The sequence below is a fragment of the Prunus persica genome, chromosome G6 (assembly GCF_000346465.2).
Source record: "Prunus persica cultivar Lovell chromosome G6, Prunus_persica_NCBIv2, whole genome shotgun sequence".
Taxonomy (NCBI): Eukaryota; Viridiplantae; Streptophyta; class Magnoliopsida; order Rosales; family Rosaceae; genus Prunus; species Prunus persica.
In genome coordinates, this window is record NC_034014.1 from 25,544,642 (window position 1) to 25,815,444 (window position 270,803).

General features: G+C 38.1%; 50 protein-coding genes, 2 long non-coding RNA genes, 1 other non-coding gene and 2 pseudogenes across 84 annotated transcripts; 25 read left to right on the top strand and 30 right to left on the bottom strand.

Moving 5' to 3' along the window:
• On the bottom strand, positions 1,253-3,958 carry LOC18772814 (transcription factor MYB1). The gene is made up of 2 exons (XM_007205253.2): positions 3,464-3,958; positions 1,253-2,699 (listed from the first exon to the last, which is right to left on the bottom strand). Exons 1-2 carry the CDS (start codon positions 3,783-3,785, stop codon positions 1,828-1,830), a joined length of 1,194 nt encoding a protein of 397 aa, XP_007205315.2. The 5' UTR covers positions 3,786-3,958; the 3' UTR covers positions 1,253-1,827.
• On the top strand, positions 9,187-11,959 carry LOC18772304 (laccase-7). Its single transcript, XM_007204944.2, has 6 exons — positions 9,187-9,371; positions 9,505-9,656; positions 9,980-10,224; positions 10,305-10,433; positions 10,563-11,510; positions 11,604-11,959. The coding sequence occupies exons 1-6, from the start codon at positions 9,282-9,284 to the stop codon at positions 11,729-11,731; spliced, it is 1,692 nt and encodes a 563-aa protein (XP_007205006.1). The 5' UTR covers positions 9,187-9,281; the 3' UTR covers positions 11,732-11,959.
• Positions 14,540-16,082, bottom strand: LOC18772007. Of its 2 annotated transcripts, XM_020565082.1 has the most exons (4): positions 16,040-16,082; positions 15,891-16,005; positions 15,479-15,805; positions 14,540-14,980 (listed from the first exon to the last, which is right to left on the bottom strand). In XM_020565082.1, the coding sequence occupies exons 2-4, from the start codon at positions 15,958-15,960 to the stop codon at positions 14,790-14,792; spliced, it is 588 nt and encodes a 195-aa protein (XP_020420671.1). In that variant the 5' UTR covers positions 15,961-16,005; positions 16,040-16,082; the 3' UTR covers positions 14,540-14,789. The 2 variants fall into 2 exon arrangements, with proteins under 2 accessions (XP_020420671.1, XP_007207936.1); XM_007207874.2 differs by having other exon boundaries at positions 15,891-16,069.
• On the top strand, positions 18,607-20,861 carry LOC18774825 (fructose-1,6-bisphosphatase, chloroplastic). Its single transcript, XM_020567012.1, has 4 exons — positions 18,607-19,335; positions 19,715-19,939; positions 20,075-20,581; positions 20,677-20,861. Exons 1-4 carry the CDS (start codon positions 18,709-18,711, stop codon positions 20,746-20,748), a joined length of 1,431 nt encoding a protein of 476 aa, XP_020422601.1. The 5' UTR covers positions 18,607-18,708; the 3' UTR covers positions 20,749-20,861.
• Positions 19,566-19,638, bottom strand: TRNAE-CUC. The gene has a single exon. It is a non-coding gene; the product is annotated as a tRNA-Glu (tRNA).
• LOC109949946 lies at positions 20,826-23,924 on the bottom strand. The gene is made up of 7 exons (XM_020567011.1): positions 23,295-23,924; positions 22,917-23,178; positions 22,457-22,657; positions 21,704-22,355; positions 21,488-21,600; positions 21,343-21,402; positions 20,826-21,258 (listed from the first exon to the last, which is right to left on the bottom strand). The coding sequence occupies exons 1-7, from the start codon at positions 23,466-23,468 to the stop codon at positions 21,230-21,232; spliced, it is 1,491 nt and encodes a 496-aa protein (XP_020422600.1). The 5' UTR covers positions 23,469-23,924; the 3' UTR covers positions 20,826-21,229.
• Positions 31,082-33,943, top strand: LOC18772327 (transcription termination/antitermination protein NusG). 3 transcript variants are annotated; one of them, XM_020567259.1, is made up of 5 exons: positions 31,082-31,595; positions 32,155-32,333; positions 32,897-33,233; positions 33,383-33,495; positions 33,643-33,943. In XM_020567259.1, exons 1-4 carry the CDS (start codon positions 31,194-31,196, stop codon positions 33,461-33,463), a joined length of 999 nt encoding a protein of 332 aa, XP_020422848.1. In that variant the 5' UTR covers positions 31,082-31,193; the 3' UTR covers positions 33,464-33,495; positions 33,643-33,943. The 3 variants fall into 3 exon arrangements, with proteins under 3 accessions (XP_020422848.1, XP_020422847.1, XP_007205518.1); XM_020567258.1 differs by having other exon boundaries at positions 33,673-33,943; XM_007205456.2 differs by lacking the exon at positions 33,643-33,943 and having other exon boundaries at positions 33,383-33,548.
• Positions 36,811-38,256, top strand: LOC18772485 (L-type lectin-domain containing receptor kinase VIII.2). Its single transcript, XM_020567173.1, has one exon. The coding sequence runs from the start codon at positions 37,018-37,020 to the stop codon at positions 38,071-38,073; it is 1,056 nt and encodes a 351-aa protein (XP_020422762.1). The 5' UTR covers positions 36,811-37,017; the 3' UTR covers positions 38,074-38,256.
• LOC18772621 (tubulin beta chain) lies at positions 38,806-40,970 on the bottom strand. Its single transcript, XM_007205134.2, has 3 exons — positions 40,205-40,970; positions 39,841-40,110; positions 38,806-39,757 (listed from the first exon to the last, which is right to left on the bottom strand). The coding sequence occupies exons 1-3, from the start codon at positions 40,596-40,598 to the stop codon at positions 39,078-39,080; spliced, it is 1,344 nt and encodes a 447-aa protein (XP_007205196.1). The 5' UTR covers positions 40,599-40,970; the 3' UTR covers positions 38,806-39,077.
• LOC18772191 lies at positions 44,656-45,645 on the top strand. The gene has a single exon (XM_007205866.2). The coding sequence runs from the start codon at positions 44,920-44,922 to the stop codon at positions 45,526-45,528; it is 609 nt and encodes a 202-aa protein (XP_007205928.1). The 5' UTR covers positions 44,656-44,919; the 3' UTR covers positions 45,529-45,645.
• On the bottom strand, positions 45,556-48,562 carry LOC18772866 (protein transport protein yos1). Its single transcript, XM_020566071.1, has 3 exons — positions 48,496-48,562; positions 46,600-47,771; positions 45,556-46,362 (listed from the first exon to the last, which is right to left on the bottom strand). Exon 3 carries the CDS (start codon positions 46,352-46,354, stop codon positions 46,100-46,102), a length of 255 nt encoding a protein of 84 aa, XP_020421660.1. The 5' UTR covers positions 46,355-46,362; positions 46,600-47,771; positions 48,496-48,562; the 3' UTR covers positions 45,556-46,099.
• On the bottom strand, positions 47,799-48,574 carry LOC18773489 (immediate early response 3-interacting protein 1). Its single transcript, XM_007206505.2, has 2 exons — positions 48,496-48,574; positions 47,799-48,176 (listed from the first exon to the last, which is right to left on the bottom strand). Exon 2 carries the CDS (start codon positions 48,171-48,173, stop codon positions 47,943-47,945), a length of 231 nt encoding a protein of 76 aa, XP_007206567.1. The 5' UTR covers positions 48,174-48,176; positions 48,496-48,574; the 3' UTR covers positions 47,799-47,942.
• Positions 48,754-50,721, top strand: LOC18773482 (fructokinase-like 1, chloroplastic). The gene is made up of 2 exons (XM_007204994.2): positions 48,754-49,646; positions 49,891-50,721. The coding sequence occupies exons 1-2, from the start codon at positions 48,807-48,809 to the stop codon at positions 50,581-50,583; spliced, it is 1,533 nt and encodes a 510-aa protein (XP_007205056.1). The 5' UTR covers positions 48,754-48,806; the 3' UTR covers positions 50,584-50,721.
• Positions 50,795-54,615, bottom strand: LOC18772056 (uncharacterized protein At1g04910). The gene is made up of 8 exons (XM_007207074.2): positions 53,634-54,615; positions 53,084-53,156; positions 52,907-52,977; positions 52,712-52,800; positions 52,493-52,625; positions 52,175-52,407; positions 51,610-52,086; positions 50,795-51,513 (listed from the first exon to the last, which is right to left on the bottom strand). Exons 1-8 carry the CDS (start codon positions 54,309-54,311, stop codon positions 51,258-51,260), a joined length of 2,010 nt encoding a protein of 669 aa, XP_007207136.1. The 5' UTR covers positions 54,312-54,615; the 3' UTR covers positions 50,795-51,257.
• Positions 59,061-62,557, bottom strand: LOC18774049 (protein SSUH2 homolog). Of its 2 annotated transcripts, none has more exons than XM_007205182.2 (7): positions 62,322-62,557; positions 61,980-62,186; positions 61,472-61,538; positions 60,609-60,940; positions 60,240-60,381; positions 59,877-60,002; positions 59,061-59,675 (listed from the first exon to the last, which is right to left on the bottom strand). In XM_007205182.2, exons 1-7 carry the CDS (start codon positions 62,341-62,343, stop codon positions 59,291-59,293), a joined length of 1,281 nt encoding a protein of 426 aa, XP_007205244.1. In that variant the 5' UTR covers positions 62,344-62,557; the 3' UTR covers positions 59,061-59,290. The 2 variants fall into 2 exon arrangements, with proteins under 2 accessions (XP_007205244.1, XP_020422413.1); XM_020566824.1 differs by having other exon boundaries at positions 60,240-60,389; positions 60,572-60,940; positions 62,322-62,458.
• LOC18772238 (60S ribosomal protein L35a-1) lies at positions 62,655-64,164 on the top strand. Its single transcript, XM_007207440.2, has 5 exons — positions 62,655-62,769; positions 62,868-62,903; positions 62,991-63,219; positions 63,326-63,368; positions 63,846-64,164. Exons 1-4 carry the CDS (start codon positions 62,738-62,740, stop codon positions 63,365-63,367), a joined length of 339 nt encoding a protein of 112 aa, XP_007207502.1. The 5' UTR covers positions 62,655-62,737; the 3' UTR covers position 63,368; positions 63,846-64,164.
• On the top strand, positions 65,014-69,532 carry LOC18774391 (neutral ceramidase). Its single transcript, XM_020565467.1, has 10 exons — positions 65,014-65,392; positions 65,484-65,835; positions 65,972-66,180; positions 66,380-66,736; positions 66,824-67,088; positions 67,204-67,474; positions 67,573-67,698; positions 68,035-68,098; positions 68,300-68,469; positions 68,617-69,532. The coding sequence occupies exons 2-10, from the start codon at positions 65,513-65,515 to the stop codon at positions 69,163-69,165; spliced, it is 2,334 nt and encodes a 777-aa protein (XP_020421056.1). The 5' UTR covers positions 65,014-65,392; positions 65,484-65,512; the 3' UTR covers positions 69,166-69,532.
• Positions 69,645-71,841, top strand: LOC18775239 (probable sugar phosphate/phosphate translocator At3g11320). The gene is made up of 3 exons (XM_007208417.2): positions 69,645-70,596; positions 70,962-71,065; positions 71,154-71,841. Exons 1-3 carry the CDS (start codon positions 70,141-70,143, stop codon positions 71,527-71,529), a joined length of 936 nt encoding a protein of 311 aa, XP_007208479.2. The 5' UTR covers positions 69,645-70,140; the 3' UTR covers positions 71,530-71,841.
• LOC18775356 (mitochondrial uncoupling protein 1) lies at positions 73,799-77,077 on the top strand. Its single transcript, XM_007205553.2, has 9 exons — positions 73,799-74,166; positions 74,644-74,862; positions 74,993-75,074; positions 75,303-75,436; positions 75,545-75,643; positions 75,729-75,833; positions 76,288-76,362; positions 76,586-76,672; positions 76,827-77,077. The coding sequence occupies exons 1-9, from the start codon at positions 74,083-74,085 to the stop codon at positions 76,860-76,862; spliced, it is 921 nt and encodes a 306-aa protein (XP_007205615.1). The 5' UTR covers positions 73,799-74,082; the 3' UTR covers positions 76,863-77,077.
• LOC18772573 (E3 ubiquitin-protein ligase Hakai) lies at positions 77,369-81,018 on the top strand. The gene is made up of 5 exons (XM_007205078.2): positions 77,369-77,748; positions 77,831-77,919; positions 78,394-78,758; positions 78,990-79,048; positions 79,731-81,018. Exons 3-5 carry the CDS (start codon positions 78,504-78,506, stop codon positions 80,836-80,838), a joined length of 1,422 nt encoding a protein of 473 aa, XP_007205140.1. The 5' UTR covers positions 77,369-77,748; positions 77,831-77,919; positions 78,394-78,503; the 3' UTR covers positions 80,839-81,018.
• Positions 81,100-83,230, top strand: LOC109949775 (putative F-box/FBD/LRR-repeat protein At4g03220). The gene is made up of 3 exons (XM_020565992.1): positions 81,100-82,420; positions 82,531-82,710; positions 82,832-83,230. Exons 1-3 carry the CDS (start codon positions 81,374-81,376, stop codon positions 83,099-83,101), a joined length of 1,497 nt encoding a protein of 498 aa, XP_020421581.1. The 5' UTR covers positions 81,100-81,373; the 3' UTR covers positions 83,102-83,230.
• Positions 83,158-86,368, top strand: LOC18772138. Its single transcript, XM_020565880.1, has 5 exons — positions 83,158-83,169; positions 83,635-84,225; positions 84,717-84,899; positions 85,013-85,252; positions 86,297-86,368. Exons 1-5 carry the CDS (start codon positions 83,158-83,160, stop codon positions 86,366-86,368), a joined length of 1,098 nt encoding a protein of 365 aa, XP_020421469.1.
• LOC109949856 lies at positions 87,341-89,536 on the bottom strand. The gene is made up of 3 exons (XR_002272162.1): positions 89,070-89,536; positions 88,743-88,880; positions 87,341-88,556 (listed from the first exon to the last, which is right to left on the bottom strand). It is a non-coding gene; the product is annotated as an uncharacterized LOC109949856 (long non-coding RNA).
• LOC109949745 lies at positions 90,414-92,396 on the top strand (annotated as a pseudogene).
• Positions 92,241-94,319, bottom strand: LOC18774518 (reticulon-like protein B12). 2 transcript variants are annotated; one of them, XM_020565076.1, is made up of 4 exons: positions 93,804-94,319; positions 93,335-93,515; positions 92,820-93,031; positions 92,241-92,709 (listed from the first exon to the last, which is right to left on the bottom strand). In XM_020565076.1, exons 1-4 carry the CDS (start codon positions 93,877-93,879, stop codon positions 92,540-92,542), a joined length of 639 nt encoding a protein of 212 aa, XP_020420665.1. In that variant the 5' UTR covers positions 93,880-94,319; the 3' UTR covers positions 92,241-92,539. The 2 variants fall into 2 exon arrangements, with proteins under 2 accessions (XP_020420665.1, XP_020420664.1); XM_020565075.1 differs by having other exon boundaries at positions 93,335-93,557.
• LOC18774814 (ataxin-3 homolog) lies at positions 94,817-98,516 on the bottom strand. The gene is made up of 2 exons (XM_007205446.2): positions 97,932-98,516; positions 94,817-95,801 (listed from the first exon to the last, which is right to left on the bottom strand). Exons 1-2 carry the CDS (start codon positions 98,175-98,177, stop codon positions 95,034-95,036), a joined length of 1,014 nt encoding a protein of 337 aa, XP_007205508.1. The 5' UTR covers positions 98,178-98,516; the 3' UTR covers positions 94,817-95,033.
• Positions 105,531-108,061, bottom strand: LOC18775494 (OTU domain-containing protein At3g57810). Of its 2 annotated transcripts, none has more exons than XM_020566516.1 (8): positions 107,932-108,061; positions 107,688-107,841; positions 107,488-107,569; positions 107,316-107,379; positions 106,865-106,970; positions 106,709-106,763; positions 106,178-106,231; positions 105,531-105,912 (listed from the first exon to the last, which is right to left on the bottom strand). In XM_020566516.1, the coding sequence occupies exons 1-8, from the start codon at positions 107,951-107,953 to the stop codon at positions 105,769-105,771; spliced, it is 681 nt and encodes a 226-aa protein (XP_020422105.1). In that variant the 5' UTR covers positions 107,954-108,061; the 3' UTR covers positions 105,531-105,768. The 2 variants fall into 2 exon arrangements, with proteins under 2 accessions (XP_020422105.1, XP_007206361.2); XM_007206299.2 differs by having other exon boundaries at positions 107,488-107,575.
• Positions 109,085-114,503, top strand: LOC18773276 (acetyl-coenzyme A carboxylase carboxyl transferase subunit alpha, chloroplastic). 2 transcript variants are annotated; one of them, XM_007208288.2, is made up of 12 exons: positions 109,085-109,436; positions 109,801-110,207; positions 110,303-110,377; positions 110,505-110,612; positions 110,776-110,936; positions 111,045-111,159; positions 111,249-111,403; positions 111,718-111,769; positions 111,847-111,915; positions 112,485-112,562; positions 112,636-113,788; positions 114,058-114,503. In XM_007208288.2, exons 2-11 carry the CDS (start codon positions 109,881-109,883, stop codon positions 113,785-113,787), a joined length of 2,292 nt encoding a protein of 763 aa, XP_007208350.1. In that variant the 5' UTR covers positions 109,085-109,436; positions 109,801-109,880; the 3' UTR covers position 113,788; positions 114,058-114,503. The 2 variants fall into 2 exon arrangements, with proteins under 2 accessions (XP_007208350.1, XP_020420853.1); XM_020565264.1 differs by lacking the exon at positions 114,058-114,503 and having other exon boundaries at positions 109,184-109,436; positions 112,636-114,017.
• LOC18775232 (steroid 5-alpha-reductase DET2) lies at positions 115,150-116,269 on the bottom strand. The gene has a single exon (XM_007208495.2). The coding sequence runs from the start codon at positions 116,136-116,138 to the stop codon at positions 115,359-115,361; it is 780 nt and encodes a 259-aa protein (XP_007208557.1). The 5' UTR covers positions 116,139-116,269; the 3' UTR covers positions 115,150-115,358.
• On the top strand, positions 118,826-127,604 carry LOC18775434 (mRNA-capping enzyme). Its single transcript, XM_007207987.2, has 18 exons — positions 118,826-119,145; positions 119,522-119,777; positions 120,509-120,644; positions 121,467-121,618; positions 121,907-121,990; positions 122,093-122,155; positions 122,540-122,671; positions 122,778-122,987; positions 123,292-123,411; positions 123,588-123,637; positions 124,184-124,346; positions 124,455-124,592; positions 124,969-125,091; positions 125,182-125,280; positions 125,651-125,740; positions 125,899-125,983; positions 126,675-126,805; positions 126,887-127,604. Exons 2-18 carry the CDS (start codon positions 119,646-119,648, stop codon positions 127,031-127,033), a joined length of 2,055 nt encoding a protein of 684 aa, XP_007208049.1. The 5' UTR covers positions 118,826-119,145; positions 119,522-119,645; the 3' UTR covers positions 127,034-127,604.
• LOC18774936 (protein DEFECTIVE IN EXINE FORMATION 1) lies at positions 128,133-133,560 on the top strand. 2 transcript variants are annotated; one of them, XM_020566270.1, is made up of 13 exons: positions 128,133-128,716; positions 128,861-128,971; positions 129,130-129,212; positions 129,303-129,420; positions 129,553-129,707; positions 129,921-130,510; positions 130,667-130,737; positions 131,050-131,306; positions 131,479-131,660; positions 132,035-132,318; positions 132,405-132,522; positions 132,633-132,815; positions 132,923-133,560. In XM_020566270.1, the coding sequence occupies exons 1-13, from the start codon at positions 128,577-128,579 to the stop codon at positions 133,235-133,237; spliced, it is 2,607 nt and encodes an 868-aa protein (XP_020421859.1). In that variant the 5' UTR covers positions 128,133-128,576; the 3' UTR covers positions 133,238-133,560. The 2 variants fall into 2 exon arrangements, with proteins under 2 accessions (XP_020421859.1, XP_020421858.1); XM_020566269.1 differs by having other exon boundaries at positions 128,134-128,716; positions 129,915-130,510.
• Positions 133,788-134,577, bottom strand: LOC18775053. The gene has a single exon (XM_007207438.2). The coding sequence runs from the start codon at positions 134,287-134,289 to the stop codon at positions 133,951-133,953; it is 339 nt and encodes a 112-aa protein (XP_007207500.1). The 5' UTR covers positions 134,290-134,577; the 3' UTR covers positions 133,788-133,950.
• Positions 135,381-138,802, bottom strand: LOC18774389 (probable anion transporter 3, chloroplastic). Its single transcript, XM_007208679.2, is given in 9 exon segments — positions 135,381-135,889; positions 136,000-136,033; positions 136,188-136,325; positions 136,661-136,807; positions 136,926-136,970; positions 137,058-137,406; positions 137,549-137,775; positions 138,375-138,564; positions 138,566-138,802. Coding segments are annotated over 9 exon segments (1,443 nt in total). The 5' UTR covers positions 138,709-138,802; the 3' UTR covers positions 135,381-135,719.
• On the top strand, positions 145,770-150,177 carry LOC18775617. 3 transcript variants are annotated; one of them, XM_020566272.1, is made up of 3 exons: positions 145,770-146,142; positions 147,589-147,881; positions 148,666-150,177. In XM_020566272.1, the coding sequence occupies exons 2-3, from the start codon at positions 147,624-147,626 to the stop codon at positions 149,869-149,871; spliced, it is 1,464 nt and encodes a 487-aa protein (XP_020421861.1). In that variant the 5' UTR covers positions 145,770-146,142; positions 147,589-147,623; the 3' UTR covers positions 149,872-150,177. The 3 variants fall into 3 exon arrangements, with proteins under 3 accessions (XP_020421861.1, XP_020421860.1, XP_020421862.1); XM_020566271.1 differs by having other exon boundaries at positions 145,770-146,042; XM_020566273.1 differs by lacking the exon at positions 145,770-146,142 and having other exon boundaries at positions 146,150-147,881.
• On the bottom strand, positions 152,388-155,401 carry LOC18772432 (UPF0503 protein At3g09070, chloroplastic). Its single transcript, XM_007207985.2, has one exon. It carries the CDS (start codon positions 154,700-154,702, stop codon positions 152,645-152,647), a length of 2,058 nt encoding a protein of 685 aa, XP_007208047.1. The 5' UTR covers positions 154,703-155,401; the 3' UTR covers positions 152,388-152,644.
• LOC18774934 (pentatricopeptide repeat-containing protein At3g09060) lies at positions 163,012-166,022 on the top strand. Of its 2 annotated transcripts, XM_020565522.1 has the most exons (3): positions 163,012-165,328; positions 165,407-165,454; positions 165,813-166,022. In XM_020565522.1, exon 1 carries the CDS (start codon positions 163,099-163,101, stop codon positions 165,169-165,171), a length of 2,073 nt encoding a protein of 690 aa, XP_020421111.1. In that variant the 5' UTR covers positions 163,012-163,098; the 3' UTR covers positions 165,172-165,328; positions 165,407-165,454; positions 165,813-166,022. The 2 variants fall into 2 exon arrangements, with proteins under 2 accessions (XP_020421111.1, XP_007204966.1); XM_007204904.2 differs by having other exon boundaries at positions 165,407-166,022.
• Positions 166,290-167,581, bottom strand: LOC18771967. The gene is made up of 2 exons (XM_007205687.2): positions 166,981-167,581; positions 166,290-166,872 (listed from the first exon to the last, which is right to left on the bottom strand). The coding sequence occupies exons 1-2, from the start codon at positions 167,311-167,313 to the stop codon at positions 166,429-166,431; spliced, it is 777 nt and encodes a 258-aa protein (XP_007205749.1). The 5' UTR covers positions 167,314-167,581; the 3' UTR covers positions 166,290-166,428.
• Positions 168,932-172,684, bottom strand: LOC18772701 (protein NRT1/ PTR FAMILY 8.1). 6 transcript variants are annotated; one of them, XM_020565525.1, is made up of 5 exons: positions 172,486-172,684; positions 171,213-171,388; positions 170,895-171,112; positions 170,017-170,567; positions 168,932-169,901 (listed from the first exon to the last, which is right to left on the bottom strand). In XM_020565525.1, the coding sequence occupies exons 2-5, from the start codon at positions 171,316-171,318 to the stop codon at positions 169,067-169,069; spliced, it is 1,710 nt and encodes a 569-aa protein (XP_020421114.1). In that variant the 5' UTR covers positions 171,319-171,388; positions 172,486-172,684; the 3' UTR covers positions 168,932-169,066. The 6 variants fall into 6 exon arrangements, with proteins under 6 accessions (XP_020421114.1, XP_020421112.1, XP_020421115.1 ...); XM_020565523.1 differs by lacking the exon at positions 172,486-172,684 and adding an exon at positions 172,294-172,433; XM_020565526.1 differs by lacking the exon at positions 172,486-172,684 and adding an exon at positions 172,280-172,433.
• On the bottom strand, positions 173,829-175,839 carry LOC18773988 (annotated as a pseudogene). Its single transcript, XR_002272033.1, has 4 exons — positions 175,710-175,839; positions 175,405-175,622; positions 174,750-175,303; positions 173,829-174,628 (listed from the first exon to the last, which is right to left on the bottom strand). The product of XR_002272033.1 is annotated as a protein NRT1/ PTR FAMILY 8.1 (transcript).
• Positions 176,504-179,347, bottom strand: LOC18772098 (alpha-aminoadipic semialdehyde synthase). Of its 4 annotated transcripts, none has more exons than XM_020567396.1 (5): positions 179,235-179,347; positions 178,035-178,310; positions 177,737-177,907; positions 177,591-177,660; positions 176,504-177,425 (listed from the first exon to the last, which is right to left on the bottom strand). In XM_020567396.1, exons 2-5 carry the CDS (start codon positions 178,068-178,070, stop codon positions 177,373-177,375), a joined length of 330 nt encoding a protein of 109 aa, XP_020422985.1. In that variant the 5' UTR covers positions 178,071-178,310; positions 179,235-179,347; the 3' UTR covers positions 176,504-177,372. The 4 variants fall into 4 exon arrangements, with proteins under 4 accessions (XP_020422985.1, XP_020422984.1, XP_020422986.1 ...); XM_020567395.1 differs by having other exon boundaries at positions 178,035-178,315; XM_020567397.1 differs by lacking the exon at positions 179,235-179,347 and having other exon boundaries at positions 177,767-177,907; positions 178,035-178,879.
• On the bottom strand, positions 179,821-182,664 carry LOC18773796 (alpha-aminoadipic semialdehyde synthase). Of its 4 annotated transcripts, none has more exons than XM_020567400.1 (5): positions 182,552-182,664; positions 181,352-181,627; positions 181,054-181,224; positions 180,908-180,977; positions 179,821-180,742 (listed from the first exon to the last, which is right to left on the bottom strand). In XM_020567400.1, the coding sequence occupies exons 2-5, from the start codon at positions 181,385-181,387 to the stop codon at positions 180,690-180,692; spliced, it is 330 nt and encodes a 109-aa protein (XP_020422989.1). In that variant the 5' UTR covers positions 181,388-181,627; positions 182,552-182,664; the 3' UTR covers positions 179,821-180,689. The 4 variants fall into 4 exon arrangements, with proteins under 4 accessions (XP_020422989.1, XP_020422988.1, XP_020422990.1 ...); XM_020567399.1 differs by having other exon boundaries at positions 181,352-181,632; XM_020567401.1 differs by lacking the exon at positions 182,552-182,664 and having other exon boundaries at positions 181,084-181,224; positions 181,352-182,196.
• Positions 186,335-189,550, top strand: LOC18773874 (laccase-4). Its single transcript, XM_007204948.2, has 6 exons — positions 186,335-186,555; positions 187,092-187,243; positions 187,374-187,618; positions 187,719-187,847; positions 187,922-188,854; positions 189,087-189,550. The coding sequence occupies exons 1-6, from the start codon at positions 186,466-186,468 to the stop codon at positions 189,215-189,217; spliced, it is 1,680 nt and encodes a 559-aa protein (XP_007205010.1). The 5' UTR covers positions 186,335-186,465; the 3' UTR covers positions 189,218-189,550.
• On the top strand, positions 190,986-193,393 carry LOC18772011 (transcription factor DIVARICATA). The gene is made up of 2 exons (XM_007205554.2): positions 190,986-192,149; positions 192,557-193,393. The coding sequence occupies exons 1-2, from the start codon at positions 191,725-191,727 to the stop codon at positions 193,050-193,052; spliced, it is 921 nt and encodes a 306-aa protein (XP_007205616.1). The 5' UTR covers positions 190,986-191,724; the 3' UTR covers positions 193,053-193,393.
• LOC18772574 (BAHD acyltransferase DCR) lies at positions 203,394-205,329 on the top strand. The gene has a single exon (XM_007205086.2). It carries the CDS (start codon positions 203,617-203,619, stop codon positions 205,018-205,020), a length of 1,404 nt encoding a protein of 467 aa, XP_007205148.1. The 5' UTR covers positions 203,394-203,616; the 3' UTR covers positions 205,021-205,329.
• On the bottom strand, positions 206,982-211,611 carry LOC18772146 (sulfoquinovosyl transferase SQD2). Its single transcript, XM_007204987.2, has 11 exons — positions 210,855-211,611; positions 209,728-209,794; positions 209,454-209,524; positions 209,230-209,347; positions 209,029-209,102; positions 208,832-208,887; positions 208,667-208,750; positions 208,447-208,534; positions 208,281-208,358; positions 207,811-207,867; positions 206,982-207,684 (listed from the first exon to the last, which is right to left on the bottom strand). Exons 1-11 carry the CDS (start codon positions 211,217-211,219, stop codon positions 207,183-207,185), a joined length of 1,560 nt encoding a protein of 519 aa, XP_007205049.1. The 5' UTR covers positions 211,220-211,611; the 3' UTR covers positions 206,982-207,182.
• On the top strand, positions 213,373-215,058 carry LOC18772049 (josephin-like protein). The gene has a single exon (XM_020566579.1). It carries the CDS (start codon positions 214,491-214,493, stop codon positions 214,893-214,895), a length of 405 nt encoding a protein of 134 aa, XP_020422168.1. The 5' UTR covers positions 213,373-214,490; the 3' UTR covers positions 214,896-215,058.
• LOC18775417 (putative tRNA (cytidine(32)/guanosine(34)-2'-O)-methyltransferase) lies at positions 215,599-218,616 on the bottom strand. Its single transcript, XM_007205525.2, has 9 exons — positions 217,976-218,616; positions 217,839-217,888; positions 217,639-217,747; positions 217,465-217,525; positions 217,316-217,368; positions 217,017-217,109; positions 216,816-216,879; positions 216,318-216,425; positions 215,599-216,097 (listed from the first exon to the last, which is right to left on the bottom strand). Exons 1-9 carry the CDS (start codon positions 218,144-218,146, stop codon positions 215,856-215,858), a joined length of 951 nt encoding a protein of 316 aa, XP_007205587.1. The 5' UTR covers positions 218,147-218,616; the 3' UTR covers positions 215,599-215,855.
• On the bottom strand, positions 219,104-222,491 carry LOC18772545 (26S proteasome non-ATPase regulatory subunit 7 homolog A). The gene is made up of 10 exons (XM_007205542.2): positions 222,096-222,491; positions 221,670-221,762; positions 221,471-221,552; positions 221,151-221,247; positions 220,933-221,008; positions 220,735-220,793; positions 220,462-220,584; positions 220,278-220,335; positions 220,091-220,176; positions 219,104-219,481 (listed from the first exon to the last, which is right to left on the bottom strand). Exons 1-10 carry the CDS (start codon positions 222,280-222,282, stop codon positions 219,410-219,412), a joined length of 933 nt encoding a protein of 310 aa, XP_007205604.1. The 5' UTR covers positions 222,283-222,491; the 3' UTR covers positions 219,104-219,409.
• Positions 222,720-223,949, bottom strand: LOC18772562 (protein NRT1/ PTR FAMILY 5.5). The gene has a single exon (XM_020565881.1). It carries the CDS (start codon positions 223,947-223,949, stop codon positions 222,720-222,722), a length of 1,230 nt encoding a protein of 409 aa, XP_020421470.1.
• LOC18774099 (protein NRT1/ PTR FAMILY 5.14) lies at positions 226,004-228,457 on the bottom strand. Its single transcript, XM_007206948.2, has 2 exons — positions 228,073-228,457; positions 226,004-226,581 (listed from the first exon to the last, which is right to left on the bottom strand). Exons 1-2 carry the CDS (start codon positions 228,455-228,457, stop codon positions 226,004-226,006), a joined length of 963 nt encoding a protein of 320 aa, XP_007207010.2.
• Positions 231,225-233,613, top strand: LOC109949969 (protein NRT1/ PTR FAMILY 5.5-like). Its single transcript, XM_020567153.1, has 3 exons — positions 231,225-231,315; positions 231,454-231,674; positions 231,924-233,613. The coding sequence occupies exons 1-3, from the start codon at positions 231,288-231,290 to the stop codon at positions 233,304-233,306; spliced, it is 1,632 nt and encodes a 543-aa protein (XP_020422742.1). The 5' UTR covers positions 231,225-231,287; the 3' UTR covers positions 233,307-233,613.
• On the bottom strand, positions 239,020-242,160 carry LOC18773319 (protein NRT1/ PTR FAMILY 5.5). Of its 2 annotated transcripts, none has more exons than XM_020567155.1 (4): positions 242,079-242,160; positions 240,797-241,011; positions 240,193-240,716; positions 239,020-240,048 (listed from the first exon to the last, which is right to left on the bottom strand). In XM_020567155.1, exons 2-4 carry the CDS (start codon positions 241,004-241,006, stop codon positions 239,826-239,828), a joined length of 957 nt encoding a protein of 318 aa, XP_020422744.1. In that variant the 5' UTR covers positions 241,007-241,011; positions 242,079-242,160; the 3' UTR covers positions 239,020-239,825. The 2 variants fall into 2 exon arrangements, with proteins under 2 accessions (XP_020422744.1, XP_020422743.1); XM_020567154.1 differs by having other exon boundaries at positions 240,797-241,693; positions 242,079-242,133.
• LOC18773971 (BTB/POZ domain-containing protein At3g09030) lies at positions 242,178-248,466 on the bottom strand. Of its 8 annotated transcripts, none has more exons than XM_020567148.1 (8): positions 246,552-248,466; positions 246,393-246,448; positions 245,871-245,956; positions 244,969-245,749; positions 244,357-244,451; positions 244,007-244,221; positions 243,406-243,938; positions 242,178-243,282 (listed from the first exon to the last, which is right to left on the bottom strand). In XM_020567148.1, exons 4-8 carry the CDS (start codon positions 245,004-245,006, stop codon positions 242,403-242,405), a joined length of 1,761 nt encoding a protein of 586 aa, XP_020422737.1. In that variant the 5' UTR covers positions 245,007-245,749; positions 245,871-245,956; positions 246,393-246,448; positions 246,552-248,466; the 3' UTR covers positions 242,178-242,402. The 8 variants fall into 8 exon arrangements, with proteins under 8 accessions (XP_020422737.1, XP_020422736.1, XP_020422738.1 ...); XM_020567147.1 differs by having other exon boundaries at positions 246,393-246,455; positions 246,552-246,825; XM_020567149.1 differs by having other exon boundaries at positions 245,871-245,979; positions 246,393-246,455; positions 246,552-246,825.
• On the top strand, positions 252,150-253,454 carry LOC109949894. The gene is made up of 2 exons (XR_002272217.1): positions 252,150-252,450; positions 252,529-253,454. It is a non-coding gene; the product is annotated as an uncharacterized LOC109949894 (long non-coding RNA).
• LOC18774839 (glycerol-3-phosphate 2-O-acyltransferase 6) lies at positions 255,515-258,291 on the bottom strand. The gene is made up of 2 exons (XM_007207324.2): positions 257,257-258,291; positions 255,515-256,608 (listed from the first exon to the last, which is right to left on the bottom strand). Exons 1-2 carry the CDS (start codon positions 257,872-257,874, stop codon positions 255,706-255,708), a joined length of 1,521 nt encoding a protein of 506 aa, XP_007207386.1. The 5' UTR covers positions 257,875-258,291; the 3' UTR covers positions 255,515-255,705.

Here is a 270,803-nt window from a genome sequence, read left to right on the forward strand (position 1 = left end):
TTTTCACCATTATAAAACTACAACTTAAGGGAAAAAAGAAAATGGGGTAGGAAAATGGAAAGAGCAACATTCCAATTCTGGTGGTTGCCAAGATGAGATCCATCTAACGAACTGAGTGAGAGAGTTACATCACTAAACTAAGCCACAAACAATAGCATTTTAAAAGGGTCCTTCTCATTGCAAAATATTTTATTAGTTTTAGATAGATATATTTTGTTATGGCTTTGGAACTTTTATTCTTTCTTCTACTTTTCCTTTTTGGCTCTAATGTTTTCCTCTCTTTGTGTTGCGGGTCATTCTTGATTCCCATCTCATAGTTTATATAGCTTTTCTTCCAACTTTGTTTATATACTAGCGATATAAAAAAAGGGAAGAATCAAACTTGAGAATTCAAAAATAAATATTTTTAACTACTGCAGCTACAAATACTTCTTTACTTTCTTCCTCCGCTCTTTTTTACATGAGAAAATAGATTTGCAGGCCCAACAAGACCAATTAGCTAAAAAACCGTTTTGAATCGCTTTCTTCACATGTGTTGGTGGAACCGACCCACTTCCTCTATGCACAATTGAGAAAGAGGAGCAAGTAATCCACAAGCATGCTGCATCGTGGTGGGGCTAACTCTGTATCTTCCATTCCATATGACATTTTGGTTTTCCTTTCCTTTTCTTTTTCCTCCTTATCTTCTTTATATAAATAATTCAGTAGAGGAGTTCGTCGACAGCTACATTACACTAAAAAGCAGGAGACTTGGGGAACACAATCCATCTCCTTGGGTCTACATGTCTTGTCCTGCATGTTTCTTTCTTTCTTTCTCGTGCCACACTTTGGCTCGGGGTTCTTGTTGCTCCTCAATAGTTCGGTTGGATTCGAACTAAAGTCCTTCTGCCTAAACACCCTTTAATTTTTGGGCAGGACCAGAGTTTTGGATTCGTTGTATTAAGAAAGAAGAGAGATCATATGAAACATCATCACGTGACATGTCATGGTTCACCCACTTCACATGAGATTTTGTGTTTTTGTAGGAATACATAAGATTTTTGTTTTTGGATACAAACAATATTCTACTTTAATCTAATCTGAAGTACACATTCGCTCTAGCCAACTTGACTAAGCCCATGTCAACCGTAGGTATCCATAAGTTTGACAGAAATACTTCAACTCCTTTTATGTTAATATACGCAAGCTAGTTTGTGATATGTTAGAAAGCTGGAAAATGCACGGCACATGATTCTCCATAGGGAAGAGAGGGTAGAAAGAAAAATGATGTTGAGTAATACAGTCACTTTCAGCATATAGATTGATAGGAATTATGGGTACACTTACGCAACAGACAGACACAGTGAAGCAGATTTCTCAAGCTGACAGCAGCTACAAGGAAAAAACTTTGTAGAGTTGAAAACAGTTGCTTCAAGCAATGTTGAGCCAAATGAGTACAAGCATACACTATGATTGCAGAGAAGAAGCATCACGCCTTCCAACCGTTAACATACAGACTGTGAATTCCCACCACTGCATCAACTAGAAAAACAAATTTCTGCCTGCCTCATGCTCTTATATCAGAACTTTGCCTCCAAGCGCAGGCTATCATTTATGAATCAGCTATTATGAGAACAACATTCAGGAACCAGGCCAAAGGTTGGTAAATAGTTTCTTCATAAAAATATGAATCTTTCCCTTCTCACTCTTATAGTAATGAGTAATGACAAGTCTCGGGCAAGGAAACAAATTTCATACTTGCAAAATATTGATCCTACTTGGTTAAGCAGTCACCTCAGCCTGAGTCCTGAGCTTTGGCTTGTAGGTAGAACATTTTATATACCAGTCTTAGGTTGATAGCACATTGGTCTTCATTCCCATTAGCCTATCATTTCTCTCTTCAAAACGGAAAAGATTATTCATTCTGCTCTCCTCAAAATGCCCCATTTGCCCTTGAGACTCATGGGGTACTGTTCTATCAGCTGCATCACCCATTGCTCTTACACTGCTGTTCTCCAAACCACTTTTAATCCAAGCAAGGTTACTTATATCTGTGGCGATTGCAGCCAATTCAAAACTTGGAAATGAGGGAGGCTCGGAGAAGTCTACAAATTCTGGCCCCAACAAAGAGTTTTGAGCATTCATACCATTGGCACAACAGCAACCGTGTCCACACTGATCAGGTATTGACCGCTCACCATAAACTCCATCAAGCAATTTACTGATGTTGACATCAAGTTTTGATACTTGAACCAGAGGTCCTTGCACTGGAATTAGCCTTGGGAATGATACTCCAGTCTCCTGGCTATCTGAATGGTTATACACACTAAAAGCACTGATGCATGCCGCTGGTCTACAAACAGTTGGCTGTTCCTTGACTTCATGACTAAACTGACCCTCCGTTGACCCCTTGTCTTCGTATTGACAATCCATATGCTCTAAAGAACTGACTTCTCTTCCTTCCATAGATTTAGATGAATTGACATCCCCATATGAGAAGGTCTCTTCAGATGATGCTTTTGTTTTGTCTAAGCTCACATCTTCAACCGTATTACCAGATTCTAACTTTATTTTGTCAGGGTCCATGCACCGGCGCCTTAGTGTGGAATTCCAATGGTTTTTTATGGCGTTATCTGTCCTCCCTGGTAGAAGCCTCGCAATTGCAGCCCATTTGTTTCCGTGGAATGCATGAGCTGCAATTATCATCTGATCCTCCTCATCTGGAAGAATTCACAATTATCAGCCTTATTCTCCAGGAAAAAAAAACGGCATAGACATAAATTCATAACAAATGGCCAGAACAGCAGGAAGTAATATAATTGAGAATTTATATACCATCAGATTTAATATAGTGAACACGTCCACTAACCAAATATGCAAATAACAACTCACAGTCTCAAATGTGCCTTTTCTTCATGTAGTAAGAAAAAGACTAACAATAACAACATGTGAACTACACAAACTCAGTAGAGTTTTTACTTCCCACTTTATTCTCTCTGCCTCCTGTTACATTATCCAATTCCAGTAATGATTGCATCATATTCACTACCAAATAAAAGATTACATCAATTCTCAAAACATACGTATCAAGGACACTGGACACTGTCCAAATTTCGGACACTAAAAACATGGTTGCCACAATAAAACATAACCTAAATTGCCAAATCATGGTCAAATGCATAACATTGAAGTCACTTGTTAAAAATGTGCTACAACATAGATTACTACATTGTAAAAAGCAAGAATTGGGTTAAATTATGCATCAGAAATCCCAATTAAATGGGAAGATAGATTGCTTGAAAGTTTGAAACTTTGAACTACCAAATCGTTCAGAAACCCCAAAAGAGAACACTTAAAACAAAACCATATATTTTTTTTCAAAATTGGAAGGAAAAAAAAACCCTCAATTTTAAAATTTTAAAAACAGACATACATACATTGACTAAAGAATTGAAGGGTTTGGTTCAGATCAAAGTATATATACCAGTAAAGGGCTTGCGCTTAACGGAGGGGTCGAGCTGATTACACCATCGGAGGCGGCAAGACTTGCCGGATCGTCCGTCGATTCCTCGGGCGATCAAGCTCCAATTCCTCGCGCCGAACTTACTCACTAGCCGACTAAGTATCGAGTCTTCTTCCGGAGACCAAGGCCCCTTCACTCTGTCTCGGCCCGATTTTCTATGACTTTCGCCTCCGCCTCCCGCCACCGCTTGCGTCGCCTCTTCACCGCTATCTCCGCCGTCTTCGGCGTCGACTTCGACGGCTGCGGGGGCGGCGTCGTAGGCTGTCTCCATTTCCCTCTCCATCCTCTCTCTTGGTTTGTTGGTGTTTGGAATTGCGCACTGCGAGTGCTTGACTACCTACCAAACTTAACTGAAAGAGCAAGAGCAAGAGCAAGAGTGCTGTTCTTGACGCGACAGAAGACAGCTCCCAAGATTTTCTGTTTTTTTCCTTCCGAGTTTGTCAATGTGTCCTGTGCTAAATTTACTTTTGCACCCTCCGCAGAATTTCATTTTAACTTTTGGTAATTCAAATGATAAAATATATTTTGTATTGTGAATCTATATATATAAAGCAAAAGGCAGAGAATGGTGAAATATTTAAAATACCAGAAAATGCCCTTGGTTCATGCAAACATTAAGAATTGAAATTATTAATTAAATGAGGATAATATGGTAAATTCACAATTTTTCGTATTAAAAAAATTAAAATTAAAAGAAAATTCAGATAATGGATACTATTTTTATGGAACACAAATATCCACTAGCCTCTCTGCACGCGCTTCCGAGCATGCGAGAGGTTTTTTTAAAATAAAATTTAAAATTTATTTTAGAATTAAAAAAGATAATGGATATTTGTGTTCCATAAAAATAGGACTCATTATCTGAATTTTCTTTTAATTTTAATTTTTAAATTGTGCATTTACCATATTATCCTCATTTAATTAATAATTTCAATTCTTAATGTTTGCATTAACCAAGGGCATTTTCTGGTATTTTGAATGTTTCACCATTCTCTGCCTTTTGCTTTATATATATATATAGATTATCTTTTTTAATTCTAAAATAAATTTAAATTTTTTTTAAAAAAAACCTCTCGCATGCGTGGAAGCGCGTGCAGAGAGGCTAGTAAATATTATGCTAGTGGTCTTAGTTTTCTTTAAATAATTGGTACAACTCTTCCAAGATGTGTAACGTCTAAATCTTTGCGTCTATCATGTTATCTCATCACGGGATGGAGAAAACTTGATTAGTTGAATAAGTAGTTTATAATAATAGGGTAACATATTTATGTCCTTGCCAATGGCCATGGTTAGTGCTCAAAGGATATTTTCTACTTGGAGAAAAATGAAAGATTTGAAAAAGTAATTTCACAAAAAAATAGAAGAAAAAAAAAATTAAAATTTGAGAGCGCGTTTGATTACCATTTCAATTTTTATTTTTAGTTTTCATTTTTATGATAGAGTATAGAAAAAAATAAGAATAATTTATCCTCTCATCATTTCTCTCAATCTTATTTTCACTCTTATTCTCACCCTCCTCTCGTAAGAGTAAAATGAGGAATTAAATGAGAAATAAATTCATGGTTTTATTTATCTTTGGAGGGAAAAAAACGTACTTTTTGGGCAGAATGACGGAACTATCCTCTGGCCGTTTCAAAAAGACACGGCCCGCAGTGATAACTGCATAACACGTGCGAACCGTGCATTCTGGAGTGGCGGGAATTTTGGTTGCTGTCACTCGCACGTGGTTGGCTTTCATTTTGGGGGAGTGTTTTAATGTGATCATGTCTCCCCAAGCTGCGTGGGCCTAATCCAATCGATGCTCATATGGATTGTAGGCATGAGAGCATTGCTGGGCCATCCCAATCACTAGGCTTAAATAATGGGATGATGTTGTAATACTCATGCCTATGTACAATATTAGCCCAATTGATGGCAAATCTTGCACACATTTGTGTCGACATAATGTGTGTGTGCAGTATATAATCAAACCATTTTGCATAGACCACTATAAAAAATTAAAATAAAAAAACCATTTTGTATAGACCAGTTTTTCTAGTGTATTTTTTATACAAGTGATAGTATAAATTACAGGGAGGAGAATTTTTTATACACACACGACTATAATGTCGTATGAATTCGAACTTGAAATTTATAAATTAATGTCATTATCTACTCAATTAGACCACGTTAACAGTCTTTATAGTGTTTTTGTTCAACAAGTAACACCTTAAATAACACATTGTTAATTTACAAGTATTAATCCTAGAAAGACCACATTTTCATACTTCATTATGTATATAATATGCGCCGCCTACGTCCAACGAGATAGTATTATATACATGGAAAGTATTTACGTGTGATCGTCACCCCTACTATGCTGCGTTATTAACTTTAGTGTTATTATATACGGATGGACACGTGTTTGATCATCGATGGACCTAACAAATAAATATGCATTTATTACATCCAAAGAATTTCCAAACGTTGTAATTAAGGAATCATTTATTGTAGTATACGCTTTTACTTTTCTCTTAAATTCTTTAATCTAAATATTAACAGATTCGAATAAGAGCGATGTAATTAACTGTTTGGTCAGCTGTTTAACATGATCGTGGTCGATACGCGCAAAACCTTCACAGAACCAAACCATGGCTGCTAGTTTTCCTCCAATATCAACTTATATCTTACAGTCATTGCGAAGAAAAAAGTGCCAAAATTTGGAAGAAGGATAATCACGTTGACCATCCATGAGAATTTATTTATCTCAAAATTGAGACGGCTTCTCCACCTATTAGACTAATTCAAGGTCTCTTGCGTGTGTGGATTTTTCACCAACTTTTATCCCCCACGTAAAGCTGATCGCATATGTATAAATGGCTAGGCAACAAAATCCGATTATAAGATTGATTTTGCTTCTAAAGATAAGTCGAAAATGATTGTTTTTGCCATAAATTATTAATACTTACCGTATTTATTTATAACACATATCATGAAAATGACATACGTATTAATTAGTTCGGCTTTGTAGTTTTGAGGCCTAAATTTCAAACCATAATACTCACATGTTACTATATACTGCAAGATATTGGTTACAAGTCACAACGGATGAGATCAAGTTTCTTGAAGAGGAAAATTTTGATTTTTGTACTATATATACATATCAATATCAGTTATGTTGTCGAATGTCAAGATAAGTGACCAGCGCTCTCTATGGTCAACAGCTGCCCAATATATATATATACATGTTGGTCTATCGACCCACGAAACAACTAGTTTAGGGTTTCGTAGACATTAAAATAAGGTTTGAAGACGTCACCAAATATGTGTACCCCACAGAAATTAGAGGTGTCTTGCAGAAGGGCAATGAACATAAGATATTTGTCAGCTTATGAAAAAGTCCTCGACCTCTCCCTCTCCAGAAACTGATATTAGTTGTCAGGAAATATTATAATTGTCTGCGTATGTATCTGCGTATCTGTAAATGCCACATGCAAAAATGATTTTGAATATATATATATATATATATGCCGGCTGTTAATTAACTAGAACTCGATCAGCCCCACACAACAACAGCCTTTGAGTATCAATGCAACGCAGCATTGCAAGAAAGCAATATTGAACTTTCTTGGAGCCCTCTTTTTTCCGATCGAGTTCTTCCACTGCCGCAAAAGTCCAGTTAGATTCAGACATGATACACTTTCTAGTAATTAGAAGAACTCAAGTACTCTCTTTCGGATTCAGAAATTTCGTTTTGGTTACTATAACCTAATGTATGATATCACTTAAAATAATAGGACCAATTAATAAATATACACATGTACAGTTTTATAATGTTTCGTTTCCATTAAATCATATCAAGTTGGAACAGAAGGTTCTTCTGAAAGTTAACTTTCATAAATTAAAAAAATATAGGTTGTGTGTGTAGTTTAGTTGACCATTTAGTATGTTGAAATTTTAATTAAAATAAAGTTTGGACCAGCATTTGCATTTGTTGGAATTGAAGATTTCATTTTTTTTCTGAAAATAAAATAAATTTGAATTTGTTTGCATAAAATGTTTAAAAAAACTTTACTAATAATGTTTTCATATTTTTTTGTTTATGGATTGAGAAAAAAATTTCAGTTTAAAGAACTTAGACAATGGATTTGAAATAACATATGCATTGAAAGAACTTAGACTTATTTATCTAACTGTCACAAAACTAGATATCCTTTTTGCAGTTAATATCCTCAGCCAATTCATGCACCAACCACGCCAACCACATATGAAAGCTGCCACACGTTTAGTTCATTACTTAAAGGGATCACCTAGTCAAGGCATTCTATTATCCTCTCATAATGAATTAAAATTGCAAGCTTTATGTGACTCAGATTGAGCAAGTTGCCCCATGACAAGAAGATCAACTACGAGTTATTGTGTGTTTCTCGGAACAAGTTCAATTTCATGAAAAATCAAAAAACAGCCCACTGTATCTAGATCCTCATCAGAAGCCGAGTATAGGGCAATGGCAGTAGCTACATGTGAACTACAATGGCTACGATCATCTTTTACAAGATCTTGATGTATCACATTCCTTTCCTAGTACACTTTATTGCGACAACAAGGTTGCCATACATATAGCAGCAAATTTGGTCTATCATGAGCGAACCAAACATATTGAAATTGATTGCCATCTTGTTCGTGAAAGAATTCAAGATGGAACATTACGTACTGCATTCCTTCCTTCTAGCAGAGATCAAATCGGAGATATCTTTACAAAAGCATTGGGTAAGAAAACTTTCCTACGATTGAAAAGCAAAGTTGAATTTTTTAGACATACACAGTCTAACTTGAGGGGGAGTGTTAGAAATCAAGGCTTAATAGAAGGAAGACTTTAGATTGAGTTAACGTTGTATAGCTATCTTACTTGGACAACAATTCTTTTCCTGTTCTGTAATTACCTTAGACATAGGATCTGGAGATAATTCTTTTCCTTTTCTGTAATTACCTTAGACATAGGATCTGGAGATTTATTTCCTTTTATATTCCTTAAGCTTTGTTATATAATTGTAATCTTTGTACAGTGATTATATACAGAAAACATTCACCATATTTTCTTATAATTTAGTATGTTCAAATTTAATTAAAATAAAGTTTGGACCAACATTTGCATTTGTTGGAATTGTATATTTCATTTTTTTCTGAAAATAAAATAAATTTGAATTTGTTTGCATAAAATGTTTAAAAAAAAACTTTACTAACAATGTTTTTATATTTTTTTGTTTATGGATTGAGAAAAAAAAAATTCAGTTTAAAGAACTTAGACAATGGGTTTGAAATAACATATGCATTTCAAAACCTCATCAAGTACTGAGAAGACGTCTGACCATGTTTACATTGATAATTCAAACCCAAATCTGTTCTTCTAATTCATTTTTCTATTTGTCAGCGTCTCTGTAAAGTGTATTTGGGCGCAGGGTCAAAGGGATTGTTTGCTTGTAGAACCAAGTTTCTGACTTTAAAAAAAAAAAAAAACTGTTAGCTGGATAACGAGAAGGTCATTTTCTATGCTATACCAAAGCCCTGCAATGCCTACATTTCCAGAGGCTCTAAACCAATGAATTTGTATTAGCTAAGTTGTCACGCAATTGTGGAAATTATATGACTTAGCAGCTCCCTCTAACTACCTCCAAAATGCCTATATATACAGCACCATATGTCTCTATTGAGAAATTACGAGAGCAATAGAAAATTATAGTTTCCTTCTAGTTTCTCATTTCCTCTTGAGCTCTTGGTATACGTAGCATTTCTTCCCGACATGGCACGCTTTGCCTTCGTGCTAGCATGTGCTTTAGCTCTATTGGCTTCCTCAGTAGCCTCTGGTGCAATTGTTGAGCATTCTTTTAATGTAAGCCTTGGCCCACAAGCACATCAACTCTACACAATTGCTCACCAAATTATATATATACGGTTTTATGTTCCTGTGGTATGTTCGGAATATAGTTCATCATATTCTTTTTGTTTGTTCTTCGTTTTTTCAGGTGAACAATCTGACTGTAACCCGACTGTGCAAGGAGCAATCGATAACCGTAGTAAATGGGAGCTATCCTGGCCCAGCAATCAGGGCACGAGACGGCGACACACTTGTCGTCCATGTTTTTAACCAGTCACCCTATAACATTACTATTCACTGGTAGATATTCAGATATATCTTTTCACAAATTAATTATAATGACTTTGATATAATATTATATATATATATGTGTGTGTATAATTAGTCAATCATTTTTTGCTTTAAAAGGAGAGACTACCATTCTTCCAACGAATCAATATCAAGCTTAACAACTTATATTAAATAGTAAATTATTTTTGAGATATCGTCAAACCCAACTGCTTAAGCTAATATAAAGTATATATATACATAATAAAATTTCTGAAGATGGGAATATACAGCCATATTGACCATGGTTTATATGTTTTATTTATAATGTATAATTTCTTTCTTTCTTGATGCAGGCATGGAATCTTTCAGCTTCTGAGTGCATGGGCTGATGGACCAGTATATGTAACCCAATGCCCTATACTTCCTGGACACAACTATACTTACAGATTCAACATTACAGGACAAGAAGGAACCCTCTGGTGGCATGCTCATGTTTCTTGGCTCCGGGCAACCGTCCATGGTGCCCTCATCATCAACCCGAAAGCTGGTCGATCCTTCCCCTTCCCCAAGCCCTATAAGGAAATTCCCATCATCTTGGGTACGTAACAAACCATATGCATATCATGACACACGCAATTTAGATCTTCTTAATAAACTGTTTCATATATGGAATTGCAGGAGAGTGGTGGAATGGCAATGTTGTTGACATTGAGAACGAAGGCATAGCTACTGGAATTGCTCCTAACAATTCTAATGCTTACTCCATCAATGGCCTACCCGGCGATCTTTACGACTGCTCTCAAAATCGTACGTAACTCTAATATACACATCCTACTTAAGAATAATCACTCATGCATGCGCAACTGTTACTATACGCCTAACTTTATTTGTTTATCTGTTGAATCATGAATATTCACACTCGTATCAATTTATCAGAGACATACCAGGTGCAGGTGGTGAAAGGAAAGACCTACCTGCTACGCATCATCAACGCTGCGCTCAATAACCAGCTCTTCTACAAGATTGCCAATCACAACATGACAGTTGTCGCAATCGACGCCGCCTACACAACTCCTTACGTCACGGATGTCGTGGTCATCGCGCCCGGTCAAACCACCGACGTTCTCATCACCGCGAATCAACAGACAGGATCTTACTACATGGCCGCCACTCCGTACATGAGCGCGAACATAAACTTTGATAATACCACCACAAGAGGCATCATCTCCTACGAGAACTCCTCGTCATCATCCCCGATCATGCCGGCCCTACCCAATCCCGGCGACACGCCAACGGCCCACAAGTTCAACACCAATATCACCGGACTCGCTGGCGGGCCCCAGTGGGTCCCGGTCCCCACCAACGTGGACGAGCACATGTTCGTGACCGTAGGAGTGAATCTGGAGCTGTGTCCCGTAAATGCCACGTGTCAAGGTCCATTCAATAACCGATTGTCTGCGAGCATGAACAACGAGTCGTTCCAGCTCCCGACCAATCTGTCTATGATGCAAGCACAGTTTTACAATGTGAGCGGGATCTACACCACTGATTTCCCCGACCAGCCCGCTGTCAAGTTTGACTACACGGACTCGAACATCAGCTTAGACCTATCGCTGGTCTACGCGCCAAAATCGACCAAAGTCAAAACGTTGAAGTTCAATTCGACGGTGGAGATCGTGCTTCAGAACACGGCGTTTTTGGCGATCGAGAACCATCCGATACATCTCCACGGTTTCAATTTCCACGTGTTGGCTCAAGGGTTTGGAAATTACGACCCGATCAACGATCCCAACAAATTTAATCTCGTTAACCCACAAATACGTAACACAATTGGTGTGCCGGTTGGAGGATGGGCCGTGATTCGATTTACAGCAAATAATCCAGGTTAATTTCTAAAACATTTCCTTAATTTATTCCTTATATATTTTTATGATCAAAACAATTTCTGATTTTTTTTTCTTTTGAATTATTGTACAGGTATGTGGTTTATGCACTGTCATTTGGACGTGCATTTGCCATGGGGTCTGGGGATGGTTTTTGAGGTTGAAAATGGACCCACCCCATGGGTTTTGCCTCCACCACCGGCGGATCTACCCCAATGTTAGAAGTCGTTTCCAAATATTCGTCAAGACGGTCTGGTTTTGGTTTTCTCAAAGTTATTATTTTTTATTTTGATGTGCATGGTTTGGTTAACAATTGTATTTCTTTGATTGCAAATAAGTTGTAATAAAAGGTGTATTGGATCGCAATAATCTTGTTAACTATATTGTAAAAGTTGGTCAACATTCTCTCGATCAGTGAAATAAAAATAAATAAATGTTTTTCAATATTCAGGATTCCTCGTATAGTTACAAATCTATTCCAAAATATTATGAAATGTACAATTTATTACAGAATTATATGTACAATTGAAATGCTGCAACCACAACATTCCCCAACCCCAAAAAGAAAACGAATCCATATTTCCTACTGTTCCGTATATGTTTATATGGCTGATAATTTCTGACTAAAAATTACCTTTTCCCGCGCAAATAATTTTCCTCGCTACCTACACTCGAAAGGAAATTTTTTGAAGAAACCACACAACACGGCACATATACATGGCTATGAGAGGGAGCAAGGGAAAGAGAAGGATGAAATTTTCTTGATTTCATAACAGGACCATGAGTGAAAGCAAGGAAAAAAAAAAAAAAAAATTAAGGATGAAGTTTTCTTGATTTCATAATAGGGGGAAAGGCGTCATGAAATTTACTTGACATTTTCTTTGTAACCGGACCAGGGGCAAAAGTGTCATGAAATTTTCCTGATATTTCTTTTGAAATCGGACCAGGGGCGAAAGTGTCATGAAATTTTCCTGATATTTCTTTTGAAACTGGACCAGGGGCGAAAGCGTCATGAAATTTTCTTGATATTTCATTTGAAACCGGACCAGGGGTGAAAGTGTCATGAAATTTTCCTGATATTTCTTTTGAAATTGGACCTGGGGCAAAAGTGTCATGAAACTTTCCTGATATTTCTTTTGAAATCGGACCAGGAGCAAAAGTGTCATGAACTTTTCCTGATATTTCTTTTGAAATCGGACCAGGAGCAAAAGTGTCATGAACTTTTCCTGATATTTCTTTTGAAACCGGACCAGGGGCAAAAGTGTTATGAAACTTTCTCGATATTTCTTTTGAAACTGGACCAGGGGCAAAAGTGTCATGAAATGTTCTTGACATTTCTTTAGAAACTGGACCATGGGAGAAAGTAGGGGCAACAGTGTCGTGAACTTTTCTTGATGTTTCTTTTATAAACGAATCAGGGGTGAAAGCAGGGGCAAAAGTGTCATGAAAATTTCTTGTTATTTCTTTTGAAGCCCGACCAGGGGCAAAAGCAGGGGCAAAAGTATCATGAAATTCTCTTGTTATTTCTTTTGAAATCGGACCATGGGCAGAATTAGGGGCAAAAGTCTCATGAAATTTTCTTGATGCGTCTTTTGAAAACAAACCGGGGGCGGAAGCATGGGTAAAAGTGTCTTGAACTTTTCTTGGTATTTCTTTTGAATCTGGACCATAAGAAAAAGCATAGCTAGGTCCATAACTCGAAAGTTCGCTCATGGCTCTGTGAGGATTGGAACGTTCTTGCTCACAGAGATAAGGCAAGAATACTCCTGCATTTGTAAAAACATTTAACAAACTATATTAGTTCCATATTTATTAATTTGAAGGTACGTAATAGTAGATGCATTTGTGAAATAACAAATGGATATGTGAAATGTTACCCTCTCCTTGGGCCATATTGAAGTAAAGTTCAACAATGTTTGGGCATTTCTCGTAGCAAGCAGGGGAGCAAAGCCTATTGAGGAAGTAAGGGTCAAGGAGGGTATCAGAGGAAATCCCAAGAGACTTCCTATCAACACCACATGCCTTGGCACACTGATCCGTTTCTATATATTCAGCCATCTTCTCCACCACCTCTCCTGATGTCCTGCATTGGTATTGTAGGGTTCCATCTTGCTTCGACATTGTCTCCAGCAAACACCTCTTCCCTGAAGACGATACCGAAAAGGCGCAAACGTCATTTGGCAAATGCTCACATACAATCTCACCTGGTGAAAATCAATCAAAACCAAGAATTCAATTAACCACACAACTAACAATCAAAAGCTGCAGTTATAAAGATAAACATATATATATATATATATGTGTGTGTGTATGTGTTACCTAAAGCTGCATGGATGGACAGGGGAGAGAGGAAGAGAAGAAAAGGGAGGAAAATTAGGTTGGTTGAGAAAGCCATGTGGTTTGAGCATTAATTGTCTGTAGCCTGTGCTTTACTAATTGAGAAAACAAAAAGTGTTTGCTTTGGTTTGTTTGTGATGAGAGGAATATATATATATAAGAAGGCTAGCTAGAACCACACATGGTTTTGTATATATATATCATGGGGTTCTTAATTGTTTGTAGTTTAGCTCCATCAGATTTTAAGGCCTCTCTATATTTGGGGACTCTAGCTAAGATTAATCTTTGCATGTTGTGTAATTGTAATCTTTGTGTGGTTTCTTGTTGCTTTGCAGAACAGATTGCACTGATTAACAACAGAGTTAAGGCCCAAAATTACACAAGGCGAAAATTTGACCATCTAGCTTTCTTTTTCTTTATTTTTATTGGATGCTACATTAAAAGGCCGAAGCTAATTGTTGAAACTTCAAAATTTTTGAAACTCAATTGATGTGATAGTATTTTATTTATTGAGTTTTGAATTTGCGAGAAAAAAGACATTCACGTTGCATAAACAGGGCAATTACATGAATTGATGAAACATTCTTACAATCGGTCATGTGGCAATGGCCTCTAGAGTCTAGAGCCAAGCAAACCATATTATTAGCATTAAAAATAAATGTAATCAAATGAAAACTTAATTCCAGAATTGAGTGGTTTGCAATTTCGGAGAAATGTGATATCATTGATTGTATGTATTGATCTGACATGTGTAAAAATAAAAATGAAAAGTAATGCAATTACTTTTCATATAAACGTCGTAAATCTCAACAAACCCCAACCACAAAGAAAATCCCCGGTTCCCCTTGTTTTTTTGGGTCTATATTTGATAATTATTCCTCACTCGTCACTAAATTTACACTAAAATTCAAAATAAATTTTATGCAGAAACTACACAACATGTTTACAGAGGAGCAGGGGCAAATGCCTCAGAAGGGGGATACGCTTCTTCCTGAGAAGGGGCAAATGCCAAGTTTCCTGATGGTGATTTGCTGCTGACGGGGCCAGCGACGGCCTCACCAGAGCTCAAGAGCTGGAGCATGGCACGGTGAGGGTTGGTACGCTGTTTGTCGCAGAGATCCGGCAAGAACGCTCCTGCATTTGTCAAAACATTAACCAACACACATTAGTTCCATTTTACTTTTATATTACGTCGTAATTAATCAAAAGCAAGAAGTGTGTGCGAAAAATTCTTACACATAATGGGTGTATACTATAATATATGATACAACAAAAATATGAAGAAAAAAAACGTTATATACACGTCGTATGTAAAAGTTATGAACTTGTACCACAAAATAAAAAAAAGGGAACACTTTGATTAAATGAGAAGGGAGGTATATCATAATGACGGCAGAAAAAGAAAGCGAAAGCGGACCAAAATCTAGACGGATTCTTTGTTAGGCTCCTTTTTGGTAGCCGAACACCCAAACTTTAACTATTTTGTTTTAAAATATGTCCTAAGAATAAGAAAAGGAATGTTTTAGGTGTGACAAAACAATCCTTCTTAATCATTACCAACTTGGAATTACTAAAACAATAAAAATTGAAAACAAGAAATTAAATGAAAGATCTGTGAAATATTATTCTTACCCTCTCCGGCGGCCAAGTTGAAGTAAAGCTCAACAATGTTGGGGCACTTTTGGTAGCAAGTTGGGGAGCAGAGCTTGGTCATGAACTGAGGCTCAAGGAGGGCATCAGATGAAATCCCTACAGACTTCCTGTCAATGCCACAAGCCTTCACACACTGATCTGTCTCAATGTACTCTGCCACCCCCTGAACCAAAACTTCTGATGTCCTGCATTGGTACTCTATGCTTCCATCCTTCTTTGCCATGGTCTCTAGCAGACACCTTTTCCCGGCAGACGATACCGAAAATGCGCAAACATCATTTGGCAAATCCTCACATATAAACCCACCTGAGAGAAAATCAAATTGGGTTCAATATAAAACCATGTTTAATTAAGAGTTTAAAGTAATTTGAAATTTATGAACATTATGTACCTAGAACTGCATGGATGCAGAGGGAAGAGAGGAAGAGAGCCAAAGAAAACTTGGTGGAGATCAAAGCCATTTGAGTATTTTGACGGATTTGATCGAGAGAGAGAGAGAGAGAGAGAGAGAGAGAGAGAGAGAGAGAGAGAGAGAGAGAGGAGAGGTGTGAAGGTGTGAAGGTGTGAAGCTATGAAACTATGAAACAACAAAAGGCAACGACCAACTATATATAGAGAAGACAGCGTTGAACTATAATGCGTCTTCACTATATTGAGAGACGCGTTACAAAACTTACAGGTCGGTGAAAATTACGTCTCCGATTTTTTTTTGAATACTTCTGTTGGAAGCCGTTTGTCATATTAAATAATTTCTCTGTACTTTTCTTTACTCTTTTACCATTTTTAATTGTTTATTGTTTTCTTTTTCAGTTGTTTTCGTTGTTTATTTGTTGACGCTAATAAAGAGCAAAGACGTGCGGAAGGCCTGCAAATATGTTGAAGTTTCTCCCTTCTCCATTCGTGTCATGTATGGTTTGTTGTTTGTCCAAAAAAAAAAAAAATGTATGGTTTGTTGACATTTATTTATGCATGACCCACGATGTATGTACCTATCAAATTCTTTAACCACCATATATTCTTTTTCCATTAAATAAATTGGAAATTTATATATGTTAAGTGGAAGACCCTAATCAATCAATTTGGTTAAGGCAAATGAGAAATGAGAGGAGTCATTTTTTTCCTTTAATTTGTCTTGTTTTGCTTTCCTTTAATAAGATCACACATCATAGTTGCATACGTAAGTTAGGTCAGTTGACGAGAACAATGAGTCTACTACGCTTAAGTTCGAATCTCATATCCATATATTAGATTAATTTAGAGTGACAAGCATGCCAAATCGAACCATGGAATTCAAACCATATATGAATGTTGATAGCCAAACAGAAACTCATCTTGGCTGTGACGTTAACATTCTTTGTTTACATCCAACGACAGCTAGGCTTCCATCTGTCAAGTTGTGTATGGTTCACTCGGCTTCAAAGGGAAGTCTAGGTCTTCATAAATTAATGTCATGTCGTTTTTTTTTTCCCGGTAATTTTCGTGAACGCCATGTCGTGGCAGCAAGCCTTGAAGGTTCCAGAACTATATGAACCAAAGTACACCAGAACATTGCCGTGAAGTTACTCAGACGCAAACAAACAGTTATATAGTCATTTGTCAAAAGACACTTTTTGAGACGTACGTTAAAATTTGATCAAGGAAGAGAGACTAGTTATGTTCAAACCTAATTAGGAGTATAATTTTATTAATCAGTATTAATCAAGTCATTGACCCCAGAAAAAAGTATTAATCAAAGTATTTTTCGTCATAACTTCACTCTGCATCGGTTAATATTTTATGATAAATATATGTTAATCATGATTAGCCATGACGTTATGTGTGAAAAAATTGAATGGGGCATAACTAGTGTATGCAATGTCTTAATCACGATTAAACACCAATGCCTTTGCTTAAGATGCATTCTGCCCGTCAATGGAATTTAAAATACTATCGCCTTCACTAATCCCCGAAGTGATAATCCGAATTTTGTACTAGTTAATCTTCTTCTTCAATAAAATACTATCGCCTTCTTTAAAAAGAAATTGTATTTTGTCTGTCAATGAAATTTGATAGTGGCAAAAAGGGTCAAGAAAGGAATATCCACACCCTTCTGTGTTTTTTTTTTCTTTTTCTTTTTTGGGTTTGTAAGGTTCAAAAGAGGGGAATGGAAGGGAAGAATCCATGCATAGAAAATCAAAGGAGAAGTAGGTAGTAAAGCACACTCGATAGAGGTCTTCCATCTGCAAAGTCACCCAAATTTTTTTTTTATAAATGATATAGAAAAACAAGTTGTCAAAGTCAATAACCTATTTTTAATTTCCAATAGCCAAGTAGTGATTTTTTTTTTCTCGACGTGTTATGCCGGCCACATTTTCAGAAATTAAAGATCACTCCAGGTTTCCAACCAAAGGGTGTCAAATATTGATAGCAAATAGTCCCCCTCGTTTTCTCTCTGTCCCTTCTCTGGCTGAATATTCCTAAAATGGTTTATGCTTTGTGTTATGAATTCACATCAGACAGAACCCATAATCTGTTGCCTCCATTTCCGAGAACCAAGCTAGTTCACCCACTTTTACATAAGACTTGGTCATTGCCAATAACGATATGCATGATGAGGCATGTCTTGACCTTTTGGGGTTGGGTATTGGTTAGGTCTTCAACCAGTTTTTGGGGGCAAGAAATTGTTGTGTGCATTATTATATACTATATGGCATGCGTTATTATATCTTAAGAGAGACACTTACATACAACGAGAAATCTTACTTCTATTTATCTTTTTACATTAATTATCATTTGTTAAAAAAAAACAAAAATAAAGATAAAATGGTATCCCACTTTGAGAAAATTCGAACATAAATTCTCAGTTATATAAGAGTAAATCTTTTTAACTACTTGAATCATAAATCATTTCTCCGTTACAGGTAACTTCTTTGTATACAATTGAGCAAAGAATTCAATAGAATGACTCTACAATTGAGACTAGGATTTAAACGTGGGACTTCTATGTAAACTTTGGGCTTTTATTTTGCTATATCTAGGTTTTGAATCCCAAAATCCTTGGGACATGCTTTATGAAGTTGATTAATGAGCTGACCCAAATGAAGTTAATCTAAAGCAAATCCAACTCAAGAAATCCAATCCAATCCAACCCAACAACAATCCAAATTGCACCGCCACTTGTTATTTGTACTCCCATCCATCTTCCTATTGGACTCGCCAAGGAAGAAACCATGATCACAAAAACGAACATAAAAAAGAGGAAGATAAGTGGGCCCCCCAGAAGAAACAAGAAAAATGACAGAAATTGTTGCCAACCTCACAATCCCACATTCACAATCCAAGTGAAAAGGAAAAAACAGAACTTCAAAAACCAGAAAATCAAACAAGAAAAAAAAAAGAGAGTAGCAAATCACAAACACAAAACCATGGTTGCAGCAACACTAACTTCACCATCATCCCAACTCTTATGCTCAAGCTCTCGCTCTATCTCTCAGCTCTCTCCTCTGCAACAATGTCTCTTTGGGTCCAAAGCAATCGTCTCCTGCCCCAGTAACGTGAACTACAGCAAGAAGAGGCATGTGGGCGACGGGGTGAAATGCATGGCGGTGGCGGCGGAGACAGAGCCCAAGAAGAAAGGCGGGTACCAGATACAGACGCTGACGAATTGGTTGTTGAAGCAGGAGCAGGAGGGCGTGATTGATGCAGAGCTCACCATTGTTCTATCGAGCATTTCCTTGGCCTGCAAGCAGATTGCTTCTTTGGTGCAGAGAGCTAGCGTTTCTAACTTAACTGGTATTCAGGGTGCTGTCAATATTCAAGGAGAAGACCAGAAGAAACTCGATGTTGTCTCCAATGAGGTTTGTGGTTCACCTACTAGTTTCTTATTTTGATACAAGCCATATTGGGGAAGGAAAATCTAAAGATGTAGGGGGAATCGAACATAACACCTAGAATGCACAGAGAATTGAATGTAGGGGGAATCGAACATAACACCTAGAATGCACAGAGAATTGAATATAGTTTCTTATTAAATCAATTTAAATACTAAATTAGGCAAAGTTTAAAAAATAATAATAACAAAAAGAAATTCCGTTGCCGGGACTTGAACCCGGGTCTTTCGGGTGAGAGCCGAATATCCTGACCAACTAGACTACAACGGATTGGTGATTTTCCTATGATTATTAAAGTTTAAGAACTATATGTTAGAATAGGGGATTGAATATTTTTGGTATACAGGTTTTCTCCAATTGCCTAAGATCAAGTGGACGAACAGGGATTATAGCATCAGAGGAGGAGGATGTGCCGGTGGCCGTGGAAGAGAGTTACTCAGGCAACTACATTGTGGTGTTTGACCCACTTGATGGATCATCCAACATTGATGCTGCAGTGTCAACTGGATCCATCTTTGGAATATACAGCCCAAATGACGAGTGCTTTGCAAGCATTGAAGAAGACTCAACTGTAAGTCCACCGAACGTCTTTTAAGTCTCAACTAATGTGATAGTATTTCATTTGTTTATATCGCCCACTGAATCTCGTTTGTATATAACTACGAAGAATAATATTGGAACACTTATGTATATGTTTGCATTGTAGCTTGACAGTGCTGAGCAGAAATGTGTGGTGAGTGTGTGCCAGCCAGGAAGCAACCTGCTTGCTGCTGGCTACTGCATGTACTCCAGCTCTGTAATCTTTGTGCTTACAATTGGGAAAGGTGTATTTGCATTTGCCTTGGACCCCATGTATGGAGAATTCGTTTTGACCCAAGAGAACGTTCAAATACCAAAAGCAGGAAAGATTTACTCATTCAATGAAGGAAACTATCAGCTCTGGGATGACAAGCTAAAGAAGTACATTGATGACCTGAAGGACCCGGGTCCTAGTGGCAAGCCCTACTCTGCAAGGTACATTGGCAGCTTGGTTGGGGACTTCCACCGGACGCTGCTCTATGGCGGCATTTATGGGTATCCTAGGGACAAGAAGAGCAAGAATGGGAAGCTGAGGCTGTTGTATGAGTGTGCACCAATGAGCTTTATAGTTGAACAAGCCGGTGGGAAGGGATCGGATGGCAGTGCTAGAGTACTTGACATCCAACCAACTGAGGTGAGTGTAAATCGTATAATTGCTGTGAGTTTCTGCAGCTCCCTTTGTAATTTTAATGACTTTAATTTTTCCTTCTTCTTGTTCTTTTCTGACAGATCCATCAGCGTGTTCCGCTTTACATTGGAAGCGTGGAGGAGGTGGAGAAATTGGAGAAGTATTTAGCTTGATCAGAATGTGACAACAAAGGGATTTAATTTTGTTTGTGAAGATAAAGTTGTATGGGAATTTTTCTCAAGAAAAACAATGAACAAGAGAGAATTGAATTTATATTTTGCTGAAATAAGTATTACAGAAGATTAACGAATGATAATCGGATTAAAGGATATTAATACTTCCATAATAAATTGTTAACAGCAGCCTTTGTCAATATAGACAATTCTATACAAAGATTACAAGATCCAGCGAAGGGAGAAAGAAACTGTGTAGCCATTAGCCTAAGTAAGCCCAGGACTGCAACAAGGGGATACCAAAGATAGAATACTAAGTTACTAACCACAAAATTATATATATTTCTAAGAAATGTGAGAGTTGTCTTAATGCTAGCTTCTAAAAGAGTTATAGATTTCTTAAAATAGAGAAATCTTTTGCAGCGAGTCAAGCCGAAGAGTCATTTCACAAAAACAGTAAGATCCTTGCAGCACAATTCTGCTAAACCTGAGAGCTTCCGCGATTTTTCACTGCAATTCCAAAAGCACACGAATTAGAAACTCTACACTGTTAAATTAAAATGAGAGGAGAGTTAAGAAAGACAGTAGAATTACCCGGGCTTATAATTCTAATACATTTTGTTACAGACTTCACTGCAGTCAGGGAATCAGAACCTGCAAGAACGCAAGTTTACTCATTAAATATGAAATGCATGAACATGGCGGAAACTTTATAACTGCCGAGGATGTGTTTCATTACCTTGCACATTCATCCCCTTCTCTGATAGTACTTCTGTCACAGTTGATGAGAATTCTGACATAACTTGATTAGCCCCCACATTACCATCCGCAGTTTCATTATCATATGATGACCTATGTGAGTTTTGAAGAATATAAGATAACTGAATTGAAGTGACAGTAATGACGAGAGTAATGGAGAGATATATGTCATGGAAATATGGAAGGTAGAGAATACCCTGAAACAGTCCCCATGGAAGCACCAACATTTGGTTGACTAGCATAACCAAGTTCTTCACAATGAAGATCAAATTCACCTAACATTTCAGTGAAGGAGAAATCCACCCCAATGGCATCGAAGTTAGGCAAATCAATGTCAAAAGGGTCAACTTCCTTTTCAGACTCGGATGTTGAAATATCATCAGAAACTGGTTGGTCCAAGCTCATTGGCACATCAGAACAGTCAAAATTGAGCCTTCCTTTTACATGGTCTCTCTTACTTGTCTTGGCAGGTGATGAAGAAATGCAATGGTTCGTTTCCACAGTATAGCAAGCTTTGTTTGGGCTCAGAGTCACTCTTTTTGATGAAAATATGGTGCAGCAGTTAGGGGTAATCTCTGGAGGAGAATTGTTATTACTGCAGGTAGCAGTGGAAGAAATCTCAAAAGGAGACACAGACTTATCGATTTGAGATGAAATTGCTCGTGGAGGAGTCCGAGGACCAGAAGAATTGTTCGGAACGGAGGGAGACGGCTGGTTGAACAAGCATTTAGCCACAGTGGAACCATGAGCGAAGGACCCATTCGGAACCAAATTTGGCACAGCTGAAGATGACTGGGCAGATTCTTGATTATTGAGTGCATTAGCTGATGCTGAAACTGTTTCTGCACCTGCCCATTTTAAAATTCAATCAGAATAAACACCGTAATGACATAAATCAGATGCAGAGAATGACAACTTTGAAGAACATACATACTTTAGTTATATATACCTTTGTTTGGAACCTTGCCAATGGGTAATCTGCTGCAAGGTCTCTTAGAAGCACTTGGGGCATCCACTGAAACTCTAGAACACTTTCTCTTAGTTGCAGGTGGGTCAATTGTAATTGGTGAGCAGAAATGTCCAGGCCCCATGTTGGTGTTGGAAGGTGTGGACACATGATGAGCAACTGGTGTTTGGTAAATTGGAAAACCTAATTGAAAGGCATCAAACATTTAATTCATATTGAATTCATAGCTCATGGAGTGATTATTCTTGTCTTTTTGTTAATTTCTCAACTGTATGGTTCAAGCATCAATGGGTTTAAATAATTTTTTAAGGCAAACAAAAGTAAACACCTAGAAGTTGAAATTGGTGCATCTAAGCTCACAAAAACCACATGCAAAGTCTCCATGTTCTCAATTCATTCAAGAAATTTCTCAAACACAAGCAGATGGGATGTGTTATTGTACCTGCTGGAGACCCATTGGATGGGTTCACGTGAGAAGCCATAAGCATCGGTTTGGGAGCTGCGGCTGGACCTGTGGAGATAGCGGCTGGGTTTCCGCTGGCATTGTAAGTGTTCATGACGCCTTGCATACCCTTCAACAGAGTTTGGACCCGGGTCTTCTCTTGCTCCACCCGGACCTTCTCCTGATCCAAAATCACCTTCTGCTCCTTCAAGCATATGTACTCGTTCAGAATCTCCGCCAAGCTCAGCAAGCTCTTCGGCGCCTACAGAGATAAAACGAAAATATGAAAAAACCCAAATCCCAAACCAGAAAAAAAAAAAAAAATGAAAACTTTCAGGCGGATTTTGAACAAAGTGTGGCAAAAAAACAAGTGGGTACCTCTCGAATGGGTGATTTGGCGATAAGAGATGAAGCTTCATTTCTGAAAACAGAGCGAGTCTCCGAATAGTTGTTATCGCAGAGATACCTATCCACGATGAACGCGATTTGGACTGGGGTGACCTTTCCCTTCCCCAAAGTCTGTGATTTCTTGGCTTTAGTTTGCTTCCCCATTGCTTGAAAATGGGGGAGATAAAGAAGAGTCTCTGGAAAATTAGGTCTCGATAAAAAGGTTGCAACTGACAAAGAAGAAGAAGAAGAAGAAGAAGAGGGTTCAGATCTGAGGACAGATAAAATGGGTGAGCTTAAAAGGGAGGGAGTTTAGAAAAAAGAGAGAGGGAGATGAAGAAGAGAAAAAAAAAACGCGGGAGTTTTCGAAACTTTTGGGAGGAAACTGGAAAATGAGCGAGGCTAAATGAAATAGCATGTGCCTGTATTTCCCACCCTATTTATAATACAATAACATTTTTATTTTGGCAATAAACTAGCCGTTTGGAACAATTATGGTATGGTTGTAGGTATCCACCGATAACTAGGTTGTATTGGAAGATAGAATACCTTACCAAATAATGAAAAGAGTGTATTTGGTTTAAACGTATTGTATGAATTAAGAGCTTTTTTTTTTTTTTTTTTTTTGATTAAAAGAAATGAAACTTTCATAACAACACTCAAAAGGGTTGAACGTTTATGAGTCGTATAACCGATTACCATTCCACTTAACTTGATCACACACCTGAATATATGCTATATTTTTTTCCTAGTTGTCAACCAGCTATTCCATAATTGCTTGGATTTGTTCACTAATTGAGATTAATACTTGAATATAAATGAAATTCTTTCATGGTTCTCATTTGGTAGGATCTATCTATATAAGAGTTGGTTTTTAAAATTTTATTTTTCCTTAACTGAAAATTCTTAAACCCATAATCGAAAATTGGAAGCTAAAAGTCGATTAATTGGAGTCATTTGAGTTGTCTATTACAGATTATTTAGAAACACGTGTTATATATATAATAAAGAATTGGTCGAGAAACACGGGTTACCTTTAAAATCATCTAATTATATCCATTTGTTGTAAAGTTTTTGTGTGGAGCCCACTAACTATTCATTTGGAGACTTTGGGTAGAGTTTGTCGGCAACTTTTTCTTACTGCACACTCACGAGAGTTGCACCAATCTGCCTATAAATAGGCAACCTGCAAAGTGAAAGAAGAGAGAAGAAAGAAGAGAAAGGGAGAAACGGAAGGAAACAAAGAAGAGGAAAAAGAGAAGAGAGGAAAGAGAGAAAAGGAAACAAAGAAGAGGAAAAAGAGAAAAGAGGAAAGAGAGAAAAGGAAATAGACAAGAGGAAGAGAAGGAAGAAAGAGGAAAGAGAGAGCAGAGAGAAATTCTCCTAGAGAGAAAATTCAGTGAGCCACACATGTTGTAAACACTAAAGTTGTAGCCATATTATTTTATATAGTGAAAAGTTACTGTTGCTGCTCTCCGAGGACGTAGGCATAGCCGAACCTCGTTAAATGCTGTGTCTCATCTACTTTACGTGCAGCTAAATATTCGTACATATTCCAGGTCATTTTATAACACGTTATCAGCACGAGACGCTCTCTATGTGGGATATGCCTTGATGACCATGAGATAAGCACTCTGTTTTCTCTATCTCAATTATTTAATATTAATCTAATATCTAACAATTATGACCAGCCGAGGCGGGTGTAGGTGTGATTAGATCTGTGCCGTGTGTTTGTGGTTGAGATGGACAAGCAAAGGCCAACCTGATATATAGAGCTTTCCACTAATATATTAGTATAATAATATTATATTATATACATAATATATATTGCTAGAGGTTTCTGCAACTTTTAGCTTTATTGCCACTTTTAACTTTCCACCAACATGATAAGAACCCACCGAAACAAACATATTCATATATACATATACATACATATGTAATATTAATATTGAAATGTGGTAATATAATATGCTATATCTATTCACTTTTCTATTACTAACCACTAACAAAAATGGACCCTTGGTAATACTAAACATATTATCAGTGGGAGACCGTTACTAATACTAACATTTTTCTTATTTTATTCGGTGGTGGTTTTAACCCCATATTTATTTTATTTACTGTATGGTGTAGGTTTATTACCCATACAACAGTATTTATTTAAAAGGGTGGTGCGGGTTTATCGTCCACGCCTTTACTTTTATTTAAATGTATGAAGCAGAATTAGTGCCCATACAAGCACCTTTACTTTATCGCAAATTTACTTTTACTTAAAGTATGATGTGAAATTGACCCTCATACTTTATGAAATTTACTTTATGAAATTAATTTACTGTACATTATTTACTGTATGGTGTAGGTGTATTACCCATACGACAGTATTTATTTAAAAGGGTGGCGCGGGTTTATCGTCCACGCCTTTACTTTTATTTAAATGTATGGAGCAGAATTAGTGCCCATACAAGCACGTTTACTTTACCGCACATTTAATTTTATTTAAAGTATGGTGCGGGATTAACGTTCATACAGCAAGCTATTTAATTTTATTTAAAGTATGGTGCGGGTTTATCGTCCATACCAGTAATTTATTTATCAGCAATTTATTTTATGGATTAATTGTGCTGTATGATGAGTTTTTACAGTATGCAAATCAGGACCAGAAGTTCTTTGATCCTCATCATACAATTACATCAGGACTTGAAGATCCTTGATGATGATATTAATATGAGAGCTGGCAGTCTCTCCGGTACTGTATTTGTAAACATGTGATTGGACTTAAGGGTCCTTGATCCCTGACATGTAAATAAGGACCTAGAGTTCCTTAATGATGTAACAGTACCGTATTGGTTCATAGTGCCGTACACATGGATGATAACTGTACTGGCAGATGTACTGTACACATGAATAGATACGTATTCATGACTTGATGAATAGTACTATTCACATGAATAGTGACGTATGCATAAATATTAACCATTTTGGGTAAACCGTCACTATATACAAAAGGGAACCTGCAGTTCCTTAAACTCATGGATGAGCAATTAAATGAGATGCCAGAAGTTTCTCAAAATATAGACAATTATGTAAGGGCTTGAAGTCCAGAAATATGTACAGAAATTTGTAAAAATGTCCATACCATGAGAATATGTGATTTTGGCTTGAGGTTCAAAATCTAACAGTGTTGAGAACCTGAAGTTCCAACAATTAAATGGACAACTCTTGAGGTATTATTGCAAATTGTGGTATGCCACATATTTCTTTGGCATAAGAAGATGATGAATTTAATAAAGTTCGATTTTGTTATAATCGACACCTCAAGGAAGAAATATATTTTGTGAATTCCGGTTGTTAAGAATACACCGCGAAATGTATAATACTAATATAAACCTCAAATAATGAATTGAGGCTCCCCACATATTTTGTTATATCTGGGCCGGAAGCCCATGGATCCAAATATATGAAAGATCCTGAACTTGAAGTTGTGGGTATATAGTAGTTAATGCTCTTCACTACTATATTGCGATATTATCGTGGCTTTTACTCAATTCATATTTCATGTCCATTTGAAAAGGGCAAATAAATTCTGAGTTTGTGTTTAGCCCAGGCCAAAAAATAAAAAATAAAAAATTTCATACGTTAAAATATGAAATTTGGGAGAGTCAATGTGGTTATTTGAACCTATAAGGCACAAGGTTCCAAACCGTCATTTTGAAAAGACGTAAAAACCACAGGTGCAAGTTTAAGAATGTGCACAATTATTATAATAGGAAAGGAGCATATAACAGATAGATTTTTTCCACCTGCAATGAAGATGCAGGCCCTGTAAAATCTATAAAATTACATTATGTTCTGGAAGCCTCTGAAGGAAGAGGACGGCGCCTCTTAAGCTTAGCCATGAGCCTCTCGTGGTCTCCCAAAATTCTTTCATTAGAGACCTGCAACATGTCTAGCCTTCTCAGTGTATCAACAGAGTACGAACTCACCAGTTTCAACAAGGAATTATTCTCTCCTTTAAGTTTCTCAACCTCCTATTGAGACTCATGAAGCATTCTTTGAAGAGACGAATTTTCAGTTGTTAGCCTCTGAACCTCGTTTGCTCTAGCACGCAAACGATCAGCCATGTTAGAAACAGAAGCAGCACTCTGAATGCTAAAAGCTATTGAGTCATCAATAGCCTCTTCCTCAGACCTCCCTGTTAACAGCATTTCATCCATTGGAGTAATGAAATTCCTAGCTACTATGACAGCAGTAGCATCATTCATCATCACAGAATCATTAACTGTGAGATGACGATTTTGGGATACAAAGGATGGACGCTAAACTTTGGCGTCACTGGTTGTTGTGGGAGCATCATTTAAATTGAAATAATTTGGGCAGGAAGAAGAGGAAGCCATTTTTAAGAAGGTTTCGAAGAAAGCCTTAGGAAAACTAAAGTTTCAGAAAATGAAGGAAGTTAAGTTGAAACGCGATTGCTCCAATCAAGTTTTGCAAAGGCAATATCTATAGACGAAAATATGGCAATATCTTCAGGATTCCAATATCTTCTTGAATCCCCATATTATCTTTTTCTTTCCCAGAGTCCAAAACTTCACGTGGCCTCTAATAATGCCTGTCGGCACTTTCGGCGTTTTCAAGTATTATTTTCATCAAAGCCGATCTTGCTTTACGGATTTCACGGAGCTACTTTTTCAAAAGTATCCCGAGAATCTCGCAATTTTCCTATGGTTAATTTGAAATTCACCGGTTCTACCTATTCATTGTATTTGTGTATAAATGTGTTACTAACGAAATTTTCTTTGCAGAAGACATCCAGTTTACTCCATACCTAGTGATGCGATATCTACTTACTTTTCTTATCAGTGAGCACTCAATATGCCCGAGAAGCAAGACTATCTCTGATCATCCATTCAGGAAGCAAGACTATCCCTGATCACGTTTCCGCTACATCAGGAAACTGTGAAGGCGATCTTATGTTCTAATCTTCGGAAGTCCTTCTAGACTAGGAGATATGAGAGCTTATTGTCTGCTCCCACCAGCTTCCTTCCTTGATTGCTTACCTTACCTTGCAATCAATATCACAATTTTTGTATCTTTTCTTTCTTTTTATAACTCTATGTTCATAAGGGATTTTATTTCTTTAGAATTAACATCTGAAGAAAGAATCCATGAAGTGATCCTAACTCTGAGGGTTATTTGTTTTGACAGAGGCAAAAGAATTTTGCTTTTGCAGGATATAACTAGATCATCAAGCACTACATTTACTGGGCCGATACGAGCTTGAATGATACTTGAGAAAAGTTTCTCCCACCTAAGGATGTAAGCAATACTTGTGTTATTTTATGCTTATATACTTACTTGATATTTTACCTTGAAAGGTAACCAAATGGGGAGATAAGTCCGTTCTAAAAGAATGGCTTGTATGTATCCATGAATTATTAACGCAAATTTTACAGATTGCAAGTTGGATACATTATAATACACTGCACAGATTAAAGTCCCATAAGAACAAAATATGGGTATAGCAGTGATCAATATGATGCACGTCTGTTGCGTAGCAAATGATGTGAATTGAAGTCCCGAAAGGACAATCCTTTGACATGTCAATATTGAGAATGTGCACGCCTAATGCATAGCAAATTGTATGGGTTAAAGTCCCAGAAATTAATCGACATATATGTATTAATCTGTGGCATGCCTGCAGCATGACAGATATATGGGTTCTAAATGTTCCAACTCCCTAAATGGAGATTATCCACGCCCTACTATAAAATAACGCTCCATTGGAGGTTATAATCCACATTCTCACATAATAAAAGCCCCCTGCAGTGGCTTGGGTACCCAAAAGCAAAGAAATGTTTATAATTGATGTATGCGCATGCAAATGAGAATGGTGGGATCATAAATTGATGAATGACAAATTTTGATTTTGGAGTAGCTACTCAAATCATCAATGGGCTGTGTTGATTGGAACCACGTTCAATTATTAAAAGTCGACAATATCATTGGCCAAAATGGAATGAGGCAATTCCATTATAGATGAGAATGAACGTGAAAGAACAAACCCACAGTACGAACCCCAAAAGATGTTAATATTAAAAGTTATACTTGGGTGTTCGGAATAAAAGGGAATATACCTACTTTGTATGACACAATGTTTCTGGCAGAAACAAGGAATGTTGGGTTTTCTCCATATTTACAAATTCAATTGTGCCCCCTTATTGCACATTTACGGAGACCAACATGTTATCTTTAAAGGTTATTAAATGCACGGAGCATATTGCCAGAAGCGATTTCCTAAAGATGTATAAATAGCTAAGTTAAAGCTATATACTGTGTCATAAAGTTTAATCCCTTTAATCAAAATCCTTGAAAGGATTGAAATTGCATGAAGCAAGTCCCTGAATGACATGTGCCTGAAGCACAAAATTTGTACTCAATATTAATGTACATAAATTACATCAGTGAGTATATTGATTATAATGTGTTTGCAACACATTAAAGCTTCTCAAGAGTTCAAGAAATATTTGTCTCGACTTAAGGATCGAGCATTATGCCAACGAGATTCTTGCTTATACTAAGAAAGTATTGAAACATTTTTATGAGGATTATCCGTTGGACACTTTAATGATTTTCCGGAAGTATATTCGACCGGACATCATATTTTCCAGATAGGGCTCAACTCCATCACCATCATTTTGGAATGATGTGAGGTATATTTGATGCTATCTCCGCATAACACCTTGTACGGGCATATTCTTTCAAGTGAACTTACAAATAGCCCAAGTTTTGTTAGAAACGCGGACTCTGAAAATTTCTATGATTTACATAGAGATAGCTCACTGGAAATATATTTACTTACTCAACTACGAGAATTGTTAATGGCTACATCCTCCACTCACTCTGAAAGATTCTCACTCCAAAAGATAGTCATGAAGACATAAGGGGGAGATATTAATCAGGGGGAGCATCCAGAAGTATGCTATACAGATTGTTGTACTCTTCTTTCTTCCTTCCATCAGTTTTCTACCTCACTAGGTTTTCTCCAAGCAAAGTCTGATGAAGCAACTGACATATTATTTGTGGTCTCCAAGGGGGAGTGTTGTAAAGTTTTTGTGTGGAGCCCACTAACTATTCATTTGGAGACTTTGGGTAGAGTTTGTCGGCAACTTTTTCTTACTGCACACTCACGAGAGTTGTACCAATCTGCCTATAAATAGGCAACCTGCAAAGTGAAAGAAGAGAGAAGAAAGAAGAGAAAGGGAGAAACGGAAGGAAACAAAGAAGAGGAAAAAGAGAAGAGAGAAAAGAGAGAAGAGGAAACAAAGAAGAGGAAAAAGAGAAAAGAGGAAAGAGAGAAAAGGAAATAGACAAGAGGAAGAGAAGGAAGAAAGAGGAAAGAGAGAGCAGAGAGAAATTCTCCTAGAGAGAAAATTCAGTGAGCCACACATGTTGTAAACACTAAAGTTGTAGTCATATTATTTTATATAGTGAAAAGTTACTGCTGCTGCTCTCCGAGGACGTAGGCATAGCCGAACCTCGTTAAATGTTGTGTCTCATCTACTTTACGTACAGCTAAATATTCGTACATATTTCAGGTCATTTTATAACACCATTTAATTTATCACACAATCAAATGGAGCTCAAACTTGCTTGCTTATTTATACTTCATTCTAGTTGGTTGACATAAGGGCCTTCGAACTTGAACTTGAATTGCCTAGTGGGCTCGTTGGGCTTATTGGATCGAGCTCTCGATTCAGCGCCGAAAACAAAATCCATAACGACCCAAAACCAAAATCTGGGTTCACCAGGAAAGTCATAATCCGAAGGAAGACGAAGAGATCACAACACCTCCTTATCTCTCCAGTTACAGCGCCTGATTGAAACTTGAAGATGACACAGGGACTTCTCCAATGGAGTCCTTGCCACCAATCTCTCTCCCTTTCCTTCACTATCCCCACAACCAAACACACCCAACTCCCACTCTCAATCTCTGCCACACTAGAACCCGCCACCAGTACCCAACAACACCTCACTGCCAGAGAGAGAAGGCAGCTCAGGAACGAGAGGAGAGAGAGCAAAGCTGGTACCAATTGGAAAGAACAGGTGGAGGAAAAGCTTCTGGAGAAGCCCACGAAGAAGTTCGCTAATTGGAAGGAAGAGCTCAACATTAATAACCTCGCTCGTGAGGGCCCTCAATGGTGGATCGTTAAGGTCTCTCGACTCAAGGGCCAGGAGACTGCTCAGCTCATCGCTCGCTTGCTTGCTAGGAACTACCCTCACATTGATTTTAAGGTATTAAACTAATTCAGTGTGGTTTCCGGGTTTGTTGCCAAATTGACTTATTAATGTCTGTTTCATTCCATTGATTTTAAGGTATTTAATACTTTAGTTCAATGTTTTGGTTTCTGGGTATGATGCCAAATTGACATAATCTGGATATTCATTTCAGTTTGTTCCAAAAATCGGCCTAGGCGGCTAGGCGGCCTGGGCGGTATGTTGCAAAATTGACATAATCTGGATAATCATTTCTGTTTTTTCCCCACGTTTTATATCAATTATGGTACTTTGTAAGTTATATATCTTTTTATTTTGCATGATTTTGGTATAAATTTATAATTTATAATACAAGATAATTTTTTTTAAAGCAATGCCTAGGCGCCCGCCTAGGCCCCGATTACTCCTCTAGGCGCTAGGCCCCTGCCTGCTGCCCGCCTACCGCCTAGCGATTTTTCGAATATTCTGAACATATTGAATTGATGCCCTGCTATCTGAGACTCTGAGTATAGATTATACAATTCATTGTTTAGACCAAAACTAAACAAGGTAAAAATCATAATTGTTTGTTTTTCAGGTGTATGCTCCAGCTATTCATGAGAGGAAAAAATTGAAAAATGGTACTTACTCAGTTAAACCAAAACCCCTGTTCCCAGGGTGTGTGTTTATAAGGTGTGTTTTGGACAAAGAGATACATGACTTCATAAGAGAGTGCGATGGAGTTGGAGGCTTTGTTGGTGCTTTGGTTGGAAATACGTGAGTATTTATTCTTAAATGGTAGGTTTGCTGTGTATTGCCTATTGTTATTGTTATCATAGTAGGAAATTCTTATGTGAAATTGAGAAAAAAAGAAAAAAAAGAAAAGGGAAACAGCAATAGGTTTAATTTTAGTATATATACCAGATTAATGTAATGTGACAAAACCCTATACAGTCTAGCACTGATTGAAATCGTCTGGTTTCATTATATGGTGGTGTCGTAGTATGACAAATGTATGAAGCTTTAGAGTCATGTTATCACTGCACACTTACCTAATATGACGAGATAGCCCAACAAATGGTTAAAAAAGAAAAGCCTTTTGTAAGGGATTTTTTGTGACAATATGAAGCTACATTTGCACTTATGTTTTAGCTAAAATAGACAAGGTAGATTTTGGGTTAAGTTTACTGGTTTACTGGCATTTTTGGGCTTCCCTTAGAGCCATTATTTTCTCCGTTGATTTCTAATCTCAAGGCCATCTTAAGTAGATGTCCTTCTAGACTACTGGCTACGCTGTGTACTTTCCAGTGAGTGTCTAAATGTTATATTCATATGCACAGGAAAAGACAGATCACCAGACCCAGGCCAGTTTCTGAGTTTGACATGGAAGCTATCTTCAGACAGGCAAAGGAAGAACAACAAAAAGCTGAACAAGCTTTTGAACAAGATCAGCAAGAAGCAGCCCTCAACTCTGGGCTCAATTCTGATGATGCTGTAAAATCTACTGGAGATTCTAAACCAAAAAGGCGATCTAGAAAAACACTTGATCCTCTCATAAATGGTTCATCTAAAGGAAAAAACGAGAAGCTCGTCCCAGGTTCTAGTGTACGAGTTGTATCTGGGACTTTTGCAGAATATGTAGGCAGCCTCAAGAAGCTGAATCGCAGAACAAAAAAGGTATACTGTTTCTGGTATTAATTATTTGGCTTGAATAAGTGAAAATTTGAGGAAATAAGCATGCTTTATATTTTTTGGATATGCACGGCAGAATTACTAGTGTCTTCTGGAAACTTGACAGAGAAGTTAAAACAATTGTCATCTTGCAGGCAACGGTGGGATTTACGTTATTTGGGAAAGAAAGCTTAGTAGATTTAGATGTCAGTGAAATTGTTTCAGAGACCATGTAAATATGTTCATCCCTCATAATCATTATTAAATGGTAAGTTTTTCCATATATTTTCCCGTCATCTCTAGATTTATCTTACTTTCGTCTATATGAAAAATGCAGTGCCTTCAAAGTAATAACAGAATTTTGTCTTGTTTGTCATCAAATGAACCTTTAATGCATCTTGCTTGTAATCTGAAGTTTCCATGCCAACATCTCTGATTTGGTTAGGTTCTCATTATAAGTTGCTGATGGTGCCAAGCACCAGTACATGGGAAAAGAGGTGATTACTTTTGACATCCATTACTTGTATTAAGTCGTAAATCCAAGTTAATTGGGATTGGCTACCTGATTTGAGGCTATAGAAATTGCATTCCTACTGATAATGTATGTCCTTCCTAGTGAGGTCACATTCTGACCTCCGCCCAGATGCTTTTCCCCTTTACTGCCAACTTCCTTTATTTAAAATCATGGTGCAATGTGAGTGTTTCATGACGTATCAGATTAGTGTGCTTTTGGCTGTGTTTTGTTACTTGCTGCTTAGGCGTCTTCTTCTATCTGTTCAAATTTGTCCATACTAGCGAAAGCTCAATCATGGCCAATGAAAAATATGCATTCAGGATGAAAATACATCTGCTTGTACACACAGATGAATTGGAAAAATATTAGAAAGGGTTGTTCACCATTTCTACAGAAGGAATAAAAGGAGTATGATATAAGTTGTGACATGAACAGACGGTAATTGGTAGTGATGGTAGCTGGACCAGTTTTAGCATTAGAGGGGTGCCAATCCCAGAGGCAGCCTTTTCTATGCTACTAACCGTGGCTTTGCCGGGAAGGCTAGCTGGACAGTTTTATTAGGGCTCCATGTAAGGGATGAGGGACCAAAGGGTGTCAATTATTAGGGTTTAGCATGATGAAAGAGTGAGGGAAGTCTTTTTAGCACAAAAATCTTCCTCCAGTTCATGAAAACAAACCTGTCTAGATTTACAGACTAAAAAATTCTTCCTCTAAGATGGTAAATTATACTCTTAAGTCCAAAGTCACTCCACCAACTTTACTTTCTTGCTTCACTATTGTTTATTATCATCTTGGGGTCCTTCTCCATCATTATCTTAATGGGCTGCTTCTTTATTTAATGGGGATAAAATGGCCTGCCTCAGATGGTGGTCCTTGCTCATTCGATTTGTGAAAACTTAAATCACATAGCAATTGAATCTGCCAGCACATACAATAAAAGTGATATCTATTGGACAGAAAAGTCATGTTGGCTTTTGCACTCGAGCGTTGTATGATTATACACGTCCTATATGCATGTATTTACTATGACTATAAACATTATTAAATAATTTTCTCAACTTCTTAATCCAATTCTTAATTTGAGTAATGTTTACTCAAATGTTCAATGGCTTTACTTTTTCCGAATCAATGAGACATGAATTCGGCTGGACCTCGGACCTTTTCCCAATATTAGAAAGAGAAGTATCACTAGATTTAAGAGCTAGTTCTTAGTTGGTATTATTAGTCGGAGTCGTCTCAACCCAAGTCCCATATGTTGTGCAAATAGCATTATTCATAACTGACTTAATTGGACCAAGCAAACGGATCATGGATTCATGGTGGCTGCTGAGTCTTTTTGTTTTATCTGGGGTTTGAGGCTGGACAATGGAAAGGGGACCGAAGAAGTTGAAATTTAATGAACTGTCCTTTTCTTCTGTTTCATTCACATCGCCCCGTTGTCTCGCTTTAATGCTTGTATTGCTACTTGCTACATGTGGTTCTAAATACGACACGTATACGTATTCAATACAGATAGGAAGAGATTCCACTCTTCATTTATCCTAGTAATATGAGAAAGGTGAATTCTTGATTCTGAATCACGCAAGGCATTGTTTGCCTGCTTGTACCTTAAACTCATGAGAATATAAATAAATAAATAAAAGAAATGACATTGAAATTCACCACCACAAATAACCCCGCTGTCCAAAATAATATACTGACCCAAGTACCAATGTCACGAACCATGGCGTTCAATATTCAATGCAAGAACAGGTCGGTTGGTTCTCTAGTCTACAAGTTAAACTTGAAAATGCTGATTGCATTAACTAGCTCCACCCTTGGAATCTATATACAACAGTGATTTTCATTTTTCTTATCTAATCATTTAAAAACGAGAGATTCGAATTTGAGATATCTTTCAGTATTGAAAGATACGCGTATGTGACTTGCGCACTCTTTCATTGTTTGTATGGATAATGAGACGCAATGGACAAATTGATGAAGGTTCATTTGTTGTCCAAATTGAAGAAGATTCATTAACCAAACAGTTTGTTTTACAGTGAGGCAGTGAGCTAAAAGATAATGCTGCATTACTATTTTATTTACAGTGAAGGAAAGCCATACTTTTGTTTTGTCCAAGAAGAAAGAAGAGTAAGACGACACAAAGCACGCGCACATTAGTTTATACTGAAAAGAGTTTACTAAAGTGGTCACGATGCACATTACACAACACAACACCACAGCACACCCTCTCCTCTCTTCTCTTCTGTTTGGTGTTTTTATTACACAATTGCTGCAGTTAGATATGGTCCCCTGTTCTTCACCCACCTCCCACAACCAAAGCCTTTTCCATGACAAAAAACAAAAGCAAAAACTTGAAAAAGACAACTAGTGCGAAAATATTAAAAACCCTAATACTCCCGCTTTGTAATCTGTCCATACAGCTGTCACTTTAAAGCTCACTTCTTTCTTTTATAAAGTAAATTGGCAACTCCAACCCTAAAATTTAGAGATATTCTGCAACCCCCACCTGTGTTTTGTTTATTTGCATTTGTTGATTCCCTTATTGGTATTGATATTGAAGGTCTTTCACCTACAATGCCACACCTACCTTGTTCTTTTTTAAGCATTGGAAGTAAGGGTGGGTGATGATTAATGGATTAGGGTCTATGCATAACCGAATGCATTCTCTCGTCAAATTTATGTTATCAAACAAATACTCATATTACTAGACATTTTGTGCTTTATTTTCGGTTAAAACTAAATTAAATTATTAGTTTAAACTCACAATTTGACAATATAACATCTTATTTTATCATATAATCTTGACTCTTGAAATGAGCAATTATATATTCCATCATATTGAATGTTTAAGATTCTTTTAGGGATATGACAAAAAATTATTCAAGGAAAACAAGGGGGCAAAAGAGAAAAAATCATTTTATAAGTTCATCATTACAAATAAAAGTTATGGCAAATTGTGAATACACAAAGCAAAGTGGGCACCTGGAAATTTAAGAAAAGCATAAGTGTACAAATGCAAAAGTTCTTTATTATATTCCCCCAGTCAGCAACCACTCAGAGAAAGTGTCTGAGAGAGCTTGCAGAAACGAGTAAACGTATTTAATTTTCACAACCTCCAAGCCAACCCCCTCCTTATTCTTTACTCTCTTCCTCTGCTTTCCACTTTCAAACCCTAGAAACAATTCACCTTTAGATGCAAATGGGTCTCTTCCCCAAACACTAGAAACCCACTAGTTAATCCATTCCCAGATTCAGCTCAATCCCATTTCAGCCATGGCCTCATTATCCTTTTCCAGACACTTAGCTGCCTTTGTTTTGCTCATTTTCTTCCTGCAACCCTCAGCTGCAGACTCAAACTCCTCGTTTTCATTCACTGAATTTGGTAAAGGTCCAAAATTTGAGTCCAATATTGCTCTTTATGGTGATGCAGAGGTTGTTAATGGTGGGTATGCAGTTCAACTCACTAGTTCAGTGAGATCAAGTGCTGGGAGAACCATGTACAAGAAACCCATCAAGCTCACTGAAGGTAAACCTCAGAAATCAGTATCTTTCTCCACAAACTTCTCATTTTCTGTGTCCACTGGCAATGGGGATGGTTTGGCCTTTGTTATGGTTCCAAGTGGTTTCAATCTTAGCATGTTTGCTAATAGCTCTTTTGGGCTTTCTCTAGGACATGGGAAAGGTAAATTTAAAGTTGTTGCAGTTAAGTTTAATGCATTAAGGGATGCCAAGGTTCATGTTGGAATTGATGTGGGTAGTTCTGTATCAGCTAAAGTAAGCACTTCTTCAAGTAAGAATTTGAATCTAACTAGTGGGAATAAAACGCATGCTTGGATCGATTATGAAGCTGGTTCGAATAGATTAGAAGTTAGGCTGAGTCAATTTGCTCATCCAAGGCCAGCTGATCCTCTGCTATGGTACCCAATTGACTTGTCAGAACTGTGGGAGCATGAGAAAGTGTTTGTGGGCTTAAGTGCAATGAACAGGAATTCGTCTCAGACATGTTTGATAACTTCTTGGAGCTTTGAGCAAAGGCATGTGCCGCACTGGATGCATTCACAGCCACTAGATCCCGAGGTCTTTGCTAAGAATTCGAAACCGGTGAGAGTTGAAACCAAAAAGGATTGTGTAAAAAGGGTTTTTGGTGCAATGGTTTTTGGTGTTGCTTGTGGAGCATTGGCATCACTCCTTGCGTTGTATTTGTGGACCGTCTTCGGTAATCGGCGTCCGGTGGTGCCAGAGGGCTATGCTGAGCAGCCTAAAGAATTTGAGTATGATAAAGTGAAAGTAGGTGTAGATGATAAAGCCATCGAAGATGGAAAGCAGTAGATGTTTGAGTGTCGAAGGCTGTTGCTTGTTGTATTGTAAATCAATCTTGTTTTTCTTTAATGTATTTTCAGGTTGTGTCTTTACTTGTAGTTGTAGTAACCTGGCACTCAATTGTCAAAATGTAGTAACCTGGGATTCCACTTTGAACTGGGAAATTGAAACATAGCATGGTTTTCCCCACTCTTATTTAAAATTATTCAACATTAATGCTGGTAGCTGCTTAAATTCCTTGCAAGCTCGTCAGAAATCCAGTTTTCTACCTTCTCTTATGTCGAAGATAGCAAAGCCCTTTCAATTTCTAGCATGACTTTGCAGTCATTTTTGGTAAAGCATGAGGGCCTCTAATTGCAAGTAAATTAGTCTCAACTTCCAGCCCATTCAAACTCAGGCTAGCACTTGAGAGCCAAAGATTTAAAGATGTAATTTGCTTAGAATGGCATACATAATCTCCGCTTTATAGGCTTAGAACCATAACTTCATTCTCATCACTGCCAACCCATTGAAACTTGGGCTGAGAGATGTTGCCTTTCTGAAAAATACTTGTGATGGCATATACCTTTGTCAAAGATGCAAAAACTCGACAATTGATGCTTCAATCCTTACATATTTTACATGTCATTACAAAAACTTGCAAAATTTTGGATTCAACGTAAAAACATGATAGCAATTCACAGAAAGATGAATCTACCAGATAATGAAGATTACCCGTTGAAACTTGGGCTGAGAGCCAAAGATAAAAGCGCTTAATCTGTTTAGAAATGGCAGTGAAGACGATACACATGCCATTTGTTCAGAAATGGCAACGCATGCTAGTGCTAAAAAGGATTCATATCACCATATAGAATATCTCAGTTTACCCAAAGTACATAACAACAGAGAAACGAAATTGGGATAACAAGTTTGTTTTAAACAATATTAAGACCTACAGCTACCACGAACAACTGATCACTTTGCCATACTCCGGCAACCGGAAGTTGCTGCAATTCACATTAGTCAACATCACATTACACCTCCTGACCTTCCTCCTCCTCCTCGTCCTCATAATATTCATCCTCCTCAGCTGTGGCATCCTGGTACTGTTGATACTCTGAAACCAAATCATTCATGTTGCTCTCAGCTTCTGTGAACTCCATCTCATCCATGCCTTCACCCGTGTACCAATGCAAGAAAGCCTTCCTCCTGAACATAGCAGTGAACTGCTCGCTCACACGGCGGAACATCTCCTGAATTGAGGTCGAGTTTCCAATGAAAGTGGACGCCATTTTCAAGCCAGTGGGGGGGATGTCACAGACAGTGGACTTGACATTGTGCGGAATCCATTCCACAAAGTAAGAGGAGTTCTTGTTCTGAACATTGATCATCTGCTCATCAACCTCCTTGGTGCTCATCTTTCCCCTGAACATGGCTGAGGCAGTTAGATATCTGCCATGGCGAGGGTCAGCTGCGCACATCATGTTCTTGGCATCCCACATCTGCTGGGTGAGCTCAGGCACAGTGAGGGCTCTGTACTGTTGTGAGCCACGTGATGTCAAAGGAGCAAAACCCACCATGAAAAAGTGAAGACGAGGGAAGGGGATGAGATTGACAGCAAGCTTTCGGAGGTCAGAGTTGAGCTGACCGGGGAATCTCAAACAGCATGTGACACCAGACATAGTTGCAGAAATCAAATGGTTCAGATCTCCAACTGTACAAACACAAAAATCAGTATCCCAAATTCCACAATTAAGCAAACCTAAATATCAGAGAACAATTAACTGAGAAACTTACAGCTTGGGGTGCTGAGCTTGAGCGTACGGAAGCAAATGTCATAAAGAGCTTCATTATCTAGAACCATACACTCGTCTGCGTTTTCAACAAGCTGATGCACTGACAAGGTTGCATTGTACGGCTCAACAACAGTGTCTGAGACCTTGGGGGAGGGAAACACAGAGAAAGTGAGCATCATCCTATCTGGGTATTCTTCTCTGATCTTTGAAATCAACAGAGTACCCATTCCAGACCCAGTTCCTCCTCCTAGGGAATGGCACACCTGAAACCCTACAATTCGAAACAAACCCAACCTAAATACCATGTACCAATAGAACAAAAGAAAATAAATGAGAGCAAGACATTCAGGAATTTCATCAAATACCTTGTAGGCAATCACAATTCTCGGCTTCCTTGCGAACCACATCGAGCACAGAATCTATCAATTCAGCCCCCTCGGTGTAGTGGCCCTTAGCCCAGTTGTTCCCGGCACCAGACTGGCCAAAAACGAAATTGTCAGGCCTGAAGATCTGACCGTAAGGTCCAGATCTGACGCTGTCCATGGTCCCTGGCTCAAGGTCCATGAGAACAGCCCTGGGCACATACCTCCCACAACTGGCCTCATTATAATAGACATTTATCCTCTCGAGCTGAAGCTCTGAGTCTCCCTCATACCTTCCGGTGCCGTCGATGCCGTGCTCGGCGCAGACCACCTCCCAGAACTTGGCACCGATCTGGTTGCCGCACTGGCCTCCCTGGATGTGAAGGATTTCACGCATTTTGAATCGAAAAGGCGACGAAAATCAAAACGCGAATTTAGGGTTTTGGTCTCTCTGTGAGAAAATCGCAGAGAGAGAGAGAGAGGAGAAAGAAATGAATGGGGTAGGGGGGTGGGGACGGAGGCGATCTTTTATAGAAAAGTAGGTTTTCGAGAGGCAACGGTTGGATTTGAATGGAAAAGCGGGAAGTTTTGTTTGAATGGGTGGAAATGAGCTGGGGTATTTGTTTAAGGGGATTGAGAATGGACGGTTCAGATTTGAGGGTGGGGTTGGTGGAGGATTTTGTCTTCCTTTATTTGAAATTCAAATTTTAAAAACAGCTGGGTGCCCGGAATTTTGGCTCCTTTTTTAAATTTGGTAACAAGGACAGATACAGTTTTTAATGTTTCAATCTGGCATTGAAAACCAACCTAGCGTCCCTAGCACAAGAATCGGCACTCTATCAGTTGAATGTCGCATTTTACTATGCTTTCAAAAATAAAATAAATAATTGTTAAATTAGTGGCGTCGATCGTTTAAAATAGAAATGAAACTTTATAAGTTGCGCGTAATGCGCATGATTAAAAAAAAGCCTTTCGAACGCACATAAGAGCGTGCAGAGAGGTTAGTTGGTGATAAATCAAATTCTCGTAGAAGACTGTATAAAGTGACTCTACCATTAGCCTTTAGAATTTAGGATTTAGGGTATAGTGAGTTACAATCATTATATATCACAAACACAAACTTATGCGTAATGGTGATCGACCTAACCTAGATTATAAGTGTACACCTCATTAATAAGGTGTCACGCTTTGAGCATCAGACTCGAGCTATGTGAAACTTGATTTTGACATAAGGAGTATCTCCCATTTTTTATTTACAATGGTAAAAGGATATTATTATTTGAATTTCCTTGAGAAATGATTAGGGGTGGGCATCAATCCAACCGAACCGATAAAATCGGTTGAACCAAACTATAATTATCGATCTGGTTTGATTTACACTAAGAAAAAGTCAAATAGTTTAAAAACCAAACCAAACCGTATATGATTTGGTTTGGTTTGATTTTAAACTTGTAAATTGGGATAAACCAAACTGGACTGTTTATATGTATATTTATTTATTTATATCTTATTTTACATGTGTAATACTCTAATTAGTTAATAACTATATATGAATATTTGAATTGTGCTATATTAATTAATGAAATATAAAGTTTTATGACATTTTGAGCTTTATGATGGTTTCGTATTCTAGAAAATGATTTATGTATAAAGCAAGTTGTGAATTTGTTAGTTATAATTTGGCCAACAATGTTGAAAAAATGTAAAAAGAAAAAGAATTGGGATTAGGCCCAAATTGACTAAATCAAACCGAACCAAACTATCTTAAATTGATTTGGTTTAGTTTAATTTTTTTTATAATTTTTATCTAAATTGAACCGAACCAAATCGTTATATTATAATTAATTCAGCTAAAATTTTGAGATGAAATTGATCCGAAGATGATCAAAAAATGGAGACTTTCAAGAGAACCGCCCCATGTGGCTATTGGGTTAATTGACCCAACTTGCAATTGTTTTTATTGTTGGGTGTTCCAGGCAGACCCAATTTCGTTCCTTCCGGTTCGAGTTATGCTCATAGTTTTTATCTGTCGATTCAGTTTCGTTTTGCTATTAGTGTTCGTGGTTCGAAGTTCGAACCAACATAGATTAGCCAATTTGACAACCGATTCAATATAAATTCGATTGGATTGATAAATTAGAAATCCAATTCAATCTTATTATTATGCTAATGCCAAGATTTTTGGGAAACAAATCCAATCTGGAAACGAAGATGTAAATGACTGAATGATGCTGTTAACCAAGAAAATAAAGAGAGGAAAAAATAACATTTAAAAAAAAAAAATCAGATCTCAGTAACTTCAGATTATCTTCAATTCCTTGTGGGAAATTGCAGATAGATAACGCAGTATTGATAAACATCATTGATCCACTAAAAAAACATACGTAAAAACTAGAAAACAATTCGAAAAGAAAAAGCATCTCAGAATATAACTTCCCCATGGTTTTCTTCACAGGCAATCATAGTGCAAGGATAACGATTAAAGAAAATCATCACCGATGCTCGTTTTGAAAAAATTCGACAATAATAAATAAAAACCAGAAGAATAATCAATATGAAAATCTCGAAAAACAGATCTGGGAAATTATTAAAAAGATGAACAACATTTACTCCAGCTTAGCTTTACGCACTAACCCCATCACATAAGATAGTTTTAAGAAGATGAACAAGAGCGCGATAGGGTTCGTGAAATGGCAAAGGGCGGCGGCGCAGGTATTGCGGGTTGTACAAAGCAGCGATAGTGGGAAAGGGCTTCGGAAAATATTTATAAGGAGGGTGTGATTGGAGTTAACCCTAACCACCTGTTTGGTAAGTGGGATAACTCAATCCTGGTTCGTGTATCCTAAAATATTCGTATATATTCAAAGAGTAGATATATATATATATATATATATATACAGCCGCGCGGCTATACTATTTAAATATTCGAATATCAACACGTATAGCCGCACGGCTATACTATTTAAATATTAGCATGTATTCGAAGAGTATAGCCGAGCGGCTATACTATTTAAATATTGAGATATATTCTGAACTAATCTTCCCTAGAAACCTGTTGATTAGAAGATAGCAGCCAATGTTACATGCTTGGAGTCAATAACAGAACATGAAATACTCGTAGCACATACCGCCACAGTAGCTGAATCTGAATCACTGAGCAAGACAATCAAGGTAGATATCTTGTTTGGAGCTTCATCAACCCAATATAATTTACTGTTTTTGAAGACATTCAATACACAGTAATTTTGAGAATGAAATATATACGTAAGTGGAAGGTAGAGCAGCTTGGGTAAGATGTGGGGCAAAACAGCAGTAATCCTGACACTGAAACAGAAAAATGCAGCAACTTAGCCCAACGAAAAAAAGAAAAGCATACACAAAACAAGGTGTAAGAGAGTGGGAGTGAGAGAAGTTCACCTTAAGATTTGTTTGAGGCCATCAAAGTTTGATCATCCTCCAATGCACGCAAAAAAGTGGAGACAATTTCATCGACTGCTGAATGCTAAGCCAGCAGACTCACGAACCTCGGGCATGCAAAAAGGATATATAAAAAATCAAGACAAACACTTGTAAAATCAGAAACATCATAAGAACCTGGTTTTGGGGGCACAAATAATTAGAAAATAGTTAAATTAGGTTCCGTAACTAACGAACACATATTGCCAACTATTTTGTGCTGCTTTCGTTTTAGTCTCTCTCTCTTCTTTCTCCTCTCTTCTATTCTCTATCTCCTTACTCAAACAAGCTTCAGATTTTCCGAATCTTTATTTTTTATTTTATTGTTAATTATTTTGATATTTTGATATTTTGATGATTGTTGTCTTTATTTTTTGGGTTAGATGTCAAATGATGTGTTTTTTGTTGTTGTGTTAGATTTGCTGTTTTTTTCTTTACCTGAGATTGGAAACTAATCATTGGTTAGATCTTGATGTGAGTTTGAGTTTCTGGTTTAATTCTTACAAAAAGTTGGGGTTTTTCTTCAATTTGAGGCAAAAAATCAGGAATTTGCATGTGATTATTGTTAAAATAAATAATAAATATTGAACTCAATTAGAGTCTGTTTTTTTGGTGCAAAATTGAATGGGTACTTAAAATCTAAGCCAGCCCAGTCTAATGCTTCAAAATCCATTATAGTCAGTTTAGGCCAACCCACCAAACAAGGTCAGAATATTTTTGTTGTTATACATGTGGTATTGCATTGGTGGAGGGAGAAGGAAATTCAAGAGAATACATGATTAAATACCATGTTCTCAACCAATTGAACTAGAAATTTATTGCAATCAATAACTTTTTTCAGTTCAATACGTTTTATAAATATTTTAGAGCAATAACCTAATAGATATTGTTTTTCTTCAATTATCTTTTCATGTATTGAGTCGTGTCGAAAATTACCACATGAGAAACTATATTAGAAAGACCCTGTTAGATGGTGGACAAATTGTGGGGTGTGGGGAAGAAGAAATGGTGGACAAATTGCATCCACATGTTCATCACCAAAATGGGCCACTCGTTCAAGAGAGCAGTTGCACATTTCCAACCTTCTCCCCAAGCAAACACATCAAAATAATGGAAAAGTAAAAAAGAACAACCCCCTTCCCAAGCAAAGATAGAGATATATACAAAGCCAGAACAATCCACACTTTTATAGGCACCTTTGAAGAACCATATCCATATCAAAAACCCTGAGACTGAGAGAAGCAAACTTTACTTCTTCCAACATGGGCATGGTTTTTGGAAAGATAAGAGTGGAAACCCCAAAATACAAAGTGCTTCAATCAACAATCGACTATGAAATCCGGCAATATCCACCTTCAGTGATAGCCCAATTAACCTACCATCCATCGCAGATGAAGGGCGACAAAGACGGCGGCTTTTCTGTGCTGGCCAATTACATAGGCGCCTTTGGAAACCCACAGAACACTAAGCCTGAAAAAATCGCCATGACAGCTCCAGTCATAACCAAAAGCTCGGGTGAAAAAATTGCCATGACGGCTCCAGTTGTGACAAAGACTGGTGGTGCTGAAGATGAGAAGAAGATGGTGACAATGGAGTTTCTGTTGCCTTCTAAGTATGAGAAGGCAGAGGAGGCTCCTAGGCCTGTGGATGAGAGGGTGGTGATTAGGGAAGAGGGTGAGAGGAAATATGGGGTGGTGACTTTTCGGGGTGTGGCTACAGATGAGGTGGTGGAAGAGAAGGTGGAGAAGCTGAAGCAGAGCTTAGAGAGAGATGGGTATAAGATTATAGGGGAGTTTTTGCTGGCTAGATATAACCCTCCTTGGACTTTGCCTCCATTCAGGACCAATGAGGTTATGATCCCAATAGAGTAGTTTCTCAGATTCTTGTATGCTTCTCTGTTTTTTTTTCACATTCAGTATTAAATAAATGAAAACATGTAATTTTCTGTCGATTATATATAAATCACTATTTAGAGTTTTTCCATTTTACATTACATCTGCTGAGACCATGAACACCGCACAAGATAATCCTACAAAAGCTTTATGTACCTCTCAACCACCAACCGATCTCCCATCATTTCTTCATTACACTGGTGGGAATCGAACTTTATACCGCACGTATATAGCTTGAAGGCAGTCTCTTAAGTAAAGCCATTAAATCCTTGCTGGGGCAAAACACGAAAAAGATGGATAAACCCTAAAGCTGGACTCACCAATAGCTTAATTTTAGCATGACAAACTTCAACCGACACTACCATCGACTCAGTAAGCTATTGTGTGTTTCTTGCAAACAAAAAAAACAGAGGAGAGGAGAAAAGGGGAAAACTTTGAAACTGAAATTCAACCAAGTAACTGTACGTAGAGCCATGGATCAAAACTATGTTAACTTGCCCAAAATTCATAACAATTATAAATTACAAAGAGGCATAATTCACACAGAGCTTCACCCAAAGATTAGCTTAAATACAATAACTACGATGTTTAAAATTATGAGAGGTAATCTCAAGAATTGGCATAAATGTATAAGCCCTATGATCTTTCCCTTAAGCGTGGTTCTTCCTCCTTGAATTTGTAGCAAGGTCCACCCCCTCGGATCAAGAAAGCGATCCTCATTCAGTACTGCAAATGCATTTGCAAGTAGCAAAAAGCCTTGGATCAAAGTCACAAACCCCGTGAAAAAGGAGAGAAGAGGGAACATCTTAGTTCCTAAACAAGAAAGACACTATTCTTATGAGAATTATCAGTCAAAAAGTTTCATAAATTTCATGCATACATAAAATTAAGCCAACACAAACCGAAACTGTGCAGATCCTGAACAGGGTATGAAGGATATACATTCAAAGTAAGAAACTGATCAAAACTGAAAGACATGGACTTTACATAATTGAATCGATTCTAGAAGAAGAAAATAAACCAAAAGAAGAAGAAGCTAGGAGCTCTTACCAGCGATTACAAGTTACAGAAGAAAACCAGTCGTTTCTCGGTTGAAAGCCTCCGCCTTGTTTACTTAGAGACAAAGGAAAGGTATCGCAAAACAAGGGTTTAAGCACTAAACCGAGCCGGGTCAGAATCCTTTGGTAACTTTTGATCTGACGGTTGAGAATACTCCACGTGTACGTTTGAGTCCAATATATGACGAACCGACAAAATTTTACAGAGGGAGGGACTGAGGAGGAGGGAGGTTGCTGATGAGCATGGAAGGAAGAGGAGGCTCCTAACTTCTCTAATATGGAGGTATTTATAAAGATGTGTTAACCTTAAAATATATAAAATAGGAAATAAATGTCAATTACAATAGGACAATATAAACTGATAAGTAAGACTGTATAAACGGTAAGTAACCAAAATGCTGGCTAAATAAGGAATAGCCAACGGTAAGTAACCAAAATCCAAATCCTGGCTAAATAAGGAATAGCCAACGATACGTAACCAAAATCCTGACTAAATAAGGACTCGCCAACAGTTATTAGGGAAGACGGTGAGAGGAAATATGGGGTGGTGAGGGGTGTGGCTACAGAGAAGGTGGAGAAGCTGAAGCAGAGGGAGTTTTTGATGGCAAGATATAACCCTCCTTGGACTTTGCCTCAATTCAGGACCAATGAGGTTATGATCCCAATTGAGTTGTAGTTTCTCAGATTCTTGTATGCTGCTCTGTTTTGTTCACATTCAGTATGAAATAAATAAAGCCATGTAATTTTCTGCCAAATATATAAGTCACTATTTAGAGTTTTTCCATTTTACAATACATCTGCTTTAGCAAATTGAGCTGCACATAATGCACTAAGTAATTTGGCATAATCATAATGCTGAGGCCATGAACACCGCACCAGATCATCTTAAAAAAGCTTCATGGACCTCTCAACAAACCGATCCACATTCAGTACTCATACCCCCTCTTAAAATGTAGACTCATTTTATATGCCCATCCTTTTTTCGTTACAATGGAGGAAATCGAACTTCATCCTCCCTTCACTACTTGGGCCAACCTAAGACCTTTTATTTGTAGAAACAAAGATGAAGAAAGTAACCAACAGCTTAATTTTAGCATGACAAACTTCAACCAACACACTACCATCAACTCAATAAGCTATCCGCATCCCGATTCTCTTGTGTTTCTTGTGAACAACAAACAAAACAGAGGAGAAGTGAAAAGGGGAAAATTTTGAAACTCAATTCAAATAAGTAAACTATATGTAGTATACAACAACAACGAAGGCCATGGATCAAAACCATGTTAACTACCCCAAAATTCATAAATTACAAAGAGGCATAAATCACACAGAGCTTCACCCAGAGATTAGCTTCACTGCAATGGTTATGATGTTCAAAACTATAAGAGGTAATCTGAAGTATTGGCATGCATGTATAAACCCTATGATCTGTCCCTTAAGCGTGGTTTTTCCTCCTTGTATTTGTAACAAGGTCCACCCCCTCGGACCAAGAAACCGATCCTCATTCAGTACTGCAAATGCATTTGCAAGTAGCAAAAAGCCTTGGAGCAAAGTCCACAACCCCATTATCTGCATAACAGAGAGAGGCTTCAACATCTCAGTTCCTAACTATCAGTCAAAAAGTTTTATGAAATTTCATGCATACATAAAATTCAGCCAACGAGTCCAAAAGGGTCAATCTTAAAATTTCAAGCCCCGGCAGAAACCGTGCAAATCCTGAACAGGGTATGAAGGATTTTGGCAGAAACGATAGATGGTATTTTATGGTTTATGTCAACAGTCAATATTGAAACAGACAGATAAAATCGAACCATGGATAGAAATTCAAAGTGGGAAACTGATCAAAATTGAAAGGCATGAACTTTACATAATTGAATCGAACTCTTACCAGCGTCAACAAGTTACAGAAGAAAACAAGTCGTTTCTCGGTTGAAAGCCTCCGCCTTGATTTCAACGAGACAAGGGAAAGGTACTGCAAAACAAAGATTTAAGCACTAACCCGAGCCAGGTCAGAATTTTGTAACTTTTGATCGGACGGTTCAGGATGGTCCACGTGTACCGCTTTGAACATTTCCTCACTTTGTATTGATCCGACCCGACTTTTGAGTCCAATATATGACGACCCGATAAAATTTTTACAGACGGACTGAGAGGGAGGTTGGTGACGAGCATGGATAAACCCTAACACTCCACTCAACTATGGCTTCGTTTCAGTTACTTCCACCATATCTTCCTCTTCACCAACTTCACTTCTCTCGCCCAAGCTCCAGAAGCTTGATTGCTAAACCTTCAGAACCTCTAAAGAACCAAACTTTGAAGCCCCACTATCTGCTTAAACCACCCAAATCACACAAGCTAAACCCACCCAGAGCTTCCATTAATGGCGAAGACAACGGAAGCATCGAGTCCAGCGAACCCACTCGCCGAGGCAGGAAAAAGGGTCACACTTCCTCTTCATCTTCTTCAGCAACATCTCCACCGAAACAGACCAAGCGTTCGGAAAAAGCCCAGGTCGAAAATGGCACGGTAGAAACTGCCAAACCCACAATCCAAACCGAAAACCCAGACTCTGAGCTCGAAGATTACGACGACGGCATCGATTTTCCGTACGACGACCCTCCTCTGGTCTGCTGCTTCGGCGCCGCGCAGAAAGAGTTTGTTCCCACGGTTCGGGTCTCCGACAACCCAATGCACCCGGACATCTACTCGCAGTGGAAGATGCTCCAGTGGGACCCGCCGGAGTTCGTGAGGGCCCCTGGCGGATCGCCGTCCAACGTGGCAATTTCGCACGTGCGGCTCGGCGGCAGGGCCGCGTTCATGGGCAAAGTTGGGGACGATGATTTTGGGGATGAGCTGGTGTTGATGATGAACAAGGAGAAGGTTCAGACGCGTGCGGTGAAGTTCGATAGGAATGCGAAGACTGCTTGTACCTATATGAAGATTAAGTTTGATGATGAGAAAATGTGGGCTGAGACTGTGAAAGAGTCAGCTGAAGACTCTTTGCTCAGCTCAGAACTTAACCTAGCTGTGCTCAAAGAGGTATGAAATATTAGTGAATAAATTGTGTTTTGTTTATATGTTTTCACAAGACAAGTAACTTGGCTTAGTTGTCTCAGTCTTTGAAATGGTTCATTGGTTTTGGGTTTTTCAATTGATTGAGAATGCAGCAATCGTTTGTTTGAGCACATTGTTTTTTCAGATTGTTGTTGCTTATGGAGTTTGATGTTGTTCCGGAAACAGGGATAAGATCATTTTTGTAATAGGTTTTGATGTCTTAATGCAGGCCAGAATATTCCACTTCAGCTCAGAAGTTTTGACATCTCCCTCAATGCAATTGACCCTTTTGAGAGCAATGTCTTATTCAAAAAAGTTTGGGGGGCTTGTGTTTTTCGATGTGAATTTGCCATTGCCTCTATGGAAATCGCGTGACGAAACCAGGAAATATATGGAGAGAGCCTGGAATGAAGCAGACATAATCGAGGTTTCGAGGCAGGAATTGGAATTTCTTCTAGATGAAGACTATTATGTGAGGAAGAGGAATTACAGGCCCCAATACTATGCTGAGGAGTTTGGACAGACCAAGAAGAGGAGAGATTATTACCATTACACACCTGAAGAAATATCTCCTTTATGGCATGATGGACTTAAATTTTTGTTCGTGACTGATGGAACGCTTCGGATTCATTACTATTCCCCTTCATTTCATGGTGTTGTGATTGGAACAGAAGATGTGCTCATAACCCCATTCACTTGTGATAGGACTGGTTCTGGGGATGCTGTTGTAGCTGCTATTATGAGAAAGCTGACCACGTGCCCTGAGATGTATGAAAATCAGGATGTTTTGGAAAGGCAGCTTCGTTTTGCAGTTGCAGCAGGAATTATATCGCAGTGGACGATCGGTGCTGTTAGAGGGTTTCCTACAGAAAGTGCAACTCAAAATCTGAAGGAGCAGGTTTATGTACCTTCAATGTGGTAGTTTAGGGCCTAGCCTTCAAATATAGCAATGTTGTTCAGAAATAGTGTTCGTTGTATGACCTCTTGAGGGTTGAGAATTTTGTCTGTTAGGAATGTGAGAAGAAATATTGTATCCAATGTACACTAGCATTTGAATTCACATCACTGTTACTTGCAACGCTAACAGAAACCATACATAATTGATACTCAACTAATTGCAAAATGGTTCCTGATTAAAAAAAAGGTTCTTTTCTATTATAAGCCGTATGAAGAATTACATTCAAGTTCATCGTGAAGCTCTTTTTTCTTTTCACAATGTTGAGACCAAATCAAAGAAAGAATAATTGAATCAATGAATTACTATAACACCATTTCGACAACGGCAAGGTCTCTGTGCTGATGAAACAATCTGATTTTATCCTAAAACTATATGCGAGCTCGACCTTCTCTGCTTTCTTCCATGCCTTCTTGAATCACCCGCGAAGTCCCTCCTCACTTGTAGTAGGTACAACATAACCGAAACTTGCATTGCAAATCACAAGGGAAACCTTAAAAACCTCTCGACCCTGTAAGCAAGTATAGTTTCTGAAACCAAGTGAAAAAGCACTTCATTCCAAAGCCCCATTATCAGCTGCCATTTGAGCAGTGGTATTGTGTATTTCACAACAGCAGGAGCCACATATTCTCTCCCCAATACTATCTTTGAGATGAAACACTTATGCTCCGTCTCTCATCTAACTTCTGCCTAGCAATTTGCTCCTCTGACTTGTTACAGATGCAACCAGGAAACGGATTTGCGTAAAAATTCTCCTCCAACCTTGGTGACTCTCCCACTTGTCTAACATATGGTGCTCCAAGCCTGTCAGAATGCAGACTTTTAACCTCCAAAGAAAACGTTTCCCACAGTACAGCACCCTTATCCAACTGGTCGACCAGTTTAACAAAATTTTGTCTGAAATGAAAATCATAACATGTCAGAAAACTAGCAATTGATTTTAAAAGCTGGGAGTTTGGAGGAAAAAACTAAATGCCTGGTATGAGAGCGAACCTGTCAGGGTTGATACTCTTACTAAATCCTTCAAATCTCCTATGTCCTTGCACTGCTTTAGCCATATTTCCATCATATGTGTAAACAAAGACATCACTCTCTAGTGCTACAATATAATCCAAGGCTGCAAGGCGATTTTGATATGGCTTAAAGGGCTCTAACTCTTGTTCTGTTGCAAGAGTGGAATGAGAAAAGACATTAGGATACTCGGAGCGAAAAGCAGCCATGCTATTTCCTCCATATATCTCGCCAGCAACAATGTAGATTGTAGTTGTTGAAGGGTATCCCATGGCTTTAAGGAACAGGGCTGCCTCTCTTGGTGAAAATGGGCATCCACCTTGTTTCCTTCGTTCTTCACTATCTATCTCTTTCTCCTTCCAGTGTTTAACATTGTACCTCATAACCCGAAGTTCCTCAGATTCCTCTGCAGTGAGGTTGTGGCTGCAGCCGGTGAAAGCAAGCATGTCCTTCTCATATCTGCAATCAAGAAGGGTTTCTTTACTTAGTTAAACCACTTCAGAACAAGATAATGCCCAAAGAATCAATCCATAGAACAAAGACATACCTTAAATGAAGAGCAACAAATGGATTGCTATTCTTCCTTAGTCTATCAACCAAAACTCTGCCAAGATCCTCAATCTCTTTTGCATACTGGAGAGCCTTGTAATTGGCACGGCACCTCAGCCTTTGGATCGAGGATGCAAGTCCATTGTTAGCAAGCCGGGAATCGGTGTGGGTAAACTTCAGAACTTTATGCTTTTTCAACAATGGGATCATCTCGCTTCTGTAATAACTAGCCTGCATGTGAAGCATCTTTAGATACAATTCCAATAATATAAAAACTAATTCAGAAGTCCCTCGAGAATATATAACAATATTGCACCTTTGACCAGGAGATGGGAGCTTTCTGAAGAGGCTTCAGAGCAGCATAGCGGGTTGGCAAATACTCCACTATATCAATATCATCTTTTAGTACTTTCATGAAGTGTCTCCAGTCAAAGATATCTTTAAAATCACTGCAAATATAAGACAGAATTTGATCAGTAAAAATAAAATTAATTAGCCACTCATATCCAACAACCTCATTGGCTAAGAAATCTACCTTGGATCTGTCCAAAAAGACTGGTGGTCCAGCAAAGGCAGAACCAGGGTAGCATTCATTATCTTTGCAACGGCTACCATATCACATATCTGCAACATCAATTGGGTTACCATGTCAGCTTCAAAAACGTGTGCAAAAATGGGAAATGAGGTCAAATCCAAAATGCGCGGCAAAGATTTGTGGGAAGATTATTACCCCTGTTCTCATTTGATTCAATCCTCCATTGGCATGAACAAGCAGATAACCATTTGTTTTCGATCCTGTTCCTGTGGGAAATGAAATTCATATTTGAAAAACCAGTCAAAAATTGATCAATGTTGTCATGCATGATAAAGAGCTTGACAAATTTAGGTATGGAACAAAGAGACATACTTATCCGATTCTTGGGTCGAGCTATGCATTTATCAAAATTGTCACTGTTGGGTTTCCTCCAAATTTCTGGGGTCTGAAAAAAGCAAATAAATTTATGATCAATACCAATTAATCACAGCATTAAATCCTTAGAAAGCAAACTCAACCCAGCAAATAAAATTACTGTATAAACTAAAAAAGCCATTAAATTTTCAATTTAACCACCATACATATTTAATCCATAGAAGGCAAGTATGAAACGAGAAAGGGACAAACGTGAAACGAGAAAGGGACAAATGTGAAACGAGAAAGGTATGAAGCATAAACAGCCAATTAGCATAATATGGAAACTAATTGAGTCAAAATTGAAACAAATACATTCAACTATTCCCATTAGAGCCAAAAGTCAATTCTTTAACGTGAACGTTAATAACAAAAACATTAAGACATTTTCTCTTTCCCTTCCTGAACTTTCTCGGCAACCAAACAGGTAGTGGAAAAAATGAAAAATACACAAGATTTTAATAAAATTAAAAACTTCTAAAATGGGAGAATTGATTGATTGTCTTACCGGCGACCGCTCGAGGAGGCGTTTGAACATGGTGGAGGGTTCACTTTCAGACAACCTCTCCCTCTCCAAAACACGTTGGGGCATGGAATTAGAGGCCTGGTTCTCAGTGACGGCTTGCTGAGCGGCGGCCCAGTCGTCCTTGTACGACTTCAAAATCAAAAGCCGGCCCCCTGTTCTCTTCGCTTCGCCGACCACCTCCATATGGTGGCTCAAAAGAGAGAACCTGATGAACACGGAGATAACCGCCATCAACAACAGAGCCCCGAATATCTTACGGCCCATGTTCCGCCCCGATCTCAGCATCTGCAGCATCGCGACCGTCCATAAAAACCCATCCTCAATCAGAGGAAGCCACGTGTCGGGGACGCAGAAGAAGGCCCGCCTCCGAAGCAGGAGATACTTCATCAGAGGGTGGGGCGAATAATGGTTGTGGTCGTTGAGGTGGTGGAAGGGGCCAAAAATGATACCGTTGGGAGTAATGTCGTTTTCCTCATCGTCGCCGCCAGTGCCGCAGTCGTAGACAACGTTGTTGTTATTGTCTGGGTTGACGACACTACTCGTAGGGAGTCGCTCGGCGTCCATGAGGCCGTCGGCGACCCGTCGTCTGGTCTTCGTGGGCAGCGCGAGCGGGTGTCGTGGGCTACTGTTGGACGAGCTGTTCGGGCCACCGGACGACATAGCCGGCCGGCACAAACGTTGTTTAAAACTAAAAATGTACGCTGTATATAATCAGATTTGATTCAGTTTTCCTCGAAACCAAACCAAATCACAAAAGAAAATGAGAGACAAAGAGAAACAGAGACCGTCGGTTGGGATTGTAGGTCGAATGTGTTCCCCAATGGGTTCCCAGAGAAAAAGGGTGGTCCGAAATCCTAGGCAAGAACAAAGGGATGCTTTATTATTTTCTGATTTTTTGTAAAGTGGATGTTTTTTTTTTGTTCTCTGTCTCAAAACTCTCTAATGGCGGATCTACGCATGTTCTAATTTTCTGAGAGACCGGTTTTTATCATGGCCAAAGCTTAAAGAGGAATACTCAAATGACGGTATTGCCCTTGATAATTCACGAAAAGAACCAACGAAAAGTTGCGAGTCTGTTACGGTGCGCCATATGCACTATTCGGTGCCATTCTGTTATCTTGTTTAGTGAAAAATCAAAATGATATTTTGCCTAATCAGTTGGATTAAGAGAACCTGCTTAACCAAAATCCACCTGTTTTTTTCATGTCCACAAAAATTAAAAATTAGAAGAAAATTTTACTTATTTTTTTGGCAATGAAAAATTACGTTATTTAATTCACCTTCTAATGTTTTTCTTGTAACCCTAATTTTCATATTTTTTTGTCAAGTAAAGATGAGGGTAGTTGTGCTAGATGGAGACCCAACGGTACTTTCGAAATATCTATAATGCTAAATTTTCTCTTCTTTTTTTTGGGTAACGGCAACATTCAAGGTGTAAATCAGTAAGATAATTTTTCTTATATAAGCTATATCGGGGAAAGAGGAAATCGAATCCTGAACTTCGAATGCATGAATAAATGTTCTTAACAACTTAAGATACAAGCTTCTTGTTGTAGTGGGACAATTTTTAACATGGCTATGGTACAATATCAAACTATTAGTTTTGGCATATTATAAACTAATCTTCCATGTATCTTAATCCAATTGACGGCTTTGTAATTATTATTATTATTTAAAGTTCATCATAAACGCCAAATTTATAAAACAAGAGTGCAGTACGGGTAATTAAACTTTTGTTGAGAAGGATAATGGGATTGACTATTTTGGCGTGTAGTGACTGAGTTTTTTTTGCTAGTAATATGAGTTGATAAATTGCCTTCCATTAGTATGTTGATTGCTAAGGATGAGGGCTAATTCATGAAAAACTTGGATTTGATTTCGGATGAACATACCAACTTCTTAAATCCTAAATAATGTAACAATGACAGTGTTTCATTTGTTTATATTGAGGTCATAACTCACGTGTATAACCAACTCTACAATAACGCATACATATTGATCATCGATCACTTGTATATATGGTTATAAGTTATAATCCGACATGTCAATGCCTTCAAGTTATGTGGTACCTTTGATTCCTTTATAACAATTTACATAAAATGGGCATGAAAACCAGCCCTATGGAATCAATCATTAAGAAGCCTCCTACTTTGAGGGAGTCTACTCAATCATTCACATTTCTCATCATGCAACTTATATATATGACCTCTCCCCTACGTTTTCGTTTTTCTCCCATGTGTGTGTGATCAAAATGGTTTAGTGACTTTTGGCCTAAGAAACCTACTTCTTTCTAGTTTAATTATGCTGTCTAGCCAGACATGATAGACTAGTATTTGTTACGACACCGTTTTATAGTTTGAGTGACGATCCACTGCAAAAAATATCAGAGGCTCATCAGCTAGATGCATGCTATGTACCTTAAAAAGTTTATGGTTTTGTGGAGATGCATGTGTTTCAACTTTCAATTAGCATCGAATGCTTTTCATCTATTAATCACCACAATAATTCACACTCTGCCAAATCATGTAAACTTATCTACATTCAATCTGCAAGTTACTTGCTTATTGGGCTTGTTATTTTCCATTTTTGACCTAATTTTCTTGTTTCTTCCTTGCTATTTGCAATTGAAATTTCTTGATGAATTTGGATATTTTAGTTGGTTATGTCCTTTTAGGTTGATATTGTGCTTATCGTTAAACGATGCATTAAGTACTAAATATTTTGTCCTCCTTAATTAAACGACCAAATAATTTCCTCGTATGTATGTGGGTTAGGCTTGTTGGTCAAGGTCATATGACCGCTCTCTTTTACCCAAGTTCGAGTCCCCCTTGATCACTGATTTGCACGAAATATTCTTACCACTAAGCTATGGACATGTTGGCGATTAATTGAGAGTACTTTAAATTTAAATTAATGCTTGTATTAAAAAAACCAAAACAACTAGTTAGTTGGATGTGTATCCATTTATCATAAAAGGGTATTATGGGCATTACACATAAACTCTCTGCCGTGCAAAATCTAGTACCTCAAGTTTAGTGTTGCAACCTTTTGGAACGTTCCTCGATTCTCGTTTTCAGCCTCGCTGTCACTTTATCATAGAACACGGAACGTAGCCGTCTGACTGACATTCCCGCCTATGTACAGTACAGAGAAATTCAACGTGCCACGTGGCACTAGTCACGAGTCCCAGCTTCGCATACAGACACAATCATATTTCGTCTCTTCATTAAGTTATTACCGTACCGTCTCGAGTCGGCACATGATAAATCTAACCGTTGGAACAGGATTGTGACCCTCTCTGACTTTATAGCCGTTGGATTTGATTGGCGACAATTATTGTTTGGGATTAAATCGGAGCGGTTGGTTTATTTACCGTGATGATGATGTTGGGGATCAGACGGTGATAAGTGGCGCCGGACCATGACGTATCATGAGTCGGTGGCTGCCGGTGCGGATTTTGAGGGTGTAGTGCGGCGCCAATCAGATGTGAGATTGTGAGGGCCCTGATTAAAATTCAACGCGGAAACGAGTGTAAAGCTAAGCACGTCCTGTCGTTTAGGATGAATATCGTCAAATCATTTTGGTCTCATCTAAAATATCCAAAATAATAAATAATAAATGGAATATATTTAGAATAAAACCAGATAAATTATGAATATTTATTTTCAATTTTTTTAAAAAAATTATAAGTGGAGAAGGTCCTAGATGAATTTTGAGTGTCTTGGAAAATGTGGATGGGGACTTGGGTTGGGAGTGTCCCATGGGGAGAGAAATATTGGAATTTCAGTGGATTTTGTTTGGGTGTGGAAATTTAGTGGAAGTTAACAATGCATTATAAGATGATTGTGGTGGAGATCATGCCTAAACAGATATATAATAAGAGACTAATCATTTTATTTTTACATGGGTACCCAACTAACCATGTTTTATGCCCTAGCTATAATTGCCTAAAGACTTGCCTCATGACCTAAGAAAAATAAAATAGGGTGGCCAACAAAATGCAAGTCAAAATGGATATATTATTATTCAAGCATTATAGTGAAATTCAGGTAACCATGCCTGTTTTGCTTCAATTTTCCAAGTCAAGAAACCCGAAATGTTTCTTTATAGACTGCTTGAATTTGGGTACTATTTTTTTCAATTCCGCCCATCTAAGTACTTAAAAATAAGAAAAAATAAGAGCTAGAATGGTTGTGTATCCAATCATATCATATGAGAATCAAATAATTATAAGGGTCCACACGCCTAGCAAATATATTTTTGGTGGATCCAGGCGGTACCGCAAGTCCACTGAATTCTTCAAGTTTGGCCAATCGATCGACTTGCACTAATTGACATGCGTGGATCTGTGAAGTTGGGGGAATGGGCCTCCACTAACCTACAAATTAGTGTTTTTCTTTCCAAGCTTTGACAGCAACAGCGGTGGTTGAATTGGTACACTTGTACTTGGAAGTGGTGGAAGATTATTCTCTTCTCATGGTCTACGGTCCAAATTCCAAACCAAACTCAATTTTTATATACCAAAAAGAAAACAGAACATTTATATTGGCAAAAAGCCATGCATGATGCATGCCCCACGTCAGCAAAGTACGGGAAAAAAATAATAGGTATAAAATTGTTTTGTTATTTTCAATCAATCACATCATGCGATTTAATGACGGAATCATGAATTATATCAAGAAGGGCCAACTTTAAATAGTTTTATAATTACATTAAACTTAAGTTTTTATAAGAAAATATATTTAAGAATTCATTATAATGATCATATTTTAATATCACAAATTTAATATCTTAGCAAGTATAACCCAAATTCTAGCAACCTAAAAATAATGAAAGAGTATCAAAAGTTGATTTTAGATAGAATGAGAAAATCAAATAAAATCTATGACACACACATATAAATGACCTATGAAGACATGCAAACAAATATGGATCATATTCATGTTTATTATAGACAATTTACATTTGTGAGAAGGGTCAACAATAAATATAACTATAAAACAACTTGGATAACATAAACAAATATAAGGTTTTCAAAATGTTGAGAAGGGTCAAGTGACCCTTGTGGGCTTTGATTGGCTCCAACATAAACGTGCGTGATTGGTTGAGGATAACAAAATAGTGTTATCATAATGACATGCAAATTCTTCTCCTATGACAGCATACAGATTTTGGTGCGAGTCATATGGGAGACACAGGACAGGACCCTTGTGAGGTTCTGCCATGTTTGGTATTTGTTTGCTTGGTAATTTAAGGAACAATGTTTTTTCTCAAATCTGTCATGAGCTTTATCTGGGTAATTTTACTTCATGTTGAAGCCACTGATTGAACAAAGCAACAACAAACTCCACATAAAGAGTTCTGTTAAAGTTCCCATTAATTCGATATTGGCACAAATAACTAATTTCACAAAAAGGGATCGGCCAACTTCCATTTGGAAAGCATTCAAGAACTTGACAACGCCTCATGGATTATTATCAACCATAAATATTATTTATTCACGTATGTATTTTATTCCACTCTCTCATGCAGCAGCACCAGTATTTTATTCTCACCAAAACGAGCAAAACACTCACAAATATGGAAGGAGGAAAAACAAATTACAACTGTGCACTCTTGAAGATGACAATCTGCAGCACTTACAACTTCAACCACTCCAGGCAAGGGCACAAGCCCCAGCAAAACCTGGCGGGATAGTAGTCCTTTAAGTACACCTCCCTGCTAAACCCAATGATGTAGAAGCTGAACAACCGGCTACGATGAGCCATGGTGACACGCGTCACCGGCACAACGGAGATGGTGTGCCTCTCACTTATCACCCTTGCAGTACGAGGTACAGGAGCTCTGTCTGCAATGACTTCGGAAGAGAACTGATTAAGAAAGAAAGAGTCGGCAAAAAAGGCTGGAGTGCATTGATATGCCTGGGTGTTGCACAGCTGGACTCCTTTGGCTCTGTGGAAAACCTCATCTGGAACAGATGCTGCTCCGCTTGTTGCACTCACCTTTCTAGTTGAAAGTGTCTTCCTGCGATGGAATTTATAGTTTTACTTCATAATGAATTTTCGTGCAGGATGATGTTACATAAGCAGAAGAAAGAGAACATTTCCATGTGACAACCAGAAACCATTTCCAAATACATGTCATAGAAATTTCTGAAATGATACGGAATATTTCCATATATAGACAATAATATGGAAATTTATTATCACAAACGACTGTGCATACCATCTAACAAGGCCAACATTGCGTGTTAAAAGAGAACCACTCCCTTGGCATGTCAAACATTTAATTAGACCGCGAGATCCACAAGTTGCACAGGGGATCTTTCCCTTACCATTGCAACTCCCACATCTGCATAGACAATATCCACACCAGTTAATACAGTATTTTAGTAATTGGCATCCTGTTTCAACAATTACAAGTTATTCTGCTTCCATTATTTACATACACTAAAAGTCTAAAATATCTAATGCTGAATAAAGGACGAAATTTAAAAGGTTATATTGGATGGCCCTCATATTACAGGCAGAAGCCAGATTAGAACACAATTTTATTTATAATTAGATGAGGCAGACATAAGCATCTCACATGGAGTCAGATCCATCTTTATGAGCAATTAAACCCCTTCCATGACAAGCAGAACACTGAGTCATCAGATTTTCTTTGTAGAATCCAGGTTCTTGATTTGCATTGCATGTAGGACACACAGAATCTCCTCGTCCTGCACAACCTGCAAATCTTTTCGAGCATTTTGTTAGATAACAAAAAAAAAAAAAAAAATCTTTAAATAAAGCTATGGGAACGATTTTGTCCCTAGATGATACCCAAAAATTATCAAAGAAGAAATAGAACATAAAGAGGTACTTAAAAGAGAATTATACAAATACAAATTGGAACATTTATTAAGTCAAAAGTTCAACCTCATTGACCATGACTCCATAGTTCCGGAATCTTTACCTGAGCATTTTTCAATGGACTCAGAATGAGGAATTATCTCCCGTGATTCTTTATAAGGTATAAACAAAACAGGAAACTGAGACTTTAAATCCAATTCCCAGATTCCAAGTTCAGGTCCCTTATCCTTTCCATCAATTTTGCCACCAAGGTTTGGCTCTGTTTCTCTGATGGTTTCCCTTTCTTCAATGAAAGTATCTAGTGTTCCCACATAAACGTTGCAATCTTCCACTTTTTGAATTTTCCAGGTCCTTGCGGGACGACTTCCCCAACAGCATCTATGGCCAACATGATCAATGAGCAACTCTCGTATCTCTACTTCATCCAGTATTTGCCTATACATAAATATTTTGTTTAGAAAGAAAATTAAGAAGGGAATGCAGTTTCTATCACACTACAATGTTAGACTTGAGAAAATTGCACAAGAGGTTTCCAGAGACTAGTAAAATGGTTAATATAAACATTTACGCAAGTATATAAGAAGAAAAAAAGGTTAGTTACAAAATGAAGAAAAAGAAAAAGAAAAATCTTCTGAGCACGAGGGAAGAGGTTAGGGTTTAGAAAAATGACAAGGGGAAACCTGCCTGAAAAAGAGGGAGAGCTCAGAGATCCCCCCGAACCTCAGCATCATTATCAGGCATTTCCAAGTTTTTCATTTTTAAAGAAACAAAAAAGCAATATAGAAAAAATGAATTAAAAGTCCTTATAATCTGTGACCCATTCCACAGGCCAATTCAAGACATGATCCCTTAGTAATAGGCGCACAAAACATATTGAAATGAACGAAGTTATCTAGTTCAGTAGAACTTCTCACTTAGGAGTTTGGAGTTTGACTTTCCCTAGTACTTTATGAGCCTAAAACATACCTATGGAGTTCATTTGTGGTGCCACCAAAACCTCCTCCATATCCACCTTGATATGCGACAGCTTGCTCTGCAAAAAGGGATCACAATTTGTATCCATCAAAATACATCTGATGACAATAATGGCAGACAGCAAAGATCATTGGTTTAAAAGTCCAATGTTTTAAGTTGTAACCCTCTTTTGCCCGATGAGAGAACCAAATAAGAACGGGAAAAATCGATTAATCCAACATTTTATGTAATCAACTTAGCCATATTGTCCTAGAGGAATCAGCTGAGTGGAAGCTTTCCTGGTCTCAATCTCAAAACAATTCCAAAGCTAAAAAGCATAGACCTTAAGTTCATTTTTCACTCATTCTTAGCGGCCAAACAGCAGATAAAAAAAAGTGTTTAATTTTGGAAGAAATCTCACTAAAATAAAAAAAATGATGGCTACCTATTAATCAAAACGCAAAACCCAGGTTGCAAAAAGCATAATTGGGATATAAACACAGAAAAAGAAGATGCGTACCAGTAGGATCAGGCTCCGGCGAACTAACCAAAGCGGCATGGATAGAAGGTGGGTAGTGATCAGAATCAGCAGCCGCTGACCTTATCTCTTCAACGCTGACTTCAGTTCCGGCCAACGAAGCCGTCGGAATCACAGAGCCAGCTCTTCCCACGTACTGGTACGAGCTCCACTTCTCACTCCCCTTCTCTCCCAATTCACTTCTTTGCTCTTCACTCAATGGCCCCCGACACAAAAACAAAAAAGAACAAAACAACAAAATAACCCATCAATAAAAATGAAATATAAACTCAAGTTTCAAATCTATCCAATCGAAGAGCATTGCAATTGGGAAGTAGAATTTACCAGAAAGCAGAGGCTCCTCCATTGTTCTTCAATGCGGGTGATGAAGAAAAGAGCTGGAGACCGATCGACTAAATAATAGTGTGGTGTGGGCGATTTTTGCTTCGCCAGTAAGGAAATGAAATCGAGTCAAACAAAACTATCGCATTGAATTGAAGGGTTGGTTTGCGGTGCGGCCGACGAATTGGGTCTACAGTACATAGCGGGAAAGGACGAACCGCTAAAGGTTTTATAATTGGGTCTGGGCCTAAGCCCAATAGGCCCAAAAATAACATTGGCCGAGTACACTAATTGAGCATTCCACTCGCTCACACCATATACCTCCTCTCTCCATATATAAACCTCTCCGTCTTCCGCTAGGGTTTCCGTCTCCTTAAAACACCAGCAGTCAGCACCAGAGGCACATAGCTCATTCGAAAATGGTGAAGGGCCGCCAAGGAGAGCGCATCAGGTCCTCAAAATCTTCAACTTCCATATTGTTAATTTCTTCAACTAGTTTAAGAAAATCTAAATTTCCTTCATTTTTTCTGACTTTTTATTGTTTCGCAGACTCTATGTGCGAGGAACTGTTCTTGGATACAAGAGGTACTGAAACGAAGTTCATAAATTTCTTATCTGGGCTTGAAGCTAAGGGTGTTTGGATTTTTGACATGGGGTTTTGGTTTTTTACAGGTCCAAGTCGAATCAGTACCCCAGCGCGTCGCTGATTCAGATCGAGAATGTGAACACTAAGGAAGAGGTGGCCTGGTACGCTGGTAAGCGCTTGGCGTACATATACAAGGCCAAGGTGAAGAAGAACGGCAGCCATTACCGTTGCATTTGGGGCAAGGTCTCTAGGCCTCATGGTAACAGTGGCGTCGTTCGCGCCAAGTTCAAGTCCAATCTTCCCCCCAAGTCCATGGTAAAGTTTTTACTTTATGAAAGCTTGAATCTTCTGTTTTTGCTTAGATTGATGTGATTATTTGGAATTCAATTTGTTGATTGAGCTGTTTTTGCTAATTGAACAGGGAGCTAGAGTCAGGGTTTTCATGTATCCCAGCAACATTTGAGGTACCACTATTTTTTTCCTTTTATGGTTTTGAGTGTTTTGTTTGAAAATTTAGTTGGTGTTTGAACAAATGAAATGATCAGTTTTGGTGCATTGCAATTTCAATTATTATGGTCCATATTCTATTGCGTTGTTGCTTCCAACAAATTTTCTGAGTTGATTTTTGTGTGTAGAAGAGCTTAATATAACAATCACCCACTGCTCAACTAGATATGTATGTTGTTTTTCTATTAAACAAATACCCGTTGAACAAAGATTAGAATGAAAGCAGCATTGCCTTTTCTTCCTTTACTTGTTTTCACAATTATGCGATTTATTTGGTTATTTTATGCAAATGGGTGGATTAATCACCAGGATGTCTCCTTAAGGACTGATAGTTTTGTGAGATTGGGTTTCATTATTTTGAGAGTAAACTAATTGCCTTTGGTACTTGCACTTTGCCGTTTCTTGTAGTCACCATATTTTCGTTTGTTTTGCAGGTATGTGGCTAATGTAGATGATGGAATGGATTGGAGGTGAAGCATTTCAAGTTTTGGTTTTACTCTATTTAGAATCGCGTTTAGACTTTCAAAATGTTATTGTACTGAGGAACGTGAGACATTTATTAAGATGCTTGCAGCTAGCCTTGAATATGCACCTTGTTAAACTCGTTCTATGTTTATTTCCATTCCAGCGTCAATTATCCGCACTTTTTTTTGGGTGAGACAATTATCTCATGTTATTTAAGCGTGTATTACTTTTAGAAAAGAACACCAAAATGTACAAGGCTTATGTTGTCAAAAGTACAATGTTATGTTCTAGGAGCCTTGACTCATAAAGCAAGACACATCTGTTTTGTCGCAATGCGGTAAAACCGCAACCTCTGGTAGTGGTAATGGTCAGTTTCTGAGCCAAGCTGACCACTGTCGAACTGTAATCGGTTGGAAGGCATTGGTGCGGTTATTGGACCGAAAACAGCGCTAATGAAAAGTGCTGAGTTTGGTGGGTAGTTCTGTATTTATTCCTCTGCCGTGGTGGAGATGATGAATGGTTGAGAGCCTTTCTAGGCCTTTAGATGTTGTGGAACTATGAAAATGTAAAATGCAGTTTCGGCAACTTGAGTAGAGAACTATAGTCGTAGTTCTTGAATGAATGAGGCTCATTCTCGTATCTCCTTTGTGGCATGTTATACGATATCAACTACGCCTTCCTAATCAATCTTGCTTAAACTTTCATTTGTGTTAACAAATGCATAGAAAGTTGGGAAATCAATCTTGCTTAAACTTTCATTTGTGTTAACAAATGCATAGAAAGTCGGGAATTGGAATGATTCTAATGTTCTTGTGTTAAACATGGAAAATCAAGGATGGGAATAATTTCAAATGCCTGTTTCAGATAAAGTAAATATGAGAAGTCAAGGATGAGAATAATTTCAAATACCCCTTGCAGAAAAAGTAAACACGCCATTAAATTTCAATGTGTCACGTAGATCGACTATGTTCTCCATTGAAGCATGGAGGACAATGAAGAGAAAAGAAGGTGGGGTGGTTGGTTTCTCAGTGCTCATATCCACCACAGCCACAATGCTCATCACTGCCTCTACCAACTCAAGTCCTGTACGCATCCACATTGATTTATGAATTCTCGTGCGCCACATGCTTTTCTTTCTAGCTCTTTGCAATCATGACTTCATGAGCTCTCCTGGCCTACCAAAGCAATAAAAACAAATTCAGCTGAAGAAATTGCTCAACATTTTCACACTCTCCCCACTCACTTTCAGAAACATGCCGACGGTTTGCATATATATAAAGCGGTGCGTTTCAGTAATAGCGCCAACAGAAGTAATAGTTCCCAAATCTTGCTGCTCTCAAAGTCTCTCATCTCATCCACTTCTGTTTATGGCTTTCCTTTCAATGACCCCGCATGACACGAAGAATCTTCGTCTTCGTAAAAGCACCGGACAGTCTCTCCTTAAATAAATCTGTTATTGGATTTTGGTTTTACTGACTTTCTCACTGTCAAAGTTGAAGTTGCCTCATTCATCTAGGTAAGTTTAAACATCTACTTTTCTTCTTCTTCTTCTTCTTCTTCTTCTAGAGTTTAAATTTTGAGTGAAGGAAGCATTTCCCACTTCTCAGTTTACAGGAAAAGGCTAGCTAAGGAGGAGATGTTTTCTCTTCAGCATACCACACTGTTGTTGAGAGTTTTCCTGTTGGTGTTGATACTAGAAAATGTTAAGGGGTCTTCCTCATCAGCTTCCAATTATTTGATTGGCCTTGGAAGCTATGACATAACAGGTCCTGCTGCTGATGTTAATATGATGGGTTATGCAAATGCTGAGCAGACTGCATCGGGGATTCACTTCAGGCTCAGAGCTCGTACATTTATTGTAGCAGAACAGCAGGGCAACCGTGTAGTTTTCGTGAACCTTGATGCCTGCATGGCCTCCCAAATTGTAACAATTAAACTTCTTGAGAGATTGAAAGTGAGGTACAGAACCCTCCTGGTACTAGACGTTTCTTATTTCTTTAAAAAGTTCGATTTTTTACTCATTGAGATTTAAAAGTTTGGTTTTTTTCTTATTGAGATTTTGCTCCTTGTTTTTTTTTGGGTGTGTGTGTGAAAGGTATGGGGAGCTTTATACAGAGAAGAATGTGGCAATTAGTGGGATTCACACTCATGCTGGGCCTGGGGGCTACCTTCAATATGTTGTATATATTGTTACATCTCTTGGATTTGTAAGACAGTCATTTGATGTTCTTGTTGATGGCATTGAGAAAAGCATAATCCAAGCCCATGAAAACCTTCGTCCAGGGTCAGTTTTTGTGAACAAAGGTAAGAAAACTGACTCATAATTACTGTATTCTTGTAACTTGTTTACCCATTATATCCTTGAATGACCATTTGTAATTTTGCTTGATCTTCTCCAAAGCCGAATTTTGGAATATAGAGTGAACCCTTCTTATATAAGTAGATGAATATTGAGTAGCTTCCCTAATTGAGGCTATTTTAATCTGTCCTCATGGTTTCATAGGAGAGCTCTTAAATGCTGGTGTGAACCGTAGTCCAAGTGCTTATCTCAGCAATCCTGCAGAAGAGCGGAGCAAATATAAGTTTGATGTTGATAAAGAAATGACTCTCATAAAATTTGAAGATAAGGAGTGGGGCGCTGTCGGTAGCTTTAACTGGTTTGCAACTCATGGAACTTCCATGAGTCGTACAAACTCATTGATAAGTGGGGATAACAAAGGAGCTGCCGCTAGATTCATGGAGGACTGGTTTGAACGGCATGGTGTTGTGAGAGGTTTTGATGGTCTATCTTCCAATATATCAGGTACTGGCAGAGTCCCCAGAAGAGTCTCAAGCCTAGTTCCTAAAGATAATGGAAATGGTAATTGAAATCTTTTTGTCCATGATTTAATGTAGACTGTGCCTCAAGCCTCTTCCCTTCTAATAACATATAGTACATTTGGAACAGGAAATGAGTTGATGAAACTTGCCGCCTCCTTTCAGTCTTCTCAAGGACGAATCGTGACAAGGCTTTCAAGTGTTGCAAGACGGGTTAGGAATGCCTTAATGAAAGCTGAAAGGCCTCAATTTGTATCTGCATTCTGTCAATCTAATTGTGGTGATGTAAGCCCAAATGTTCTTGGTGCCTTTTGCATAGACACTGGACTTCCATGTGATTTCAATCACAGTACCTGCAATGGTAAAAATGAATTGTGCTATGGCCGAGGACCAGGGTACATGTTTCTACAATCTCTTTAGGATTTCATACAATGGTCAAATATATGATACAAACATTTTTTCTTTTTCATTTTTCGGCTGAAACTAAACCCCTTTTTCTTTATTTGGCAGTTACCCTGATGAATTTGAGAGCACTCGCATAATAGGAGAAAGGCAATTCAGAAAAGCTGTTGAACTGTTTGACAAAGCAACTGAGAAGCTGAAGGGGAAGGTTGGATTCCAACATGCATACATAGATTTTTCAAGCCTTGAGGTCTCACTTCCTAAAGTTGGAGGGCCTAATGAGGTGGTGAAAACTTGCCCAGCTGCCATGGGCTTTGCCTTTGCTGCAGGAACCACTGATGGGCCTGGAGCTTTTGATTTCAAGCAGGGAGATGACAAGGTAAGAAATTTCTGGAGCATGTTTGACCCTTCTTCATATAAAAACCTTAATTGGTTAAATAACTCAAGTGATGATTCTCTTCTTGTGTGCTTCTCTAGGGAAATGCCTTCTGGAGATTGGTAAGGGACTTTCTGAAAGCACCGGACCAAGAGCAGGTCAATTGCCAGCATCCAAAGCCTATTCTACTTGATACTGGGGAAATGAAGGAACCATATGACTGGGCAGTAAGTTTGTATGTTGGCTTTCAATTTTTATATCAAAATACCCTATGAGTAACAGTGGTTGTGGAAGAACTGGACACGTTGAATGCTCCATGGGACATCCCATTGAGGTCTGCATGTAAATTATTCCTTCTGAAGAATTATAAAACAGTGCAACACAGCATATTTATCATTCGGCTTACTTACAACATCAAAGACAATGCAACTGTCGGATGTAATATCTGCAGATAATTTGATATTCATTTGTAGGGTGTAATATCTGCAGAATTTGTCTGCATCTTTAGTTTTCTTTTAATTTTGATGTGGAACTGATGGATATATGTTGAATTATTTCTGCAGCCATCAATACTACCAGTTCAAATTTTGCGAATTGGCCAACTTGTCATTCTCTCTGTACCTGGAGGTGAAAGCAAACCTATCATATTCTACTGACGCCCGTAACTTTGTTATTCCCACTGCACTGAATGCTCGAGAGGATTTTCCTATATTCTGAGCAAGAATTGGCCTAAAGAAGTTTCATATAATCTTTTTCTGTTGGTGGACTTTATCTTTATTCACAGCAAGTCAGGATGTATTTCTAATAATATTGGTTATTTTCTTTCAGAATTTACAACTATGGCTGGAAGGCGTCTCCGTGATGCTGTTAAGAGGGTCCTTACCTCTGGAGGTAGGAAAGAATTTGACAACAATGTCCATGTAGTCATTGCCGGGCTAACAAATACATATTCACAGTATGTTACCACCTTTGAAGAGTACAAAGTGCAGAGATATGAGGTTCGAGTCACTCATCCTTCATCTTCCATTGTCTTTCTTACTAGAGTCTTTCATATCACCTGGTATTAAATTGTCCGTTAAGCTGCATTATGTAAGTCTTCCAGACTTAGGGAATTTTTGTAATTCTAATTCTCTTTCACATTTCAGGGAGCGTCCACTCTTTATGGACCGCACACACTTGAAGCTTACATTCAAGAGTTCAAGAAACTAGCAACAGCTCTCATCAATGGCCAAACTGTCGAACCAGGCCCACCGCCTCCCGACCTCCTTGACAAGCAAATCAGCCTACTAACACCCGTTGTTCTGGACACAACCTCTCTTGGTGTTAAATTTGGGGATGTTAAAACTGATGTCCCTCCAAATTCCACCTTCAAGAGGAGTGACGTAGTTACGGCCACCTTCTGGTCTGCTTGCCCAAGGAATGACCTCCTGACTGAAGGCACATTTGCACTGGTTGAGATTCTGCAGGACCGGAAGACATGGGTTCCAGCCTACGATGATGATGATTTTTGCTTGAAGTTTAAGTGGTCAAGGCCTGAAAAACTCAGTCCTCAGAGTCATGCAACTATAGAATGGAGGATCCCAAACACCGCAGTTTCAGGTGTGTACAGGATAAGCCATTTTGGTGCATCAAAGGCGCTGTTTGGGTCGATTCGCCATTTCACAGGTTCCTCTAGTGCTTTTGTAGTGGCATAGGCAGGTAGACATGCTGCATGTAGACCGGATAGCCATGTTTTATGGGGAGCGCTAAACGACACTCCTCACGAGGCTTAATTGTATTGCTGCACTACAGCACAATACAGCATGAGGTAGTGCTAATAGCGCTCCCCTATATCTAATTTTGTTTTCATTCAACAGATTGAGTTACCACTTTACAGCTCCTAAAACCGAAGTTGAGAAATTTATCCTCAAGAGTAACTATTACCATTAGACAGTAGTTAATTGACAAATGTAGTCATTATCTTGGTACCTTGTTGCATTTCTAGTTTCTTCAGTTTGAAAACTCCTGTCTTGTTTTTAGGAGATTGATGGATATATTCTCATCTTTTATTCTCCTTTTTGACTTTGGCTGGAAAAATCAATTCAAATAGTTGGCAAGTAAATGGTTTAGCTGTTAACCCAATTTGGCAATCCTAATGCAAGTCTAAGGTATGCATTTGTAGCCAAATATAACACCAAATGAAAAAAGTCCAAATCTAAAACCAAACCAAAGTTTGCCGTCTTAACGTTGTCTTTGAGGAATCCGAGGCCGGCAATCCACATCTTAATCTCAATTAGAAGTTAATTACAATGCAATTAATACTATTCTCTGCCTCTTTCACTGTCTTCTTTGTTGAAAGGTCCTCCAAACAAGGTCGTTTAAACGCTGCGCCTTTTAGTCCAATTCCACCATTTTCAACAAATTCAAGCTGACAACAACCTGAAAAAAAAAACATCCTTCTGCATAAAGAACACGCCCCAACATCAACCGTCCGATGAAGATACAACAAAATCCTGTCCCACATTATGTGGGCCCCGCTAAACCATGAAACTGGCATGATCCGTTTACCGTTACGACATTAACTTTCTTTCCTCTGTTTCCCAAAGCTCGCGCCTTTGATTGAACCCTTCTCCTTCTGCTAATTCAATTGATTTTCAATTCTCTCTCTCTCTCTGTAATTCCGACAACCTATGACTCAACAACCCACGACTGCGCCGATCCCATGGACGACGATCGGCATGGTCGTCGCATGGTACGGCTCCAACATCGGCGTTCTTCTCCTCAACAAGTACTTGCTTACAAACTACGGCTTCAAGTACCCGATTTTCCTCACCCTCTGCCACATGACAGCCTGTACGCTGTTCAGCTACATCGCCATAGCCCTGATGAAGGTGGTTCCTCTGCAGACCGTGAAGTCCAAGGTACAGTTTGCGAAGATCTCGGGGCTCAGTGTCGTTTTCTGCTTCTCCGTCGTTTGTGGGAACGTGTCGTTGAGGTACCTTCCTGTGTCGTTTAATCAGGCCATTGGCGCCACCACTCCCTTCTTTACCGCCGTTTTTGCGTTTTTTATCATCAAGAAGAGGGAGGCCTGGCTTACTTACACCACCCTCATTCCTGTTGTTACAGGTGTCATCATTGCTAGTGGGGTAATCCAATTTCTTCTCTTATTTTATTCATCTGTGCTTTTTTTAGAAGAAATGGGTAATGAAAATCTCATCTTGTTAACCGCATATGTTGTAACATTGTTAATCTAATTATTGATCATGCAAAAATCCGTTAATATTTACAATCTAACAATATAACATGTTAAACTATCTGTAAAATTAACCGTGTCATTTACATCATCATGTAGAATGCGAATGTGCCTTTTATTCATTGTGTATAAACCTTGTACTAATTAACATGTAATCAGATAAAGTTGCAAACTTGCAATTGGATTTTGTTTGGAGATTGAAATCGTGAATGCCCTATTGAGATCCTCTGTTTCACATATACTTTTATTTGGTTGCAGGGTGAACCAAGCTTCCATCTTTTTGGGTTTATTATGTGTATTACAGCTACAGCAGCAAGGGCATTCAAGTCAGTACTTCAGGAAATTTTGCTTTCCTCTGAAGGGTAACAGTTTTCTCCTTTTCCTTTTTGCATCACAATTTTATTATAATTTGTCTTTGCACAATTCCAAACTTTTTTTTTTCTTTTCCAGGGAAAGGCTGAACTCCATGAACTTGCTGCTGTACATGGCGCCAATCGCTGTAACGTGCTTGCTTCCTGCAACCCTGATTATGGAGGAAAATGTGGTTGGGATCACAATAGACCTTGCTAGAAAAGACGTCAAACTTATTTGGTACCTCTTCTTCAATTCTTCTCTGGCATATTTCGTCAACTTGACCAATTTCCTCGTCACCAAACACACCAGCGCTTTGACCCTCCAGGTGCTGGGGAATGCCAAAGGGGCAGTTGCTGTGGTTGTCTCGATTCTGATGTTTAAAAATCCGGTGTCGTTAATGGGGATGGTGGGCTATGCTCTCACTGTTCTTGGAGTTATTTTGTACAGTGAAGCCAAGAAGAGGTATAGTTGAGATGCTCTTCAAGCTTCTCAAAAACTATATGCATGTCTTGAGCACATTTTTGGGGCCAAATACCCTTCGTTGTGTTTTTACTATTATTTGGGAACTGAAAAACGAAAAGTTCCCGAGAAAAAAGTGACCCCATAGAAGCTCACCAGCAGATAGCAGCCTAGCAGCAGGAAAATTGTATACACAACCCATTGGTTTTCCACTCATTTTGGAACAGAGTTTGGTTTTCTTTTGTGAGCAAAGTGCAACCAATCATTGTTATGTTACTTCAGATGAATCGGTTATATATGATTTAAGGATTAGTGTTACAATGAATAAGTGGTACGATTAATGGAAACAAAAGATGCATCTAAATATTTTTTGTCCTAAATACAATTGAAGGAATAGAAACTCTTTGACAGTCAAGTTAGACATGAACTTCTTAATGTAAGAAAGACTTAATGCGGATCAGGAATGAAAGGTAGGAGATTCGAGAGAGAACAAATCACATATACTTGTGCCGAGTGAGATCCACTCCTTATTGTGTGAGAAAGATTTCTTTTATCAATGTTTGTATACACTTATGGAGGGCCTCTTTCATCATATCACGTGATGAGAGAGATAGACACATAGTTGTATATAACTGGTTACACTTAAGATTTCTCATTATATAGTTGTCTGGATAGTAATACGTCAATCCCTAATGGTACTTAGGACTGTTAGGAAGTTGAGATGCGACCATGTGGATTCTCGAGATTCTTGAAGGTCGTCATTATCGCCGGTTGCTACTTCAGCCGCTACAGTGGTTGTTAGACTCAAGTGGATGTTACAGGGCTCCCTCCTCATCCACCCAGCCCAAGTTGCTTCCCACATTGGGCTGAATTGTTAGCTGTTTGCGACGGGCCTATGAGCTTTGGCCAAATTGGGCTATTGATCTGATTCATGCAAACATGTTCCGAGTGAAGTCCATTTTCCTCTATTGACCTGATTCATGCAATCATCGTCAACAATAACAATGTGATGGATTTGTTGGGTTTTTTTTTAAAATATCTATTGAACATTGATTTGGCTCATTCTTAAATCAAATCACAAACTGAGAGATAGGCAAAACTAACTTAACAAAAATCACGAAAAGAAAAAAAGAAAAAAACTAGGCATACATGAAAAATAATTGTGATTTGTTTGCAATGAGAAGTTCGTTACATGTAAGAAGCCAAATATTTTTATTTGTATTTTGAAATGTGATTTCTTCTAATTGTATGCAAAAGAGGGCTATTTATTTGTTTAACTTTTTGAACAAATGGATGACCCTGCCTGACTTATATATGCTTGATGACTGCAATTGGTAGCAGCATCGAATATGATATGTAAAAAGAGTGTCGTCGAATCTGCCAAACGCAACCCATACCTTAAGACACAAGGAAACGTCCAATTCATTTCATTTGGCACTGCCTCCAAACAAAGATGAAAAGATTTCCTGCAAACAGTTTCTGATGCGTCATTGCATGCCAATGCAATGTAATGCAACTTCCTACCAACCTATTTCGATTCTTCCATCTTTCTTACATCACCCCCACCTGACATCAACCACCCAATTGGCCACCCAAGTGGTCCATTTGGACTCCATTAATATACTTTTCGTATACCTTTTAATTCTCTTTTTCAAGGGATTCATAACCCTAGTGATTAATAGCAGTTACCTCCCTTCTTCTTTAAGTAAATTTAAGTTTTAGTCATTTAATAAAAAAATATAAAAACCTTTTAACTTTCAAATTAAAGATAGCAAAAATAAAAAATTCTTTAAGAAATCCAAAATTAAATAAGGGCAATTTTGTCCATTTTGACTTCTTTTAAAAAATTTCTCTCTTCTTTAGATTTTTCCAAAATTTCCCGTTAAGAGGACCCCTGATGAATTAGAAAAATAAATTAGGCTCTGAATAAATATATTTATTTAGCATGTAGGGAGACTTTAATGCAACTTCAATTCAATAGTGTCATTACATTACATGTATAATAACTTTTTCACTTGTCATTGTTTACATGTATAATAACTTTAATAACTTTTTCACTTATCATTGTTTTATTAGTCCGATAACAAAACAATGTTATTTAATTACCATATTTTCTTCTGCAAATTCATTTGCATTTGGCATCTGCCCCAATTGAAACAGGCCACATCACCAACTTCTAAACTTGCGGCTGCGCAATTACCCATATGCCCATAATCCTCAGACGTGGCAGGGTTTTATTGGTTGAAGGACGGTGGGTGCTGTAAATTTCCGAATAAGCATCCACAGAGATACCAAATGTGAAAAGGTAGGAAAAGCGAAAGTGAAAATTAATAATGAGTGAGGCATGACATGGAGAAAGAAACTGAAGAGAGAGAGCTTAGCTCTTAGAAGGCAAAGCCCAATTGCAAAACCTCCGGTTGTGATTTGCTTTTCCCGGGAATCCCGTTTAACGAAAACCCATTTAGGCAATTTGGGTCCTTTTCCCTTTCTTCCAATTCATGTATTAAAACCCTAATAATCTCTGCTCTCGTTCGGCCTCGTGTTGGTTTTGTCAGCTCAGTCAGTCATGGTGGCCGATAGCAAGTCCAAATCTGACATTTCGTTCGCCGGAACTTTTGTCAGCAGCGCTTTCTCCGCTTGTTTTGCAGAGGTGATCAATCAATCTAACCCTGATCAGTGATCACGCTCTTGTTTATGCGAAATTGAATCGTTTTATATTTTGTATTTGGATCTAGTGCACTGTTTTTGATCTCATAGTCAACCAAGAGCCAAAACCCAAGTGTTAGCTAGTGATCAATTTTGTCTCTGATATATCAGCTATGTCAAGCTTGTGAATTTCTATGTGGGTGTTCCTGGTTGTGCCCAAAATTTTTGCATGAAGAAAGAAGAAGCTATTTTGCTTTGTACTGCGTTGAGAAATAACATTTTTGCTATGCGGTTTAATTTTCTGTGTAATGAAACCCAATGCCGCCCTTGAATCTTATTTAGCTTGTTGTGATCAGAAAATCCTGTATGCACACACCACACGCACAATTCAGTGTAAGCAGACAATTGATTGTGCTATGTTCCAACTGTTTGCTTAGAAGGGCCTGGAAATTTTAAAGCGCTTTTTATTAACTTGATGCAGATTTGTACTATTCCATTGGACACTGCTAAAGTTAGGCTTCAGCTCCAAAAGAAAGCTGTTGCAGGTGATGTAGTGGCCTTACCTAAATACAGGGGTATGCTGGGTACAGTTGCTACCATAGCCAGGGAAGAAGGTCTATCGGCACTCTGGAAGGGAATTGTACCTGGATTACATCGTCAATGCCTATATGGAGGTTTGAGAATTGGGTTGTATGATCCTGTACGTCTCGAGTTTGTTTTTTCGTTTGATTCTTATAAAGCAAACTTGTTGTGTAATATTTTTTTTTATTGTATGTGATATCTGTGTTCTCTAATGTCTAAAACTAGTATATCAATTGTGTGCTTTACAGATTAAGACCTTATATTGTGGGGGCAGTGACTTCGTCGGAGATGTTCCTTTGACAAAGAAGATACTTGCTGCCTTAACTACTGGTAAGCATGGTTGTGGATGCTTTTAAATTTGCATATGATTTCTGATGGTTTTGTGATAGAATGAAATAAGGCTTTTGTGCTATATTTGTATTATTCTCTCTAGTACAAGTGGTGTCTCATCTTTTACTTGTCTGGAAGTTGGATTTTATTTCTTTCCTTTCTTAGATGGAAAGATAGGCAGTATGATTTACACTTCTGGTGTTTCTTTTGCTGTTTGGTTTATTGTAGGTGCTCTAGCAATCACAGTGGCTAATCCAACTGATCTCGTGAAAGTTCGACTTCAAGCTGAAGGAAAATTACCCCCTGGTGCACCAAGGCGCTATTCTGGAGCACTGAATGCCTATTCCACCATTGTGAGACAGGTTGAGATCTATCCTGGAAACTTTTTTTTTTTTTTATAAAAAAAGGCGCTATTTTGGGGTTGGAATTGAATTATATTTTTCTGACTTTCTTAAAATCTAAAATATTAGGAAGGAGTTGGGGCTCTCTGGACTGGGATTGGACCCAACATTGCACGTAATTCCATCATTAATGCTGCCGAACTAGCGAGTTATGATCAAGTGAAGGAGGTAAGCTCGTCACTAACAATCTTCTTTCTTCTTTTGATGCAGAACTCTTGTCACTATTTTTTAATCTGTATGTATTTCCATGCAGACACTTCTGAAACTTCCAGGGTTCTCCGATAATGTTGTCACTCATCTTCTTTCTGGTCTAGGGGCAGGTTTCTTTGCTGTCTGTATTGGCTCACCAGTTGATGTGGTAATCTATCTACATTCACATCCGAAATCTTTCTGATTGGTCTCTAGTTAAGTATTCCTGATATCTAGTGCATACTATGTCTGCTTACATGTTCTGGCTGCAAGAGAATTAATGATCTTACCAGCATGTGTATTAGCAGAAAGGCAACCATCATATTTGTTAATACTGATGTAGCATGCACTCAGTTAATACTTTTACCATTTCCTTTGATGTTCTCATCCTGTACTTTTATATAATTTGAAACTCTTCTCCAAGCTTTGATCATTAAAAGATCTACACTAGTCTTGTGTCTAAAGAATGTGCATATATTATTGATTGGTCGATTTAGGTCCACTTCAGCGAAGCATGGAATCATTTATATGGTTGCCTATTTGCATGTATTGGTTTAGCTGCATTTATTCTATTTGGATCATACAACATCAGATTTAATTTACTTTTCTTCATCTTTTCTCAGGTTAAGTCAAGAATGATGGGAGATTCTGCTTACAAAAGCACAATTGATTGTTTCCTCAAAACTTTGAAGAATGATGTATGAATAATTTCTTCCAGCACCTTTTCGCATATTCTTAACTTCCTACCATAGCATTGCTTTAATAAGATAAGAAATTATGGAATCAAGTATTTATGTATCCTTATGAGTGAGATGTAGGAATTAAAGTTGTTGAGCATTCCATTTTTTTTTTCAAACAAGTTATGCAGTTGATTATCTATAGGATTTAAACAAGTTATTGATAACATTCAATGTTTTACAGGGACCTTTGGCCTTTTACAAGGGCTTCATCCCAAATTTTGGACGGCTAGGATCGTGGAATGTCATCATGTTTCTAACCCTTGAGCAGGTACATTTTGCAACACATTCCCTTTTCTATTCTCCACCCTTCCATCTCTTTGGTCTGAGAACCCTTTCAACTTATCTGTGGAGCTGTCCTTTTCTTTTAAAACCTCGTCTTAACTAGCCTGAATTGCTTTCTCATCTGTTCAATTTCATGGCAGGCTAAGAAGTTTGTGAAAAGTATAGAGTCATCATAAGTTCAAGGTGATGAAGTCAAGCCAACAATGTGGATTTTGCAGGGTAGTAGCATCTACAGCAAATGATAATTGTTTTAGAGAATAATAAGGCCCTAGACAAAACATTTTAATCGCATTTTTTGCTAACTGAGGAGAAGATTCCTCTCACGGAAAACTGTTAACTTGAAACTCGGAAGTTTTACAAATAATTATCATGGTTTTCCGGATTACATATCTTTCCTCTGTCATCATATTGATAATTTTTCTATTATTAAGATTTGCAATCTAATAAAGCACTGATTGCTTTCTTTGCCACACGGGCCAAATATAACATGAGCGGATTGATAATACCTCGCGGCTATATATTGATCACACAGTAGAGTTATTCATTTTGATAGATATGGATTGGAATTTGGATGTATGCAGACAAATACTTATCGATTTTTCTCTTCTCCGGTTAAGGTGTCAATTAAACAAAACGAACAGTAAAGCATTTAGGATGACGTACTCTCATTATAAACTCAGTCAAAATAAAAAATAAAATTTGGGTTCGATAGACAGTAAGTGGGCCACACCATCCCTCAGGCCCAGCCATGTACACGGCCGTATTCTACTGCCCATTAATTGTAACCCGACCCGACCCAGTAACCAGATCCCATTCCCTTCTTCTTCAGTTGTTCTTCTCCGCCGAGTTGGAGCACTTAGGCACCCGCCAACACTCAAGAAAATTGCAGAGAGGGGGTGAAAAAGGATTGCCAAACCCACCCAAACAAACTGTCCTCAACCCTCAACTCTTCTTTTTCCTTCTTCAAATTTTCTTCAGTCTCCCTCCCGCGTCCCCTTTGTTCCTCTTCTCCTGCCGCTTCATTTTCTTCTTCTCCGCTGATTTGCTCTCAATCAGGCTCAGGCATATCTTAATTTCCTCTTCTTTTCTTTGTTTTCTTATTGTATTTGGTTCAGTATCTAAAATTTCTATTGGATTTTATTAGGGCTTGCGGTGATATCTGATAACCGCGCCTTTGAGACTTGAGCTGCTCGAGGCCTGCGATCGCCGACGAGCTTGTGAGAAGGCTTACGGGTAAGTAGATTTGTTTCTCACCATTTTCGAAAAGAAATTTCGTTTTTTTCGGAGATACATGCAGTATTCATTGGGCACATGTGGCGTTGGAATTTGAACCCAATGCCAACGTCTAACCCTATAATTGTCCCCAAATGTGGATTTCATGGAACCAAACAGAGTTTCATGCTACAACTTTCAATGTGCTTAGCTATTGTTCTGCATGATACAGAATTTCAAAGCAATATATGAAATTTGCACATGTTGGTATATTTTGTTGCTGTTTGATATCAATGTATCACAAGTTCCGTAGCTAATGTCATAAATGTGACAAAATAATAACATAAATATTAAACCAAATTCTAGTCAATCTAGTTTCAAGTTTCAAGTCTAGCTAAATGCATCCTTGTTTATGCAATCACTTGCCATCTGTGTGTTTATACGGATGTTTAAATAATCAATCATTAGTAAGTATCGTTTTCAATTCATGTACAGGAGAAGATATTCAGTCTCATAATTGCATTATTCAGTCAGACGATATAAGCCTGCCATATTGGGTCGCAAACATTATACATCCAAGAAAGAGGGTGACAGTTGGGTGAAAGATGCTTCAGATCCGGCTTAAGAGTGTTGCACCCCCAGAGGGTGCTGCAGGGGTAAAACCCTTGCCAGCGGAGACTGTGACAGTTGCATGCCCTGACCACCTTGTCCTTGCTGATCTTCCTGTCGCAAAGGGCATTGGGGCATCAACCATTGCTTCAATTGTCAAGACTGTAGGTCGCAGGTCCCGTCGCCAGCTTGGAGAACGGGTTCACTTTTGTGTTCGCTGTGATTACCCTATTGCTATCTATGGACGCCTGGTATGGACCAACTAAATTTGTCTTTCCACAGTTGCTAGCTGCTTTCAAATTTCTTTTTCTTTCAAAGTTTTCCTTCCGCATGATTAGGTTTCCATGTGGTCTTTGTGTTATTTTCTTCTCTTTAGCTTCATATATTTTTTCTTTAGATGCTCTGGAAGTGAATGCTAGAAGATAAGTCTTGAATTGCATGATATGGATCTCTTGTATATTAACTAGCTTGGGTTCTTGCAGAGCCCTTGTGAGCATGCCTTTTGTCTGGATTGTGCTAGGAGTGACTCGATCTGCTATCTGTAAGATTTCTGAACTTTACATAGTCATACTAGAGCATGAATCTGTTCCCTGCAAACTTGTTGGGCTTGTAGTACTGTAGACTTTTGGATAATCTCCAACAACCCTTTTGACTGTGTTCATCCAAGGGACTTCAGTTGTGGGGAAATGCATTAAAGGGTTGGATTTGCTTCAATAAATTATACATTTCAACAGTTGTGTCAAATTAAACCATTAAATGCATTGTCCCAATTTAAGTACCTTAAGAGCACTTCAACTATTGTTTCTATGTAATTTGAGGTTTGCTACTCGCAGCTGAGTTCACTTCATTTTGAATTTGATGAAATATTCACTTGAGAGTTAACAATACACAAATGAGGAGTTGAAAGAGATCCATGGTTACAGGATCAAGTCTTAGTATAAGTAAAATATTTGGCTAGGAACAAAAGACCAGTTTATACACCTGCTGCAAGATAATTGCCCCAAATGTTGAGACGTGTCAATGCGAATGGATTTCAAATCTAGAGTTTCTTTCCATTTCTTACTGGATGACTTCATGTCCAATTATTTATAATAGCACGCGGCCAGTAATTGTGCTTAAAATTATTGTTAATTATTATTTGTGGAAATTGTATTTTATTGACAAAGAGCTATTAGAATTAACTGATGAATGATAACATCTGATTTTAATGATTTATTGAACAGTTGTGATGAACGCATCCAGAAGATCCAGACGATCAAGTTGATGGAGGGAATCTTTATTTGCGCAGCCCCTCACTGTCTGAAATCTTTCCTGAAGAGGAGTGAATTTGAATCTCATATCCACGAGAACCATGCTTACCTTCTTCAGCCAAATGCGGACAAAATGGATGGAAATGAATCAGAAGCTCGGAGTACCAAACAAGGTACAGTATCGGAATCCACTGGCCGTGCTCCACCAAGGCCAGTCTTTTCTCCTAGTTCAAATTCCCAGCTCCATGACCGTGAGGACAAAGCTCGTCTTCAACAGCCTAGAGAACAGTCACTTCCAAGGCCAGTCATGCAGCCCAACCCAGCCCCAGCTTTTGGGCAACTTCAGAATAACCCAGCAGATCTCAGTCGTCCCCCAGGCTTTGACAGGCCTAGTCCCCACAATCTCTTCCATCAACAAAGCTATGATTCAGTGGGTAATACAATGCAGGAATCTGGCCAGTTTTCAGATAAGCAGCAGACTCCCTTTTCTGAATACCCACCCATGCATTCCATTCAGCCCCCCAATTATGCAGTTCCCATTAATTCGAATCAAGTGCGGATGCCCTCCCTTCCATTTGCCTATCCTTTTCCCGTTGATGGATCTCAACCATTTTATAATGCTCCCTATGAGATTGCACGGCAGGATTCAGCACCAGATGTTGGACAAGAACAGGGGTCGTTATTGGGTTTTCCCCCTGGTTCAGCGGGGAACATGAATTTTGCTGCTAGTTATCCACAGTCTTGGAATGCAGGGCAGGCTGGTGTTCCTTTTGAAGCTGCACAAGGGGGTCAAGGAACTGCAGATGGTTTCTCTAACTCCTCAGAGTCTCAAGGACAAGTTGCATTTTATCAAGGAGAATACGGACGGAATCCAGGGGGTATGCCTTTCAATCCTCAGCATATGACCAACAAAGCAATGGAAGCAGTGCAGGGTGGAAATTCTATGGATCCAAGAGATGGCAAAGGTATATTAGCATCACAGCCCATGCCTCTTCCTCCGCCACCTCCACCCCCACCTCACATGTCACAGCTCAATCGTCAGTTTTATCAAGGTGATACCGGTCGAGATGGACAGGGGTAGGACTGGCAACATGAGAACCCCGTGATGACAGTCTAGAAAACATTTCATTTTTTTAATTTCCCCCCTTTTTTCCCCCTCTGTGGAACTCGTTACTGTTATTATTTGGTCCAAAGCTCTCTGAGTATTTGTTTCCCTCCCTGGTTCAGGTTTTACTTTATAGATAATTGTCAATATCACTCCTAGAAAGCAGAATGATATCCGGCTGATTTTAGCAAGTTACAGTTTTGAGAAGTCACCAACTACAGATAAACAATTGGGCTTTTTTTATTTTACCCATGTTTGGGCAATAATTTGTCATGACTCAGATTTAATGAGGATTGGTAACACCAATCATGGATATAACCCTTCATAATTAGGATTCTTAGTAGACCAATCAGGGATATGAACCTTATCTAATGAGGAGTTTTAGTGGATTAAAACATGTAAAGAAAGGGTAAGTTAGGTCAAGACCAAGACCAATATGTAAAGAAAGGAGTTTTAGTTTGAATAGTGCTTCAAGCTAGGTCAAGACCAATATAAAGAATTGCCCCTGGATATGATAACAGTAATGAGGAGGAAGGGTAAGTTACCGGCGGCATCTGCAAGTTGTGAAGATCAAGCAACTTGTTCTGAAAATGTGACAGACGACAGATTTAGTAATCTTCCGGATGACGTTGCTCATATCATTCTTTCCTTCCTCACTTTCAAAGACGCCGCTCGAGTGGGTGCCGCCTCGAAAAGATGCAGACAATTTTATGTATCAGTTCCGCTGGTGGATTTTGATGCAATTTGGCGGGGAATAAAAAGAACCCACCAGAATAAGGTGAGGATGATGAATTCTGTGGATAGATACTTGTTCTACCGTGGCGATAATAGGATCCAGCGCTTCTGCATTTCTTGGAGTTTCGTTTCGAGCGAAACAGAAAACGAGTATTGTGATGATCATTCTCGAGTGATCACGTGGATTCACAAGGCAGTAAGGTGTAATGTTGAAGAGCTTGATGTTCGCATATGTGGTCTGGCCAATACGTTTTCGTTGCCATCTTGTGTCTTTCTTTCTCAATCTTTGCGCTCTCTATCGGTGAATTTGAACACGCAGATTTTGGAAACGCCGTCTCTATCCTTTTCCAGTAATATCCTATACTTGGAACTGATAAATCTTAAAATAGCAGACGAGAGGTTGTTCAAATGGATCTCATGTTGCTGCAAATGCATTAAGAAGTTACAGATTCTTAATATCGCAGGGGTGAGAAATATCAGCATTGAAAGTTCGTCTTTGGAACACTTTCGTGCTTGGATTAGTCGTGATCTGTTGCATCTTAATATATCTGGTGAGAAGCTCGAAACTATAGATATGTTTTTATGGTTTGAAGAAAGCTATCCAGCAAGCAGCAGCCCTTCATTGAAGATTTTTGCTCCAAATCTTAAAAATTTGAAGTGGAAAGGCACTGTGGGGAATAGCCCAAATCTGGGAGAATTCGTGAGTTTGGAAAAAGTTAAGCTTGTTCTAGCTCCTCAGGTTCTAGACTTTGACATTGTATATGAGGTTCTTTATAGTATATGCTGCGCAAAAGTTCTTAATCTAAGCGAGGACACCATTCTGGTAAAACATACTCTCCTCTACCTTTCAGAACTTTTGGTTACTAACATATATTATATAGGTTATTTTCGTCTTTCTAACTAAGATTTTTATTTTTCTTGAAAAACTTGCAGGGTTGTTCCAAGGAAGGTTCCATGGCAGCACCAATATTTGATAATCTTTGTAACTTGCGTATACACTGTACGAGATTGGATGATTACCTGGTTCCAATAGTTGTCTCTCTTCTAAGAGGAATGCCTAATTTGAATACTTTGTACATAAAGGCTAGATCATGGATGTTGGATGGCAAGACGGTAAGTGAAGTCTATGTTGATCTCCCTCTCATGCACACATATACTTTTCTTGTGGTAATTTGGCAAGTTATTTATTAATTAATTTGCTTGTATATGTTTATTGTCTTTTGTATATTTTCAGTCAAGTGGCTTTGGTATGGAATACTGGAAACTGCAAAACCTCGCTTTCCTTCATCAGCTTAACGAAGTAACCATAGAGTATTCCGACGACGGGTCTAATGAAATCCAGTTTGCAAGGTATATCCTTGAGAATGCTCAAAATTTGAAGAAAATGGTCATTCTTCTTCACTATGAAAAAAAGCCATCAAAAGTCGTAGCAGAGATGGTGAGTAGGAGCAAGATGATTTCCACTGCCACAATTATCATTCGGAGTAGATACAAGAATGTTTGATATTTTCAGAAAACTTTATGTGTATCCTTAATAGTTTGCACCAGTCAAAAATTAAAATGAAGATACATGTAAGGATCGACTCGTGGTATAAAACTCAGGCTTCGATTATTAAACTTCATGGTACTTTGACAGGGCATTTCTACTATATCTTTCAGATAATATCTCCTTGCAATTTGCTTTACTCAAACCTAAATTGTCTTGCAAGGCATACAAATTTAATAATCTGGGGAAGGAAAAAAACAGAGGAAGATATCATTTTGAAAAAAATCAACCGCATTCCGACACTCCTTAACCCGAAATAGAAATTAAAAAAGAAAGTTTTAAATTTAATCATGAGAGAAGGAGAAATCAACTTTAGTTTTTTCTTCTCAAGAACCCAGTTTTGAAATCCCAGTTTTAAAAATCGTGGAAATTGGGGAATCAAATTCCCAAGTTTCATTTCAACAAAAATAGGCGTTATTTCACAATTTCCATAGTGCCATTTACAAAATTCGATATATATAAATTCAAACACTGAAATCTTCAATTGCGAGAAATTGAAATCTTTGTATTTCTGGTGTGCCCTCGTTTTCGTTGCACCCTTTCTTCCTCAATCTTTGCGCTCTTTATCAGTGCGTTTGAGTATGGAAATTTTTAAAACGCCGTCTCTATCAATTCCCAGTAATCTCCGTTACTTGAAACTGGTATTAGTTAAAATAGAAGACGAGAGGTTTTTCAAATGGATCACATGTTGCTGCAAATGCATTAAGCAGTTAGAGCTTGTTCATATTCAAGGGATACGAAATATCACCATTGAAAGTTCGTTTTTGGAATACTTTCATGGTTTCATTCAAAGTGACATCTTGCATGTGAATATCTCTGGTGAAAAGCTTGAAGGGATAGATATATGTCTATGGTTTCATGGCTATCCAGAAATAAGCAGCAATTCACTGAAGATTTTTGCTCCAAATCTTAAAAACTTGAACTGGAACAGCAGCAATGGGAGGTATAGCCCAAATCTGGGAAAACTAATGAGTTTGGAAAAAGTTCAGCTTTTTTTAGACCCTCGGGTAAATGAACTTGACAAGGTTCTTTGCAGAGTATGCTCGGCAAAAGATCTTATTATAAACGAGAGGACCATTAAGGTAATAAAAAGGGAGATTCACTATTATACCCAATATGGGGGCCAAAATTATAAAAATACCCTATATAAAATGGACTTTAGAAACACACCCAAAGTCCATTTACAACATAACAAAAAAGCTTTTAACTTCTTATAAATTACAAAACTGCCATCAATTTCTTAAAACAAGCCCAACCCCAAAATCTCATAAAAATACCCAAAGCACTCAATAGGGCATCAAAGTAATTTAATAATTAATATTAAATTCAATAAGACCAGCTATCATTTTTTGGGTTTTTTTTGGGTTTGTTTATAGGAATTCAATTGTGTAGGGTTTATTTATAATATTAGTGCTAGAAATGGGTATATCACTAAATATCTCTAATAAAAATCTATCCTTCAGACCTTTTGCAATTTGAATCATTTGAAAGAACAAAAAAAAAAAAAAAAAAAGGTGAAAACATAGGTTATTTTCCTCTTTCTAACTATGATTTTTTCTTGAAAAACATGCAGGCTATTTTCAAGGATGGTTCCACGGCAGTACCAATATTAGATAATATTTGTAACTTGACTCTGCATTTTACGAGCTTGAATGATGACCTTGTTCCAGCTGTGGCCTCTCTTCTCAAAGGAATGCCTAATTTGAATTTTTTGTCCATGAAGACTACTAACTCACGGAGCTGGGATGCCCAAACTGTAAGTAAAGTCTATGTTACCTATTGTTCTCCCTCTCATGCACACACATACTTTTTCTTGTGGTAAATTTTAAACTAATGCGTCTATGATTGTCGCCTTTTGTATATTTTCAGTCAGCTGGCTTTGGTATAGAATACTGGAAACTACAGAACCTTGCTTTTCTTCATCAGCTTAAGGAGGTAACCATCGAGTATCCCGACAACGTGTCTAATGAACTCGAGTTTAGAAGGTATATCCTCGAGCATGCTCAAAATTTGATGAAAATGGTCAATCTTCTTAATTTTGAAGATACGCAATTTGAAGTTTTAGCAAGGATGGTGATTAGGAGCAAGATGATTTCCACTGCCACAGTTGTCATTCAGGCCCCATTTGGTTCATGGGAAATGAGGCTTGGACATGAGAAATAAATTGTTTTTCCATGTTTGGTAAGTCCAAGCATGGGAAATGATTGCCTGACACATGGAAAAGTAGGGGGGAAAGTGAAGCCCTCCTCTCAACTTGGGTTTTGTTTTCCCTCCTTATGGTAAAATTTGGGAAAATGAACCAGCATTCAATGCACATTTTTCATGACTATTTTGTCCACATGAACAATTTAGAATTACAATGTATCATTAAATGCATTCTTTTTTTAATTTGATTTAATATGGGTATAATTGAAAAATTATACAAACTTTGTTTTTCATTCATACTCAAAACAAACACGGGAAAGGAAACAAAGTAAAATCTTCCGGTTACTTTCTCGACATTACCAAACGTGGGAAAGAAATCTTTCATTTTCCATCCCTTAAGAAATGACATAGGAAAGTGAATTCCCCTCAAATCCATTCCGTGAACCAAACGGGGCCTCAGAGTTTGGGGAAGGGCTTTCTAAGATGTAAGAAAAGGAAGAATCTTGGATATTTTTGGAAAACTTTATGTATGTCCTTGATAGTTTGCACAAGTCGAAGGTATAATGAGGATGCATGTAATGGAAGGATCAATTCTTGGTATAAAACTCAGTTAGATTACAAAATTTCATCCGACCTTTACTTGACATTTCTGCAATATTTCTCAGTTAATTAATATCTCCTTTGCAGTTTGCTTCACTCAACCTAATTGTCTTGCAAGGCACAAAAATTAATAATATGGGGAAGGAAAAAAAAGAGAGAGAGGAAGATATAATTTTGAAAAGAAAAAAATAGTCAACCGCACTCCACATTAACTCTCACATGACCTTAACCTAGAATGATACAGGGCTGATTTTAGCAAGTTAGAGTTACGAGAAGCCCATTGGTTTTCTTTTCTCCAACACAAACAGAAAAGAAACTTAATCAGGGCTGGATTTTAGCAAGTAGGCATTTATTTTATTTTATATCGAATTTATTGAATACAAGGCCTTGATTTCTCCTCAAAGAAAGTTAATCAGGAAAGATTCTAAACGTTGGTGGGGATTGGTAACGCCAATTATGGATCCTTATTTTATTTTATGAGGATTTTGAGTGGATTAAAACAAGTAATTACTCTGCATTGTCCTCCAAGCTAGGTCAAGACCAATATGTAAAGAAACTTATGCACATCGACAGATACACGACTCTTTCGCCCGGAAGGAGAATTTGCGGGCACCGTGGTAAGTGATTTGGTTGCAGACTTATTTCAAGTTTGATTGCTGTCTAATTGTACAATTCTCTTTTTGAAAAATTTGTTGTCGTCATTGATTTCGCTTAGGTTTTCTAAAATGAGTTGATTGCGGTGGTACTTGGAATATATGCCTTTGGGTATTTGGCATCTTTGCTTAGCTGCAGAGTTTAACTGGGATTTCTTGTGTATGCCAAAACAGTACAGCCGCGCGGCTATACTATTTTTATAATAAAAATCGTAGCATAGCGGTGTGGCTATACGCTTTGTATTTTTGGGGAAAAAAACAAGCCACGGGTATAGCCGTGCGGCTATAATATTTATTTATTAAAAAAAAGATGGGACCCGCCTGGCCCTTGCTCCGGTTGCCACGTTTCAAAAATAGTATAGCCGCGCGGCTATACTATTTTTATTTTTTTAAAAACCCCCATGTATAGCCGAACGGCTATACTATTTATAATTTTAAAAAGACTCCTGCGCCCGCGATGCTTTGCCACGTGTCAAAAATAATATAGCCGCGCGGCTATACTATTTTTAAATAAAACACCGCCGTATAGTGACTACACTTTTTTTTTTTATAAAAACCACGAGTATAGCCGCGCGGCGATACTCTTTTTTAATTTTTTTTCCCGACCATTTCCAAAATATTACGCAGGTTGAATTACTTCTCAACTGCGGCAATATAAACATCACAGATAGTATATCCGGATCAATGATCCTACACAACTAGAAGATAAAATACTTTCTTCCAGCTGATTGATGACCCGAAAGTGTCAATAATCCAAGGATGCACTCTATTACACTCCAACTATAACCAAACAAAGCATGTAACCAGATCCTAACTCGCTTCTCAGAAAGTAGACCAGACCAAAAGCCAAGCCAAAATAAAATCAAAGAAGGAACATAAATTCAAGCCTTAACTCACGATTAAAAATAAAATTCACCAACACCACATTAAACGAAAGAAATGATTGTACAATTAAGAGGGATGAATTTCAGGAACAGCAAGAAACAGAGTAGAGCCGAGTCAATGGAACTCACTTATCTTCATCCACACAAAGCACTAGGAACACATGAGCATCAGAGGGCACCAGAACACCAAGTGAATAGAACCCCAAAAACTATCAATAAGATATGAAGCACACCATAATCTAGTGATATCTATATCATTCCAAATACAACCCAACTGAATGGAGAAATCAATACACGCTTGCAAAACAAGAGATGACAAACTCAGACAAAATATTGATATGGAAGTCCTAAACAAAATGTCCATGTATGACATCCCATTTGCCACCAACCCCAGAAGGAAAAGCCTAGGCTTAAACATCTGCACAAGTTTAAAACTTAAACAGATGGCAAATACAGGTCATCAGAACATAGTAAAAATTTAGATTTACGAGTGCCTGTGTACAACATTCATGTTGATACAGTGATGCCAAATACTTCACAACTAGCAGAGCTCAAAGGTCCCTCTGAAAACTATCCCAACTTCTTGGTTTCATTAAACACTTTGAAAATGGTGAATGAAATTGAGAATGGTGATCCAAAATTTAAAGGAGGTGTCTAAAATTAAATTCAAGCAACACAGCTTAAATTGGTAAAATTGACAGACACCGAGAAAGATTACTATGTCTTCTTCCGCAATGTCAGTGAAATATATGAACAACATTCATTAACCTCCAATTCTAATTTTCAATTTTTAAATTCATTAAATTACAAAAAAGATTGATAATACAATGAAAGTTTGAGCCAAACCCTATTAGCGTCTACACAACCGGAGCCAAGAAAACCCCACGCCCCAGAAATTGTTAAAAATTAGGGTTACAAAATATGACTATTAAGAATTACCTCAAAATTAACCAGGATTTTTCAAACCCAGAACCGACGGAGCTCTTACTTTTCACCGTAAGTTACAACAGAGCCGTCGTTCTGATTCGTCTCAACTCTGAACCGGTTCTGCCACAATCGCAGCCCTTTCCAGGTTACAACACCCAATCGTCGTCGTTTACTTACCTTCAATTGATGCGAAAATTACAGGACCTTCACCCGAAAAGTAAGGAAAGTTATAAACACAATCAGCTGTAATGAAGCTATCAAACTAATCGGTAGCAATATCAAGCTATACAAGCTGCCGCTGGTTTCCTTAAGACAACTTCAGACACCAATACTTATGATATGGAATCATGTGAAGGTTATTAACAATTTAAAGTTAATAGCAAACAATACCTCAAGGGAATGGCTTTGCATTTGTTGCTTCAGATATGCAGTTTTCTTAAAAGTAGCACCACATTCTTGGCAAGTATTGGATTTTTCCCTCTCTCCTTCCCCATCCCCATCAGCCTCTTTGGCCATTTCCATCTCTTCCTGTAACAAAAGTAAGCAAATTATAAGTAAAAATTAACATAATCAATCTGAAGCCAACCCAGCTTCAGATTTTGTTTAAAATACAAAAACCAAATGAACCCACAACAGTAAATCCCTCAAATTCGAAAACCCAATTCATAAAAATTCATAACTGGACCGTAGAAAACCAAAATTAAAAAGGACTGAAACCTTGTGGTGAGTGAGGATGTGAGAAGCAATCAGGTTCTTTTTGGACCTGCAGATGCCACAGTACACACAATAATATCACCTTGTATCCCTGAAAGTAGGCCCTTCCTCCTCTGCTTCCCCTTTACCCATCGATTTCTCGCGCTCTCTCTCAAATCTCACCCGCCAAAATCAGCAACAACCGAAGCTTCGGGGCTAGGCTTTCGTTTTCTTGAAGAAAAACAATTTACCACTCCTCATTTTGCCACGTCCACTCAAAAATCAGAGTGGACTCACCGTAGCCTATTGATCTCCCTGTCATGTCATGCACACATATTTTTCTTGTGGTAATTTTAAATTAAATTGTTTGTATATCCTTGTCGCTTTTGTATATTTTCAGGCATCTGGCTTTGGGATGGAATACTGGGAAATGCAAAACCTTGGTTTCGTTCATCAGCTTGAGAAGGTAACAGCATAGACCATTGCGACGGGTCTAATCGAACCGATTTTCGCACGGTGTATCCTTGAGCATGCTATACTATTTATACAAAAACGACCCCGGTAAAACCGCCCGGCTATACTCTCATTTCAAAAAAAAAAATTATCCGAGTATAGCCGCACGGCTATACAATTTCTAAAATTAAAAAAGACCCACTTTGCCACGTGTCAAAAATAGTATAGCCGCACGGCTATACGATTTTTTATGTCCAAAAAAACCCTGGGTATAGCCAATCGGCTATACTATTTATAATTCAAAAAAGCGGGACCCGCCTGGCGCCTAGCGCCCACTTTGCCTAGGAAGACTATTTTTATTTTTAAAAAGAGAGGACGGGCTGTATATATGGGCGCTTGATGATATCAGGTTTGATTTCTAGATATAACCTTATCTGATGAGGATTTTAAGTGGATTAATACATGTAATTACTCTGAATTGTGCTCCAAGCTAGGTTAAGACCAATATATAAACAAACTTATTCGCATCAACAAAAATACAAAACTCTTTCTAGAGACCAATTTTTAGAGAATTTAACTATTGAAACTCTCTCAGCATAGAGAAGAACAGATTTCGTCCCAAGGAGAAATTGCGGCCACCACGGGTAAGTGATTTGTTTGCCGACTGATTTCAAGTTAGAACATTGCTGTCTAATTGTACGACTTTCTTTTTGGAAAATATGTCATTGTTGTTGATTTGAAATTTCTTCTAGGGTTTTCTAAAATGAGTTGATTGTGTGAGAGTTTAGTTAGGTATTTGCATCTCGCTTAGCTGCAGAGTATAACTGGGTTTTTCTCGTGTGTGTATACCTCTTGTAGTTCCAATACTGCATTGATCAGCAGTCCCTAAACCCTAAACCCTAAACCTATAATTTCATGGCTAAGTTACCGGCGGCATCCGCAAGTTATCAAGCTCAAGCAACTTCTTCTTCTGAAAGTTTAACGGACAGATTTAGTGATCTTCCAGATGACGTTGCTCATCTTATCCTTTCCCCGCTCCCTTTCAAAGACCTCACGCGAGTCGGTTCTGTCTCAAAATGATGCAGACAATTACATCTATCAGTTCCGGTGGTGGATTTTGCTACTTATTGGTCAGAAGTAATGACGGTGGAAAAAAATCGTACTTGGTCAGAAATAATAAAAACCCAACAGAATAAATTGAGGGTGACAAATTCTTGGGATAGATATACACTTGTTCTATCGTGGTGATAATAGGTTGCAGCGCTTCTGCATGGATTGGCATTTCTATCCGAGCGAAACAAATGAGCAGCTTTCTGATGATAATTTACGAGTAACCAGGTGAGTTCGCAATGCATTAAAGTGTAAAGTTGAAGAGCTTCATCTTCGTATCTTTCTCCCGGACAATACGTTTTCGTTGCCATCTTGCGTCTTTCTTTCTCAATCTTTGCGCTCTTTATCAGTGGAAATGCGTAAGCAAATTTTGGAAGCGCCTTCTCTATCCTTTTCCAGTAATCTCCATTGCTTGATACTGAAAGATGTTAAAATAGTAGACGAGAGGTTTTTCAAATGGATCTCGTGTTCCTGCAAATGCATTAAGAAGTTAATGCTTTGTGGAATTAAAGGGACACGAAATATCACCATTGAAAGTTCGTCTTTTTAAAACTTTTCTTGTTCGATTGATGGTGTTGGTGACCTCGAGCATCTTAATATCTCCGGTGAGAAGCTTGAATATATATATATATATGTATTTCAAGAAAAAGCAGCAAATCATTGAAGATTTTGCTCCAAATCTCGAAAGATTGATATTGCATGGCAATATGTGGTGTAGCCAAAATCTGGGAAAATTTACTAATTTGGAAGAAGCTTGGCTTTGTTTAAAGGCCCCGGTAAATGAATTTTACAACGTATTTGGGCTTCTTTGCAGCATACGCTCTGCAAAAGTTCTTACTATAAGCGCAGAGACCATTGAGGTAAAGTTGAGACCCCTCTTCTTAAAAACAAGATATTTTGCAATTTGAATCATTTGAAAGAAAAATTTGTAGAAGTATATGTTCTTGTCCTCTTCCAAACTAAGAATTTTTCTTGTTTAAACATGCAGGCCTTCAAGGAAGGTTCCATGGCAGCACCAAGATTAGATAATATTTGTAAATTGAAAGCGCGGACTAGGAACTTGAATGATGACCTTGTTCCAGCACTGGTCTCTCTTCTTCGAGGAATGCCTAATTTGAAAATTTTGTACACAAGTACAAATCCCTTTTATCGCAAAAATGTATGTTAAGTCTATGTTGCCTATTGATCTCCCTGTCATGCACACACATATTTTTCTTGTGGTAATTTTAAATTAAATTGTTTGTATATTCTTGTTGCTTTTTGTATATTTTCAGGCATCTGGATTTGGTACGGAATTCTGGAAAATGCAAAACCTTGCTTTCGTTCATCAGCTTGAGGAGGTAACAATAGAGCCTTGCGACGGGTCTAATCGAACTGATTTTGCACGGTATATCCTTGAGCATGCTCAAAATTTGAAGAAAATGGTCTTTCCTTTTAGTGTGGATTCTTATCAATCAAAAGCTGAAGCAGAGATAGTGAGAAGGAGTAGAAGCAAGATGATTTCCACTTCCACAGTTATCATTTGGGAGTGAAAGGAAGAATCTTTGATATTTTCGCAAGACTTTATTTGTGCTCTTAATATTTTGCACGAGCCAAAATTAAAATGAAATGCATGTAAGAATCAACTCCGGGTTTAAAACTCAGGCTTAGATTACAAAATTCCATCCTACCTTGACAGGACATTTCTGCAATATTTCTCAGATAATATCTCCTTGCAAATTGCTTCACTCAAACCTCAAAATGTCTTGCAAGGCACAAAAATTAATAATTTGGGAAAGGAAAAAAAAAGAAAAGAGAGGAAGATATCAGTTTGAAAAGAGAAAAACAAAATCAACCTCACCCCGGCACTCCAGATGAACACTCACTTGACCTTAACCCAAGAAGAAAAGAAATTTAAAAAGTTTTAAATTTGATTATGAGAGAAGGAGAAATTAACTTAGTTTTTTCTTCTCCAGAACCCAGTTTTGAAATCTGTTCAAATACTCTTCATCAAGTTTAACATACAGTTGCAGCAATTTCCTGTACCCCATCATGATATATTTGTCCACATAATCTTCACACCTCTCATAGAGCGCTGGAATTGTTAGAACCATGACAAGGCCTGCCCATATAGGAAAACAAAATTAAAAAAACAAACTGATTATTGAATCTGGTGATGTCTTTAATTCATTTTAAGAAATTAAACATAACCCAAATGGAAATGAAACTTACTGGTGTAGCTCAAAGTAAGGAAATCAGTCAAGCCACCAGCAAAATAAATCAGCAAGAGGTATGCAGCTACTTTGAAGAACAATCTTGAGTCCTTGCCGAGAGAAATATCTTGAGAAACTGAGAGCAAAGCATTTACTCGACTGCGAATGGAAGCTGCCATTTCATTTACCATTTCTTCTGACAACTGCAGTTGAGGCAGGGGAGGAGCTGGTCTGTTCACAATTAAGAACAGGTTCTGATAAAATCAGTAGAAGAGGAAATATGTTGAGTAAAAAATTATGCACCAATTTGAAAATTTTTTGGCAGGGTCAAAAAGCCCAATTCTGGATTGTGCAGATCATTCAAATTTTGAAAATTTTAGAATGACAAATACATTCAAACAGCTTGAGCAGAATGAAAGCTACACATTTGTGGTTTTTATAGTTAATTAGGATGAAGATGCTCAAATCATACTTGTCTCATACAAAGGCACCAAATTTACATCAAGTAAGTGAAGAAGCACAATTTTCTTTTACCGGTTGAGAATGGCTGCAGATTTAGCCCAGAGAAAGAGAATGCTCATCAGGAGGAGAAGAACACTTGAGACAAGTGACAGCAGAGTATAACCAGACTTCTCAAACACCACCCAAGCACATAGAGTTACTAACAATATCCCCAAAGTCAGATTTTTCTGCCTCCACAGAATCACATCTGCAACTGTACTACCAGCAAAAGCATGGATTATCAGACCCATAAATCCTAAATCCAAATAAAATAGATCAAAAATCTGTCATTGTATCAAAGACCAATTTTTCATAATCTTGAGTTCTTATCTGTATGCATAATTCATCTTGCATTTAAATCAAATCAAAACTTATACTAAAAGAACTCCAATACTGGATAACAATTTCAATCACAATTATGATGTTTTAAGAATTTAAAGAACAGAACCCATGATCAAAAAGTGGAAGAAGTTCATACAAAATGATGAAGATGATGACTTACCAAGGCCTCCTCCAAGGATCTCGTGAAGGGTTCTTTGCCTGTTGAACAATCTTTCAGAATCTGCAGATGAACCCATTTGATACAGAGCCAGGAATCACAGCCTGGGATCCAGTTCAGATCTCTTAGACCCAAAAATGATGTGGCTTTGAGTCTGAGATGATCCTCAGCAAAAGAGAAACAATGGGCTCTCTTTAGCTAAACTTTTTCTTTCATTGAGCCCCACGTATATGAAATGTATTAGGTTTATATACAGATGACTGTTAAAAGTGCATTTGGTGTGGTGGCCACAGACAGGGTCATGTAGCTGATAGCTTCCAGCTTAAAAGCGTCATAGGCCGGTCATGGCTTTTTCTTGCTTTTTAATTTCTTCTAAAATGTGCAACTAAACCTTACTTTCGTGGAATTATATACAAACGATTATTTATAATCTGCGTAGAAAACAGAGAGACTAACTGTTCTGCTCTCAGGTTGGCTGCTTTTCTTTTCTTATTACCGGCCCTGTTTTTCTCCTTCACTCTTGACTCGAGTGACTCCAACTTTTAAAAGGGTATTTAGCATTGCTGTTATTTACAGAAGGATGCCATTGTTTTTAAGCGTATCCAGTAGGGTCTCTCGAGGGTATTCTCGTCCACACTGCTTCGTTGGTCGGTTTTTGTGGGCCCAGCTTTTTGCCATGGCCAATCACAAGATTCTTTTTCCAGAACATCAAAGTCAGAATAAGAACGCACATAGTTCCTTGGGAAAAAAAAAAAAAAAAAAAAACGAAGACATTTATTCTTAATTTCATTATTTATGACAGGTAATATATTATAAAATTTATTTTTAATATATGTAAAAAATCTCAATGTTTTTAAAATGAAGTCAAAGTTTTGACCTTAAAACCAGAATAAATACAGTAATTTTCTCAAACTCTCATTTACAAAATCATACTCGGCATATTTATTATTCAACCCGTTTGCAATGGAGATCATATCTGGGAATTGGATGAGCCCCCAGAAAATGAAGCAAGAAAATGAGAAGCATTACCAAAATGCAAAAACTGTAATCATCCAATTGAAAAGCTGGGAGGTTATTTCTTCAAGTTTATACAATGTGAGTCTAAATGGAGATGTATATGCTGCAAAGTACAATAACCTTGCGCCAGGGATGTAAGGCAACCGTCTACACCTGACACAGATCATTGTCTTCAACCAGTAAACATAAAATCTACGAAAGAATGTACTTTTCTTTTCAAACATTTTTCTTTTCGCTGTTTGAGGTTTCATTCTGCAGGTTGCCAGCTTCAGCATGGGCTATGGCTGGGGAAGCTACGGCCGGGGCCGGGGCTAGGCCCGGGGATGGCACTGGGGCTGGAGACGGGGCTAGGCCCGGGGATGGCACTGGGGCTGGAGACGGGGATGGGGATGGGGATGGGGATGGGGCTTGGGCCGGGGCCGGGGATGGGGCTTGGGCCGGGGCTGGGGATGGCGCTGGGGCTGGGGCTGGGGAAGAATCCATAAGACTGGCAGCAATGGCAGCCTTTAAGTCCTCGTCTTCCATTTCTGAAAGCAATTCTGCTTCTTCTGTTGATAGAAATGGAGCCGAAGATTGTTGATTCCAATTTGTTCCCTGAGGTTGAGCATTTGTGGAGTTGCAGGATTTAGTTATCCTCTCAGCATCTTCAGGTGAAAGCCACTGCCCATAGCCATTAGAAGCTTCAGAGGATGACATGGGACACTCTTTCGGGAAGTTTCCTCTCACCAGGAAAATGCTCCAACCAGAGCCTTTTAGTGTGTCCAAATAGGCTGAAAGGTAAAACTTTGAGAGGTGCAGTGGGGCTGCATACAGACTGTCAAAATTATACCACTCTCCACTCACTTTTCTGATACAGAACCAATGATCCTGCAAATGACAGATGAATGCATTTTCAAGCTCAGGATCAATCTGGGCAGGCTCTGCAACTGGAGAATCAAGGGGGATGACCTGCAGATCCCAAACCTCTAAAGCCTTTTGTAGAACCTGCAAACAAAAACTTCAATGGTTTGCTCTGGAATCTCTTATGGAGCAATACTAATCATTGGAAAGAATGAAAGTTATTGTTGCAATTAAAACTTATGAAAAAGAACCAACTATATACTTTTTGGGTTGTAAAACCACTTCTGGACTTATTTCGTGTTTTTCCCCTTTAAACCATATAAAGCTATGTCCAAACACAAGAACTAGGCTAGTCCTCATCCCCTCAGTTTTGAAATATCCCCATTCTATAATAAGAATGGCTTCATAAACAATTCAAGTTACATGAATTAAGCAAGATTAAATTTCTAAGACTGAAATATCCTTAGTTAGCAGAAAAACAAGAAAGGGAACTTCATAAATAATTAAATTAATATAAATCCAACAGCGTATAGAAATCACACCCAGAAAAATACAACGCTATTAGACTAAAGAAATTTCCAAAACTTCTTGTTATTAATTTGAAAATGAGGAGATAGGAGATCTTATTGATAGTAAGAAGTCAAAATATTTGCATATATATAAGGGAAATCAGAAGGGGAAACCCACTTCAAGATAAATAACATACAAAACAAGTCCAGATAAAAGAACTTAATTTAATAGTTCATTTTGCTTTTCCCACTTCATAACACCCAAAACATTTTTGCTTCATTAATTTTCTGGGAAAACTTCAAATTAGTCGCATAAGTCAAGTGAGGCAACCTCAATCTGCTCAGGCCAGGGAAAGTTGTACTCTCCATGGGTGAATTCAAAACTTGTTATAGTATAATCATTATTCAAATCTAAAGGACCAAGTGGTTTACAAGCTTGCATTGATGATAACCTGACATGCAATGCAATTCCATGAAAACTAACAAGATACCCTTGAGGAAGCACATTTTCCACCAGAAATTCATGACTATAGACACAAACAAAGTTTTGTTTAATATCAAGCCCCATTGCAACAGAAAGGCCAAGGCAAATCATTTTGTCCTTTATAATACCAAAAATAAAAAGTATTTTGTCTATATAGAGGCAAAGTGTAGTGTAGGTTAGATTAGCACTCTTCAACTTTTTTATGCAAGAACGACCAATAATTTAGCACCAAGGTTTGCATAGGTTCAATCAACATTAGGGTTTTGACTCACCAAAGCACCGCAATGACATCAACAGCACCATTTACAGACAACTACTTCCTAAACTATTTTACCGCTCATTAAAAACATCCCATATATACACACATACATATGTGAATAATCAAGTATGAATCCCTGCCTCCAAGTTGGTCTTAGTAAAATACTGGTACGGCATACTAGCATAATAATGAGCCATCATTGCCTCTCAAACTTAGCAAATTAAAAACCACAGCGTACGCACACAAAGACACGTGGAAACTAGACAACTACATCATAATTAATCAAGGATCAAGTCCTCTGGTAGTGCTAGTTAACCGTTACTATAAACATTCGTTCAAGGCCACTTGCCACCCGTAAACGACCTCAACAACAAGTCCAATTCAACATGGCTTCAGTTAATATGAAATTCCAGAAACCCTTTTCAGAAGGCACTAAAAAAAATAAAATGACCACAGTCCTCCTCTTTATAGTAAGTAATCCACCAAACAAATCTTGTTTTAGAGCCAAATCACAGTGCTCTTCTATTAGTCGAATAGTGGAAATAACTAATATAAATCTCAAGACAAGAAATAACAAGGAAAACCATAGGAAGAGCATCATCTTTCCGTGAAAGAGAACAGAGTCTCATTCGTAAACATACAGAGAATCAAAATGCTAGACAAACAAAAGTTGTAGTTTCCCTTCCTCCAGCTAGCTCAAACGTTGAATTCAAAAACCCATTAACCCGATGTAATAAAGATTTCTATATAACTAAATCATACGATAAATTACAAACTAACTCTGTAAAATGGTGAGTTGCTAGTCATACAAGAAACCAATAAAACGAAAAATAAAGAAAGCACATTTAGTTGGTTTTGCGCAGAAAAAAAAAGAAAGAGTCTATGCACTAGTTACAGAGCAGTCAATAGTGAAAGCAAAAAACAACCATGAAAGACAATGCGAGAGTTCCACGCAGAAAAATCCAAACCTTTTTTCTAAAAGACTGAGAAATTAAATGAAATTTTGGGATTGGTATTGGAACCTGAATGCTGAAATCGCCGTCCAAGGAGACGTTGTGAGACTCCTCGGAGAGGAAATCGCCGGCGTGGGACCCGCCCTCGACGAGCATCATCTGCCGCTCCTTGCGATCGAGATCGGAGGCGAGTGCCGCCAAATCGAATTCGGAGAAGAAAGGCCCCTGCAACACCGTGTTCACGCAATGCACCGCGCACAGCTTCGACTCTTGTACCTCGTGGTACAACATCCCTCCATTGCTCGCTCCTTCCATTTTCGAGAAAACAAGAAGACGAAGAAGAAGAGAAGAGGAAGAAGAAGCAAACCCTAGATTCTGAGAATCTTGTTGGATTGAAGATGAGGGGGCTATAAGGATTGAGGATTGAGTTTGAGGGGAAAAAAGTGTCTCGAAAGATACTAGTTTTGCATTTTATTTATTTATTTTATGAAATGGAATGGGGTTTTAACGTTTTTACTTTGCTGGGGATGTTTATGAGTCACCACGTGCAAGCAATTGCCGGACACGTGTAAAGACGCGCGAAGACAAGGTTTCGTTTCTCTGTGTTTCTTGCTTTTTCTTTTTCTTTTTCTTTTTAACTCAATGTGGGAAGATTTCGCCAGTCCAAGTTAAAAAGAAAACGTACCAAATATATCAATCTTCACATCTTACATTACATGTACTTGGTTGGATAATGGATCCAGATAAAGCAAAGGACCAAAAAAATTACAAAAATTAGCAACTTGTTGTAAATAATAAGGTGGAGCCCACCTCCAATTAGAAGAGGCTTTGCCTACAAAAGGGTTCACACCCTTCCTTTGTAAACACATACAGATAATACTGAAGAGAGAACAACAATTCTCTGCTCCTAAATTCTCTCCTCAATTCTTTGGTTTTATAACACGTTATCAGCACGAATTCGCTTTAACAATACCAGCTGAATTCTCTGATGAAACCCAGATCTTTTATCATTTTTCACCTTGATCCTTTGTCGAAACCTTGGTCGGGGACTTGCTCGACTTTTTCTTGCCACTGGTTTTTTTCCTTGACATCTTTCTGGCTTTCTTTTTCAGTCTTTTGTTTCTTTGCAGATCACTCATTCGCTGCCTTAGAAACCAAAACTCATCCATATAACAACTCACTGTTTGCTACATATACCACAATCTCTCTCTTCCAATATAGCTACTTATTGCAGTTTTGTTGTCTTCTGTTCAACCTGATTTCTTAATTAATCATTACAAAAATTAAGCAGCAACAAGAAGAACAAGAACAAGAACAAAAAAAAAAAAAAAAATTTGATGGGGAGGTCACCTTGCTGTGAGAAAGTTCACACCAACAAAGGCGCTTGGACCAAAGAAGAAGACCAGCGCCTCATCGATTACATCCGCGTCCATGGCAAAGGCTGCTGGCGCTCCCTCCCCAAAGCCGCTGGGTTGCTTAGGTGCGGCAAGAGCTGTAGGCTGAGATGGATAAACTACCTTCGCCCTGACCTCAAGCGTGGAAATTTCACAGAAGAAGAAGATGAGCTCATCATCAAGCTCCATAGCTTACTTGGAAAAGCTCCTCTGAAACTCTGAAACGACGCCCACACCCACACCCACAGTCACAAGCCATCGAGGCCTTCGAAGATCACCTGGCCAATAGTGAGAAGACAAAGAAGAACAGCGGCAGAGGCAAGAGAAGAGACAAGCTGAGCCGCCGCGAGGCCCCCAAACCGGTCGATGTTGCTACCCAAGATTCTATCCTTCTGGAAGAGAACGACCAAGTTTCACATGAGCTTGCCGTTGAAAGTTTTGCTTATGCTCTGTGTTTTCTTGGGCTCTGTGACCTCAGTGGAGAGAGATCTTCCCCAAGATGGATAGTTTGGAACATCACCAAGCAATTCGCCATGCTGTATCAGAGCTGGGAGTTGATCTCTCCGCACTGAGAGCAAACACATACACTAGACCTCGGAATTGGGTACCTGCTAGGGTCAACGATCATGTGGCACTCATAACAGACAGAGAATAAAACAGTGTAAATGCAGAGGCAACTTTGACAGACCCATGGTGACGGCCATGACCGAAATGATGAGCAGCACCCACCGATAAAGAAATGCACCCACCGAAATGATGAGATTCCCACCATTTTTTCAATTATTATTATTCTATATTATTTAATATTAATATTAATGCATGTGCTAATGGCAGGTCAAATGAAAACACAGTGACAAGCATGATACCTTACAGCAAATTAGCACGAAGATGGCCATGCTTCTATAATATATATATATATATATATATTATATATGAAAAGTTGATGGTAATATAATATGCACATATTATTCGGTGGTGGTTTTAACCCCATATTTATTTTATTTACTGTATGGTGTAGGTTTATTACCCATACAACAGTATTTATTTAAAAGGGTGGTGCGGGTTTATCGTCCACGCCTTTACTTTTATTTAAATGTATGGAGCAGAATTAGTGCCCATACAAGCACCTTTACTTTATCGCAAATTTACTTTTACTTAAAGTATGATGTGGAATTGACCCTCATACTTTATGAAATTACTTTACTGTACATTATTTACTGTATGGTGTAGGTTTATTACCCATACGACAGTATTTATTTAAAAGGGTGGCGCGAGTTTATCGCCCATGCCTTTACTTTTATTTCAAAGTATGGAGCAGAATTAGTGCCCATACAAGCACGTTTACTTTATGAATTTAATTTACCGCACATTTAATTTTATTTAAGGTATGGTGCAGGATTAACGTCCATACAGCAAGCAATTTAATTTATGAATTTATTTTACCGCACATTTACATTTATTTAAAGTATGGTGCGGGTTTATCGTCCATACCAGTAATTTATTTACCAGCAATTTATTTTATAGATTAATTGTGTTGTATGATGAGTTTTTACAGTATGCAAATCAGGTCCAGAAGTTCCTTGATCCTCATCATACAATTACATCAGGACTTGAAGATCCATTATGATGATGTTAATATGAGAGTTGGCAGTCTCTCCGGTACTATATTTGTAAACATGTGATTGGACTTGAGGGTCCTTGATCCCTGACATGTAAATAAGGACCTGGGGTTCCTTCATGATGTAACAGTACCGTATTGGTTCATAACGCCGTACACATGGATGATAACTGTATTGGTAAATGTACTATACACATAAATAGTGTCGTATACATGAATAGTGATGTATGCATAAATATTTACCATTTTGGGTAAACTGTCACTATTCAAAAATGGATGAGCAATTAAATGAGATGCCAGAAGTTCCTCAAGATATGGACAATTATGTAAGGGCTTGAAGTCCAGAAATATGTATAGAAAATTGTAAAAATGTCCATACCATGAGAACATGTGATTTTGGCTTGAGGTTCAAAATCTAATAGTGTTGAGAACCTGAAGTTCCAACAATTAAATGAACAACCCTTGAGGTATTATTGCAAATTGTGGTATGCCACATATTTCTTTGGTATAAGAAAATGATGAATTTAATAAAGTTCGATTCTGTTATATTTTGTGAATTCCGATTGTTAAGAATACACCGTGAAATGGATAATATCAATATAAACCTCAAATGATGAATTGAGGCTCCCCACATATTTTGATATATCTGGGCCAGAAGCACATGGATTCAAATATATGAGAAATCCCGAATTTGAGGTTGTGGGTATATAGTAGTTAATGCTCTTCACTACTATATTGCGATATTATCGTAGCTTTTACTCAATTCATATTTCATGTCCATTTGAAAAGGGCGAATAAATTCTGAGTTTGTGTTTAGCCCAGGCCAAAAGTTCCGGACTCCCATACGTTGAAATATGAAATTTGGGAGAGTCAATGTGGTTATTTGAACCTATAAGGCACAAAGTTCCAAACCGTCATTTTGAAAAGACGTAAAAACCACAGGTGCAAGTTTAAGAATGTGCGCAATTATTATAACAGGAACATACAACAGATAGATTTTTTCCACCTGCAATGAAGGTGCAGACCCTGTAAAATCTATAAAATTACATTATGTTCTGGAAGCCTCTGAAGGAAGAGGACGACGCCTCTTAAGCTTAGCCGTGAGCCTCTCGTGGTCTCCCAAAATTCTTTCATTGGAGACTTGCAGCATGTCTAGCCTTCTCAGTGTATCAACAGAGTACGAACTCACCAGTTTCAACAAGGCATTATTCTCTCATTTAAGTTTCTCAACCTCCTGTTGAGACTCATGAAGCATTCTTTGGAGAGACGAATTTTCAGTTGTTACCCTCTCAACCTCGTTTGCTCTAGCACGCAAACGATCAGCCATGTTAGAAACAGAAGCAGCACTCTGAATGCTAAAAGCCATTGAGTCATCAATAGCCTCTTCCTCAGACCTCCCTGTTAACAGCATTTCATCCATTGGAGTAATAAAATTCCTAGCTACTATGACAGCAGTAGCATCATTCATCATCACAGAATCATTAACTGTGAGATGACGATTTTGGGATACAAAGGATGGACGCCAAACTTTGGCGTCACTGGTTGTTGTGGGAGTATCATTTAAATTGAAATAATTTGGGCAGGAAGAAGAGGAAGCCATTTTTAAGAAGGTTTCGAAGAAAGTCTTAAGAAAACTAAAGTTTCAGAAAATGAAGGAAGTTAAGTTGAAACGCAGTTGCTCCAATCAAGTTTTGCAAAGGCAATATCTATAGGAGGAAATATGGCTACAGTTTTTCAGGATCCCAATATCTTTTCGGATCCCCATATTCTCTTTTTCTTTCCCAGATTCCAAAACTTCACGTGGCCTCCATTAATGTTTGTCGGCACTTTCGGCGTTTTCAAAGTATTATTTTCGTCAAAAGCCGATCTTGCTTTGCGGATTTCACGGAGCTATTTTTTCAAAAACACCCCGAGAATCTCGCAATTTTCTTATGGTTAATTTGAAATTCACCGGTTCTACCTATTCCTCTTATTTGTGTATAAATGTGTTACTAACGAAATTTTCTTTGCAGAAGACATCCAGTTTTCTCCATACCTAGTGATGCGATATCTACTTGTTTTTCTTATCAGTGAGCACTCAATATGCCCGAGAAGCAAGACTATCTCTGATCATCCATTCAGGAAGCGAGACTATCCCTGATCACGTTTCCGCCACATCAGGGAACTGTGAAGGCAACCTTATGCTCTAATCTCCGGAAGTTCTTCTAGACTAGAAGAAATGAGAGCTTGTTGTTTGCTCCCACCAGCTTCCTTCCTTGATTGCTAAGCTTGTTGTCTGCTCCCACCAGCTTCCTCCCTGATTGCTTACCTTCTCTTGCAATCAATATCACAATTTTTTTTGCATTTTTTCTCTTTTTGTAACTCTCTGTTCATAAGAGATTTTATTTCTTTAGAATGAAAATATGAAGAAAGAATCCATGAAGTGATCCTAACTCTGAGGGTTATTTGTTTTTGACAGAAAAAAGAGTTGTGATTTTGCTCTTGCAGGATATAACTAGATCATCAAGCGCTACATTATATTTACTGGGCCGATACGAGCTTGAATGATACTTGAGAAAAGTTTCTCCCACCTAAGGATGTAAGCAATATTTGTGTTATTATATGCTTATATACTTATTTGATATTTTATCTTGAAAGGTAACCAAATGGGGAGATAAGTCTGTTCCAAAAGAATGGCTTGTATGTATCCATGAATTATTAATGCAAATTTTACAGATTGCAAGTTAGATACATTGATAATACACTGCACAGATTAAAGTCCCATAAGAACAGAATATGGGTATAGCAGTGATCAATATGATGCACGCCTGTTGCGTAGCAAATGATGTGGATTGAAGTCCCGAAAGGACAATCCTTTGACATGTCAATATTGATATTGTGCACGCCTAATGCGCAGCAAATTGTATGGGTTAAAGTCCCAGAAATTAATTGACATGTATGTATTAATCTGTGGCATGCCTGCAGCATGACAGATATATGGGTTCTAAATGGTCCAACTCCCTAAATAAAGATTATCCACGCCCTACTGCAAAATAACGCTCCATTGGAGGTTATAATCCACATTCTCACATCATAAAAGCCCCCTGAAGTGGCTTGGGTACCCAAAGGCAAATAAACGCTTATAATTGATGCATGCGCATGCACATGAGAATGATGGGATCATGAATTGATGAATGACAATGTTTGGTTTTGGAGTAGCTACTCAAATCATCAATGGGCTGTGTTGATTGGAACCACGTTCAATTATTAAATATCGACAATATCATTGGCCAAAATAGAATGAGGCAATTCCATTATAGATGAGAATGAACGTGAAAGAACAAACCCACAGTACGAACCCCAAAAGATGTTAATACTGAAAGTTATACTTGGGTGTTCAGAATAAAAGGGAATATACCTACTTTGTATGACACAATGTTTCTGGCAGAAACAAGGAATGTTGGGTTTTCTCCATATTTACAGTTTCAATTGTGCCCCCTTACTCCATAATTACGGAGACCAACATATTATCTTTAAGGGTTATTAAATGCACGGAGCATATCACCAGAAGTGATTCCCTAAAGATGTATAAATAGCAGGGTTAAAGCTATTTATGTGTCATAAAGTTTAATCCCTTTTAAACAAAATCCTTTGAGAGGATTGAAATTGCATACAGCAAGTCCCTAAAGGACATGTGCTTGAAGCACAAAATCTGTACTCAATATTAATATGCATAAATTGCCTCAGTGAGTACATTGATTATATTGTGTTTGCAAAGCTTCTGAAGAGTTCAAGAAATATTTGTCTCGACTTAAAGATCGAGCATTATGCCAACGAGATTCTTGCTTATACTAAGAAAGTATTGAAGTATTTTTTGAGGATTATCCGTTGGGCACTTAAATGTTTTTCCGGAAGTATATTGGACCGTACATTGTATTTTTCAGATGGAGCTCAACTCCATCACCATCATTTTGGGATGATGTGAGGCATATTTGATGCTATTTCAGCATAACACCATATACAGACATATTTTTGCGTGAACTTACAAATAGCCCAAGTGTTATTAGATATGCGGACTCTGGAAATCTCTATGGTCGCTTACAGGAAAAAGCTAGTCATGAAGTTTTCAGGGGGAGCATGGTATTAATAAAGACCTTCACACACTGTACTCTTTTTCCTTCATCCAGGTTTTTATCCCACTGGGTTTTTCCTGGTAAGGTTTTAACGAGGCAGTGTCGCTCAAGATTGACTCACAGAAGCAGTGTCAACTCCGATATTCAGAAAGGTGATCAACAGTATGACTTAAAGATATTTTGCCAAGCATCAGGGGGAGCGTGCTATCAATAAAGACCTTCAAACACTGTACTCTTTTTCCTTCGTCCAGGTTTTTATCCCATTGGGTTTTTCCTGGCAAGGTTATAACGAGGCAGTGTCACACGCGTGTCAATATACACAGAATTTTATGTTACACATGATTATGTACTCTTTTTCCCTTTGACCAGTTTTTGTCCCATTGGGTTTTTACTGGCAAGGTTTTTAACGAGGCATATTCCATATCATTTGTGGTCTCCAAGGGGGAGTGTTGTAAATAATAAGGTGGAGCCCACCTCCAATTGGAAGAGGCTTTGCCTACAAAAGGGTTCACACCCTTCCTTTGTAAACACATACAGATAATACTGAAGAGAGAACAACAATTCTCTGCTCCTAAATTCTCTCCTCAATTCTTTGGTTTTATAACACAACTCGGTTTTTAAAATAAAAGAAAAGGAAAATGCTTCAAAATTACAACAAAAGTACACTACCATTCTATTGAATTCTAAAATCTTTCTTGAATACAAGAACAAAATGCATCTCCAGGTTCTTCTCTCTCTCTCTCTCTCTCTCTCTCTCTCTCTCTCTCTCTCTATGTTTCTCCTCATACAAGCAGATCATAGTGGTTGCTGCCACTGTACAAGAGCCTTACAACCTTCCTGGGTTTTCTGTTTCTAGAACCTTTACCAAACTCGGTTCCGTATTCTGCAATGGGAATGAAACCAGAACTCCTCCCACCATTTGTATGCTGCAACCAATTCAACCAACAGATCACAACTGAAAGTATAAAACATAACTAGGAAAAACGTGCAACTCTAACAATCTCCACCTTTAAACTATGCTAGTTTATTAGGTGGAACAAAAATTAATGAGGGGAGATTCTCTAACAGCTAGACAAGTCCATAATCTGGAGCTCTTCTTAGGTCAGGTTTGAGTATCTCCCAAACTATCTCCCAAACTAAAGAAGATGCATTGGCATAAAAAAGAGATAGGCTTTTCAGTGAAAAATATACCTCATGCTCTGGTATGTAAACAGTGATTGGCTGCCCACACAACTTTGACAGCACCTGCAGTATTGAAGGTCAGAGGTCACACAACCACACATACACACACACACACACACACACACACACACACACACACAAGAAAGAGCATTAACAACTGTGAGAAAACGGATTACAACAACAAATATGTGAAACTGTACCTTTTTTCTATTCTAATAGACTAAAAATAGCATTTCATGTTCGCAGTCTAATTACCATAGTAATTATAAGATCTTCTTCGGCAGTATGCTGGGTTTAAAATACCAACTCCCGCCGCCATATGGATAATCTCATACTGGAGAAACGATAGCCCTCCACTTAAAGTATAAATTTCCCATACAATAATCCCATACAATAATTACTTAACTTAAGATACCACCTAACCAAAAATCATGTCTAAATGATTGGTAATATCTACAGTTGACAATCCGATGATACTAATGATATGAAACAAAACGTCACAAAATGTTAGAACTGAACTAGAAGATCAAGAGTACTGACCAGCAGCTCCGACTCTCCTCCCCAGAAATCAGGTCTTGTGATGCGCTGGCAGTAACTATGGAATGACATTTACAGATGTATTATTAGATTGATTTCCATCATAAGGACATGCTAAAACACTTGAACACCAAAATTGATAAAAATATAGAGGTCTACCGGTTTAAGGATTCGTCAACAGTAATTGCCACCAGAGCCGCTTCATACTTGGGACGCTCTTCCTCATCTTCACATATAATCTCTTTCACAGCCATCCGTAGTTCGTCTATGTTTTCACAGTAATTTATTTAGTCATTCTAAATTGCCTCCAAAAGTAATAAGGAAATGCGAAATCCAAAAAGAGGTTATGAAAACCAAACATTAATCCAACCTAAACCTATAACACCAGTGCAATAAAGCTAATGGGACTCTTGGTCACATTACCACAGAAATTATACAGAACGACATCATGCTTAACAGAAAGTGACCCAAGCCACAAATTTATAGATACATTCAGAATTAGATATCATAGAATGAAAGAAATACAACCATGCCTTCCATGATTTCAATCAATTAAACATTATTGAAATCCACATTGACAAATAAGAACATTTATGCAAACCCAGCATACCTGCATCATTTTTCTCCTCCCTTGGGCTAAGAGAAAATCCTTTATTGAAGGCCATTCCTTTGACCTGATTAAGATTTGAAACTGTGAGACAGAGAGAGACAGAGACAGAGACAGAGCTCAATTCACTAGTTTTTAAGTCTGAACAAAAATTAGATGTACAATTCTCAAATACCAGTGCACGAAATAGACAACGTCCGTCGCCAGTAACTTTCTGAACCGAATAGCGTTCAACTTTTTTCGTGGCCGATGATCCTCTGCTTCTGCCACAACACAATGGTCCGTGCTTTAGGGTTTCAAAGTTATGAAATCAATAAAAAATTAACTTGAAAATTAAAAATCGGTGAATCTTAAAGAATACAGTAGGAAATTTACAGTGACGGTCCAATTCTAGCAAAGAACCGGTGGCTGTAGTCTCCGAACAACGCCGTTGGGTTCACCTGAGAATTCGAAGATGAAATTGAGAGAACGGGGGAGGAGACGAGCTCGAACTGAGCAATTCCATTCTTCAGCTGCTCAAGGACAATCTCTGGCGTACCAAACAATGCATATGAGAATGAATATATTCAGAGAACGGAAGTGAGGGCGGTGAAGTTGCACAGAAGTGTGAGATTATTACCATTTGAACGTTTGTCCGCCATGGAAGAGCTGCTGTGGGACGACGACCGTGGATTGAACGTGGAGGCCAACACCGGATAAAGCAAATGCGCGCAATTAAAAACGCAGTCGTATTGGGTGGCGATGGGAACGACGCCGTTTGAGATGAGACCGTTTGTCATTTAGTTTGGGTGCCTTGGGCTGGGCCTAGGCTTTTAAATTTCGTCAGCGCGGGTATTCATTCCTGTCAGCCTAGCCCATCCTTGGAGAGAATTTGTATACTGGGCTGGACGAAACTAATTGGATTTTTTTTTTTTCTGGTCTAGAATTTGATTTTTGCTTAAAGAGGGGGAACTTCTATAACCAGGGGTGAGGAATTCAATCCAGCCGTCCGATGTTGAGAAGTTCATTAACGGATGGCTACTAAGGATTCTCATATTATAACATCTCACTGTAACTCCTCATTACAGTATCACTGTAAAAATGGGAGATTTATAACTAAAATCTATCATAATACGATTTTGTTCTTGAAATCAATTAAAAAATAATGGGCTTTGGAAAATGATGTGTAGACCCGGATGTTGATAGGTGAAAATTCAAAACTATGACTATTTGTAATTTGTTGTGAATTCGATCAATTTTTCACTCAATTGTAAATGAGCGAGGAGGAGTGGCACTCCATGGTCCATGGCACCTCCTACCAACCAACCACCTAACCAAACAAGCATAAGAATTTCCACTCCACGTCACCCCAAATTTTCCTACTAATTTTGAGGTGCCGGCACAATATACACCAACATTATTGCCCTATTTTTTTTTTTATGGCATTGAGCCATGTTGCGCTATCAAATTCATTATCCACTAAAAATTATAATAATAAAATGACTAAAGTTAATATAAATGACTATCAACTGTTGATGCATTTACAATTGAAAACTATCTACGTGTGGGTTGATTCAATTTAGCATTGATTCATTCATGTACCGCATTGTACCGTCCACTCACATAAATGATTTATTGGATTAAGGAGATAATTAGTTTAATAAGAGGAGTGGAGCCCTAGGAGAGGGAACATCGAAGGCATCGAGCCCAAGTCACGTGCGCAAGAGCCACACACTCACGTGCCTCGACGAAGAACCAAAAGGCCTATGGCTCTATGCCTTTGTCTTGCGAGTCTTGAATTTCCACACATGCAACGGCCAAACCGAAAAATGCTGGCTATTTATTTATATAAATTCTTGATATATAATAAAGGCTCAGCCAGGTCCCTCATATGAGTCAACTCAGTACTAACTCGTAAAGTCATAAGAAGTATCGCCCAACACGCTCTTAAGAAAACCCCAAAACTGCGTGCCTCTCCTTGACGATCTCCACGAAGCTCCAGCTCCAGCCATTTCTCTCTGTCTCTCTCGCATTGTCCGATAATAACACTCACATCATCTCTCTCCGCCTCCATTCTCTATCAAAGCGCCTCTCAGATCCTTCTCTCTGCGTGATCTCAGCTCCTCCTCTCTCCACTGCTTTCCGGTAAATTTTCCCGAGAAAATTTCATCTCTTCCATTTCTCATTTCATTTCAGTTGCTCTAGAAGAAAGAATCTGTTCATTTCTGTACTGGAACACTGAAATTAGGTTTTTGTTTCATGCATGTTCAATCTCTGCTTTGCTTTGCTTTGGATTCTTCTTTTTCTGCTTGGTTACCAGGAAATGGAGGAAAGATTGGGATTTGGGAGGAGAAGTTTGGTTTTTTGCTTTTAGAATCATAGGAAATCAGCTCAAGTAGTTCGATTGCTTTAGCTTTTATTTGGATTTTTTTTTGGCGGGGGGTGGGAGCTAATTAGAAGCTTAGTTTAGAAAATTGCTCTGATAATCTAATTGGTAATTTTTTTCCAGATTCACAAGTTCTGGAGCTGTACTTGAGAATTAGAGATCTGATTGGCGAGGCTAGTGTATAATTTGGAGAGGTTTGGAGAATGGCTTCGATATCTCATTCTTCATTGGCGTTCACTGGAACAAGCTCTGCTTCCGATCTTTTTCGGAGTTCCAGTAATGGCGTCAGTGGAGTTCCTCTAAGAGCCCTAGGGAAGGTACGATTGGGCATGAGGAGGAACCTTGCTGTCGTCGCCAAGCTTAGGAAGGTGAAGAAGCACGAGTACCCTTGGCCTGAGGATCCCGATCCCAATGTTAAAGGAGGAGTGCTCACTCATCTCTCGCATTTCAAGCCGCTGAAAGAAAAGCCCAAGCCGGTTACTTTGCCATTTGAGAAGCCACTTGTTGATATCGAAAAGAAGATCATTGATGTAAACCTTCTGTGCTGATTTGAAGATGTATTGGATTATTTTAGAATTTGTCATGATTTTTGGCTTTAGTTTAACGAGATACTTATTGATCACAGGTGCGGAAGATGGCAAATGAAACTGGGCTGGACTTCAGTGATCAAATTATTTTGTTGGAGAATAAATACAACCAGGTTTGATGAATAAATGCCTGGCTTTTGTTGAGTTAGAAAATCAGTAACTAATGTACAGATTTTGGTACATAAATAAACTAGTTTCTGGTTCTGAAGTTCTCTGTTGATGTATATCTTTTGATTTCAGGCTTTAAAGGATTTATATACGAATCTGACTCCTATACAACGTGTGAATATTGCACGACATCCTAACAGGCCAACTTTCCTTGATCATGTCTTTAACATTACTGATAAGGTTTGATACTCATTACTTCACTTATGGATTTTTTGCATATTGTCTATCCTTAAATTTTTATTTTTATTTTTATTTTTTTGGGAAAAAATGAGTCAGTTAGTGGGTTTGCAAGTGCTGGAAATAATTGCATTGTAACTTTTTTCATTGTTTTTAACTTGTACAGTTTGTAGAGCTTCATGGAGACCGGGCAGGGTATGACGATCCTGCTATTGTCACTGGTATAGGAACTATAGATGGTAGAAGATATATGTTCATGGGTCACCAGAAAGGTAGAAATACGAAGGAGAACATTCAGCGTAATTTCGGGATGCCTACTCCCCATGGGTATGCCAAATGAACTTGTGCATTATAGTAATAAGATATAAGATTATCTTTTGTGTCCAACTTAATATGCCTTCCAAAACTTAATATTGGACACTTATATTCATGCAGTTATCGGAAGGCTATGCGCATGATGTACTATGCAGATCACCATGGGTTCCCCATTGTTACTTTCATTGATACCCCGGGTGCATATGCAGACCTTAAATCCGAGGAACTGGGCCAAGTATGTGATAGCTCTACTGTAAATTTCACATGAATCTCTTTTAGATTTTCTGCTGGGTCATCTAATTTGTTTGCGTTTCAAACATCCAGGGTGAAGCCATAGCTCACAACTTGCGGACTATGTTTGGCCTGAAGGTACCAATTGTCTCTATTGTCATTGGGGAAGGTGGCTCTGGTGGTGCCCTTGCCATTGGCTGTGCTAATAAGTTATTAATGCTTGAAAATGCAGTTTTCTATGTTGCCAGGTAATTTGGGTTTTGCTTTTCTCTGATTGCATCTCTTAGGGAAGTTGTAAAATGGAAATTTGCTTGTTCCTTTCTTCATTTTTGAGTGACAAGATGATTCTCAAGTGGTGGTGTACTAGATATAGTTGGCTTTGCAAAATTCAACTCTAAAGGGGTCAATTGCCTGGAAGGACTGTAGGCCATATATCCGGATTAATCCCATTTTTTCTCGTCATTAGTTCCGAAATATTGAGTCTTATATTTATGTTACATGTAAGCATCAAATTAACTTATTGTTTCTCTCTGGGATTTGTCTCTGTTCTTGTTGTATTCAGTCCAGAAGCATGTGCAGCAATCTTGTGGAAGAGTGCCAAAGCTTCTCCAAAGGTTTATATGACATTCTATTGCTCATCTTTAATTGGTTTGTTGATTATAGCCTATTGAAAGCTTCATGATCTCTGCAGGCAGCTGAAAAGCTGAAGATTACTGCAACTGAGTTGTGCAAGCTGCAAATTGCAGATGGCATCATCCCTGTATGTATCGCAATCCTTTTGTTTCGGCTTTCTTTCTTTCTATCTTTTTATTTGTTTTTTTATAAGCATTCAGTTATTAGGAAGAACATGGGAGCTTGATAACACTGTTATTTCAAAAACTTCTGCAGCACCCTATGGGGTGGGTTTTGTAATATTTCTTATTCAAACTCATCACTGTCATTGGAAACATTGATATGTCAGAAGTGGTCATTGTTTTCTATGAAAAAAGTTCTTGTTTTAATGTGTAATATTCCTTTGTTTCTTCATCTAAACTCATCACTGTCTTTGGAAACATTGATATGTCAGAAGGGGTCATTGTTTTCTATGAATTATTTTTTTGTTTTAATGTGGTATAAAAATAAAAAAAATTTATTTATTCTTACCTTTAACCGGAACCACATGCAGATCCATTTACTCAAATTTAATGTTTTTTCCTTTACTTCCTAGCTCACCCATGATATACCAAGAAAGATGGTTGTCTGATTTATGAAATTTTTTCTTGTAGTCATTACTCAGTTTTGCTGATGTGGCATCTAAAATTTCAATTTTTTTTTTCTGACCTTTAACAGGAGCCGCTTGGTGGCGCACATGCAGATCCCTCATGGACCTCTCAACAGATAAAAAATGCAATTAACAAAGAAATGGATGTAAGTGCCTTTTCTTCTACAAAAACTAAATTTACAGTATCATTTCCTAATTTATGTCTCTTGTTTTGTTCAGGAGCTTCACAAGTTGGACACAGAAGCACTGTTAAAGCATCGCATGATGAAGTTCCGGAACATTGGTGGGTTTCAAGAAGGAATTCCTATAGATCCAAAGAAGAAAAAGAACATGAAGAAGAAAGATGAGCCCATTAATGTAAAGACTCCAGTTTTGGATTTGGAGGGTGAGGTTGAAAAGGTGAAACAACAAATTTTGAAAGCCAAAGAATCCTCTAATGAACCTCCAATGTTGCCTCTGACTGAGACGATAGAAAAACTGAGAAAGGAAGTGGATACTGAATTTTCAGAGGCAGTTAAAGCCCTAGGCTTGAAAGACAGGTTTGCAACATTGCGTGAGGAATTTTCAAAAGTAAATGCACAGAACCAACTCTTGCATCCAGCTCTAAAAGAAAAGCTTGAAAAACTCAGGGAGGAATTTAACCAGGGGTTGGCCTCAGCTCCTAATTATGAAGACCTAAAATATAAACTTGACATGTTGAAGGAATTATCAAAAGCATATGACCTTGCAGAGAAGAACAAGAAGGCTGCAAAACTGAAGCAGGAAGTTAACAAGAAATTCAGTGATATCATGGATCGTGAAGATGTTAAGGAGAAAGTTGAGGCACTTAAGGCTGAGGTTGAAAATTCTGGGGTGTCTAACTTTAATGATTTGGATGATAACCTGAAGGGGAAAATTGTGGAATTAAGGAAAGAATTAGAGTTTGAATTTATTGATGTTCTCAAGTCCTTGGGTTTGGATGTTGAGTTAAAATCAAAGCCGGTTGAGCAGACTTTGCCGTCAGAAGTTAAAACCAAGATAGAAGAATTGAACGAAGAAATTAATGACAGGATTGAAAATGTTATCAATTCATCCGACCTGAAGGACAAGATTGAGCTGCTGAAGTTGGAGGTTGCTAAGGCAGGGAAGACACCTGATATAGCAGCCAAAAACAAAATTGTGGCCTTGGAGCAACAAATCAGACAAAGCATAGCAGCAGCTGTGGAATCTTCAAATTTAAAAGAGAAGCATGAGAAGCTGAAGGCCGAGGTTTCCAAGACCATTGAATCTTCTGGAGGATTGGATGGAAGTTTGAAGACGGAAAATCCAAATGCAGATTCATTCTCTTTTGATGAGTCTAGAGTAGTGGGTGCAAATCGCACCTTCGGTTAATGTGAGTTAGTCCTATCCTATATTATAATGATTGTCCTCTCCCTCCCTATTCCTCCTTTCTTTAATGGGAGTGGCACACTACATTTTCCCTTTTGCTTGTCGTTTGGTAGTTTGCCTGTCTGAATTATGAAAGAACAAAATTTAATTGTAAAATGCATGACCACAACTGAGTGGATTATATTGTAAAATCAGTTTTTCAGTTGTAGTTCTGCAAGTTCTTTATTGGGCCAGCATTTCGTTTTAAACTCATTAGCTTATGCTTATCTGCAGTACCTCTTTTACTCTGCCTTTTGCGGATATGGTGCTGGAGAGATGATTGTTCAAAACAGATAGAAGTGATTGTCAAAAAATGGACAAACAGGGAAACCCAAAGCTGTTGCTACTGCCTGTTAGCATCCTTTGACATCTTGCGGTAGCGTACAAGTTTTGCATCTACGAAGAACAAGGAGGAGATACATTTTAGCTCCATCATTTACTGCTTGAACTTTTTAATATATCTAGGTATCTATAATTTATTTGATTTTACTTTATTTTTTGGTTGAGTGCATTTTTCTTTTTATATATAGACTCCCAACAATTTCAGTTGCTCTTTTTATAGATTCGGATCACTTTGTATAGCTTGTGTGGGGATGCAAATAAATTGTTTTCAATACTTATTTCCTCTTAACCCCCATTGTTTTATCATTAAGGCAATACGATGAGTTGCAAAGGCCTCAGTCAGTACTGATCAGATTATTTGGCCCCTTTTTAACATGCCGAGTAAAATTTGCTCCTGATTAAAAAACAGAGTAGACTTATACTTTTTGTTGTTCGGTTCTGCACAAGAATTTCGCTACGCGATTTGTGCTTATGCTGCCGGCCATAGCGAAATTGATGACTGTTCTTGAGACTTTGATCTGGTTTCGAAGCATGGTTGCAGTGTTTTTAAATTCTTGCCGAACATTGCTTATAAGTACCAGCTTTGTTTTACTGAGGAACCAGTTGGCCTGTCCGCAGCTTTGGCATTAATGGGTAAAATTGCTTGATCGTGAATAATCTGAACTTAAAAGTTAAAACCCATCATGCCCCATTTTACTGTTGACTTTTTAACATCATTCTTTAGAAACAAAAAGGCAGCTGAAGATACGAAATCACACCCCTCTTGTCAGAGACATCTTGCAAATGGAACCACATTTGTAAACACCCTCTTCAAGCAAAAACCATGTAGTAACCCAAAAGGAGCCTAACTTTGCCCTTTAACCAACCGACAAACTTTACCATGTTCATAGTTTGGTCCCCCAAAATCTTCTTCATGGGAAAATCAATGAAGTGATGTTAGTATTAAGCATCCGTGCCAAAAAGCATAATTCAACACTCACAAGGTCCACAACATCAAAAGTTTAATTATGTCTGAAATGTTTTTTTTTTAAAATTTTATACAAGCGATATTTGTAGAGAGAATTCAAACACAGGAGTAACTACTCGTAATCACTTGAACTGAATCCCTTGCAAAATGCTTTAATTAAACATGGGTACCAAAAATAACAACAATAATAACCAGAAACAAAATGTATGCTCCTACCTCAATCCTTTCAATACAAGAAGGGGATGACAGCTTTTCTGCCCCTGGGATAATCCTCCCCAAATTTCTCCAAATACCACTTATGGTTCGCACGTGCCCTGGGCACCAAGTTGGCACACGTGTAGAGGAAAAACCCTAGCCCAGCCCAGGACCACGTCATCACTGCCCATCCCAACCACTCCACTATCTCCCCATAGTAGTTTGGGCAGCTCACCAACTCAAACCAACCCCCTTTTGGCACCTTGTACCCCTTCCCCTCTTTCTTCAATCCCACCAAGACCCTATCAGACCAGATATTCACAGCCATGCCATAACCAAACACCACCAACCCAACACAGAATCTCCACCAAAACCACCCATCAGCCTCATAATCTTTGTACTGAGAAACCCATCTGGCCTGCAAGTAGGCATTCAACAGATTGAACCCAAATGCCATGAGCGCCACGCTCACCGGAAAACCGCCTGATGTTTTGGGATTGGTGGTATTCCGGCAGAGGCGGAGCGGGTAGAGGAAGGTGCGGTGGAAGTAGTGGAAGAGAAAGGGTACGATGAGAAAAAGGGCTTTTGGGTTGGAAGAGTGGAGGCCGGAGGGGAAGAGGAGGAGGGTGAGCCAAAGAGTTGGGCTTTCCATGAGGAACCAGGCCAAGGGAGGGGACATGGTGGGGCCCCAACCTGGGCGGCGGTGCTTGCCATAGGGGGCCTGGAGGAACCTGAGGGAGATGTAGGTTGGCGGTGCTATGAGGTAGAGGCTGAGGAGGCAGTTGTGGAAGAAGTTCTGATCTGAGGCCATATCAGAGGAGAGTGTGTGAAAGTGTTTGATGAAATGACAAAATTTATGAATGATATATATATATATATATTTTTGGGAAAAGGCAAATTGGGTTGGTTAAGATCGGATTTTGTGCTAATTTTGAGGTTAATTTTTGTCGTTCATTTGGTATACACATTGTGATTATCAAACAATAATGATTTTCCTAAGTACATCAAATCAAACTAATTGGTTGTGGCCCTTCTTGTGGGTCTGCTTACCTTTTTTGGGTTTTGGGCTCAAACCCAATATGGGGTGGGTCAGCTGGTGGAGTTGTGTAAACATGGGTCCTGACAGCCAAAGAGGTCCATCAATTTGTAAAAATAGTTTACAACTAACTCACTCTAGATTTAATGGCACTTTTCTTCTCTCTGTTGAAAGAGGTCTGAAGTTCGAATCTCTCCTCCTCTCAATAATTGAAAAAGAATATTTTTTTAGTTTATAAGTTTTGTTGTCATTTGAGTCCAAGTTCCAACCCCCACCGGCCTTCCTTTATTAAGATAGAGTATAATATATTGACATTAAAGTGATGCAGATGTTACATACTTCATATTTGTTTTATTCCTTTGACAGTGCCCTTTAGATATATCTTTTCATTTTTTCATTTTTAATAGATAGGCCTTTAGATATATCTTTATTTCATGATTATTATTATAGTTTCTGAACCCCAAAGCAAACATGATTGCTATCCGTTATAAATAAAATTTGATTCTTCCATAACTACTATAAACTATTTCTTCCACTGTTCTGTAACCACTTTTTCTTTTCTTTTCTTTTCCAGACCTCTGTCACAGTGTCTTATCAGGCCATATCAGAATTCAAATGTGCATTTTGGTTCAACAGTTGCCCAGTTTAGCAATACAGTAGTACCCGAAATTTATTAGAGTCTTTGATCCATCTATGGCCATTTTCATCCATGGATATAAATACTGGTGTGAGACTTCTGAAGTGACAACCCAATGTGACAAACGATGCAAAACTTTCTCATCTTTGGACACTGATGGACAATTTCAGCCGAATCTTGAATGGCAAAGGGCATCTTATTCAGTACGTTTCAACATCAAATTATCAGGACACTATCTGGTGAAATCTCCTATCCAAAAACAATCAGATGTGTATGCATGTGCACCCCACTTTGTAATCTCTTTCCACAATGACCTTGGTGTGAACAACAACCAAAACGACATCGGTGTATTGGAGAACGAGCGGTTGCACTTTAAATTATTTTAATTACAAGCTCTTTATGATTATACTTAACTTTCTCCACGTATAACAGTTAACTTGAAGTCAATGTCCTTTTCATTTGTATCTTCGATTAACTTCCTTATTCAATATAAAAACATTGTGATTGTTGCAAATTGGACCGGCAATTGAGGTTTGGAATATGTTAGCTTTAGTCGCTCACTATATTCATCGATAGTTGAGATAGCATGATGTACTCACCCCCGAATAATCCTAGCATAACTCATTTAAGATTGTGATTGGATTAAATTGTATGTTAGCATGGTGATGAAGATAAGGCAAATGAGAAGGGCACCTTCTTCTTTATATCATTTGACAGAGGATAATAAAGCATAAAGGGGTATATGAGTAAGTCTGGGAATTGAAAATGACAGAGGAAGGATCAAACTGGCCAGGTATCTTATGGGACATGAACAAAAACTTGATTCCACGTGGCAGATTGTAGTTGGAGAGAATTGTCCATGACTAACTGGATGGAGGAGTAGGAGGAGGATCTTTGCTCTTCAAGGCTTCTCCAATTCAACTAGTAGTAGACCACTTTATGGGATCTTCTTTTGGAGCTTTAGGTACGTTTTCTTTTGTCGTTTTCCAACTTTGCCAATGCTAGGCACACAACCCCGTCACCTCCTTTTGTTTGTTTTAATTCAATTTCCACATTGCTTTTTACTGTGAGCCTTGTGACCCTTTTCTCCAGCTCCTCCTCTTTCCCCAACACCTCACCTTCTTTTGCTAGTTTACAACTTTTATTTTTATTTATTTTTCCAAATTAGATGGAATCTATGATGGTTGGTGGGTTCAAATGTTCAAGGATCCACTATTAATTATAAGCATTGCAAATGATTAATCAAGGGTCCAGTACCTCCACCCATAACTAGTTTGATTTGGAAAAAAATAAAAGTGGCAAAAAATCTATCCACGAATAGAAATATTTTTTATTTTTTTTGTTCAAAGGTAGAAAGAAGGAGGGGGATTTACTCACACACATTAATGTCTAGGAATTTCGAACTTGAGACCACCGCTTAGGTCAAACATACTTTTCAACTATAGTATAACTCATTGGTCACGATTAAAAATTTATTGCATATGATATACTTATCTATTTTTTCCATTTCTCAAATTAAATTTAGACTTTCGTTATATTTAAACCTCATCAGATAACGATAAAAGTAGGTAAAATTGGTATTAGAAAATAACCCCAAAAAAATAAGGTGAGGTAAACAAATTTCAAGTTAAAATATTTTGACACAATAAATGGAGGGTAGTACTCAATGTTCTCACGTGGCTACACCTAAAAAGCTAAATCAGACCTCCTCCTCTCTCATCAAGTAATTTTCATTTTCGTAATTACTTAAAAAGTTTCTTAAAATTTTCACCAATTATATAAAGACTCAAACGCTTATATAAATGTTTTTTTTTTTTTTGGAGGGTTTTATCTGTTTCGGTTTTTGGATTTCTCAACTGAATCGTGCATTCTTCTCTCTCCTCCGTGTGCGTGTTCCTTCTCTTTTTTTTGACATGGATTGATTAATAGACAAGCTTATACTTCTCTCTCTAAACAAACACACACCCTCTCTCTTAGGGTTTCGCAGAGAGCTTCCCAGTTGCCAGGAACAGGATAAACAATCTCACGGTTTTTTCTTTGAACTCCTAGAGGGACGCCGCTGTGTTCGTGCTGATCGTGCAAGTTTTGATTCTTCACGGCTACTTCAGGGCACGGTGAATTCGCTTTCGATTGCAGTTTTTTGAGGTTTGAGCTCATCTCGATTACGCTTTGGTTTTTGCAGCTGTGAAGCTCTAGGGGACACAGAATTCGAAATTTGTGTAGGAAATTCATGGTTAGGGTTTGTGGTTTTGGGTTGCTTGCACCATTTGGGTGCTTAGAGGAACCATTTGGCTTGGGCTTGGGTAAAGCTAATTTTCTAGTCAGATTAAGTTGAGATGGAGTACATTACATGAATTTTGTCCTTTTCCTCTGCTATCGCATATAAGGCTAATGGCATCTTTCGCCTGAGCAATATAGTCAGCATTTTTGTTTTGTATCAGTTAGTGATAGGGAATGGGTCTCATAATAGCTTTTAGTTGCTTAAATGGATTATTTATTGACAATGTGTATATTTGTGCAGCTGATCATGTGGTTTGATGCAATCTTCGAATGAAAGGTTGTTTCGTTGTTAAAAGTTGTTGAGAGAGATAGGCCTCTGAGCATTCAAGATTCTACGTTGGCAAATGTAGTGTGGTGGATTATGAATGATTGCTGCCATGGACTTGAATGCCTCACCATTACCTGAAGAAGATGAAGATACTTTTGAAAGTCACATTGAACATTACACTGCTGCACCAGAAGAACGCATAGAGAGTGGAGCTGATATAGCACGCCGGGTACTTTTTTTTATTTTTTCTCATTTAACTTACTTATCCCCTGATCGTGGGTATTGGCAACTGGATGAACTCGTTTCTTTTGTTATTGTAGTTATTCAGGGTTGCTGCAAAAGTTCACAGAGTTTTTTTCTTTATTTCTTTCTTTTGAACAAGGAATCTCGTAATCCCAATAGCATTCTTTAATTTTTCCTTTATGCAATGCTTGAAATTCTTCTTATTGCTATTACTTGCTATTTCTTGTTATTTTTAGGCATAAGATAGGGGGATTTAGAAATTTAGAGTGACATGAGAGACAAATTATTGCGTGCTACTCTTTTTAATTGCATCTACAATTTTTGACAATTAGTATATTTCCTAAACCTTTATATTGGTCAAACAAGTTTTTTTCACTTCTCATTTGTTGGTTTAATATATCATATATGGGGAAACTTATGGCTTAAAAAGTATTACAGCTTCTCTTTCTCTCTCTCTCTCTCTCTCTCTCTCTCTCTCTCTCTCTCTCTGTCTCACACACACACACACACACACACACACATTTTGCCATGCACAAGCCTGTGTGCACACACACATTCGTTCACATGCACAAAGATTAGCCATGGTACAATCTTTTTTTCGTTCCCTTTTCTTATCATACATGCGTATATATATATATATATATATATGCATAATATACATTGAACTCAACATCTTTATGTGCCTGGTTACTGATTTTGTTGTGTTCCTTGTATTAGGAGCGCGAAGAAAGACGTAAGCGATTGAAACGCGACCGCCCAGATGACAGACCAATGCATGTATCTCAACCCCCTGCATATGATTCGTATCAAACGAAAAACCCCAAAGTTTATGACAAGTCTAGGCTCCCCTCTGGTAGGTTATATGTTCACGTGCTGTCTGTAGTATTGGTTAGTAGTCTTGCTAATATATTTTCATTTCCATAGGTTGCATTGCTTAGTGGAGTTATGCATGTCACTGCATTTTCAACAGTTCCATGCTGTGCAAGAATTAAATTATTACCGTTTATATGTTCTGTTATGTTAAAAAAGTGCTTCTGCCTTTTGTAGAAACTTTTTTGTTTCTCTATTGTTTTCTTGTTAGGAGAACAGCTTAAATGTTTGAAAGCTTTGATATTCCCTGCACAACTTTTGTGCTATAAATTTTTAAACTTCAATATTCTTTGTGCTTGTAATCCTGGAATAAAATTTCCTTGTTTGATATTGAGGGAGCTTGGCTTTTTAGGTTTTCCAGATATTATAGCCAAACCATAGACTCATTGAGATTTAAAGTGTGCATATTGATATGTAGAAACTGTATGTTCAATGAATGTGTCATGATTTTTTGTTGATGACTTTTGGGGTGTAGGTCGCAACTTAATATATAAAATTTGATACAGCTTGAACAGAGTCACTCCAAAAAACTAGTGTTCGTTTTATATATTAGAATGGATAGAGGATTTTAGACCTTTCTCTGGGGAACTGGGGTTCGTTCTGTAGCATTGATATGACTCATGAGTGTGCAGATTATGTACAATTTTGGTTTTAATTATTTTTGAAGTTGACTAGTTTGAGGTGATTTGTTTGTATCCTGTATTTGCATCCAAAGTGCTCTGTGATTTTGTTTGCCAATTTGAAATGTCATTTTCATGTAGCTTAACTTCTGTCATCTTTAACCATATTGTTCCCCACAATGCAGGTTGGTTGGATTGTCCTGCATCTGGTCAAGAAATATTCTGCATGATACCTTCTAAGGTGCCACTGGGTGAATCTTATAATGATTGTGTTCCTCCTGGTAAAAGATACTCATTTAAACAAGTGATTCATCAACAAAGAGTTTTGGGAAGAAAAGTAAGTCCACTGAAATTTTATGCTTTTTTCTTCTGGTCTTATTTTTTTGTTTTCAATTCTCGGGATTGGAATCTTTAATATCTCTTATATGAATATTGGATAAATTTTCTGTTGATATAAGTAGTGAAAGGTAGTTTTTTCACATGCAAGAGCTGTCAAAGCTTGGATATTGCATGTGGATGTAATTTTTGGGCAACAAGAGTTGAACTAAATAGTAACACCATGAGAGTTCTTCTGTATTGTTCAATGCTTGAAATGATTTTAAGGTCATCATCACTCATTTTTCAGCTTGGTTTGGTGATTGATTTGACGAATACGTCTCGCTATTATCTAACATCAGATTTGAAGAAAGAGGGTATTAAGCATGTTAAGGTGAGTAGTAAATGTTGGCATAATTTTGTATTCTTTGGTACTTTTGTCTGTAACTATTGTACACTTAACTTTATTTTATGGGAATCCTGTTTGAAAGTGTAGATTGCGTGCAAGGGGCGGGATTCAGTACCGGACAACTTATCTGTAAATCAGTTTGTATATGAGGTTTGTTTCTTATTTGACATATGCCGTCCTTCCTGTATGAATCTTTAAACAAATTTTTTCGGCTGCAGGGGTGATTCTGTTTAGTACTTGATTTAGTTCATGCAATGGTTTTTCAGAAATGTTTATATTTCCTCAGGATAAGTACCCTGTAACCAGCCAACAATGCTATTCTGTATTTGTCTTTTTTAAGTTGTTATTCACTACCATTTGATCTTCTCCACTGTCAGTTCTCTGTTAAGTTATTGCTTATTTTCCCAACTAGCTTGCCTATTTGTTTATGAGGAAAAAAGCTTTTTATATGCTTTACATGGTTAAATGGCTTGCCTATTTTCTACTCATATGCTTTATGAAAGTAAACTTTTTGGTTATGATACTCTATTGCAGGTTATACAATTCCTCTCTCGTCAAAAGCAGTCCAAGAAGTATATTCTTGTCCATTGTACACATGGGCACAATCGCACAGGATATATGATCATCCACTACCTAATGCGCTCGTTATCAATTTCAGTCACTCAGGTAATTATGAACTAATTTGAACTGTCTAAATTTGGAGTAAACAAACCTGTTTTTATTTCTGTGTCTTATTGTTGCTATTTTTCTAATACTGCATTTTATTAAACAGGCAATAAAAATGTTTGCTGACGTACGCCCTCCAGGAATCTACAAACCCGACTATATTGATGCCTTATACTCATTCTACCATGAACGAAAGCCTGAAATGGTTGTCTGCCCCTCAACTCCTGAATGGAAGAGATCTTCAGAATTTGATCTTAATGGTGAAGCAGTTGCAGATGATGATGATGATGATGGAGGTCCTGCTGCCCCTTTGAATGTATGCAGTCTTGAAAGTGGATTTATTGGTTTTTGATCTTATTCTTCCCCAAATGATTGACAAGTAGATAAAAAAATTCAGTAAATGATGAGTGGTCTCCTGTTTGTTGCATGGCATAGATGGATGACTAATTTTTATGCCCAATGAATAATGTTTTTAATGGATTCTTATTGTTACTAATCTACCCTGTATTTCCTGTTTGATTATGTAATGGTAACAAATGACCTTTTGTTTTTTCTTTATATAGATGTTTGTTATTTGATTGTTGTCCTCAATTAGCTGTAACATTCCTCTATGATTTCAGGAGAGTCAGGATACAAATGGAGTGATGACAAATGATGATATCTTGGGTGATGAGATACCTTGGGACCAGCAAGAGTCAATGCGGCAGTTCTGCTATCAAACTCTTAAGCTGGTTGTTGGGGTAGGCATGTTGAGACTATCTGTATTCTTGATGTTTTCTGGCTTTCTCATCTAAATCCACAGATATATAATATCTTTAGTTGGGCTGTTTTGATATTTAATCACATATTTTCTTTAATATCATTTGATTCCTATTTGCATCACATTTTACTTCAATATCATTTTCTTTAATTTCAGGGAAGAGGAAACTCACAATTCCCAGGGTCGCACCCAGTTTCTCTTAACAGGTTCAATTTCCCAGCGCCTTGTTCCTCTCTCTTTTTTTTGGCTGTGGTTTCATTTAAAGAAAAATTGAGCATATAATACAATGTTTCATTGGAACAATAACTGAAAATTGTTGTTTCAACAAAGTCGTTGCTTGCATCCACAATGAATCTTTTGAAATCGGTGCATGCTTCTGAATTGATATTTTGAACTTTTGTATGTAGGGACAGTTTGTAGTTCGTTTTATGCTTAAAATATATTTGTAGGACTGTTGAAGTTTTGCGTTATCTGGATGGTTTTCCACTATCATGCCCTGTACTGATGTGGGGATTGAAAAGAGATCCAATGTGGCTTGACATTTGGTTTCTTAATGTTGTTGGCTGATAGATGACCCCTGTGTGTATCTGTAAAGATTTTTCCTTGAGTATGCATTATTAACTGTATTGTTATATACAGTTTTACACATGTTAAGGAAGAATTGCAATTGATTATTGAAGTTCAATTTTACTTAGTGTTGCTCCTTCATTTTGATATTGTCATCTGAATGGACTTCCTTCTCATACGTGCAGGGACAACTTACAGCTGTTGAGGCAACGCTATTATTATGCTACATGGAAGGCTGATGGAACACGATATATGATGTTAATAACTATGGATGGATGTTACTTGGTTGATAGAAATTTTAATTTTAGAAGGGTCCAAATGAGGTTTCCCTGTAAACACACAAATGAGGTATGGATGCACTTACTTTTAGGAAGGCTGATGATATGGGGAAGATTACATGTCGAGCATCCTTCACAAGTTAGAGTGACCTTTTTTTTGTATTTTTTGGCTTGTAAGGGTTTAGCTGAGAAGACCCACCACTACACATTACTGGATGGTGAGATGATAATTGATACCGTGCCTGATTCACAGAAGCAGGAGAGAAGATACCTCATTTATGATATGATGGCAATCAACCACGTTCCTATCATAGAGGTTAGTTTGCCCTTTTTCTGTGCCTTTTCTTCTGGGCTATCTACATCATTAACTTTTGTTGGATAAACTTCAGAATTTAAGATCTTGCTCTTATATTAATAACCACATGGTATATGCTATATGGTTGTGCAGTTCACTGCTCAACTTTATATATGTGTGTGTGTGTGTGTGTGTGTATTTTTATTTCTTTATTTGGAAAAGCACCACTCAACAGTATTTTGAGATCATTTGTCAGACTTTGGCCTGATTGTTGTGCCACTTACGTTTGCTTTTTCTGGAACTATTATCAAATTTGGTTACAATTTTTTTTTTCCTGATCTTTTCTGCAATATTAAGCTACCCATTTTATGGATCTAATATTCTAGAGTTGTTGCAGCGGCCTTTTTACGAACGGTGGAAGATGCTTGAGAAAGAAGTCATTGAACCTCGGAATCATGAGCGCCACAATATTTACCAAAGTAGGAATCCCTACTATAGATATGACTTAGAACCATTCAGGGTATGTATAAATGATTCGGGGTTCTGATCTTGAACTTCATTCCACTGTTTGCTTTTCTGCCGGGATTAATTCTCTCAGTATGTTTATCAGGTGAGGAGGAAGGATTTTTGGTTGCTATCCACAGTAACCAAACTTTTGAAGGAATTTATTCCAAGGCTTTCACATGATGCAGATGGTCTTATCTTTCAGGTGGTTGAGGATCATAAACTGTGAGATCAAAATAAGTGAACAATGAATCCTAAATGAAAATATATGAAGTAGTATCCACAGCTCCTTAATGGGACTCAGAAGGAAAATATATTATGATACTACTTAATATATTTTGATTTAGGATTCTTTGTTTACTTATTTTTCAAAACACACACACACACACACACACACACTCACTCCTACTCTAACCCGCCCCCTCTGTTTTTCTTGACTATATCATTGACTTATTTGTATGTCGTACCCTGCTAATATGGACTATGTAGCAATCACTGTGCTTGATGATTAAGCTGACATTTAACCCTTTTAAATGGTTGCAAACAATTAATTATTTATAATTGTGATATGCTAGGGTTGGGATGATCCATATGTTCCCCGTACACATGAAGGACTTCTAAAGTGGAAATATCCTGAAATGAACTCGGTTGATTTTCTATTTGAGGTTGTGCTATATTCTTTATCGAGTTATTTTCTGATACATAAAAAACTTTATTGTGTTATTTAAGCTATTGCTTCGCGTATCTCTCTCTTTTCCTTTTGGTATTTACCTTAGATTTGTTCTGTGCTTGTTTTCTTATATGAAGCTACTTGTGTGGACAGGTAGGCGATGATGATCGGCAACATCTTTTTCTATATGAACGCGGAAAGAAGAAACAAATGGAAGGAAATAAAGTTGCATTTAAAGGTCGACATGAATTTCTATATCTTGTTTGGGGTTAATTGTGATTGTATAGCTGAAATTTTGCATTTAGGCTGTCTACCAACTTTAAAATAAGCACACATATTTTCTTTCTTTTTGTTTAGATCTATCATGGGGATACATGCATACACATGTGGATTGATCCCAAAAGACTGGCAGAATTACAGTCTTATTTGATTTATGTATAAAAAAATGATGGATGAGAACTTTTGTTGTTTTTATAGTTTTCCCTTTATTGCTTAAAGTGTTTTGGGAAACCTGTATAGAACAATTTAAAATCTTTGATGCTGTATTTGGGGCAGACACTATTCTTATTGGAAATGTTTAATTTTTATTACCCTTGTGACAGAATTCTGCTGTCATTTAGCATGTTTTGATGTTCCCTGCTAGTTTTATTTTATTTATGTCTGATATGATATGCTTTTATGGGCTGGGAGGGTTGCCTAGCAATTGCTAAAATTTCCAGTTGGCTCTCTTAAATTTGCGTCTTTATCAGTTCTTATTATTTTACTATTGGTAACATTGCCTTATTAAATTGGGACCTTTTGGTTACTGCATCATATCTTCAGCAATCTACTTAGCACTAGAATCTAGTATTAGGTTATGTTGGGTGTGATTTGGGCATGATCCTGTTGTGATTACTTTTCTAAATACTTTTTGTATTCTTGTGTAGCAGATGGTTCAGACCCCTCTTCTTATTCCGGAAAAATAATTGAGTGTTCTTGGGCTTCTGAAGCAAATGAATGGGTCTGTATGCGCATCAGGACCGACAAATCAACTCCGAATGATTTCAATACCTACAAGAAGGTCCTTATCCACATATTTTAATTTTACTTTTCCTGTTTGACCCCGGACATTGGGCTTATTGATTGCTGATTTTGGAAGCAGGTTATGCGAAGCATAAGGGATAATATCACGCAGGACATCTTGTTGAATGAGATCTATGAGATCATTCGTCTGCCTATGTATGCTGATAGGATAAGGAATGATAGCAAAGCAGCCCAGCAGCACGCAAATGCAGCACGACGGAGGTGACAGCGGGGCTGAGCAACACCGGCAGTTTCTTGTAAAGTTTGCTGATAATAGGCAAGCGTAGTAGCACTAAAGGCTGCCCTCGGACACCTTGTTGGCAAGTCGTTCAGAGTTGTAATTACTTGAGTTCGGCATAATTTGGGCATATCAGCTGATGATGAATCACAGAGATTGTGTAACTAGCTAAAGCGTAGCTATAATTTGTACTGAGTGCTGTGCTGGTGAGTTGTATGATCCAGTTTGGCACACCAGATAACCCCCCGGTATTATTGTCAAATTTATTTGGTTCTGATAGTTGTAGTCAGATGAAGAGAAGTAGGGTTAGTGTCAGCCGTGTATATTCAGATGATATTATTAAGTTGTTTAAAAAGGTAGGCATTTTTTACAATCCAAGTTTTGCCTTTTCCCTTCAATGTGAATATAACTTCGGGACCGTAAATGACTCTCCAAGCTCCTCCTAATCCTTGTTTTAGTTTTTCGTCTTTCTTTCTATATTTTATTTGTTTAAGATAGAAATGGGATTTTGGATTTTTACCACGCACCTTGATGTTATTCTTATGATTGAGATGATCCATTTCCTGTTTGATGCTGTCGTTGTGGTGTTATAGTAAATGAATATTGAGCTCAAAACTCATCTTTGATGGTTGCATGAATGACAATCAAAGAGGCTGTCTCATGAGCTAATTGCCAACTGTTCTGTCAAGTATTTGCTTTTTGTAAGGATTGATCAAGGTGGATGAGTTTTGCTAATGTTGTTTGACAATCAAGGCTTCCCCGCTCTAAAGATGTGTGTAAAGCTATATGAATTTTGCTAGAGCTAGCGTTAGCGACCCAAGTGTTTTTGGATTTGATTGGATCACCCATACGCATTTTTAGGTTTGATCTGATCATTAATGTATTGTGACATCAGTGGTTAGTATGATAACAATATACGCGCGTTTTTGGAGTTAATCGGAATGCATCAATGGTTAGAATCTCAAGCTTAATTTCACCAATATATTTCATTTCTGGCTGTTCTACAAGTTTAAGGTGTAAGTTTAGTTTCATAATCATAAAGAAAAAATAAAATAAATAAGAACGAGAGTATTTTTATTATTTTGGAAGTAATGAAAGAATAAATGGTTTTGTAACCGAAGAAAAAGAAGGAATTATTTTGCCCTCACCTCCTCCCAGTCCTCTATGAGGCAGAGCAGACAGCACACGGTTACTCTCCAAAGGTCACGATTAACTGTCTTACTTCTTTAGACGTCATTTCGCGCCGGAGATAACAACCCATTGGCTCCACTCACTGGTCGCCGGACCTCTGCTTATAAACTCCTCGCTTTTCTTCCCTCTCGCGCGTAAATGTAATTTAGTCAAACCCAAGGGGCATTTACAATTATAGTCCTCGATTGTTGACTCTCTGCGCTCCCATGTCCTAAATTCTCTCTGCCTCACTCGCTTCTTCACATCTCTGGGACATTGCTCAGAACCCTAGTTAGGAGCTAGGGTTTATCTTCTTCCCAATTTCATTTCCGATCAGATTGATTCAAACGAGCACGTTCATATGAAATCCACCGCGGTTAGGGCTTTCCTGATCTGTCTAATTCTCTGCGCCGGCTCGGGCTTCGTTCATGGCGAGGAGCCGGCAGAAAATAAGTTCAGGGAACGTGAGGCCAGCGACGATTCCCTTGGCTATCCAAACATGTATGTTCATTTCTTCTTCAACTGTCGCAATTGCCTTTAATTCGCATATAATCACTAGGATTTCTGTTGATTATTAGGTTAATTGTATGGAATTTTTTGCATTTTGACTAATGCGTTTCTATTATTGGTTCTGTATTTTGTTAGAGATGAGGATGCATTGTTGAATACGCAGTGCCCTGCGAAATTGGAGCTAAGATGGCAAACTGAAGTTAGTTCTAGCATATATGCCACGCCCTTGATCGCCGATATTAATAGGTACAAAAAGGAAAGTGTTTTGTTTTGAAACTTTGGGCATTTACTTGTGCATTTTGAGATCACCAAGGGGACTTATTATGGTTGGCGTTTGAGTTAAATGTGTCTAGAATTTATTTGTGTGTTCTTTTTGTTTTTGGCGTTCGTTTTCTTCCTCCCAGTGATGGAAAGCTTGAGATTGTGGTTCCTTCTTTTGTTCACTATCTTGAAGTTCTAGAAGGTTCTGACGGAGACAAACATCCTGGTATGGCAATTTCGTTTATCTTTTTTGGGTAAAGCTGTCTTAAAGGTTGGTGAAGTGATTTTTCTGAGTACCTGCTTAATTCTTTATCAGGTTGGCCTGCTTTTCATCAGTCAACCGTACACGCCAGTCCTCTCCTTTATGATATTGACAAGGATGGTGTGAGAGAAATAACTTTGGCAACCTACAATGGTGAAGTTCTATTTTTCAGGTAATTTGATTATATTTATATTTTGCATGAGTGATGTTATTAGTTATATTTCTTTTTCTTTTTTCTTGTCCGTGCAATAATATATCAGCCTGCACAAGCTCGTAAATGTTTTTGTGTATTTTTTTCTCTTAGGGTCTCAGGCTACATGATGGTAGATAAACTTGTAGTACCTCGTAGGAAAGTTAAAAAGAACTGGTATGGGGGTTTGCATCCAGATCCCGTGGATCGTACTCATCCAGATGTTCAGGATGATTCTCTTGTCATGGAGGCTATGAAATCAACTCTTCGTAAGTTATTTACATATTGCAGTAGTTCTTTTATTAATATAAATTCTTTAACGACGGCTATGGTTTTTTGAGGGTGCCCGTAACATCTGTGGACCTTTAGGAAGAGAGTGCTGAGCCACCTGAAACAGTTTCTGACTTTATATGACTGTGAAAGTATGCCTTTTAAGAGGAACTAATCTTGTCTTCAATTGATGGTTATCCTTGTAGAAACAGATGGAGGTACACCCAAATCAAACAACTCTGCTACTCTTTCAACAGAAAGCCATCCTGATTTAAACAGTTCAAGTACTGTTTCAAAAGAAAGCCATCCTGATTTAAACACTTCAAGTACTATTTCAAAAGAAAGCAACCTTAGCATGGTGAATGCATCAAATCCAGAGAATAAAACGGAAACAAATTCAAGTCATGTAGAAACAGTTATCAAGTTGCCTACAAGCACAGACAATTATTCTGTGAAAAATGTGTCAGAGGAGACTGTTAATGCAGTGAATGCAACTAGTTCTGGGAGACGACTTTTGGAAGACAAAAACTTGAGCGAATCACTGGAGGTTGGTTCTGAATCCAAAAATAATAGTAAGGAGGATGTTCCTATTGCAACTGTAGAAAATGATGGACGTCTGGAAGGAGATGCCGATTCATCTTTTGATTTATTCCGTAACAGTGATGAACTGGCCGATGAGTATAGTTATGACTATGATGATTATGTTGATGAATCAATGTGGGGAGATGAAGAGTGGACTGAAGAGCAACATGAGAAGCTGGAGGATTATGTCAATGTTGATGCCCACATTCTCTGCACTCCTGTGAGTTTTCACTTTAACGTTTCTTCATTTCACATGCATGCACACACTGCACAGGCATCAAGTATGTATGTAAGCATGAATGTTAGTTATGAATGGATTTTATTGCCAGATGCAAGTTAAATTGGTTGATGGGGATATGTTTCTTATTTTCATCAGGTCATAGCGGACATTGATAATGATGGAGTATCAGAAATGGTTGTTGCTGTATCTTACTTCTTTGATCATGAGTGAGTTCTGTTCCTTAGTGTCAAAACTCTTCTTTCTTTACAGTTGGAATCATATATTAATGATGAATGGTAACTTGTCTAACATTAAACTGAAAAAAATGGTTGTTTGTTTCTGTGGAAGTCAATCCCATTACCTGTAACACTTCTATTCCCATTTAAAGAGTCTACCTCCTGATGCTAGAGGATTTGTGCAGTGTAGGCTCTGGAAAAGCAAGTCTTTTCTGTACATGATGTACATTAGAAAATTTATCAAAATAAGCATATATTTTAATTAATGGTCTGAAAGTAATCTGCCGCCTTGTAAATTGGCAGGTATTATGACAACCCAGAGCGTATGAAGGAATTAGGTGACATTGATATTGGAAAGTATGTAGCTGGTTCCATTGTTGTATTCAATCTTGACACAAAGCAAGTAAAGTGGACTGCTGAACTAGATCTGAGTACAGAGACTGGGCAGTTCCGTGCTCATATATATTCTTCTCCAACTGTTGTGGATTTGGATGGTGATGGGAATCTGGACATTCTAGTCGGGACTTCCTTTGGCTTGTTTTATGCCTTGGATCATCATGGTGACCTAACTTTTCTTATCCTCATTCCTGACTTTGCTGACATATTTAGCTCAAAATGCATGAGTTGCTATAAATTCTGCTCCAGTTATATAAGATGCTGGATTATCTTTTTGTTACATACAGATATTTTTTTTTTCAGTGATGTGGTAACTAAATTGTTTCTCTTGTTCAGGCAAGGTAAGGGAAAAATTTCCTCTTGAAATGGCTGAAATTCAAGGAGCTGTTGTTGCTGCTGATATCAATGATGATGGAAAAATTGAACTAGTGACTACTGATACTCATGGAAATGTTGCTGCATGGACTCCACAAGGAGTAGAGATTTGGGAAACGCATCTTAAGAGTCTAGTTCCCCAGGTACATTGCAGTTTTCATTTTATATTAAGTTGTGTGGGAATGGGAACAGCATGCCATATTTGGGGGACCAGATCTTTTGCACTATAATTGATCAATTGTTTTCTGATTGTTTTTCCTGCTCTGGACCCGGTGATGTTAATTTACCATCTTGTTAGATAGCTTATCCGTTGTAAACTTGTGTGCACAAATTTGTGATTCTTTTTTAATCAAGAACTGTGAGCATCTTGGTTCTACGTATTAATGCTATCAATATTTCAACCTGTGTGATTTCATTTACATTAACACTTGGATTATTCATTTCTGGGCACCATCAAAGTAAATCTTATTATATTTCACAGTGGTGCAATCTGATGCATAGTTGTTGTGTTCCTCAGGGTCCCACTATTGGTGATGTTGATGGGGATGGCCATACTGATGTTGTGGTTCCAACCCTGTCAGGGAACATATATGTTCTCAGTGGCAAAGATGGGTCAATTGTTCGTCCATATCCATATAGAACTCATGGGAGAGTTATGAATCAAGTTCTTCTAGTTGATTTAAGTAAAAAAGGAGAGAAGAAGAAGGGACTCACCCTTGTTACAACTTCATTTGATGGATACTTATACATAATTGATGGACCAACATCATGCACAGATGTTGTCGATATTGGTGAAACTTCGTAAGTTTTTTTTGTAAATCTTTCAATGTTCGATTAGTTCTCCCCATTTCAATGGTTTACCTGAAACATTAATCTCCGCATGACAGATATAGCATGGTCTTGGCAGACAATGTTGATGGTGGAGACGATCTCGATCTTATTGTTTCAACCATGAATGGCAATGTCTTTTGCTTCTCGACTCCCGCTTCACATCATCCCCTCAAGGCAGGATAGAACTGAAGCTGAATCTGTGGATAATTTCTTCTGTTGTATTCAGTTTTATTTTTCATATCTTAATTTGTTTTAATTATCTTTACCATGTTGTCCTTTCTCAGGCATGGAGATTACCTAATCAAGGACGAAATCATGTTGCAAATAGGTACAACCGTGAAGGTGTCTTTGTTTCACATTCATCAAGAGCCTTCCGTGATGAAGAGGGCAAGAACTTCTGGGTGGAGATTGAGATTATAGATGGCTATAGATACCCATCTGGGTCGCAAGTACCATATAATGTCACGGTAAGTGGCTCCATGCCACCATATATTGTTCAACACACACTCTCTCTCTCTCTCTCTCTCTCTCTCTCTCTCTCAAAATAAGTTTTTGTTTCTTTCAAACTATGTAGACAACCTTGTTAGTGCCCGGTAACTACCAAGGAGAGAGACGGATAGTGGTAAACCAGATCTTCAGTCGTCCTGGAAAATACCGTATAAAGCTTCCAACAGTTGGTGTAAGGACAACAGGGACTGTTATGGTGGAGATGGTTGACAAGAACGGACTCTACTTTTCTGATGATTTCTCCCTCACATTCCATATGTATTACTACAGACTGTTGAAGTGGCTGCTCGTCCTACCGATGATTGGAATGTTCGGCGTGCTTGTAATCCTTCGTCCTCAGGAAGCTGTGCCTTTGCCATCATTTTCGCGGAACACTGACTAAATGTTGGACCTTTATCAATACAAGACACAAGCCAAGCTTCACGGAACATGATATACATTATCACCTGAGCAATCGCAGAAACCATGGCCGCACTCGAGTGAATACTTTTTTAATGGCCAAGCTCAGATTGATCTTGGTTGGCCCAAAATGTATGTGGCCCAAAAAGACTCAGTTTTGACTTGAGCAACACATGTCGGAACTTGGTAACATAGTCGAATATGAGTTATGGACAAGAAGTTTTTGACTACCAAATTGAAGTTTTACGTTCGTAATTGTTCAGAGGATAATATAATGCAAAGCTATTGGATATTTATTTACAAAAACATCTCTCGCAAATCTCTTATAGTCGATTGATTCCAGTGGCATCCAAAGAGTAAGAAAGTAATTTGATTTCAACCATTTATTTGCTCAGTTAGGCTATCAGTCTGTTTCTATTTGCTCAATGAAATTCCAAGTTTCATATTCGATCTGTAACCGATCTCCTAGGACAAATATGAACCTAACTGATGCCCAAAAAAAAAAAAGGAGCTATCGCAGATTGAGGCCAACATAAACAAACCCAAATAGCAATTCTGAATATCCCTTGTCTATATTTTGCACTCAATATAAGAAACATGTTCAAAATTACATAGTAAATCAGAAAATACAGCCACCAAACTTATAGATCAGTAAGTAACAGTTCAGTGCAGAACTGAGAAGATACCAGTTTAGATTTAGAATCCCTGCAAGACAGGCCTCTTCCCCAGCCGCTTGATCTCTTTGTCCATATTACCAGTAAGCATCAAAGCGAACATCTTGAAATCGCAAATGAGAGACCAAAATGGATGCCCAAACGTAGCAGGAACATTCCCTTCCACGAAAAAATGGCTGTACCATGCACATCCATACCCAGCCAAAGGCACAAGAAACAAAAGCCACCAATTAAACAGCAGCGAGCAGAGGAAGAAGAAGATAGAAACAAGGGTCCCCACAAAATGCCAACGCCTTGTCGATGGCTTCGAGTGCTGGTTCATGTAGAAGGCCCAGAACTCCTCCAAGCTCCTGAAATTCATATCTTCAAGTGAATTAAAGACCAACCCAATTCAGCAAAACCTTGTTGAATGAAAACCCAAGTAGCAGATAATCAAAATTTTGGATTTAGCAAAACCCAAGTAGAAAAGCTGCTATCTTTATTCGGACAATCTTCAAGAATATAATTTCGAGTCTTATCAGGTTCAGACAGGACGATGATGATACCGAGATGCAGAGCAAGAAAATCTTCAGGATGATACGAATAAAAAAAAAATCTGGAATTTTGATCGATATTTTGTGGTGGACCGTGAAGGTGTTTGTATAAGAATTGTACAGAGCAGCAAGAAAAATCTCATAAAAGGGTGAATACTTTCTCTCGTCGGTCATCAGTTTGTGTGGTAAATTAATAAAAAAATAGTAGGTTTAGGGTCTCGTCCACGTCACCCACTTTGGACTTACCATCGTATTTTTGTTTTGCCTTTTTCTTGGATTTAACAACATATTATTATATAATAAGTTCTTGATTTAGCAGGTAGCTAAGATAAAAGATAATTGAAGAGTTTTTAATATTTTATTATCTTTGGATTAATCTATTTAATCCAAATTACATGAACATGAGGCATGACTGCGTCATCCAAGTGCAAATCACACTCTTGTTTTATTGGCCAATTTTTTTTAATTTTTGGATGAATTTGGCCATTGGAGGAAAATACAAAAAAGAATAAAAGAATAAAAACTAAACTTCACTGACAAAATTATTGGCTAGCCGTTATGAACCACGTCACCGCCACCATGTTTATGATTTTTTCAGGGAAACAAATTTAATCATTTGCACCGACACATATTGAGTGTAATGATTGTCATTGCATCGTATTAATTATTTTACGGATCATTTCTCTAATATAAGTTGAACCTAAATATGTATGTAAACTTCATTTGTATTAAAAATGTCATCAATAATAAAATCATTAGATATGGTATAAATAACCACACTTATGCACTGCGTGTGATTTTCTATAATTAAGAGTTACCAATATGAAATTATACTCTTCTACATCTGCTAGTCATGGGCTAAGCTGCACATTGGATAAAAGAGACAATTTTCAACATGATGGGAAAATGGACCAATATAAAATAAAGCCAAGACTATCTTCTAAAATGAATAATTTATTTGCTTCTTAGAACATAATCTAAAATATGCAACAGAAGAGCAAGGAATGCCTTGCAGAATCTTGAAACATGAGTGTTCAACTCTACTTGCTCAAATCTCTCTCAGCTCTAACATTGCCTAAAAAATGAACCAAAATTTCGAACATCCAAATTGATGTTATGTTCATCGTTTCCTTGCCTATGCCATCTAAGATCTCCACATTGATGTTTATGTTCATCTTTTCCATGCCTATATCATCTAAGATTTCCTAAAAAAATTTAAGCGTATATATTACTGATGCAAATTGTTGGACATTTCAGTCTAGAAGACACGCTCTCCAGTAGCAAATAGGTTCCAAAAGATTGCTGTCGCGAAATAGAGCGCCGCAGTGACAGTTAGGAATGCCTGAAATGATCCTAACCATTGTACAAAATAACCAGTTCCTATTGTGCTGACTATGGCTGCAAATGTCCCTGCTGAATTTGAAATCCCTGTTGATATATAATGCCATTGAATCATTGTAGTTAGCTAACTATACTAAGAAAGAAGTAAATAGAATCTGAACTTGCCCTCTGTGGCAAGGAACTGGGGAAGAATGTACCGTGGAGAAATCCAGCGTATTGAGGGGCGATATCCTGATCAAATAAACCACAGAAGCTAGATCAGATTGAAAATTCAGTGTCCACCGTTTAATGGCTATGGTTGAATTGAATTAATTAGGGAATTAACTATTAGCTGCATTAGTTTGACTGTTCTGTTCTGTCATATGCTTAGATGAATGGAACTTACTTGTATATTAAGGAGAAAGCCTGCTTGGCTGAAAGAGCTGAAGCACAAGGCTGCTGTGAGGAGTACCGCTGCATCCGTGGGTGTGTTCGCATAGTTTAGGCAGAGCAATGACACTCCAGGTCCAATGAAACCAATTGACTGTCATGCACAAATATTTCTCAGCATTTGATACACAAGACTACCATATTTAAGGATCTGTTAAGTACAACTGGATTTAACTTGGATTTTATTTTATTCAAGTTAGACTTTCACAAGAAAATTCAGTTAAATAGGAGAAAAAGAAATAGGCCCTCCTGTCATGTGATGTATAATGTTTTGCTTTCTTTATCCACTGATATCCCCTGTTTGAGGCCAACTTTGTTGTTTTATATTGTGCTGTAACCAATAATGTATATGAACTTATCATACTATTCTGAATAGCAGGCTTCGAATTATCTACGAGCTCTAAAAACAGATGGAAATTCAAGAGCTACCTGCATGATCTTTCGAACTGAAGTCAAAGAGTAGCCTGCCTTGATTAATGAATCTGATGCTGCACCAGCAATGTAGCTGGAAACTGCCATTGTTCCCCATGGAACAGCACTAAACCATGCTGCTTGCTTCAAGTTTACACCAAATACCTATAAAAAAGATTGTAAAAGGATAGTGATCTAGCATTTCATTTATAATTAGTAACATTATACACCAGTAACATGATAAATTTGCTAATGATCAAAGATCAAGGAAAAATGAACTTACAGTCTTAAAATAAACAGGCATCCACGAGAGTAGAACAAAGTATCCCTGTAAGGTAGGCCATGCTTAAGAATCAATTACTCAGCAGAAAACAAAACTAATATTCCTACCCCATTACTAATAAGAAAAACTCACCCAATTGTTAGTTATATTGGCCAAAATAATGGTCCATGTTGGTAATTTTGATAAGAGGAGCCTCAGAGGTGGGAGCTTGCCACTGTTTACTGGAGAATCAGATTTTCCAGCTTGGATCAATCGGAGCTCTGATTTGCTGATGCAATAACTCTCTCCTGGATCATTTGTGACTGTATATGCCCAGATTGTCAGCCAGAGAAGTCCAATGGAAGAGAAGAGAATAAAGGGGCCAGAAATTCCAATTGATGATAACATAACTGGAGTTAGCAGTAAGCCTATGACATTGCCAATGTGAAAACCAGCCATAGAGATTCCAACTGCACTTGCTCTTTCTTGGGTTGGAAACCACCTGCTCAAATTACATATAAACAGATTTACTTCCGTAGTGTTAACTAATTCTCATATCGATTTGGTGACTCGAGCATTATCGTAATTAAAAATTAAAGGTCTAATTAATGATTAGCAGCAAGGATTAAGGAGTCATTAATTACCTGGACAAGAGGGTGCTCATGGATGGCAAGGCCACACCTTCAGCCAGTCCAAAGAAGGCACGAACGGCCAAGAGGCTGGTTGTGGAATGGTTGGCAGCCCATGGGGTGAGGAGAGTAGCCAGAGACCACATGGCCACACCCCATGCCATCACTCTCTTTCCTCCATACTTGTCCACCAAGGCTCCTCCAATCACTGATGAGAATATGTATCCCCATAGAAAAGATGACTGCCACGAAAAATTAAAATGTTAAGAAACGATTGATGGGTCCCACAAGAAGTGCAGACCAAGCTCCACTACAATCCGTACAGTTCAATCATCTTTGCTAGCAAACAACATACATTAACCTTTAATCTCACGCGATGTGCTTATAACTCAAGTGATTATTAATAATGTTTTAGTTCGAAATTTTGAAATTATGTGTTCGAATCTCTCCTTCTTTATATCATGTTTTGGGAAAAAAGAAAAAATCTATGCGGCCATTCTGTGGGCTCCAACAGAATTGTTCACTGTGGGCATTTTTATTTTAAACGGATTGGATGGGTTGTCCATTTTTCTCAACCACAACTACACAATATTTCTCTCATTATTATTGTTTCTGGACAATCTTGTTCCCTTGTTTACCTATACAAGCACAACACGCAAAGAAAACTAACCTCTATTGACCCCCCAAAAAAAAATATTATTAAAAATTCCATACATAAGTACGGATTTTGTCGTCAATTTCAATGTTAACACACAACCAAACGAGCAAAAATGACAACAGCAAAAAAATAAAATAAAGAAGAAGACAGAGACAGAGTGGTTTAAGTTAAGTTTAAGAATACCTGAACGACGCCCAAGAAAGAACTGGTCCAGCCATTTTTAGCTGCGAGTGGAACAATAGCCACAGACATGACGACTCTATCGGCATTACACAAGCACATCACACACGCCAACAAAGCCACCACCTTGAACCTCTCTGGCACACTGATTGCTTTCTTAGCAGCAGCAGCCTCTCCTGATCCTCCTCCTCTGTTTCCCATCAACATTCCTCTCTCTATGCCCTCGGCCGTACACGTCACCACCCATGGCTTCCCCCTCTGAAACCCCTCTGTTTTCCTTCTTCTTCCTCTGTTTCCCAATCCGAAACCTGCAGAAGAAGCAATCCCCGTCTCGCATTTTGCTTGGACTCTGCCTCTGGGCTTAAACCCCAACTGGGTTTTCTCTGTATTGATCAGAGTTGATTGGGTTTTGAATAAACGAGCAGGGTATGAAATATGCAGCTGCGATGTAGTGGTGGTAGATACAGCCGCCATGAGAGGCAGAGAGAGATCAATAAAGAGAGAATATATAAACTAGAAACCACCCATCAACAAAATGGGCATGTTAATGTACAGAATTTCAAATGCAGACTGACAGGCATATGGTCAGATATATATAATATACAATATAGTTATTTGTGTATTATATTATTTTAATGGTGTCTGGTGTGGGAATGGAAGGAAAGAATGAAAAATAGAAAAAAAGTAGGTGCAGGAAAATGTTGTTTTGTGTTGTGGGGGTTGGTGAGGAGAATGGGAAATAGCCCGGGGAATTGCTCGTCGAAGGGCAATGTCGTCAATATAAAAATACGGCTGACTTGTCATTCGTCAGAGTGTTCTAGGCATCTAAAGACTCCTACGTGGCAACACGTATTGCTCTGCTGCAGCCTTGGTTCGGTGGACAACCAAGAGCTTTGTGGCTTTGGCACCTTTAGGTATCATACATGGAAAATTTTACATTCCTTACATAACAAACCCTACTTATGAACACTAAGTGAAGAAATCACTTCGTTACGATTCACTTCATAATGTAGTTTAATGTCCTCAAAGTTATATTCGAGTAGGACCAATGCGCCAATTAATAAAGAGTTGGTGGATCATTTAAATGAATAATTTAGTTGAAGGATCAAAATGCAACTCAAGTATAAGTTTGAGGACCATTTAAGTAAATAAGCCTTTAAAATTTCATTAAGAATCATTTTTGCAAAAGATCAACACAATTGAAACTTGTTTGACCATTTAATTATCATCATCAACATTTGTATTTAGGTACTGTATAGGTAAAGAAAATACCTCTATGAGAAAACCCTAAGGAAAGAAACCCTGGCCGCGCGCCTCTTTGGGGGTTGGCGGCTTTCCTCCTTTCCCCTCTCATCTCCTCTCCTTCCCTCCCTTTTCTTCTTTATTATTCTTTGTTATTTTGTTTTGTGGTGTGGAAGCAGCCGCTATGAAATGATGTCGTCGCCGTGACAGTCGTCGTCTTTTAGCCCATGTACACAAGGATTTGGCTTCAGTTGTCAACCTTCGACATGAGTTTAGAGCGACAATGAGAGGAAGATGTCAGGTTACATTTCAGGTTTTGCTAGTACAACACTATGGTTTAACAGTATGGCGCTATGGCTATCTTTGGGTTGCCCAGAATATGTGGAGTGGTGGTACTGCTTCTTAGTTTTTTTTATCTAATAATTTTCAAGAATTGTTTAACCTTTCGATACGGATATGTTGTTTCTGCTGTTGCGCAACAGATTGGTTTTGTAAATTTAAGTAGGGATGCTTTCGGTTGTTGAATCAGGGATTTTAATCACTTTGTGGGTTGTGTGTGATTCTCTCCATATCAATTCAATGTGTTGTTGCATTTGGTCACTAGACAAGACGTATTAATATTTTGCACCATAGTGACTTTGTACTTGTATATGTTCCTCTTATCAATAAAATACTATTGCCCTTTATTTTAATTTTTTAAATATCATCATCAACATTTTGTTAATTTATCTGTAATATCTTGTTCCTCTCTTTATTGTGTTATAATTAGATGATTTAATTATTTCAGATTTTATTGATTTATTTATTTATTTATAAAGTTGATCATTGAATGATGTTCTAAAAATGAATTGTTCATTTCATTGACTCGCATTGATGGTGGTTCGACCCGCATACGAATCATTTTTTATGAATAGTCAAATGTGTTTTATTTAGGACCACCACCACCACCTATCTAACATTCAAGGCCATGTGCATCTCATCTGTATTTTTGTTGTTGTTGGAATGTCATGTGTATTTTTAAAAGTTCTTCTTCTACATGTCAAGGCCTCACATTTTGGTGTTGGATTGGATGAACCCACAAACCATTTGGATATGCAGAGCATTGATGCATTGGCGGATGCACTTGAAAAGTTCAAAGGAAATTTGGGTTGTGGAAAATGGTGATGTGTGTGATTTTGATGTTAGTTTTGAACAGCACAAGGAGAAGCCTAAACCAAGGAAGAAAAATCAAAGCTGTGTTTGTTTTGTTGAATGCATAGAAACGGAAGTAGGAGATTTTGACCAGATTTGAGTGCTCAGTCATTACCCTGTTTCCTCTGTTTCTGATTCCATTCTACTTCCTACTACTACCAATTGCCAATTCAATATCAATTATATGAGATTAAAAGGAAGCGAGGTATATTCGATGAGACCAAATTATTTGAAATTACCAATTGCGAATTCAATATCAAGTGTAACAACAACAACAACAACAACAACAAAACAATATCAGCAATTTTCTTAATTATATGCTCATGGAAAGAAAGAGTTTAAAAGAAAATTTATGGAAAATTAAAGGTTTTATTTATTTATTATATAAATGTGTGCGGAAATAACTTTCTGTATTTTTTTGATGAGGAATAATCAAAATCTCTTAACATAACCATACTTAAAAAAAATGTTACAAACAAACCGATATAATAAAACAAGGGTAAAAATAGTATATTAAAATAGGTAACAAACCGATATATATATATATATATATATAATCAGTCCCCTTCTAATGAGGGATCATTTAAGGGACACTCTTTAGAATTTTTTACGATTTTTTTTTTCAATGATCCAAACCATCTATTTTTTAAGTCTACATTCATAGATCATTCTTTCAAAAAATTAGACAAAGCGAAAACCGTTTTTGACATCCAATTGTATCATACAAAATTAATGAATACGGTGATTCAAGAAAGTACTAAAATTTCAATAACACAATTGAGTGGTCAAACAATATTAGATTCAAGTGATTTTTTGTAGAGATGATCTTTGAATAATTATCTAAAATATAGAAGGTTTGGATTAGTGAAATACATGTGGATTGGACCCTACAAGAGTGTCCCTCAAATAAACTAATTTGAGAGATCCCTCAATAGAAGCTCTCTGTATATATGTATATGTGTGTGTGTGTGTGTATATTTAGTTAGCCATCCTCAACTTGTAGAAAAATTATGTTTCCAAGTAAATTAAAAGAGAAACATAGATAATCACAAAGTGGTGCGGTTGGTAAACTACTACCTCCAGCTGGCGAGCTACTTGGTGCCTCAATGGCAGGGATTCGAAATCCATTAGAAGCACTTTGTGGTCAGGCACAAGCCAAACCTCAAGCATGGATTAATCTCACTCTTTGAGTGTGGGAACACCTCGTGATATTTACCAAAAAGAGAAACATAGATAGAATACTAGGAAGCAATCTTTATTTAGTTATTTATTTATTAAGTATTGAATGAATGAATGAATCAATTAACAAAAACAAACAAGGAAAACCCTATGAAAAAGGATTGTACAAGAGTACCAAATAAAGTAAATTTTACACTACGACCAATTAGTGGTCTTTAATTAATTTATTTATTTTTGGGACCTTAAGCCATGTGACCATGTGATTTGGTGGAAAACTTACTTGATATTTATTTTTTTCTGCATTAAAAACTTACTTATTTTAAGCTATCCTATAATAATTTAAAGAAATAAAAATAAAGTCCATTGAATTATGGTGCACCTAATTACATACTAATACTCTCTCATTCCTAAGTGTAGTAGGATTTTGTGAAGGGTGGTTCTATTTAAACTCTCTAATCTGCTCCTCTTCCTCTTTGCTCTAGGGTTTTCTTTTTGCTCCTCTTAGTCTTTGCTCATATAAAAGGGCTAGTTAGAAAAGAAAAAAGAAAAACCCTTTCTAAGGATATATTAGGTTGGAAGAAAGAGAAAAAGATCCATGATGGCTACAAGACAAGAGGTATGTATTCCAACTTTCTTCTTGAATACTTTGAAACTTGAATAAGAAATTTAGAATGCAAATCTCAGTCCTCCTATCTATTTCTTTTCTAGTTAACCAAGTTTATAAAGCCTCAACATCAAGAAATTTTGGGGTTGAATATCTCAATCATTCATCACAATTAGGGATTAACCATATTATGCAACCCATTCTTCAAAACTAACAATAATTACAGAAAATTTTAGGGGAAAAGAAAGATCTCCATCTAATTAGTTAGAGGATTCTTTTAATCCATCCAAAAAAAACATAATTTTAACTTATGATTCTTTCATCTTATTTTAGAGATTTTTTTTTTCCCAAAGTGAGGAATGGGGAATGGGGTTTTCTCACACACACACACACATAGCCAAGGTGCTATGAGGGTTTGAACCTGAGACTACTGATCTGTAAGTCAAAACCCTGTTTCCACAGGGCTAAACCCATTGGCTCGTTTGGTACGAATGACTGTCTTGGCATGAACTATAATCAGGGGCTGTCTTGGATTGGTTTGTCCTGGCCTAAACTGGATAACAGTTGTCCTTCGTTTGGTGTATATTTGGACTAGGACTAGATTTAAATAAAAAAAAACATATTAAAGTGAATTTAATATTATTATTTTTTTACTTTTCTTCTCTCTCTGCATCTTCTTTTCTTCTTCCTCTCGAGACTTGCTTCTTCTTCTTCATCCTCTCTCCTTTGCCTCTTCTTCTCAATATATGTTTCTCTTTGTTTTTTTTTTTTTTGAAATTTTTTCTCGTTGCTTTTTTTTTTTCCAAAATTTTTCTCTGTTCCTTTTTCTTTTTTCCCGAAAATTTTCTCTTTGCTTCTTCTCAATATACTCTGTCTTCTACTTCTCCCTCTGCTTGCACAGTCATCATCGTCTCACAGTCACCATCGTTGCACAATCGTCGTGTCCATAGCCCATAGGTCAAGCTGCGAAGTCATTATCTCAAATCGGTGCTAGCCGAAACTGACAGGAACTGACTGCGATGTTGTATTGGGGGTCACTGCATGTGGCTATGACGGTGGGGGTTTGGATCGGTTGCAGGTACTTGGATGGTCGGTGGTTGTGAAAGACACTTGGGTGGTCGATCATTATTGCAAGGGCTTGGTTGTTGCAAACTCTTGGGTTGGGACTGGGTTGTCCCCCCTCTCCACTCGAGTGTCACTAAGAACATCTAAGGATGTGTTTTTGGTGGGGCCAGTATTAACAGTCCCACTTAAAACTAGTACCAAGTGAAAACAAACATGGGATAAAAATTTATCTTGTCCAATCCAATCTTAGAAGGTGTAACAAACGAGAGGGATTTAATTCTTGTGCTGTTTTCTATATCTCATACAGAATTCAATGAAACAAATCCCTTGTCAACCTTTTTTATGTTGATCTTGTATTTATGTTCAAAACGACATTGCTTCGACTTTTAAAAGTTAAAGCGTTTTAGATTTTGGGTGATTTTTTACAAGGATGATTATTAAACGAAGACTTTAGAGTAGATGTAAGTTATGAAATTTTTCAAAAATTCGGAGTGAGGGCTCTCTCTCTCTCTCCTTGATAGGATCAGTTGTGCTACCTCTATCTTCCCCCTCAAGAAAGTCAAATCTGAGCTCCTTACCCTACACTCAACCACAACCGAATTGGGAATCCCTGACCACTTCCCCAGTCATCAAACCACACTTCACCAATCCCACCCGCACGCGAGCTAATGATCTCTCTCACCCTGATCTCTCATTTACTTTCGTTCTCTCTATCTTTCTTTCATGGCCAATCGACTTGGGGTTGCTCGTCGTCTCTCCTTTACCAATCTCTTTCTCCTCTATTATTTCATTGTTTCTCTCATCTCTCCTATTTCCCTTCCCTCTGATCTGCGTACTGGCACGATCGCCAATCTCAAACCGACAATTGTAGAGACAGAGATAGGGGAAATAGAAAAGGAGAGGAAGAAAAGGAATAGGATGAGAATGGCAAACTGGACCTCGTCTTTCCCCACTCCACCCCATTATCATCCTTTTTTGGTGATTTAATTATCATCACAAATTTAGTGTTTACTATAAGAATAAAAATTCATTTAATCATTTGATTATCACCACAAAATTTTAGTGCTTATCGAAAGTTGGTTTTTATTTATATCTTCCAGTTTCTGTGGCATAAAAGTTACTTATCTGCCAACGGGGTCTAAGTCTTGACTTATAGACTAGAGGTCTCAAGTTCGAACTACCACGACGTCATAGTTGTGTGTGTGTGTGTGAGAGAGAGAGAAATCATCTTTTCCCTTTAATTTAGACTATCGTTTGCACTAACAAACAAGTTACTTATCTCTGCATATGTGGATTATGTCCTTTGATAAATGCAGCGAGCCCGCCCCTTTACACCTAAATTAAAATTTTATTTCTAGAGATGGCAATAAGGTGAAAAGGATGGGTACGTAATTCACATCCCCATCCCCGCCCCACCCTAATGCAAAAACACCATTAACAATAATAATCTAGAATGAGAAAAAAGATAAGTTAGAAACTATTATACTAAGTAACAGACAATACAAAATTTTGTTTTAGACTTACACTATGTTTTATTTAATTCAATATATAATATGTGGAATATATATTTTGGTAGGAGTTGTGAGACAAACCTAGAAGCCACTTAACAATATATTTATATAAAAAATTAATATAATCCTAGCTTGAGTGTAGGGATCTTTCAAATAAGCTTATTTGAGGGGCACCTTTGTAGGGCCAACCATGCATTGTATTTCAATTATCCGAACCGTTTAGTTTTTAGATAATCCCTCAAAGATCATCTCTGCAAAAAATCACTTGAATCTGAAACCATTTAACCACTCAATTATTGTTGTTATTATAGTATTTTCTTGAAGCTGCGTGTTTGTCTATTTTGTTAATCCCAATTAAATTTTTGCAATGTTGATCTATAATTGAAAACTTGAAAAATAAATGATTTGGATCATTAAAAAAACAACATATGGGTCTTTAAAGGATGTCCATCAATAAAAAGGAACTATATATATTTTATATAGATTGGGTTTGGGTGGGGATAGAATACCATTCCGTCAAAACACTATACGCGAAAATTTCTCCAAATCCATCTCCATACCCGATTTATATCTTCATACCCGACTCATTGGGATCGAAGCCCCACAAATACCCAAAATCCGTGGGGAAAATTATATTATTTCTTCTCTCCTCTCGTAGTCTACCAAAGACCAAAACAAAAGATTTCGACCCCTCCTCTCCTTCCTCTTATTTTTTTTACTGCTACAGCCCAAAAGAGATTTATAATTCAAATGCAAAATTAGCCTTCAACATCGCTACTTTCTTTCTTTTCCAATTTTATGTTTCTCGAGGGACCAGAGGTGCAAACCAGAATCCACGAGTTCCAGAGTTCGAACTCGTCCTACTCGGCCATCCCAAAGGTACCCTTTTTACACTCACACACAGACAAACCCACTCGCTTATTTTCGTGCACAGTTTCTTCAACTCCATTAATGGCGGTCGCGAACTGAAGCGACCAAGGTCAGCCCTCCATTTCTGAATCCGCCTTTGCTTTATGCTAACCCAATACTACTATAGATATTAGTAGCGAACCCAACCATTGAATATTAGTGTAATGCATTAAGTTAGATTATCTTGACGAAGATGCCGATGCCATCACACAAAGTTACCCACTTTAGGGTTTGGGTGTTGCTCTCGTTAGGAGATGGGTCCCTGAGGTTCGGTTTGTTTCGACGGAAAATGGGTTGGCTGAAGTATCCCGGGAAATGTTTTGTTTGTTTGGTTTTTGAAGTTTCCTGGGAAATTGAAAGATTTCAATCAGAGCTCCATTTTTGCACTGACGTATTTTCTATTTCCACTTAAAACTTTAACCTTTGGAATGTGTTTGTTTCTCGGAATATAGCTAAGGGATGGGTTTAGAATTCCCTAAGAACGCATTTCTGGCAAGTGCAAACTTCTGGGTTTTTAATTTGGCCAGAAAATTACAATGTGTTTGGTTTCATGTAAAAACTCAGAAAATAGATGGTTTCCAAACCCATCATTTAGAGGTGGGTTTCATAAACTTTTTGTTTGGTTTTAACTTGGTGACCTTGCCATTGGATTTATACTTTAAAAACAAAAATTCTTTTGGTGTCATTGATAAAAACATTTCTATTTTTAGCATTCCAAATACTGGAATGGGAACATTCGATGCCATTAATTCTAAAATCCATGTTCCAAAGAATGGTTTTTTTTTTTTTTTTCCTGAAATCTGCTTCCGCAAAACAGACACCATTGGATTTGAATGTGATGGTTGGGAAAGGCATTTCTTTTTATGGCCTATGGAAAAGTTTTTGTCATAAAATCTCTTTAGAACAACTGCTTTCAATTTATAATGATAGATGTTGAAATCTTTTGGCAAGATTGAACCACCATATAATGTGTAAGAATGAAGGAGATTGGCCATTTGAGGGAACTTAGACACGAGCATCGTACTTGGACCAAAGGTCTCAAACAGTATGAACATGAATGATAAGTGTGAAAGTGAAAGCTTCAAGGCTTAGATTGGCCATAGGAAAGTTTCAGTAGGTTTCCTCTTCTCATCTAGATAAAAGGGATATCTCATCTGAAAGGGGTAGTTTATTTAGGCTATAGTTGCCTAATTGGATGAGATCTCATGAGTTGAGAGCTGACTTTGTCAAATTTCTTGCAGAGTAAGGATGGTTTGTACAACCAAATTATGTTCATGTGGAACTTTAGAGGGTTAAGGAGGTCAGAGCAAGGACAGGACACTTGTCTTTTTCAAGGGTTCTTTCTGAGTTCTTGACCTCCTCATGGTTTTCATTCTCTACTAACATTGGACAGTATGCTATGTGTTTGAAGTGTTATAGAAGTGATTGAATTTGGCATAGATTTGTTTACTATCTTTTGCTACATTGAGTATAAGTTAGAAAGTGGCACCTGCTAAGGTGAGAAAATTTGATACAGGGTCTGAATAGGATTTGAAGGATAACTTTGCTAAAATGACGTTATTGAGAAGTCCTAGTGGTCGTGACAATCAAGAGAGTGCTAAGAAACCTTCTTTTCCCTTGGCGGACCAGCTGCAAAAACGGAAGTCACCTTTTGGCTTCTATACTGATTCTGATATGTTGGTGTGGTTGAAAGGGCTAGCATTAGACCCTTGTGACCAGAAAGCATCCCCAGATTCAGCTCAACAATTATGGAAGCAGAGTCTTAAAGTGCGGAAACTATTGCTTCTTGGTAATGTCGTTTGTCCTCGGGTATGTTCAAACTAAAACATTGTTTGTTTTCAATCATCTTGTTGCATTGTTTTCTTGCTGATAAATGTGGTGTTGTTCATTTGACTAAACCATATTAGTATGTTAAGATAATAAAACAATAGTTGGCCCACATCCTAACAGCTTAACTCTTGATGGTATACCAATAAACTTTTATGTGGTATCACAGAGTGAGAGATCCTGAATCCAGAACCTCCCAATCTGCATTCAATTGTACATGTTGGGCTTTCTAGTGCTGGAGAGAAGCCCAATGTAGTTGTATACGGAATTGCAATAGTGATAAGACTAGTTATCCTACTACATACCTGTATTCTACCAATTATAAGCTGACATATCCTATATTTCCTATGATCCTAGCCTAATTTATCCTGCATTTCAAGCATACATTACGAGCATTTCTTCACAGACCCAACTTAGAATCAACTGAGATCTTGTTCCATTGTCAGAAAAGCTATCCAACAGAACTTCATATGGTTGATAAGCTCTTCCACAATCATTACCGAAAAGAAAATATAAGAAAAAAGAGAGGGCTACTGCTTAATTTTGTCATGATACATAAGTGAAACATTTCAATTTCCGAAGCATTTAGCCCTGCTTAATTTTTCCATATTACTTTGTGATAATTTCTCTAAATGTGAGTTATTTTCTTTGTACTTTTAACGCAATTTCCAGTTCAGAAGTTTTTTTTTTCTAACATGAACTTTCATTCGTCACTCCCAATCTTATTGAAACTACTTTCCCTCCCCCCTCCCCTTTTTTTCTACAGAGAAAACGAAAACTTCATCAGTTCCTAAACAGTAGTAAGTTCGCAGGTGCTTCTGGATTGGCTACAGAGAAATCTGATGTTCATACTGTAAAGAAAATGGGCAGAGTGCATTCTGTCTCATGTGTAACCAATACAAATGCCAACAGTGAAATTTTCGAACCACTGCTTCTCTGTAACTCACGCAGTTCTGGAAGTTTGTTGACTTTTGAAGATGAAGATCAGCATAAGCCAGGCTATACAGATTTGGCCATTATGGATGTGGAAAATATTGGTCCATATTGCAAGGATAATTCTGCCTCTCCTTTGATTGATACAGATGAATCAAACAATGGTTTGAACACATTGAGTCCAAAAAACTTGAATTTCTGTGATGCAACCAATGTGAATCTTAATGATACAGCTGAAAGCTCAGACTCTTCGAGTTTAGACGAGAATAGTTCAGAACTTGAATGTGCATTGAGGTCATTGGTTTCCAGTGATGATTATCTTCCAAGATCTATTCCTGTGAGAGAGATCGATGGCTCAGCTCACCATTCGGATCCATTGAGGTCAAAGGAGCAAAATTCGAAAGTTCGAGAAGCAGTGAAAATAATGTTTTCAGATGGTGGTGTTCTGAGGGCTGTTGTTCCCATTGGTCCTGGTTTTCAGGTGGAAGTCCCAGAATGGACGGGTCCAGTGGATAGGAAGAATCTTTATGGTAGTGATGGTGATTCGAAAGTGTCAAGGTGGTTGGGCAAACGAACGTGGCCCATTAAAGGAAAAAGTGCAGGAGCCGCTGTGAAAGAACTTGGTAAAGGGAGATCCGACTCCTGTTCTTGCGTCTCTCCAGGATCTGTTGGTTGTGTCAAACACCACATTCATGAAGCAAGACTCTGTTTGCAATATGAAATTGGTCCTGCCTTTCGGAGTTGGAAGTTTGATGAAATGGGAGAATTTGTCTCAGCGTCATGGACTTCAAGTGAACAGCGGAGCTTTGAATCTCTTGTCAGAATGAATCCACTATCAAATGAAGCAAGTTTTTGGAGGACTGCCTTTAAGCGTTTCCCTTCCAAGTGCCGGAAGAGCATTTTGAATTACTACTATAATGTGTTCATCCCTAGACGTATGAGCATCCAGACTAGATCCTCTCTTGATGAAATTGACAGTGATGATGACCAGACAAAGGAAGAACAGCTAACTGGATGTAAATCTAGAAGGGTAGCTTAGATGTTCGAGGGACATGAAATTGACAATTAAGCAGCTTGAGGTTGTCAGTGGCCTGTGATATACTTGTCCCTTTAGGTTTAGCTCAATGGCACTTTTTCAAGACTGATCTTTTGCCCTATCACATGCCTAACCAGTGCTATTTTGGTTTGTACAGACATACAAAATCCAAAGCAATTTTGATACTCAGTTGCCTGTGCTTTGCCTTCGTACAAACTTGTTTCTTGTATGTTTCTGTATTCAATTTGTTTCATATCCGGTACAGAGTTGGAACCCAAATCCAGAGAGCCTACAGAAATTTCTTGCCAATGTGTTCAGTTTTTGTCATTCCAAGTTCATGCTCTAACTTCATTTGTTTAATTGATCGTATTAGATGGTTTTACAGTATGCTAATTTGTTTTTAGTCGTGTCGTGTTCGGGTTGATACACATCCTGTAAATCATCAATCAAGACCAAGACCTTTGATCACTGAATCAAGCGTCACAGTATCCCAGATTAAGAAAGATGAAAACAAACAAGAAAGCATCCTATTACAATACTATTGGCACAAATTATCAAAAAGATAAAATCTGACTTAGAAAGAAATAGAAGGCAGATGGACCAAAGAAGAGAAAATGGCAGAGTTCCTATTGACTTCATGAGTGCCATATCTTGTTTACATGTAAACTCCATAACATTCTTGTACAAGAATATGGGCAGACAAATGTTGGCAAACAAAATGCGAGTCTAAGAAAGGCAACAAATTCACAAACAAACCCCGAGGCTGAAGGTGCAGCAGTAGACAATGAGCCTACAACCGTTGACAAACAAGTCCTCCATTACCTTAAACAAATCATTCTCCACCCACTTCCCACTTCCCATCTCTCTCTTTTTCTTCTTTTTTCTCTCTTTATCTCCTCCATGAAGGAGCATATGTTGGGATGTTTTCATGCTTACCTTTTGACTCTAGAGGCAAACTGTTGATCATGGAGCTTTTTTTTACATGTACAAGAAAGAGGAGAAAGAATAATCTCAAGACTTGGTGAATCAAAAAGAAAATTATTAATTGGTTTGATTCCCTTAACATGCTGGTGGCCCCCTGAGAGAGAGAAATCAAGAGAAGAATCTCTGTTTTTGAGAGACAATAATTACTAAATTTGGTTCTTGTTTTTGACAATGGGATTTGGGTCGATCAATGTTTCTAACATCTTTACAACCTATTTGTTCATTTTCTGGTCAAAGTTCATTTTCTTTGCCTGGCTCAGAATATATAATATGGACAACGATTTTATAGGCTTTTGTGTTTTCTCCACTTCACCTTTTGCTTGGTTTCCCAAGCTCACTTTTCACTTTAAAAATTTGGTCAAATATGACCTGAAATGTTCCAATTTGCTGATATATCCACATGTTGAAGATGATGACTAATACTATAGGTTGGGTTACATTTATATTTCTCCAATAATAATAATAATATTGGTTCAAAATGTTTTTATTACTACATTTTATTTTTATACAATCGGTAGTATACTTGAATCTAATCTAAATTACGAGAATGGGAGCATATTCGTTCTATCCAATTTAGCTAAGGCCATAACTGCTTATTATTACACTTTGGAATGAAAGAGCAGAGCATGTGGCTACTGCAAACGAACTAGTCATAATAAACTGAGTAGTTGAAGCACAATAAGTCAATAAGTGTCTGCCAATCAATCATTCCATATTCCACTCTGCGTAAAATATAAATCATGTAAAAAATACCATAAACAAGTAACTTTCAAACTTTTTGGCAATTTTAATGTTCAATTGGGCATTTGCAGGGACTGCTTTCTTTTCCACATTCCTTTGATCAAAAGCTTGTAACCCACTTAATCTTCGCTAAATCTCATCCTCTAATTGGGCTTAAAAGTGACTTAAGCCAAGCTTAAACGCGTTTGAGTGAAATAAGTGCAACCCAAAAGAAACACTGGCAGCAAGGATTCTGGAGATGAAAATGCATGTGGAAGGCAAACTGCTCTGCAATTACAGATACCAAGATATATATGAAGTTTTGTGTTATTGGATCAATGCAGAGAACCAAAAAAAAGAAAACATTTGAGCAGGCCACGGGGGTCCGAAGCAGCATAAAAAAGACCACCACCAAAGCATTGTAGCTCTTTCTTTTTCAGAGTGGGGTCAAGGTGATATTTGGTCTTCCACATTCCATCTGATAGCAACTGCCATGACATATTTGCAAGCAGTGTGAGTGTTTTGACTGGTTACTTGATGCCAAAGGAGCCGAAAAAATAAATATATCAACTGTATCTTTTGCATGGTTGCTTCAATTTATATGGAAGAAATAACAAAACCAGGAGAAGGAGCAGGCCCTCCTCAAATTGTTACTGTTTTTTCTCCAGAATGTATATGCCAAAGAAAGAATTCAGGGAACACAGTCTCTGCAAATTCCTCAGGCTTCAAACTTACCTTCTTCCCCAATGAGCCAATTTTGTTTAAGACTAGAAGCAGCAGCAAAAGGGAAAAAAAAAAAGATTAATCAAAGAAATGGGAAAAAAAACACTGAAATTGTTGTTATTTGAGTAATTGAAGAAGCAAGGTACTCACAGGAAGAAAAAAAATTAAAGGAACATTTCAAAGTGCTTTCTTCTTCTTTTTTTAATCCCACCAACCAACAAGAATGCATAGGCATGTGTGGTTTTACACAACAAATGCAGCAGTAGCAGCAAAATGAACAACATGAACTTAAAACCGAAAGAACAAACACCTTATGGTTATGAACACCCTCTCATTCATTCATTCATTTTCAATACAATCGCAGCACACTTCTGGCAATGGAATGAGCATGGCTGGACCTGGTTTTCCCAGCTCCACTTCTCCAGCTGCTCCTCATCGGCGTCAAGTAAAACCTCAACAGTCCATTGTCAATGTGGTTCGGTGAATACCTCGCACTCCGATTTCTTTCCAGCACGAACTGATCGTCCTTCTTCTTCCTTCCAGCATTCCCATTTGCCTCAACAGCAGCAGCAGCAGCAGCAGCAGCAACAGCAGCACCATTGCTATAGTTCTTCCTCATGCTCCCAAAAGATCCACCAACTCCACCAAACCCATGAGAGCTATTTCTCCAACTAGCACTGCTATTGCTCCTCATGATCTTGGGATTGAAACCCTTTGCTTCCCCGTTCCTCTCACCACCTCTGAGTTCCGGCCACGACTCTGAAAACGACCTCTCAACCCCATTTGATCTAACACTACTATACCTATCTTCATCCTCCTCTTTGTTCCCACCCCTCCTGTGTATAAAACTCCATATATTCCAAGCCTTGCTCCACCTCCTTGACTTTTTACACCCTTTATTTCTCTCCCCATTGACACCCACCGACCCCGAATCTCCGCCCCGAAAGGAGGACATTTCGAAGGTTTCCGAGCAGTCGTCCCGGAGAGAATTCGAGTTGTAAAAGTCCCTCAAATCTCTATTATCAGGAACGGTCGTGGGCGACACCTTGGCATTCGAAACCGACTTCATCTCATCGATCTCCGCCACCACGGCCGCCGCAGTCTTCCGAATGGAGTTGGACCGGTCAAGGCTCTTCCTCCGCCGCGACGACGAGTCCGAATAGTAGTCCCGGGTTTGGGCTGACCCGCCCGGAACCGTCTCCTCTTCAATCGAATTCATGGGCGGCTCCTCCACCGGAATCTGAGCGTCGCATCTCGAGACATGGACCACCGGAGCGTCCTCCACCACCGAGACCATCGTGGGCATTCTCGGAAATGTCCTTCCGATGAGGTACCCGTCCCACGAAGCCCGAGGCTCGTCGAAGGAGTATCTCGGGTCGTCGAACGACATCCGCCCCGCATCGAGCGAGAACCTCGGATCCGTGTCGCAGGAGCGCCGGCCGAAGCCGTAATCGGCGATCTCCGACTGGGTTTCTCTGAACTGTCGCCCGATTGGCTTCTCCACCGGCAATGTAGCCGATCCGCCGCCGTTTCGACGCTTCTTCAGCTTCTGCTTCTGCCTCCATTTCTGCAATTTTTTGCTGAACACCGAAGCTGCTGACCAGAAGCTACCTGCAATCTCTTTCAGGTCCCTCTTCTTGGTTTGAGAATCGAGATCTATGTGGTCTTTCATGGGCTTCAAGTCTTCTACTTCAAATAGTTCCGGTTCTGGTGGTGGTTGAAATTGCTCTTCTTCTTCCTCCTCCTCTAAGATTTCTGGAACTCTGTCTTCAATCACATTTGCGACATTGGGTTCCTCAGATATTTCAATTCGGTCGCCGTCGTCGTCGCTGCTCTGGTTTTCGTCGTCTTCCTCTTCCTCTTCCTCCTTGGACTCTAACACAGGACCCCGAAAGCTGGAAGAGGACCCGCCTAAGTTCCTGGTCTCGACCTCAACCTCAGTGGGTGGTTGTGGTTCCTTCTTGTTGGGGTTCCGGCCGTCGTCCTGGTGAAAGAGTGTCCAGAGAGTGTTCCGAACCCTAACGTCGCAGGACTTTCTCTGTGGCTCAAACACACCAGAGAAGCCCTCGTTTTTAGAGGCAGAGAAGGATTTGGTTCGCCGGAGCTCAGGAAAAAAGGAGGTGGGTCGGGTTTTGGTGGAGGAGGCCCCACCACCGCCAATGGGGGGCTTGAAAATGGCCTTAAGGGCAGCAGCGGCAGTGGAGGAAGTAGGGGGTTTGCGAGAAGTGGAAGAGGAAGAGGAAGAAGGGTCCAAAACGGCAAGCCGTTCGCAGAGGCATGAGGGGCAGAATCCAGTGAAGTGCTCTTCTGGGTGGCGGTCGCAGGAGGTGGAGGGTCGGTTGGGCTGAGGCGGCTGCGGCGGATGTAGTGGTGGCGGTGGTGCTGCTGCTTCTGCGCTGGGATTCATAACCGGTGGTGGTGCTCTGTGTTGTTGCCCACTCTGCTGCTGCTGCTCATGTTATGAGAGTGAAGAAGAAGAAGAAGAGTGAGTGTGTGGACTATGAGAGCTACTGTTTCTGTTTGGCTCCCAACGGACAGTGAGTGAGAGAGAGAGAGAGATGAGATTGTGAAGCACAAAGGGGAAAATAAATGAAATGAATTGAAAATGTTTGATAATATGCCCCACACACTTACTCACTCACTCACTCACCGTCTGCTATTTCTCTCTGTGTTTCTGTTTGCCCATTGTGGGGTTTTCTTTTTTCTTTTTTTTTTGGGTTCTTTTTTGGGGTTTGCTTTATTATTTCTGTATTTTCTTTTTCTTTTTCTTTTTATCTGGGGGCACTCGCTGGTGAAAAGACAATTTTCTGCCTACAGGTACCTACTGAATCCTTAATCGAGGTCAGTAAATAGGCCCCTCTAGAGGCTCTGTTTGGGGAAGTGGGTTGTTTAACTTGTTTTGGATGCCATTGGAACGCTACTACGGTTTCTATTTCAGGCTTACATGTTTTAAGTTGTGAACCTGCTCACAATGCATTATTTCAGAACCATTTATTTATGGGTGGTAGTTGATCAGGACAGTGAGTTCGGTTTTTTGGACTCAATTTCAAATCTCATGTCTGTAAATTAACTTAATGTAAATTATCGCCTGTATTAAAAAAAATTATTTATTTATGCATATGAGGTTTAAGCAAGTTGATTAAGACTGTGAGCTCCCTCCTTACAACAAGTTCGAATTCCTTTATTTTAGTAAATTAGATTAATCTAGTATAAGTTACAAGGGTTTTTAATATATTTAAGTAAGATTTTTGTGACAAAAGAGTTGCATGTCAAGATTCTGAATTTCACTTTCCTCGTACCGGAAGACCTTAATATCAAATATTATTTCATGATATATACATTGGTGGCAATATCTATCTAGTTTGTTGAACTGGAAATTCTTCACTCAGTTGGTACTTGGTACTAAATTAACAGGAACAACAACTGTGGAATATGGCACCCTCCAGCCAAAAAGAAATAGTGCATCCAGTATTCTATGGCTAAATATAAAATTAAGGTACCCTCTCTCTGTGTTTGACTTTAAATACCATAGCAAATACCCAAGTTGGCACAAATCACTTCCTAATTAAGTGGGATTAGCAAGAGCCATGCATTGCAAGAGAGTTTCATTAGCAAAAGCAGGGGATGAGGTGCCCAAATTGCTTAGCTTTTTGGCTTTTTTTTTTTGTTTATAATTTGGGAGGGTACTTTGGATTTTCAAAGATTCCTGTCGAGAGAGAAAAAGCAAAAGCGAACCACGCCATCACTATGGGGGAGGAGAGAGAGAGAGAGAGAGAGGTTTTGGAGCTGCTGCTGCTGCTGTTGCTGTGCTGTTTCTCTCTTTCTCACATTTCGCTTTCTTTCCTTCTTTCTTTCTCTCTTTCTTTTCTTTCTTTCTTTTCCTCCTTTTTCTTTTTCCTGTTCTGGGTTCTTTTTGTTTTTCGGCTTTCTTTCTTTTTTTCCCTCCCAAATAGCTCCCATCGTATTCTCTGCTCATGCATTTGCTTTGCTATTTGGCATTTGCTTTGCTTTGCTTTCCCACTTTACATCTATTTATTTTGTAAACAACAAAAACAAAATGATGGCTTGCACTCTCCAAACACTAAATTTCAAAACCCTATAGATCAATTGTCACACTCTCGCACATAGACACAAAGAGACAGATTCAGACTCCACCAGAACAAAAATGTCAAAACAGAAATAAGGAAGTATTTCTCCAAATCGAGGCCGTTCCGGCTCTATCTAAGCTTTTGGCCACATTATTGATGAGAGCATATATACATTTTATCATCTAGCAATCAGAATATGACATCCTATGTTATGTTGGTGTGACCTTTACCCAAAATCAGAAAATCTTTCTCCATTTGGTCATGGAAATGGGGACTTAAGCTAGGGCTGGCTTTAGCTTGGCCTGCCTTTATATAAGGTAAAAGGGTGGTGCGTGATGCATTTGATGCGTGCCCTGCCTCTCTGCCTCCTGCAGCATGCAGCAGCATCCTGCATACATAGATTCTTTCTCTGAGACTCTCCATCAAACACAAAAATGGAATCACTCGAGAAGATGGTGAAAGCCATCGGTTCCCCTTCCATTTTCTCCAAAAGGGCAATCTGCTTTTTTCCAATAATTTAGCTGTGATTTAAACATATCATAAAACTTCCAAAATCTTTTTATAATATATGTTCTTTTAGGCAAATGCACGAACACTTTGGTCACCTAATTTGTTTTGCACCAAGACAAAGTTTGTACGAACTGTGAAAATATTTATATAAATAAAACTTATCATGAAAACTGAAATTTATTTACTTGTCCTCCCTCAAAAGCTCACATGAGCTGCTTTACAGAACCCCATTGATCCAACACACAGTACTGTATGGCCATGTTCTATTGGGTGAGCAGAGTGTACTCGGGCTGTGGTTTATAGTGGGGCTTGGAAAAGAAAAAAGAAAAGACCCGAAATGAAGGTTGATTGTTGATTGACGCGATCATACATGCTTGTGAAAAAAGGGAAGAGGAAAAAACAAGGTTTTACACTGGTACACAAACTGATATCATTTCAAATTTATCTTGTGACTTATTTTAATTTGTACTTAGTAAAATGTTAAGCTATCTTATTTACATGAGCGTACGTGTGACTAAACGTCTGACCTAAGCATTGTTCGAATTATTTCATTAATTATGTTCATTCTTGTCTCAACACATTATTTAAACTCATAATTTTATCAATGTAAACATTTATTTCACGATGTAATTAAGTCTAGCAATAAAATAGTACCTTTTTTTTTTGGTGAAAGTAAAACATTACCCTTCAAAATGCTTTTATACTAACATGTTTACTTAGCAAGAATAAGAGACATGAATTGAAAAACTTAGATAGAGAAATTAGAAAATTGAATCAACTACACAATTGATCCTATTCTTAATTTTGATGGTATTTGATTGCGGATTGTAACATGAAATTTATATAATTTTTTATTCTTATGTGTTAGTATAGTAAATGCAGGGAAAGTCATAATTTAGAATGAATACAATACCCATTTGTTAGTAAATACAGATAAAAACAGAAATTGAAATCACGTCAGTATCTATTTCTGATAAGTAAATATTAGTATGTGAGTTCTTAAGAAGATGATTGAGTTAAGAGTTGAGAGACCCCACAACACCGCTGAGTCACGAGAGATGACCCGCCGGCTGAATGGAGAGCCCATCCAGGAGCAGACCTACCTCTCAATCGGTTGCACATCACGGGGTCCCATTAAACACACTCTTACTCATGTCACATGGGATATGAATATCTGCAAGAAATTTTGTTATCCAGAGATCCACAGAGAGAGAAACACAGAGAGATTTGATTTGGTGGTGGTGTTGTGGCCCTTGTGGATTGGTGGTCTTTGCCACAGTGGTGGGGGATTTTTCAGATTTAGGGGGCAAGGCAAATATTTTGTATAGTCTATAGTGTTTTAGTGTGAGAGTATTTTTTGTGTGCATGGAATGAGGCGTAAAGTGTTGGCCTGTCCTCTCGACCTTTACCTTTTTCCTTTTATAATAAAGTAAGTATATAGAAATAAATAAAAACTATGTAATTAACAAAAAGAAATATTTATATGCTCAGCTGAAATGGGTTCATGGATTTGTCTCTCTCTCTCTCTCTCATTCCTAGGGTTTGTCTTTCTAGGGTTTTGTTTGTTTGTTTGGTTGGTTGGTAGAGTGTAGATTTCAGATAAATTCCCTTATGATATCCAATGTGGATGGTTAGCTTATAGATAGTGGGGAGGGGAGAGATAAAGAACATAGATTTAATTTGGGACAAAAATTCCCTTGTTGTGAGCATGCATGCAGGGGCCCTCTCCCTGCCTAGTTTCTGTGATTTTATTGGCCAATTTCCAAATTTTGTTTCCACTAAGCAACATACATATGGTGGCCAATTTTTTCAATATGGCTTTTTCTTTGATTGGGATGTGTATACTTGTGTGTTTTCTTTGTTTGTTGCTGCTGCTGATGCTTCGTGTTTCCCAATTGTGACAGTCCACCATAGTCCCCACAAAATATTTGTTCATAAATAAGACTAGTTTGACAATAAGCTAGCCTGTCTTTCTCAACTCAATCATTTTAAGGTATATTGGGTTGCTTCAATTATGCGGGAGGGTACTATCAAATGTACCATTTCTTAATTGTGTTGTCCTCCACAATATAGCCTACACATGGAATAACATAATTATTTATAATAAAAAAGGCGAGTAAATTGTCTTTCAAAATTGAGATCCAGCTTGTGTCTACAGAAAATTTATACTCTCGTAAAAATAAATACTCTCTATCACCCGAATATCACTTTATTTGTTATTTGTGGACCAGAGTTTTCCCATCCCTTTTGTTTAGTGTGAAATGATTGTATGATCCTACCAAGGCTAGCAATTCCAATATCAATTGATAATGCATGGCACTAAGTAAATTATTGTATTTGTTGCAACTTGTATTTGTACGGATCTACACCTACTAGCATGCAGTTGCACTACTTTATTAAATTGTGTGACATATTGACATGCAAAGGATCTTATTACAACTGTTGGAGCATGCAAGCGAAGATTAGGATGGATGATGATGATGTTAACACTTTTGGATCTGAATTCTCAAGGAGGCCAAAAAAAAAATAGGTTTGTTTTTCTGTTGTTTTGTGAAGAACTGAAGATTCTACATAGTCAGAGTACTAGTTTTGTCTCCCCGAAGGCCGATGCTTTATGCAGTGACATTGAGCTTTCTTTCCCTTCCTTTCTTTATAATTTTGTCATTTTCTATATCAAAACATCTACACACTCTTTTTTTTTTTAATAATTTGTTTTTTGGTTGAAAAATTCTATAGACTGAATTCTATACACATACCGACAATATGTACACCATTGATTATTATAAACGAAATAAGAGGGAAATAATGCATCTCCTTATATGATGTCATAAATTATTATTCCTATATATCCAATTAACTAGGAATGAAAAGACTCTGTCCCTCTATCATCATTCCTAAATTAATTATTGACATTAAAATAAAAAAATTATCATATTTTATGTTAAGAATCGGTTGAGAATTTGTAATCTTAGTTATTAAGTCGTATAAATGAATGACTGAGATTATAATTTCGAAACTAATCCTTAACACAAATTTTAATTGGAGAAACTTCCGTTAAGTTATATCTCACACTTCAATCATTCTAGGTATACATAGAGAAGGGGAGATGTGAAATGATAAGAAAGGGTTACATGCATGTAAGAAACATGCTCATCGCCAAGAAAAGCTCACCTTTCTCATTGAATCATAATTATTAATAATTTCCAAACGGATTACAGCTCTGCTAGCTACTCGAATAATGCAAAGATAAACATGCGCACCCATAGATTCCACTAATTTCGCGGAAGCCATTATATCCATCCAATTATGCTGTCTTTTTATACATCCCTACATCAAAATATTCTTACTTTACAATAAGCAACAAAATTATCACCATCCTAAACTAAATCGAAATTTTTATTCTTTTTTTTTTTTTTATATAATTTTTTTTTGCATAAACGACATTCTATTTTAATTTAATCTAAACTACGAAGTAGGGAATTCGAACTCGATGAATGAGGAACACATCTGCTCTAACCATTAGAATGTTCATATTTTATATTTTATTTTACCTCATTAATAGTAGAGTCCAAAACTCCTTAGTTAAAGAAGATGTCACGTTGCTACATTTAATTGTGGAAAAATTAAAAAAGGGGAAAAGTATGATCATGATTACAAAGGGAAAATGAACGCAAAAGGACAATCTAATTGAGAGTCCTTTACCCCACACGCATACACAGCACATACAAATCAGAGGCTTTTGATTTTCCCCAATTTAATAGTAATAATAATAAATAAAAAATGTGTATAGTATGATCATCATCCACTTTAAACAAAGCCTCCATATTGGACCCAACATGCCTCCTACCCTAAACTTCATTCACATTTTGCTCCATAATCATGGACTCCACATAGCATATATTAATATATAAATATTCTCAGAACATTTGCATGATCAATATCCCCATTTGTGCCGCTAATCACTCCACATGGCATCTTTTCAACCGAAAGATCTTGAATGAACGGTCCACTAATTGCCCCTTTATTTTTATTTTTATTTTTTCATTTTCTTTTGGATTTCTCTAATAGGTATTTAATTTTCCTAATTTTAATTCAGGTTTATGTCTCCATGGTCCCTAATCCAAGCCTAAGGGCTCATTCTTAGCGAATAAAATGATCATGATTAGGCTAATTTGAAACAATTAGGGTAGAGAGATGAGGTGAGGTAGGCCTTGATGGTGGCAATTTGCAATTGCAATTGATCCTATCATATAGCCTCCCAAAAAAGAAGTATATGATTATACAAGTAGAGTGAAGGAATCCCAAGAAAGAATGCAGAGTTTGGCATGTTACTAAAGCAAGACAAAGGCAAAGAAAGAAAGAAGCACACAACACAACAGACCAGACCAAGAGGCCAATTTCTAGGCACACCCCGTAGGGATTTACAAATATTCCAAACATATCTTTAGGTGTGTGATGCTATTACATGTGTTTTTTTCGAGAGCTATGCTGTTTTGCTGCCAAAGCCTTGAAATTGACACACAAATAAAGGGAGGTTTGCCCTATTGTTTACTATAAAACTGCATGAAAATCATCAGCAGAAATGTTTTTCTTTTCAAAGGTGGAGATAGAGGGGAAAGAAAGAAAAGAGAGTCTTTGCTTTCTTGCCCTTTCTCTTTTTTAATGATAAAGTAGAGAGAGATAGGATGAAGAAGTATGCTTGGAAAGGATGTGCTTAAAAGAAAAGGAGTTCACACAAGAAAGATACCAATTTTTCTAAATTTCTTTTTAGGGATGAACCCGATCATGTCTACACTACAAGAAAAACTTCCTACTCCCGTTGCATTGTCTCATTCTTTCTATTTCTTCTTACACCTATTGCACTGTCCCCTTCTTCCTATCTTTCTCTCCGCATCATGGCCACATTACGAGAAAAACTTCCCTACCCTCATTGCATTGTCTCCTTATTCCTATCTCTTCTTAGTCCCGTTGCATTGCCCCCTTATTGAAGAGAGAGAAAAAAAAAGAAAGGAACAATGCAACGGGGTAGGGAAGTTTTTATCCTACACTACACACTTCTTCAAGACTTCAAGTCAATTTGTTGTTTTGGGCTGTACAGACTACTTGAATTTGTAGGTTGGGCTTTCATTGTTTGGCCTTCTCCAACCCAAGAGGCCAAATTCAAAATATCTCAAATTTTAGTCCAATTCATCTCCCAACCTTAGAAAAGTAAGGGGCTAAAATTTGGAAAAACCCAAACTTGCTGTAAATATGCCTGGATTGGAAAACTTTTTGGTGAGCCCACTCAAGGCTAACGCAGCCCATGTGCAAGGAGGAATCAATGGGGCGCCATGTGTCGTGCTGCCGATGCTGCAAAAGCTGTCGCGCATTGGTGTCGCAATACTTTTTTTTATTTTTATTCCAACAATAATTCAAACCAACGATCCATATTAAATACAAGCTATTATTTTAACAGTAAAAAAAAAAAGAGCCAATGGTTGAAATTTAAATTCAACGGTTAAAATAAAAATTTAAATTAATCTAAATCATATCAAATCCCAAAACTCACTCCAAACTCTATAAATACCCACCTATTTCTCAAATAAAATTATATTTATGAAATTTCAATTTTTTTTGATCAAATTGTTCAAAAATAAATAAATTATGAAGTTATTTAAAAAGATTATAAAGAAAAATTATCTATGAAAAACAAATAGACTTAAACTATTCTTAAACAATTTAATAAAGTTGCAGACTTAAAATTTGAGTCTAAAAGGTTGAAAGAAAAAACAGTTTGAGTTCGGATAAAACCCAAATAGTTATTTTTTAGAGGAATGAAATTTGAGTTTATGACCAAATGGGTTGGAGAAGGCCTTAAAAGACCTTTCTTCTCTTCAAAGATAGAATAAATGAAAACAAACCCTTTATTGATGCGTGCATATGGGCTTTAATGTTTGATGGTTTGACCCAATATTAATGAATCAAGAAAAAAATTAGATCCACCAAGTTGGGCCTGTCTGCCTCAGCATTTGAGTTTCCACCCAGTTTAGAATCCCGACCCATGACCCGACCCAGAAAAATTCGTCACTATAGTTTTGTTTCTCCCGCTTCTCACCCATTTTCAGACTTTCAAGCCGCCGAAAATTTTAGTCCGATCAAAGCTCCCTATAACATGCCGTAACAATGAGACATAGAAACCACACAAATTTGCGTCTTTGCCATTGCCATGGTCGACTTCCCCAAATCTCTATCTCCGAAGCGAGTTCTGAAGCTCCTCCAAGCCGAAAAGAACCCGCACTCCGCCCTTGCTCTGCTCGACTCAGCGAGTCGCCACCCGAACTACAACCATTCGCCCGACGTCTTCCACCACATCCTCCGCCGCCTCCTCGACCCGAAACTTGTGGCCCACGTCGACCGGGTCGTCGAGCTGATTCGGACCCAGAAATGCAAGTGCCCCGAGGACGTGGCATTGACTGTGATCAAAGCCTATGCGAAAAACTCAATGCCCGATAAAGCTTTGGCTGTGTTTCAACAAATGGAAGAGATTTTTGGGTGCGCACCTGGTATAAGGTCGTACAATTCGCTGCTCAATGCTTTCATTGAGTCCAACCAGTGGGAACGAGCTGAGAAGTTTTTTGCTTATTTTGAAACGGTGGGTTTGTCGCCGAATTTGCAGACTTATAATATTTTGATCAAGATTTCGTGTAAGAAGAAGCAGTTTGAGAAGGCCAAAGCGTTGCTAAGTTGGATGTGGGAAAAGGGTTTGAAGCCTGATGTGTTTAGTTATGGGACTTTGATCAATGGGCTCGCGAAAAGTGGGAACTTGTGTGATGCTTTGGAGGTGTTTGATGAAATGGTTGAAAGAGGGGTTAGTCCTGATGTGATGTGCTATAATATTTTGATTGATGGCTTTTTCAGGAAAGGCGATAGTGTGAATGCTAATGAGATTTGGGATAGGCTGGTAAGGGACTCAGAGGTTTATCCTAATGTTGTTACTTATAATGTTATGATCGATGGTTTATGCAAATGTGGGAAGTTCGATGAGGGTTTGGAAATATGGAATAGGATGAAGAAAAATGACAGAGGGCCTGATTTGTTTACTTGTAGTTCTTTGATTCAAAGGTTAAGTGAAGCAGGGAATGTAGATGGAGCTGAGAGAGTTTATAAAGAGATGGTTGGGAAAGGGCTATCACCGGATGTGGTTGTCTATAATGCAATGCTCAATGGGTTCTGTCTAGCTGGGAAGGTCAAAGAGTGCTTTGAGTTGCGGGAGGTGATGGAGAAGCACGGTTGTCATAATGTTGTGAGTTATAACATATTCATTAGAGGGTTGTTTGAAAACGGGAAGGTCGAAGAAGCAATTTCTGTCTGGGAACTAATGCATGAGAAGGGTTGTGTTGCAGATTCCACAACCTATGGAGTATTAATCCACGGACTGTGTAAGAATGGGTACTTGAACAAAGCTTTATGGATTTTAAAAGAGGGAGAAAATACAAGAGCTGACCTAGATGCCTTTGCTTATTCCTCAATGATTAATTGGTTATGCAAGGAAGGGAAACTAGATGAAGCAGCCAGGCTAGTTGGTCAGATGGATAAGTGTGGCTATGAACCAAATTCTCATGTTTGCAATGCATTGATATATGGGTTTATCCGAGCTTCCAAACTTGAAGATGCCATTTTCTTTTTTAGGGGAATGCGTACAAAATTTTGCTCTCCAAATGTCATCTCCTACAATACTCTCATAAATGGATTATGCAAAGCAAAAAGATTTAGTGACGCATATGTGTTTGTGAGGGAAATGCTGGAAGAAGGATGGAAGCCGGATGTGATCACATATAGCTTGTTAATGGATGGCCTTTGTCAAGACAGGAAGATTGACATGGCCCTCAACTTGTGGCATCAAGCTCTTGACAAGGGATCTGAGCCTGATGTAACTATGCATAACATTATAATTCATGGGCTTTGCTCTGCGGGCAAAGCTGAAGATGCTTTGCAGCTTTATTTTCAGATGGGGCGTTGGAACTGTGTTCCAAATCTTGTGACCTACAACACCTTGATGGAGGGGTTTTACAAAATTAGAGACTGTGAAAAGGCATCAGAAATTTGGGCCCGCATTTTTAAAGACGGGCTACAACCAGATATCATCTCCTATAATGTTACACTCAAAGGGTTTTGTTCATGCAGCAGAATATCAGATGCCATTAGGTTTTTAGAAAAGGCTTTGCATCTTGGAATTCTTCCAACTTCCATAACGTGGTACATACTTGTTAGGGCAGTGCTCAACAATGAGGCCACTTAGTACTCTTCTTGGGTATAAAGTAGCATGGAAATAATTCATCCCATGCATTGCTTCATCTGGTATTGTACGAGGAGTCTCTTTTCAGATTTTGTTTGGCAATATGCACAACGAAATATTCTTCACGCTGAACATGCTTTTCTTTTGAAAGTGACATAAGGTATGAATGAATTGTATACTGTCTATATTTGTTTCTTGGGTGTGTTGCATACTCATTAATAGCTGTTCCCTGGTGCAGGTTGGATGCTGAGTTCTTTTATTGATCAGGTCACTATTTGGCAGAAGTGTGAGTTTTCCAGAATTTGGATTGCCAATCTTGCTCACCAGATTTTATTGTCTATAGCCAATCAGTTCTCAAATCTGGGTCTATATGCATTTTATTGCAGAGTAGTGGGTTTAAGAACATATAGAAGCTCATGTCGAAAAAATTATTAATTAAAAAATCGTGAAGCATGTCTGGCATGAATTATAATAATTAAAAGTTCATGAAGCATCATATATGGTAACTCAGTGCCATAGTTTTTGGTGATTGCAGTAATATCACCAAGATCACCTTTTGATGATGCAAAAGCAAAGTGGCTTGATGTATCAAACCCAAGCTGTGAGATTTACTTGGGGTTATTTATCATGCTACATGTGTGCAGATGACAGTAGCGCAGGTCCTGATGCAGTTTGGATGCCAATTTCTTTTATGCATGCTGGATGAGACGTCAAGTCAGCATTTGGTACAAGTGTGACTTTCACACAATCTGTATCAACAACCTTCCTCACCAGACTTTAATGTCTGTAGCCAATCAGTTCTCAATTATGGGTTTTTTTTTTTTTGGGGTCGAATCTCAATTATGGGTTAACATGCATTTAGTTGTACACTACTGGGTTTAATTTAAGAACATGTAGAAGGTCATATAGAAAACCATATTAATTAAAAAATCTGAAGGCGTGCTTGGCATGATCCATTGTAACTAAAAGTTCATGAAGCATCATATATGTAACTCAGTTACATAGTTTTTGGTGATTGCAGTACATCACCAAGATCACCTTTTGATGATGCAAAAGCAAGGCTTGACGTATCAAACCCAAGTTGTAAGATTTACTTGGGTTTATTAATCATGCTATATTTGTGTAGCTGGGAAGTAGTGCTTTCTCCATTGATCAGGAAAAGCATGGTATATTTGTGTAGACCCAAGCTATGTTTATGTAAAATAGTTAAGGCTGAACATTTTACAGCATAATGTTTTTGCTTCATGAGTAGGACAAGCATCACCTTCTTTCTTCCTCTGTTTTCCCCTCTTCTGTTATTTCTGTTTCTGATAACATTTTCTGCTCATAGATGACCTGAGCAACCAAACCCACAAAAATTGCGCCGAGAACTGCAACTTTTCTCCAATCAGGCGTTGCAGTGATGGAGGATTCAACGATTTGTATGAGTAGCAGGCCAATCAGTGCAACATAAATGTTCCTCCTGGTTTCTGATCCTGCACTTTTTTTGGTAAGCTTCTTGATCTTCTTTGTTTCCTCCGTAGCATCCACTTTTTCCTTCGGTTTCCCCTGTGTCAGATTCTTAAAAAATAACCCTTCATTGCGTTCTTTGTCTATCTCACCTTCAAATGCTGCTAACTCGTTCTCATTTTTCTCCATCTCCTCAATGTTAATTCCGGCAGATTCCTCGAAGGCATGCATGCGGCTGTTTATATTGTCCATAATCTGCTAATCACAAATGAATAAGAATTGGATTATCAACAGAATTGCATAGCAAGCCCCCTTTTTAAAAATCTTTTAATGCTATTGCTTGGACTAGGAACGTAAACAGACCCTGGTACTGGCTTCATCCAGGTCTTTGAGGGCGTCTTCTCCAATCTTGTCAAACTCAGCGGTGGCCTCTTCTCCAAATTTGGTAAGATATTCGGATCTTTCGTCTAAGTAATCGGTGAGACGGACTTTCTGAGCTTGAAGCATTGCTATCCTCACCAGCAGGTCCTGCTTGCGAGTATCTCCTTGTGGTGGGGAAGCTTCTGACTCAGAATCAGAATCACTGGACTTGCTGAAGCGCAAGATGGAATTCTTAGCGTTGGACAGTCTTCCTCTGTGTAAAATGTTATGCTTGGTGGTGGTGAAAGAGGTTTGAATGAGCTTGAGGCCAATCATCTTCTCTGCCTTCAGTGTTGGCTTTGAGTTTGGATAAAGGAGAGGGAGAAATAGAAGGAGAAAGAGAAGGATAGATATTTTATATGTTGTTTTTAGGTCCTTCTGAGCCTCTCATGTGGTGTTACATTATCCATCAGTATAAATAGTTGTTTCTTACACATGAATGTTTCTTAAAATGTGGGTTTTTATCACCTAATTGTGTAAAAAAAAAGAATATATTGTAAACCCAAAAGAATGTCCTGATGGGCTGGAACAGCAGTCCCTGTGCATGAGGTGAAAATTGTATTCAATTTTTTTAGGCTTATTTACTGTTTCACACTTGGAACTTGATCTCACTCTCACTTAACCACCTGTAACTCAAACTTCCTCATTTTACCCCTTGAATCTCTAAAAATTATTGAAATTTTCTCACTTTACCACTTCCTTCCACAAAACCGTAAAGTGTGCTCAGGTGGCATGTGCATTCTAATAATCTTCTCTCTCTCATCCCCTCCCCAGACCTAACCCCAAACGCACCTTACTCCCTTCCCTCTCTCTGCCTCTCTTTTCTCTCCCATCCTATCCTCAGACCTTACCCCTAGCACTCCTTCATCACACCCTAACCCTTCCATCTTCTTTCTTCTCTATGCCTCTTTCTCTCACTCTCACTCTCTCTATCGAGAGAAGATGGGGAGTGGTTGTCGAGGAGATTTTTTTTAAAAAAAATTGAGTGCTGGTGGTTTGGGTGTGTTGAGTAATTCCATGGAAAGTTAAGTCTGGGGTGGGGTTTTGCCCTAGGGAGGGAAGAGGAGAGAAGAAAGAGGCAGAGAGAGAGAGAGATAAAAAGAGAGGTCATTTAACGCGAAAATGAGACGGTGTTGAGTGAGAGCTAGCTCTAGAGGGTGAAACAGTAAATAAGCCTTAATTTTTTATATTTATAATAAATGCAAGCAATAGTCTAAATTATTCTAAATGAATCAATCTATGACGATAAGGATTCGAACTTGAATGTAAGGGGGCAGACACACTCCCTGACCAACTGGCCTAACCCACAATGTGAAAATTGTATTCATAATCAAGCTAATACAACTCCAGAAGTAGATTTGTTTCTTTTACTAATTTGAACAAAATCAGCTTATAAATTAAAAACAAAAGCGAAATCTGCTTACAATGAAATAATTGACACAAAACATGATGGATTAATTGCCCCAAAGTCTAGCAATTAAAAAAAATAAAAAAACACCAGTAGTCTATTTTGAAATTAACACACAAATTCCCAAACAATATTTTCAACTAATAACATTAAAATGACAACCCCAAAAAAAGAAGAAGGGAAATTCACTATTATATCCAATATAGGAGCCCAAATTATAAAAATACCTTATATGAAATGGACTTTAGAAACACACCCAAAGCCCATTTACAATATAACAAAAAGCTTTTAACTTCGTATAAATTACAAAACTGCCATCAATTTCTCAAAACAAGCATAACCCCAAAATCTCATAAAAATACCCAAAACACTCAATAGGGCATCAAAATAATTTAATAATCAATATTAAATTCAATAAGGCCACTGTCATTTTTTTGGTTTGTTTATAGAAATTCAATTGTGTATGATTTTTTTTATAATATTAGTACTAAGAATGGATATATCACTAAATATCTCCAAAAAAAAAAAAAACAAGAGAAGAAGAAAAAGAAACTACAATGGCAGACCAGCAATAAGATTCACAAGCGCCAGTCTCCTCCTAGTGCCTTTCTGCTGTAACCTCTATGAGTTCGTCTGCCCTGTCACCTTCTTGTAAGTATACCACTTAGCAATCCACAGATACACAAAGAAGTTGATGATGCTGAGGGCAGCCAAGAGCCAGTAAAAATAGTCAAGATGGCCTCTGTTCAAGTTATCTGGGATCCAACCCAGGTGCCCATTTCTTGTGGTAACTTTAGTTACCACAGTAACAAGCAGAGTACTGAGGTAATTACCCAAAGCAACTGTGGTAAGTGAGAGAGCAGAACACAAGCTTCTCATGGCGTCAGGTGCCTGGTCATAGAAAAACTCCAACTGTCCAATGAAAGTGAACACTTCTGCACATCCAATGATGAAATATTGAGGAACTTGCCAGAAAATTGACATGGGTATATACTCAAGGTCATAATAATTGTTCTTCCTCACAATGCCAAGCCTAGCAACTTCCAAAATCCCAGCAACAACCATGGAAAATATGGACAAGCCAAGGCCAATGCCCATCCTTTGCAGCTGGGTGAACCCTCTTTCATGGCCAGTGAACCGCCTTGCCAATTTGACAATGACTTGGTCATATATAGGAGCCCAGAAAATGACACTGACTGTGTCAAAGAGGGAGAGGGAAGCTGATGGGATCTTGAAGTTTGGGCCCATGTGTTGGTCCATTGTGTTGCCTTGCAGCACAAACATTGTGCTCATTTGACTGTATACTGCAGCAAAGACTATCCCAGATGCCCAAATTGGAAGCAATCTGATAATGGACTTTAGCTCCTCTACTTGAGTCACTGTGCAGAGCCTCCATGGATTTGGCAAGTCCTTGGCATGGTCAGTTTCTGATTCCACAGCAGCCTTGTCGAAGAACCTGAAATTCGACCAATATTATGTCGAGGCATAATCAAACAAACTTAAAGATTGAATATGGTTTTAAAATGAAAACTTATCTGTAGCTTACTGAAATTCTAGCTGTGTGAGCTTACCTTAGCTTGTCTGTGTGCTCAAGCTTGCGGCTTCCTTGGATATTACACTCCTCGTCTGGAGTCTCATAGAGAAGAGACTTGTCAGCTGGAACTTTTACATTGCATTTCCTGATGGATGCAACAATGACCTGAATAATCCTTGTGAGGGGACTCCCTCCTGGTTTTTGAAGACGGTATAACTTGCTGCCAAAGAAAAAGAACACAACAGCAATGGCCATTGCAACCGCTGGGATTCCGAACCCCCAGTTCCATCCCACAGTCATTTGTATCCAGACCAAAACTGTGGAAGCAATAAGTGCACCAATATTGATTGACAAGTAAAACCAATTGAAGAATGAGCTCTTCTTCTTCCTCTCAGTCTCATCAGTTTCATCAAATTGATCTGCACCGAAAGATGAAACGCATGGCTTGATTCCACCAGTGCCAAGTGCAATCATGTACAGTGCTACAAAGCAGGCTGCTCTCTGTGATGATGTTGCCTGGCAACCAGATTTATCGCACCACGGTTTTAGTCCTTTGATAGAGGCAGTGAGTGTTAAGAAAGTCATCCCCTACAAAAACAGAACAATTCTTCAATAAATAACCTCTTGGAGAAGAACAAAAATCTATATTAAAATCAATTGGTCTAAATGTAGCCAAAACAGCAAACAATAACAAACCCATAGCGAAAAGTTTGATTGTGGCTAGAGAGTATGGCCAAGAATGAAACATCAGCATGGTTTGACAACACAGATGAAAGTTATGGTTTTTATGTCAAATTGGATAACATGTGCACTAAAAGGCTTGACAGTAAAGTATAAACTTATCACTATATCCATTTCAAACTTTCATGTCCCATATTCTGAGGGGAGAAGAGTTTTTATTTGGACCAAACTTACAAGAGCATAAATAACTGAAAAGATGGCAATTGTCCAATATCTTCCCAAGTATGCATCAGCTAGGAAGGCTCCTATCAATGGAGTGGCGTAGCACGTCCCGGACCAATTAGTAACAGTGGTTGATGCAGCGACATTTCCCATGCTGAGATGTTTCCCAAGATAGTTCACTAGATTGGTACTCATTCCATAGTATGCCAGTCTTTCACAGCATTCATTTCCTGCAACAGAATTATGTAGTGATCAATATAAGCCCTACAGAGTACCATGAAGGGGATAGATAATAAACAGAAAAGAAATGAATAACAAATAAAGCCATACCAAGAATAAAGCCGCATGCTCTCCAATTTCCAGTCTTCTTCTTGTTAGCAGGATTTTTATGGATGTCCACAGTCCCATCGTTGGTATAATCATCATCTTCCCCCATAGTGTGCTGCAGATTAGCTATCTTCCAAGTTCCAGGCCTTGTTTTTCTTAGTATCTAAAACCAAAGACACCTACAAAATCGCATCATCATGTACACGCTAGATAGGAGCAATCATGAGAATTTTGAAAGTGAAAGCATTGGCTTGGATATATTCCACTCATTTGATAATGCTTAGGTTGGTTGCTGAAAAGCAAGTTAGGAATTATATGGCCAAACTCAAATCTAGATTCTCAAAATATGTAATTCGGAGCACGAATACTTCACCAAACACTTGAACATATAACAGAGCACATGTATGCCATATATAACCAAACCTTACAGGCCATCTATCTATTTTTTCTAACATGGATAATAAGTATAATTCAAGCAGCATGTCACATGAAAACTCACATAGTTTTTGTTTACGAGTCGAAAAAGAGCTTAAATTGCTAATTATTTATAATTTGAAACACAAGGGATTATGAACTCTAACATGGCACAAATTATGAACTCTAATAATGCGACACTCACAACAACTGGTCCACCAAGAATAAAATGTTCTTGAGCAGAATCTGCACAACGCATAAGATATATATATATATATACTAAGCGCAATTTAGCAAACTAGTTTTCTTTATCTCCAATAACTGGAGCCTCCCATCATCAAAGAATCCACAAACCCTATTTTATCAATCAAAATCCCATTCTCTCAACCAAAAAAAAGAAAGAAAAATCAATCAAAATTCCATAAACACAAATAAGCAAAAGTTAAGTAAAACCTAAGCAATGTCATCACCACCATCATGAAAGTCAAAATCAGTTTGTTCAAGAAAAGGACAAACTCCACAACCCAAAAATTAATAAAGAAAACCAAGAAAGACAATGGGCACACACAGAGGATTTCTTTTCCACGCTGTTAATTAAGTCAAGCCTCAAACTTCCATTCTAAAACATTTCATGAACAACAGAGGCAAAAGCAAACCACTCAATAGCAACCTTCACACTTATTGTAGATCAAAACAACCAAGTTGGGACATCAGAATTTGAACCAACCAGAGACTTTCTAAGAAATATGAATCTTTGATATGAATGGCTGAGAGAGAGAGAGAGAGAGAGAGAGAGAGAGAGAGAGAGAGTGAGTAATATAAACAAAAAAGTACTGATCAAATGTGCAGACATGTCACATACCTTTGGAGTGAAAATCAAAAGAGAGAGAGAGAGGAAAAAAAGAGAGTAGATTTTTTATGGGCGTTAAGGGTGATTAGGGCTAATGAGTTTTATATGGGGGATTACAATGCGAGCGAAACAAGGAAAATAAGTCCGGTTCCTGCTCCTACACATTCAAGAGCCACTAAATTTTATAGAAAAATAGTCAGATATGAATATGATTTTTAGTACTACCTGTTTACGTAGCATTTATTTGACAAGGATTTCATTTGTTTGTTTGTTTTCCTTTTGAAGATAAGGCATATCTCGTGGATGAATGGTAGCCGTTGATCAATATAAAACCACAAATCATTGACTCACGTGGACAACTGCGATTAGCATGGTGACCCCTTAAACTGCTTATTGATGAAAAAAAAAAAGAAGTCAAATGATCAGCAAGGGATGGCAATTAAATCACCATGCTGCCTTTGGAACATTTGGCAGAGGAGGAAAATTTTTGGCTGCCCACAACCGTCAAGAAGCAAAATCTTATGAATGAGGCTGGAATTTGTTAGGTAAAGATGCTTCGATAATTTTCCTTGCCAGACTCAAAGTGCGGTTGTGGTTGTGAACAGCTAACTTTCCATATGTGATTATGAGTCTTTGTGGTACGGAAATAGATTGATGTGATTCATTGGAAATTTTTGTTCTAGTTTGGGAAAATTTGATAATGACATTGTGTAATTATTTCATGCTTTGTGGTATACCTACGTCACAGCTTTTCTACAGATTCGTGCAAGTCTCATCTTAAAAAGGCAGTCTTTATTTATTGCACCTTATGTAGGATTTTGATATTTCTAAACCAATAAATATAAGAACATAGGTGATACATTTTAATTTTTAAAAGGCAATTTCTGAAAAAAATAATTAGAGAATTTAATGGGCCTAACATAAAAAATACCTGAATTTAATTTGTAATCCCAGAAGTTTAGCATAAATAAATCTTAAAATTATTGACATTTTAGGTTAACCTTGTACCTGGACTCTTTACTGGAACTATTACATATTGAAAATCTCATATTCTTAGCAAAAGTGGAAACAAAGAAATCCACTTGACAGCACAATCCTACTCTAATTGAAATCGAACGGTAAAGATTTTCTAGTCATGTGAAAGCAACTGGTGAAAGACACATGCCCTCTACAGCTTTCCTTTGTTCACAAATTTTCTTAAATCGAAGACGTGCAACGCAATGTTTGACGGTAACATCACGTATCATAATGACAGTGGTACCATAAGAAAAATGAAATAATTAGAAAAACTCAATGGTACTTTATAAGAAAAATGGAAGATCACTATCAAAATGGATCCTTGTTAGATAAACTGCTCAATGATTAGGCACCACTGCCCTCTTGTAAGTGTGCCATCTAGCAACCAAAAGATAGAACCCTAAATTCATCACACTCAAGCAAGCCAAAAGCCAGAAAAAGTAGTGAAGGTGACCATAATTCAAGTTATCTGGTATCCAACCAGCCTTGCCATCTCTGGTGCTCACATCAGTCACAATATTGACAAGCATGGTGCTCAAATAGCTGCCCAAAGCAGCAGTTGTGAGAGAAAGAGCAGAACACAAGCTCCTCATGGCATCAGGAGCCTGCTCATAAAAAAACTCCAATTGCCCAATGAAGGTGAAAAACCTGCCAAAATATGGACATGGGCATGTGCTTGAGGTCATAATAATTGTGCTTTCTCACTTCATTTAGTCTCACAAGCTCCAAAGTCCCTGCTGCCAACATGGCAAAAATGGAGATCACAAGCCCAATTGCTATTCTCTGGAGTTGGGTGAAGCCATTGTTTCTTTTTGTGAATTTTCTCACAAATGGAACTATCAAACGGTCATAAACAGGAACCCAGAAGATGACACTGATTGTGTCAAAGAGGGAGAGTGAGGCAGATGGGATTTCAAAGGATTTGGTGACGTGGAGGTCCATTGTGTTGCCTTGGAGCACAAACAATGTCCCCATTTGACTGTAGACTGCTGAGAAGATTATGCCAGTTGCCCATATGGGAAGCAACTTTACTAGGGACTTGAGCTCCTCAACTTGGGTCACAGTGCAGAGTCTCCATGCCATCACTGAGTCTTTGATTTTATCTGATGGAGTCTCGACCGCGGCCTTATCCAAGAAACTACAAAAGTTATTAGCAACGTAAGTTTGACAAGAGAACATTTTCTATTGTTTTATTACGTGGAAAGTTAGCTTTCAAAAGTAACAAAGTCATGATTCTTTGTTACAAACTTACAATTTACCTTAACTCTTCTGTATGATCAAGCTTTCTGCTTCCTTTGACTACAGGTTCCTCATCAGCAGTTTCATACAACAGAGACTTGTCACCAGGAACTTTTACTCTGAATTTCCCGAAGGATGCAACAAACACTTGACAAATGCGAGTCAGGGGACTCCCACCAGGCCTCTGGTTTCGATACAACCGGGTACCCAAAAAGAAGCTCACAACAGCAAGTGCCATGGCCACAGCTGGGATGCCAAAGCCCCAACTCCATCCAACGTTTGTTTGTATCCACACAAGCACAGAGGAAGCCACAAGGGCACCAATGTTGATTGAGAAATAGAACCAGTTGAAGAAGGATCCCTTGTTCTTTTTCTCAGCCTCATCAGAGTCGTCAAATTGGTCTGCCCCAAATGATGAGACACAAGGCTTTATGCCTCCAGTTCCAAGTGCTATGAGGTAAAGCCCCATAAAAAACACCCCTGCTTGTAACCCTGTTGGATGACACACATTGTTTGTGTCACAGGGAGGTTTTAGTCCTTGAAGTGATGCAGATAAGGTCAACAATGTCATTCCCTGCAACAAATTATGGATTTTTGATCATATGGAAAATGGATTTTTAATTTATGGACCAACAAGAATTTTAGTATATAGTTTTGACAGAGAAATGGACTTACAAAAACATAGATGATGGAGAAGGCAGCAATTGTCCAGTATCTTCCTAAGTATGCATCAGCTAGAAATGCTCCAAGCAATGGGGTCACATAGCAAGTGCCTGACCAATTTGTGACATTATTGACAGCAACCACATTCCTCTGGTTCAGTTGAAACTTGAGGTAATTAACCAGATTTGTGTTGATCCCATAGTAAGCCAATCTTTCACAGCATTCATTTCCTGTTCATCAAAAGCCAAAGATTGTAATTAAGCATTTGTTATTCAGCATAATTCAAACAAAAATATTAATTAAGGGAGTTTAATTACCTAGAATATAAGGGCAAGCTTTCCATGTTCCTGTGTTCTTCTTGATTGCAGGCCTGTTTTGGTAATCTATTGTTCCATCCTTGGTATGAATATCTTCTTCTTCCATTAATAATCTTTCTGTCTCACTCATATGAAATTTTTCTCTCTCTTGTGTGCCTCACTTTTATTTTAGTGAGAGAAAGCTTGAGCTCAAGGGAGTTCTTCTATATGCTCTACAGCAAGCAGTTTTATATGAATTCATGGTGCACTGCATATTGACGACATATGGCACGCAATTCAAACGGACCCTTCAAAAGAATGTAACCTATAAATGTAGTGGCACTTGTGTCGTTTTCAGCTGTGGAGGTGACATTTAGGTATGATCAGAAATTGGACTGCTAAATGTATTCAAATTAAGATGACCCTATCTGCAGCAGCAGCGTTTCATTAAATGGTAGGCACATTCAAGTTCAGGTTTCCTGGCACACTTTCTAAGACATACACCTTATGGGGTCGTTTGGAACGGCGGACTGTCATGGACTGGACTAAATCCTGGGACTGTCTTGGATTAGCTCGGATTGGACTAAGCTGGATTAAGTATTGACCTACGTTTGGTGTTGCGTCGGACTAAGAAGCTGGATTGTAAAAATAGTGAAGACCTATGTTTGGTACTGTGTGGGACTAAAAAATAATTATTTTATATTTAAAAATAATAATTGTTAAATAATTAAATGTAGTTTTTTTGTTATTAGAATTACCAAATTGACAATATACATTTCTTTTCCTCCAAACCAAATTCACATGTACATTTCATATGTGCAAAAGTTAGAAATTTTCATATATGCCAAAGTCATCTACATGACTCAGAAATTAGAGGTTTAGTTCGCTACACACAATTCTACCATTAATACATACAAATAAACATCCACAATTTCAAAATGAAACTAATAAACCCCACAACCATGAACCATATGGCTTTAATGCTAGCAAAATGTTATACAATTTGTGGTGTTTCCAAAATGAAGCCAATCTTATCAATGCATCATTTGTGGTGTTTCCAAAAAGATAGATGCATCAAACTTAGCTAGGCCATGTCCTCAAGCATTGTCACTAAGCAACTGCTCAACAAACACTTTCTTGATATCATCATCCAAAGACATGAATATAGAGATGTTTTGTGGCTTCTCCAAAATGAGCTTTAGTGCTGCAATTTGATCTAACGGAGAAAATCCCATTCTCTTGAGTTCTTTGGCAATATCAGATCGATCTTCATTACCTTTTATTATAGCCTCAGTCACCATTTGCATCCTTTTCCCAGATGCTTCAAACAATTTCTCCAATACAGTCACAATCTTCTCTTCATCACTTGAACTTGTAGCTCTTTTCCTCTTATTTTGACTGTTCATAGATTGGCTTCCTTCTATGTTTAAATCCATTGTTCACAAAGTTATTTTGCTGACATTAATGTAGGAATAGGGAGCTCCTCTAAGTTGCAAGCACCTTTTCCACAAAACTTGGGAAGGCATTGCAAACCAATCACTGGAGCCCTGCCGCATAATTGTATCAAACTCTCCCTTTCAAGTATCTATGCTCCATTGCAGTCAAGCGAAACGAGGTAGCTGCGCATCAAATATCTGGTGAATAGCTGCATCTACACAGGAAAGAGGTAGGGGGATTGTTCGGGTCACTCGATCTTCTCCATTACCTTGATGCCATAAGCTTGTATTATATCCATGGCTGCATTACCACAAACAACTCCAGTTAAACTGTTGCAGCCAATGAAATTTCATGTCTAAAAAGGCTAAATAACGAAAGAGAGACCTAGAAGTCTGATATAAATGTCTATGATAAGAGCTTTATTATAGAACACCAAACCAAACGAAAACAAGAGCAAGTGGTTACCTGGGACATATACTTCTGGTTCAATAGGCCTCAAGACCCCTCTTGTTTTGACCTTGTTTCCAAGTATGAGCTGCAAAAGAAGTAAACTTGTTTAGGCATTACCTCACTTCATGGTGTAGAAGAACAGAAACGTATATAGTAAGTACTAGAGCTCCAATGGCTGCCGGGATGCCAACCGTGAAAGCCATGGCGGTGATCATTTTACCATTCTTAGTCTGCCCAAATTCCAGTAAAGTGCCTGAATGAGTGCGTGAATGCTTCTCTCTAAGTCCATCTGGGAACTCAACCTCTACTTCATGATGCAAAAGCACCATATCCTGACCACAAATCACACAAGTTCCAATAACACAAGTTTGGCAATATAGATAGGAATATAAAAGCCGTCTTTGGTATAAAATGACTTGGCTGTGCCAATCCTGTTTTATTTGCTGCTAAGGAGTTTACCTGTTCTGTGCTGGAGTACGCTAATCTGTCTTCCATGAGGAGACAACTCAATCTACACTAAAACTCAAGGTAAGTCCGATATCTTTGTGGCACTCCATCCACAGCTTAAGGGAGTAGGGGGTGAATACTTTATGGACTGTAACATCGCCAAACCGAGCTCTCAGGCAAAAGATGCAGATTTGGCAACCAGACTCTGGGACTTTAGCTTGAGTTTGACAAATGCAAAGTAGTATGGTGTTCTAATATTTTCTGGGTCATGTAGTAGCTGGCTTTTTTCTGCACTGAAATCAAATTGCCAAACTGCAAACTGTAATCACATACTGGACACCATCGCATCCATTTTTTAATTTTTATTGCATCCATATTTTTTTTCAACATATATCGCATTGGCAAAACAGAGTCAAAAACTAAACACCACTCTAAGCTCAACATCTTCCAAGTATACACACATACACAAGAACGATAAACAACAAAAAGAGAAAAAAGGTGAATTGGGTTCTGTCTTTGTAATCAAAAAGAGTCCTACTAGGATTCAATTACCACCTATACATATATATAAGTTAATTCAGCCTTGATTTACTTGAGTTGTTTTGCCAGCCATTTTCTTGATCATTTCTTCCAAGTGATGATCAAACGGTCCACGATATATATACATGGAAGCAGAACATGGACAAGAAGCAATGATGAGCTCAGGCCAGCTGCCAGTGGGATTTAGGTTTATGCCAACAGATAAGGAGTTGGTCACTCACTATCTAATGAACAAGGTGTTTGATAGGCCTGTGCCAGCTGCTGAGGCAATTCAGGACATTGACGCAACCCAATTCTACAGCACCCATCCGAAGAATCTAGGTAATAATTTTCTACCTTGTTATATTATATTATATCGATATGTAATGAAAACCATAAAAACTGAAACAGCAAGTTCAATAAACTCAAGATTCATGCCAAAAGTCTACTTTACTTCTGAATTTCTAGGTTTTCTGAAATACCCAATTGCAAATTAATTGCCAATTAACATCATGTATATATATGTCCCTACAGATTCTACGAAAATTAGAGAAGAGAAGAAGAAAATAACAGAGAAAAGGAAGGAGAGATTCTCATAGCACAGTCAAAATTGTTGAGGAGATTTGCAAAAATCAAAGAGATGGAAGAAGGAATAAGAGAGGTATCCAAAGGGAAAGACCAGAAAAAACTTACCTGCGTCAAGATTCGAAGAAGATGAGTCGATGTTGAACGCAGGAGAGGTGGAGTGGAGTCGCAGAGAAGAAGTGAACTGGAGAGAGGCGTGTTCAATACAGCAAAGGCTTATTTTGCGAACTCATTTTGAGCTTCTCTGTATAACGAGAACGAGTGAGGCGTTTTTTTTACTGTTGGGCTCTACTATCCCATTTACATTAGTCCTCTTGCTAACCAAACATGGGCTTCAGGTCTAATATAGCACAGTCCCATTTAGTGAGCCATACCAAACATGCCCTATGGGGTCGTTTGGAACGGCGGACTGTCATGGACTGGACTAAATCCTGGGACTGTCTTGGATTAGCTCGGATTGGACTAAGCTGGATTAAGTATTGACCTACGTTTGGTGTTGCGTCGGACTAAGAAGCTGGATTGTAAAAATAGTGAAGACCTATGTTTGGTACTGTGTGGGACTAAAAAATAATTATTTTATATTTAAAAATAATAATTGTTAAATAATTAAATGTAGTTTTTTTGTTATTAGAATTACCAAATTGACAATATACATTTCTTTTCCTCCAAACCAAATTCACATGTACATTTCATATGTGCAAAAGTTAGAAATTTTCATATATGCCAAAGTCATCTACATGACTCAGAAATTAGAGGTTTAGTTCGCTACACACAATTCTACCATTAATACATACAAATAAACATCCACAATTTCAAAATGAAACTAATAAACCCCACAACCATGAACCATATGGCTTTAATGCTAGCAAAATGTTATACAATTTGTGGTGTTTCCAAAATGAAGCCAATCTTATCAATGCATCATTTGTGGTGTTTCCAAAAAGATAGATGCATCAAACTTAGCTAGGCCATGTCCTCAAGCATTGTCACTAAGCAACTGCTCAACAAACACTTTCTTGATATCATCATCCAAAGACATGAATATAGAGATGTTTTGTGGCTTCTCCAAAATGAGCTTTAGTGCTGCAATTTGATCTAACGGAGAAAATCCCATTCTCTTGAGTTCTTTGGCAATATCAGATCGATCTTCATTACCTTTTATTATAGCCTCAGTCACCATTTGCATCCTTTTCCCAGATGCTTCAAACAATTTCTCCAATACAGTCACAATCTTCTCTTCATCACTTGAACTTGTAGCTCTTTTCCTCTTATTTTGACTGTTCATAGATTGGCTTCCTTCTATGTTTAAATCCATTGTTCACAAAGTTATTTTGCTGACATTAATGTAGGAATAGGGAGCTCCTCTAAGTTGCAAGCACCTTTTCCACAAAACTTGGGAAGGCATTGCAAACCAATCACTGGAGCCCTGCCGCATAATTGTATCAAACTCTCCCTTTCAAGTATCTATGCTCCATTGCAGTCAAGCGAAACGAGGTAGCTGCGCATCAAATATCTGGTGAATAGCTGCATCTACACAGGAAAGAGGTAGGGGGATTGTTCGGGTCACTCGATCTTCTCCATTACCTTGATGCCATAAGCTTGTATTATATCCATGGCTGCATTACCACAAACAACTCCAGTTAAACTGTTGCAGCCAATGAAATTTCATGTCTAAAAAGGCTAAATAACGAAAGAGAGACCTAGAAGTCTGATATAAATGTCTATGATAAGAGCTTTATTATAGAACACCAAACCAAACGAAAACAAGAGCAAGTGGTTACCTGGGACATATACTTCTGGTTCAATAGGCCTCAAGACCCCTCTTGTTTTGACCTTGTTTCCAAGTATGAGCTGCAAAAGAAGTAAACTTGTTTAGGCATTACCTCACTTCATGGTGTAGAAGAACAGAAACGTATATAGTAAGTACTAGAGCTCCAATGGCTGCCGGGATGCCAACCGTGAAAGCCATGGCGGTGATCATTTTACCATTCTTAGTCTGCCCAAATTCCAGTAAAGTGCCTGAATGAGTGCGTGAATGCTTCTCTCTAAGTCCATCTGGGAACTCAACCTCTACTTCATGATGCAAAAGCACCATATCCTGACCACAAATCACACAAGTTCCAATAACACAAGTTTGGCAATATAGATAGGAATATAAAAGCCGTCTTTGGTATAAAATGACTTGGCTGTGCCAATCCTGTTTTATTTGCTGCTAAGGAGTTTACCTGTTCTGTGCTGGAGTACGCTAATCTGTCTTCCATGAGGAGACAACTCAATCTACACTAAAACTCAAGGTAAGTCCGATATCTTTGTGGCACTCCATCCACAGCTTAAGGGAGTAGGGGGTGAATACTTTATGGACTGTAACATCGCCAAACCGAGCTCTCAGGCAAAAGATGCAGATTTGGCAACCAGACTCTGGGACTTTAGCTTGAGTTTGACAAATGCAAAGTAGTATGGTGTTCTAATATTTTCTGGGTCATGTAGTAGCTGGCTTTTTTCTGCACTGAAATCAAATTGCCAAACTGCAAACTGTAATCACATACTGGACACCATCGCATCCATTTTTTAATTTTTATTGCATCCATATTTTTTTTCAACATATATCGCATTGGCAAAACAGAGTCAAAAACTAAACACCACTCTAAGCTCAACATCTTCCAAGTATACACACATACACAAGAACGATAAACAACAAAAAGAGAAAAAAGGTGAATTGGGTTCTGTCTTTGTAATCAAAAAGAGTCCTACTAGGATTCAATTACCACCTATACATATATATAAGTTAATTCAGCCTTGATTTACTTGAGTTGTTTTGCCAGCCATTTTCTTGATCATTTCTTCCAAGTGATGATCAAACGGTCCACGATATATATACATGGAAGCAGAACATGGACAAGAAGCAATGATGAGCTCAGGCCAGCTGCCAGTGGGATTTAGGTTTATGCCAACAGATAAGGAGTTGGTCACTCACTATCTAATGAACAAGGTGTTTGATAGGCCTGTGCCAGCTGCTGAGGCAATTCAGGACATTGACGCAACCCAATTCTACAGCACCCATCCGAAGAATCTAGGTAATAATTTTCTACCTTGTTATATTATATTATATCGATATGTAATGAAAACCATAAAAACTGAAACAGCAAGTTCAATAAACTCAAGATTCATGCCAAAAGTCTACTTTACTTCTGAATTTCTAGGTTTTCTGAAATACCCAATTGCAAATTAATTGCCAATTAACATCATGTATATATATGTCCCTACAGATTCTACGAAAATTAGAGAAGAGAAGAAGAAAATAACAGAGAAAAGGAAGGAGAGATTCTCATAGCACAGTCAAAATTGTTGAGGAGATTTGCAAAAATCAAAGAGATGGAAGAAGGAATAAGAGAGGTATCCAAAGGGAAAGACCAGAAAAAACTTACCTGCGTCAAGATTCGAAGAAGATGAGTCGATGTTGAACGCAGGAGAGGTGGAGTGGAGTCGCAGAGAAGAAGTGAACTGGAGAGAGGCGTGTTCAATACAGCAAAGGCTTATTTTGCGAACTCATTTTGAGCTTCTCTGTATAACGAGAACGAGTGAGGCGTTTTTTTTACTGTTGGGCTCTACTATCCCATTTACATTAGTCCTCTTGCTAACCAAACATGGGCTTCAGGTCTAATATAGCACAGTCCCATTTAGTGAGCCATACCAAACATGCCCTATGTGTATGGTGTATGTCTTTCTCATCATGTAACTCATCATGTAATTAGTAACAGAGGTGGCATTTGGCATGTCCAACATGGACGATTGCATAGGGCCCCCAACATTATTTTATTATATAAATACTTGTTTTAACTTAAAGGTTAAATACTTTTTTGATCGTTGAATTTTACTGAAATTTCAACTCTCTCTCTCTCCAAATAATTTCTTATAGTCTTACTCTCTAAATCTCTTCAACTTTTTTCTCCCTCTATCTCAATCATAATTGATGATAATTAGTAATTTAGGGGGTGTATTCAATTGTGATTTTAATGGATTGTTTTAAAGCTTAAAAGTACAACGGTATTTGATTAGAATTATTAAGTAATCAATTAAAATATTGTGGTATTCAATTATGATTTTTAAATAATCAATACAAGTCAAGTGATATTCAATTCGGACTTTTGAGGTATTTCATTCAATGGTGTATTGTGTGAGACTTTTGAGTGTATGATATAAATACTAAATCACATAACAAATCTCATCTTCCTATGCATGATTCTCATATATGCTGTCATACTTTTTTTTCCCACTATTTTTGTATGCTTTCGACTGTACAATTAAAAAAAAAAAATTCATAACAGAGACGATAAAGAAACATTAACAAGAGAGACAATATTGCCTCTTCTAGAGCTAATGGGCATTTTCCAATGACTCTTCTTTCCTTGTACACAAGCTTATTAGGAGTAAAATTATATTTTCGATACTTTTATTTTTATTTTTATTTTCCAAAAATCTCCTACTCATTGTAGACATTTCCTCACAAGGAGTTGAAGTCTAATGCCTCAAAGAAGCTTTTTTATTTTATTTTATTTATTTATTTTAAAAATGCGTAGCTGCTACGTTTACAGCCCACATGGCTAAAAAAAATTTCTAATTCCCTATCCCAAAACGTTTGGGACCAGGACAAAACAAAAAAAAGAAAGAAGAAGCCTTACCCATAATCTAGAAGAGACATTGATAAGGTGCAAGGTGTTTTTTTCACTCCACACTTTTTGTCCAAGCTTTGACAAAAACTAGGAGTAGTCATGGGGTTGGGCTAGGAGTTTTCAATATGTTTCTTTATTTTGTATTTCTAGTGCTATATGTTTTGCATTAGGTGTTGGTGGCTTTGGATGTAGCTTCTAGCCTCTGCTTATGCTTTTGTATTTCTATTGTTGGTTTCTCAGTTGTGTTGTGAAAAGTCATGGAGTTGAGCGAACGTGGCTAACTCAAATCCTATCTACACTTTGGGCAAATCTATTTTGGAGAATACGAAAAAGTCCTAAGTGAATTAATGAATCATGGAATTTTGGTTTTATGTTCCCGTTGAATTATTTGTTTGATAATCCTTTATAATATTGGAAAATCATATGGTGATGAGTTTTTAGTTCTAAATTTGTTATCAATATATGTGGGTTTTTTGGTTGTATTTTCATCCAAAAATTTTGTTTTAGGAGGCCTCATTTCTATTGTGCACAGGGCACCTAAAATCTCAAAGTTGCCCCTGCTAATAATGTGGCGTGAGATACAGACACCCACCAATTATATATAATTATGTGTATATCTCTCTCATTATGTGATTAGTAATGTGATCGGTTACACCTAAGATTTACCCATGCCACACCGGCTCAGGCATAAAACTTGTTTAGGGCATGGACGGGATTACATCCAGGGCCAATTGCTTAACTTAAATGCAAAAGGCCCAACCCAATATGTTCGTGATGACCTTGACTGAACCTTGATCTTGATGCTAGTGAGTTAGCATTTGGTTGGGCCGTCTTTGGTTTAAAGATTTGCCTACGCTTTCTGGCCCAACATTACAGCTTCCTGACCTCAGAAGTTTCCAACTATGAAAATTTTGCTTCAACATATTCAGATGAAGTCGTGTTTTCAATGAAAGATACGTTCATTGTCGTCCTTACTTGTTCTAGATGTCCCGTACTTAATTATGAGATTAGATATCAATTCATACTACCTAATACTTAATGGCGTTGATTAAATTAATGTTACTCAACAATTAATATCACTCCTATAGCACTCATTACCAAGCAAAAAAGTTGGCACCTTTTTATTTTATTAGCTTCTTGTATAGGGCTCATGAAATAGAAAAATTCAAACATCGTATCTAGAAGACACTGATAATAAACAATGACGACTGACAACGGTTTCCTCCTTTTTTTTTTAATGTCAAAGAAAAATATTTTTCTCGTTAATTTAGAGTAGTTTGTAGTCGATTTCTACGTACTTTGACATTCTCGGTCGTTCTTTGATGATTTTAGGGCCTATGACAATTCGATCTTCAAGTTAATGGATTTTGACCGTATACAATATGTATCAATACTATTGCATCAAGCAGAAGTGCCTACGCATGATGAAGATTAACTTCCTACCAAATTGACCATCATAACCACACACCTACTTTTAATTTGTCATATACGCATAATAATGTACTCAATGTGTATATATACGAGGGAGAGTGTGGTGTTAAAGTTGGAGAAAAGAAAGAAGAAGAAGAGGACTTTGATGAAGAAACAAACAGAGAAGAGAGAAGTGGATAAAGACTCACTGAGTTTACCCACCGTTTGTTTACTTAATTTGTCTTGGCTTTCAAACAAACCATGATTTCCATGCTGTTGGTGCTTCCATCTGATATATGACCTGAAAGCCATTTCTCAACCATTAACTAATTTGTTTGTGGTCTAAGCATCCCATGTAGACAGTACGTATGTATTTACACTTCCCTCTATACGTATTTCTCAACCAACCACACAGTACATGTATTTTGGCTTTCCGCTACTTCATCGTATACGAAATTACATACGCATTTAATATATTTTGTGTTAAAAATAAGTAAACTTCGGATGTAAGTAAGAAGAAATACGTATACTCAATTGGCACTTCTAGAAGCACTGCAGATTTTGAACTTACAGAAGTATAAAAAACCAATTCTGGTAATACATTATTCTAGCTAGCTTCATATATGAATATGTCATCAAACTTATAAAATTTTTGACACGAACCACTTTGCTTCCATATGTTGTTGAAATTATGACTAGGGTGAACTGAAACAAATCTAAATAATATAAGTAGGTCATGGCCTACCAGCTGCTAGGTTGACCCAGAAGCCTCTGTAGGCAGTAGATAAACATCCTATTAATTATACACTAAGTCAGGGGGACATAATTAACTTGTCTCAAACAAACAAACTCCATAAACAAAAAGGTTAATTATGAGATAAAATTTCATTTAATGAGCTTATTATTAGAATCCGCATTAACCAGAAATTGCCAAGAAATATCAGCTGGCGTGGTCAATTAAAAAACTTTATGTGACATGTAAGATAACACAGGGAAAAACCTCGGTTAGCTTAAGAAATCTTGTTTTTAAAGAGTTCCATCGTCCACCTACCAAGGAAAAACGACATGGCAGCAATGCCTCTCGTCACCCTTTATAAGTTTACGCTGGCCAGTCATGACCATGAACAACAACAACAATACCAAGACAAACAATTAAGAACAGAGAGATCTTTCAGTAGTGTTACTATTGCAGAGAGAAACACAGAGAGAGAGAGAGAGAGAGAGAGAGAGAGAGAGAGAGAGGGAGAGAGCAGTGATAAATGGAGTCGTGGGTTCGATTTCTCGTGCTTTTTCTGGCGTGCCTTCTTCCGGGTTTGGTTGAGAGCAGAATCCGACACTACAAGTTTAATGTAAGTACTTTAACCACATTGTACTTGCTACATAATTTTTTGTTGCATTGTTCTTGCTATTTGGTTTTTGTTACATTGTTCTTGCTGTATAGTTTTTGTTATGGCCCTTGTGACATTCAAAGTTGGCAAAAACCAAAGGCTGTCCAAGACATGGCAAGAGATGATTAATCGAATTGATTCAACTTAATCAAGAACTTCTCTGATACTGAATTTGATCAAACTGGTCTTTGTAGTTTGTAGATAATTAAATCATATCTCAGAGTGAGACATGGATTTCTTAGACTAAAAGATAACTGACAGGGAGGTATATCCAATTTTAAAATGAAAAGTACATGGATGGTACAACCTCAAAACCTAAAAGTTACACCTTCAATCATTTTGCTGCCAAATGACATTGCATTGCTAATTTCTCACAACAACATTACAATATGCACATTTTATAATTGATTAACATGCTCAGTTAGTCCTAATAAGTCTAACAAGAGTAATTTTTAACTTTGGTTTTTCCCCTTTGTCCCTTTTGGTGACGTGCTTAGGTGGTCTTGAAAAATACTACCAGACTATGCTCCACCAAGCCGATCGTAACCATTAACGGTCGGTTCCCGGGGCCAACCCTCTATGCCAGGGAAGACGACACAGTGCTCGTCAAAGTTACCAACCATGTCAAGTATAATGTTTCCATTCACTGGTGAGAATTTAGAAACCAATTTAATTATATACCACTACATGACTAATCATCAATCTATAATTCACATTAAATTCAATGTACATAATAATAATAATAATCTAAATTACCAAATTAAATTTTGGTCCGGCAGGCATGGTGTCCGGCAGCTGCAAACTGGTTGGGCAGATGGTCCAGCATACATCACACAGTGCCCAATTCCCCCAGGCCAAAGCTATGTGTACAACTTCACCATCACAGGGCAAAGAGGCACACTTCTTTGGCATGCGCATATTCTCTGGCTAAGGGCCACAGTCCATGGTGCCCTTGTAATTTTGCCCAAGCGTGGTGTGCCTTATCCATTCCCAGCACCCCACAAGGAAGTAAATGTCATATTAGGTGAGACTTAATCTCTCTGTTTTTTTTCTTCTAATAACAACGCAATTGCAGGTGAATGTTTGATTTTATATAAATTAATTAAACAATATGCACATTGCAGCTGAATGGTGGAAATCAGATACTGAAGCAGTGATCAATCAAGCTCTCAGTTCTGGTGTAGCACCAAATGTCTCGGATGCTCACACCATTAACGGCCATCCAGGCTCCGTTGCAAATTGTTCTTCCCAAGGTACGCACACATGAATGACAAATAACATACCAGGCTGTCTGACGAGAAAACATTTCTAACATATCCTAATGCAGGCGGCTTTACATTGCCTGTGGAAAAAGGCAAGACCTACCTGCTACGAATCATCAATGCTGCGCTCAATGAGGAGCTCTTCTTCAAAATTGCAGGACACAAATTGACCATAGTGGAAGTAGATGCTACCTATGTGAAACCATTCAAAACAGACACCATTGTGATTGCCCCAGGGCAAACCACCAATGCCCTCATCACGGCGAATCAAAACTCAGGCAAGTACTTGGTTGCAGCCTCACCATTCATGGACTCTCCCATTGCTGTCGACAACCTCACTGCCACTGCAACTCTGCATTATTCAGGCACACTTGCAACCACACCCACAACTCTCACCAACCCACCTCCCCAAAACGCAACCCAAGTTGCTAACAATTTTATCAACTCCCTCAAAAGCTTAAATTCCAAGAAATTTCCAGCCAAAGTCCCATTGAAAATTGACCACAACCTCTTGTTCACAGTTGGGCTCGGGATCAACCCATGCCCTACTTGCAAAGCAGGTAATGGGAGCAGAGTTGTGGCAAGTGTCAACAATGTCACATTTGTTATGCCAACAACTGCTCTTCTTCAAGCTCATGTTTTCAACATCAGTGGGGTTTTTACCACCGATTTTCCCGGCAACCCGCCAAATACCTTCAACTTTTCTGGAGGTCCATCTGCAAATGCGAGCATGGCAACCACAAATGGGACAAAGCTTTATAGGCTGGCTTATAACTCGACTGTTCAACTCGTTTTGCAAGACACTGGGACTATAGCCCCTGAGAACCACCCTGTCCATTTACATGGATACAATTTCTATGCTGTGGGGAGGGGAGTGGGGAATTACAATCCCAAGAAGGATCCTAAGAAGTTTAATCTTGTTGATCCTGTTGAAAGGAACACAGTTGGAGTGCCATCCGGCGGATGGGCAGCTATCCGATTTCAAGCAGATAATCCAGGTAAAATATGTAAAAATCATCTATTATATGAGCCCGTCATATTTATTGTTTCTCATAACATGTACGTGAGATCCACTATTATATGATGGAACCTATGTACATATTATGAGAGGAACGTCACATAGTACAGATTGATATAAAAATTCCTCTATCATTATAGGTAATTGAGATTTGGTGCTAGTTTAATTCACTTATAACCTTTTGTTTTCCCAAATTTGTTTGCAATTTTCAGGTGTGTGGTTCTTGCATTGCCATCTTGAAGTGCACACGACGTGGGGGCTTAAGATGGCATTCCTGGTGGACAATGGGAAAGGACCGAATGAATCAATTCTACCACCTCCAAGCGATCTCCCCAAATGTTAATGCAGCCAAAAGGGGCCTCTAGTCTTGCAAGTAGAGAGAACTAACAAAAAAGGAGACGTGCGGACTCAAAGGCACATGATCAAGAAGAAGAAGAAGAAGAAAGAGCGGATGAATAAACAAACAAAATTATATATATTTCTAGATTCAAACTTATTTCTTGAGTGACTGAAAAAATTTGCTCAAGCAAAGTTTGAGTTAATTTTTGGTTGTTGAAGTGAAGAATACCACATTTTTTTTCAAGAATTAATATATGTATTGGATCTTGGATGTGCAAGTCTTTGTTTATCTATTATAAAGTTGTGAAATGGAATTTTAAATTTCTTTTTCTTGTGACCTCTATTTGCATATTTGACATTAAAAAACATCATATCCTGATAATGGGGTATAACTCAGTTGGTTGAACTCTTCCATCTCCACCCATATGAACAGAGGTTCAAAATCCCAATCGCTTGTGCAGCTCCTCTTCTTCATTTATAGAGAGACCACAAACTTATGAGTAAATGACATGGGCCATTGAAGTTGGTAGAGGCTCTTTAGCATAAGATATGACTTTATGTCATGGGCTGTCCCAAGGGCATTATTTTCCTATAATGAAACAATTTGTGACAGATTTTTCTGATCCAAAAATACTGAATCTTAAACAGGTAGCATGTAAATCCTAACAAACCTTAAAAAAGAGAGAATTAGGGCACTAAATGATAGGTTTACATAGAATTAGCTCTATTTGCAATATTTGGTGAAGGTTCTATACAAAATGTTTCTAAGGGTAAACCTCTAGCGCTAACCCTTTCGTATAAAAATAATCTTAACTTTTTCTGTAACTTTCACTTTTGTTTTTCCTTTGTCAGTAGTGCAACAATCAATTATTATGGCCACCTTTCTTGTATCCCTTTTCATTCTACTTTATGCGTGCCGTGTATTATGAAAACATACACTTTATATTCAATGAGATATTTGTATTAGTCAGAGATAACTCCCCTTGTACTTGAGACGGTAGACTACTCAGTTAATTCGACGACTGAACTTTTATGTATAGAAAAGCTCGCCTAATCCCTTAGGACATAACCCAATTTTTGTACTTCTCCTCTTCTTATCAATAAAATCCTATCGCCTCGTTATAAAAAATAAAATAATTAAAAAAAAACTTCAGGAGAAAACTTCAATTTCTTCATTTATTGTTCCTAATAGATTGGTTTTTATGATGATTTAATATTGGTCATACTTCTAGGGATAGTTTATGTATTTTTATAATTAAAAAATAACAAATATTTCCAATACATTATTGGTTCCCTATTTGACTTTACTTGTAATTTGAACTTATCCTCACATGATTAAGATTAAGATTAAGATTAATTAGTAGATGAAAATGACCAGGACAAGTACACATGTGACGCCTAACATGTACCATAAAATAAATATTTTTATAATAATATCAGAAAACAATTATATATGCAAGAGTGCACTTTACCGACAGTTATTCACGACTTTCAAAGGTTAAATTAATGATTAATTTTTCATGAACTCGTGTGGGGTGCGATTGTCATTAGCAACCAAATTGAATTTGTCATACTATCATACTAACTATCTGGGATATTTTCGAAAAAAAGGAGATTGGTCATTTTATACGAAATTACGAAAAGGCCCACATGCGCATTCTGTCACCAATCAGCGAATCACAGGCTGTCCATTTCAAAGTCTCTCTACATTGTTGTTGTTGGGTTTCTCTGTTTCTCTCTCTACGCTCTGCGCCCACAAAGCCCATACCAACCAATCACAACTCTACAACTTTGACCTCTCTTTTTCACTCTCCTCCCTCTACTTGTTCCTGTTCCATAGATCCCCCGTCTCTCAATCAAAGCCTTCTCTCTCTCTGTATTATTATTCACTGCCTATAGCCTACAAACCTAAAAACCACATTTAAAGAAAGAAAAGAAATTTCCCACTCTCTTCTTCAGCTCACCTCTGCAAAAGCACTCTCCTTTATCAAGTTTCCTTACTTGGGTCTTGTTCTCCTTTTGGGTTTTCATTATAATCTTCTCAAGTTTTCTTCTGCGTACTTAAATTTCGCTCTCCAAGCTCCAAGCTTTCCTGAAAACTTGATCTGGGTTTTGCTTTTTTTTTTTTGTCTGTGCCTTTGAATCTGGTGTGGAGGTCTAGGGTTTATCTTTGACAATCCAAGATCTAATATTTTCATATTGCTTATCGAATTTCCCCCCTTGGGTTTTGGAAAGGTTGGGCCTTTTTCAGATTCCTCAACATGTGCTTGTGTTAAAACCCCACTGAGATTCCTTTTCAAATGCTACTCCTTGATTAATGCTTCTTTGGTCATAAAGACCTTCACTTCTCTGCATTTCCTATCTGGGTTTTCTCTCTCTTTGAGCTTTCAAAGAGAGAGAGAGAGGAGAGAGGAGAGAGAGAGAGAGACAAACAGGCTCATTGTTTTACTTATCCTTGGCTTCCTTGCTATGTGATTCAGTTTCCCAGTTTGACCAACTATATAAAAAACCATGTACAGAGGAATTGGAATTCTATCTCCAACCTCGTATCTTGAGAACTCAAATTGGTTGTTTCAAGAGAGCAATGGAACCGAGTGGACTGCAGAAGAGAACAAGCAATTTGAAAATGCTCTTGCTCTTTATGATAAGGATACTCCTGATCGATGGTTCAAGGTGGCAGCCAGGATCCCTGGAAAGACTGTAGGCGACGTGATCAAACAGTACAAGGAATTGGAAGAGGATGTTAGTGATATTGAAGCTGGGCTTATCCCAATCCCTGGTTACACCAGTAACTCTTTCACATTGGAGTGGGTTAACAATCAAGGCTTTGATGGGTTGAAACAATTTTACGGTGTTGGTGGAAAGAGAGGCACCTCGACCCGGCCTGCTGATCAGGAAAGGAAGAAAGGGGTGCCATGGACAGAAGAAGAACACAGGTACTTACATGCCTATTGAATATATCATATATACTACTCATTTGTCCTTGTATTTACTCTGCCAATGGTGAGTGTCAGTGAGGAGAGACATGTTTTGAGAGCAAGTTCTTGAAACCCTTTAAAAGTCTGGAACATGAATTTTTCCTAGAATTGAACCTGTTCATGGCTATGGTAAAGTTGAAATTTTAGCTGGAGAAATGTTAGGTGGAGAACCTGAAATTATTATGCATAGTTTTGAGAGTTAAAGTCTGCTAGATCTGGTGAATTAGGTATAGTTCGTACAATTTAATATACAGATGAACAGTATAACTGGTTTAATAATTGGTTTACTATAAAGTGTTTTTGGCTTGCGTCCTAGTGTCTTCTTGCAGCTTTTGATGTGGTGTTCTTTGATAATTGTACCACAGGCAGTTTCTGATGGGTCTTAAAAAGTATGGTAAAGGTGACTGGAGAAACATCTCTCGCAATTTTGTGACCACAAGGACGCCTACTCAGGTAGCCAGTCATGCTCAAAAATACTTTATCAGGCAACTTACAGGAGGAAAGGACAAGAGAAGATCCAGCATCCATGATATCACAACCGTCAATCTCCAAGATAACAAACCTCCCTCACCAGACAGCAAAAGCCCTCCATCATCAGACCATTCTTCCACAGTGGTGCAGTCACAGCAGCATCAAAAGGTGACTGGCATGAGTGAACAACAATTTGACTGGAAATCGCCGAATGAGGGGCAGCCTATGGTTTTCAATTCAGCAAATGGGAGCACCATGGGACCATTTTGTGGGATTTCTTCATATGTACCTAAGCTTGAGGAGCAAAATTTTCTCAGTGGCAATCTTCATGGATCTCAATTGGGGCATTACAATGCCCGTTTTCAGATGCAATCGATGCGATACCAGTGAACCTGTGCATGAGGGTGCTAGAGCTATAAAAATGCCAGACTTTATTGCTCTCCCTCCATGCTACATCAAGGTTTTTATGTGGTGAAAAAGTTGATGATGAAGACATTGAGTTAGTCCCCTAGTTTTAGACTCTACAGAGAGATCAGTTAGTTCATCTTGTGATTTAATATTCAAATTCTGAAAGTCCGAAAGAAGGGAAGCTTATTTACATGAAAGCTTGAGCTTTATCACTTGTGATTCTGGTTGTGTGCTTGGGGATTTTGAGAATAGTCAGAAATGAGAGAGTAATTTTGAGATTGAGTTTGCATGTCTTACAAATATTCTATTTCAAGCAATTTTCTGCAAAAAAGTGACTTGAAGGTACATACAAATAAATGAAAACCACCCTTGTTACTTGCATGAAGTAAGCCATGCAGCTTCCAAAATTCACACAGTGGGTGGGTTACTGGCATCAGTGAAGAAAAAAATTTGACAGGGAATCTATTTTAGCGGTTGAGATATGTCTTAGGATATCAAGACCTTGATCTACTTTAAGAAGATATTTATGAACAGTGCAGAATAAACTGTAGCTTTTGAATGAAAAAACCCAAAAGTCTGTCTGTGGCATGGTTTCAACGCACAGAATTATGCATGCTTTGCTTTACAGGCCATGTCATCAGATGCCTCGGTCCACTGCATTTCTGCAAATGACAAAGTTTAATTGGATCTGTTTAACCCTGACTCTTTTTATGCAAACTAGGATTAATATATGCCTCTGACTGCACCTTGATTGATTACATTTGACAATCGAATCTTGACTCTAAGCTAAGACCAAGAGCCACTAATTTGGGCATCTCATGCTTCATTCTACCCTCTTTTCACTTTGTTCTCTTCTTGAGGATGACTCTTCTTTTTGTACTCATCATATTTAGCATTATATTCTTTTGGTCACATTGGATTCAATTTAGCCCTTAATTTATCACAATCCTAACTCATTTTTCTCATCCTGATTCTTCGCTTCAACTAACTCAAAACTTTATATTTAAAGTTACGTTCAAAAGTATAAAGCGACAGATTATTAGTGATTCATGTATTATGAGACCTGCATGAATCAACGATTTACAATTCTCCACGCGCGTACAACACGGTAGCGTAAGTCTCGAATTAATTCTACTTAATTTTTTTAATAAAGAAAATAGCCGTACACCAAAGAATAAAAAGATCCGTACAACATCCTCCCTCCCTTCCTCCAAAAGAAAGGCAATTGTCAGTGGCACTGGTATCTGCAGAGAGTTGGGATTTCCTTGACTGCTTAATGTAATAAGCAGAGGGAATCATGGTTTAATGATTCGTAATTGTACTATGCCAGATAAAGAAACTTCAAAAAGGCTACTACTATATTGTTCTTCCAACCCCTTCCTCTCCTAAAGAGCCCTATGCAAAATTTATGGGACATCAAAGCTTATTATTAGCTACCATTTGTATTAACTAATCACTCTTTATGCCAAAGGCGCATTATATAATTTTTTGTTTGCACCTCAAAATGGGCTTTGGATTCTCTGAGAAAATAACGTCTTGACTTTTATTGTGTGAAAGCACTTTCATTACTAAAGGTATCATCTTGCTAGTCAAATGCAATGTGGAGAGAATGATCTTGACCATATATCAACTCTTCGGTGGTTTAGTTAGACTAATATCACATGTGGTTATATTTCAGGTCCTTGGGAGTAAATGTACTTGACCTCTAAACGTCCAAACTTGATGGTTTCGGATGAAATTGAGTTGAGTACGTTTGAATAAAGGGTCATTCGAATTTGAGATTGCCTAAATGCATTGTTCACTATGGATGAGGAGTCATCCCACCCAAGATCTTGAGCCTATGTAGTTTACCCAAGCAGACACTACATGTGTGGAACTCTCTTAATCATTATAAAAGGTAGGACTTACCACCAACTTTGAGCTTGACAAATAAGATCAAGTAATTTTTTCTGAGCATCGTTGTCTGTAACACGTATCATCTTCTAATTGGAAGTTCAAAATTTACCCCCACAAATTTACCTAGAATCGAAAATCTCAAACAGTTACATGTACAGTCAAATCTTGTAATATTGTAGTTAAAATTGAAGGAGGATGGTACATATTCCTATTCTTATTCATAGTTGGGCCCTTTGTTGAGTTGCTTGCTGTTGCTAATTGCTGGCACTAACATTATTGTTGCTTTTTTGCAACCTTCATTTCATGAAAAGCCTAGTGCCCACCACCCTATTGCTTGGACACATTATTTTGGTCCCACCCACTAGACAAATACTTCGAGGCAACATGACCGGTGTGAAGAATCCTACCAAAAAAGGGAGAAGAAAAAAAACACTTGAGCTATTAAATGACAAAATTACCCAACTTTCTTTTTTAAAAGAAGCAACTTTTTCTGCAAGTTGCATCGGAAAAGCACTTTGGCCACCTTTATTCTAATTTTGATTATATAACTTTTGTGTTGATTTATGACCACATACCCTAGTCCCTCACAACACAAATTTTTTGGCTTTCTTGTGTTCCTTCAATGTTTATGCAAAAGTATTCTGATTCTTCTCTTGAGTGGTTTCAAACTTTTAATTGACATGCCTCTGCTCAGCCATGTGTAAATTAAAATTTGGTTACCCACATGGTCCCTTAAGTGACAAAATAATGAGTACACATGAGACTGAACTGTAAACTCGTCTATTCTTATTAGCTGGTGATTGCACGTATGCCGAATTAAAAATTTGGTCACATAGTTTAGAAACTACTGCATTCATGAAAAAGGAAAGAAAGCTCAGTGAGTAGTTGGTGGAGTTATTTATTAATTTCCCATGGTGCATCATTGTTGTTGTAAGTTAATGAATGTCACCAGAAAAGAACTGAAAGGAGGAAGAAAGTGGAAGAGATTTCATATGTCTTTATAACCAATGATCATATAATAAACATAATTAAGCTTCACATTTTGCATATCCAAACAAACGAACACATGTTTTTAAAATACTTTTTAACAGATTAAACTAATTTCAAATTGAAAAGTGGTTGTTGGGAAATTGCAAAACACACACACACACCCCAAAAAGTTGATTATATGAGGTGGGAAATGATCCGTGTTGAGCTGCGTAGGCAATGTGAGGGTGCAATTCCTTGTCATGTCTTCCATTGCTTGGTTCAATTGAACTCTTTGATGCTTGGTGAAGGCTATCTGTTCCAAATTCTCCTTTGCATGCCAAATTTGGTAGAGATCGAATAGGCAGCTGAGGGGGAAATTTATTATAATTAATTTGCTGCCTACCAAAAAGCAATTTAAAAAGAACAAGAGGAAATTGGTAAGCTTTTTTCTGCATGCAGATGGGTTGTTGTTGGTATATATGGGCATTGCTGATAGGCTCCAATGGGTTTGTTTAAACCCCTGCGCATGTGAGAAATTATGAGTTTGAATAATATATCATGTCTAATTTGACCCAACTTCGAGTTTCAATTAATAAGTGAATTATCTGTACAGGATCAAACTGATTTTTGATTATACATAAGAAGGAACTAGATTAGATGCATGATTAAATTTTGAGCTGACTTTGTATCAAGGTCAACTGTCAACCCCTTTCATGTGATTAATTTTGACTTTGTGTCTAAGAAATATATTTTAATTCCCATTTTTTTTAAATGAAAAAGAAAGAATGAGAATATAATTTCCTCAAACTTTGAGGTCCATTGATTTTTGAAATTCATAATTTCGTCAATTAAGATATCTTCTAATATTAAGATCAACGGCGGATTCAGGAATTTTTATAAGGGTAGGTTAAATTTCTTTTATTTTACAGAGGAGATATATTTTAAGACTTTTTTCTCTTGAAACAAAAATGTAAATAAAATTTTATAAATCAAACAAAGCCACAATACGAGCAAATATAACACAAAGAAATACAAAATATAAATAAATACCAAACAATCTCAAAAAAACGTTCTTGTACAAAACTATCCTTATCAACAAATCTTAAAACAATGGTCATTTGCTCTCTATTAGATGCATCTTTTGCTTTATCAACAAGATATAATAAGTTGATTCTCCAAAAATACTAGACATTATAAATCATATATGCTAATTAATAATTCAAGTTGCAAAAATAAAACATATATCAACAATCTCCAAAAGTTTTCACTCAAACCCTAAATCACTTAACAACAACAATTAAAATTGGAATTGAATATATATATATATATATATAACTTACCAAGATTGAAGAACCCACTCAAGATAGGTTGGTACAATTTTTTGGAGGAGGAGAGCTATTTTCTCTAGGTTCTCAAGGTTCAAATATGGCGTTTTGGGTGGCTAGAAGAAATTTTTTTATGTTTGCTCTATGTGGGCGTAGCCCAATATCAGTATGATTAGAATAGCTCAAGTTGATAGAGCCTTAGCGTGAGTTCTGCTTCCAATCAAATTTATATAGGTTTGGATTGGATTGACATTTATTATTTCCTATATGCTTTAAGAGTGAGCTTATTTTAAATAGAGGACTGAGCTATTATTAATTTATTAAAAAAAGAAAAACAATGCATGTGTGGGCTAATATTTATTTGAGTAGGAATAAACCTATAATAATAAGACCATGTTTAATATTTCATAAATGTTCCCCTAGGCTGGAGCCCACTCCAGCCTAGCCTTAGGTTCGCCTTTGATTAGGATGAAATGTACCACTAAACCAAGAGCTAGTTTGTAATCAATATTGTGAAACTATTTTTAGAGATGACGTAGTGTAAAAAAATCATATTTTGAAAACTTGACTTCGGTGTTTTGCTAATGAGATCTAGCCTAGTGAAAAATGGTCCTGACTTGCAGAGCAGTGGTCTTAGGTTTGAACCCCACATAGTAAATTGATAGTGTGTGTGTGAAACGCCATTTCCCTTGTAGTTTAGATTATCATAATTAAGAAGAGTTAAAAATAAAAAACTGGACTTTGATTTATGAAATTGGATGTTGAAACCCATTTGGGTTATTTTTCCATTCAATATTCCTTGTGTTGCTCATAAATAGAATTCTCATCTTGCCATCTTCCGAGTCCAGCCCACATTTTCCGGGTCACCTTACCGTGACCCATTTTCCATAAGAAAGATAACACTCCCTGCGTCCACCAAAACCCACTAAACGGGCTCAGCCTGGGACTCTGGTTCGGGCTTGGGCTCTCTTCATTTGCATTTGGTTCTCTCATCTGGTACCTGTAATTTTGTTGATCATAATAATTTCACCGTACCACAAGTCAATCAACGGATTGTGATGCTCCACGACATCTACAACATATGCTCTACAATTAATAAAGGCCAATAATAAAATATTTGGGTTTCCAATCAATCATCTTCAGAAACATTTTTCTGATCTTAATTACAATAAATATTTTTTTGGTCAAGTTGATTACAACAAATAGAGAAATTCTTCTTTTGTTTTTCCTTCTCCTTCCCCATCTGTTTTTCTTGACACTTCGTTAATTATTAAAAAAAACATTTTATGAAAACAACAAAAACCAGAGCAATGATACTAATTCACAAGTTATAATATAATAAAATTATGATTTAATATTAATGAATAATACCAATTTTAGCATTGGATGATGGTCGCATCAGAAAACTTTTCGTTGCACATATATGTATGAGAGATTTTTAACAGTTTATGTATTGTAAAATTTCACATGCATTAACGATTAGAAATCACTTTACTCACGCACAGAGTACACAAAACTGAGGAGACGTAACTTATGCAACGATCAGAGTTCACTTAATGTGGTGCATGCACAGCAGGAGCAGCTAGCTAGAGGGTGCCACTTAATAGAAGAGGCAAGCCGTAGCTATAAGACTGTTAGGCATTCATGTCATTTGAGGACCAGGTCTTAAAAGACTCTCAAGTCTTAGCCGCCTCCTTCCTTGTTGGTTCAGTGAGCACCACTCACTAATTTCCAGGCGCACCAAAATATTGACCAATTTTTAATTCTACTAAAAATTCCATTCAGCAAGGAAAACATGGAGAAACTTAACACCACCAACTTTTTCCTATTCTATCTCTCTCTCTCTCTCTTTAAATCTTTCAATGTTTGATGTGGTGAATTGAAGCCCGATAAGACCAACTGGGACTGTATTCAATTCATGTGCAATAGTTTCGTTTCGTGAGTTGCATTATACGACTGAATAGAATTTATAATCTTAGTTAAATTGATTGCCTATTTCTATTATAGGGTAGTAGGATTATGAATTCCACCAAAGTGTTGAAATTAAGTTGAATTGAATTATGTGTAATCTTGCTAGACTATGTAATAGCATATTTTAATTAATCATGTATAGTACGTACCAAACACATAATTGAATTAGTATTATCGTCTCCAATTCAATGCTTCATTATTCAAACCAATCCCAGTAGTCTCCATGTAATCACATTCTTCCATGACCTTGGTTTTTTCTTGTGACACATCTGGAATTTGTGTCGGGATATATAATGTAATGGATTGGCTCTGAGACTTTGTTTCAAACTAGTACATATATACAGTTGTCCGTGACTTCATTTTGCCCACACTATCCGATTACAGCCAAAATAGACCTATGTGTTTGCCAGACTTGCTATGGCCCAGGGTTGTTTGTTTGCAAAGGGGAAAACCATAAACCAGAAAACATAAAACTAAAGCTGAAAACCATCATGTTGGTAGTTAGTTTTGCTAGGGATCGATTGTGTGTTGTGCATATAACAAGTAGAGAACTTCATTTGCCAACTGGGTTCGACTGTTGAGGGGGTTGAAAACTGAACTGCCCATGTTGTCGTCTTTCTGAAATAGGGACATTGCATCTAAACGAATCATGGCAAAACCATACATGCCATCAAACCAAGCACACAGAGAAAGAGGGTGTGCTTATTTGTGCCAGCTTGTCCCTCACCTAAGTTGTTGTTGAAAGAGATGGTTGCTCAGCTTGTTAATGACCAAAAACCAATCATTTTTTGGGGTTGTTTTTGGTGATGACCAAATCATTGAATGGTTCAAAACTTTTAATTATTTCACATTCTTGAGCCATTGAACCTAACAAGCTGATGACGTAATAGCAAGTTCCATTTTAGAATACGATATTAGATTTCTGTGGTCTGCAACATAAGTATTTGTTTGATATGTCTCGTAAGAGAACATTATTCGATCAACTTTATTCTTTGAAATATCTTCTTAACTTGCACTGGCTAGCAAAAGCCTCATAAATAAGTAGTCGATCCTCCGGATTATATTAATTACTTTTTTTAGGATTATGTTCATGCACCAATGTACAACTAATCATTGGGATTCTAATAGTTAAATTGTTATTACCAAATTATGTTGGTAGGAACCAGGATGAGTGGGGAGTTAGCATCTTGTCAAAAGCACAATTAGAAAAACCTCATAATTCATTTCCTTTATGGAAAAGTAGTTCATCTTTTTTCCTTTGGCTTTTGTCGCATAGTGTTCATTGATCTCCTACAGTAAGATAAAGAGGTTCATATCCTCTCTCACCCTCTGCGTCGAATTTGCTCTACAGGTTGATGAGAGGACCTGAAACGACTATATTCGGACAATCTTCTTTTTTTTTTTTTTTTTTTTTTTTTATGGTCTTTATATGCTCTCTCATCTCAACACCACTAATTTTACTAACTTTTCATGCGCCAAGTTTATTGATGAATTTTACTTCTACTTATCTAACCATTTGTTCTGTAAATCGGGTCTAGTTAACAATATAATCAATAAATACGATAGAAATGATTTAGGGTTTGAAAGATATTCCAGTAGTGCTGTTAATATAAAACTATTGCACCTAGAGCATTATTAGACTACTAACTAACTTTTAATTTGGTGATACCTAATTTTCTTTTTGAAGATTTAAAATGTTCCAAATTTGACTATTGATAAATAAATAAAAAGTAGTATCGGGGAAGGTGGATAGAGGTTAACTACTAATTAAGGAGGTTTTTTTTATAGAACTTTTGGGATTGCATTAATAATTCAGCCAAAAAAATCACTAGCCATGAAGAGTCAATACAAACTAGCCACAAAGGGGCATTACAATAACATAATGATTTAACATCAAAATGAAGACAATTTGGGGTTCCTCTCGTATAACGATCACGTATTATTGAAGAAACTCTAACATAGGCATCCCAAATAAGAGTGCAAACTCAGAACAACCAAAAATAGATAAAGCTTGAAAAAACCAAGCTATACAAAAGAAAGATGGAAAGCTCTCACAAAGGAATTATAAAAAACTCTCACAAAAGAAGAGATGAAAAACACACAGAAAATTCAAAGAGGAGAAGGGAAAAGAGAGGAGGAAGAACAATGACTTCCTTTCCCGTTAAAGTGAAAACGGACTATAGAGTGTTTTTTGAGAGAGGGAGGCTAGGGTTTTCTTTCATACAGAGAACTTAAACATTATTGGGTCAACTATATAAGGGGACTAGTGGGTAATTTTTAACTTATTAAGTGTTGGGTGGGCCAAAAGAATAGGCTCTTCCCATGCTTAAGAACACACTTTTAAATTTCAACCCTAATCTACCTTCAGATTCATGAATATCAAGATATCATGCTGAATTGTGATCCCATGTCAAGGAAAACAATCGAGTAGGACGGCCTCAATTGTTTTTGTCCTGGTTTGTTTGATCAGTTAGGATCTAATGGGCTAAAGCCAGGTGGGTTTTGACAATGTACTTGACTTCTGTCGACGTCTTATATCAATGAAAGTTCAGGCGTTTAACATGCAGTAGAGAACCCTAGCCAATAGAATTCAGACACGTCTATGCGGTTGCTATATGATTGGCCCTAGTTGATCAGTATCTTGTTGGCCACTGGAATCTGCTTTGAGATGTTCCATCCATGGTGGAACAAAGGCTGTGATTAATTGGACCCCGTTTGTTGATTAAATCAGATTAATTTAGAAATACCAGGTGGCAGCAGCAGCAGGTACCCGATTACATTCTCAGTTATCGTTTGGTCCATGGCTCTTATCCGTCAAAGTAGACATGTTTTGTCACTTAATTAGATTTTGTTTAGATATGTCCCGGAGCACTGATCATTAAATTACTTTTATCAAGTTTGTGTGGATGATCTCACGGCCACTAGTTAATCAACTTTTAAGCCTACACATATGACCATGTAGAAAACATTCATTGAACACTCCACAATAATCTTATGTATTTTGTTTTTGTTTTTTTTTCCTTTTTTCTTCTTCCTTAAAGTCCTATAACAGTTTTGGTAAAGCATTTTGTTCTCATGCTTAGTATAAGAGCTTTGTTAATTGTTTAATCACCGGGGGAGGACGGTCGATTTGAATTTCGATCTCCTCTAACGTATCACAGAGAAATACTACCATGTTAAGAGCTAATTAATTGAGATCATATTAAAAATCTCATATGTACGGAAAAGACAAGTGATCGAAACTGGGAGTCAAATTTGCATAAAATTGGATTTTGTTGTTTCTAAGTTTGCCCATGTCAAGTTGCTCTTCAATCATTTGATTCGTCCAACAACGCGAAAGAGAAAGACTAGTGTTCTATGATGAGTCAGAAAACACTTTGTTTTGAAATTTCAACTCAGTCCCTCTAAAGGTTCATTAAGTTTATCCATGTTTAGAAGGGTCTGAAAGGAGTCCCATCTTTTTGGTCCTGGTTGTTGTACCTTTCCTTTTGTCTTCTTTCCTGGTTTAAAAGCAGTTTATTTTCCCAAACAGAACAAACCAAAGATTGTTGAGTTGAGAGAGAGAGATATTATTGAAGGCAAAATTAAGTAAGCAGACGCTGATTTTTCACGTTTTTAACACCAGGTGTTACAATTCCTTTGGTCAAACGAATTGGGCGGCACTACATATAATTGGGATAGAAAATCCTGTTCATCAACTTCAATAGTTAAAGTGAAAACTGGCTTTCCCAGAAGAAGCAAAAATCATATGGCACGTGTGCGATATGCATTTGTTGATCTCTGTGTAATGACCACTTTTGAATATAAGCCAAGTTGATGATAGGGGGGGGTGTGATGGTAATTCTCTTTATGCACAAGAGTTGTTAAGCTGAGAAATTGTGTTTCTTATATGTGTTTAGTCTGGGAATCAAAACATTTTCCACAAATTTCGAAACTCCCACGGTACCCGCGTGTGTGTGAATTTTCCTCACGAGTCACGAGTCACGAGTCACGAGTCACGAGTCACAACACATACGAATAACTCGTCACGAGTCACAACACATACGAATAATCAAAATATAAAGATATGCAGTCGGATATAGCCCACACTCCCAACATTAATCTCCGAGATTAAACAATGTCTTTTTGCTGCACCACTGTAACACCCACTCCATCCATGTGTCCTACCTTCCCCACAGTAGGAGAGCCTCCCTTTTTCTTGGCACGTCATCATTTCCCCTCTCTTAAACTAATATCAACCAAAGAAAGTAGGAGGAGAAGGCAAATTCTACGAACCCAACCTCATCTCCGCCCTCTATATAAACCCCCCACCACACCCACCACTTCACTCACCATCACAACCTCACAACTTCACAACGCAACAGAATTAATCCCCAAATTTCAAAATGCCTTGCTCTGGTTCCTCTGTAACTATAATTTCAAAATGCGTAATTTATCCAAACACGAAATCCACAATCAAATCCCTCAAGCTCTCCGTCTCTGATCTTCCCATGCTTTCTTGTCAATACATCCAGAAAGGCGTCCTCCTCAGCTCCCAGCCCTTCCACATCTCCGACCTTATCGCCTCTCTCAAACACTCCCTCTCCCTCGCCCTCTCCCACTTCCCCGCCCTCGCCGGCCGCTTTGAGACCGACGCCCAAGGATATGTCCACATCGTTTGCAACGATGCCGGCGTCGATTTCATCCAAGCCAAAGCCAAGCACCTCTCCGTCGACGTCCTTTTGCCGGCCAACGAGGACGTTCCTCATTACTTCAGGGAGTTTTTTGCGTTCGACCGGACCTTGAGCTACTCCGGCCACTCCAGACCCTTGGCCGCCATCCAAGTCACGGAGCTCGCCGACGGCATCTTCATCGGCTGCACTGTTAACCACTCTGTTACCGACGGAACTTCCTTCTGGCACTTTTTTAACACCTTTGCTGAGATTTGCAAAGGCGCCAAGAAAATCTCCAAATCTCCAGATTTCTCGCGCGACAACATCTTCAACTCGCCGGCGGTGCTCCAGTTGCCCGAAGGCGGCCCTAAGGTCACCTTCTCCGGAAACGAGCCGTTACGAGAGCGAATCTTCCATTTCACCAGAGAATCGATTCTCAAACTAAAAAACAGAGCCAATAACAGTCCTCTGATTAATGGTAACGGGCTTTTGGAATCGGCGGAGATTTTCGGGAAGCAATGCAACGACACCTGGAAAATCGTTTCTCGTTGTAAAGGCGCGAAAACTGCGGAGATTTCGTCGTTTCAGTCACTGAGCGCGCAGCTCTGGCGTTCCGTGACACGTGTTAGGAATCTACCAGATTCCAAAACGACGACGTTTCGGATGGCTGTGAACTGCCGCCACCGGCTCGAGCCGAAGCTGAGCCCACACTACTTCGGGAACGCAATACAGAGCATCCCGACCGTTGCTTCCGCAGGCGAGCTGTTGTCTCGAGATCTGAGCTGGTGCGCTGGTCTGCTCCGCAAGAACGTCGCTGCGCACGACAACGCCACGGTGCGCCGCGGCGTGGAGGATTGGGAGAGCGCCCCAAGGCTTTTCCCGCTAGGAAATTTCGACGGCGCAATGATCACGATGGGGAGCTCGCCCAGATTCCCAATGTACGACAATGATTTTGGATGGGGCCGACCCTTGGCCGTAAGGAGTGGCAGGGCAAACAAATTTGACGGCAAGATTTCGGCTTTTCCGGGAAGAGAAGGGAACGGGAGCGTTGATCTGGAGGTGGTTTTGGCTCCGGAGACGATGGCGGGGCTCGAGTCCGATACGGAGTTCATGCAGTACGTATCGGCGGTTGTGTAAACGGTTGCTTAGTCGGCGATATGGTTTAAATTACCGTTAATCCGTTATGGTGGCTTGGACTTTGGTCAAAACGTTGTCATGGCTATGTGAAATTGATTTGGACGGTTGTGATGAGACTTGAAACAGCGACGTTTTGGCTACTAGTGTGTGGTTTGTACTATATTAGGATTAGGATTTTATATTAGTATTGTTATTGTATAATATTATAATGATTATATATAAATATCTGGTTAATCAGTTTCCACGTGACGGAATTTCCGAATTTCTTTATCGGATAAATCCAAGACGTGTTGGGTTTTTTATCTTTCTAATTCCTGTTTGGAGTGATTAGGCATTCTCTAATCCTGTTTTCGTTTTTTTGGAAATGGGTTGACCCCAAAAATCTGGTTCAATAGAAATTGGGCCGAAATAGAACGCTCCTAATTTGGACTAAACCACAATTTAAAACTTGAGAAATTCTGCACAGACAAAAGAGGTCACTGAAGTGATACATACTGGTGTGATGTGTACATCTCTACCCTCGCCATGTGCTGAGGTCAATAATCACCCACCCATTAATTACAAGATCTTAGCTTAAAACTTTACATAACGTTGAGGAGAACAACTTGCCCATCCTATTTATGGCAAATAACAAGCCAACTTTAATCAATCAATATCTTATCCTTACAACTTACATATTGTCTTCATATATAATATCTTGTGGAATTTGAATAACAAAATCGAAAGCCGTGTGTACTTTCCAAACATGAGAATGTTAAACTCATTGCTTAACATCGATTTCACTAAACGAAAGCAACATAAATGAGATTCTTAGCTGAGAGGACACACACAAAAGAAGTATGCGAAGTAGATAGTTTTATATTAATTTTTCAAAATATGAACGAACATAAGCAGGCTTAGGTTAGGTCCTATGCAAGTGTTTCTCGTGATGGAGACAATCATATCCCAAGGACCCCTCAACCCGACCGAGAGTCAGAACGATCTAAACCTCGACCATTCATTCATTCAATCCCAAATGCGATTTGTGTGTGTGTGTGTGTGTTCATGGGGAGGGCAGCAGACAGCAGTGATAAGCTTACAAAAGCTGCACTACTTTTTAAGTGATGTGCCAACTGCAGCAGGTGTACCTTTGTACATGTGTTTCGCAAAATGCTCCCAACCATCCAAATGCACGTGAGATTCTTACACTTCTCACAATTACTGGGTTTCGTTTTTACTATTTCGACAAGCTATGTATTTGGTTTGTAAATTAGTGATGTAAACTGTTTTAAGGATCTATCAAATCATACTGCACCAACCCACCTCATAGTTTTGCATCACAAGAAGCTACGAATTATGCTAGCATCATTCGCTCATGCGTTTGTGAGTGACTGAGCCGTGGATGTACTAATACCCACAAATGCATCAACTGCTCAGAATCACTCAAACGTGCCTTGCCGACTTATACTAGCATTGGTCGATCTTCCCTAAAAAGCTTCATCTCCTAGGCAATTGACCCCTTGAGAACGACCCAAACATCAAAATCCAACCCCATATGCCATATGTGACTGCTTGGTGGTATAGGGGATGCACCGGGATAATTTTCCCATGTGTGGTCCATGGCCCTTCCTGCCTATAGACCACCAATACAAGAACAATGCGTTACTGCTTTATATTAGACCTACTCATTCGTTAGCATGTGAACCAATTAATGAACAACAGAGCTTTTTCATCCCTACAATACTCTCTCACTGGCCCTGAAGTGCCCAATCTATGAGTTAAGGAGATGAGGCACTCAGCCACATGTAAAATGCATGGAAACAGTGGCTTTACTTACACTCGAACTTACTCTCAGCCAATTAACATCTAAGTAGTTTTCGCGCAAAAATGAGGCACTTGCACAGCACATTAGATACACAAAACGTGCACGGATTTCACGTCGCCTGTCGAAAGATTACAAACGTCACAGTAAGACGTGACGATAACGGGCTATGATGCAGTTTTGTGTATATACAAGTTTGCAAGGGTCAGTTGAGCAAATCAATTGACTTTACTTGATCGTCCAATATATACAACAAATGAGTTACAATTGATCACAAGTGCAATCCAACAAACTTCTTTTGAAGCCCAATGCAAAGTCTACAACAACCAGTTCTGTGCTAAACGCTGTAGGATCTGAATTATCACCTGCACTTGATTTCTGGTGGGGATGGTGGAAAAATGCGCTTCATGAACCATTGCAAAGGTCTGAGAAACTGTGCTCGCTTCTTCCTCCAAAACCAAATGGCAGCATTGTATTGTTCATTTCGTATTACTCGCGTGGCTGCCTTCCAATCGTATTTTTCCATTTCTTCACGTGCTGCTTGGCCGATTGTTTCCCTTAGTTCCTTGTTCTCCAACAGGGGCTGCAATTTTCTTAAGCAGTCATCAACATCCCCATAATCATAGAGAAAGCCAGTTTTCCCCTCCTGGTCTAATGGAATTATATCTGGGATTCCACCAGCTCGAGCTCCTACCACGGGGATACCTGAAGACATAGCCTCCAAAACAACAAGCCCAAGTGTCTCTGATTCTGAAGGCATCACGAATACGTCCCCACTGGCATATGCCTGAGAGAGCTCTTCACCTCCTAACATACCTGTAAATACTGCGGGCATGCCAGAGAACAGTTTTTCTAGGTCCTCCCTGCCAAGTAAAAGCCACACAATTGATTGAGATAATATGCTGCAACATAATTTTTGTATGAGCTTTTTTTGTACGCAAAGATTACTCCTAAAAATTCTAGACTTTCATCATGTGGCAGAGTAATACCTGTACGGTCCATCTCCAATAAAAGCAATGCGTGCTTCTGGAAGCCTATCCATGACACTGTTAAACCAAAATGATTTATATGTTAAAGGCCGCAAGTTATGCAAAAGCATGGTACATATCAGAGGAGAATACAACAAGATATGAAAACATCCAAGTTTAGGCTTAGCCTTGAATGCTCCACATAGCAAGAATTACGTCAATTGTCTAATTGGTTGTATAAATCTGACTTGATATATGATGAACTTTTGAGGTCACTTTAATGTTGTAAAATGAAAAGCAACAGGTAAAAACAAACATGAAAGAAGGTTTCCAAAATGATTATTTAGGGGAACAAAAAGGTTTCCAAAATGAAAGACTTTTCAAGTGCTTTGATATACCCTTGGTTGGTTTGAAAGCTATATATTACTACCTTTTCAATCGAGAGAAATGACTCCCATTGATTTCTAATTTGTAAGAGAGAAGCACACTACCTTTTCAGAAAATCCAAACTCTTCTCCACTCCAAGTCTTCCAACATGAACAATTAAAGGTTTCTCAGGTTCACCATTGCTGTTCAGGACAACGACATATATGAATTAAGAAAATTTCCAACTCCATGGGAAAAAGAGAGACACAAATTGACAAATAGAGGTACTACCTCAGTCTTAATCGCATTTCATGAGAACGGAAGCGAGGATGGAAGCTTTCAGAATCAACACCCTTATTCCAAAGACGGATTGTATTAGCTGCAGATAAGCAATACAGAAAAGGAGGTTAGTTTAAAACTGAGCTGGATGGACACAATTTTTTCTATTTAGTTAACAATTTCATCAAAGGAAATCTAGGATGGAGACATGAAATGAGTTTACTATATTCACCTGCTGCCACCCCAGCTTCTAGGAGATCCTTACTGATTGCAGCTGATGGAACTAGCGTGAGATCAGCAGCTCTGTGCAGAAATTCTGATAAGACAAACTACAATGTCAACAATATGCTCTTGTCAACATGTTACTACAACAGGCTGTAAAGGAAAGGTAACATACTTATAACCAACCACATAGGTTTCACCAGCCAACTGAAGGTGTATCGTGGGATATATCTGCATAACAAAAGAGAGAAAGCTCAGTGCTAAGCACTATGATCATATAATTACTTTTTCCATATGATTTATCAAAATTTGGCATCATATCTGACATAGTATATGCTGATAACTTGGAATAAATCAAAGAATTAAACTCACACTGGCACATGAGTGTGATAAGACATCACTATAGGGACAGATAATAACTTAGCGATAATGAGAGCACCGAAAACCTACAGTTCAATTGGTAAGTGTCAGCCATCTTTCAATTCTTTGTTATTATTTCTTTCTCCATAATAACAAAAATATAATCAATTTACCATCTACCAGGAGAAGAATAAGAAATAAATAAATTCTTACCATAATTCCAGGTGAGGATGCATGTATAATGTCAGGCTTGAACTGAGCAACCTCTGAAATAATTCTAGGACTAAGTGCAAGGGAAAGGGGAACCTTCTGATACCAGGGGCAAGGGAAGCTGAGGAACAAAAGGAAAAGAAAGGGAGAAATGAATTAGTAAAATCAATGCTTTGTTTACTTTTAGTCTACTATTCTTTTAGAAGTTAGATCACTGTGAATCTTACCTTCGGGATCCAATCAATTTTGCTCCATAAAATTCGTCAGGCACTCCCTCGTGTGTTGTCACAACCATCACCTATACCATGTATCAGTAAGCAAATATGTCAATTGTTATGCAAAGGAATCTTGGAATTTAAAGAAAACTTTATAACCTTAAAGTTTAAATAAGCCAACTTGACTGCCAATTTAGCCAGGAAGTCCATTCTCACTAATGCGGGTTCAATTAAGGACATCCATAGTCAATATAATAGAAAAGTGTGAAGATATAGACAATTTTACCTCATCCCCCATTTCACGCAAGTACCTAATGAAATTCTGGAACCGATTTTTATAACCTGACACATATCTGCAAGAAAAACAGAACAAGGAAATACTTTCAATATGCAACCCCTTCTATTTCATATCAGCTGAATCATGCAACCCGTTGATAGTGAACTATTAGATGATTGGCAACCAAGCAATCTATAATATCACAACTGAAGCCCAAAAAATACAGGATGCCTCGTACATGACAACACACGAACGACAAGCTGCCGGAAGATGTAACAGAACTGGTTGTTGAAAAAGCTTAATTATCAACACATAAATACTAGGAAACCACATAATAAACTCAGGACAACAGCATTCAGGGTCATAGCAGCTAAATTAGCCTTAACTTGCCAGCAGTAACAAGTAACACCCTCGACTTCACCCAATAAGTGGACAGAGATAAAGCTAAAATCAAGATCCCACTTATGACGGCCAAATGTTAACCCACAAATATTGACCAAATAAAAACAAAACTTAAAAGCTAAGCAACAAAACTAGCCAATACTCATTAAAAAAACGATCCCAAGAACGCCAAATGCCATGCCAGAATGGAAAAATAACCAAGCCAGAATGGAAAAACCACCAAGCCCGATAGCAGCTGGCGTAGCACACTAGATTACTTTACCATTGGAAAGAGCCACTAAATCATTAGGCACCCCATAAATCAAAGCTGAGCTAAACCTACCAGTTAAAACAGCAGCAAAAGTTATGGTCTTAACACTTCATTCGGCATCAATCAAAAACAAAATAACCATATTTTAGCTAAAGCTACTAGCTGATGTATAATCTTCAAAGGAAACACAAATGTCATATAGCTAAAACGACACCATCATATCATTTCATCAAACGCAATATTAGTTATGGCTAAACCAGATTAGATCCAAACCCAGAGTCAATGACACTACCTAAAGACACAAACTTCACTTAGAAAGGCTTAAAAACATAAACGTCCATAGCTAAAGGCAACAATTTTAAGCATTGTAATAAGACGGGTATCTCAAAATTGAAGATGTAGCGAAGCTAAACCATAAAGTTCAACTTCCCAAAAAAATAATTTATACGAAAAAAGTCATAGTAGCAAAACAGTGGAGACTCACGCAAAGGGAGAAGGCTCCACAAAGAGAGCAATGCGGCGAGGTCTTGAGTTTATCTCTGAATCAACATAAGGAGGAGGAGCCTCTTCCTCTTCTTCTTGTTCGACCTCTGTAATAGTCATATTGCTGGCTTTAAACTCAAGTTTTCTACTTTCCCTCAAACCCCTTGACCTCTCAGAGTAACAAAAGCAAACACCTTGACCGTAAAGGCTACTGGGTTTTGTTCTTGACGAATGGTAGCTTGGGAATCTAAGGAAAGCAGGGGATGGAGAATGACAAAAGGCAGAGGAAAAAGATGATTGGGTAGCTGTGGAAAAAGAGGGAGGAGAGAGAGAGGGATTTATAGAGAGAGAAGCACAGGTCACCATGATGATTGAGTGTAGTGTAAATTGTAATATAAATTGTATGGAGGTATAACACTTGAAGGGGCTTCTGTTAGAAAACTTGAGGGATATATTCCATGGGATTAAGGAATATCATCAAACAGGTGGGTGCATGTGGAAGATGGGATGAATTATGTGCAAAGGAATCTAGAAGACCTTGAAGGACTTTGGCAATGGATATTCTTTCATGGTGGTATCAAATGGAAGCTCTCTCAATATATGCCCCTATTCCGTATTGGCTTGATATGTTGAGAACTTGAGTTGAATCTTTCTTCCTCCTTTCTAATTTCTCACATTCTTCTCTGTGGTCAATTTCGTGCATATCTATCTTTTAAGTTGCACAATTGGACAAGCAAAAAAAAAAAGGAATAAAGAAGAAAAATTCTTTACACAATTTAATTTTTAGGAGAAAATTGAGCTTTAAAAAAAGGACCCATAATTTAATGGTCTGAATATTGGATTAGCTATTTGTCAGTCAAACTGTAAAACATTGCTTAGATTTCACATTTCACATCCATCTAGCATCTCATCATCTCCATTTAAGTAATAGCATAGTACCAATACCAAACAAAAAGGGTCCCCACCAATATTCCAACCAAATTTTTGGATTTACTGTTTTTTTTTTTAACTTTTGACAACTAGGTGAAAACTTGGAGTGTAAAAATTTGGATTTACTGATGTGCATTACACTATGAAATCTGAAATGTAAAATGCTCATTTGTCTCTGTTTGGCATGCATACCCAATTATCCTACGTGCACTTCTTCTGCTCGTACTTTTTATACAACTGGCATTTTCACGACGTTTAGGCAGCTACTCTGTCCCTCCACACTGCTCGTTTGCTTCAATTATTCATCATTCTTTAGGCTGATGGCTGCTCATTTGCTTCAACGATTCATTCTAGAGGCCCTGAAATATGACTTCTTTTAGAACAATCTGATCGAATATTTTAATAAGAAAATGTAGTGTAAGCCGTTTATATGCACAAGGTCATTCCGAATCATAGAAGATAGAAAACAAATATAGTTTAATATTTTTATTTTCTTAATGTCGATTCGATATGTCATAGTTCTAACCCTTGTGTTAATATTGTTATGTTAAATAAAGCTTTTAGCTTAACCCATTTTGCTTGAATACCCCTTAATTCTATTGTTCAATGAGTATCATAACATATTCTTTTGAATATCCTTTTATTGTTTATTCGATTTCTCAAGTGGCACCCAAATATGTTGAACCAATCCAACTTCAAAACAAGGATTATCTTAATTTTTTAAGTGGTCTTAGTCATTATTACAAATTTGATACGTATGGAGATATGCTGGTAGATATTAAATTAGGAGATCATAACACAATCAAACAAGTTGCTTGAAAGCAACTTCAAACTGAGTTTGGGGTTTTTCTGTTTGGCAAGGCTTTCCCTTTAGGTGAAGAAAACAAAACTTGGGATAGCATGAGAGTCGTAAGAAATATGCTTGGTAACACATTACATGTTGCATTCTGTCCTCTGCAGAAATGAACTTGTGTATGAAGTGCATGGAGATGAGCTTGGAGCCCATCAAACTATGGCCCTCTGAAATCGAATGTGATATACTTTTTAAAAAAACATTAAAATGTTTAATGATTAGCCCAACTTAGATGGAAGTCAGGCAGGCCCATGGAGGGAATCGAAACCCTAAAGTGTTGTATGTTTGCAATTATGCATCTTTTGGCAACTTGATGTCAAGTCTACTTAGGTGAGGTCCACCAAGGTATCTATTGTTATGATTTGTGGATCGAATACAATTGTTTTAGATTAAAAAATAAAGAGATTCTCTCGAAAGGGTTAGTTAAGTGATATTTCTTTCTAAGTTGTATCGATATCTTTTGAGATAAAGCATCATACTTGAATGTGTCCATAGATTTCGACCGAAAAAAGAAGAATGTGTCCATGGACCTGAGTTGGAGATAACATGACATCTGTACAATTCACGCGGCCAAGAGGACCTAGGCCCCTACCCCTATGATATCAGCAGCATCTTAATAATCAATCTTTGAACAGGAGAACCTCAAACCAATCTCCTTTCTTCCATAATGCAATGACTGCCAAGGCTAGGAATAAAAAGTGACATATATTCCAACAGGTCATGATTCAAAGGAGATAAGTTCGAACCCAAAACGTGAAATGTTGATTTCATACAAGAATGAAGAATTCATGGAGGAAACATCAGTGGAAGACCCACATTAGCAGGAAAAGATCTCTGCATAGACTATTTATATATAGTACAGAAAAAAAAAAAAAAGAGTGAGTTCTTGACTGAATATGCAAAATCCACATTTATTGGGAACTGGGAAGCCTTTTTCTTGTCACCCCCAGTCAAAAGAACCAATGCAGCAAACAGATTCTGCGACACAGGAATTTTCTCTCTCGGCCAAAGAGGTTAAAAAAGAAGAGAAAAGAAAGTAAAAGTTCCCTCATATTCACGCCAAACCCAAATCTATGCTCCTCTCTCTCTCTCTCTCTCAAACTCTCAAAAATTCAAACAGATTCTCTTTATCTCTCTCTCCACAGTTCTGATGGACAACTGTAGGAAAATGGAGAGTAGGCCCTGCAGGCAGCACCTAAAAAGCAAAACTTCTGATGAAGAGAAGAGTATCAAGTGCTTGTCTCTCTTGCTCCACTCTTGTCTTCCTATTATGGCTCCACCACTTCCATATTTTCTTTTGACCAAAACCCTTTCTTTCTTTTTTTGTCTTTTTTCATTTTAATCTTCCAAGTTAACTAGTAGATTCATTTTCCCCGCTGTTCATACCTACTCTTAGTGCCAGCTGATTGGTAATAATAACCACCTTTAGCGAAGTATAATTAATCAAATTATAATCAAAGTTCAAAGGCCGGCCTGCAGAGAATGCGGATTAATAATGATCTACTTAATCACATACAGCATGTGCATGGCTCATGCAAGTATATATATATATATACATATATCAACCCAATGAGTGCGTGAACCAAACGCTTATTGCTTGGTCTTGCAGTCAAAACCACCATATGCTTTCACACAAACACACACAACCATTCTCACATTTCATTTCCAGCAAGAAAAACCAAACCAATCCAATCCTCTCTTTTTCTTTTTCATTCTGTGTCCTCTTTTTCCTTTTCTCTCTTTTCCTCAATACCAATCCATCATAAATACTCCTCATAACCAACCCATCTGCCTCCTCTGCTCCCAAATTTGGTGTTTTTCTCTCTCTTTTTTCTCTTTGTTTTCCGGTCGAATATGTCGAGGAAAGCTAGTAAGAGGGTGAGTTTCAGTCCTGATGTGAACGAGAAGCCGATTCTGTATCTGAAACAGAGCGGTGACAATGGCACCAGAGTAGGTGGAAGCAGGAACAGGGTCACTGGAATTTGGGCTTTCAGGCTGCTCAAAGATACAACAGAACTCCCTGCACCCATCAAATTACTACGCACACTCAGGGCTAAGGTGGCCAGAGCTGTGTGTATTATATCTGCAAGAAAGAGGACTTCAAGGAAGGTGTCTTCCTCCAACCACTTGACAAGGTCACGCTCTGTATCTGATCCCATCGAGTCTCATCGAGCCGAAGCTTTAGAGGACTGCATCGAGTTCTTGAACTCTGCTGCTTCTTTGCAGAGGAGCAATTCTGTTACTTCAAATTCTTGTTAATTAGAGATTTGTAGAATATATTACATTAATGTTCATACAAAAGGAAAAAGAAGAAGAAAAAAAGAGAGCTTAGTTTATGGTTGTTTGCATGAAAAATTTATCTGTAACATGTAGAAAGATACATAATGAGTGCAAATCACACCTTCTGGTGTGAATTTTGTTACATGGTTTCTCTTAATTTTATTTTAGGTAATCGCTGATTACATAATACATATATATAGTCTCTAACCTGTTCGTATACGAGGGTTTAACCGATTAGTAAATTAATACTCTTAACATGGTATGTTAACAAATGCCAGTAAGAGCATAATTCACATCACCTTGCCACAAAGTTTACCAAAATCTGAAGATTCGATCTTTTAAGACTAATTCGAAATTACTGTGCTTATTCTTCAAGTTGAAAGTATAAGCTGTCGAATATTTTACCAGTACCAAACATGATACCAAGTTACCAATTCATGGATGCTGACAATTCTCTGAGGGCAGGATGGGCTGTGGACCTAGAGTCGCGTACCTCTTTTTACCTTACCAGAATTCACAGGTTGCTGTCTCAGGACCACTATTGTTCAACTCAACGAATATACCACTTTTTACATCTACTTCATCTCAATCTTTTGACCCAACAAAGTAGAGCTCAATTTGCCCTGTATATTCGAGTGACCCTAGGAATTAGGAGCACAAAAGCACACAATCGAAAGCCACCTTATCATTAAATTGCTTCCAATGGAAGTGTAAAGAGCATCTTGTCTACTGATATTTGAACACCACATGATATCATTTCCAATCTCAGAAAGATTATAGTTATATCAAGATTAATCAGATATTGTGAGACATACACACTGTTACAACAAGAAAGGGATGAATAATTGGCTAAAAATTTGGGACATAAGCCCATCTGTAGTTTAAATTAGATATCTAAGGATCCCTAAGTTGTTTGATCCTGCGTATAAATGACCGCGTTTATGACTCCAAAGAAGGCTTCTCAAGCTCTGTGATGCCCTGGCTGGAAGCTTTCTTCATTTCTAGAGCTCTCTTATAAGGAGGGGCTATTGGGGGCTGTATGGGATCCAAGCTCCGGTAAGTTCCCTGGGCATCTTTAGGTAGGGGATATGAACGGTCAGAGTCATATCCGCTGAGGTCACCGCAAGCTAGAAATGGAATATACACCTTATTTGGCCCTTCCAACCACCCACTACTGCAATCTGCAAAGTTAAACCATGCAATGAAGTCAATACTGCAATTTCAGAACAAGTAACTTATTCAAAATTCAAAAGAAGTTGGAGCTGTTGATCTATATTTGAATTGTGACTGTTTGTCAGACTCAGACCATCAAGCATAAAGAATTATAAGAATGCCCATCGATATTGTAACTTTGTGAATATAAGAGTCTCCGCATATCTCAATGTAGAAGATTTTACATACCTAGATCATCTGCTCCTGAGGGACTTCCCACCTTTTCTAGGAGACGATGCAGATCCTTAGGGTTGAATCCATCAGGAGGAGAATAATTCTCACAAACTGCAAATGCCTCTGTATGATAAATAGTACCAGCATTAGTTTGGACACAGTAGAAGCAGTCCAACAATGTCATGTTAAATTTTCAGCATTTTGTAAGTGTTATCGTGCACATGCCTATGCTCCTCTGAAAGGAGGGGGATTCGAATATCAAATGGAATTCAGATCAGTCTGCTCATTTCATGCAGCATTTGTATATCTAGAACAGAATTGTATTTTAACTCGATTGCCCATACAACCTTAAGAAATTACCAGGATTCTTTATTAATTTAGCCAATTTTAATTAAGAAAGAGTTGACAAGATGATTGATCCTATTTCATGGCAAATGTACTGGATTAGTAGGGATTGAAAAGAACTGAGAATGTAAACTGCCAAGAAAAACAAAATGAAGCCCAATCTGTTACCTATGCTGGAATTGCGACTACTTTTTGGTTTTGCAAAAGTCACTAAGGGGAAGAATAGTTTCAGCTGCAACAAAATCAGCAAAATAACCAGGGAATTAATTCAATGGAAGTCATGGTTCATCTTACAAATAAAAGAACTGCAGAAATATATATTTTTAACAATTTTTATTAGGCACCCAAATATGGAAGCTTAAAAACTACCTGGCAGTAGAGAAGACTTGTATCTTTTCCACGGAATATCTTTGCAATAAATTTTCCACCTTCTTTAAGTACATGAGTAACAATCGTCAAACCCTGCAAGGAAGATCCACCAGCTGGTGTCAATATAATACAAAGTTCAAGCATAACAAATTTTAGACAAATTTAGGTCAGAAAGATAGAATGTGATGTAGAATAACGAGCACAGGAACCACGTGTATTTTATATTCCTTCTAAATCAGGTAACTTTCATGCAAAAATATGATGATGTATTGCCTTGTACAGACTTACAGGACACTTACTGCTAGTATCAGCTGGGACTGAACGAATTCATCCATGTCATGAAGGCCAGTAACTGCAAATCAAAATAAAGTAAAGCTTAAGAAAATAGTAATTATAAACGAAAGCAGTAACAAGAAGATGGACCATGAAACTAAAAATGTCAGCATACCATCTGGAGCACCATCACACACAACCAGGTCAGCCTTGCAACCATCAAAATGTCTGATGACCTAAAAGGGTCAACAAAAAGTCAGATAAAAAAATGGATGCCAATACACATCACCATATACAAAAAGAAAGAAAAATGTAAAGCTAGGGAAGTAGAAATGTAGCTGATCCTTACGATTTCAGCGGTTCGAGCATTAGTTATATCACCCTGCACTTGAATAACACCTTCAATTGGAGCCATGGGCTGCAAATCAATAGCTACAATAAGGGGCACATCACCATCCCTGAAAATATCGATAAAAAGAGAAAGTTAGGGTCTTGGTTTACTAAGAAGAATAGCTATACTACTAGTATAAGCAGTAGTTGACAACTTACTTAGAATCTGATGAACTCTTTGCTGGGAGATACAATTTCCTACTCAAAACCTAAACCACAATACGCATCAAAATTAGGAACTGGGAATTGGGTTTTCAGTAAAATAGCAAAAGGGCAATCAAAATCAATATCAGTACCTGACTCCAGCTACCAGGGGCAGCACAAAGATCGACGACCCGCTTCACTCCGTCAAATATGTTGAATTCCTCGTCAATCTGAAGAAGCTTGAAGGCACTGCGAGCACGCCAACCTTCTTCTTTTGCTTTTCGATAGTATATATCCCTCTTATCCCTTGAAGCTTTCCCCATCTCTCTTTAACAATAACTACTAATCTGCTGCTATTCCCTCAATGTGTTCTTTCAGCTTCTTTGATTTCACAGAATCAATGGAGTTAGGAATTTCAGAAATTGGCCGTGCTCCAACACGCAGTGTCGCAAAACCCTAAACCCTCCTCCACTGATTCGTTTCTAACTTTTTGCTTTTACCAGAGGCCAGGGCTAAGTGGCCGTGCTTCCACCATGGGTTTGTGTGAGGAAGATGTGCAAATAACGGTGTGCCGTTTCATTTCGAGAGTATCAACTCAACGACATGTAGTTTCTTTGTCGGAAACTTTTTTTTTTTTATTTTTCATTTTTTGTTTGGTTGTATTTGGAACTTAGCCTAAACTAGCTTTGGTTGAAGTTGAACGGAATCCTGAGCCTCTGAATTTAGAATCTATGCATTTGTCTGCATTTTGCAAAATCTAGAACATTCAAATAATATAATGCTTGTGGATAGGCCACATCAGGTACGACTTTTTTCCCCAAATTGACGGTAACGACAGCCCTCTTTCTAAGGGCAAACACCACCCCCAATTTTAAACGGGTAACACCACCTCTTTCTTCTGTCGTTCTGGAAAAGACACCCATCTTCATTTGCTAAAAATTGAATTAGAAGAAGAAGCTGAACGAGAAAGAAGAGAGATTATGGATACACATGAAGAAGAGAGACGGGGCTCAACACCATCCAGGAAATCTAACCACCAAGCCCATTCATCAAATGCTCTTTCTTGGTCATCTTAATGGGACGTTTATTAATCCGTCATCAAAGTGAACATAAATTATCCAATGGGATGTTTACTAATCCAATCATTTTAATCATTCCGCATAAACATCATATAGGTTGGGATTGGGAATGGATGCAACATCTCTCATTTATCTCTCACAACTAAATTTTAAATTTAGGGACAACTTTATTTGCTTATTTTAAAGAAAAAATAGCAAAAATAATAAAACACTGCACTTTTCTTGTGCAGTAAAAAGAGCAAAAGGGGTTCTTTCACATACAAATCGGGAAATTTTATCAGGACTACACGTACCATGCAATTAAGCATGGTACTAAAATCTAAAACTGTTCCGACATTGTATAACAAATCAATGACAAAATATCTCAACCTGCAAATCCTGTCAATATTGAGAATACAAAATCTTCAATAAAGGCCTCAAAAGTGGCAGATCAAATTGGCTACAAGACGAAAGCTTAGAGCACTGTTCACAACCGCTGAAACCCCAATCACCAGCAAATAATGGTTTTCAGCTTCCAGCAACAGATGGGGCCGTTGCTGGCTTTGCATCCTCAGCTTTCTCGTGTTCTTTGTTTAGCATCTGTAAAACAGATATGACAAAATCATAGAGACACACAGTTAATCTGCCAGAAGGCTAGAATTTGAATTCAATTCTAAACGTCATAACACTAATTCTCATTAATTAAAGAGGTTCAAGGGAGAGTATACTATCACATTCCCAACTTTTAAAATTCCAATCTAGGGTAGCGTATTCTAATTATCATCTGTCAAGAGGCACAATGGTGAGGACAGCATCTCCTACTGGGGGAGAGGGAAGGAGGGCGTTCACGGGAATAATAGTTTAATAGTTTCATATTTTTCCTTTTTAAGAAGAATAGCTTCATACTTTTATTTGCATAGTTAGGAACAAATTAAAGGAAACCAAAATCTTGCACGGAGTTGACTGTTCACACTTTTTTTTTTTTGCTTGCTTATGTACAGCAACCAACAATGTATGCCAGCAAAACAGAACCTTAACAGGTGGTACTGGACTCCTACACGGTGTTTCTTATGTGCAGCTCAGAGAGAGCCAAAAAGGGAGGGAGATATAAGGGGATCCGCAACACTCAGAACTATATTCAAAACCTTTCTGATGCTGTTCTCTGCTTCTGGTCAATAGAACAGGAGGAGTTAGAAAGAGCATGGTTACCTTGTTATTGATCAAGTTGTGGAGGGCAATGACGCTTCGGATGAGAGATGAAAGATATATAACCAACATCATGTCATTTGTTTTTACTGCATAGAGAAGGGAAAGATAAATCAGAAAGCCTAAATTAAACAGAAGAGCAATCTAAATTATTAGGACCTGCACACACTAGATATTTTTGCTTGTATACCTGAAAACCCCTTGACCAACTCTGCCACATTGAGATTTGGAAGTAGATTGAATACGTCCTGAAATTCAACATAAAAATTCTTAATATGACTAATTTATGCTAAAATTAAACCCATAAACAAAGTGAGGTATGCAGGAAGAACGAGGTAGCTAGCGAGAGAGTAAATAAGAAATGAAAAGTGTACCTGCAAATGGTAAAGTATCTCATGATTTAGTGGAAGCTTCTCATCAATGACAAGATCTAGGTAACTGCGTATTTCTCGTAACCGTGCATCCAAACCCTTTAGAGCGGTAAGTTTTCCAGTAACCTGTAAATAAAAAAAGGTAAATACATTCCTTCCACTTCATTATAATGCAGATGCTTTAACATTAATAAGGATTCAATTCTCAAGGTTTTCTCTGTAGTTGAAAGTAAAAAAGATGCCCCCAAAGAAAAAGGAAAACTTGAATTGAAGAACCTCATTTGCAAGGGTGCTGATGGTTGTATCCTTCACATCCCTTAGTAAGTGTTCCACTCCTGTTGATAAATAACAAAAGAACATAATCAATATATTAGGATTTTGAACTACACTAGAGGAGAAAAAACAAAATCAGGTTATCTTTTCTACCATTTCGAACAGAGAAAAGTGTTAACAAGAAAATGTACAATGACATACCAATTTCCTCAACCTCATGAGCCGCAATTTCAGAGGGCACGTGGACAAAAATCTTCTGGCTTTTCTGAGTTGCATTCTGTAAGTATTATCAAGCCTTTACATTAGCTGCATGGGAGGCTATATGGAATAGCTTGTCGGGAATGTAGAAACAAACAACTACGTTCCTCCACATTTTTAATCAGGGATAGTAGCCAGCTAAGAACATGTAAACCCATTACCTCTTTAACTTCTTCGACATCATAGTAGGCTTTGGTGGGTATTCCCAGCTCCTTAGGCTGGACATCAATAATGACCAGGACTGGATTTGGTACATAGCTGCATACCATAAGGAACTTGATATACAAACAAAGTAAAAGCAAGTATCCCCAGCTTGCCAAGAGAATATATATTATATAATATATTTATTCATTAATCTAAATGACATGCATTGAATAGAATCACATGAGGACCGTAGTAAAGAGAGAAGAAGGAAAGCATATGCGGGGTACAATGCACAATGCAGCTACATGCACGCATATACTGATTTACATGATCTTACTTGTGGAATAAACTGTGAATATCCAGATCATTCTCCCGTAGTTTCGGCCCAGTGCTATACCAACCTACGACGTGCTCCTTGGCTGAAATGTAACAGATATTCATTTTACAGAGATTACTAACAACTCCAAGAAGAGAAGGGCGAGGGAAGGAAAACAGAGCCAGTGTCCATATTTACATAAAAGTTGACGAGAAGTTACCATTGATCCTCTTGAACATAGAGAACATCGCTTCATGGTAGTTGTGGTCAAGAAACCAAATACTAGGGTCTCTATCATCTTCTTCAAAGGGCACTGAACATTAAAAATGAAACAGTTAGAAACATGTCAATTTCAAGCTCAATCTTCAACCACTGTAAAATGAAGCCCAAATGCGTTGGCCCTATTGTGCAAACCCTAACCCCAAATCAAATCACTCATACGGAGAATAAAACAATAACCCCAATTCGAATCACGAAACTACTGTCGATTTAGATTCCACAAAACCCTAAAAATTTCAAAATCTCCGAATCTACAATCAATTCAACAAATTTCCGGATCAAAACCTAACAAAGAAGTAAAAATGGGGATTTGGGCAAAAGATCAATAATGCGGTAAAATCAAGTGAGGGCATTGAGATTATCGGACCTGCGTAGCTGTTGGAGACGTCGACGACGCCTTTGTAAGTGCTTCCGAGTAGAACGCCGACGACTCGCTTGCGAGTGTCCTTGGCGACTCGGTTGTAGTTGTCGACGATGCTGAGCAGAACAAGTGGGTGAACTATCACCTTCTCGATGAGCCTCGCCGATACTTGCTGCGTCTTGATAACGTCCATGGCGATATTTCGATCTGTGCTCTGATGATATTCGGATTTTTCTTCTGTCTAAAACCCTCCGAGAAAGAGTAAAACCCAAAGAAGATGGTACGAGCTATTGGGAATTCAGGCAATAAGGCGCCAAATACCGTCCGATGGGTTGACCAAAATGAGTCAGCGCATAACACGGTGCTTGATACGGTGCGTACCAGCGCGCAACTGAGTTTTTATTATTTGTATAAGTAAAACCATTTTACTTTTTTTTAAAAAAAAAAATTTCTAAATCACTAAAGTAATATTAAAGGTATTATAAAACCTTTAGAATAATTTTTTTTTTTTTAAATAAGTTATCAAAAAAAATGTTCTACCTCCATGACTTGTGTTTCGGTAGCGCATTATCGCATTGATATTTTTGAGTTAGAGTTTGTTTATAGATGCTTGAGATTTAAACTCGGAACTTATTTCGCATCCTTGAACCTTGAAACCACATAAAAACAGGCACCACAGCATGCGGCCAAAACAAAGAATATCAGCAGATTGATTGCAACCAAGGCAGCCAAGGTCCAGTAGTAATTATCCAAACGACTTGTGTTTAGGGTGTGCTGAAACCAATTGATCTTCCCCCCCTCTGCGCTTATCTCACCCACCACAAGAACCGATAACACGCTGCCCATAACTCCCACTCCATAAACAGCCATATCATAGAAACCCGCGTACTGGCACTGCAGGACTTTCGATGCTTCCAGATTTTTAGCCTCCTCATCAGATATCAATGCCACCATGTACAGAGAACCGATTGCCCTACGAAAAATCCCATCAGCGCACCCAAGCAGAACAAACTGTGGAACCAGCCAGAACATGCTCATAGGAATTGTTTCTTCGGGCAAGTCTATCAAACCGGAGCTCTTAACCACGGCCAGCTTTCGAGCTTCCACCAGCGCAGCTACGACACAACACAGACTCGAAACCACCATTGACGCTGCGAGCCCGATGGAGATGGCAACGACAGACCGTTTTAACCCCCCAAACTTTGATCTGGCTTCGTTATACGCAAACAGAAGAATGGGAAGAGGAAACTTCACGAACCAAACCTTCTGGTTCAAGTGACTCGCTTGCAGAACGAAGTAAGTGTTTCCAATAGCGGACACAACGCTCATCGCCACGAACAAGGCGCCTACAAGCGTCACCAACAGGATGTTTTTGGTTTCTTTCCACTTCACAGGAACCCCTTGTGCTTTAACACGTTTGGAAGAACAAGGTGACAGCGCCGCGAAACTAAATGCTGCCATTATGATAACTAGGGCAGAGACGCCATATTTAATCAACCAAGAGGTTACATAACCGAGTATGCAGACTGCGGCGAGAGCAAGGCCGCGCATTCCCGGGGTGAAGACGAAGGGGCCATCGGATTCTGGTGTCTGGCCGCGGGCGGATCGCAATAACGCGGTTAGTTGGGCCATCATTACCGTTGAAGAGGAAATGCCTGATTCTGGTGTAGTCTGGTCGTGGGCGGATTGGACCAGCGAGGTTATTGGAGCAGTGAATGTGAGAGGGCCAAGCCATTGTGGTCTCTCGTCATGGGCGAGCTGCACTAAAGAGGTTGCTTGACCAGTGATTCCAACGGCTATTAGAGGTAGCGCTATGTAGAACAGGATCTTTTGGACTGGCCCTAAGGCACTCCGCCTCATATACGGTGCATGTACCTGTTGCCCACCCAAGCATTGGCGGTGTTGATAGTGCCAAAGCACCAAAACCCTGCATTAATCCCCAAAAATTATATGATCATAAGTATATCTATGCATATGCTTACCAATAACATGCTGAGAATTGTGTTATATTGCACATGTATCCATTTATTAATGGTATATTTTAGATTTATGAAATATTAATTATGTGTCGTGTCATTCACTTATATTATAATATGTGAATTAATATCGATTATGACTGACAAACCCAAAAATTTCGAGTTAAAATGGTTAGTGTGGGGCTTATCCGCAAGAAATAAATACTATTGAAGTTATGAAGGGATGGTGATCTTTTTGGTTATGTAATGTGAGACTGGTGTACTTCGACTTGAAATCTTATATATATATATATATATATATATATATATATATATATCTGAAAGGCTTTAAAATTGAAAGATTCGAAAGCTTACCAATTGTCTTTGGTGAATGAAAACCATAAGAACAAAATGTTATACATTTACTTATATAAGTATGAGATAAACACCTTCAAAATCTGAAGGACTTTCAGATATTTTTTTATTATAAAAAATTGTAAAACTCAGTTTGTAAAATAAAATATATAACATCGATCCAAATGGCAGGGCTCGTATATATAAATGCCACTAGTATCTGGCCAAGATACCAAAGAGGAATTGAGCTGGAGTGGAAGAAACTTACCGCGACGAAAGCATAAGTACTGGAGATCATGAGCATCCGATAGTTGCCCAGGAAAGCATCCACAATATGTTGCGTGAAAAGTGGCATTATGTTGATGATGCCATAATACAAGTTGAAAATCCCAGCTGCCTGTGTAACACTGAGATCCCATACATCGGTTAACGAATGTCCAAATGGCATATGCAGCCACTATATCCGCCCCCGACAGAACTGCAATTGAAGCACAAGGAAAGCAAAATTAAAGAAATTAAAATGTTAATTATGTATCAATTATACTACTGTTAGTGGATCTAGAATAGGATTAATATAAGAAGTAGTGAATGGTATGACTTATTAGTGATCTCCGCCTTAGTAAACCTCCATCGGGTGCTCTCAAAAGTACTTACAGACGACTTTTCTAGGAGCGTACGTAGGTATGACGCCTCGAGGTGGAGGAAAGCGGAGAAAAAGAGAGAAGAAGTAGATCACAAAGATGAGTTGAACTTCAAAAACTTCCTTCACTCTCTTCTTTCTCGTTCAATTGAGGAAGCTTTATAGCCAAAAACTTCAATATGATATTGGAAATTCATTGACTGGAACTTCAAAATAGAAGTAAATTTATTTTAAAGAAGAAATGAAAAAGAGAGGAAGGTAACTTGGGCACAACTAGTTTTTCCACTTCCACGAGTGATAGTCTACTTGAATAAAAGCACTTATAGTAGATTCTCAGTCTCGTTCTATTTATACACACGTTGTAATAGTGCCACTCAAAAGTAATGAGTTAACAAAGACTAATAAATTAGTTAATTAATCAAGGCATATTATAAAAGTAATAAGTTAACAAAGACTTTTCCTTGGACAAGTAGAGCAGCGGAGCAGCTTCCCTTTCAATCGACTGCCACTCCCATCCTCATCCCTTTTCTCCACCATCATCTCTCCTACGGTAAGGTCTCGCCGTCTTCTTCCTTCTTACTCTGATTCTTTTCTTTGTATTTTAACTTTAGTTTCTAACTTCTGATTTAGCTAGTTAGGAATTAGAGGAATCAGTTTTGTATGTCCTTCATGGAACTCCGAGGCAATGGTGTGACAGCATGCGACCCTGGATACGCAAAGAGAAAGACAAACTGGTTCATCTGCTGGAGGCTGAATCTCAGAGAAGTGGAGGAAAATTACAGGTGTGTGAGAAATTTTATTTTGCTGATAGCCCCTCGGATTTGCAGTTGCATTTTGAAGTACTTTAAAACACTGAACTAAGAAAATCACAATTCATATGCAAATCTATGTATCCTCAAGTCAAATACAGCCAGCAGCAATTATTGAAACTCAATACAACATCGATATTCTTTCTTATTTTTTAACTATGTCGTTGTTGTTGTTGTTGCTGGAGTGACATTGCCTTCCACATCCTCTGTCGACCGACGATTAAACTCATAAACAGACAGACAACAGCTGAACAAACCAAACAATACAAGAGTAGCTGCAAACAATGCAGCCAAGGTCCAGAAGTAATTATCCAAACGGCTCTTGTTCACCGTGGATTGGAACCAAGTGGGTTGAATCTCACCCACTATATAAACTATCAACACACCCAATATAATCCCCACCCCATTAACAGCCTGAGCAAAGCTTTCGATGTATTTCTTCTTCGCCCCTTTTGCTGCCTCATCACCCTCATTGGCTCCAGGCAGCAGCTCGTCGCTGAAAAAAACCGCAATGCACTTCTCGAAAAACGCTTCCGACAACCCAAGTAGAATATATTGAGGAAGCAACCAGAACATGGTCATGGGAATTATCGACGTGGCATCGTCGCTAAAACCCTCTGTCTCAACCACGCCTAGTTTTCGGGTCTCCACTTTCGCAGCCGTGATGTAACAGAGAGTTGCAAACACCATTGACATTGCGATCCCAAACTTGGGAACTTTAGCACAGCATTCTCCTGTGTGAAATTAGAGATTTTGTTAAGAAGAATAATTCTCAGTTGTTATTGATAGAGCCAAAAGGCTAAGTATTTATAGAGATATTACAAGCTTAACTAGGAAAACTAGGTTACTTGGAGACTACTCCAAATCAATTACAATCAACTAATAAAAGGAAACTAAATAACAATTTAATAACATTCCTAATTTCCAACACTCCCCCTCAAGTTGGAGGGTGGATATCAAGAACGTCCAACTTGCACAAGAGATTGTGAAAGGTGTTACTCCCAAAGGTTGCTGATAAAGAGGCAGTGGTGTCACTACTGTAGAGGGGGCAGCTGAGTCGTAGCTGTGTCACTGTTGTAATGATGGAAAATTTGGAGGCAAATGGAGCAGCGGTGTGCTGTTGTAAAGGGGGTTGTTGCTCCTCTCAAATCCGACGATGTATGAGAGTCGTGAGTTGAAGGAAGCAGCACCCAAATAAAGTTGCATCTATCTCCCCATCAAATTTGACACTGATAAATGGTCAAGATTTGAAAGAAGAGAAATTGAAATAATAGTAAAGAGACTCAAACATGCCAGTCTCATGGCAGAAACAAATGCAAGAGGGGAATGTGGTAGCATACGGCTGTCTCATGAAGAAAAAACTTCAAAAAAGGAGAATAGTAAGGGAGGAAACCCAGCAAATCATGAACAGAGACAAAGACAAAGATAATGTGCTCAAACTGAGAAGCGAAAAGGCAACTCAAGAGAGTTGCTGAAGAAGACAGAGACCGGCAGAACAGTCAAATGAAAGGCTCGACGAGCATTGACGAGGCTCGTGGAGGAAAATAACGGCTCGGTGAGCGGGAATAAAATATTGATCATTGAGGAGAGGGTGAACAAGACAACTGTAGAAGATGAATACCCATCATGGGTGAGGGATGAAAAGCGCCAACGACTCTCAATTTGGCAAAAGATTTCAAAGATTAGCAACTAGGGTTGTGAAACATCGGATTGTGAAGAAAATAAGGTTTGTAAAAAAGTTTCAAGAGACGCCCTAGAATCAGTGCTCTGATACCATGTGAAATTAGAGATTTTGTTAAGAAGAATAATTCTCAGTTGTTATTGATAGAGCCAAAAGGCTAAGTATTTATAGAGATATTACAAGCTTAACTAGGAAAACTAGGTTACTTGGAGACTACTCCAAATCAATTACAATCAACTAATAAAAGGAAACTAAATAACAATTTAATAACATTCCTAATTTCCAACATCCTGCCACCCCCCCAGTTTTTCCTCACGGACCCTTGGATCCCTGGAAGGATAAGGATTGGAACCCACAAGCTCCCAACATAGTGGTTCATGTCGACTGCTTGCTCGATGAAGAAAGTGTTTCCGATTGAAGACACGACGCCTAAGAGGATGAAGGTGATGCACATGGGAATGGAGAAGTGGACGGTTTTGATATGTATCGTGGTAAAAATTGAGGTGAAAGTAAAGGTCCCCTTGTTCTCTTTGGTATGAAGAACTTGAATCTGTCAAGAAAATAATTGTTGCCACAGCGGTAACAGCGGTGGGAATCAGAAACTTGATCCACCAAGGGCTTACATAACCAACTGCTATAAGTGCAGATACCGGGAGGAAGACCGCTAGTACCACCAATACGACATTCTCAAACATGGCCGCTGTCCAATGGGAGTTGGCAGTGCCGGTGCTGGCATTATCCGATTCTGATGCCGCCGGCACCAACAACGGCTCAGATTCTGATGATGATGACAGCGGCTTCGATTGGTCGCCAATGGGGGTCAGTGTGGCGGCAATGTAAGCAGAGACTCCCACAGCTATTAGAGGTAGTGATATGTAAAAGAGTATCTTCTCTATTGTAGACAATGTCAAAAGGCCTAAACCCTGCATGTTCCAAAATGATTATCGCATATATACAAATTTTGGACAGTGTCAACAGACCTAATTAGTAAAATAATTATGATCAAAGACATACTCAACCAAACATTTAGGATAAAATTTTAATTCCATTGCATTAGAGACATCTAAAATTTAAGTCCATTTCATGTCAACACTTCGTCCAAAAAAATAAGTTGACCTTTTAACCGTAATTACAAACTAAATTAAACTACACGAGTCGAGCCAAATCACACGATCCAAAAATATATTAAACCCTCGTGTATATGGTTCTGAATTAAAAGTACAAAATGCGACAATTTATTTACAAAATTACATAAGATATAACAGTTTGTGAAAGGGAGAAACTTACAGTGATGAAGGCAACCTTGGAGATGAAGATCATCCAATAGCTATCAATGAAAGCATCCACAATTAGCTTCAAGGCCAATGGCAATATGCCCACCACCCCTCAATAGATATTGACGACTGCAGCAGCGTCTGTGATGCTAATTTCCCACACGCCAGTTAAGTATGTAGCAATTATGGTCATGAGATAAGTGGTGAGGAAACTAGGCCATACCACAGCTACACAATTGAAGAGCATAATTAGCAAATTAATTATGATTAAAAATAATTAAGACAGAGAAGTTTAAGTCTGCTTACCAGCTTGCTTCAGCACGGGTGACACCGAGGTTTGTGGTGATGATGAAGATGTCGACATTTTTAAGTGTTTGTAGTACTTAATTTGGAAATTAACAAACCAAATGATTAAGGTAAGTGTAGAACTTAATTTGGAAACTAAGATTTTCTTGATCACTCTATCTGATCTCCCTTTCCCAAACTTGAATTTATATAGTAAATTATCATAATTAAGAAAAATAAATAAATAAATGAAGAAGTCGTCTTTGGGCATATGAGAGTGAAACCTCCGCATGTGAACAATGGTCTATCCACATTTTAACATAAAAAAGACCATATTCTTATTCTATGCAGAAGTTTGCCTAGTTGGTGTAGCCAAGTCAAGTAATTAAATTACTTAAAACATCTGGGTCTTAATTAATGAATTCATTTTGGTTGAAGGTATGCCGGCCCTTGGTTTCTGGGTTTAATTACAAAGACTAACAGATTAGTAAATTAGAGCATATTGAAATATAAACAACGCAAAATCTTTAAACTAGCAGCTATGACACTACTATCCCATATTTAAAAGAGACGTGTCTCCTGCCAAAGCGGTCTAGCCCAGTGGAAAAGTGCCTTAATTTGCAGACAAGAGGTCTCAAGTTCGAACTCTCATGGCATCATTTGTGCATATGAGAAATTCTCCTCCCCTCTAATTTAGACTACTAAAAAAAAACCTCCTACACAACAGCAGTTGAATAAAACTAAAAAGAAGCTGAAAGTGAGAGATTCATTTCCGGATAGTCTCATCTAACATTCAATATGAGCAAAGCCTCTCTTTGAACTAAGGTTGGCAAAAGATACATGCTTTGCTTGGTCTTTCTCAAGTCTAGTAACTAATTTAAAATAATAGCATCTCAAATCCTCAGTCTTAATTTATATATTGAATTAGGACAATGCTACTAGCCTCACGTTTTCTCCTAACTTTCTTTCCCAACTTTGATGGTATTCTCACATTAGAGTATACAAAGTCTATTTTCTTGATGCAACGTAGCGTGCATATCCTATATATGCATCAAGAAAATTTGTAATAATGATCTATCTGAACAATAACACAATATTCTCATTTCTCTTGACTTCTTCTATATTGACTCTCTTTTCCATTTTAAAGTCCCAAGTCTTTGAAAGTCATCAAATCTCCAAATGTTTTCTTACAATTTTGCAATCTCCCATATCCTTTATGATTCCTGCGGTTTCAAATTCTGTGAATGTAGTAAAAGATTGGTGATTCAAACTATGTTGAAACTTTCAAATGTAGTCAAGAAATTAAGTGTATACTGCCAATAAGGTAAATATGGCTTGGACCCCAAACCTAATCGACCAAAGCTTTATATAAACAACTACTACAATTGTAACTATAGGTAAGCCAAACACCGCAAAGCACATCTTGCAAAACTGAGAGAAGTCCATGTCCTCGTCAAACACATCTGATATTGCTGACATCACCTGCTCGGTATAGAATGTCGCAGACGAGGTAAAGTGACCGGACATTCCCAGAGCTACTAGAGCTACCGCAGGGTAAAAGAGGATCTTTTGTACTTGGGCAACGCACTGGGGGGATCATAGGCTCTGCAAGTGGCTGTTACCCCCCCAGCTAGGACTGGTGTTGTTGACATTGTCAAAAGACCTAACCCCTACATTCCAAAATCATTAAGATGATTGTATTCTGTACTTTTTACCATCAGATTTACATGAATGTTTGGTAGTGATATTAGATTCGCATAAAAGTTTGGGTTAATATTCTAAGTTGGTGTTGGCGATTATACGTCTCTTCAAGTTGGTGGTGCTTGCATCAGAAGAAATAGTTTAAAAAGACTGAGATGCTTCAAGTTGGTGGTGCTTGCATCAGAAGAAATAGTTTTAAAAGACTGAGATGCTTCAAGTTGGTTGTCTTTTTCTTTCAAAAAAAGATGTCGACCTCAGTGTACATGGAAGCTTTGCTGATTTAGAATTTTTTAATATGTCAATATTATTTTTCTTCTTCTTTTTTTTCTAAAGAAAGGAGAAGTTGACATTGACCAACAATAAAAAAGTTGACTTCCAGTCAATGAATTTCTATATAATGGAGTTTTTCATCACTACAAAGTTCCAATGAACGAGAAAGCCAGAAATTGAAGTAAGTGTTTGTTTTCTCTGTCCTCTTCCACTTCAACCTCCCTCAGAAATGGCACCGTCTAAGCTGAAGGCCGGTTGTAAGCAGATCTACTCCTTTGAGTCACTACGTTTTATAAACTACATATTAACCCAATTTTTTTATATATCTAATAATATATTTCATCTCATAATACTTGGATTTTAAATTTTATTTTCCTTGTGTTCTTCAATTGTAGTTGTGGTTTGGCCGAATCTACTCACCACATTGATCATGTCGATAATGGCTTCATACTTAACCGGTGCATGGGAGCTCAGTATCACACACGCTGCTGCAATTGTCAATTTGTATTCGGGTGTGGTGGGCATAATGCCAGTGGGCATGATATGTATAGTCTACATGACTGGTTACATGGGTAGCTATTGGATGATCTTGCTCTCCAGATTTGCCTACACTGCTGTAAGTTTCAAATTTAGTTTTCATTTAAAACCACAAACTTTGAAGGATCCGAAATTTACAAATGAATAAGATAAGAATATGCAGAATAAAATGTTTATTTTTTTTATACAAGCTATATTGGAGGAGGGGAATCGAACCTAAGACCTCGTATGCTGGTGTAAATGTTAACCACTTGAGCTACAAGCTGTCATGTATGTAGAATATAATTGATTCGAGGCATTCAGCGTGCATGATGATTTTGGAATGCAGGGCTTGGTTCTTTTGGCGATGTCAACACCTCCAGTCCTTGCTGGGGCAACAGGCACTTGCAGCTCATATAAGGCCGAGTGCATTGGCCAAGTACAAAAGGTTCTGTTTTACACGTCATTACCTCTAATAGCTGTGGGTGTGTCTGCTTACTTGGGCTCTGCGCTGACATTCATCGATGAGTTGTTGCCCCAAACAAATCCTGAACAGTTGCCGCCACCAGAATCTGAGCAGTTGCCGCCACCACCAGAATCTGAGCAGTTGCCGCCACCACCAGAATCTGAGCAGTTGCCGCCACCACCAGAACCTGAGAAGTTACCGCCTCCAGCACCAGCAGCTGAGCAGTTGCAGCCACCAGCATCTAAGAAGTTGCCACCAAAAGAAGTTGACAAGCAGATTACTCCAGAATCAAATGGCACTAGTTGGGCCAAATTTTTTAAAAGCGAGTGGTTCTTTGGTGTGATATCAATGATCTTCTTCCCTGGAGCTGCACTTCTGGCGATTGGTTATATAAATCCTTGGTCGATTAAGTTTGGCATAGGAGCCATATGCACAGTGGTATCAACAATTATCTTCTTGTGTGGTTTACGTTCATTCCCACGTGGACGTGGAGCTGGACAAAAACCGATCAGTCTTACCAAAATGTTTAGGAAACAAGATGCCAAAAGCATCCTACGCCTGATGCCTACATGCATGACCTGTATCCTGACAGGTATTGTAGTTTCTATCGGAAATACTTACTTCATTGAACAAGCAACCGACATGAATCCCCATGTTGGGCGCTTATTGGTTCCTATTATTGTCCTTCCAATTTGTTTCCAAGGGTATCTGAAAGCGTATTTGGCGAACCAAATAAAATGGTGTGCTGCGGATCCCAGATTTGGAATTGCTGTGTCAAAGATAATTGCAACTCTGTGTTGTATCACAGCTGCAAAAGTGGAGACCCGAAGATTAGGTGTGGTGAGGAGTGAGGGTTTGATCGAGGACGACGACGAGGACACGAAAAAAATTTCCATGACCATGTTTTGGTTGGTTCCACAGTTTCTTCTTCTCGGATTAGCTGAAGAGCTTTCAGAGAAGAGCATTGTTTGTTTCTTCACCGATAAGCTGGAAATTAAAACCCCGGAGGAAGACGAGGCAACAAAAGAGTCCAAGAATATGTACATGAAAATATTTGCTCAAGCGGTTAGTGGAGTGGGAATTATATGTGGTGTGTTGTCAGTTTATGCAGTGGGTGAGACAAGTGCAAGGGTGGGAGGGTCCAGTTGGTTCCAGTTCACGCTAAACAGGAGTCGTTTGGACAATTACTATTGGACCTTGGCTGCATTGACTGCAATTAATCTTGTGCTGGATCTTTTGGTGAGATGTGTAGTCTTTAGGGACTGATAAGATTAAGTATATTGTATTTATACGTATTTGTTATGTTTTAGTGGTATTGTGGATGTGACACAGCGTGATAATTGAATGGCTAAAACTATAGTCTAAACACACCAACTCTGGACTACAGATGATAACATTTCCTGTAAACGTGAGTTATTTAAATAAGTATGTAAATATATTGTGAATATTAGGAGTCCTTTATTAGGAAGGATTTATTGTTGTGTCCTTTATTGATTAGTGTTTCCTTGTAGAGTAAGGATTATGTGTGTATATATTTCAAGGAAGTAATACAATGAAAAATTACCCCGTAAAATTCTATTTGGTATCAGAGCTTAGGTTGCCGTAACCCTAGAATATTTTTCCGCTGCTGTTGACGGCCGACTCTTTCTTTTCTGCAATATTCCCTTGCAGAACGTCAGGCTGTGTGGGTGTGTGTGATATTGCCGTGTGTGATTTGGCTGTGCTGTGTGGATTACTACCTCCAGAACCGTGTGGATTGCTACATCAAGAGCTGTGCACCGTAAGATAGGATGGCCTCTTTGGAAGATAGTGCTGTTTTGAAATTGGAGGGTAGCTCTCGTACACCAACCAATACTCCAGTGTTGAATCCTGTTGTTATTCAGAATGATGCGTCTACTGTACCAAACACAGTGAAGTTGAATGGATCAAATTATCCTCTTTGGTCCAAAGTTTTGGAGATGCACATCGCTGGACGCGGTAGGAAAGGCTTTGTGACAGGGAGTACCAAGGAACCTGCTGAGAATAGTGCTGGGTATGAGACATGGGAGACAGGGAATGCAATCGTAAAAGGGTGGTTGATCAATTCCATGGAACCTGCTATCATGGGCTTTTTTATTCACCTACGTACTGCTAAAGAAGTTTGGGAAGAGGTGGCTCGGACCTATTATGATGGTTCGGATATTTCTCAAATTTATGAATTAAAGGTTAAATCCTTCAGACTCCGTCAAGAGGGCCGACCGGTTGGTGTGTATTACGCTGATCTCAAGTCCGTTTGGCAGGAGTTAGATCAAAGGAGACCAATCAAGATGGCGTGTGCAGTGGATCTCAAGACCCTTCGAGATGAGATTCAAATTGATCGTGTGTATGCTTTTTTGGCGGGTTTGGATGATATCTTTGATAAAGTACGTAGTGATATTCTACGTACTCAACCCTTACCATCTGTTGAGGAAGTGTTTTCTGTTGTTCGGCGTGAAGCACAAAGACATGCCACCATGATGAGTGGGAGTAACAACCAAGGAGGGCTGCCATCCATGGCCATGGTCTCTCGGCCCGCCGCTGCCTTTCGTCCTAGTAATCCTTCTAGTCAGTCTTTAAATTCTCCTCCATTTACCCGAGAAAATAAAGATGATTTGAAGTGTACTTTCTGTGGACAAACCCGTCATACTGAGGATACGTGTTTTGCCAAGCATGGGGTACCTGATTGGTTCCCAGAATTGAAGAAGAAGCTACGTGCAAAGGAGCGTAGGAGTGGGGGAAATAATGGAGGCCGTGCATCCCTGGCTACTGCCCCACCAAAAGCTAAGGAGGATGAGACTATCTCCAATAACCCGAGTCAAACTTTGTTGACTCGTTCTACCCATGGTGATTCATCCTCCACTATAGGTACTGTAGGGCATGTTTTTTTGGCCTCCGACACTGAGCATCATGCAGGTTGGATTCTGGACTCTGGTGCAACAAATCATATGACATACGATAAGAATGTGTTCCAATATATGACAACATCTCACAGGGAATATATTGCAACTACTAATGGTACCCGTGCACCTGTTGTTGGTGCTGGTACCGTGTATCTCACAGCCTCTCTCCCTTTACACCGATGTTTGCTTGTTCCATCTTTATCACATCATTTACTTTCCATACCACAGATTACTGAACAATTAGATTGTGTTGTTCTAATGTATCCGTCCTTTTGTCTACTTCAGGATATTCAGACCAAGGAGATAATTGGGCGTGGCACTAAGAGAGAGGGGTTGTACTACGTGGATGATGTCGTTCCTGGCAGAGCTCATGCAGTCCGAGTGCTCCGTGGTAGTAATTTACAAGAAGTATGGTTATTGCATCGTCGATTAGGCCATGCATCCTTTAGCTATTTAAGGCGTATGTTGCCTCATTTATTTAGTGGAATAAATGAATCAGACTTACAGTGTGAAGTATGTATTCTTGCTAAAATCCATCGTGCTTCGTTTCCTCCTAGTATGAATAAAAGACATTTTCCATTTGATCTTGTGCATTCCGATGTTTGGGGGCCTTCTCCAGTTGTTACTTCTTCTGGACTTCGGTGGTTTGTTACATTTGTTGATGATTGCACTCGTATGACATGGCTTTATGTGTTGAAAAATAAAAGTGATGTTGGTGCCATATTTCGGTCATTTGCTCAGATGGTTCAAACGCAATATTCTTCCGTTATTAAAGTTCTACGTTCTGATAATGGAGGAGAATACATTAATTTTGAGTTGTCGGAGTTTCTCCATGGTCAAGGGATTCTCCATGAAACCACATGTCCGCATACCCCACAGCAAAATGGGGTTGCAGAGCGTAAAAATCGTCACATTTTGGAGACAGCTCGTGCCTTACTCCTTGGGGCCTCGGTTCCTCCACGTTTTTGGCCTGAAGCTGTTACTTATGCCGTGTATGTCATTAATCGTATGCCCTCTCGGGTGGTTGGATTTCAAACACCTATTCAGGTCCTCACTCAACATACTCCAGTGGTGTCCAGTAATACTCTCACTCCTCGAGTGTTTGGTTGTGTGGCTTATGTTCATATTCAGAAAATACATCGTAGTAAATTGGATCCGTGTGCACTACGGTGTGTCTTTGTGGGTTTCTCGTCTCACCAAAAAGGGTATAAGTGTTACCATCCTGAGACCCGACATATGTATGTAACCATGGATGTGACTTTCTCTGAAACAGAATATTTCTACACTTTTGTACCTTCCACTTCAGATCACCAGGGGGAGAACACTGATGGTAATCTGAGTTGGTTGGATCTAGGGGGAGATGTGACTATTGAACAGCGTGTAGAACCTGGTACTAAGCCCCTACTAGGAGAGTCACGGCAAGCTACTATCGAGAAGAACCTTGCTGTTGAACAACCTTGTGCGGAGCCCAGTATACCCCTTATTGAGGAGCCTAGTACACCTTCTCTCTCTAGTTCCGAAGTGCCGCCCAATACATCTTCTCTGAATATGCCTGAGGTAAGTATCGTAAATGATTGTGTAACTAATCCAAGTGTAGGTACTTATAAATTGCCGCCAAGACAAAATCGAGGTGTGCCTCCTGATAGGTTTTCTCCTAAAGGAAAGGTGAAGTATCCGATAGCCAACTATGTATCATGCAATAAGCTTGCACCAGAGCGTCAGACTATGGTAAGTAATATGGAGTCTATCCATGTACCAACTCGAGTGGAGGAAGCTCTAAAAGATCCAAAGTGGGCAAAAGCAATGGATGAGGAAATGTTGGCATTGCAGAAAAATAATACTTGGGAGGTGATGAAGCTACCCATAGGGAAGAAGACAGTGGGATGTCGGTGGGTGTTTACAGTTAAATATAAAGTTGATGGAACAGTAGACAGATAAAAAGCAAGGTTGGTGGCTAATACCCAAACATATGGGGTAGATTACCAGGAGACTTTCTCCCCGGTTCCCAAGATGAATACGGTACGTGTTCTTATCTCTTTAGCTGCAAACATGGATTGGCCATTAAAACAGTTTGATGTGAAGAATGCATTTCTCCATGGGAATTTGGAGGAAGAAGTGTATATGGATTTTCCTCCTGGATATAGCAATGGTGGGAACACCGGAGTATGTCGATTGTGTAAGTCACTCTATGGACTTAAGCAATCGCCCCGTGCATGGTTTGGTAGATTTACTCAAGTCATGAGAAAGAATGGATATTGTCAGAGTCATTCTGATCACACTTTGTTTGTGAAGCGTAGACAGAATAAAGTAACAGCTTTGATTATCTATGTAGATGACATGATTATAACAGGAAACGATGTTGATGAGATGTCCAAGTTGCAAGGAAATCTCGCGGTCGAATTTGAGATGAAGGACTTAGGGGATTTGAAGTATTTCTTGGGAGTTGAAGTTGCTCGCTCGTCAAAAGGTATCTTCTTGTCTCAACGTAAGTATGTACTAGATTTATTAAAAGAAACTGGTATGTTGGGATGTAAGCCGGTAGAGACGCCTATTGTTGAGAAGCATCATTTGTGTTTGGATCCGGAGCAGAAACTAGTTGATAAGGGTAGATATCAGAGACTTGTAGGGAGACTGATTTATTTGGCTCATACTCGTCCTGATATTGCATATGCTGTGAGTGTTGTGAGTCAGTTCATGCATTCACCGAGTGTGGATCATATGGCTGATGTTCTGCGTATCTTGGCATACTTGAAGTCGGCACCTGGAAAAGGAGTCTTGTATAGAAAAAATGGGCATTTGAGGATTGAAGGGTTTACTGATGCAGATTGGGCAGGTGATGTAACTGATAGACGGTCTACTTCTGGATATTTTACCTTCGTTGGAGGGAATTTGGTGACATGGCGAAGTAAAAAACAGAAGGTGGTGTCATGGTCTTCAGCTGAGGCCGAATATAGAGGTATGGCTCAAGGAATCTGTGAAATCCTTTGGCTCCGAAAACTTCTTTGGGGACTTGGGTTTAAACCAAAGGATACCATGCGGTTGTTTTGTGATAACAAGTCAGCAAGAGACATAGCTGATAACCCGGTACAGCACGATAGAACGAAGCATGTAGAGGTTGATCGTCATTTTATCAAAGAGAAGCTTGAGAAGAAGATTGTATCAATACCGTTTGTGGAGTCAGAGGGACAACTTGCAGATGTTCTTACTCATGCAGTATGTAGTCGAAAGTTTGGTAACTCACTTGACAAGTTGGGCATGTGTGATATATATGCACCAACTTGAGGGGGAGTGTAAACGTGAGTTATTTAAATAAGTATGTAAATATATTGTGAATATTAGGAGTCCTTTATTAGGAAGGATTTATTGTTGTGTCCTTTATTGATTAGTGTTTCCTTGTAGAGTAAGGATTATGTGTGTATATATTTCAAGGAAGTAATACAATGAAAAATTACCCCGTAAAATTCTATTTTTCCAAGCACAGCCTAGTCATCGGGATAAAATTGTCTTCAGTACAGATGATAACATTTCCAAGTACAGTAACTTTTGGGAAGAACAGCAGCCTAACAGAGTTTTTCCTACGTACGAAACCAGTATTTCAAAAGTAAATTTAGGTTTTACTCATAAAAAAACTTTCACTTTTGGAAAAAGCCAAAGCTTTTTGAAAAAAGACGGAATAACCTCTCAACTTTCAAACCAAAGACATGCAAATGTAAAGGATTTCTTAGGAAATCAAAAAATAAATAAGGGCAATTTTGTCCATTTTTGCTTCTTTTAAAAATTTTCTCTCTCCTTTGGGCTTTTCCAAAATCTCCCTATTTCAAAATACACACTTGTTTCTGAGAATTTTGAAAGAAGTGATAAGTTTGAAGAATGCGTCATGTGACCTCCGCGTACGATGTCTAAAAACCAGAAGTTGACATTCTGCTCTACCAGCTTACTTTATTTAGAAAACAAAATATAACTTCATCCTTCAAGTTGAAAATTACTTATCCACACATACAAATATGTTGGCCTCCTCCATCCATATGAGAATTGAGCTGTCGTTAAAGACATCACAGATCTTTAAGTGGCAAGTACTCTGTATCACATTTATTCGACATCACCTTTCAATACAAATCTTTACAACTATTTACTCATCACAGCTGTGGAAATGTAATCACATAATCTCGTCCAAGAAAAGATATAAGAGACATGTTATAGAAACCGTAGATACAAAATTATGCGTGGCAGAGTTGCACATTGTCATTATCAAATGAGTTGCACATGATCCTCATCAAATGGCTCAGCAGTTTCATCATCCTCCGACCTGGAATCCTTGTAAGCATACCAAAAGCTCACCAAAACATAGAGAACAAGATTAACTGCGGACAATGCAGCCAAGGTCCAGTAATAATGATCCAAGCGACTCTTGTTTAGAACCAACTGGGTTTCCCTCCCTGTCCACTTATCTCACCCACTACATAAACAGACAAGACACCGCCTATACTCCCCACTCCCAAAAAAGCAACACAAAACCGAACCATGCACTGATCAATGGATGGAGGGACTTGCTTAACTAAGAACAAATCAATGCTACTTTCTGCAATCCCTTCAAGGCCTCCGAGGAGAAGAAACTGTGGAAGCAACCAAAACATGCTCATGGGAACCGTTTCCTCAGGCTTGTCGATTAGACCGTGGCTCTTAACCACGCCCAGCCTTCGTGTCTCCACTTTTGCAGCTGTGATTGAGCATAGAATTCCAAAAATCATTGACACGGCAATTCCAATTCGGGGACCATACCTTGTTAGTTCTGCAATTTGGAAGTTAAGTTTTCCAAATAGTTGTTTGGCAAGAGTATAGAACCATACTAAGATTGGAAGAGGAACTGTTATGCGCCAACTTCGTGATTCATGTGGGTTGCTTGTTCAATGCAGAAACTAGTTCCAATTGAAGATACAACACCAATTAGGATAAGTGTCATGCATATGGGAATCATGCATAGGACGCTTTTGGTTTCTTCCACTTCTGTGACTCTACAAAGTCTCCAACTATTATTTTCTTGTTGCTGTAGAGGTTGGGTGGCTAATATGATTGCAGCCTTGTCTAGGCACCTAAATTCAATAAGTAATTTGTGGTTTAAAATGTTGCACTAGGTGCGACTATTTGCACACATGTATGCATGTATGTGCTTGTGTGCATAAACGTGCGCGAGCATATGAGAGAGAGAGAGAGAGAGAGAGAGAGAGAGTCAAAACCTGAGGCGACGAGTGTGAGGTATCAAGTAATAATCATCACGTCTCTCGTAGAGATGAGAGGAGTCTCTGGGGTGTTTCTGGAAAATTTTGGAGGCAGAGGCCACAAAGACCCTAAACAGAACAGTGAGAGGGCTGCCGTATGGTCTATAAGTGCGATATGAGCACGAACCAGTCAAGAAAATAAGTGTTGCTACCAAGGTACATATGGCAGGGATGCCATACCTCATTGACCAAGGCTTTATATAATAAATAGCAAAAGCTCCAGCTATGGGGACGTGGATCACTGTAAAGCTTATGAACAAGTGACAGAGCATGCTGTCTCTATGGTTTGAGTGTGAGTCCTGGTCAGCCATGAATTGTGGTACGGAGACTAAGTGACCAGAAAATCCCACAGCTATTAGAGCTAAAGCTGTGAAAAAGAGGATTTTTTGCCCTTGGCCGATGCACTCGGGATCATATGCGCTGCAAGTGGCTGTTGCAGCAGCAAGGTCTGGTGGTGTTAACATTGACAGAAAACCTAAGCCCTGCAATCCAAAATGATTAAATATATGGGGATCATATTCTGCTTAGAATTACAGTGATTTTGTGACTGAAAGACGCTTACAGCGATGTAGGAAAAACTGGAGAGCAAGACCATCCAATAGTAACCCATGAAAGTATCCACAACAAATTGCAAGCCCACTGGCATTATGGCCACGATGCCCCAGAACAAATTGACAATTGCAGCGGCGTGCTTGAGGTTGAGCTTCCATGCGTCAGTTAAGTATGCCATGGTCATCCACATTGCATATGCAGCTAGTAGATCAGTCCACATCAGCGCTACGCACAGTTGAGGAGAAGGAAAAGAATTGAAAGAGAATGTCAGGCATGATGGAAGATTAGAATAAGAAGTTTGGGTTAATACAAACATATAACAAGCAGTGGTTCAAAGGGTAGCGAGGTCCGTTTACCATTGATCTGCACAAAAGCTAACATTTCTAAATGTGTGCTGTATATCTCACTCTGTGAGGAGGACTGAGAACAGTTGGGGAGGAAGAAAGAAAGAACAGCAACCTAACCGATCGAGTTTCTCCCGTGAAATGATTAATTCACAGAACTTAGACATTTAGAAGGATTCTTCCTTTTTAACTAAAGAAGATAAGACCTCAAAAATATTATGTTATATTCTTCTCAATATTTCAATTTTACTTTGAAGAATGAGGCATGTTCTTCCCTGCCTCCTATGTATGAAATTAATGATTGACATTGATGTCTAAACTCCAGAATTTGACATTCTGCTCTGCCACCTACTTTAGAAGACAAAATTTTCTTTACATCCTTCAAAGAAATACATTAACAGTCAAAAATTTGAATGCTTGGATCTGAAGAAACCCCATTGACCGGAACTTAGGCATGGAAGTCCACTTGGGCAAATCGACTTTCAACACGATGAGCGAAGCCTCCATATGAACAAAGGTTGACATTTTTAGTTATCCTTTGAGGATTTGAACCACAGTTTTTCCTTGAAAAAAATAAAGCATATGTGAAGAACTGAATTGATACTGATTTGAGTTCCTCTAGGATTTGCTTCAGCTTTATACAAGAAAGCAGGAAACCAGATCCTACACTAATGCCTACAACTATGCTAATAGTTTTTACAATACAAGAAAGAGAATCACTAATTGGTTGACTATTAAACACTAATTATCAGATATCATCACAATCAATCAATAAAATAAAATAAAGAGTTATACAAATAAATTAGTTAATTGAGTTGAGGATGACAAAACCACACTAATATTTAAAACAGCCTGCCTCTATGATAAGGTGCTTATTAAAAAAAGAGTACAAATAAATAAGAAAAAGAATGCTTCATGATTGAGATTGAGAAGATTGGAGTTGCGCACCTCACATTAGTCAAATTTGTTAAAAATATTGCTTGCATAGGGAGGGAATGTCATTTGCAGAGGTTTCTTTGAATGGAGCTTTCACTTGCACTCTAAATATAAAGAACACATGTACTTGTTTAGAGTGTCTTGGAACCAAATGGCTCATTAGCAATAGGTACAAATCCAATAGCAACCCCAACAACAAGTAGAGTGCATCATTATACAAACCATGCAGACTTGGATAAAATAATTATCTTATTTCTTTCTTTTCTTGATTTAACGTGAAAAGATTTGTATTTACGGAAGAAACATGGCTACACTTATGCATATCCGTAGGAAAATCTATGCACAACAGCAGCAGCATTGCACATTATCATCAAATGGCTCAGCAGTTTCCCCATAATCAGGTGCTTCGTCGTCCTCCGACCTTGAATCATTATAAGCATACCAAATGCTCATCAAAACATACAGAACAAGATTAGCTGCAGCCAATGCAGCCAAGGTCCAATAATATTGATCCAACCGACTCTTGTTTAGAGTCTCTTGAAACCAACTGGGTTTCCCTTCCCTTCCACTTATCTCACCCACTAGATAAACTGACAAGACACTGCCCACAATCCCCACTCCAAAAAGAGCAATAGCAAATAGAACCATGTACCGAGCCATGGATGGAGGGACCTGATTAATGAAGAACCAACCAATGCTATTGTCTGCAATCCCATCAAGGCCTCCGAGGAGAAGAAACTGTGGAAGCAACCAGAAGATGCTCATGGGAATTGTTTCCTCAGGCTTGTCAATTAGACCGTGTCTCTTAACCGCGCCTAACCTTCTTGTCTCCACTTTTGCAGCTGTGATACAACATAGAATTGCAAATATCATTGACACAGCAATTCCAATTGTGGGGCCATACCTTGTTAGTCCTCCAATTTGGAAGTAGATTTTGGCAAATTGTTGTTTGGCATGGTCATAGAACCATAAAAGGATTGGAAGAGGAACCTTTATGCGTCCAACTTTGCGATTCATGTGGGTTGCTTGCTCGATGAAGTAGGTATTTCCAATAGAAGATACAACACCCATTAGGATAAAGGTTGTGCATATGGGAATCATGCATAGGATGCTTTTGGTTTCTTCCACTTCTGTGACTCTGCAAAGCCTCCACCTATTATTTTGTTGTTGCTCTAGAGGTTGGGTGGCTAATATAATCGCAGCCTTGTCTAGACACCTAAATTTCATATACATAAAAAAAAGTGTTGGGTTTTTGTCTTTGCAAGGGTGCCATTAGTTGCACTCTTTTATGTGCATGTGCGCATGTGTTGTGTCATATGGAAAATAGAAGAGTCAAAACCTGAGGCGACGAGTATGAGATATCTGATAACCATCATCAAGTTTTTCATAGAGCTGAGAGGCATCTCTCGGGCATCTTCTGAATATTTTGGAGGCAGAGGCCGCAAACACCCTAAACAGAGTAGTGAGAGGGCTGCCTTGTGCTCTATGAGTGTGATATGAACACGAACCAGTCAAGAAAATAAGTGTTGCTACCAAGGTACATATGGCTGAGATACCATACCTAATTGACCAAGGCTTTATATAATAAATAGCAAAAACTCCGGCTATAGGGACGAGGATCACCATCAAGAAGCTCAGGAAAAAGTGACAGGGCATGCTGTCTTCAAGGTTTGATTGTGAGTCCATAAACTGCTCAGCAATGAATGCCCCTAATGAGGTTAAATGACCAGACATTCCCATAGCTATTAGAGCTACTGCTGTATAAAAGAGGATTTTTTGTCCTTGGCCTATGCACTCCGGCTCATATGCGCTGCAAGTGCCTGTTGCCCCAGCAAGAACTGGTGGTGTTGACATTGACAAAAAACCCAAGCCCTGCAGTCGAAACCAATTAATATGGTACTGAATGACACTGATTTTTTGACTGGAAGAAATTAACTTACAGCACTGTAGGCAAAACTGGAGACCAAGACCATCCAATAGTTACCCATGAAAGCATCCACAAGAAATTGCAAGCCCACTGGTAGTACGGCTACAATGCCCCAGTACAAATTGACAATTGCAGCAGCATGTGTGAAATTGAGCTTCCATACCTCCGTTAAGTATACCATGGTCATCCACATTGCGTACACAGCGAGTACATCCGCCCATGTCAGCACTACATACAGTTTAGGAGCAGAAGCAAAAGAATTAAAGAAAATGTTATGCATGATGGAAGATTAGATGAAAAAAAGTTTAGGTTAATGCAAACATATAACAAGTAATGGCTCAAAGGGTAGCTATGTCTAGTTACCAGTGATCTTCACCAAAGTTAACATTTCAAATATCTCACTTTGTGAGGAGGACTGAGGAGGAACAGTTGGGGAGGAAGAAAGAAAGAACAGCAACCTAACAGAGTTTGGACAATGGAAGAATTTAGTTCACAGAACTTGCACAGTTAGAAGGTGTTAGAAGGATTTTTCCTTTTTAACTAAAGAAGAAAAGACCTGTCCAGTGTAGCAAACAAATAATCAAAATTGTTATGTTATATTCCTCTTAATAATCTAATTTAGCAGAAGTTTAATTAATAAACATCCAAACTTAGTGATGAGTTTGAAGAATGAGTCATGTTCTTCCCTGCCGCGTGAGGATATTGATGTCTAAACTCCAGAAGTTGACATTCTGCTCTGCCGCCAATTTTAGAAGACAAATATTTTCGTATTTTCAGTCCCTTGGTTTCTGACTTTATAAAAAGTTGAAGACAAATATTTTAGTTAATTGAGTTGAGTATGAGACTACCAAGCTCGTATTTAAAACAGACCTGCCTCTATGATTGGTTCAGGTGCTTATTTAAAAATAAAAAAGAGTATAAATAAATAATTAAAAGAATGCTTCATGATTGAGATTTTGAAGATTGGAGTTGTACCTCACAATAGTCAAAATTATTAAAAATATTGCTTGCATTGCCTAAGGAGGGTATTTCATTATCTGATAACAGATTTCATACACTGCTGACGAATACATTATCTGCGGATCAATGACACCCAGCAGCACATACCATTCTGCAATTGACTTCATACACCATTTATCTGCTCATTCTGAGACTCAGTCTAATCATATTTGTACAACAAAGAAGCATCGCACAGTATCATCAAATCGCTCATGAGTCCATTAGTTTCCTCATGCTCTGGTAGCGGCCCGGTGTTTCATTGTCTTCTGAACATCAGTCCACATGCACACCAAGTGAACGTTGATCCACTTGCACACCAAGTGAACATCGATCAGGTACCTGCTCGTCGCCTCCTTCACTAATAAACCCTTGAAAATACCAGCACAGCACATATCACCAATTCTATTTATGGCGCCAAGGAGAAGATGTGTGTAAGAACCCAGAACATACACATGCGGATGGCCTCATGGATCTTGTCAATCATACCGTGTTCATAACCATATCTAGCTTCCCGAGTATCAGCTTGTAAAGCAATAAGACAACTTACTACTAAAAGTACAAATGATGTTCCAACTGGGGGAGTTACCTTTCTTGATCTTGATTTGCCACCAACAATGAGAAATTAGGGGATAAAATCATGTGGCAAACCCTAATTCTGCCTCCTGATAGACCAACTGGCCGAGGGAAGTAGATGGACAACCTTGTAGTGCACATGGTTGCATGCTTAAGAGACAAAAAAATTCCGCAATTAGCTTATCTGCAAAGTAGAGAGAGGTTTTGTCACTTTGCACCATATGGCTTCAGTTCAAGAAAAATAAAAATAAATCCTATGGCTATTAGAACCAGAACCATGTAGATGAGGATTTTCTGTTTGTTACCTGCGCATTCAGCCTCATATACACTGCAGGTGCCTGTAGCTTTAGAAAGTACTGGCGGTATTGACATTGACAAAAATCCTAAACCCCTGCATGAGAAGAGTTTTGGTCCCTGGTGTGAGAAGTCACAAATTTAAGGCAAATTCTTTCAAATCTTAATTATTAAAGGAACTAAAAAGAATTATAAATTAGACAATGGGCAGTTAAACAAAAGAAATCAGTACAAACAATATTGGACAAATCATTATTTTAAGAGTTGCTGCAAGTTTTATTCCTGTGTGAATTGTGCAAGCATGTGCCTAGTTAGTGTGATTATTACTAATTCTTTTGAGCATTACACTTTGTGTAGAATGTCTACCTAAGTGATAATGCAGAACATCATGCAAGTAAGAACAAAGAAAATGGCATGGAAAATATACATCAACTTTACAAACTAACATCAAGAGAAGATCTCAGAGGCAAATAAGGTAAAATGCAGGTCAAGCGAAGAAGCGGATCACATTGTCTCAAAATGCGTCTACATACCAGCAATTTGCAAATAGGTTGTTGACGTACATGTCTGCAATCACTGGCCCTGACTTCTGCAGACTAAACTCTAAACAATGAGATGTGTGTAACGACAGTACCAACAAACAAACGAAAGCACCGCTGATTCGAGTAACGATGGAATCTAAAAGTGCTTACAAATGAGACTAAGCTAATTGAAAGCCTCCAATCATGCGAATGATGCAAACTTCTCATTGTTGACATTCCTCCACTCCATACCAACTTTCTTTCAAGGTAACTCCTCTCTTAGCATGTAATTACATAAGAAAATACCAGGTAAAGGAGATATATCCAAAATATTCATCCATAAAAGGAAGCAACGAAACGAAACCTGAGACAATGTGCCACAATACCAATATGCCCCGAAACGCAAAACATAGTACCAATACAGTGTTTGATAATACAGAGCCTCCTTTTGAATCACAAAACTGAAACTGCACCAGAAGAACAAGAGCTCTCCCAAACCTCAACACCTTCAACTTCTTCTCTTATCACAAAGAGCCTATCTCCGCCCCCTTCGATTTTCTGTATAACCCCTCTCTCAGAATCCTCAACTTTATCCACAAAATTCCTCCTATACCACCCCTCACAAACCCCATTTTCTAATGCCACCCTGTTTTCTTCTTTTGCCACTCTCGACCAAACCTCCAACCCACCTTCCCTCCCCACAAACACTTGATTTCTGTAACAGCGAATTACACTACTGCTATGGCCAACCGGCCGATCGCCGCTTGTGTTCCTCATTCTCGGGTTCTTGTCTTGTAAATAAATCCACGGATCATCACCTAATTTACGCAAGTCTGCCACTGCCAAATCCCCAGACTTTGAACACACCTTGAACAGGGTCGACTCTTCGACGTCGGCATCCACGTCAGCGAATGAGTCCCCGAACCTACTGCTCCGGCCCGAACCCGGCTCGATCGCTTCCCAAACCATCTCATTCGCCCTCGGGTCCCAAATTCGGATATACCCCGAGTACCCAAACGCGCCGCACGTGACCGAGCTCCCCACGACCATGCTCGTCTCTGGAACCCACCTCAGCTTTCCAACGGCTAGGTTCTTCGCCGAGCTCCCCGGCTGCCGGCTTAGCTCCGACACAATCTTCAGCGTGGATTTGTCGATCAAGAGTATGCAATTCTCTCGGTGCGGGCAATCGAACGACGCGAAGACCGAGCCCGGCGAGTCGGCAATGGCGGTGACTCGGGCCTTGAAGATTCTCGGATCGTTCGGGTCGGTCCAGTGGATCGACCCGAGGTTTCGCACGCCGGAGAAGTCGTAGAAGTAAAGCCCCGCGGATGATTCGGATCCTACGGCGGCGATGTCAGGATACACTCGACAAATCGAGGTTATGTCCTCCAAATGCGTTCGAATCGTTCCAGAATGGCTCAGATTCCAATCGTAGCTCGACAGCTGGCCGCCGTGGGCAATCCAGACGGAGCCATCGTCGCCGGTGGCGATCGCTGAGGGGCAGCCATCGGAGGCTGGTTGGACGGTGGTGACGATGGAGGCGTCGATACCGGAGAAAGGAGGCGGCGACATAGCCGACTTGAGCTGCGAATCGATGCCGTAGTAGAGGGCTTCATCGGCAAGCTCTTGCTTAGAGAATCGGCGAGCCGTTGAAGGCAGACCGTTCGATCGGAGAAGAGACAGGATGACGGAGAAGATCTCCGGGTCCCGGTCTATGAAAACCGGGTTCGGGTCGTCGGTGGAGCGGTTCGATAGGGCGGCTAAGAGAGAGTCGGGTCCGCCGGCCTGGATCGTTGACAAGGTGGTTTCGAAGAACTTGCCGCCGACGTTGAGCTTGATGCGGTCGTCGGCGCAGGGCCCAGGGGCAGGATGGGAATTTCCGTTGTCCATATTTATGGAAAAACGAAGGCCGCGTGAGGTTGAAGATGTTTTTACTGTCTTCAACTTCACGGGGACTTGGAAAGCTGAGAGGCAGGCGGGAGATGGGGAAACTGCCTGCCTGCCGACAGTTTGACGCTTATCTTGACACAATTACCCTTCTTCTTTCATGAAATTACTCAATGCTTGCCGGCTTTTGTAGTTCCGTGCAAACTAAACAGAAAGCCCTTTTAGGTCATTTCGTTTTTCCGGGTTTGGGTTCTGGACTTTGGAGTTAGCTTCTGACAGCGACCATACGTAATAATTTTTAAATTAATAAAAATTTCTTTAAAAAAAAGCGAGTCTGGATTGGGCCAACCTACAAGGAAGCCCAAATATGAGAAACCAACCTTTGATCAATAAGGCTATGGTCCACGTAGCTTTTGATTGGGCTGTATATTGAATCTACGGTCCAGTGTACAAAAATATACAAATGAGACCTATGTATTTACTTACGTGTGTTTTTTAACCGCTTAAATTACACAGTCTCAATCTCTTAGACCACAGGAGTCCAAGAGATTGTGATTACACCACCGTTGAATATTAATCTAATGATTCAAAAAAAAAATTTAAAAGAAGTGCAAGAGTGAGTGAACCGTTGAATTTACATCCAATGGTGAGTGACTACAAATCTCTTAGACCCCTGTAGTCCAAGAGATCAGGACTGTAAACTACAAATCATTTATCGAATTATATTGATCTGACAAGAGTACGTGTGACATTAAGATTGAAGAGACGGTACCACCATCCCCACACACGTACAATCAGATTAATCAATCTGTAGAGCCCCTCCCTGACCTACGTAGTTAAAAATATACTTTTGCTGTGTTTGAAGAGATCGGCGAATGAGGGAGCTAGCTAGCTAGCTAGAGTGGGGTAAGGCTAAGCAATAGTCACCAGAAAATTACTTAGGATTTTTAACAGAGCCCATCACTTGGCTGGTGAATATGGAAGTCTTGTAGAAGGGGAACCTAAATTATTTGTAGAGAAATCAACTAAATGGTCTCCTCCTCCAGCTGGTAAATATAAACTAAATGTTGATGCTGCTTTTATTCCCGAAACAGGTGTGGGTGGAATTGGCGCTGTTGTTAGAAATGACAATGGGGAAGTGATGGCGGCTATGGCCCTTCCTCTTGCAAGTGCCACCTCATCTAAACATGCGGAGATCATGGCGTTTCTTTTCGGGATGAAATTTGCTCGGGATGCTGGCTTTTCTTCCATTTTAATTGAATCTGATTCATAAGGGGTGGTAAATGATGTAAAAAAGGATGAGGAAGAGTCTTGGGCATCAGATGGGCATCTTATTGGTGATATTAAGAGGAGTCTACAACACTTTGAAGATGTTATTATCTCTTATAGTCCAAGAGGGGCTAACCAAGTAGCGCATTTTCTAGCAAAGCATGCTCTTAATTGTAATACTATGGTAACTTGGATCGAAGAAGTTCCCTTCTGGCTGGAATCAATTGTAAACGATGACATGGTTGTATCCTCTTAATTTTTATCAATAAGTTCTTCTTTCGCAAAAAAAAAAAAAAAAAAAAAAAAACGGTATATATATATATAACAAGTATGGAAATGAACCTAACTGCTGGTTCGGAATCTAATGCTAGCTAGTAGCTGCTAATTATAAACCAAACCTTAATAATTTAACGGTACTTCATCTCTATACTGTTAGCTACCCCTACCTTAATAATTTAATTTAACGGTACCAATCTTATCATGCCTGGTGAGGTGAGGTCCCCATGAATTGATGCATTCACTATATGTTAGAATTATGCATATGCAGCCAGCTAGCCCAAGGCTTCCAGTACATTTTCTAATTGAATGAATCGAAGGCTTAGCTAGCCAGCTAGGGCTGACGCTTCACATGCATATTATATGGCTATGCATGTGAAATTTAAGGCTAGCACACACAGATTTGTGGGCAAGGTCCCAGCAGCCATGGCATGACAGATTGGATAAAAGATTAGTTGGAATGGGGATAGCATTGTCTTACTATTCTCGATCAATAATGTTATATTATATGAAAATGTTATTGTGCGTGTCATATAGTATTATTAATCAGGATAACAAAATAGTGATATTCTGTTTCATTGAAAGTCTTTCTCGAGACTTCAAAAATATAACAAGTATTAGTTATACACCCTGTCATACCACGTGTCCTCATCCAAATGGGCGGACAAAATGGAGCTGGCAAAATTTATGAGTATAAAATGGGGCCCTATATATGCTGCTTTGGGCATGATTCATGAAATGAAGGTTAGAAAGGGACCACCGGCCCAAACCCAAAAATGGAGGCTTTTAATTGAGAAAAAAAAGGTTAGTTGAGCTATATATATCTTCTTTTTTCTGGAAAAAGAAACATTATTTATTCTCATCAGCCTTTAACAGAACTTATAATTTTAAGGCACAAATTAATTTGTTTAGAGTGCTGTTATTTTCATTCATCTATCCTATATTTTTATTCATTTTATTTTCCCGCACATCATGTAATTTTTTTTTTTTAATGAAGAGGGGAGGAAAAACCTCATAAACAAAAACCAACTAGCCAACACTAATCATCCGAGGCTTCACAGCCCCCAACAAATCATCAATTAGAATAGAACTAATCCAAACTGGAGCTTCATAAAAAAAAAAAGCAGACCCCCAGATCCATATTCAAACTCCAATTAGCCAAGCAATCTACAGCAGCATTCCTTTCCCTATAGACATGAGTAAGCTCAACAGACTCAAACTTACTCATCAAAGCAACACAACTTGCAATCACCCCAATACAAGGATGAAGACAACTAGGAACATGCAGCTTGATAAGCTGAACAGCAGTCATAGAATCCATTTCAATAGAAAGCCTAGCCACCGCTTTAGCCGCAGCAAGCTTCAAGCCAAAGAATAACCCCCAGAGCTCAGTATCCAGAGTTTGACCAATACCCAAGTTGACAGCAAAACCACACATCCAGTCTCCAAAGGAATCACGGATGATACCACCAGCACCAATACAACCAATACCACCCTTACGAGAGCCATCAACATTTAACTTGAACACACCATTCACAGGGGGCTCCCAAGCCAACATAATTTGCACTTGAGTCCTTTTGGAGATGGAATTAGGACAAGCCTGGAGCCACTCAGAAACTGCAGAAGCAATAATCCTTTTAGGGTGAACAGGCAACTCAGCTTAAGCATTAAAAACTCTACTGTTTCTCCATTTCCAAATAAACCAGCAGGTAAACACAAAAACCACCGGCCAAGGTTGATGGCCATAGACAGACTTGGAACACAAATTACTAAAAAGCCAAGCTTTAAAGTCAGCCTGTAAAAACCTTGCAGCATCACCCCTCTTGAGGAAAAGAAACCAGACCTCTCTAACTTTAAAACAATCCCTCAAGATATGAAGCACACATTCAATAGGCCAACCACAACATTGACAAGATGAATCCAAGGTAAGGTGTCTTCTCACCCGTTGCTCATTGGAGAGGATTTTCCCCTAATACATCAACCAACAAAAAATTTACAATTTAGGAGGAATGCGCATCTTCCATAGGACTTTCCACCAAGGGTCAGACCAATCAGGCCCTTTAAACAGCAAATTATAAGCAGATTTCACAGTAAAACTCTCATTAGCAGTATATTTCCAAATATGAATATCCTCCAACCTCCCATCAAAGTCAGTAGCCAAAGAAGTAATTTTCCGAAATGTATCCTCAGCAAGAAAATTGCGAAACTTATCTACACCATGTAAATTTAAAAAAACACAATCCTATCTTTCCACCCACCGTTATTCCTAAAATACCCTTTAATTATAATATTAAGAGTCAATTCCATATTTTTGCTTGTTTTTATGTTTAGGTGTAATAAAATATTCAAAAATTTATAAAACTCAATTAAAAAATAAGAATTTTTTTAAAATTAAAACCCATCCGCACCCTTTCCCCAACCCCACTTTCTAGCCCTACCCCATTGCCCAGATTCATCCCCAAAAACCCAAGCCTCGACACCACCACCGCCTCCACGTCCACCGCTGACGAAGAATTTTAGGCTTTGCGAGAAGAGAATCGGCCACTAAGAAACTGTTGTGGATTCAATCAACTTATTGACGCGAATCAGAGCTTTAAAGCAGGAATCTAAAATCAATTTCCTTTCAAGGTGGCCACAGGTATTTTAATTGTTTTAATTTTGCCCATATAATCATTAAAGCACTGGGCTTTGTTGAAAATACATGTTTGTTTTTTAGGAAGTGCTTTGTTGGCAGCTGAAATTCTCATCAATGTTGACCATGAAGAACCAAGTTGATGGGTTTGGGTAACGGAATATATGATTCCTAGCAAAGTTGAGGATATGAGTGGAATTGACAATGAAAGCTATGTTCTTGTCAGTGGGTAAAGCTCCGGTTTCCCAATATTCATATGGTTCTTCTAGTTCGAATCACGGAAGCACTCAATTCCCACAGAGAGAACCGAGGGGGGAATGGATTGGGCTGGGGTACAGTACAGAGATGGGTGCTAGGGGAAGTTGGGGAGATGGCTGCCATGCAGTAGAGGAAGAGGGAGAAGGGTAAGGTATGTGTGTTGTGAGGGAAGGGGTTTGATATTTGTTAATAATCTTTTTAGTTTTTTTTTATAATCATTTTCTTATGTTTTTTAATTGGTTTTAATGATTTTCCCTTAAGCCCTTAGAAGTCATTTTATAAAGCGGTAAATTGGTCTTTAAAATTTACAAGATAAGGTGGGTAAGGAAATAGGACAGATGGGTGGAAATAGCAACACTCTTTATTTATTAATCTAGAGTCGTTCTATTGTGAAGGTGCCATAAATGGATTATAGATGTAGACATTCATATTATCCACAAAATTTATCTGAATAATAACTTCATTTAATTTTAATAAAATAATCTTGTGGCTAATATGAAGGTCCTCATAAGGGGTCCATATATGACACCCTCACTATAGAATTTCGCTATTAATATAAGGAAGTATTTTTGCTCACCACTTTAATCCGAGAGATTATTGTGTGATACAATATCACCATGTCAATTAATAATACTCCTACTTAAATTTTGCCATGTGTCATTTTTAAAGAAAATTTAAACTGTTTGTACAGTTCGACTTTCGCATCCAATTTTAGCCTTGGAATAAAATTTTAAAAACGAAAAAAAAAAAAAGAAAAAAAAAAAAGACTGCCCAACCCAACTGGCAATGCCCCTTTGCCACCGCTGGAACGCCGCCACTTCCATCTCTGTTTTCATTCCCCCCCTCTATCTCTCTCAAATTCAAATTTAACCTTTTCTTCCTTAACATCAACATCGTAATCCAGATCTCAATCCTTCAATTTCTTCATATGGGTTGTTTTCATATTCCTCAAAATTAAAAGAACAAAAAAAAATTGAAAAACTAAAAGATTGTACAACAACCACCGCCCACCAGTTCACTACCTCCCTAGTCGCCCCCAACCACGATTTTTTCAATTACATGAACAGGTGGCATTTGCAAACAAGATATGTTGGTGGGAAATGGACCGCATGTCCAATTGAACCCCAATCAACTCATGGGTGAATCCATAGTCAACTTATATTTCTTGTTTTCTAAAGAGAGAGTTAGATGGAGGAAAGAAGACAAACAAATAGAAAGAGAAAAAGAGGGAGGTGGTGGTGGGAGGGGAGGCAGTGCTGGGTTCGGGTGGGCCGTAGTTGACATTTTTCTTTTCATTTTTTCATTTTTAATGCTTTAAAAGGGTAACACTGTAATTTCAGTTCAACTGTAAAAAAGCAATAACTTTTTTTCTTATTTTTAAAAGATGATAGATATGTGGCAAATTTTGAATGAGAGTATTACCAGCTGACGTGATGATACAATACTATTCTATAATTTCTCATTTAACCCATGGTGTACCCTCACAATCATTCTTAACACTTGACACGTGTTCATAAGCATAACCATAATTTCATAAATACAAAACAAATGGTTAACTATGTTTATGTCTATGATCACGTGTCAAGTGTCAAAAATGATAGTGAGTGTACACATTATGTTAAAGTTGTGAACAAAAATGTTTCCTTAATGTAAGGTGAAAATGCAGAAGACTGAAGATGAGAAAATACTAAAATAATTTACCCATATTAATATTAATTAATTACCAAAACAATACCAATTAATTATATGCTTAGCTCTCCGTTCCAAGTCAAAAACTGCACTATATATAATATATATTTTTTTTATTGGGGAATTCTTCAAATAATTTTATTTGAGGGACACTCTTAGGATACCTTACGATTTTTTTTTTCAACGATCCAAACCATTTATTTTTTAGATCTTCATTCATAAATCATCCTTACAAAAAATTAGACAAATCATATTGGATTCAAGTTATTTGAGCGATCAAATCATATTGGATTCAAGTTATTTTTTGCAGGAATAATCTTCAAATGAATATCTACAAAATAGACAGTTTGAATTAATGAAATACAATGTATGATGGCCCCTACAAGGGTGTCCCTATTGAGGGATCCATCAATTAAAGCCCACTATATATTTCTATTTTTATTGAGGGATCCCTCAAATAATTTTTTATTTGAGGGACATCCTTTAGGGTCCCTTACAAATTCAAAAATTCAAAAATTCAAACCATCTATTTTTCACATATTCATTCAGAGATCATCCTTGCAAAAAATCATACAAATTGAAAATCATTAAAACATCTAATTAAGACCAACAAAATCAATTAACACAGTGCTTCAAGAAAGTACTTGAATTTCAATAATTTAATTGAGTAATCAAATCATATCGGATTCAAGTAAATTTTTATAGAGATGATCTTTGAATGAATATCTACAAAATAGATGTTTGGATTAGTAAAATGCAATATGGAATGGGTTCTACAAAGGTGTTCTTCAAATAAACTTATTTGAGAAATCTCTCAATAAAAGCTCTCAGTACATATACATATATATATATATATATATACTAAGAGAATTCTCAATTTTTTTTGGAGAGAAGAACAGAGCCTCATTCACATTTGCAGAACTAATGTTAGTTAAATTGCTGTTCCACCAATATAATAAATTGGTACTGGAAAAATGTCAGGAATAAACTTTTCTGATTTAGGCAGGTGTTTATTATTTGTCTTTTTGTTTTCAAAACAATGCCATTAAAACACATTGAAACCAGTCACCTAACCATGTTAGGCCCAGCCCCCACCACCACCACAAGACTGTAACAAAAAATATTTTGCAAATATCAAAATTAACACATATACATTAATTAGTACTAATTAAAAAAACATTTATGATAATTATCACAATCAGTTTCATTATTATGAAAAAGAGAAAGTTTTGAACACATTGGAAGACAATAGAGAATTTGATGATCAATCTCATGGGGTAATTAAACTAATAAACTTGACATCCCCATTCTTAATTAGGCCTTTTCCTTTTCCTTTTCCTTTTCCTTTTCCTTTCCCTTGTTGGGTGATGAAACTCTGCCATCTGTCCCTGCCATCATAGCATATTTGTCCTTCCTGGTCAAATTGGTGCACTCAAAACCTAAAGTCCCAGCCAAAACCCTCTGAATATAATTTGCAACTTCAATGGCAGATTTCCCTCCTCTGCAAGTGAGCTCTGCAGGCAGCTGGTTCAAGAAGGTGATCTCATAAGTAGGCATAGGGTTCATGAACACAAAGTATGGGTCCAGCAATTTGTGCCCTCTAACTGTCGTCCCATAAAACACACTTTGCTTTGTGTTAATGGCAACAGGCACAATTCTGTCAGTAAGCTCTGCAAACAGGGCGCTAAACCTCAGCAGAAATGGCTCTCTGCAAGTGGTACCTTCAGGGCAAATCACCAAGTCTCCTTCCTCCAGTAAACGCTTGATATTTGCAGCATCCTTCTCTCTCTCCCTCGACAGAGCCACGGCCTTGATCGGAGAAATCAGTTCAGTGAATTTGCTTATGCTATATGTGACACAGCTGATTTTTCTTCCTAATGCAACTGCTGTGACAACGGGGTCTAAAACCGTACGATGGTTGCAAATGAATAGGACCCCGCTTTGACCTTTCTTGGGGGCAGGGGGAGGGGTACCCTTGACAATTAGGTTAATTCCCAGGAGTTTATAGTTGTATCTTGCAATTCTCTCAGGCAATGGGATGTTTGTGTAGACTCTGAGGAGGGAGAGAAGAATACCAATTGGCATCCAAAGAAAGGTCAATAGGGCAACTAAGGGGGTAGGTCTTTGGACCAATCTGCCCTCATGAAATATGATTGGGCTTAGAAGCTTGTTTCTTGGCAATGGCTCACATTTGGTTCTTGGGATCATGTACCCTTCCTGCAAAATGACAAGTACTCAAAAGGAGAGTCATCGGGTTAACATGAGAAGAACTTCTTTAAGTCAAATTGTTATCAAACAGAATTTTGTTAGAATTAAAAACAGGAAATGCAAAAGTCATGACCAAACATGACCCAATAATCTATACCTCCTTTAAAATATTGCTTAATTTGTATATATGTATATAACTTGTGGTGTAAAGAAAGTTTGGTTTGTGCAAAGTCACAAGGGTTAATTGGGATTGAATAAAGAAAGTGGGTTGGTGCATGAAGAGTGTATGGGGGTGTCAGTTGTCAAGCATCGTGAAATAAATGTGGTAAAAAAAAATAAAGTACGGAAAGTGAAAAGCATGAGCCAAAAAGAGGTTATGATTCATGTTAAAATGGTTCCAGTAACATGCATGTGTAGCAGCTGATATATCATATTGTTGCCATTAAGGCTCTCACCAAACTTGTAATAAATCCTAGATGAATGGCACTGTCCCTTCTAATGTTTACCATTTATATTCAGCTAAGAAACAGCTCACAAATTTCACCCTTAAATGCCCACAATCCAAAAACTGAATTTTTTTTATAAACAAATAAATAAAACCCAGAAGAAGAAAAAAAAGAAAAGAGAGGTGAATTATGCATGATGAAATGAACATACCTTGCAAAGGGACATGAAATCATGATCAGTCTCTCTATCTCCCAGGCCTAAATCAGGCAAGTTTGTACCAAACTCCTTGAGAATGGCCTCTCTTTTGAGCTCTCCAACAAGAACACCTGGTGTTTTCACAAACCCAGTTGCCCTCCCAGATTTTGACACCTCCAATTCAGTGCCAAGAACCTTATCAGCACCCAAGAGGTTTTTGACAAAAGGCTCAACCAAAATTCTGGGATTGGCTGTGACTACGTAACGCTTGCCAAATGAATTGAAAACTCTCCAAGTCTCTGGATGAACATCTTCAGCATAAAACTTGGGCAGCACAGACCTTGCCACCATCTCAATGTCCTTCATTTTAAGGCCAGAAATTGAAATGAAGATGAAGGTTTTGATTGCTATGGTCTCTGATAAAAACAAGTAGGTGAAATAGACGAACGGGACGGATGCTAACAGAACTAGGCCTCTTAGAAGACTGCCGGCTTCAATTGCAAGAAGCATGTAATAAGGGAAGGCAGTGCGTGACACAAGGAGTGTGCCATCAAGGTCTGCTGCCACGGTTTGGCTTGATCTTCCCTCGGTGCTACATCTAGAAATTGGCTCGAAACGGTGTCGTGCCCCCATGGCCACCAGAGAGAGAGAGAGAGGGAGAGATATGGCTAGGTGGGTTGAATGAATGTTTTGTGGGGTGAGCTTAGTGAGGAGGAGAGGTTATGTTATGAAGAGCGTAGGAGATGGGGTTTTAAAAGGAGGGAGAGAAAGATGGCCATGTTGTGTTGAAGTTGAAGTTTACTGTTTTTTTTTTTTTTTTTTTTCCCATGAAAATATTATGTGGTTGGGAGAAAATATTATGCAATTGACTTTGGGTTTTTGGATTAAATCAAAAGATTATGAAGAGAGACTTTTTTGACGTGTAAATTAGGGCAGTTGTTGTGAGTAGTTGGAGGTCGATGCCAACACCAACATTACATTCAATTAGCCTACTTTTTTAGTTTTTAGGCGCCGGCCGCCTTGTAGCTCATTAAAGCTCGGCTTATGACTCACTTTTGCTGTAATTAAGTAAGTTTGGCTATTTTGTTGAATTCTTATTAATTCCATCACCCACAACTAAAAAGTAATTAAATCCTTTAAACACAAAGTTTAGATTAATTAATTCCTGTCAAGTTGTCAATTCGATCACCAGAAGTAAGTCAGTTCTAATTAATAAGAACAGAATGTGTTATATCAGAAGATTGTGTAATTAGTAAAAGTGACAAGGTAGGTTTAGAGTCAGAAAACACAATTAGCATATTGCAACATATGATTATGTTACTTGTACTTTGGTACTCTCCTCGTGAGTAAATGCTGGCTCCCTTACATCCAAGGGTCCACCAATTCAGCAGGAAAAAAATGATTGAATGAATTTTCATTTTTTGTTTTTAAGTTCTTATGAAAACGGCGATAATATATATATATATATATATATATATATATTCTCTTATCAAATACCATATACTTCTTATTTGAATGTGTGTAGATGTAGGTGCAAAACAGTCGCAATCTTTTTAATATAACTAAAAAGCTTGGTTACTTTAGTATATAGATGCATGAAACTGTGGACTTATAACATTTTATTATTGCATAAGTTTCCATGTGGTAGATATAAACATTAACCAACCTCCATCTTCCTAAAAAAAAAATCTGTCAATCACTCTCTCTCTCTCTCAAGAAACAGATAACTTGAAAGCAATGATACCCCATATAATTGATTTCCATAAACGGTTGCGGACTTTATTGTTGAGGTTAGGAAGAGTCTTTGGCTCTCCAGACTTCCAACATTAAATATATAACCTGCTGGCTGCTGGCTGCTGGCTGCTGGCTTCTGGCTACTGCCAACAAACTGTCTGCATGAGAACCTGTAATCATACTTTTGTTGGCCTTATCCAAAAAAATATTGCCCGAAAGAGTAATTGAGAGACTTTCATAAGTAAGTTCATATTCACCGCAAGGCACGAAATGCATTGTTCTAGGCCGAATTTTATCTTTGAAAAGTTAAAATTTGTTGGAAATACCCACCTTCCAGTTCTGTAATTGGGACAACAGATCAAATTTTGAACACGAAGATTAAACTATGGATATATATATATATATGTGTGTGTGTGAGTGTGTATGTGATTTAAAAAAATCAACTGCTAATAAGAATTAATGTCGGCACAAAGATTGATTTCCATATATGGTATGTGTGTGTTACTATTATATATCAGAATATTAACTAATAATATCCTTAATTACATGAAGATTTCCTTTTTTCAAACCCTTGTGAATCAAGTAAATGTTCCAGGAGAGCCCAGCTTACAAGAAAAGTAAAATAATCTGGGTCGTTGTTTTAGTTTTTTTTGGGTCGATGGGTCATTGTTTTAGTTGGGTTACCAATAGCCCAGATTACAAGAAAAGTAAAATAATCAAAATTTGTTATACCGAAAGAGATCTTATATAACTCTTAACTACGAGACAAAAGGCAAATAAAAAAGTTCATCATCGTGGATAATCTACACTTAGGGTTAACCTGCATATTTAATTTCTTCTTCAAATTATATGGTTGGGTTGTCGTTGATGGATTAGACAACAATCACACACAAGTCACGCAAAGATAAAGCACACATGAAATTCCACAAAGTACACACGTACACAAAGAATACGAGAATTTATAAAGGTTCAACGTTATGCCTACATTCTCTTTGATGATCCCCAAGAAATTCACTAACATGAAAAAACCCATTTGGTTACAATGAAGAACCCCATTTGATTTCTTACAAACCCTAACTCTCTCTTCTCTCACCCTTGGCTCAAACCCAATTTGATGCCTTAGCTTTATCACGTTTTTTAATAACCTAACGCTAAAGTGCCTATTTATATGTCATAAGGCTTTAGTACAATTATATAAGGAATAGGAAACTTAAAGGACTCCAAAATTAGGAAAAAAAATATGTCCAGATTCGCCAAGAGTACGTGTCGGACTTGGGCCTCCTGCTTAAGCGTCACTTGAGTACCTATGTCCGCTCGAGTCTGAGTTATGCCGCTGGAGCAGGTGCTCAAGCGCCTGGGTCTGGACGAGAAGTACCGCTCTACTGCTCGAGAGTGCCTATAGTTCCCGCTTGAGCAGCAGAGCTCAATCAAAACTACTGCATCTCTTTTGACCATCTATTTCTTTCACTCATTCCGCATCTTTAAGTGAGCCAACATAAACACGGAGATCCGATAGACTCACAGAAATAATTTTTCGTAATATAAAAATATATTGCACATGTATGTCCTTTCTATACATATATTGCAAGAAATTTCAGTGTGTTGTCCATGTTTTCTATAAATCACTCCAACCTATACTTGAAATTGAATATAATCATTAATCATTAATTGATGTGAGTCTAAGAATGAATCATATACCTTCATAATTTTATATTATCATATACGTAGCATTCTATATACTTGACAACGTTTCGTAATTCTATTTATATAAACGTGCACGTAGCATTTTATATGTCTCGTCACATTTCAAGGGCCGCCCCCATGCCATAATAAATTGCATGTGCTCAAATATGAACTCCTAGGGAAGAAAGTATCAGAAGTAGCGACCTTGCATAACTAAAAGGGGGGTGCAAATTTTTGTCTTGTAGCCTTTTCTGCAACATAATTTATGAATGCATCGGTGTCTACATATGGAGGTCCACATCTCGCATTTCATGAAGAATTAATACATCACCATGGAGACTCTAAGGCCACATGCTCTTCCCGTCTGCCCTCACCTAATTAGTCGATTGTTTTAATGGCCGACCACTTGAGTAAGACGTTTCAACATGAACACATTTCAACACATCTCATCTAGGCTAACTTGTTCTTATTTAATTTGTTTTTCTCTTTTCCACATCTACCATCTAATCGGACAATTACATGTCAAAATATGAAACAAAATGTGTCTTAATTAGATAACAACGAGAGCAAAATGGATCCATGTCATTTTCGAATCGTGAGGCTCTATCGTACATTAAGCAAGTATCAGTCTTAGTCATCGATTAATTGTTACCACATTATGGATAATTAAGCACCGGTCCAAATTTGGTATACACAAAATGCTAGTTCATATGCCAATTCCTATGATCCGATTTCTTTTTCTAGGGTAGGGGCTATTATAGCTTCTCTGTTTTCCTTTCTATCTAGACTCTAGAACTATTCCAATTCCTACGATCTCTACATCCTAAGTTGGAATAATTCCAATGCCTTTTTGAATAATTACTTAAAGAAAGTGACATAGTCTTATAATTTGTTTTAGAGTCAAAGGTTGCATTAAGTGGAGATGTGGTAGCCGCTTCAGTTTGCATTCAAGTTTGATTTTATTCTTCGTACAATAAAGTAATTTTGAAAATGCTATGTCTTGCGTTAAGAAAAGAGATAAAATTTGAAAAAATCAAGCCATAACAATACAAATAAAACTCTCATAAAGGATAGATGAAAAACTCTCACAAAAGAGATGTGAAAAGCTCTCACAAAAGGATAGGTGAAAGCTACACAAAGAACCCAAATAGTCTCAGCAACTTATTCCAAACATAAAGAAACCGCAAAAAGGCACATGAGGTGATTATATGTGTGATAACTCCAAGAAAATGGCAAATGATCTTATAATTTATCTCATGTGATTTTTTATTTATGGATCCTAAATTTATGTATATTTCACTAAAATGTAACATATATCTCAAATGAAGAATATAAAGATAAATCGGCAACCTTTTTTTATACTTGTTAACCACCATTTTTTTATACTTGCCTCATTCTTTGGAAGTAAGAACTTTTATTTTTTTGTCAATCACAGTTTTACATGTGGGTAGAGATTATCATTTTCTGTTTTTGATAAATTATTTTTACATATGTGCGAAATTGTGATTTGCATGAAGTAGAAATGCCTCCTTCTAGGGAAGGAAGGAAACAATTTCTTTTCCTGATATCTTTGAATTAGGGATCCTTTATAACACCCAAAAAAAAAAGAGCTATTTACCCTAAAAAATAAACACCAATCGATTCAATAAATGGAAATTGTATTCATCAATGAAATAAACCCCCTCAAAAGTTTGCATCTGCCCAAGGGCTCAACCCCATAAAGAATTAGAATGGGCTAGCCCGTATCAGAATAATAAGTGGCCCAAATATTTTTTGGTAACAATGGGCAAAAATCTTTAAGAGGTCCATATGGATTATGGTAGCCCAAATCATCAAGGGCAGCATGGTTTGCATTTGGTATTGGTATGGACGTTTACTTATGGTTTGCATTGAAGCGAGGCCCAAACAAGTTAAATTGGGTATAACCGACCTAATAGTTTTTCTCTTTCAATACTCGAACACGTCTCAAGTTCGAATCCCTTTATTTCATTCGATAAAAATATAGATTGGAAGTAGTAAAAGGGAGGAGGGAGATTTTCTTCCATCTTCTCTAATATTAATTAGAATTTCTAACACATAGTATTGGTACACTTAAATCTACAGACAAAAAATGAGTAACCCAATAATGTTAAAAGAATCCACTACGCAGTTTTCCGGTTGACATGCTTAAGAATCTTTTTTATGTTCCCAAATTCTCAAGGTGATCTCCATATGGGTCTTGGTGTCTGCCACAATGTATTGCTGCCAGAAAAATTCAGAAAGGAGGCAAAAGATAGTGGGAAGACAATGAAAAACAATTAGGTTGAAAAACAAAAAAGGCTTTAAATTTGCATTTCAATTCCCTAAAAACGCAAAAACTGCTTAATTTGCAAGCAAATGCAAAGGTATATTACTACTAGTTATGTGAGATAATAATAAAAATAGCCAAACAATGTATATTAAGTTAAACACTCTTTTTATATGCGCAGAAGAATATAAAGGACATTGTCAGACATGTAAAACCTAGCCAAGCAAAATATTAGGTTTGCATGGCCAAACTGAAAGCCAATGGGAAAAGGGAAAAGTGGAAGAATAGAGTTTCTCACGTGTAAAAGCAAAGAAAAGTGCTTTTTTAAAAATTCCTTTTCTTTCTCCTTTCTTAACTAGATGCAATAAGACTTTCAACGTTAGCCATGCCACATTGAAGTTCCATATTTTACTAGCAAGGCTGTAGGAAATTTGGAAAAGACTTTGCAAGCCGCTCTACAGCTTTATGACTCAACTTTTTCCTCTTATATATTTCACGTGTGGAGACATTCTGAGTGCCTAATCTTCCAGTGAAAGATCCACTCATGTTTCATGGAATCTGCAGGTCAAAAAGATCATTACAAATTGGACGGCTCCTGTTCCTTGATGAGACAAATCGATTTTATTATCGTCGTTAGTTTTGTTCTATTGATCTTTTAATTATTTTGTGTGTGTTTACAGTTGTGTAATCAAGGAGAAAAACTTGTATATCACGGGAATAACATTGTATTTGTTATTCTCAAATCACACGATGGAGGGTGATTGGATAAGAATAGCAAAACAATATTATTCCCTTAACATACAAGTCCTTCTCATAATGAAGGATTCCATTAACCAAAGTGAAACTTTAATTATGGTGGTATTTCCATAAACAACCAAGAACAAGGTATTGTGATTACGACTTTCACAAGTTTGAGGGAACATAAATTGTATGACCTTTCTTTTCTCCTTTAAAAGGTAGGTCTTGCGATTAATTCAGGACTAGGTATGTATCATTTGAAAAGGAAGATCACTAACTCATTGAGTAGCTTACAGATCATGGGTTAGTTAGTTGACTTAATTCTAGTAATACACCTACTAATAATAATGTAAGCTACCACTAACTCTAAAATTCTTAAGAATACTGCATAACCGAATAGGCCTATCCCTATCTACTCATTGCAAAATGATTTTAGTTTAAATGTTTCAATTTTAGTTAACCTTAAAAGTGTCTTATAAGCCGGGAAAAAAAAAACCCGAAAAAACCGATCAAAATATATACTAACTGTAAATGAAATTCCGACATTTTGCTTGAATCTCTTTCACTATTAAAAAATATATATATATATATATCATTAAACTAATAGTTGGTTGATATAATTTTTGCATATTAAATTGCTAAAACATAGCATTGTTTCAAACCCATCCAAAAATAAAAGCAAAACCACATCAGCCTTCAATTTGCAGGCCCTAGTAGGACTAGTAAGAGAGGTATACTAGTCCTCCATTTCCAGAATCCTGAAGAAATGATATGAGTGGGGCCCACGTGGACCCACTATACTGGTTGTGACCTTAGGGGATTTGTGCTCCGGGAGCACCAGATTCCTCCTCCACTTGTACACCTACTCAAGTACTCAATACAACACCACGTGGGGGGATCCGACTGCGTTGACGTGGCATCACAGGAGAGGTGGAGAGGGGCACCGGGTCGAGGTGGAGGAGGGTGTGTAAGAAGAGGATGGTTTGTTGGGCAGCTGTCTTCTGTCTTAGGAAGGGGAGCACGTGACCAGCACGAGGGTCCCCCTCGAATGTCTGTCTTCGACCCGTCCAAACAATTAATTGAACTTTCTCTCTGTATAAACTTCACCTCTCTTAGCTCATCATATTATCATCACTTAATCCATTGACGCTTCCATACATAAATGTTTGACAACCTATTTATCCATATATATGATTCTTGTGTTGTGGATCCCAAATTACCCTTTTAAATTCCATCATATTACGTATAAGATCAAATATTAACTCTATACAAATATTGTAAAATTCACTTTATAATTTTAATTTTAGTGATGTTTAATAATGATAAAAAAGATTTTAATTCGGATGCAAAAAGATGAACTCACTGTCCGACCAACAATCTCAGTGTCAATGAGACTTTGGTAAGAAGGTGAGGTTGGGTACTATCCTATCCCTTCACACAGCTAAGCAAAGAACCAAGACACCTTTGAGGCTGGGACTTGAGAGAGAGAGAGAGAGAGAGAGTCAAGTTGTAGGGGTGGTGTGCATTAATTCCAAATGTCCATTATATTTCATATCTCAGTGGATCCCACTATATATTATGCCTCCTTAAGATGAGAGGTCCAACAAATTTTCCCTACCATCCATCAATGGCCATGCTTTGAAAATAAGCCTCCCTTCCTTTTGACCACAAAATTAAGAGCCCAAATTCTCTGCTAAAAAAAGTTATGCATGACCATTTTTACAACCTACAACCCTAGGCTTGATATTTGAGAGGAAAAATTAAAGGGTAACTTCAACATTTCTCATAGCTACATATAAATCCAAAATGTCTAAAGTGCATATCCATGCTCTCGTGTCATGCTCCACCATGAATGGGGACAAGTTGGTATCGTAGCAGGTAGCAGCATTGAAAAGATGGGAACTAAAAACTGAGTGAATGGAGATTTCCCATTAAGATCGGCTCGAAGATAGAATTCTTCAGCTTCTGTACCACCACTAGTTGTTTCTTCGTTGGACAACGATGTGTGAAGAAGTTTCTTGTGATTAAGCAGACAGGTGAGAGACAGACCCCTATTGCTTTCTGTTGCAATTTGCAAGAAAATCAAGCTGAGTGGGAATGGAGTAATAAGCAAGTGCATGCCTGCATATAGGCTCCTCTTAACCGTCGATGCATATGAGAATCACAATGTATCAACGACGATGTGTGGATGATTTATCGTATCATTCTTGTATTTCGAAATATATATATCTGCTGGTTTTTAATTCATACTTTTCAGATAGGTATCGCCCACTATCTGATTGCAACTATGGTAGGCCTAATTTAGCATGACATTGTGCATATATTTACCTAATAATTAATTGATTGTTTTACCACCGATAGTAAGTTAGATAGTGATGAAAAGATTGGAATTAAATGTGATATCAAGATGGCAGCTTCAATACGCGTTACATCTGTTGCTTTCCTTTAATGCGTAAATGAGCATCCCCACAACTTTTAATAGGAATGGTGTGCGCCTGCATGGACCATCGCATTTGGATATATATGAAGAAAATGAAGATGAAAACTTGAGAGAAATGGCGTGGGTGGGGGGGAGAGGGGGGGGAAGGGGAAGAGAAATAGAGAGAATGAATTAAAGTTGTTTGAATGCAATGCGTTTGTTCAAACATAATGTTATACTGCAACACAAACTTGAATTCCTCTCAAGTCAATTTCATCTTTGGAAAATAAAAATATGTTAGAAATACTCGTTCTGGTTAGGTTAGAGTAAGTGTAATCACCTACAAAAACTTATCAAGTTTTTTTGTTGTACTTTCGAACTTGAGACATCTTCCAACTTTGAAAAGATAACGCAATTTTTTTTTTATTTTTTAAAGTTACTTAGAACTTACTAATCATATGTCTAATGTAGATATAAATCAATCAGCTACTAAACAATCCCTTAAACTTCCTTCGATCGATGAATGAATTTGAAAATCACCAACAGTGGAGTAATTACAGGAACATCTGGAGAGTGGGAAATGGTTCTAAATTGTCAACTTAAATGTGTGTTTTGAAGGAATATATATAATTATAAATAGTAAAGCATGCAACGAGTAGATGCATCACAAATTCTGGCACAACTAGAGTGAGCCGCAAATGTCAGAGAAAAGCAAGACCACATGGCCCATGGGTAACAAGGTGGCCTGCCTCTGCATTCACTTGCAGAGATATATATATATATATATATATATTAGCATATAAAAAGTAGTCAAAGTGTTCACAATAATCCTTCATTATGGTGAGAAGATGAACGGGATTTCTGAATGCAAGTGGATATTTAGACCAACCTGATCGATCATGTGCTTTGTAGAACAATTGCAAATATTAATTCTTTAATTAGCAATCTTTTAAAACTTATTCTCCCTTTTTAACACTCATAATCAATCGTTAGACGTGCTAACTGCCAAAAAATCGGAGATTTTTTCACTTTAAATTAATTATATATCACTGCTTCCTTAATTAAAATTAAATTATTCTGCAATAGCTTACTTGCTTGCGTTATGAAGTTACAATTCTTAGGGCCAAACTCATAATTAAATATAGAATTAATCATGTGCAAATCACGATGCGTTTCTGGGATTTCCTAAATAAACTAAGTTATCCATGCATGATGCATGTTAGTTAACTTACATCGTTGAATGCATTGCAACAAGTCTCTCTGGTGGTGGGTACGAAGATCTTGTTATATTAGTCTAATTAGTTTCTCACACTAAATTATTAATCTCCCTGCTGCACCATCACCATGATGCATATGAGCTCGATCTCAATAAGTCTCCCTGCTGCATATTTTTATACCCTTTCAACGGTTTTTCTGTTATAGTCAGGGAACTGGTTTTTTTCATGCATATTATTATTTGTATCTTTTGCTGTCGCATCTGTTCAAAATCTCATCCATAATGAAAGTTAATTAAAATATAAATGAAGAACATGTGGAGCTCAAAATTGTAGAGGAAAAGTGATACAATTTGTTTGGAGTTTAATGCAGAAGGTAGATTGATTGGCAATCAATCAATTTGGAGGGTAATTAGAAACTGAGAAATTAAAGCAAGTGGCTTTGAATCTCACATGGTCTCAGAACAAGAAACACAGACTCTCTCTCTCTCTCTCTCTCTCTCTCTCTCTCTCTCTCTCTCAAAAACACGAAACTGGGTGCACCCAAATGAATGTAATTAACAGTCGAAGCTAACCCAGTTGTGGCAGCCTTTTCTTCGGCGTGCAACGAGGGCCGAGCCTTATAAGCTGCTCTCTCTCAAATATAAAGAATTCATATTCCTTTGATTGAAAATAATAACAAAAATATAAATAATTCATGTGCTATATCTAAAATCCCACATGTCACGCTCTCCTAGACCATCCCTCACATGCCTATGTATGCATAAAGCAAGGCACTTCACACATCTCCCTAATCCAACGCCTCCTTACTTACCTTCTTCCAAAATATTTCATGTCTCCATCACTCATTTTACTTCTAAGTTCTTCTTATTCTTGCCCTCTCCAATACACAAACTCATGCCAGTATATGAAACTAATAGTCAACCCTTCTCCATGCAATTAGTCACACACATATCTTCTTAGGTCTTGTTTGGTAGGTTGTATAAGTAGTAGGATTGAATTATGTCATATTTTAATGCTAAAAAATGAATGTAAATACGATAAAAGAGAATTCTATCATAATCCCATTATGTACATTTTTGGTAGGATAACGTATTCTACAAAATGAGTGAGATACATAATCTCACTACTCCAACCCTTCGACTTCATACTTCTGAGAGACGAGACAAGGACACATAACACTAGTGTCTATGAATAATACTTATCATTTCCAATCTAATGAAATCTAACGCAATCCGATCCAACTTCCTATCCTATCATAATCACCAAATATGACCTTAATGTTCGGGACTTCATAGGTCCAAATTTTGGGTGCAGAAATTTTGTGCACATAAACTCTTAAAATGAATAGGAGCCGTATACGTCCACATTGAGTTTTGGGGAGGGACCGAGTTTCAAAGTTAGGAATTTTATTGCCATAGATTATAATCATTTTAGGACACATATGCTGAGTGGAAGAGGGAGGCCCCACGCCGACATATGCTGCTGCTGATGCTGCGCGGTTCAAGGGTTCATTCAAATGAGGGACTAATCAGAGAGTTCAAAGTGACGTGTCTAAATTATTAGGTGGAAGCAATAGTTGCAGAGTTTGAATAGAAGCACCATAGATATCAGCCTCACTCAATATGGCTCAATATGCTTCCCAGCTTTCACCACCACACAAAGCTCGATCAATTCCAAGACTGGTGGTGGCATGGTCTCTGTTTGGGTTACACCAATGGGCCCCAAATGGAGTTATATGCGACTGTGATGGCCTAACAGTGCTGTTGCCTAAAGTTCATTTAGGTTTTAATTGCGGTAGGCCAACGAGGCTGGCATCATGCAGCTCAAAAATATTAATCAATCGTTGATAAGAAAACCAACGTAATTTAATCTAGCTGTCTTGAACATGACTAGTACCCTAGAGTTTCACTTCACCCTTACCTCACTACCTACTTGTATTTGTTGGAGGAATGCTTAGGGCGCGATTTCATATGTAGATACATTTTAGTCCAATAATAAAAACCACACACATCAACTGGTGAAAAACTTTCACACTCATGAGATTAAGGGTAAACGTTGTCTACCTTCTAGAGCTAAAAGTTCCCAGATTACTTGTACGAATGTTAAGCTCATTATCTCATAGGAATAACAAAAAGAAAAAGAGGAGGCGAGGATTTAGATGGTTGACCAGTGGTGGGAACTCTAGATGAAAAAAGAGTACCGTCTAAGGGTAATTTCCACATCCCAAAAAATAAAAGTAAAGTATGATTTTGTTTTCCAAAACTTCGGCTGCTAAATATTTCTTACATACAGTCATATGATATCAAAAATATTGATATCATTTTTAATTTCTTTTGGTGTCCAACAAATTTATAATGTTTTATAGCTTAATTAGAACGCAAGCATGAGGAGCAAAGGGTGGTAAACTTAAGAACTTAACTGATACAAGATCGAGAATCGAGAGATAAGGAGAAAGTCAAATGTTATTATGATTTTTACTTGAAGTTTTAAATTAATGTGGTGTCGTTAATTATATTGTACGTGTTTATAATTTATAACAGGTTTTGTCGGTGTAATTTTGGCATGGAGATGCACGATGGTGACACAAACTGACGCCACCACCACCGTTGGTAGCTTCAAATCAAGCACTGCAAGCCCTGGCGGCCGGCACAACTATTACTTAATTAGTTAATTGTCTAATGTCTGTGTTTTATACTTTTCACCACATCCATAAGCATTGTTCTATGCTTAAACACGAATTAGTAATTATTTATTTATTTGATCTTGTCGCATAGAGAGATACTGTTTCTGCTTGTTAGTTGGTAGGTTACTTCAACCTATATTATCTTATCTTAGATTATAAAAATAACTTGTTATCCTTATAACGTGAAGTTTTTCTCGTATAAGTAAATGGTTTAAGTTTTGGATATCTCGAATCCGAATAACAGTTGTCATACTAAAAAATTACTCGAAATTAATTTTGGAAAAAGTCTTACCCCGGATACATTGGTTTTATGGGCATAGATTTTTGTTGGCAAGTGATGATTATATTGTAGTTTTGTTGGTCAGAAACATGAACATTTGCTATGATTTAAAGAATCACGCAGCCTCCCCAGAACAAAGCCCTCACACATAAAAGCTTCTTGTTCACACAAGGACAATGGGGCAGATAACCAAAATGATTCTTCTGTTAATTATATGTCATTATTGAAATACATTCATTTTGTCATTAAATTGCATTGCCATGTCTTTTAAAAGTAGTCTTTTCATGACAGCAGGCGTTGGAGAAAAAAAAAAATCATGTCCTAGGGTTCTTCCTACCCCCACCAATCAAAAAAGATTCTAAAAAAGAAAAAGGGAAAAGCTTTTTAAAGGAGAAGAAGCCTTACCTTACCACTGCGCTCTTTCACTTTTATGTATTTTCTTTACTTATCCAAACAGAGCCCTCTGACAATTTGTTCTAATAAAACCTAAGTAATACCTTTTTGGATATGGATGGAAACCC

Bases quoted from the DNA above. Each gene is read 5' to 3' on its own strand.
- LOC109949775 (XM_020565992.1), top strand. From the start codon at position 81,374: ATGATAACAGTAATGAGGAGGAAGGGTAAGTTACCGGCGGCATCTGCA. The intron at 82,421-82,530 runs GTAAAACATACT...AAAAACTTGCAG, and splicing joins TAAGCGAGGACACCATTCTG to GGTTGTTCCAAGGAAGGTTC. The intron at 82,711-82,831 runs GTAAGTGAAGTC...GTATATTTTCAG, and splicing joins GGATGTTGGATGGCAAGACG to TCAAGTGGCTTTGGTATGGA.
- LOC18774049 (XM_020566824.1), bottom strand. From the start codon at position 62,343: ATGGAGGAGCCTCTGCTTTCTG. The intron at 60,941-61,471 runs GTATGTTTTAGG...ATTTATGTATAG, and splicing joins ACCACAAATGAACTCCATAG to GCAAATACTGGATGAAGTAG. The intron at 60,390-60,571 runs GTTGAACTTTTG...ATGCTCGAAAAG, and splicing joins ATGGAGTCATGGTCAATGAG to ATTTGCAGGTTGTGCAGGAC.
- LOC18774518 (XM_020565075.1), bottom strand. From the start codon at position 93,879: ATGGGTTCATCTGCAGATTCTGAAAGATTGTTCAACAGGCAAAGAACC. The intron at 93,558-93,803 runs GTAAGTCATCAT...ATTTGGATTTAG, and splicing joins GATCCTTGGAGGAGGCCTTG to GATTTATGGGTCTGATAATC. The intron at 93,032-93,334 runs GTAAAAGAAAAT...AATTGTGAACAG, and splicing joins TCTGCAGCCATTCTCAACCG to ACCAGCTCCTCCCCTGCCTC.
- LOC18774814 (XM_007205446.2), bottom strand. From the start codon at position 98,177: ATGGAAGGAGCGAGCAATGGAGGGATGTTGTACCACGAGGTACAAGAG. The intron at 95,802-97,931 runs GTTCCAATACCA...TTTTGTTTGCAG, and splicing joins ACGGCGATTTCAGCATTCAG to GTTCTACAAAAGGCTTTAGA.
- LOC18772866 (XM_020566071.1), bottom strand. From the start codon at position 46,354: ATGTTCCCTCTTCTCTCCTTTTTCACGGGGTTTGTGACTTTGATCCAA.
- LOC18772562 (XM_020565881.1), bottom strand. From the start codon at position 223,949: ATGAGGCGGAGTGCCTTAGGGCCAGTCCAAAAGATCCTGTTCTACATA.
- LOC18773796 (XM_020567400.1), bottom strand. From the start codon at position 181,387: ATGGAAGACAGATTAGCGTACTCCAGCACAGAACAG. The intron at 181,225-181,351 runs GTAAACTCCTTA...ATTTGTGGTCAG, and splicing joins CGTACTCCAGCACAGAACAG to GATATGGTGCTTTTGCATCA. The intron at 180,978-181,053 runs GTACTTACTATA...CTTCTTTTGCAG, and splicing joins CGGCAGCCATTGGAGCTCTA to CTCATACTTGGAAACAAGGT.
- LOC18772098 (XM_020567396.1), bottom strand. From the start codon at position 178,070: ATGGAAGACAGATTAGCGTACTCCAGCACAGAACAG. The intron at 177,661-177,736 runs GTACTTACTATA...CTTCTTTTGCAG, and splicing joins CGGCAGCCATTGGAGCTCTA to CTCATACTTGGAAACAAGGT. The intron at 177,426-177,590 runs GTAACCACTTGC...GTGGTAATGCAG, and splicing joins ACCAGAAGTATATGTCCCAG to CCATGGATATAATACAAGCT.
- LOC18772138 (XM_020565880.1), top strand. The intron at 84,226-84,716 runs GTAATAAAAAGG...AAAAACATGCAG, and splicing joins TAAACGAGAGGACCATTAAG to GCTATTTTCAAGGATGGTTC. The intron at 85,253-86,296 runs GTCATTCAGGCC...CCTCAAAGAAAG, and splicing joins TGATTTCCACTGCCACAGTT to TTAATCAGGAAAGATTCTAA.
- LOC18775053 (XM_007207438.2), bottom strand. From the start codon at position 134,289: ATGAATTTCAGGAGCTTGGAGGAGTTCTGGGCCTTCTACATGAACCAG.
- LOC18772191 (XM_007205866.2), top strand. From the start codon at position 44,920: ATGGGCATGGTTTTTGGAAAGATAAGAGTGGAAACCCCAAAATACAAA.
- LOC18775232 (XM_007208495.2), bottom strand. From the start codon at position 116,138: ATGGCCTCAGATCAGAACTTCTTCCACAACTGCCTCCTCAGCCTCTAC.
- LOC18773319 (XM_020567154.1), bottom strand. From the start codon at position 241,102: ATGTTTGTATTAACCCAAACTTCTTATTCTAATCTTCCATCATGCCTG. The intron at 240,717-240,796 runs GTAAGCGTCTTT...TTTGGATTGCAG, and splicing joins CCAGTTTTTCCTACATCGCT to GGCTTAGGTTTTCTGTCAAT. The intron at 240,049-240,192 runs GTTTTGACTCTC...TATTGAATTTAG, and splicing joins CCTCACACTCGTCGCCTCAG to GTGCCTAGACAAGGCTGCAA.
- LOC18775239 (XM_007208417.2), top strand. From the start codon at position 70,141: ATGACTCAACAACCCACGACTGCGCCGATCCCATGGACGACGATCGGC. The intron at 70,597-70,961 runs GTAATCCAATTT...ATTTGGTTGCAG, and splicing joins GTGTCATCATTGCTAGTGGG to GGTGAACCAAGCTTCCATCT. The intron at 71,066-71,153 runs GTAACAGTTTTC...TTTCTTTTCCAG, and splicing joins ATTTTGCTTTCCTCTGAAGG to GGAAAGGCTGAACTCCATGA.
- LOC18774934 (XM_007204904.2), top strand. From the start codon at position 163,099: ATGGTCGACTTCCCCAAATCTCTATCTCCGAAGCGAGTTCTGAAGCTC.
- LOC18771967 (XM_007205687.2), bottom strand. From the start codon at position 167,313: ATGATTGGCCTCAAGCTCATTCAAACCTCTTTCACCACCACCAAGCAT. The intron at 166,873-166,980 runs GTCTGTTTACGT...TGTGATTAGCAG, and splicing joins TGGATGAAGCCAGTACCAGG to ATTATGGACAATATAAACAG.
- LOC18772304 (XM_007204944.2), top strand. From the start codon at position 9,282: ATGGCACGCTTTGCCTTCGTGCTAGCATGTGCTTTAGCTCTATTGGCT. The intron at 10,225-10,304 runs GTACGTAACAAA...ATGGAATTGCAG, and splicing joins GGAAATTCCCATCATCTTGG to GAGAGTGGTGGAATGGCAAT. The intron at 11,511-11,603 runs GTTAATTTCTAA...ATTATTGTACAG, and splicing joins ATTTACAGCAAATAATCCAG to GTATGTGGTTTATGCACTGT.
- LOC18772701 (XM_020565525.1), bottom strand. From the start codon at position 171,318: ATGGGGGAAGATGATGATTATACCAACGATGGGACTGTGGACATCCAT. The intron at 170,568-170,894 runs GTAAGTTTGGTC...CTGTTTTTGTAG, and splicing joins TTTCAGTTATTTATGCTCTT to GGGATGACTTTCTTAACACT. The intron at 169,902-170,016 runs GTAAGCTCACAC...GTCGAATTTCAG, and splicing joins GAGCACACAGACAAGCTAAG to GTTCTTCGACAAGGCTGCTG.
- LOC18774391 (XM_020565467.1), top strand. From the start codon at position 65,513: ATGTTTTCTCTTCAGCATACCACACTGTTGTTGAGAGTTTTCCTGTTG. The intron at 66,181-66,379 runs GTAAGAAAACTG...ATGGTTTCATAG, and splicing joins GTCAGTTTTTGTGAACAAAG to GAGAGCTCTTAAATGCTGGT. The intron at 67,699-68,034 runs GTAAGTTTGTAT...TTATTTCTGCAG, and splicing joins AGGAACCATATGACTGGGCA to CCATCAATACTACCAGTTCA.
- LOC18772146 (XM_007204987.2), bottom strand. From the start codon at position 211,219: ATGGTGACCTGTGCTTCTCTCTCTATAAATCCCTCTCTCTCTCCTCCC. The intron at 208,359-208,446 runs GTAGTACCTCTA...TGTCCTGAACAG, and splicing joins GAAATGCGATTAAGACTGAG to CAATGGTGAACCTGAGAAAC. The intron at 207,685-207,810 runs GTATTACTCTGC...TTTACTTGGCAG, and splicing joins ATTGGAGATGGACCGTACAG to GGAGGACCTAGAAAAACTGT.
- LOC18772545 (XM_007205542.2), bottom strand. From the start codon at position 222,282: ATGGACGTTATCAAGACGCAGCAAGTATCGGCGAGGCTCATCGAGAAG. The intron at 221,248-221,470 runs GTAAGATCATGT...TATGGTATGCAG, and splicing joins ATTCACAGTTTATTCCACAA to CTATGTACCAAATCCAGTCC. The intron at 220,336-220,461 runs GTACACTTTTCA...GTTGAATTTCAG, and splicing joins AGATACTTTACCATTTGCAG to GACGTATTCAATCTACTTCC.
- LOC18772574 (XM_007205086.2), top strand. From the start codon at position 203,617: ATGCCTTGCTCTGGTTCCTCTGTAACTATAATTTCAAAATGCGTAATT.
- LOC18772011 (XM_007205554.2), top strand. From the start codon at position 191,725: ATGTACAGAGGAATTGGAATTCTATCTCCAACCTCGTATCTTGAGAAC. The intron at 192,150-192,556 runs GTACTTACATGC...ATTGTACCACAG, and splicing joins TGGACAGAAGAAGAACACAG to GCAGTTTCTGATGGGTCTTA.
- LOC18774839 (XM_007207324.2), bottom strand. From the start codon at position 257,874: ATGGGGGCACGACACCGTTTCGAGCCAATTTCTAGATGTAGCACCGAG. The intron at 256,609-257,256 runs GTATGTTCATTT...GTCATTTTGCAG, and splicing joins ATTTCATGTCCCTTTGCAAG to GAAGGGTACATGATCCCAAG.
- LOC18772814 (XM_007205253.2), bottom strand. From the start codon at position 3,785: ATGGAGAGGGAAATGGAGACAGCCTACGACGCCGCCCCCGCAGCCGTC. The intron at 2,700-3,463 runs GTATATATACTT...GAATTCTTCCAG, and splicing joins TAAGCGCAAGCCCTTTACTG to ATGAGGAGGATCAGATGATA.
- LOC18775417 (XM_007205525.2), bottom strand. From the start codon at position 218,146: ATGGGGAAAGCTTCAAGGGATAAGAGGGATATATACTATCGAAAAGCA. The intron at 217,889-217,975 runs GTACTGATATTG...ATTGTGGTTTAG, and splicing joins CCCCTGGTAGCTGGAGTCAG to GTTTTGAGTAGGAAATTGTA. The intron at 217,748-217,838 runs GTAAGTTGTCAA...CGATATTTTCAG, and splicing joins AAGAGTTCATCAGATTCTAA to GGATGGTGATGTGCCCCTTA.
- LOC18774825 (XM_020567012.1), top strand. From the start codon at position 18,709: ATGATCACAAAAACGAACATAAAAAAGAGGAAGATAAGTGGGCCCCCC. The intron at 19,336-19,714 runs GTTTGTGGTTCA...TTTGGTATACAG, and splicing joins TCGATGTTGTCTCCAATGAG to GTTTTCTCCAATTGCCTAAG. The intron at 20,582-20,676 runs GTGAGTGTAAAT...CTTTTCTGACAG, and splicing joins TTGACATCCAACCAACTGAG to ATCCATCAGCGTGTTCCGCT.
- LOC109949946 (XM_020567011.1), bottom strand. From the start codon at position 23,468: ATGGGGAAGCAAACTAAAGCCAAGAAATCACAGACTTTGGGGAAGGGA. The intron at 21,403-21,487 runs GTAATGAAACAC...GCGTTCTTGCAG, and splicing joins GAAGGGGATGAATGTGCAAG to GTTCTGATTCCCTGACTGCA. The intron at 21,259-21,342 runs GTAATTCTACTG...TTGGAATTGCAG, and splicing joins TATTAGAATTATAAGCCCGG to TGAAAAATCGCGGAAGCTCT.
- LOC18775356 (XM_007205553.2), top strand. From the start codon at position 74,083: ATGGTGGCCGATAGCAAGTCCAAATCTGACATTTCGTTCGCCGGAACT. The intron at 75,437-75,544 runs GTTGAGATCTAT...CTAAAATATTAG, and splicing joins ATTCCACCATTGTGAGACAG to GAAGGAGTTGGGGCTCTCTG. The intron at 76,673-76,826 runs GTACATTTTGCA...ATTTCATGGCAG, and splicing joins TGTTTCTAACCCTTGAGCAG to GCTAAGAAGTTTGTGAAAAG.
- LOC18772049 (XM_020566579.1), top strand. From the start codon at position 214,491: ATGTCGAGGAAAGCTAGTAAGAGGGTGAGTTTCAGTCCTGATGTGAAC.
- LOC18773874 (XM_007204948.2), top strand. From the start codon at position 186,466: ATGGAGTCGTGGGTTCGATTTCTCGTGCTTTTTCTGGCGTGCCTTCTT. The intron at 186,556-187,091 runs GTAAGTACTTTA...TGACGTGCTTAG, and splicing joins TCCGACACTACAAGTTTAAT to GTGGTCTTGAAAAATACTAC. The intron at 187,619-187,718 runs GTGAGACTTAAT...TGCACATTGCAG, and splicing joins GGAAGTAAATGTCATATTAG to CTGAATGGTGGAAATCAGAT.
- LOC18774936 (XM_020566269.1), top strand. From the start codon at position 128,577: ATGAAATCCACCGCGGTTAGGGCTTTCCTGATCTGTCTAATTCTCTGC. The intron at 131,307-131,478 runs GTGACCTAACTT...TCTCTTGTTCAG, and splicing joins TTATGCCTTGGATCATCATG to GCAAGGTAAGGGAAAAATTT. The intron at 131,661-132,034 runs GTACATTGCAGT...TGTGTTCCTCAG, and splicing joins TTAAGAGTCTAGTTCCCCAG to GGTCCCACTATTGGTGATGT.
- LOC18772573 (XM_007205078.2), top strand. From the start codon at position 78,504: ATGCTTCAGATCCGGCTTAAGAGTGTTGCACCCCCAGAGGGTGCTGCA. The intron at 78,759-78,989 runs GTATGGACCAAC...GGGTTCTTGCAG, and splicing joins TTGCTATCTATGGACGCCTG to AGCCCTTGTGAGCATGCCTT. The intron at 79,049-79,730 runs GTAAGATTTCTG...TTTATTGAACAG, and splicing joins AGTGACTCGATCTGCTATCT to TTGTGATGAACGCATCCAGA.
- LOC18772432 (XM_007207985.2), bottom strand. From the start codon at position 154,702: ATGAATCCCAGCGCAGAAGCAGCAGCACCACCGCCACCACTACATCCG.
- LOC18775617 (XM_020566272.1), top strand. From the start codon at position 147,624: ATGACGTTATTGAGAAGTCCTAGTGGTCGTGACAATCAAGAGAGTGCT. The intron at 147,882-148,665 runs GTATGTTCAAAC...TTTTTTCTACAG, and splicing joins GTAATGTCGTTTGTCCTCGG to AGAAAACGAAAACTTCATCA.
- LOC18773276 (XM_007208288.2), top strand. From the start codon at position 109,881: ATGGCTTCGATATCTCATTCTTCATTGGCGTTCACTGGAACAAGCTCT. The intron at 111,770-111,846 runs GTTTATATGACA...TGATCTCTGCAG, and splicing joins GTGCCAAAGCTTCTCCAAAG to GCAGCTGAAAAGCTGAAGAT. The intron at 111,916-112,484 runs GTATGTATCGCA...GACCTTTAACAG, and splicing joins TTGCAGATGGCATCATCCCT to GAGCCGCTTGGTGGCGCACA.
- LOC18773971 (XM_020567148.1), bottom strand. From the start codon at position 245,006: ATGCAAGCAATATTTTTAATAATTTTGACTATTGTGAG. The intron at 244,452-244,968 runs GTACAACTCCAA...AAACTCTGTTAG, and splicing joins ATAATTTTGACTATTGTGAG to GTTGCTGTTCTTTCTTTCTT. The intron at 243,939-244,006 runs GTAAGTTAATTT...TTTCGACTGCAG, and splicing joins CCAGTTTTGCCTACAGTGCT to GGCTTGGGTTTTTTGTCAAT.
- LOC18773489 (XM_007206505.2), bottom strand. From the start codon at position 48,173: ATGGGGTTGTGGACTTTGCTCCAAGGCTTTTTGCTACTTGCAAATGCA.
- LOC18772327 (XM_020567259.1), top strand. From the start codon at position 31,194: ATGACACAGGGACTTCTCCAATGGAGTCCTTGCCACCAATCTCTCTCC. The intron at 31,596-32,154 runs GTATTAAACTAA...TTTGTTTTTCAG, and splicing joins ACCCTCACATTGATTTTAAG to GTGTATGCTCCAGCTATTCA. The intron at 32,334-32,896 runs GTGAGTATTTAT...TCATATGCACAG, and splicing joins GGTGCTTTGGTTGGAAATAC to GAAAAGACAGATCACCAGAC.
- LOC18772238 (XM_007207440.2), top strand. From the start codon at position 62,738: ATGGTGAAGGGCCGCCAAGGAGAGCGCATCAG. The intron at 62,770-62,867 runs GTCCTCAAAATC...ATTGTTTCGCAG, and splicing joins CGCCAAGGAGAGCGCATCAG to ACTCTATGTGCGAGGAACTG. The intron at 63,220-63,325 runs GTAAAGTTTTTA...CTAATTGAACAG, and splicing joins ATCTTCCCCCCAAGTCCATG to GGAGCTAGAGTCAGGGTTTT.
- LOC18772485 (XM_020567173.1), top strand. From the start codon at position 37,018: ATGGCCTCATTATCCTTTTCCAGACACTTAGCTGCCTTTGTTTTGCTC.
- LOC18774099 (XM_007206948.2), bottom strand. From the start codon at position 228,457: ATGCAGGGTTTAGGCCTTTTGACATTGTCTACAATAGAGAAGATACTC. The intron at 226,582-228,072 runs GTTCTTCATACC...AATTTCACACAG, and splicing joins TATTTTCTTGACAGATTCAA to GAGAATGCTGTGCTAAAGTT.
- LOC18773482 (XM_007204994.2), top strand. From the start codon at position 48,807: ATGGCTTCGTTTCAGTTACTTCCACCATATCTTCCTCTTCACCAACTT. The intron at 49,647-49,890 runs GTATGAAATATT...GTCTTAATGCAG, and splicing joins ACCTAGCTGTGCTCAAAGAG to GCCAGAATATTCCACTTCAG.
- LOC18775494 (XM_007206299.2), bottom strand. From the start codon at position 107,953: ATGGCGGACAAACGTTCAAATG. The intron at 107,576-107,687 runs GTAAATTTCCTA...GTGTTGTGGCAG, and splicing joins GCTAGAATTGGACCGTCACT to AAGCAGAGGATCATCGGCCA. The intron at 107,380-107,487 runs GTATTTGAGAAT...AATCTTAATCAG, and splicing joins GTTGTCTATTTCGTGCACTG to GTCAAAGGAATGGCCTTCAA.
- LOC18775434 (XM_007207987.2), top strand. From the start codon at position 119,646: ATGATTGCTGCCATGGACTTGAATGCCTCACCATTACCTGAAGAAGAT. The intron at 121,991-122,092 runs GTGAGTAGTAAA...TTGAAAGTGTAG, and splicing joins AGGGTATTAAGCATGTTAAG to ATTGCGTGCAAGGGGCGGGA. The intron at 122,988-123,291 runs GTATGCAGTCTT...CTATGATTTCAG, and splicing joins GTCCTGCTGCCCCTTTGAAT to GAGAGTCAGGATACAAATGG.
- LOC18772007 (XM_020565082.1), bottom strand. From the start codon at position 15,960: ATGGCTTTGATCTCCACCAAGTTTTCTTTGGCTCTCTTCCTCTCTTCC. The intron at 15,806-15,890 runs GTACATAATGTT...ATTTTCTCTCAG, and splicing joins CTGCATCCATGCAGTTCTAG to GTGGGTTTATATGTGAGGAT. The intron at 14,981-15,478 runs GTAAGAATAATA...TGACAAATGCAG, and splicing joins CAACTTGGCCGCCGGAGAGG to GAGCGTTCTTGCCGGATCTC.
- LOC18772056 (XM_007207074.2), bottom strand. From the start codon at position 54,311: ATGTCGTCCGGTGGCCCGAACAGCTCGTCCAACAGTAGCCCACGACAC. The intron at 52,626-52,711 runs GTAGATTTCTTA...TTATATTTGCAG, and splicing joins TCTTTTTGGACAGATCCAAG to TGATTTTAAAGATATCTTTG. The intron at 52,087-52,174 runs GTATGTCTTTGT...TCTTGATTGCAG, and splicing joins TTTGTTGCTCTTCATTTAAG to ATATGAGAAGGACATGCTTG.
- LOC109949969 (XM_020567153.1), top strand. From the start codon at position 231,288: ATGGCACCGTCTAAGCTGAAGGCCGGTT. The intron at 231,316-231,453 runs GTAAGCAGATCT...CTTCAATTGTAG, and splicing joins GTCTAAGCTGAAGGCCGGTT to TTGTGGTTTGGCCGAATCTA. The intron at 231,675-231,923 runs GTAAGTTTCAAA...TTTGGAATGCAG, and splicing joins CCAGATTTGCCTACACTGCT to GGCTTGGTTCTTTTGGCGAT.
- LOC18772621 (XM_007205134.2), bottom strand. From the start codon at position 40,598: ATGCGTGAAATCCTTCACATCCAGGGAGGCCAGTGCGGCAACCAGATC. The intron at 40,111-40,204 runs GTATTTGATGAA...TTCGAATTGTAG, and splicing joins GAATTGTGATTGCCTACAAG to GGTTTCAGGTGTGCCATTCC. The intron at 39,758-39,840 runs GTAAGTTTCTCA...GTGTTTGTACAG, and splicing joins CAAGCTCAGCACCCCAAGCT to TTGGAGATCTGAACCATTTG.